The sequence below is a fragment of the Rattus norvegicus genome, chromosome 8 (genome assembly GCF_036323735.1).
Source record: "Rattus norvegicus strain BN/NHsdMcwi chromosome 8, GRCr8, whole genome shotgun sequence".
NCBI classification, from domain to species: Eukaryota; Metazoa; Chordata; class Mammalia; order Rodentia; family Muridae; genus Rattus; species Rattus norvegicus.
The window spans coordinates 91,619,221-91,907,578 of NC_086026.1; the positions used below are offsets into that span (position 1 = coordinate 91,619,221).

At 38.5% G+C, this 288,358-nt stretch overlaps 1 protein-coding gene and 1 long non-coding RNA gene across 9 annotated transcripts; one reads left to right on the forward strand and one right to left on the reverse strand.

Annotated features, from left to right (window-relative positions):
- The first annotated feature begins 26,570 nt into the window (after positions 1-26,570).
- On the forward strand, positions 26,571-200,556 carry Mei4 (meiotic double-stranded break formation protein 4). The gene is made up of 5 exons (NM_001109378.1): positions 26,571-26,712; positions 59,610-59,855; positions 84,727-85,265; positions 138,004-138,135; positions 198,786-200,556. Exons 2-5 carry the CDS (start codon positions 59,624-59,626, stop codon positions 199,053-199,055), a joined length of 1,173 nt encoding a protein of 390 aa, NP_001102848.1. The 5' UTR covers positions 26,571-26,712; positions 59,610-59,623; the 3' UTR covers positions 199,056-200,556.
- On the reverse strand, positions 116,866-211,820 carry LOC102553441 (uncharacterized). 8 transcript variants are annotated; one of them, XR_001839472.3, is made up of 9 exons: positions 211,666-211,820; positions 208,820-208,947; positions 203,990-204,132; positions 173,904-174,034; positions 140,408-140,533; positions 139,714-139,817; positions 119,203-119,323; positions 118,530-118,567; positions 116,866-117,009 (listed from the first exon to the last, which is right to left on the reverse strand). It is a non-coding gene; the product is annotated as an uncharacterized LOC102553441 (long non-coding RNA). The 8 variants fall into 8 exon arrangements; XR_001839470.3 differs by having other exon boundaries at positions 118,504-118,567; XR_594043.4 differs by having other exon boundaries at positions 118,530-118,653.
- Between the last annotated feature and the right edge of the window lie 76,538 nt (positions 211,821-288,358).

Consider the following 288,358-nt stretch of genomic DNA (forward strand, 5'->3'; position numbering starts at 1 on the left):
AAACAACAAACAAAACAAACTCAGGAAAGATTCAACATCATGAGAGGCTTACACACAAGTGTTTCTTCAGTAACAGATTCATACACTATTTCTCTTTTTTTTTTATTAACTTGAGTATTTCTTATATACAATTCGAGTGTTATAACCTTTCCCGGTTTCCGGGCAAACATCCCCCTCCCCCCTCCACTTTTTTATCGGTGTTCCCCTCCCCATCCTCCCCCCATTGCCACCCTCCCCACAACAATCTAGTTCACTTGGGGTTCAGTCTTAGCAGGACCCAGGGCTTCCCCTTCCACTGGTGCTCTTACTAGGATATTCATTGCTACCTATGAGGTCAGAGTCCAGGGTCAGTCCATGTATAGTCTTTAGGTAGTGGTTTAGTCCCTGGAAGCTCTGGTTGCTTGGCATTGTTGTTCATAAGGGGTCTCGAGCCCCTTCAAGCTCTTCCAGTTCATTCTCTGATTCCTTCAACGGGGGTCCTATTCTCAGTTCAGTGGTTTGCTGCTGGCATTCGCCTCTGTGTTTGCTGTATTCTGGCTGTGTCTCTCGGGAGCGATCTACATTCAGCTCCTGTCGGCCTGCACTTCTTTGCTTCATCCATCTTGTCTAATGGGATAGCTGTATATGTATGGGCCACATGTGGAGCAGGCTCTGAATGTGTGTTCCTTCTGTGTCTGTTTTAATCTTTGCCTCTCTCTTCCCTGCCAAGGGTATTCTTGTTCCCCTTTTAAAGAAGGAGTGAAGCATTCACATTTTGATCATCCGTCTTGAGTTTCGTTTGTTCTAGGCTGCTAGGGTAATTCAAGCATTTGGGCTAATAGCCACTTATCAATGAGTGCATACCATGTGTGTTTTTCTGTGATTGGGTTACCTCACTCAGGATGATATTTTCCAGTTCCAACCATTTGCCTACGAATTTCATAAAGTCATTGTTTTTGATAGCTGAGTAATATTCCGTTGTGTAGATGTACCACATTTTCTGTATCCATTCCTCTGTTGAAGGGCATCTGGGTTCTTTCCAGCTTCTGGCTATTATAAATAAGGCTGTGATGAACATAGTGGAGCACGTGTCTTTTTTGTATGTTGGGGCATCTTTTGGGTATATACCCAAGAGAGGTGTACCTGGATCCTCAGGCAGTTCAATATCCAATTTTCTGAGGAACCTCCAGACTGATTTCCAGAATGGTTGTACCAGTCTGCAATCCCACCAACAATGGAGGAGTGTTCCTCTTTCTCCACATCCTCGCCAGCATCTGCTGTCAGCATCTGAGTTTTTGATCTTAGCCATTCTCACTGGTGTGAGGTGAAATCTCAGGGTGGTTTTGATTTGCATTTCCCTTATGACTAAAGATGTTGAACATTTCTTTAGGTATTTCTCAGCCATTCGGCATTCCTCAGCTGTGAATTCCCTGTTCAGCTCTGAACCCCATTTTTTAATAGGGTTATTTGTCTCCCTGCAGTCTAACTTCTTGAGTTCTTTGTATATTTTGGATATAAGGCCTCTATCTGTTGTAGGATTGGTAAAGATCTTTTCCCAATCTGTTGGTTGCCGTTTTGTCCTAACCACAGTGTCCTTTGCCTTACAGAAGCTTTGCAGTTTTATGAGATCCCATTTGTCGATTCTTGATCTTAGAGCATAAGCCATTGTTGTTTTGTTCAGGAAATATTTTCCAGTGCCCATGTGTTCCAGATGCTTCCCTAGTTTTTCTTCTATTAGTTTGAGTGTGTCTGGTTTGATGTGGAGGTCCTTGATCCACTTGGACTTAAGCTTTGTACAGGGTGATAAGCATGGATCGATCTGCATTCTTCTACATGTTGACCTCCAGTTGAACCAGCACCATTTGCTGAAAATGCTATCTTTTTTCCATTGGATGGTTTTGGCTCCTTTGTCAAAAATCAAGTGACCATAGGTGTGTGGGTTCATTTCTGGGTCTTCAATTCTATTCCATTGGTCTATCTGTCTGTCTCTGTACCAATATCATGCAGTTTTTATCACTATAGCTCTGTAATACTGCTTGAGTTCAGGGATAGTGATTCCCCCTGAAGTCCTTTTACTGTTGAGGATAGTTTTAGCTATCCTGGGTTTTTTGTTATTCCAGATGAATTTGCAAATTGTTCTGTCTAACTCTTTGAAGAATTGGATTGGTATTTTGATGGGGATTGCATTGAATCTGTAGATCGCTTTTGGTAAAATGGCCATTTTTACTATATTAATCCTGCCAATCCATGAGCATGGGAGATCTTTCCATCTTCTGAGGTCTTCTTCAATTTCTTTCTTCAGAGTCTTGAAGTTCTTTTTGTACAAATCTTTTACTTGCTTGGTTAAAGTCACACCGAGGTACTTTATATTATTTGGGTCTATTATGAAGGGTGTCGTTTCCCTAATTTCTTTCTCGGCTTGTTTCTCTTTTGTGTAAAGGAAGGCTACTGATTTATTTGAGTTAATTTTATACCCAGCCACTTTGCTGAAGTTGTTTATCAGCTTTAGTAGTTCTCTGGTGGAACTTTTGGGATCACTTAAATAAACTATCATATCATCTGCAAATAGTGATATTTTGACTTCTTCTTTTCTGATCTGTATCCACTTGACCTCCTTTTGTTGTCTGATTGCTCTGGCTAGAACTTCAAGAACTATATTGAATAAGTAGGGAGAGAGTGGGCAGCCTTGTCTAGTCCCTGATTTTAGTGGGATTGCTTCAAGTTTCTCTCCATTTAGTTTAATGTTAGCAACTGGTGTGCTGTATATGGCTTTTACTATGTTTAGGTATGGGCCTTGAATTCCTATTCTTTCCAGGACTTTTATCATGAAGGGGTGTTGAATTTTGTCAAATGCTTTCTCAGCATCTAATGAAATGATCATGTGGTTCTGTTCTTTCAGTTTGTTTATATAATGGATCACATTGATGGTTTTCCGTATATTAATCCATCCCTGCATGCCTGGGATGAAGCCTACTTCATCTGGTGGATGATTGTTTTGATGTGCTCTTGTATTCTGTGTGCCAGAATTTTATTGAGTATTTTTACGTCGATATTCATAAGGGAAATTGGTCTGAAGTTCTCTTTCTTTGTTGGGTCTTCGTGTGGTTTAGGAATAAGAGTAATTGTGGCTTCATAGAAGGAATTCGGGAGTGATCGATCTGTTTCAATTTTGTGGAATAGTTTGGATAATATTGGTATGAGGTCTTCTATGAAGGTCTGATAGAATTCTGCACTAAACCCGTCTGGACCTGGGCTCTTTTTGGTTGGGAGACCTTTAATGACTGCTTCTATTTCCTTAGGAGTTATGGGGTTGTTTAACTGGTTTATCTGTTCCTGATTTAACTTCGGTACCTGGTATCTGTCTAGGAAATTGTCCATTTCCTGCAGATTTTCAAGTTTTGTTGAATATAGATTTTATAGTAAGATCTGATGATTTTTTGAATTTCCTCTTAATCTGTAGTTATGTCTCCCTTTTCATTTCTGATTTTGTTAATTTGGACACACTCTCTGGGTCCTCTCATTAGTCTGGCTAAGGTTTTATCTATCTTGTTGATTTTCTCAAAGAACCAACTTTTGGTTCTGTTGATTCTTTCTATGGTCCTTTTTGTTTCTACTTGGTTGATTTCAGCTCTGAGTTTGATTATTTCCTGCCTTCTACTCCTCCTGGGTGTATTTGCTTCTTTTTGTTCTAGAGCTTTTAGGTGTGCTGTCAAGCTGCTGACATATATATGCTCTTTCCTGTTTCTTTCTGCAGGCACTCAGCGCTATGAGTTTTCCTCTTAGCACAGCTTTCATTGTGTCCCATAAGTTTGGGTATGTTGTACCTTCATTTTCATTAAATTCTAAAAAGTCTTTAATTTCTTTCTTTATTTCTTCCTTGACCAACCTAGGTTATCATTGAGTAGAGCATTGTTCAATTTCCACGTATATGTGGGCATTCTTCCCTTATTGTTATTGAAGACCAGTTTTAGGCCGTGGTGGTCCGATAGCACGCATGGGATTATTTCTATCTTTCTGTATCTGTTCAGGCCCGTTTTTGACCAATTATATGGTTAATTTTGGAGAAAGTACCATGAGGAGCTGAGAAGAAGGTATATCCTTTTGTTTTAGGATAGAATGTTCTATAAATATCTGTTAAGTCCATTTGGCTCATGACTTCTCTTAGTCTGTCGACATCACTGTTTAATTTCTGTTTCCATGATCTGTCCATTGATGAGAGTGGGGTGTTGAAATCTCCTACTATTATTGTGTGAGGTGCAATGTGTGTTTTGAGCTTTAGTAAGGTTTCTTTTAGGTATGTAGGTACCCTTGTATTTGGGGCATAGATATTTAGGATTGAGAGTTCATCTTGGTGGATTTTTCCTTTGATGAATATGAAGTGTCCTTCCTTATCTTTTTTGATGAATTTTAGTTGAAAATTGATTTTATTTGATATTAGAATGGCTACTCCAGCTTGCTTCTTCTGACCATTTGCTTGGAAAGTTGTTTTCCAGCCTTTCACTCTGAGGTAGTGTCTGTCTTTGTCTCTGAGGTGTGTTTCCTGTAGGCAGCAGAATGCAGGGTCCTCGTTGCGTATCCAGCTTGTTAATCTATGTCTTTTTATTGGGGAGTTGAGGCCATTGATGTTGAGAGATATTAAGGAATAGTGATCATTGCTTCCTGTTATATTCATATTTGGATATGAGGTTATGTTTGTGTGCTTTTCTTCTCTTTGTTTTGTTGCCAAGACGATTAGTTTCTTGCTTCTTCTAGGGTATAGCTTGCCTCCTTATGTTGGGCTTTACCATTTATTATCCTTTGTAGTGCTGGATTTGTAGAAAGATATTGTGTAAATTTGGTTTTGTCATGGAATATCTTGGTTTCTCCATCTATGTTAATTGAGAGTTTTGCAGGATACAGTAACCTGGGCTGGCATTTGTGTTCTCTTAGGTTTTGTATGACATCTGTCCAGGATCTTCTGGCTTTCATAGTTTCTGGCGAAAAGTCTGGTGTGATTCTGATAGGTCTGCCTTTATATGTTACTTGACCTTTTTCCCTTACTCCTTTTAAGATTCTTTCTTTATTTTGTGCGTTTGGTGTTTTGACTATTATGTGACGGGAGGTGTTTCTTGTCTGGTCCAATCTATTTGGAGTTCTGTAGGCTTCTTGTATGCCTATGGGTATCTCTTTTTTTAGGTTAGGGAAGTTTTCTTCTATGATTTTGTTGAAGATATTTACTGGTCCTTTGAGCTGGGAGTCTTCACTTTCTTCTATTCCTATTATCCTTAGGTTTGATCTTCACATTGAGTCCTGGATTTCCTGTATGTTTTGGACCAGTATCTTTTTCCGCTTTACATTATCTTTGACAGTTGAGTCCATGATTTCTATGGAATCTTCTGCTCCTGAGATTCTCTCTTCCATCTCTTGTATTCTGTTGGTGAAGCTCGTATCTACAGCTCCTTGTCTCTTCTTTTGGTTTTCTATATCCAGGGTTATTTCCATGTGTTCTTTCTTGATGGCTTCTATTTCCATTTTTAATTCCTTCAACTGTTTGATTGTGTTTTCCTGGAATTCTTTCAGGGATTTTTGTGACTCCTCTCTATGGGCTTCTACTTGTTTATTTATGTTTTCCTGGAATTCTTTCAGGGATTTTTGTGATTCCTCTCTGTAGGCTTCTACTTGTTTATTAATGTTTTCCTGTGTTTCTCTAAGGGAGTTCTTCATGTCTTTCTTGAAGTCCTCCAGCATCATGATCAAATATGATTTTAAACCTAGGTCTTGCTTTTCTGATGTGTTTGGATATTCCGTGTTTGCTTTGGTGGGAGAATTGGGCTCCGATGATGCCATGTAGTCTTGGTTTCTGTTGCTTGGGTTCCTGCGCTTGCCTCTCGCCATCAGATTATCTCTAGTGTTACTTTGTTCTGCTATTTCTGACAGTGGCTAGACTGTTCTATAAGCCTGTGTGTCAGGAGTGCTGTAGACCTGTTTTCCTGTTTTCTTTCAGCCAGTTATGGGGACAGAGTGTTCTGCTTCAGGCATGTAGTTTTTCCTATCTACAGGTCTTCAGCTGTTCCTGTGGGCCTGTGTCTGGAGTTTACCAGGCACGTCACTTGCAGCAGAAAAGTTGGTCTTACCTGTGGTCCCGAGGCTCGAGTTTGCTCGTGGGGTGCTGCCTGCGAGCTCTCTGTGGCAGCAGCAACCAGGAAGATCTGCGCCGTTTCCGGGAGCTTCAGTGCACCAGGGTTCCAGATGGAGTTTGGTGTTTTCCTCTGGCGTCAGAGATGTGTGCAGAGTGCAGTCTCTTCTGGTTTCCCAGGCGTGTCTGCCTCTCTGAAGGTTTAGCTCTCCCTCCCACTCAGGCTTTTCTTTATGCTGTGCATTATTCTCAGTGGCATTTACACACTGGTTTAATCGCTCTCACAACTCCATCTTAAGGACGAGGAAATGGACCACTATTTCTCTTTTGGAAGCCAGGATAGAGTTGCCACTAGAAAAAAAAAATCATTTGGCTTATTCAACACTTTAATATAAATGTTAAAAGATTTATGTATTTATTTTACACTTTTTTGTTCACATGAATGTGTATGTCTATGTGAGTGTAGTAGGCCAGAAGAGGCCATTGGATCCCCAGGAACTAAAGTTACAGGCAGGTGTGAGCTGCCCAATATGGGCGAAAGAATGGAACTGAAGTTCTCTGAAAACAGTAAATCCTCTTAACTGCTTATCCATCTCATAGAGCCTTGTGATGTGTCATTTTTCTATTTCCAAGTTCCTTCTCTTTTTGCTTTGCTCAAAAGTAGTAAGACTCAGTAAAGTAGGAAGACTCAATAAAGTAGGAAGACTCAATAAAAAGTGTGCAGTGGTATTGGGAACTATTCATGGCCTTGGCTAAGTGGATTACCTTATTAGGAGCTGAACTAGCAACAATAACATGTTCGAGTCTGCAAAGGAAAAAATTGAGATATATTTGGGTACGTATTATTTATACAATTTACTATTGACATTTTCAGAACGTTCAACTGGCTTGGCACTTCAAAAAAATGTCTAGAAACTGTGTTTTGAGAAGAACACTTTCTCAATTATTTTTCTCTTGTATTTTTGGCTTCTCTTTCTATCTAATAGATAAATTTTTGTGTGAGCCATTTCAATTTTATTCTACAAGGTAGAAAAGTAGCCAAATAGAATTGATTCAAATAATTTCACTCATTTGTGCAAGTTTAAAGGGAACACTGGGGAAAGAAAGTACATTTTCTGTTAATTCTTTTGCTAAGCTAATATCATGAGTGCTAGGAATGGAAACTCATATAGTATGAAGAAAATATCATGTCTGCATAATTATTAACTTTATTTAAATATGTAAAATGTCTACAGTGTTGGGCCAATGCCAAGCAGTGTTGGTGCTTTTCCTGGTTTTGAAAACTATTAATGAAATCCTAGTGACAAAGTATATGTCTTTGATATATTAATAATTTGAGGAAACATTATTTTTTGGTTTTACTCAATTCTCAGAGAGCTGAATAACAATGCACTATACAATATTGCATACTATCTGTTTTTATTCCATTCAAATAAGTTTTCAGTCATTACATATTTCAATTTTTCAAAACCATTCCACCTCTAAAAAATGATCCCAACATATATTGGCTTTATTAAACTTGATTTATGGCAGCAAGTAACTCCGATTTTTAATCTGTTGTTATAATCTAGAATCTATTTTTTCTTATGGTCCATCCTCTCTGTGTTTTATTGAATGAGAGATGGGAAGAGGCCTTGTGGAGGCTTTGATAGAGTGTTTATACCATCATGGGACATTATTGTTATCATCTTGTGCACAGGAGTCATTGTGGGAAGTGAGAGGTTAAGCTGCATGACTGAAGGCATCATATTTAATTGTTTAATAGCTAAAACTGGCTCCTTCAAGGCAGATACATTTATTTAAAAATGAAATTTAACTAAAATTAATTAAAATTTTATGAAATCTCTTGGTTAGACAGAGGCTGGTATGTGCCTAGTTTTAAAGTTTCCTAAACATATTCTACTATTTATAACCCTGCATGGAATATTCTTGTCACGATGCATTTGTGGACATCAGAGAATAACCTTTGGTAGTCAATTCTGTCCTTCCTCTGTAGGTTCTAGGAATATAACTCAGACCCTTAGACTTGTAGCATAGGTTTTTGCCTACTGAGCCATCTTGCTGGCCCTAGACTCTCACCTTTAAATGGTCCACTATGTCTTTCATCCTTTACTCCTTTTCTCGTCAATTCTAGCAGTATAGCACTTCATTTTCATATCATAAATCATCTCAACAAATGTTTACTATAAACAATGAGTTCTGTAGAAAATTAAGATGTATAATTATTTCTTCTTTTTATATTTTAACAGAAACATTTTCTTTGACTCTACTTTGTCTTAATGTATAGCTTAAAATAAATGAATTATATCTCCTCAAACTTGATATTAAAAATAAATGACTAATCATATTTCATATTCAATAATTTTATATCTTGAATTTACTTGGTATACCTATGTAAGCTATATAAAGCCTTCATGTGTTGAGCTATGAATTTTTAATATAGCAAGCTTTCTGTTCAATTTTAATATGCTTCTGGCAATAATTTTGAAGGTGTAGAGAGCATTTATATCTACTCCCCCCACCCTTCTTGTCCTGTTGTAATTTTAGAAACAAGACCAGAGATTTTAACTTCTAAAGTAAATTTTATCATGGAAAAAACAAAGAATTCTACTGGATGCATTTGTCAGGGAAAGTAGATAATCACATAGAATCCACGGAAAGTAGTGATTCAGTGTACTGTCTTCTTTAATATCCATATATAGTCCTCAGTCCATGTTCATACCTTGCTGGCGGCTAGATTGAACAAGAACCATAGTTATTCTGCTGAGACTTCTAAGCAGCAAGAGAAGAATATGTCAGAGTGATCTTTCAGGGACAGTGAATATTTTCCCATGTGCCAGACTCTTTGTTACGAGCTCTCTGGGACTATCCTTATTCAATTTTCATGTCAATCCTATTATATTCTTTATCTTTTATACATGAACCCTAAAACTTGGAGACACTAATTTACTTTCCCAAGGTGACTTGGTCAGGAGTGAGCAAAGCTAGTACTTGAAGAGAATTCACTGGATTCTAGACTCTGTGGTTTTAAACACCACGCTGAACTGACTGTTCAGTATAGACCGCAGCACCTTCATAAATCTTAAATAATGCATGTGCAGAAATGAATAGTTAATCAGATAGAAGACATGTATGCCTGAAGCTTAAGAGAGGCTTGGATTTCAGAAGCATTTGCTCTTCCCATAAAGAATTTGTGTTTATTACTCATGTTCTAAAGACATCTGCCCAGGAATTAATATAATCAACCCAGGTATAAAAGTGTCCTTAACATTGTTAGTATTCTACCAGCTTCTTTAATCTCTAACTCTAAAAACGAGTGGCTTTCTTAAGTTTATTTGAAAAATAAATTTGCATAATCTAAATGTTTGAAATAGCTATTACATGTTTAAAAGGGAAAGTCAACTGGCATCAATATATTTAAATATTAAAAGTGTCATAGATAACTAGAATAGTAGTTTCTCAAATATACTTGGCCATTTTTTTCTGAAAACACCTGCATAAATATTGCCACCCCACAGTCAAAAACTCTGACCCAGAACTGTTCCTGTCTAAAAGAACTGCAGGGACAAAAATGGAGAAGAGACTCAGGGAAAGGAGGTCTGGTCACAGGCCCAATTTGGGATCCAACTCAAGGGGAGGCTCCAAGACCTGACACTATTGCTGATGCTATAGTATGCTTACAGACAGAAGCCTCACATGGCTGTCCTCTGAGAGGCCCAACAAACAGCTGAAAGCCAGATGCAGATACTTAGACTGAAGTCAGGGACACCTGTTGTTGAATTAGAGAAAGACTGAAAGAAGCTGAGGAAGAGGGGCAACCCCATAGGAATACCACTCAGACCCTGATATCTCTCAGACCCTGAGCCACCAACTAGGCAGCATACACTATCTGGTCCAAGGCCTCTGACATGTATACAGCAGAGGGCTGCCTAGTCTGGCCTCAGTGAGAGAAGATGTGCCTAACCCTGGAGAGACTTGAGAGAAGGCATCCTCTTGGAAACAGGGGGAGGTGGAATGAGATGAAGAATTGTGGGAGGGCAGGCCGGGGGTAACAACTGGACTGTAAGAAAAATGTAGTAAAAATATTATAAGTTTTAGTTCCCTGCTATTTCTCTCCTTTGCAGAGGTACTGAAATAAATCCCATGGTAAGGAAAACAGTGCTGGCTGTCACCCATGTTGCTCAGAACCAAGAAAGTTCATTATAGAATTCAGAGGCTTCCTTTAGAAGTACACAGAGACCCTGCAGTTACAATGTTGTAGGGCAGTTTATAGATGCTTTAGTGCGTCAAGTATGTCTTTACACTGTAGATGCATCTGTTCCATTAATATGCCCTATAAAACCACAAAACGAACAAAAGAAAGGGATTCAGTGGAGGACAGATTTGAAACCAAAGGAAGAAAAAAATGAAGACAATATGCTTCTGATGAGTTTACCACCAAGGCAAACATTCACCTCCAGCTGTGATTTTAAAACTTGTTTATCTGGAACAAGCCTCAGTGTAAAAAGCAGTCCTCGAGAGAGTAGCATTTCTAAAAGCTGATCCAATGGGGAAATCACGAAGGACAAAGAACTTTAGTTATCTGAAGATATAGTACCAGGCATTCCACTTTAACTTTCGAAATGGATTACCATTCATATAAAAAACAAAAAATAAAAAAATAAACAAGCAAACAAAAAACCACCTACTGACTTTTAGTCTAAAGGGAATAACTTGAAAAGAGATTAGAAATGGAATTTAAAAACACTGTGTTCTCTATGAGCACTCAGGTTCTGAAGATCACCCCGCATTAAATAATCAGAGATCATAGTTTCGGGACAGAGATGAACTATATGGGTAAGAGATGTGGACTGAGATATGGCCGCTCCACCGCATGGCTCAGCAAGGCACAGACGATCTCTCTCATTCACAAAAAGAGAAATTTAAAATTACTACAGTTGTATTTTAGAATACACTCAAGTGTGTTATGTGTCATTAGCTTTGGGGTCAGAAGTGGACATTTTTTTTCCAAACACTGCTTTTATCTTCAGTACTAACATTTAATGTTAACCAAACCCAAAAACTTCCTCTCCACAATTGAATCTGGTGTCTACTCCTGTGTTACCACCTGATGTTGACCATTGTTAAAAGTCGAGGCAATGTAATGCTTGTTACACATCTTGTGTTTCCCAGGACTCTAAATTCCTCAGTAGTAATTCTTTCCTTTCTCTCTTCAGTATTCTCAGCTCAGATGTCCAATCAGCAGTCTTGGCTGTGGTCACCATATTAGTTATGTTTGTGACTCTTGTGACAACATAACCAAACAAAAGCAGTATACATTTGAAACAGTTTATTGTGACTCATAGAGCATACAGTGTCATGGGAAGGAAGTCATGGAGGCAGAAGCTTAAGGCCACTGGCCATTTTGTAACCACATTAGAAGGCAGAGAGTTAGGAAGCTCGAGATCACTTGTTTTGTCTTTTAATTCTGTCCAGGACCTCAGTCCGTGGAATGGTGCTGCCTTCAGTTAAGGTGTCTCTTCCAACCTCAATTAACCTAATCTAGATAACTTCTCACTGTGGTCATGTACAGAGGCTTGCTTACTAGATGGCTGACAATCAACACTAACACATCCCAGCCATGAGAGGTATTGTGAACTTATATAATCACTTTGGAAATCAATTTGGTGGTTCCTCTGAAAACTGAAAAATGTTCTAACTGAAGACCCAGCTATACAAATCATGGGCATCATACCCCAAAGATGCCCCACCATACCACAAAGGCATGTGCTCCACTATGTTCATAGCAGCTATATTTGTAATAACCAGAAACTGGAAACAACTCAAATTGAAACTGAACTTACCTCAGTCCCTCAACTGAAGAATAGATACAGAAAATGGAATGCTATCCAGGTATTAAAAACAAGAACATCATGAACTTCGCAGGCAAATGGATGGAACTAGAAATTATCATCCTGAGTGAGGTAAACCAATTCCAAAAGGACATGCATGATAAGTGGATTAGCCAAAAGGTAACGAACACCCTTGATGCACTCCATAGATCCTAAGAAGTGAGAAAGAAGGAAGGCCAAAGTGAGGATGCTTAAATTTCAGTTAGAAGGAGAAACAAATTAATCACAGGAGTCAGAGGGAAGGAGGAACGTGGGTAGGAGAAAGGATGAAAAAGGAAAGGCGGACAGGATCGTGTGTGGGGTAAGAATGAAGAGAAGAACAGAGGGCCAGGAGAATGAATGGAAATATGCTGCTGCCAGGGGAGCGGGATGGAGTGGGTTGTTAGGGGAGCAGGATGGGGTGGGGAGGGAGGGACTTCTATAAAGTCCCAGAGACCTGGGATGTGAGAGGTTTACAAGACTCAATGGCGGTGACCTTAGCCAAAATGCCCAACTGTAGGGAGATGGGAACTGAAGAGACCACCTCCCTTAGTGAAATAGGACCTCCAGTGGAGGGATGAGGACATCAACTCATCTTCAAAATTTTGACCCAAGATTGTTCCTGTCTAAAAGAAATGCAGGGACAAAAATGAAGCAGAGATTGAAATGGGTGGCCAGTGACCAGCCCAACTCGGGATCCAAGCCATGGGCAGGCATCAAATTCTGACACTATTACTGATGCTACGTGTGCTTGCAGACTGGAGCCTCGTATGGCTGCCTTCTGAGAGACTTTACCAGCAGCTGACTGAGACTAATGCTCATACTTAGAGCCAACCATTGGACTCAGGACTCCATTGGAATAGTTAGGTGAAAGATTGAAGGAGCTGAAGACTGAACAGACAACCAGGAGCCTGCATGGGACTGACATAGGCCCTCTGTACAGATGTTACTCTTGTCTTCTTGTGGAACTCCTAACAGTTGTCCCACAGTGTCAACTAACCTGGACCCCTGGGAGCTCCCATTTAACTAAGTCACCAATCAAAAAGCATACAGAGGCTGGCACATATGTAGCAGAGGACTGCCTTGTCTGGCCTCGACGGGACAGGATAAGCCCAATCCTGTAGAGACTTGATGCCTACAGAAAGGGTGATGCTCTGGGGGAGCATTCTCTCAGAGTGTAAAGTGTAAGGGTGATGGGGTAAAGAACGCTTGGATGGGGGGCCAGAAGCGGGGCAACTTTTGGGATGTAAATAAATAAAATAATTAAATACAATAAAACTTTCATAGTTTTCTCCAATTGCCTATCATATAAGATTTTTATATTGCCACATATCAAGATATAACTAAGTCAGCCTGAGTTTTGCAGATGATGTATCAATAGAGGAAAAATTAATAACATCTTGAGTATATTTATGCTCACACACAAAAAAATTACAGATATTAATTTCTCCCATATATATGTGTGTATATATATATACACATATATGTATATATATACATATATATCATTTTAAAACAAAAATAGTGGTGAATGTAGGTGTTATACAGGAAGATCAATTGACATCTAAAGTTTGACCCGTTCCTTACCCAGGTAGAGCTAGGAGTCCAATGCAAGGCTTTCTTGTGATTTTGTTTAAGCCTTTGTCCAGTGCATTCTTTTGTATACACAGAAAACTATAGGCGAAGGATAATTTAGCAGAAATAAAACAATCATTATCACACAAAAGTTTGGAAATCAAAAATTAGTGATGTGATTGGGGGTGTGAGTAGAATTTTAGAGCAGAAATTCTGTAGACATCTTGGTGAATATTTCCATTTTACATAGAAGGGATACTTTCTAGAGGTACAGTGCCATAAAGAACACAGTCTAGATTAAATCCCAGGTATTCAGAGGACAAATCCACTCTCTTCCCCAGTATAACAGATTCTTCTGGTGCAAGCAGAAATGGGCTGTTTCCAGCTCTCAGCAACAGGACCAACAGATGTTTATTGTTTTATGTAATGTAAATGCAGAAGAAAATGTCTGTTAACATTTGTGATGCAAATGTCTTCTACCCTTATAAGACAGTACCGCTATGATCAAATGAGTAACTCTCTATAAAGTCCTCTGGAAGAACACACACAAATGAATACCAGCTAATGAGAATGCGCGAGACAATGCTTTTAGAATGCAGCTAGTTTTCAGAATGCCACGTTCTAACAGTGAATTTCACTTAGCTCTGATGGTGGCTCACCAGAAAGTAGAGCTCAAAGACACGCTCTCCACCTCGGCATTTGAGAAAAGGAGACAGAAAGAAAGGCTAAAATGATTTGCAAAAATTCAAGATAAAGATGTGCTCAAATTAAAAATAGATTTTTGTTAGACCAAAGTCGTGTAATGACAATGTGAGCGGGATGGGAGTGGGGGCTGGTGTTTCTGTACTCGACTTGACATTTCTCAGGGAAAGTGGCTTTGTAAAGGATTGAAACATTACTTTGTTAATTTAATTTTCCAGACAACCTCTGTGATTTGATAATAGACTGAAAACAAAGTAAGCTTTCCTTTCTTTTTCTTTTTTCCTTTCTCTTTGTTTGTTTCTTCTTTCTCTCTTTCTTTCTGCCTTTCTTTCTTTCTTTCTTTCTTTCTTTCTTTCTTTCTTTCTTTCTTTTTATTTCTTCTTTGGGAAAGTGTTAGGAATTGAAGTCCAGTCTTTAGGCCAGATAACAAAAGGAGGCATGTTTATTTCATAAAGTTGTAATGTTTACCTGAGATGTGGCTTGCACAGTCTTTAGCAAAGTATGTGGTATGGATGAACATTAGCTGGTTGCCATTTGCTGTTATCTTCACATACTATTAGGTTTACCACCTAGCACTTTAGTTAGGGGTTTTTTTATATTAGTTTTAATAGTTTTAAAATTTAGCATATAAAATAATGAATTCCATTATGTATTTTATATATGCTGTGACTTTTTGATGGTTCTCTTCTACTTCTCTCTGTTCCTTCACTCCCTCTTATTAATTCTTATTAATTATTCTTCTTCCCACAATAATTTTCTCTCAAATGACTTCCATTACTTTCTTTTTCTCCTTAAAATCCCTCCTTTCCTGGCACTTACTGGTTGTCCAATGCAGAGCAGTCAGGCTGGAAACTAGATACATACAAATAATAAAATCAGAGTCAGAGGGTTGGTTTTTTATATTTGTGCATATATACATGCATATATTATAGTGTATGTTATATATTATAAAATGTATAAAATATGTATCAATAATAAAATATAATAAAATAATAATAAATAAGAACTATTAACTTGAGATTGGGGGAAGACATGAGAAAGTTAGGAGGGTGGATAAGAAGGGGGAAACTAATGTAATCCTATTTTAATTAAACGAATAAGTGTTTCTGTCACATGGACCTCGTTCATGTTCATAATTTACCCTCACTATCATCCTCCTCTGTGCAATGCACCAAAAGCCTCCAACCCCCCACAAACAAAACAAAACACAGAACAAATCTTCAAATTGAAGAATTTTAATATCTTGATTGAAGTTCATGGCAAAAACAAATGAACCAAACCAAACCAAAACCCAAAAAACCATCACAGCAAAAGAAACATTTAATGAGCATAAGATGAACCAGAGAAAAATGTACTAAACTTGTTTTAATATCAAAACTGTGGTCTTTATTTTATTCTCTCTAGCTGATTTTTACATATGTATGCATCATATTATACAAATACACAAAGTGTACTTAACACACATATGTATATTTCTATAAATAATATCTGTGATTTACCTAAATTTGTTTTAAATAAAACAATAGTATTGAATAGTATTTGGTTTTATAAAAATTTCTAACAGCTCTGCAAAAGTTGTATTCTGAGCACACAATATAATAAGGAGTATATTTTGAGTGCTTGGAATTTTTATTCTACATTCTGTATTCTTATTTATTTATTTAGTAAATATTATTTGCAAAAGATTTGGCTCAAAAGTAATGTTTTCCTTTGTTATTTTTGAGTTACAATGCATGGGAAAAGGTTGGGAAGTTTTTACTATCAAAACTGTGTTCCTGTGTTAGACTATATTCACTTATGAAATCTTGTTACCGACAGTAAGTTAAATGAGAATTTTCTAACAGAAAAGAGCTCTCAGTGTACATTTACTATATAAAGAGAAATATGTACGCTAATAATCTATTTATCTTTGTATTTAGAGTTGCTTAATGCCATCACCATTCATAGAAGATTAAAAACCTTAAGGAAAATAATTGCTACCATTTATTTAAAACAATATGACTCACATTCTAAGGTACTGTGTACAAATGGTATCATTTAATATAAGAGTTATTATCATTATTTCCTTGTCATAGATTAGAAAATTGAAATCATAAAAAACAATCAATTTATCCTGGGTCATTTGCTTATAAGAGTCAAAACTGGTCGTCTGAGCCTGTGCTCATAATTATTAATCTATTTATATCTATTCTTGTAAAAATAATAAGATTCATTTCAACTCAGGATAAAATAAAATATGGAATCTTCCTAAATCTCAGTATTCTTAATAGCAGCCGTGCAATTTGTACAACCTATGATTTTATAGCAGTTTCCAGTTTCCTCTAACATTGAAACCTCCTAGTTTGAAGGAAACTCCTCAAAAAGTTAAGGGAAATGTGAAACAATAAAATATTTTAGAAAAGTATGGCTTATTCTCTCTCTCTCTCTCTCTCTCTCTCTCTCTCTCTCTCTCTCTCTGTGTGTGTGTGTGTATTTGTGTGTGAAATGACAGAATGTTCTAGAGTGGGATAACACATTCCAACTTTCCGAGAAGCTCATTAAGCTTAGAAGTAAATAACTCAAAACAGTTTCAGGAAGTACATGAATCTGACCAGATTCACTAGGGTTCTCCTTTCCTATGCATTTATATAGTAAGCACTACTGAGAAACAGTCTCTGGAAGATATATATCAAAAAGACTATCAGACAAGCCAAGCTTCCTATATGACTCTCAGACCCTCTAATCTGATGAAGATCAGACTAGGCACACTACCAGGAAGAGAGAGACTAGGTGATCCATTTACTAAAGCAGAAACAGGCTACATTGCCTAGAAGAAGCAGAGAGCAGCTGAACAGCCTAGAACAGTGATTTTCAACCTTCCTAATGCTGCAGCTAAAACCCTTTAAACAGTTTCCTATGCTGTGGTGACACCGAAACATAATACTATTTTTTTGCCTCTTCATTACTTTAATTTTGCTACTGTCATGAATCAGAATGTAAATATCTAATATTCAGGATATTTGATGTGGGACTCCTGTGAAAGTGTCGTCTGACCTCCTCCCCCAAAATAGGAGCAATGCACAGGTTAAGTATCATTCGCCTAGCTGGGGATTTAGCTCAGCGGTAGAGCGCTTGGCTAGCAAGTGCAAGGGCCTGGGTTCGGTCCCCCAGCACAAAAAAAAAAAAAAAAAAAAGAAGCACTCACCTAGAAGGAAAAGAAACCAACGAAGAAGGTGCCTAAAAAAGGCCCAGACCAACTGAGTCACCCGGAAAGGACATTCTCCAAACTGTTGAATTGTTTAGTGAACAGACTTCTAGCATTTATGAGTTAGCACTTATGCTGAGGTTGATTTCTGTGATTTAGCTGTCGTTGAGTCATTTCTATTCTGGTAAGTAACCCAATAAAATCCATTGGTTCCACCAAGTTGGACTTTGATACTATCTGTACATGGTCTCTTATCAATTCCTTACTAAGGTGAGTAAACGTTTGTCACATACCATGGAATGGAATAATAAAATAAACCATTCTCTGAAAAGAGACTGAGATCTAAGGATGAGTTTGAGAGAAGTTGAGGCATGAACTTGCTTATGGTTACCAAGGCATAAACTTGTGAGGGAAATCTGAAATGGATACCTGTTTCCATGCAGGAAGTGTGCCTCCTTGCTATGTCAGCAGTTACATTGCTTCCTCGGTGAATGCTGAGACTTGGAACCAAGGCTGAGACTTCTAGCCAAAAGGGGGAAAACATTTGAGTCAGTAGTCTGTGAAGGAAATCGCAGTAGGAAAATCCAGTAGGACTGTCTTCCTCTAGAGTGGCATGCCTGCCTGATGAGTGGAGTCCAATGCATATAGGGATGCCCTAAAATGTGAAAGTTTCAGCTTTATAGTCTGTTAGAATAATATGGACATCTGGGACATTTAAGAAGAAAGGTAGAGATATGGGGAGTGAAGGAAGTCATGAGAGAATTTGTATTATTGATATGGACACAGCAACGTCAGGGACCCTAATGCCTCAGACATTTGGGTAAGCGTCCAAGGAATGCCAAAGCCTTCCTCTTCTCCAAGTACAGAAGTTATGAGTGATTAACTTTAGGTAAAAATCAGTGCACTCCGCCACAGCTTCCTCTTCTTGGGTGACACCACGCTGAGACTGTTGCCCTCCAGAATGCCCACTCTGGTGATTATTTAACCTACCCATCTCATTCACCATATGAAGTATTCCTGCCTCCTCACCCTGCAGTATATAATAATATGCTGAGTCTCCAGGCTGCTGGTGTGTCTCCATTAGGGTACACAGCTCACCTGATCCCACTTTTATATGTGTCTGTCCTTTCTTTATTCCTTCATCAACACAGTCAAGTCCAAAGTTAAATAGGTTATGTCTGGCAGCCCCACTTAGTTCATCTGGAGTGAGAGAGAGAAATGGAGCTCTATAAAAATGTTCCTAGATGAAAAATCGAGATAATTAATACCAGTGGCTAAAATCATTTTATGCTATATTAGATCTTGCTAATAGTTTACTTTAATATCTTCTTAGCTATGAAACTCTGTGATTACCTGAATATTGGGACAGACACCAACAGATTTTCATAGTGCTTCACTGATAATTCTGTATTTCCATAATTGTGTAATTCCACTATCTGTTATGGGATGTTGGTTTGGGACTTTTTCATTATTGTCCTGTTCACTCCTTGTAAAACGATTATTGTTTTATGTAGCCAACATAATATTAGCCCATATGTGTTTTTCTGATTTAGAAACCCATTTTTGTACTATGTAAGTAGATCTAAAGAAGTAAAGATAATACAATCTCTTCGCAAAGAGTAAACAGGACATTTTTTAAGAGTAGAAACAAATACTAACCACATGTTTGTCAAAAAAATCTCAGCTCCAGGGTACATTATCTCTGAAGAACTTGTTAACCAGAAAGCCATATAGGACCCTAAAACAATAAAGTCTATTTCCATGGATTTTTGGTTGTATTTAAAACTGGATAGTAAGAACATATTACTTAAAATATCACATGCTTTGATGACAGCACTTAGAGAAATAAGACTAGAACTAAGCTGGACTTGTCCCCTCCTTGTGTTCTAGCTCTTACAGTACTGGAAGGTGTTACTAAAGCTGGTGTAGAGAATTAAAGTTTAAGGTCCCACTCAAATGAGAATTTTACATGTTTCATAATAAAAGCGCACCAGACAAGATTATCAGATGGTGCAATAGTGGGCTCAGGGGTTCTGGACAGAATCAAGCTTTTCGATTGGATTTAAGTCATACTTCACAGAGGAACAGCAAATCTTGTACTCAGAACTTAGACAAAGTGAGTGGCTGGAAAATCATTTGAATATTTTTCTGTGGTTTCATTTTCTGATTATTTTGCAGTTCTGTTTTATTGCAAAAGAAATAACCATCAAAGCTCATTCACACAGGTTCCTTACTCCGCTAAAGCTATAATTAAACTTTTATGTCACCCTTTCCAAGATTCATGCATCACTCCAAAGAGGCAATATCAAGAATGTGAGAGCTATGGAAATAAAGTAAGTAAAAAAAAATAAAGCAAAATTAGGTGGCTGTAGTTAGGTGGCTGTAGTTAGGTGGCTGTAGTTAGGTGGCTGTAGTTAGATGGCTGTAGTTAGGTGGCTGTAGTTAGGTGGCTGTAGTTAGGTGGCTGTAGTTAGGTGGCTGTAGGAGTTTATAGGAGTTCTTCAGTTCTGTTACATCAGTTTATATTTGTTTCTATGTCAGTGCTCTAGTGGGTGGAAAACTCAAGGCCCTAGACCAAGGTGGACACTGCTGACAGATATCAGTGCAATAGAATAGCAGTGGACAAATCTGAAATTCATCCCATGGAAATGTAGCTAAGATACTGACAAATAGAAATAAGGGTTTGTGAACTTATCTGCCCTCTTAACACCATTAAAACAATTTCAAGCTAATATATCCCTCAATAGAAAACTTGTAAACTATACTTAAGGCCATTATATAGAGAATGCTTAGCCATATTCCCGGATGTGCTACAGTATATTTGTCTAGTGTATGGGTTTTAAGTATAAAGAGAGTAAGATGGACTTTCATAGCAAGCTGAGTGTCCTTGGATGAATACATCTAAATAATAATCTTTCCTCATTGCAAAATAAATATTAGAGACAATACTTGTCTTATAAAATTTTATGAGATTAACTGCATCAAGCAGTCTATGATCGCAGGACAAATACAGTTTGTTTGGTATTTAGTAGTTAAAACATTTACTGGCTACTTTTATGTCAACTTGGAGAAGAGGGAACCAACTACACATAGTAAAAACAATATACAACAAACTGGTAGCCAACATCAAACAAAATGGAGAGAAACTTGAAGTAATACCACTAAAATTAGGGACTAGACAAGGCTGCCCACTCTGTTCCTACCTATTCAATATAGTTCTCGAAGTCCTAGCCAGAGCAATTAGACAACAAAATGAAGCCAAAGGGATACAAATTGGAAAAGAAGAAATCACAATATCACTATTTGCAGATAATATGATAGTATATTTAAGTGATCCCAAATATTCCACCAGAGAACTCCTCCAGCTGATAAGCAACTTCAGCAAAATGACTGGGTATAAAATTAACTCAAACAAATCAGTAGCTTTCCTCCACTCAAAGGATAAAAAGGCTGAGAAAGAAATTAGGGAAATGACACCCTTCTCAATAGTCACAAATAATATAAAATACCTCGGTGCGATTCTAACCAAGAAAGTGAATGAAGTATCTGTATTACAAGAACTTAAAGTCTCTTAAGAAAGAAATCAAAGAAGATCTAAGAAGATGGAAAGATCTCCTATGCTCATGGATTGGCAGGATTAATATAGTAAAAATGACCACCTTACCAAAAGCAATCTACAGATTCAATGCAATCCCCATCAAAATTCCAATTCAATTATTCAAAGAGTTAGAAAGAGCAATTTGCAAGTTGATTTGGAATAATAAAAAATACCCAGTATAGCAAAAACTATTCTCAGCAATAAAAGAACTTCTGTGGGAATCACCATCCCTAACCTCCAGCTATATTACAGAGCAACAGTGATAAAAACTATATGGTATTGGTACACAGAAAGGCAGGTAGATCAATGGAATAGATTGAAGATCCAGAAATTAACCCACCACCTATGCTCACTTGAGTTTTGACAAAGGAGCATCCAATCCCCATCCAATGGGGGAAAGACAGCGTTTTCAATAAATGGTACTGGTTTAACTTGAGGTTAGCATGTAGAGGAGTGTAAATTGATCCATTCTTTTTTTTTTCAGAGCTGGGGACTGAACCCACGGCCTTGCACTTGCTAGGCAAGCGCTCTACCACTGAGCTAAATCCCCAACCCCAAATTGATCCATTCTTATTGCTCTGTACAAAGCTCAAGTCCAAGTGGATCAAGGACCTCCACATAAAACCAGATACACTCAAACTAGTAGAAGAAATAGTGGAGAAAAGCTTCAAACACATGGGCACTGGGGAAACTTTCCTGAACAAACCACCAATGGCTTATGCTGTAAGATCAAGGATTGACAAATGGGACCTCATAAACTTGCAAAGCTTCTGTAATGCAAAGGACACTGTCATTAGGACAAAACGGCAACTGACAGATTGGGAAAAGAGTTTTACCAATCCTATATCCGATAGAGGGCTAATATTCAATATATATGAAGAACTCAAGAAGTTAGACTCCACAGAATCAAATAACCCTAATAAAAATGAGGTACAGAGCTAAATAAAAATTCTCAACTGAGGAATATTAAAAGGCCAAGAAGCATCTAAAGAATGTTCAGCATCCTTGGTCATCAGGGAAGTACAAATCAAAACCCTGAGATTCCCACCTCACACCAGTCAGAATGGCTAAGATCAAAAACTCAGTTGACAGCAAATGCTGGCAAGGATGTGGAGAAAGAGGAACACTCCTCCAATGTTGGTGGGATTGCAAGCTGGTACAACCACTCTGGAAATGATTCTGGAGGTTCCTCAGAAAATTTAACATAGTACTACTTGAGGCCCCAGCTATAGACCTAAAAGGTATTCCAACATATAACAAGGACCCATGTCTACTATGTTCACAGCAGCCTTATTTACAGTAGCCAAAAGCTGGAAAGAACCCAGATGTCTTTTGACAGAAGAATGGATAAAAAAAGAAGTAGTACATTTACACAATGGAGTACTACTTGGTTATTAAATAAAATGACCATGAAATTCTTAGGCAAATGGATAGAACTAGAAAATATCACCCTGAGTGGCTCTCTCTCTCTCTCTCTCTCTCTCTCTCTCTCTCTCTCTCTCTCTCTCTCTCTCTCTGTCTCATACACACACACACACACACACACAGACAGACAGACACACACACACACACACACGATATGCACCCACTGATAAGTGGATATTGGCCCAAAAGCTTGAAATACCCAAGATACAATTCACAGACCACATGAAGCTCAAGAAGGAAGACCAAAGTGTGGATGCTTCAGTCCTTCTTAGAAGGGTGAACAAAGATATTCACAGGAGGAAATATGGAGACAAAGTATGGAGCAGAGACTGCCCTACCTGGGAATCCATCCCATATATAGCCACCAAATCCAGACAATACTGCAAATGCCAAAAGGTGTATGCTGACAGGAATCTGATATAGCTGTCTCCTGAGAGGCTCTGCCAAAGCCTGACAAATACAGAGGCAGATGCTCACAGCCAACCATTGGACTGAGAATGGGTTCCCCAATGGAGGAGTTAAGAGAAAGGACTGAAGGAGTTGAAGGTGTTTGCAACCCCATAAGAAGAACAATATCAACCATCCAGACCACCCAGAGTTCCCCGGGACTAAACTACTACCAAAGAGTACACAGGGGTGGAGAAGGACCTATGGCTCCATCTGCATATGTCTTTTTGGGTATCAATGAGAGGAGAGGCCCTTGGTCCTGCCAACCTAGATGCCCCAGTGCAGGGGAATGTCAGGGCAGGGAGGTGGGAGGGAGTGTGTGGGTGGGTTGGGGAGCACCCTCATAGAAGTAGAGGGAGATAGCAGATACCTTGAGGGGAAACTGGGAAAGGGGATAACATTTGAAATGTAAATAAAAAAATCTAATAAAAGAAAAAAATGACAAAAAAATAAGAAAATGCCTCCATGAGATCAATCTGTATGGGAGCGAGTCGACTAAAGCGTGTTCATAATTAGTGATTGACGTTGTGGGAGAACCCAGCTCACTGTAGGTGGGGCCATCCCTGGGCTGGTGGTCTTGGGTTCTATAAGAAAGCAGGCTCAGCAAATCATAAGGGCAAGCCAGTTCGGGACACCTCTCCATGGCCTCTCTATCAACTTCTGCCTCCAGGTTCCTGCCCTGCTTGAATTCCTGTTCTGCCTTCTTTCAACTGTGATATAGAAGTATAAGTAAAAAAAAAATCCTTTCCTCACTTCAAGTTTCTTTTGGTCATGGTGTTTCATCACAGCAATGGAGACCCTAAGATATCACTGATGATGCTTGGTGGTAAAATCTGACTCTGATTAGGCTGCAAAATCATTGAGAATAATGGGTCTCTTACTTATAATTAGAACTTATATAAATGTTTTTAGAACTTCTGAATTACAAACAGAGCCTTAATATCTTTTGTTAGCCTCTGTTTGTAAAAAAATATACAACTTGCTGTTTTCATATTTGATAGTATAACATACTTCAAACTGTTTGCTTTCTGTTCTTCCAATGCTGTGGATTAAGCCCCAGATCTGACACGTTAGGGAACTGCTCTCTGTTCTACCATTCATTCACTAATTTCCCATCCTACAGGTTGTTTTTCTTCTCTCTTCTCTTCTCTTTCTTTCTTTCTTTCTTTCTTTCTTTCTTTCTTTCTTTCTTTCTTTCTTAAAGACACCTTACTTTCCGACATCCTTAAAAATCAACCCACCATTTCCTTTGATATTTTATCAGGTAATCTGTTGTTCATGGCTTAAGTAGCCATTTTACAGTTAATTTTACTCCTTGATTACATATTTTTTTAGTTATTTGTGTGTGTGTGTGTGTGTGTGTTCACATGGTAGTAAACACTTGTGCCATTCCTATGTCTCAAGCTCAGAGTACAACTTCTACAAGCCAATCCTCTTTTCTCCTTTGTGGCTTTGAAGATGGACGTAGGTTGTCAGACTTAGAGGCGAATGTCTTTACCCTCTATATCATCACAGCAGCTTGCTGATTAAATTTTGTACTCAGTTTACTCATACACTGATAGTGGGTTCTAATTAACCAATCAGGTTAATTCAGCATCTGAGATTATACATCTTGTGATAATCTTTTCCTTTCATTTTATTTGGATACTCCAAATTTATAAGAAGATGCTGAGGGACAAGGAGCTGGACATCCTTGACAGACAGACAGATGAGAAAAAGGACTACTGGTCAGCAACAGAATGTTAAATGCTTCTTTCACACTTTCACACTTGACAAAGTGTTGACAGTGATACTCTCTCCCTTCTTGGTTGACATGTCCAGGGTGATCAGATATACTCAAGACTGGCCCTGAACATGATTACCTGGAGTTTTTGGCTGATGGCCTGCCTTTTCTTTTCCTTAATTGATCACTACGAAATGAGAGGAGAGGGACCTATTCTCATATAACAAAAACCCAACCCTAGAGGTGAAAATCAGACCCTGGTACCCAGTTCTTCTTCACAGTTAATGGGGTGTCTTTTTCTGCGCTTTGCTTGCTTGTGTGTATGCCTGTTTCTTCACTTTCTATAAAGTTTGTCATTTCCCTAACATATCTGTATCTATACATATATCTATAAAGGATATCTATATCTATTCTATATCATCTATATCTATAGATATACTCCCATTGACAGACTGTGACATTAAAAATGTCTCCAAAAATGCTCAGAATTACATGTAAAACACAAATGGAGTCCACTACTTTACTCAAAAAGCATGTATTTGATTGATCACTTTGTGTTTCATTAATCATGAGTCAAAAGCTTGTTTAATTTTCTTGCAATGTTTTTTTTCCTGCTATGAGGTCTAAAACATCTTTAGCCATCTAAAGATGTTCAAAGAAAACTGTTGAGGTTACGGAAATTAGAAAGTCTCCAATTTATATGGTAAATAGTTAAAACTGAATCTGAGCTTTCCTAAGGATTTCAGTGGCTGTTCTGTATTTTGGTAATTGGTACCTATTTGTTTTCATTACTAGACTGAGTGCCCTGTCTTGTATAGTTCTATAATCAGGCCTTAACCAGTGTCTGACACATAAAAGTTCAATTTTCTCAATAAATACACGAAAGGAATTGAAATAGAATATCAAATATTTATCAACACAAAACAACTTTTCTACATCACTCCTACTTGACTGTTCATTATCTCTGAAATGAACTTTGATGGTTTGATTTTACATTTCTCAAAGAAGAACAGAAAGTACAGTAAAGCATTAATTCAATGCTCATTACCTTGGAGTTCAAGATAATCCGATTTTAGTTTGCATGAAAATCACTGCTGCAAGACTAACGAAAACTCTATTCATATTTTAAATATATTTCATATATTTAAAATTTGTTGATTTTCTTAAACACATTGATAGAACAATAAAGCTTAACATTTCCAAGACATTAGCAATAACTGACTAGATGCAATCAAATGACTTAATAAAGGTTCATTTATGTAGGAGAATGAACTGTGCAGACCTTTCTCCTGAGTTATAATGTTTGATAATTTATACTATATAATTGTTTAAACTTCTACCTACTAGCAACTTAGCACATTGCTTTAAAGACTACAGAAGTGTCTTCAGAATTCTTAGAATCTACTTTACATTTTAATTTTTGATGGATTTCAGTATGTGAGATAAAAATAAATTTAAATCTTAGATTAAGATATGACTGGTAGACGAATGAGAAACATTTTGCAACAAATGAACCCAAAGAATATGTTTTCCCCACTGCTCCCATGTAGAACAGGAATTGGCAAAACAGAAGTTTTCCTGAGACTTTCCTTTTTTTCAAGGCCTAGTTATTAATGGCTAGTAAGCCCCGTGGGTCTCTCCTTAGAAGCCAATCAGGGCATTTGACTCAAAGCAGAGGCGGTGCAGGCCCTCCTAGACACTTCTGAACCTTGCAGGAGCCAAGATGCAGGAAACTCCCTCCTCTTCCTGCCAAACCAGTTGCCAGCCCCTCGTCAAAGCCCGCCGGAGCCCTCCGCAGCCCCTCCAAGGCGATGGCGCAGAGGCTTCTGGGGCTTGTGGTCTCCGCGGGCCTCCCACTTGATTGGCACTGAAAGAAAACCCAGAGGAGTGGCGCCCAAGGCTCTGGCGCCTACCAGCGGTCTGCGCTTGCATCCGCGTGCATGGCACGCATGCTGGCCCACGGGCTTCCCCCGCCGCCTGAGGGCGTCCTTCCTTCTCAGGAGCCCTAGATTGTGCAGCGTCTGCCAGCTCTGTTCTCTCAGGCCCTTGGTCACCTCAGGCAGCTTGGGGTTCCTTGTCGCGCCCTTAGCGGAGGTAGGTCTCCTCACACATGGGGATGGGTATTTCTTTCCCTGTAAGTAGATTGCATCTGGAGTCTCAGGAACTTTGTTTTGTCAGGCAATGTGTGTGTTCCGTGTTGTGTTCTACGCCTTTTTGAGTCTTTGCAAGCCTGTCTCCACCATAGAGGTGGTTTCTGAGGTTTCCTGGACATGAGGATGATTTTTTTTTTGGGGGGGGGGAGGGCTCAGTCACTTGTCGATCAGATCTTTTATTGAGCAAGTACGCAACTAGATTAACTGCAGAAAGTGTTGAGGGTGTTAAGTGGGGCGGACAGGTTTTTTTCCTCTTTCAAGGACCTGACAAGCATGTGGTGGTACATGATGTAGAGATAAGAATCATCCATCGAAGAACTAGGCTGTGGTGGGATATGCAACATATCAGAGGAGCAGGACCAGGAGTGGGGTCTACATTGCAGAAGAAAGAGCTAGTGAGGGTTGGATGAGTCAGGGATGTCCAAAGTAGCAGAAAGTCAATAATTAGAATTGATTTAAACAAAGCCTTCAATAGCTTTATAGTCTACAATTACAAAGCTAGAGGATATGAGTCCCACCAGGAACCATAGAAAATAAATTAGTATGTCGCTATATAAAATACTCATATTATGAGAATTCGATAATTTGGACTCTTCTTCATCAACTGTTTTTTTTTTTTTTTTTTCCATATCTTTTGGATTTTTGAGGCAAGGTTTAACTCTGTAGGCCAGCCTGGCCTCCTGCTCTCAAGACTGCTTCAGCCTCTGAATTCTGGGATTACAATGTGAACCACCATGTCTGAATATATCGGGCTATTTCCAATTAAGAAAAATTTTGTCAAGTTAATTACATACATTCCGCTCATTTTTGGCTTGTCATAATTCTTTTTTTCCCTGCATAGAATTATTAGATTTTTTTGTATATCTTGTGACTACAGTAATGACGTTCATAAATTATCATCCACTATTTTACTTTCCATTGTTATAGCTTACAGCTTCTGTGAGGCCTTAGGTCTTGGTATGTGTCAGTAAATCACAAAATTGACAATATTCAGTCCTTAAATTTGGACATGAAGACCATTTTCTTCATGTATGACAGTGGGAATAGCAATGTTTGGAATCAGATATTTAAAATCAATATTATGGATGCCTTGTTAAAACATAATATTAATTTATTTCATGTTTTTTATATCAAAGGAAATTAGAAGGCTAGTGTATTTTAGCTTTTATGGTATATATGAATGGCATGTATATGTTAAGTTCTGCTGTATGAGAATACCTGAAGCTAAAAGTCGCAGCATCAACTTAATAGGCCCAAATTTTCTGAAGCATTCGAGAGGTAAACATACTTAACATACTTAACAACTGTATTGTGGAGAATGTTTGGAGGAGTTGAGATTTGGAAAGCTAAAGGGTTATAAAGACAAAAGATGCAAGAAAAAGTGGTCAAGTATTTGGATACTGGGAAGTTATCAGGGGAGCATCACTGAGTGCTTTTGTTTCGTTTTGTTTTGTTTTTGTCACCTGTCAAGTTTCTTCTTTTTTTTTTAGTTAGGCATACATTGTGATACAGACATTTTTCTTGAATAATAGATCTAGGATATTGTTGTATTGCAGGTTCTTCTGAAACTAAAATCTCTCATCCTGGAATGAAGCTCATTAAAAATGATTTTTTTTCTCTTCCTGGGTTGAATGGGCTTTCATGAAAGGTGGAAGGTTTCACCTCCCCTTACAACAGCTTGTTTTATCGCTGTTTTAAGACTCGGTGTTGAATGTCAGCCACTGCAGCGGGAGGAAGGAGCATTGAGGATTTGCCAGTTATGGCACTTGTAACGATGGATGGCAAGAACACTCAGCTCCTGTGGGAGGATTGAACACTCCCCTTTAAAAATCTAACCATTTTAGGGATTTAGTGAATGTCAAGTTTATGCTGAGCACATTTCTCTTCTTACCTCTCTCCTCGTCCTCTCTTTCTTTTCCTAAGCTTCTCCCCACGCCCAAAACCCCCTAACTAGTATGCTTTGGTCTCATAGACAGTTGTATTTCCATTCCATGTCATGTGTATACACACGACTGTGTATTTCTATAAAATCTAGGAACCACCATGTATGAGAGAAAATATACTTATTGTTTTTGAGATGTCGGCTAAATTGTTTTAAAATGATCATCTCCAGTTGCATTATCTTTCCAACAAATACATGACTTTTATTCCTTTTTTTTCTTTTGCTAATATTGATTTTATTACTTTACTTCACTTTTTTTTAATTTTATTTTTCTTCAATATTTTTGTTGTGGTAAAAAAATAAAAACAAACTGAGGAACAGTTCCTGTGTACCCTGATGGTCGCTGTCTCTCTAGTTCCTGCTGCAGTGGGCCATTGGAACTAGCAATAATTTATCTCAGCGGCTCCACACTGCCCCCAAGTACTCTCTGACCCAGGCAGTCCACAAGCCAGTCCAACGTGGCACTCTGTCAGGCTGCCCTACCCTCACTCACAGCCACCATGCAAGGCATACACCTCCCAATTCCATGGCAGCCCGGTGTGTCCCGCCACCATAAACTCTCTTGAACTCAATTAACTAAGCACATGAAAGGACACATCGCACAATATCCTCTGATCCACTTGAAATATAATTTGCCCATCTAGACAACACAAAATCCTGTACACACCCATCCCTTAAGAATAGTCACAACAACCTGTAACTATGTGCAGAGAGGTATCTTAACATCTGCCGCCATGTTCTCTCAGCTCCTTCCTCACTCAAGCCTCCTCTCTCCTCTTCTCCCTCCCTTCTAAAACCTCTGTTCTCACCTCCCTTCCTTCTTGTCCAACGACAGGCCTCGTTTTATCTATCTTGTCTGCCTTCACCTGCATAATGACATCAACCTACATATTTTATGTATTTACATTTCAAATGTTATCTCCTTCCCACCTCTCTTCTATACCCTTTTCCCCTGCTTCTGTGAGGATTCTTCCACTCCCTCCCACCTACCCCAACCTCAGCACCCTGGTATTACCCTACACTGGGGAAACAAACCTTCACAGGACCAAGGGCTTTTCCTCCTATTGATGCTGGACAATGCCATTCTCTGCTACATATGTGTCTGGAACTATGGGTTCCTCCATGTGCACTCTGTACTCACGGTGGTGGTGGGGGGAATACATGGGCAAAGAGTGGAGCAGGGACTGAAGGAAAGGTCATGCAGAGACTGCCCCACCTGGGGATCCATGCCATATGCAGCCACCAAACTCAGACACTATTGCTGATGCCAAGAAGTACTTGCTGACAAGAGTCAGATATGGGTGTCTCCTGAGAGGAGCCTTACTGATACAGATGAGGATGCTTGCAGCCAACCATTGGACTGAACAAGGGGATCCCAATGAAGGAGTTAGAGAAAAGACTGAAGAATCTGAAGAGGTTTGCAACACAGTTGGAAGAACAATAATATCAACCAACTAGACCCCACCAGAGTTTCCAGGGACTTTTATTCTTCTTTATGGTTAAAAAATATTCCATTCTGTATATGTCACACATTTTCCTTATCCTTTCCTCTCCTGTGAACACATGGGTCCCCTAAGTTGGTAGTGCGAAGAGTGCTGTGATAAGCATTGATGTGCAAGCATCTCTGTGATTTGACTTGAGTCAGTCAAGTAAATACTCAGGAGTAATATAATGAGGTCATAGAGAAGATCAATGTTTACGTTTTGGAGAAACTTCCGCTGTGAAGTACACCGTGGCCTAACTAGTTTACATGCAGCCAGCGTTGTGCACCGGTTCCTTTGTGTCCACGTGTTCACTATCATTTCTGTAATTAGTTGTTGTAGTGACTCTCATTCTGACTGTTGTTAAATAGAGCCTCACCATAGTTTAAAAAACATTTTAAAACTTTTTGAGATTGCGATATAATTACCTCATTTCCCTGCTTCCTGAAACGTCTTCTCTTCATCACCTACCACGTGCATCTCTCCTTTGTACCCAAATTCATGGTCTCTTTTTAATTGCTGTTATATATATATATATATATATATATATATATATATATATATATATATACATGTATACACATCATACACATATACGTACATATATATTATACACATATCTATGTATATGTGTGTATGTGTGTGTGTAAATATATAAATGCAACCTGCTCAGCCAGTAAAATGTTTTAGTTTGTTATTTTTAAAGCCTAATAAGGTCGAACATTTGTTTGTCTGTTGACTATTTGCATTTCATCTTTTGAGAATTATTTATTTACTTCATTAGCCCATTTATTGATAATGTTGTTTAATTTCTTGTTTAGTTTTGTGTGTGTGTGTGTTCTTTGTGTATTTTAGATATCAATTCTAAAATGGCTACCCAAGCTATCTCTGATTCAATAGGCTTGCTTCGCCCTATTAACTGTTTGCTCATCTCTGTGCTGAAACACTCACCTCATTATGTCCCAATTATCAGATCCTTATTTCATGAATGACTTGGGTTCTGTCAAATCCTTGCCTATGCATATATCTTAAAGTGCATTTCCTCCTTTTTCCTCTAACAATTACAGAATTTCAGGTTTGATCCTGTACTAGTTAGAGTTTTATTGTTGTGAAGAGACTCCATGACCATGGCAACTCTTATAAAGGAAAACAATTAATTGGGGCAGGCTTACAGTTCAGACACTTAGTTCATTATCATCATGCCAGGAAGCATAGCATCGTGCAGGCAGAAATGGTGCTGGAGAGGTTGCTGAGAGGCCTACATCTCAACTGGCAGGAAGAGAGAGTGCCACTGGGCCTGGGCTGGGCCTTGAGTCCCTAAATTCCCCCTCCAATAAGGCCTCATGCCCCATAGTGCCTCTCCGTATGAGCTTGTGGGTGTCATTTTCACTTAAGCCATGCCCTATACAATTGAACTTGTAATTTTGGAATATATATAATCATATACATATGTATATACATGCACATAAATGCATATAATAACAATGAAAAACTAGGCCATGAATTTGAAGGAGAATGGGGATGGGAATATGCCAGAGACTAGAAGGAGGAAAGGAAAGGGAGAAATGTACTATAATTTAAAAAAATAAAATAGAGAGATTGTAAGAGGATCCATCGGCATTTATCCTTATTTTCTGTTTTCTGTGTTAGGGATGGAACTAAGTGCCTTGAGCTCATTGGACAAGTGTCCTGTCCCTGGGCTATGTCTTCAGCTAGAGGATATCTAAAGAACTAAGAGAGTCCTCAGCTAGAGGAAGCGATTGAAAGAACTAAAGAGCAAAGATTGTTTAGTGGAGAAGGTACAAGGATTTGATATGCAATTGGTGCATATATTTGGGACATTGTTTATGATATATAAGGACAGAAAGATACTGGATGTTATTTTTGAGATGCATATCATAGACTAATCACAGTTTTCTCATGATGCGGCTGAGTAGCCAAGGATCTAGTTGCTTTTCCTGTCCATCCCCTCGGCATATCAATCACCTAATACTCTTCCGTACCCATCCTGTGTGAGTAGTCAGGTAGATTGTGTTCAGTGGCATTTACTAATTAGGGAGGGATAAATATATCAAACAACTCATTAGATAACCTGACAGAAGTACAGTTCTGTTACTTGATGGGAAAGATTGTAGATAAGGGCTACAATAACCTATGTTAGAATGAAGTGCATGTCCTGTGGATCTCAAGGAAAGTAATTTCAAGCATGGGGTAAACCTAGATCATTATTAGCAGGTCAAGCATACCTCTCCCATGGTGACAGCCCGGTCTCTTTTCTTGGGCATTTAGAATATATTTTTCCAGTCTGCTGGTAAGGTTGGTTGAGAAGACTTTAAAGAAGCAAAACTTTGTAAGGATCTTCTTCAAGCCTCGTGTTGCTGCTTCATAGTGACTAAATATGAACTAAGTGGCCATTTAATTTTATTCATGGTACAGTTATTCCCATTAGGGGAATAGAAAGGTTTGGGGAATGATAAATTGATGATTAGCCACAGCCTCCATGGACTAAGTCTCTTAACGTCCTTTGGAGAAGCCACAACAACACAGTGCCCGTCACTTCTTATTAGAAATTTTTGGTAACAGCTAATGAAAGTATCTTTTTTCTCCCCTTTCCTGTTTTAAATATTAATGCCTTCTGAGTCAAATGATTTGGGAATAAGCATCCACTCTGCAGGCAAGCAGTTACTGTGGCGGCTATGATTCGGCTTTTACAATCAACTGTATTGTTCATTTAAAAGATAGCCTAAAATCACCTCTGTCAAATTTTGTTGGCTGTGATTCAGAAAAAAGGATCTTTCTTAAAAGAGGCTCTTCTTTCATGTGGAAGAAGGTGACTAATGAAGATTAGATAAAACATAATAAAATGTTACCGTTACTTGAGGAGAGTAAAGTCATTAGAGGACAATATTATCGAGGCGACTTTTTGTTACTGATTTTAGCAATGGAAATATAAATGAAAGGAAAATAACAACTGCTGAAATATGATGTAAAATGCCATCTCTGCTTGTGATATGGTTTTCTTTTTTTTTTATTAACTTGAGTATTTCTTATATACATTTCAAGTGTTATTCCCTTTCCCGGTTTCCGGGCAAACATCCCCCTCCCCCCTCCCTTTCCTTATGAGTGTTCCCCTCCCAACCCTCCCCCCATTGCCGCCCTCCCCCCATAGTCTAGTTCACTGGGGGTTCAGTCTTAGCAGGACCCAGGGCTTCCCCTTCCACTGGTGCTCTTACTAGGATATTCATTGCTACCTATGGGGTCAGAGTCCAGGGTCAGTCCATGTATAGTCTTTAGGTAGTGGCTTAGTCCCTGGAAGCTCTGGTTGCTTGACATTGTTGTACTTTTGGGGTCTCGAGCCCCTTCAAGCTCTTCCAGTTCTTTCTCTGATTCCTTCAACGGGGGCCTATTCTCAGTTCAGTGGTTTGCTGCTGGCATTCGCCTCTGTATTTGCTGTATTCTGGCTGTGTCTCTCAGGAGCGATCTACATCCGGTTCCTGTAGGCCTGCACTTCTTTGCTTCGTCCATCTTCTCTAATTGGGTGGCTGTATATGTATGGGTCATATGTGGGGCAGGCTCTGAATGGGTGTTCCTTCAGTCTCTGTTTTAATCTTTGCCTCTCCCTTCCCTGCCAAGGGTATTCTTTTTCCTCATTTAAAGAAGGAGTGAAGCATTCACATTTTGATCATCCGTCTTGAGTTTCGTTTGTTCTAGGGATCAAGGGTAATTCAAGCATTTGGGCTAATAGCCACTTATCAATGAGTGCATACGATGTATGTCTTTCTGTGAATGGGTTAGCTCACTCAGGATGATATTTTCCAGTTCCAACCATTTGCCTACGAATTTCATAAACTCGTTGTTTTTGATAGCTGAGTAATATTCCATTGTGTAGATGTACCACATTTTCTGAATCCATTCCTCTGTTGAAGGGCATCTGGGTTCTTTCCAGTTTCTGGCTATTATAAATAAGGCTGCGATGAACATAGTGGAGCACGTGTCTCTTTTGTATGTTGAGGAATCTTTTGGGTATATGCCCAAGAGAGGTATAGCTGGATCCTCAGGCAGTTCAATGTCCAATTTTCTGAGGAATCTCCAGACTGATTTCCAGAATGGTTGTACCAGTCTGCAATCCCACCAACAATGGAGGAGTGTTCCTCTTTCTCCACATCCTCGCCAGCATCTGCTGTCACCTGAGTTTTTGATCTTAGCCATTCTCACTGGTGTGAGGTGAAATCTCAGGGTTGTTTTGATTTGCATTTCCCTTATGACTAAAGATGTTGAACATTTCTTTAGGTGTTTCTCAGCCATTCGGCATTCCTCAGCTGTGAATTCTTTATTTAGCTCTGAACCCCATTTTTTAATAGGGTTATTTGTTTCCCTGCGGTCTAACTTCTTGAGTTCTTTGTATATTTTGGATATAAGGCCTCTATCTGTTGTAGGATTGGTAAAGATCTTTTCCCAATCTGTTGGTTGCCGTTTTGTCCTAACCACAGTGTCCTTTGCCTTACAGAAGCTTTGCAGTTTTATGAGATCCCATTTGTCGATTCTTGATCTTAGAGCGTAAGCCATTGGTGTTTTGTTCAGGAAATTTTTTCCAGTGCCCATGTGTTCCAGATGCTTCCCTAGTTTTTCTTCTATTAGTTTGAGTGTGTCTGGTTTGATGTGGAGGTCCTTGATCCACTTGGACTTAAGCTTTGTACAGGGTGATAAGGATGGATCGATCTGCATTCTTCTACATGTTGCCCTCCAGGTGAACCAGCACCATTTGCTGAAAATGCTATCTTTTTTCCATTGGATGGTTTTGGCTCCTTTGTCAAAAATCAAGTGACCATAGGTGTGTGCGTTCATTTCTGGGTCTTCAATTCTATTCCATTGGTCTATCTGTCTGTCTCTGTACCAATACCATGCAGTTTTTATCACTATAGCTCTGTAATACTGCTTGAGTTCAGGGATAGTGATTCCCCCTGACGTCCTTTTATTGTTGAGGATAGCTTTAGCTATCCTGGGTTTTTTGTTATTCCAGATGAATTTGCAAATTGTTCTGTCTAACTCTTTGAAGAATTGGATTGGTATTTTGATGGGGATTGCATTGAATCTGTAGATTGCTTTTGGTAAAATGGCCATTTTTACTATATTAATCCTGCCAATCCATGAGCATGGGAGATCTTTCCATCTTCTGAGGTCTTCTTCAATTTCTTTCCTCAGTGTCTTGAAGTTCTTATTGTACAGATCTTTTACTTGCTTAGTTAAAGTCACACCGAGGTACTTTATATTATTTGGGTCTATTATGAAGGGTGTCGTTTCCCTAATTTCTTTCTCGGCTTGTTTCTCTTTTGTATAGAGGAAGGCAACTGATTTATTTGAGTTAATTTTATACCCAGCCACTTTGCTGAAGTTGTTTATCAGCTTTAGTAGTTCTCTGGTGGAACTTTTGGGATCACTTAAATATACTATCATGTCATCTGCAAATAGTGATATTTTGACCTCTTCTTTTCAGATCTGTATCCCCTTGATCTCCTTTTGTTGTCTGATTGCTCTGGCTAGAACTTCAAGAACTATATTGAATAAGTAGGGAGAGAGTGGGCAGCCTTGTCTAGTCCCGGATTTTAGTGGGATTGCTTCAAGTTTCTCTCCATTTAGTTTAATGTTAGCAACTGGTTTGCTGTATATGGCTTTTACTATGTTTAGGTATGGGCCTTGAATTCCTATTCTTTCAGGACTTTTATCATGAAGGGGTGTTGAATTTTGTCAAATGCTTTCTCAGCATCTAATGAAATGATCATGTGGTTCTGTTCTTTCAGTTTGTTTATATAATGGATCACGTTGATGGTTTTCCGTATATTAAACCATCCCTGCATGCCTGGGATGAAGCCTACTTGATCATGGTGGATGATTGTTTTGATGTGCTCTTGAATTCGGTTTGCCAGAATTTTATTGAGTATTTTTGCGTCGATATTCATAAGGGAAATTGGTCTGAAGTTCTCTTTCTTTGTTGTGTCTTTGTGTGGTTTAGGTATAAGAGTAATTGTGGCTTCGTAGAAGGAATTCGGTAGGGCTCCATCTGTTTCAATTTTGTGGAATAGTTTGGATAATATTGGTATGAGGTCTTCTATGAAGGTTTGATAGAATTCTGCACTAAACCCGTCTGGACCTGGGCTCTTTTTGGTTGGGAGACCTTTAATGACTGCTTCTATTTCCTTAGGAGTTATGGGGTTGTTTAACTGGTTTATCTGTTCCTGATTTAACTTCGATACCTGGTATCTGTCTAGGAAATTGTCCATTTCCTGAAGATTTTCAAGTTTTGTTGAATATAGGTTTTTATAGTAAGATCTGATGTTTTTTGAATTTCCTCTGAATCTGTAGTTATGTCTCCCTTTTCATTTCTGATTTTGTTAATTTGGACGCACTCTCTGTGTCCTCTCGTTAGTCTGGCTAAGGGTTTATCTATCTTGTTGATTTTCTCAAAGAACCAGCTTTTGGTTCTGTTGATTCTTTCTATGGTCCTTTTTGTTTCTACTTGGTTGATTTCAGCTCTGAGTTTGATTATTTCCTGCCTTCTACTCCTCCTGGGTGTATTTGCTTCTTTTTGTTCTAGAGCTTTTAGGTGTGCTGTCAAGCTGCTGACATATGCTCTTTCCTGTTTCTCTCTGCAGGCACTCAGCGCTATGAGTTTTCCTCTTAGCACAGCTTTCATTGTGTCCCATAAGTTTGGGTATGTTGTACCTTCATTTTCATTAAATTCTAAAAAGTTTTTAATTTCTTTCTTTATTTCTTCCTTGACCAGGTTATCATTGAGTAGAGCATTGTTCAATTTCCACGTATATGTGGGCATTCTTCCCTTATTGTTATTGAAGACCAGTTTTAGGCCGTGGTGGTCCGATAGCACGCATGGGATTATTTCTATCTTTCTGTACCTGTTGAGACCCGTTTTTTGACCAATTATATGGTCAATTTTGGAGAAAGTGCCATGAGGAGCTGAGAAGAAGGTATATCCTTTTGCTTTAGGATAGAATGTTCTATAAATATCCGTTAAGTCCATTTGGCTCATGACTTCTCTTAGTCTGTCGACATCACTGTTTAATTTCTGTTTCCATGATCTGTCCATTGATGAGAGTGGGGTGTTGAAATCTCCCACTATTATTTTGTGAGGTGCAATGTGTGTTTTGAGCTTTAGTAAGGTTTCTTTTACGTATGTAGGTGCCCTTGTATTTGGGGCATAGATATTTAGGATTGAGAGTTCATCTTGGTGGATTTTTCCTTTGATGAATATGAAGTGTCCTTCCTTATCTTTTTTGATGACTTTTAGTTGGAAATTGATTTTATTTGATATTAGAATGGCTACTCCAGCTTGCTTCTTCTGACCATTTGCTTGGAAAGTTGTTTTCCAGCCTTTCACTCTGAGGTAGTGTCTGTCTTTGTCTCTGAGGTGTGTTTCCTGTAGGCAGCAGAATGCAGGGTCCTCATTGCGTATCCAGTTTGTTAATCTATGTCTTTTTATTGGGGAGTTGAGGCCATTGATATTGAGAGATATTAAGGAATAGTGATTATTGCTTCCCGTTATATTCATATTTGGATGTAAGGTTATGTTTGTGTGCTTTCATTCTCTTTGTTTTGTTGCCAAGACGATTAGTTTCTTGCTTCTTCTAGGGTATAGCTTGCCTCCTTATGTTGGGCTTTACCATTTATTATCCTTTGTAGTGCTGGATTTGTAGAAAGATATTGTGTAAATTTGGTTTTGTCATGGAATATCTTGGTTTCTCCATCAATGTTAATTGAGAGTTTTGCTGGATACAGTAACCTGGGCTGGCATTTGTGTTCTCTTAGGGTCTGTATGACATCAGTCCAGGATCTTCTGGCCTTCATAGTTTCTGGCGAGAAGTCTGGTGTGATTCTGATAGGTCTGCCTTTATATGTTACTTGACCTTGTGATATGGTTTTCAACTAGGGCATCCAGATGCGTGTTTGTTTGTGTGTGTTACAGAATGTCAGTATCTGTCTTTAATATAAACAAATTAGTTTTAAAACACTGGATTTTATTTAGAGCAAAGGCTGGCAAACATTTTCTGTATGGTGAGTCACTATTTAAGGCTTTTTGGGCTATATACTGTTTATATTGCTTCTACTCAGCTCTGAGGTTCCAATGCTAAAGCAGCCATACATAATCGAATGAATATGGCCACTTTATTGTTTTTGGTTTCAAGTTTTATAGAGACAGGATGCCCTCATTTGACATGTGAGCCATGGTTTGCCAATGTTTGATTTACAGCATCTCTATGTGATTTCTCAGTGAATAGAAAGTACTACAGATAAGAATGATTGATAGCTAAATACTAGAGAAAGGCAGAGATGGACTCTTTTCATTGACTCTTATACCTTCATTTATAGCATGGTGTCTGACAGGTAAGAGTTATCTTAGTGTATTTGCTGAACAAAGCAATAACTAGCAAGTTTATCTGGTTGAAGATTAACCTAGGTAGGCAAGGGCATTGTGCAGTTGATTTCCAGGTCATGTGATAGGACTCTTAAGTAATACCACTTTGGATAGAACAGATATTTTCTTTGAGTTCTTAGTTCAAAGAAAAAATTTGAGGAAAATGAGTGAAGAGAAAGAGAGCTAAAAACTGACAGTAGGAAACATTAGGTGTGTGAATCTCTACCAGTACAAATGAAAATTGCGTTATTGGAAGTCTACTGAGAAAATGTATGTCAGCCCCTCTCTGTCCTGGGCTTGCTTAGACTGTCCTCCGTTCTGTATGGCTTTGTGAGCATCTGTGATGCGTGTCTTCCTCTTGTCCCTGCAGATACTGTGCCAGGTCTTTCTTGGAGATTCTTGGAATTTTCTCCATCCTGCTGATTCCTGCTTCCTCGTACACGCTTTAAGATGACCAGAACCCCATCAGAGGTCCTCTTCTTACTCAGTTTTCTCTTGCAGTTCTCCTAACTGATCTTTCCTCTCATGCCTTTACGCTTTGCTAATGGAGGGTTGCATCCTTTGTATTGCTATGATTACTAGATCGTGGGTCATTGTGTTATCTCGTTAGTTGCCCCCACATTTAGAAACAGTCTCTAATAACTGTACTCACATTACTCAGATTGGGGTACCTTCAGCTTTTCTATTAAACCTTGGTTTGCATAAAGGATTAACAGTTTGCAGACATGCATATTGTATGTCAAAGCATAATTAGTTTAACCAAAGTTACTGACACTGTTATAATTAATCTCCCTCCTTCCCCCCCCCTTGTGTGTGTGTGTGTGCATGTGTGTGTGTGTGCGTGCGTGTGCGTGTGTGTGTGTGTGCGCGCACGCACACATGCATGCACACATGAACCATGTGCATCTGAGGACATCACAAGGGGTCAGTCCCCTCCTTGTTTCATGTGGATTCTAGAGAGGGAACTCAGGGCATGAGGTGGCATCTCACCTCTGGCCATCTAGCCAGCCATCTGCTTCTAGGATCGGCTTCTAGGATCTCAGGGTCACAATGGTCCTGGAAGGTGACTCATTTAACTTTTGTCATCAGAAATCGAAGTTGCCTAACACAACTCTATCATACCTGGCTATATGTGAACACCTTCTTCAATAGGGAACTCTCTGGTCTTTACATTCTCACACATGTTTATGTACCTGACTGACGGAATGTCCATACACTCTTCCTATACAGTGTCTGTCCTCTTCTTGGAATAAGTCTTGTTAGATGCCACTCTTTTCTTTTGACGGTATTTGCCACCTCTGTCTGAAATTGTGGTGCCTAGGCAGAATCCCTAGTCAAACATGTCGTCTGATCATGCTGGGCTGAGCCTGGATGGGCAGGGTAGCTTTACCTGGAAGATAAATATGAAGAGGAGCAACATCTCCTTTTCCCTTATTGTCATGGATGTGAGAGACTTGGGTCTGTGCAGGTCACACCTTACTGTTCCTATGAAAGTGCCACTCATGACATGAACAGCTGTCTTTAGTAATCACTAAAGTTTATCCTCTCATCACAGACTTACCTAATAATTCAACCAATGGGATAAACTCTCTTAAAGGCTGCAGTACCAATTAATACATTTTTATTTGTTTTAACTCAAAGTATCAAAAATATACTATCTATAATTTTATTATTTTAGGGGACATTATTTCAAATGCTTTATTTACACTTAAATTTTTATAGTAAACATCACAACACTTCTGTAATATTTTATGTTGTATCTGTTTTGTATATTGTATCTTGTGTCTCTTCTTTGGACTTCACTTTTTTCTGAACATTAATTCTGTTTATTACTATACCTTCTATGTTTTGCAAACTTAACAAAATACATACAAACGTATCACCTTTTTGTTTGAACCTCAAGTTACTTCAAGGAAATGTTTAGAAGTGAATCTTTAAGTAAAACATTAAATTTAGTTGGTCTTTATAATCAAAGTCCAATTTATTTTTAATAGGCCTCTCACATTTTTCTCAGCTTCTCCAATTCTGCCTCCTTATTTATTCAGTGAATTCACTCCTTTCCTTTCTGATTAGATTGCTTTCACCACGGCAGAACTCTGGAAAATAAACTCTCTTGTATTTATCACATGCTTTAGTTTAGTTGTAATGAAGAGAATAATAGAACAGCCTGTTAGAAGCTAATTTTGATGGTTGGTGAGAGAGCGGGCACATTCTTAACCTTTAGTATGGTAGAAAAATGTATTTCCAAAGCTGCTTCTTTTCCTATCTCATTCTTCTGCTTATAGTAATACCTGTCTTTGCAAGATGAGAAACCTAACCTGATCATTTCACATCCCACAGTGATGACTGTTTACTCCTTCTCAGAACAATGGAAGGATAAACTTACTTTTCCTTCTTCACTGATAGTACACCTGATCATGTATCATCCATTTGTTCATTTGTAACTTGTTTATTTTCTTATTCTACTAATTCTACTGTCTCTTCTTCAGATTAAAAGCCCAGAGAGAAGGGACTTTTGTATCTCTAGAGTCTGGTACAATCAATCATTAATTCTGAATGCATCCTGACAATATAAGACTGTCTAATATTTTGCTGTTCTATAACAGTGCATAGAATATTTAACATAGTTATATAAAGATGACTGCTTCCCAGAACTGTATTTGTCTGACAACTATATCCTAAATTATCCATTATTATGCAAGATTTATCTTTTAAAACATTCATGACTTTCATCCATTAATCTGATGATTAATTGTATCTATTGCAAGTAGGTAATATGTGTGTGTGTGTGTGTGTGTGTGTGTGTGTGTGTGTGTGTGTGTGTGTATACCAGTGGGCACAATGCAGAACACCTAGTCCTGAGAGGGTATTTCATTAAAGGTCACTGTTACAGGGAAGGTAAATACTAGACAAAAACAGGTTTCCCAGCCCATCCTGAAAAAGATGGCTATTGCGTAAAATCAAATAATATGTCTGCCTCCCATCTTTCCGCTCATGGCTAATAAGCTTAGGTTCACTAAAGGATTATCGAAACAATTAAAATTAAAAGTCCAAGTTTTGTGGGTGTATATTTTATCAACATTCTTCTAAACTCTTGTTACTTTCAGGTCCCTTTAGTATGCCTTTCTGTCTGGGATCCGTCATTTCATGGACCTGATGTTGGGGTCACATTCCAGCCTCCCTTCCCTCCTCCTGTCCAACCTGGTAGCAACCTTCCAGAGCTTCTGGCCTTCTTTCTGCACAGTTGCGCTGTTTGCGTCTGGCTTTCTTAGATTCAACCTCTCTCCAGCTTCCCAAGGTGACTGTACTTCTTCAGACACCGCTTAGATTAATTACTCAAGTGCTCAGAAAGCCAAGCTATCTTCTAGCCTAGTGTACGAAGTTCAAATTTCACCAAATGACCTTCAAGGTCCCATTTCCCCAGAGTCTTTTTCCCTTTACTTCTCAAACTATTACCCAGAACTGGCCTACAGTTTAATATCCTCTTGGATGGGATTGAGAAAAAGTTCAGGAGTTTGAACTGAATCCCTTCATCACTAAATTGTGGGTGTGGTACTGGAGGTCACCAGAGAGGACTTTTCCAAATCAGAGAATCATCAGAGGTGGCAGGCCTGATGAACGGCGCTGTGTTGCCCGGAGAGATAGTGTGGAATCTGCAGAGGGAGCGCTTGATTGCTCTTTCCAAATCCTTGGGGAGCGATTTAGGAAAGTGAACTTTATGCTGTTTTACCATCAAGTGCAGACGTGGGCATAATAATCAGAGTACAGAGCATAGGGATTTCTAAGAGTGGATCCTTAGGTAATCAAAATCTCAATATTGTTCAAGTCTCTGTAGCTGGGCTGTGTTTCTAACTCTGTCATTAGGTGACAGACTAGATCATCCTGCTGATGTGACGCTCTTAGGAATTCATGATATACAGCATGATTTTGGTGTTACTTTTCATTACACCTGAACTAGGCTTGAGTGCCACAAATGCTAATTTACAGTGCCCCCTTGGCAGCCAATATGGAAAGATGAAAGGGTGTGGACTCAGATTGTATCCTGATTTCCTGCTGTGTGATTTTGGGCAGGTTATTTTTGTGTTTTTATGTCAAGGTGATTGAAAGAATCAGCTATGTTGATGGGCATTAATTCAAATGCTTCATATCATAAAAACGGCTACTCACAGTAACCTTTGTTTTTCTCCTCTTTTGTTTTACATTTTTTCTGTTTGTGGTGGTGGGGTTTAACACAGGGCCTTATATATGCAAAGGGGAGACCGTACAACTGAGCGCTAGGTACCCAGCCCCAAGATTTTCTTCTTCTATTTTTTAAGTCATGCTGTCTTTTATCTAAAAGCATTGTATTTCCCACTGCAGGAGCAAACATCAAGAGAAATATCAGTGTTTTGTTCTAAGGGAAAATTTTCTCTCGTTATTTAAGTGTATTACTATTTTTTTCTCTATGGATAACATGCCATTTTATTCACAATGATAAATTGGTAATGGAAAATTAAGTTGGGCGTATGCTACTCTCTGAAGAGATTGGCAGACTTTCTATAGCTTTTCTCTTTTGTTAAAGGACATACATAAAATACTTGCCCCTGACTTGTGCTTATTAATAATTCAATTGAGGACTGAAGAGTTAAGTCAGTGTTTAAGACCACGTGCATACCCTTTCGGAGGATCTGAGCCTTTTCCCCAGCACTCCTAACACATGGTGTATGCCCACCCACCCACACACATGTTTTAAATTATTGTTTAAATCTATTTGCTTTTATTTTATTTATATGAGTATACTGTAGCTATCTTCAGACACATCAGAAGAGGGCATTGGATCCCAATACAAATGGTTGTGAGCCACCATGTGATTCCTGGGATTTGAACTCAGGACCTCTGGAAGAACAGTCAGTGCTATTAACCACTGAGTCATCTCTCCAGCCCTAAAGCAATATTTGAAATAACAGTTGGCTTTGTTACTTAAGTTATTTTTTTAAAGAAGATACTTATTTTCTCATGCTGATGGTGGATAACTGGTAAGTGGCTGGGTTTGGGTCCTTAGGAGGGTTGGGAGAAGGACTCTGCAACGTGTATGTATCCTCATTTCTGGTGTTTTTCAGGCAACCTTTAGTGTTTCTTGTGAATAGCATTTTATCCATATCTTTATACTTCATTTCTCCTCCAGTATCCAAACATGTTTGCATGTCCGAAATTTGTCTTTCTAAAGAGAGAGATTTTTATGTGTACATGTGCTTACGTAGATGCCCTTGGAGACAAGAAGGATATTGACTTTCCTGGTTGCAGTTATGGGAAGTTGTGAGCTGCCCAGTGTGGGTGTTGGGATTGGTAACTCTGAAAGTGATCTTAACTACAGAGCCATCATTCCATTCCAATGCTGTTTTCTCTCTTTCTCTTTTAAATTATTTTATTGTTTTGGGGGATTCCGTATAAGCATACGATGTATTTTGATTTAGAATGAGTACTATCTAAAAAGAGGTGAACAATGTTGCAATTTCTGAAACTTATTGTAAAACATGTATTTTATTAAGTTCTGTGTAGCTTATCTTTATCAGGAAAGGTACGTCCTAGCCATTGGGATCTCTCGTTGCTTCATGAACGTAACTTCTAACATCACTGACAGTACATCAGTCAGTTAGGCTATGCTAAATAGAAAAGACTGCACTGTACTGCCCACTGAACATAACTATGTAATAAGTTCAAATGTAATGAGCTTGCTGACAAATTTGCAAAGATGTACCCCATCAAAAGAAATCATAGTGCAATAAACCATTGCTTGTTTTAAAATGTTCAGTTTTAAAAAGAAAAATGGATATTATTAAGTATTATATTTGTGTGTGTATATACATATATGTATGTTGGGGTATGTTTATTTAGGGGTGGGTGCTCATTGATACATACATATGTGGAGACCAGGTATCTTTCCACAGTGCTAGGAACATAGGCATGTGTCAGGTTCTTACATTTTAACAGTTGCTCCGATAAGAAAATTCTGGATCCTGTAGAATGGTTCAGCTGGCTGTTGCCTGACCCTGATGACCTGAGTTCTATCCCTAGAAACTGTATAAAGGTAGAAGGAAGAAACCGACCTCCACAAGTGTGCCATGGTGTGTGTGTCCCTGCACTGACACACACACATCACACACTGGCATACAACGGTAACTAAAGTTTCAAAAGGCTTACAAAGGTATACTCTTTTCCATAAGTTTCAAATCAATAACCCACACTTTTAAAATATGGCGTAAAACGTTTATCTTGTGTTGAAGAGAGGTGTAATATGACTACATTTGAAAAAAGCTATCATTTTTGCTATTCCTGGTGTTTTTAGTATTGTCGTGTTATAATTATACAATAAGAGTTCAACCTTAGGCATTGTACTCTTTTTTGGTCCTGAGCCAAAAACTGATAGCAAAGATAAATGAATTTATGCCATATATATATGTGTGTGTGTATATATATATATATATATATGTGTGTGTGTGTGTGTGTGTGTGTGTGTATGTATATATACATGTATTATAATTGAACCACTAACATTCTTCCCATGAGCCAAGTGCTATATTAAATCTTCTAAATGAACTATCTCATTTAGTATTCATCATAACGATACAGTAGCTTATAGCGTTTGCCTTATTTTTCAGATAAGCAAGCAGGCTTGTGGGGACTAAGCAAACAAAATATTTGAGTGGTGGAGTCTGTGCATTAACCACACGTTTGACCTTTATTCCCAGCTGGAGCTTTTCACTGTCATATAGCACTTCTCGGGTGCCTCTGTAATTAGAGTCAGAATTGGAAAAGACAGTGGCCAAACTGTACTTTCATATCAGTGCCGAAATCTGTCCTCATCTTAGGCTGATGGCGGTTCAGCTTCTGCTTGAGTAACTCCAGTAATTGGAATTTCATAACGTCACAAGACAGCACATTCTATTATTGGATAGCTCTTATCAGTTGATATCTTATTCGTCTGGTTATTGGAAATTTGTCTCCCTGTAATTTCCACCTGTTGGCCCTAGTTCTGCTTCTGGAAACATCCTTAATGGCTCTCCTTCCCCTTTCACCTTGCGGGCTTTCCGAGGCTGTGCTCTGGAGTTCCTGGCAGCTCCATCTGGGTAAAGCATTTTTGGGTTGGGGGCGGGGGGCAAATAAAGCAATGTATTTAACACTGTATGGTGTCAGCCACTGCCTTTCAGCTCCTCTCTCCAAGGCCGACATGTCCATATCTTTCTATATCAGCTGAGATCCTCTAGCCATCTTTGCTCTGAAGTCACCTGCTAATTGAGGTCATTTCTGATTACTCTGAAATGGGGACGATTTTGTTTTGCTATTTATTTATCTGAGTTGTCCGTAGCTGTCTATCGCAATCTGAATTATGTCTGTTCTGCTTAGTTTCCTAATGACTACCTGTTGCCATCACTGCCACAGTCTTTTAGGACTTGAGGATGTAGTATGAGGCCAACAGGTACTTGTTAAATAAAGCAGTGAGTTTTCCTCACCCTTACGTTTCAGGGGGCTGTGCCCACCAAAGAGCTCGAGGGGAGATGTTGCTCACATTCTAAGTTTTGAAATTAATGATGATAACAGCGTAAATTATTGTTTATTATTATCACCAATTTCTGTGTCTGTGTGTGGAGGTCAGAGAACAACTTTGTGTAGTCCTCTCCAACCACATCTCTGTATTTTTGGGGGGCTGAGCGCAGGTTGGTAGATTTGCATGGCTGTTTCCTTTATCCTGCTAAGCCATCTTGCCAGCCTTGCTCACTTCCTCAGCAGAGGAGAAAGATGTACAGCTGGAGACTGTATTAATTTTTATTTTCAGTCTTTCAGTTTTATATACTTACTGGTCAGTTAATTTCCTGGGGACCCAGGAATGGTGGCTGGCAAAAGAGTTACCTGAGCCACATTTTCTGCGGCTGAGAATCTGATGCTGAAACTCGGTACTACTAGCTGTGATAAGAATGAACTTCATCATTAGTTTTGTGTTTTATGGGCCAAGGTCAGAGTTTAGTAGGCCAATCTAGGCCATCTTTTGTTCTTTAAGTCTTCTCTTTGTAAAGTCCAGCTTCCTCTGGAGTTTTTGATTGACAGTGTACCTAACCCTTTTTGTTGTTGCTGTTGTTGTTTTGTTTTGTTTTGTTTTTTTGTTTTGCCCTTGAAAGTGACCACTGCCTCAGATAGTTGGATATTTCCACGTTAATATGGTTTTTGGTCCTGGTAACTGAAGACAGATGGACAGGTGAGAGACAGACATGCTGATGGGCGGAGAATACAAAAGGGGAGGCTCTGGGGCACTGGCTCCCAATCTCCCTAATGCTGTGACCCTTTAATACAGTTCTTCATGTTGTGGTTCTCCCCCCGCCCCCACCATAAAATAATTTTCATTGCTGCTTCGTAACTGTAACTTTGCTAGTGCAATGAATTGTAATGCAAATATGTTTGGTTTTTGATGGTGTTAGGTGACCCCTGTGAAAAAGTTCTCACAGATTGAGAAACGCTATACTAGGGCCACTAGACTTTCTGGTTATCCCCCAGAGGGCAGATTTTAGGAAACATTCCTTGAGTTGTGATAAATCCGTTGAAATAAGCATTATAGAAACCCAGCGGGGGCTGCCTAACCTCCACGCGGTTAAGCCCGAGTTACTATTTACTAATTTTATGTTCTGTCTTGGCTGCCCTGGACCCAGAGGGCTGCACACCTGGACTACGCTTTCCCTGCCCCCTCACGTGATGGCTATGACTCTTTGTCCTGCCCTCTTCTCAGGCGTGGGGTCTCCAGTCTCCTCCACACTCTGCAGGCCTGGCAGATTTCCCCTCTCCTTTCTCATCTCATGGTCTCTAGTGCAGGAGAAACCCTCAGGAGAAACCCCGCCTGGGTCCCTCCTTCCCAACTGTTGGCTGCTGGCATCTTTATTTACCGATCAGAATTAACTGGGGGCAGGGTTCATCTTGTGCAAACAATTTTGGGGACCCAAATTGTCATAAGAATACAATCAGCGTTAGGGAAAACCCACTATGGAAAACCTCGAGTATTTCTGAAATAAGGTTTATTTAGGATATGGTGGCTGTGAGGAAGAAAGTTCCCCAGAGATTGCCGTTTTGCTGTTAGAGTAATGAACAGCAGATCGCTGACTGTCTGGCTTTAATGGGAGAAACCAGCTGAAGTCAGCAGAAAAGCTCACTGCAACAGGTGACCTGTCAATGGGCAGAGTGAACAGGGAAGAATCTCTTCATAGTCGAAAGATGTCTTCTGATGCAGGGGGAAAAGAAGAGACAGATACACTTTCCATACCCAGAGAGTTGACTCTAGACCTATGAATTATTGACACGTGCTGTAATCGTTGTTGAGCGTTTGCACATCTAACAAGATCAAATGATGCTGCTGGTCCTTAGGTCGTTACTGCTGTGTCAGGTGCTTCTGAATTTGAATCTGCAGGATCATAATTGGTCGAGGTGTGGAAAACACTCGTGGCTGCTTACTTAAAGTTATTTTTAATGTGCTTGGAAATGTTTTTAATAACAAGGGAGGTTTTAGCACTGTGCTATGAATCTATCATTACTAAATACAAAAGCTTTGCAAGTACTACTATTAGGGCAGAAGATAACCAATAGATGTGCTATATTTTCCATTCCGTTTTATATCTGAAGGGGAGGGATATATATTTTAGAATAATATGTATTTATGATAGATTGATGAACATATCTTGAAATTTTTGTGAAGTATATTAGAATTAGAATGATATCATCAGTAATATAATTTCAATATAAATCTTAATTAGTAACAACAATCATGATTGGAGCTCTTGTTAAGCTAACAGATCCTGTTGCTTGGAAGTGAACATTTGGGAATAGATGTGAATAATTGTTCTACACATTACACAGAGACCTATAATTTAGATTTGGGCTCACTGATTGGTGTTACGGGGGTAGGGAAGACTGATCAGTGTAATGGCGAAATGAAAAGAAAAGGTAAGAAAAGGAAAGAAGAGCAAAAGTAAGAAATTCCATAGGTAAGAAACTTCTCAGACTCTTTCCTCCTCAGATTAAAAGGTAGAATCATAGTGTAACTCTGACAGTAGTAGGAAGAGTATTGCTGGTGCTGTCGGTGCTGCTGATCCTGTCAATGCCAGGCATCATTGTAACTTAAAGTTTTATTCTTATGTGTATGTTCATGCACACAACACAGCACAGGTGTGGCATCAGATGGCAAATTGAGGGAGTTCTCTCCTTCTACCATATGGTGTCTGTGATTTACCTCAAGTCTTTCTGCTTGGCACCAAATGCCTTCACCCTTTGAGCCATCTTGGTAACTTCATCATAACTTTTTAATAAGGAATTATTGCTGATTTAGACACAATCCTATGAGATTACTCTCACACACACACACACACACACACACACACACACACACACACACACACACACCATGCTATGCATGCTTAAAGGGAGATACAGAGATTTCTCTGAGATACTCAGAAAACAAATGGAAGAGTTATGTTCACCATGCAAGACATGGTTTGATGCTTTGGGCTCTGCAGCTCAGGCCCTCTAGTGTCTGGTCTAGTTCAGTCTATCTCCCTACGTACACCTTGTGAGCACTAAGTAGTCTTCATCTCCCCAAGGCGTTTTACTCTGTAGTTCTGTGTCCTGGAGCTCACTATGTAGCCCAGGGTGGCCTTGAACTCACAGAGGTCTGCCACCTCTGCCTCCCACATGCTGGGATGGATTAAAGGCCTGTGTCACTATGCCCACCTAATTCATTAATTGTTTTGAGACAGGGTCCTTATGAAGTCCTGGCTGTTCTTAAACTCTTACTGTAAAATAGGTTGACTTTGAACTTACGTGATTTTCTTGCCTCTGATCTCCAAGTGTTTGGAGTATAGGAATATACTGCGATCTCTACCCTTGATTTAAACTTAGATTTATTAATTGCATTCTACAGTAATATTGATTGGAATTTTTATTAGGATTGTGTTTATAGATTGATTGTAGGGATGGATTTAGTATTTCACTAATACGTTTTATAAGCCATAACCAAAGAGCCTCTCAGTTTACTTGGAGCTTTGTCTGTCTTATCTATTGTTAAATCTATTCCAAGTTACAGGTTTTTAAAATTAAAATTTACGTAGGTAATGGAGTTGATTTCTAGCCTGAATAAATTCTCTCAAATATTCTGTAGTCTTTAAGATTCATTAGTTATTTTCAAAGACATTCACAACAATATTGATAAGGATAATTTGAAAGATAATTTTATTTCTTTTTAATCTATATGACTTTTATTATGTTATTACCAGCAGAAATAGAAAGAAGAGAATAGGCTACTGTTATTACTTTCATTATTGTTCCTGTTTTTTGTGGATGCCTATTACCACAAAATGTTTGGTTTTAATTACTAGGTACGCTGTTTTTTCCTGTTGGTTTTTTCCCCCAACGTGTGAAGATGTGTTCTGTACCTTTTATTTTTGAAAACCTTAGAATAAAAATTTTGCAGTTGCTTCTCAATCTTCTGTTAGAATTCAGCCTTGCAGTCATGAGGACATGTGATCTTTGAGTGCAACAGTGTTGTTTTCAAATAAAAAGCCAATGTCTTTCATAGATGAAGCTGAAACATTTTGTTTCTTTTGATCAGTTCTGGTATATTTTTCAGGACATTTGTTTATTTGATAATAAGTTGTCAATTTCATTAGCACAGATTGCGCATAACTTCATTACTTTCTTTTCTGTGCTCAAAGCATGTTTTCCTCTTTAAAAATCAATTCCTTAATATGCAAAGTATTAAGTTCACTATGAAAATTATATATATATGTATATATATATGACATATGTATTGATGCCATTTTACATTATTTTATTTGTCTTCCTCCCTCTGCCCTCCTCCAGACTCACTACCTGATTCTTGCTGCGTTCCATTTCACCACACTGTACAGATCATCTTTCTGCTCTTATGTTACACATATTTTCTTTCCTTTTTTCTTTAAATCTATCTCCTTCCCTTTCTTAAGATCTCTTCCCATACATGGTTTCTTTTATTTTTCTTTCAGGACCTATGCATACATCTATAAATTTAAGTCTAGATTTAAATACAAAAGAAAATGAAACTATATTTTAAAAATTTGATTTTTTTTTTGCTCCTTTACAAAGAATGCTATGGCTTCATTTTGTTTTACAGCTGAAAAATTCCATTTTGTGCTTGTGGTGTGCACATGTATGTGTGTATATTGTATTTTCTTTATTCATTTATCTGTTGATATATGGCTTGGCAAGTTTCTACAACCTTAGCTGTTATAATTGGTGTAGCGATTAACATAGGTTGATATTTAATGTTTATCATCTCTGTTTCTTAATATATGATTTACGGTTGTGAAACTGGATTTGTAATGTAGTTTGCTTTAAAACGTAAATCCAAGCAGAAAAAAATGGTATTAGATTGTCTTAGAAAAATGATGCTCCTTTAGAGGGCATGAAACACTGTCTGTTGCTAGGAGGGTTTTGTAGTTCTCTTCCTGAGATCTCAGAGGATCATCACAGAGGTAAAAATAAGTAATCTTACTTAGCAAGTGTTTCTCTGGAGTCCTGAGATTATACAGAACCAAAGTTCAAGTAGGTGTCACATAAACAGCTGGGAAACAGTTTTTTGTTTTGTTTTGTTTTGTATGTAATGCAGTATTTACAAAATAGACATTATTTGAATAGGGCCTTGTGTGTTCTTGGAGACTTGCCTTTCCATCTTCCCTCTAGTCCTTAATCCTCCAAAGCTGAAGACCTGGCTTAGCTGGTCCTCAGAAGGTGGCCCCCTCTCTCCCTCTATCCTCGGTTTGAGGGAAGTGCTTTGCTACTCTTCCTGGCTGTTTCTTCAATCTGTGTTCTGCACAGTCTCTTCATTTTATGATGTGTAGTTTTAGTCATATCTAGAATACAGATTCTAAATAATATAAATGTATGGAGTTTAGGGGCTTGAGTCACATAAGTCCTCAGATGTTTTATATACCTTGCAATTAAGGCATTTTTGGTATATTTTCAGGATTATGCCTATTCTGTTTTATGAAATAGGAGTATACCTGTGAGGCACTGGTAATTCTTCTAAACTAATTTTTTTTAAATACTTATAAGTGGTAACCCTCTGTACCCATCTCCTTTTATGGATCTACAAAGTGACACATTACGTGATTTGTTGCCCAAGCCAGTGCACTTTTCAGGGTTTATAAAATGTCTGTGATACATTGATTCCATGCGTGTTTCTGCAGACATTCAAAGAAAATACACCCTCTGACAACGAAGAAACGGAAAGAAGAGGGTGGGGACATAAACAACAAATGCAGTACAATAGTAGCAACAGGCCTCTAGATTTAAAGTTTATGATCTATGGTTGATGGACTCTTTTTCTCTTCAACAAGGGAGAAAAGATAGTTGGCTGTTTGGGTGGGACTGGAACAGCAGTAGAAAGAAAAACAGAAATCTGAAAAGGTAGTGTTGTTTTGTCTTTACTAGTCTCCCTCCCATCACCCAGACTCTGCTAGAAAGGCTTTTAAAGGTGCCTTAATAATTAAAGTAGACAGAGCTAAAAGCTTGAGTAGCTCCTGATTCTGTTATGTAAAACTTCACATGATGTTAATCTGCTGAGCACTTCATACTAACTTTGTGCTGAAACTGTAGCAATAATTAGGGAATTTGTCAGTTGGAACTAATCCAAAAATTACATGTTAGACAGTGTCCAAACTCTAGTGAACTAGTTATGTTAAAAGTCTCATAACACTGTTCTGATAGGTATTTCTAGGGCTCCGCTGACCCAATATTGATATTTGATAAGTGCATATTTTCCTAGCATGGTTCATAGGTATTTCCTTTTTTCTTTTTTACTTCGTCTGATCACATTCATCCCAGTGACTTAAGAAACGTTTCACCAGTGTCTTACAGTTTCCTGCTTTATTGGAGAGTCAAGTATTTATTTTAGGATTCACAGAACATAAAATCTTTCTCCTTTAGAGCTTACCTGTAACATAAAACTGTATGCACATGGATGTTATACTGTTATGTTCTGATGGAATGAGTGCTGCAGGCTGGAGTTACTGTCGTAGCAAGAGAAGACGGGCATAAGTTCTAATATATACACTATATATTTTTGAGGTTTAATTCTATTTATTTTTCTGTTCCTCATAATGAACAAATGTCACAATTGCATAATTAATAAGCATACATGTAGTGCAAATTAGAATATTTTGGCATTTGAATATACTGGGAAATTAGTAAATCAAATTAAATGCTATATTCTCACATAACTGAATTTTGTTGCAGAAAATACTTGAGATCAGATACACATACATACATACATACATACATACATACATACATACATACATATACCTCTTTCTCATTCATTTGGCAGGCAAACACCTACTGTCTTTTGCAATTTGAAGTATTTTCTTCTCATTCTCGTTTTCTCATTTCTTTTTCTGTTTTCCCTTCTTTTCTTTTCTTTCTCTCCCTCTCTCCCCCCCTCCTGTCTTCTTCTTCTTCTCCCCCACCCCTTTTGCAGCACTTCATGCAGCTCAGGTAAAGTGGATTCTATAATATGGAACTGCACCTGCATAGACTCATATCCTCTAAAGAAATCACTCTCCTAGGCAAGGAGTGACATCTCGCTGTGTTTATAACCTACATTTCTCTGACAACTTACAATGTAGAACATCTTATGATATAGCTGTAGCTATTTGTATGTTTTCTCTTAGCAAATGTCTTGCCATTAATGTTTTCCCATATTAAGAAAAAAATCTAAATTTTTTATTAATTCTATGATATATAATAATTTCTTAAATTGATTCATTTTTATTCACTTTACAACCTGATCTTAGCCCTTCATCACCTCCTAGTACCTCCTCACACAAGTTTTTCCCCCATTCCTCTTGGAAGGGGAAGTCCCCTTTGGATGTTGAGCTCCCCCCTACCCCACCTACACATTCTCTCCCACTGAGGCCAGACAAGGTTATTCCTTTAGGGGTGTTGGGTTCACATGCAGACAGGTTGTCAACAGGCTCAGCGACAGCCTCTGCTCCAGACGCCGGGGGACTTGCCTGAAGACCAGGCTGCACGTCTGCTACATATGTGCAGGGGTTCTGTGTTCAGCCCGTGCTCACTCTTTGCTTGGTGATTAAGTCTCTGGGAGCCTCCGAGGCTAGTTGACTCTGTTAATCTTCCTGTGGAGTCCTTGTACTTGATGGGTCCCTCAGTTTTTCTCCCAGCAATTCTGTAAAACGCCCTACACTCTATTTAGTGTTTGGGTGCAAGCCTTTGCATCTCTTTTCTTTGGTGGTTGGGTGGAGTCTCTCAGAGGTTCTATCTGTCAGCATACGGGAATATCATTAATAGTGTTGGGAATTGGTTCTTACCCATGGGATGGATCTCAGTTTAGGGCAGCCATTGGTTGGCCATTCCCTCACTCTCTGCTCTATTTTTGTCACTAGTAGGCAGGACACATTTTAGGTCCAAGGCTTTGTGGGTGAGCTGTTGGCCTCATCTTTCCACTGGGAGCCCTGCCTGGCTACAGGAAGGGACCACCTTAGTATCCATATTCTCCATTTCATGGAATCGCATCTAGAATTTCCTCTCTTAGACCCTCTGTGGCCTCTCCCCTTCCCAGGTCTCTGGCAAGTCTAGACATTGCACCTGCCCCACGGACCACTCTTCTTTCTCTCTACCCTACTCTCCCTACATATGATCTCCTCTCCCTGACTCACCTCCCTCCCCATTCCCTCCTCCACCAGTTCTCCTCTCCCATCAACCTCTGATACCTGTTTCGCTTCCCCTTCTGAGAAAGATTCAAGCTTCCTCCTTCGTGCTGTGATGTTGTTTGTCTTCTTTGGGTCTGTGGATCATAGTGTGGGTATCCTGTACTTTATGGCTAATAGCCACTTCTGCGTTCATACATACCATGCATGTCCTTTTGGGTCTCAGCCACTTCACTCAGGATGATATTTTCTAGTTCTGTTCATCTGCCTGCAAAGCTCATGATGTCCTTGTTCTTAATGAGAGAGTAATATTCCATTGTTTAGATATAACACATTTTCCATAGCCATTCTTCAGTTGAGAGCCACCTAGGTTGTTTCCAGTTTCTGGCTGTTACAAATAAAGTTGCTATCAACATAGTTACCAGGTGTTCTTGTGGAATGGTGGAGCAACTTTTGGGTTTACACCCAGGAGTGATATAGCTGGGTCTTGACGTAAAAATGTTCCCAATCTTCTGAGAAACTGCCAAATTGAACAGCGGGTGTTCAAGTTTGCACTCCCATCAGCAGTGGAGGAGTGTCCCCCCCCTTGCTCCCCAACCTTGCCTGCATGGGCTGGCCTTTTGAAATTTTAATCTTAGCCATTCTGATGGGTAGAAGGTGGAATCTTAGAATCATTTTAAATGGCATTTCCACAATGACTATGAGCACTGAACATTTCTTTAAGTGTTTTAATCTTTAGCATTACCTGTTCAATCTGGTAACAGGTTTGTTTGTTTTTTTTTTTTTTTTTTGATAATCTAAATGTCTTATGAATCATTTGTGAGAGCAAATTTCCATATTTGGCTGTGAATACTTCTTAAAGGTAAAACCAACTTACACTTCAAGGCCAAGGTCTTAACCCTTTTGTAGATGCTTATGCCATATTAAGAGTTGATTCTTATAAATAATTATCTATTCTAAATTCTCACTGGTGTGGTAGAGAGGAATGAGTTGTGGATTTTGATATGATAGGATTTTGATCAATGTTCTTGGAAATTAAGCAACTTCAGAATATTAAATTATACTTTAACACAGTTTTGATAGTTCAAAAGGTTTGGGTCATTAATCTCACAGTACAATTCATTTTGGAGACAGAATAGAGAGGGCTGATAGAATTACAGAAGCCATGTTGACAGAGTACCATTCATGGCCAGATGGAGAATCCAGGGGCCATAAGAATCCACTAGATTAGTATTCCACAGCGCAGTGGAGGATTTTTATGGTAAGAGCTTCTCCCAAGTGGAAAGAAAAATCCCATTTAAACTAATATGTATATAATGTAAATATAGACCTTTATATTTCAAACTACTAAAAAAATCAGAGACACTAAAGACTTACTTGGGAAACATTAAGTGTTTATTTTAATTATTTACTATAATTATTTGTGTATAAATTGAATTGAAAAAGGCTTTGTGAATGCCGTTAGGAAGCTAAGGTACTTTCCAGTTGCAGCATCGAATTCTCTAATTATTCAATGAGGTACCAAACAGTTCAATTCATTCCTGACCCTTGTGACCCTCATGTGTTAGATTGCACAAGAATGATGGCTCAGTTACAAAGACTACCACAATTTCAGGTGCCTCAGGCAGGGTCTTCAGATTACCTGGGCTCTGTCCATCTAAATAAGGGATTTTATAATCTACTAACCAGAGAGGAAAAGTGCCTCTTGGAGACTGCCACAAAGGATGCATGCCAGGGACAACCTTGTCCGAGAGATTCTAATGGATGGTCTCTGGGTTGCGGAGTGCACAAAGCTGAGATACTCATTTGCATGCAACGTATTCCCGCCATCTTTGTGTGTATGCCTATTAACATGTGCGCTCTCTGCTCCCCGTTCTTTAAAGCGTTTTTCCTTATTTACTGCTCTAGGTGTCCTTAGGTAGGCACGATCAATTATTATCTGTGTCTTCTATCTCTGCTTCCTCCCAAGGTTGAAGTGGGAGTTAGTAATGAAAGTTCCAACAATTGTCTAGTTTTGGCTTTGTATTTCTGGCACTCGGTATCCAAAGGAAACATGATAGAAGTTACCTCAACAGAACAGGAGTGTCTTGTGTCACTGAAGAATTTATAATCTCAAGCATTCAGGACCTTTGCATCAAAAATTGGCTTTGCATCAGAAGCCAAATATATATTTTGTATGTCATTCAAGCTTGTACTTATTCCGTTAAATTTTAGGGCAAATAGGTGTGTATGTCTACTCTCATTTTAACCCCAGCCCTGACTCTCTCCTTCCCTCCCTCCCCACTCCCTGATCCCCCCCCCATCCCAGGACTCCAGTCTGATTGGTTGTAGTTTCTAGTCTATCCGTTTTCTCTGATTTACATCCTTGCACTCTGCAGCGGGCGTCTCTGTTAGCAATTGTTCTGCTCACTTGTGATTCGGTTATAATTAATGTCCAGACCCTGAGTTAGTAACAAGCAAGACTTAGTAATTTGATCTTTTTTATTTTCCTATGACCAATAGCATGCTTCAAAGACAAATCTCAGCCGAAGACTAAATATGCAGTCAATCAAAGGACCCAAACCCATGAAGAGTTTCTGTTAGATGCCTTGCAGTTGGCTGTACTTATGAACTGGGGAGCTCTTTGCTCTTGTCTTCCCAAACTACTTTCCTACTCTTTTCTTTGCAGGTTATATCATCACCATACACATTTGCATTTGAGGAATTTTTTTCTAACTAAAACAAATTTAAATTGGTTCTGTTTTTTTTTCTGCTCTGTGTGTGTGTGTGTGTGTGTGTGTGTGTGTGTGTGTGTGTGTGTGTGTTAATGCTGTCAAGTATACAAGCAGGGTTATTTTGTCAGGGAGGATCATCCATGTGTCTGTGATCTGCGTGCAGGATGCTTCTCTGAGAGTAGCAAGTGTCAGAATCCTTAGCCGTATCCCTGACACAACAGATGGAGGATGAGCGAGCACGTGGGATGGCTGTTGCCAAAATTACCATAAGTTGGGCTATAGTTCTAAGCAGCATTTCCATCTCACTAGTACAGTCCTTGGTGTGTTTATTCAGTGGCAGTGAAAGGTTTCAAATTGTGCTCTCATTTTGTAAATGAACTTTTTGAAAGTTTAATAAAACGTGGTACATGTCTGTTGATAATTACGATAACAGACAAATGAGATTGTAAAAATTAATAATTCTAAAATTACATAGAAGTATTACTTTACAGTTTTGTGTTTCTATTTTTATATAATTGAAGACTTTAGTGTATCATTTAGATTTCCGTGTTCTCATTTACTTCAGTCAGTATATCATTAATAATTTTCTGTCAAAATAAGATGTCTCCTACTAATGCCTAATTTTTGATGGCTAAGTAATAGTTTTATAATCATGACCTTATTATATTCTTAACTATTCAGTTGTCAGTCCCAGTTTTCAATGCAAAAGTAGTGCTGTGAGGAGCACACAGAGCTTCGTGTTTATCACAATTATAGTGGATCATTAAGGTTGGGGAGATGGTTCAGCTCTCAAGCAGGAGGACCCAGGTTCAGATCTCCACGACCCGCGTAGAGAACACCTGTGACTGTGTGTGTCTATAATCAGTGCTGGGGAGGAAGATACAGGAGAAGCCCTGGGGGGCATTTCATCCATCCAGCTTGTTTAACTAATGGGTAAGATGGGGGGTTAGGGGGGAGAGAGAGAGAGAGAGAGAGAGAGAGAGAGAGAGAGAGAGAGAGAGAGAGAGAAAGAGGGGGGAGGTTATAGTGGGCCATTTTTCTCAATGGCAGGATATCAGATAAGTGCATGTGATCTTGGGTGGGAGTATATCTCAGGGATTTTGTTCATTTGCAAATACTTCTAGATGTGCACTGAGCCAGCGGCATATCAAATACCTGGGAAGGATACATAGACAGGCCTCAGGCAACTAAAATGGAGTCAGGGCATCATAAATGGTGAAAATTCAGTAGTAGCAATGTAAACGGGAAAGAATGTGGACATTGCAGCCCTGCAGTAGTGGCATTACAGTTGGTAAGCTATGGGATATGAGGTGAAACGTCGTTAGCAGGATCACTGTTGCAGCCAGACTCTGTATTTTCGCATGGTCATCTCTGAGCTTTGGGGAAATGGGTTCTAGAAGCCTCTCAGATATAAAGACGTGAAAATACACAAGTCCTTTACATAAAATGGTTTACCATTCACATATAATCTATACATATCCTCTTGTGTACTTCATATCACCATAGTGACACCTAAATATGTGAATACAATGCGTAGTTGTTAAACAATGCCAAGAAATAGCAAGAAAAGCCAGTCTGTCCATGTCCAGAAGAGGTATACGTTTTTACTCAGATGGCTTTGCTCTTCAGAGAGCTGAATGTGGCGCACAGAAGTAGACATTGCAGAGGCATGAACTGTATTTTAACTGCTCAGTGAACAGTTTTATTGTGTGTTTTCTGTTTAGAGCCTCTGTGATAATCCAGGACAATCTGGTGGGAGCCACAGCACTTACCGTTCAGTAGACAGGATGAAAATAAACTAAGTCGATTTTGCATCACGTTCTCCCTTTAAATGTATTTATATTTCAAGACTATGAAATGCTAATGCTTTGGAAAAGTATCCACATGGCATCAATTGGGGTAGTTGGAAGCACTACTTCAATAATGCAAATATTTGATTTTTTGTTATATTATTTTTGAGATTGTAAATTAATTATGTTATTTCCCTTTCTCTTTTTCTCCCTCCAAATCTTTCCATATAGCTCTCCTGTCTCTGTTTTAAATTTGTGGGCTCCCTATTCATTAATTATTGCTGTGTCTATAGATGTACATGTGTGCACATACATATATTGCTAAATTCATCCTCTGTTCAGCCTGCTAATGTTACTCTGTATTTGTTTTCATGGCTCGCCATATGACCATATGTTTTTCCCTGGGAAAGACTGTTTCTCCCACTCTCAGTATTCCTTGCTTCCCTAGTTCTTTGTGTCTGTTTGAGGCCTCTGAGATTGTGTTTCCTAGTAATGTCAGTTGCTACACCCATGAAGTCTCACTAATATGACTATTTAAACATGAATTGAACAAGGACATCAATAAACATGCTAAAGTGGACTGGGGAACCCCATAAGGACTCATATCAATTCTCAGTTCCTGAGAATCTTGTTTCTGTTACTTGGTATCAATTTATATCATGAACTTTTTAAATTAGCCCTACTCTGAAAGATCTATTTTGTTCAAATAAAACACAAGGGAAAATAAAGTTAAAGGGAACTTTTGTAATTTCCTTTTCGTTATATGGTAGGGACCAAAGCCAAGATGGATGTTCAGACATGGTATTTGAAAACGTCCAAGCTGGCACTGGCCTTGGCGATTATCCACTCAAAGCCAGCAGACAGAAGCAGCAGACAGTATGCAGAGCAACTGGCTGCCTTGGTGACCCAGCAGGAGTCCAAACAGAAGTCAAAAGTTGAAGCCTTAGAAGCAGAAGTCCTACAGTTACGTCAAAAACTATTCCTGAGTAGGATTTCCTCCGGGTTGTTTAAGAATGGTGAGTACGTGAATCACTTTTCAGTGATTTTAAACCTGTTATACCATAGTTATCTAGAAATTTATTACAACGTTGAGAATTTTTTGAAACTATAGACATAATCTTCTTGTTCCCATAGGCTTTTTTCTCTTTAGTCAATTAGTTACTTATTAGAAGTTACGGTCCCTGCCTAATGAAGAAACCACATTAGACTAGGAGATTAAGGTAACAGAAGTAAATGACTCCAGGGTGGAAATACTCTGTATCATCATTGTTATGACTTTTGCAATAAGGATTGGACCCAGGGCAGTGAGTGTTGTATAGCATACACACTGCCACTCAGCGACAACAATGTCTGTGGCCAACGTACAATTCATTTTAAAACCTCATTCTTTAATTCTACTATTTTGTTTTTCTTTTTTTTGTTGTTCTGTTTTTCCTCTTGTACAACAGCTGTAAATTACAAAGTACAAGTTCTAGAGAGGAATTAAGGCCCTAAAACATGTAAGATGAGGCACTATTTTCTCTATCGATTACCCACCATTCTGGTAGGAGAAACAGATTTAAAATTAACTTAGTTGTGATGTATTCCAATAGAGGGCAAGAAATGCTTTGGCAAAATTCCAAAGAAGCCATTCATCCTGCCTAATTCTTTGGGAGATCTGTTCTCCCAGGTATGTATACCCGTGAATGACATTGTTTCAGAGGATCTAGCAAAAGACAGAGGTATGAGCTAAGAGAGAGAAGTAGAGAGTACACCGACCCCCATCCAGAATCCCTTAGCATTGAATTTTGAGTAACAAGAGCTCCAGTAAGCAAACTGGCAATGAAAAGAAGAAAGGAGGAGAGTTGACCTCAGAAAGCTGGGAAAGGCCCTAAAAATCAACTGAGGAAAGTTGTCATCATTGTTTAGTTCACCATGTAAATGTCCCCAATGAGACCCTGGTGATTTTATTAGAGATTATACTGGGACAGTGCAGGCAAAGCAGGGTTCCCTAGCACAAACTGGAACATACATCATATGATTCATTTCATTCAGGAACTTAGTTTGAAGCAGAAGAATGGTTAGGAAACAATTCTGGTAACCAGGGAAAGCTATGTAAATGAGATCATGTTTTAAATTAGATCCTGTTACTTCTCTGCCTAAAAATCTTTCCTGGCTCTATTTCATTTTTGATGAAAAGTTGCTAGAGTGTCTCATAGATGAAGCCAGCTCTCCTCACCTCTTCCTCCCCACCTTGTCCACGCTCCCATCAGAAACTAGTTATAGCCTGGAAAGCACCTTTCAGGGGTGTGTCTCTGCTGCCTTTTCGGACATATTGTATCTCTTCATTCGGATTTTATTCTAAATGCCAACTCCTTTATGAGCTTTCCCCTGACCATTCTGACTTTATTTCATCTTCCATGAGCCATTCTGTGGAAGATTGCCTGGGTGCTGCGTTACCTCCTGATCTAGAGTCTGAATTTATTGAGGAGAATGAGATGGAGATGATGGTGATGATGATGCTGCTGCTGTTGCTGATGGTGATGGTGATGATGATGATGACGACAAGGAGGAGGAGGAGAAGGAGGAATCTTTGATTGTTCCAGACTAAATCCTAACATATTATTGCAAGGTGTTAAATACATTTTGTGGTGACTGGATGTGGAGCATAGCAGTCACTGGATTCAGGGATACAATTAGTATTCTGTGTACTTTCACCAAAGTCCATGATTTCAACTCATGTTAAATGTAATCCTTGGTGCGAGCTGTTGAAAGATATGGCTAGTTGGGTCCCACAGAAAGTGACTTCATTAGTATATTAATGGATTATTATCAGAGTGGGTCTGTTATTAGTGACCAGTTTGGACTCTATGTTCTGAACTCTTACCCTGTAATTCTCAACTCTACAGTAGATCTATGAACTAGGCAGAGAGTCCCTAGTATCAAGAAAATTATTACCAAATGTAGCCACTTAGCTGTGACCTTTTAAAGTATCAGCTGAATAAACATGTATTCTTTACCTATTATAAGGCTGTGGTTAAAACCACTTAAAAGTGCAATAAGAGAAAACAGACTAAGACATCTTGTGTGAAGATTAATGAATTAAACTAGGTTCATAAGAATCAGAATTTTTATTAAAAGACAGATGTTTTTGGATTTTTTCCAAAATAGACACTTGTGATGTATGGTGGGAATGAGTTCAGAGACTGGCTATAAGTGAATTTAAGAATTCCCTCCCTACTTTATGAATTTAAGGCTCCCACCCTACTTTATGAAGTGGATTGTAATAATTTGTATGTGAACACAGAAAACTTATAAGAAAACACATTGAATAGAGTGTAGGCTTATCTGATAGAGGATAATCCCAACAAATGTGGGTAGAAATGTAGAGGGAAGGTAACTATGTGATCAGAAAACTCAGAGCAGATGGGTAGGCAGGAACTGAAAACATATAGTCAGGATTTTTTTTTCTTAGCCTTTAAATAATAGTTGGAATTGTAATTGTGTAAAACTTATAGGGAGACCTGAAGTGTGAGGGCAGGAGAGGATGTTTGTGCCTACCATTACAAGGGTGAGCAGAGGCAAGGAGGCATTTTTATATTTGTGTGTGCCAATGTATTGAACACATGCATGCAGTGGGTAGTAGAGACACACTAACTGGGAGGGATTATGTGCATGGCATACAGACTTAGTATGTGGAAAACATGATGACTGTATGTGAAAAACATGACGACTACCTATCTACATGTTACTAAATCTCAGTGTATAAACCAAAAATTATAATTTTAATTATAAAAATTCTAATTATATAATATAATTATAATTAAAATATAATCATATCTCATAGTTATATTTTCAATTTGTAATTCTTAATGTAATTTTAATACTTTAATACTTTAATATTTATTAATTATATTCAATAATTTTATCATTTACTTATGCTTAATAATTTAATATTTAATTTAATAGTTTAAACAGTTAAAATAATTTATAATTATGATTATATGTTACAATTACAGTTGTATAAAATTTAATCATAAAAATTAAAATTATAATTTTAAAATTATAACACTGCATAATTTATAGCCATATTCTGTCTCCATAGAGTCCTTTTTGACAATGGGTTGCTTCAATATACACGGTGAACAAATAATAAGAATAATCAATCATTCTTTATCTCCTCTGAAGTTATAGGATTAATATAATGGCAAAATGTAAAAAATTACAGCAATCTCGAACTATGCCTATCCTTAGATCCCATGATATCAACAGTATTGCTCGGTATCCAAATTCTATTTGTAGTGCCAACATATTGCACATGATATTTGTGAATATTTATAGATACTAAGCTGCGTGATAATTCATTTTATATCTTTCACTTACGGTTCCTCTGAGAGAAAATTTCCAATAATTATATAATGATAATAAGTTTCCCTCCCATTGGAGTCTCAAGTCCAGTATGTAGTGTGGGTGTTTGGAAGTATTCTGTCTCTCCACTTGTCATCTCAAACCTAAAAATAGGAATCTCTTAGCATGCACAGAAATTGAGTAACTGTTAAAGGGGAGGTGATAAATGAAGCGAACGGGAGTTAAAACAAAAGGACAGTAAAATAAGAACATAGTGGTTGTTTAACGATAGGTAATTTGAAGGAATGTAATGACTTGTTCTACAAAAGCTGTTCCAGAGAATCAGAACTAGACTGCCCCCAATGCTCCCAGGGACTAAACCACGAACCAAAGAGTACACAGGGGGTACCCATGGCTCCAGCTGGATATGTAGCAGAGGATGGCATTATCTGGCATCACCAGGAGGGGAGCTCCTTGGTCCTGTGGAGGTTTGATGACCCAGGATAGGGGAATGCTAGGCCGCCTAGGCCAGGCCAGAGTGAGTAGGCAGATGGGGGAGCACCCTCATAAAGGCAAGGCATGGGGGAGGGAGGAGGAGATAGAGGGCTTCTGGAGGGGAAACTGGGTAGAGGGAAACATTTGAAATGTAAATAAATAAAATAACAAATAACCAATAAAATGAAAAGAAAAAAGATATTATTAAGTATTTCTTTCTGGAGTTTTCAGAGTTTCATCATACTTGTAAGAACCAAGTGTTCAGAGACTCATAACGGATGCTGAATTGAATACTTCTGGAAAACTTGAGAGGCTGGGGAACATAATTTACTTCAACTGTCCACTGAAGCAATAGAACAATCTAGAATTAAATGAAGCAGAGTGGAAGTGGTTTATACAGCATCTTAGGATTCCCAGATACTTTTGCATTTTGATTGATTTTCAATACTTTCTTATTGAGGAGTATATTCCTAGGGAACTGTGCTACAGAAGGGATAAGTAGAATCTGGTCCTAGAGTTATACCATATGTCTATTTTACTGAAATGTTCAGTAGTAGTGAAAAACAAATTGAAGAAAGAATAAAAGAAGATAGTTAGTAAGGGAGGGAGATGAAATGAGAGAATCTTGAACACCATGTAGCATCTGTCTCCAGCATTTTTAGTGATTTGTGCCACGCACGACTCTTAATCAGTAGACAACTTCTTTCTTTTTAAAGTTCTCCATTCACTTTGGAAAATGTGTTGATATCCAGTGTGTGGATCCTTAAAAGGCTTCGGCAGATTTTGAGAGTTCTGACTACGTTTTCTGGGGCCCAGTTTTGGCTGATGAAAGGAGGAAAGCAACTGAGACAGCATCTAGCTAATTGGAGGAAGAAAAAGGTGCCCATGAAAATAGGGATTAGAACATCATTTCCTCAACTTCTTGTTTCCTGTATGCTTCCTGCCACGCCAAGATATGATGTGGGAGCCTGGTAGTCATTAACTAGCATGCTAAGGATTGAAAACTATGGGGTGACATGAGCCCATACCCTGGTGACACTGCTTCTGCAGATGAAGTAGATCTTGTTAGTGAACTTAAGGTAGAGAGTGGTTAATGTACGCTAACAGGTCTTCTATTCTTCATCCCTGAGAGAGGGTTTGACGTCATGAATGAGTGGACTTAATAACGAGCATGGCGTCTCTTACCCCAAGAATCCACTCCATTGTGTAGGGGAGAAGAATAATGGTCTTCTCATCAGAAGAGCTTTGTTGAAGATGGCGTCATGTTGTTTGCCAGAATTTAATCTAGGGCTGAATAAATGAAAAGGAGAAATTTAAAGGGGTATTAGGAAGGGGTTAATGGCTGGCCTTAACCTATAAGAGTAAGTGTCAAAGAAGATGGGATACCAGTGGCAATTCTTCCACAGTAAAAAAATATTCAAGGGGCTTTATTGAACAATATGAAGATTAGTATTTTAGTGACAGTGAGGGAGGGGTATCTTGAGCAGGCATTTGTATCTTCACCATCGTCTGGTATTCAAATGAGGGAAGCGGATGGATAAAGCATGGAGTATATGCTGTTTCTACTGCACACACAGAGTATATGCTGTTTCTACTGCACACACGGAGTATATGCTGTTTCTACTGCACACACGGAGTATATGCTGTTTCTACTGCACACACGGAGTATATGCAGTTTCTATTGCACACACGGAGTATATGCAGTTTCTACTGCACACACGGAGTATATGCAGTTTCTACTGCACACATGGAGTATATGCTGTTTCTACTGCACACACGGAGTATATGCAGTTTCTACTGCACACACGGAGTATATGCTGTTTCTACTGCACACATGGAGTATATGCTGTTTCTACTGCACACATGGAGTATATGCTGTTTCTACTGCACACGTGGAGTATATGCTGTTTCTACTGCACACGTGGAGTATATGCAGTTTCTACTGCACACACGGAGTATATGCTGTTTCTACTGCACACACGGAGTATATGCTGTTTCTACTGCACACACGGAGTATACGCAGTTTCTACTGCACACATGGAGTATATGCTGTTTCTACTGCACACATGGAGTATATGCTGTTTCTACTGCACACACGGAGTATATGCAGTTTCTACTGCACACATGGAGTATATGCTGTTTCTACTGCAGATTTCATGCTTTCATAAATGACAGCCTCAGGATGAGCAAACAATGGGTAAGAGCAAAACAAAAGCAAAAGAAGACTCAGTTAATTTATTGATTCACATATCTATTTAATAAGTGTTCATTGAGCACAGGGGTGCAAATGATGTTCCACATGCAAGGTAGCACATGTGCCCATGGTTGAATTTGGATTTTTTTGCCCGTGCCCAGGATTGCATTGTGAACCATCTGGCTGACATTTTTTTTTTTTTTTGTGAGTTTGTCTCTCCGACCGCCTTCGGCCTGAGGATTAAATCCTAAATGCTTCAGTACTTGCACAGTTCCTACTGTTCATCCTGTGTAGTGTGGATTCAGCCCAGTGGTTTTAGCTGCACTGATGCCCGCAAGGCAACAGAACAGGAGCTGTAGATCATCCCAGTCTTCTGTACACCACACCAGACCGGAGGCTGAGCTTGCTTTAGTAAACTCAGCGCCATTCTCCTCGCTATAGCTCACCCGGCCTTCGTCCATCTCTATGTTCTTATCCTGTGCCATGCCACATACAAAAATCGGTCTCACAGATACAGCTGTGAAATTCATATTGTGTATTGGGATATGAATTGGTTTATAGATGTTGGAAGAACATGGATAAGCACTTATTTCTCTGTTACTATGTAGCACTCATAATATAAATATGATGATAATTGAAGTTTGCCTAAAGCTGCCGTTAATTTTAAAAAGTCATAGTACACGTGCATTAAAATGTGCAGTCAAAAGACATTTCATTGGCAGTATTTATAATAATTGAATTTGAATAATTGAAAGTGGAAACTTATAATTGTATATTAGAAATGCTTTACACATTACACAGAATTGAATGAATCTGATAATTAGAAATCCTTGGATATAAACAATGAAAATTAAAGTTAAACTGATTAGACAATCAAATGGTTTTAGTAGTTAAGTCCAAAATTAAGAAATGTAGGTCCCTTAATTATCCTAACATGTCCTGATGAGGTATAGACCCTTTAATGATCATAACAGGCCTTGTCTCTGTAGTAATGATGACCGAGACACAGAAGGACCACAGACACGCAGATGCAGGGATCGAGTCAAACCATCAGAGGTTGCGCTCATCCATGAAGATAACCTTTTCAGACGGAAGCCATCCTCCATCTCATTTTCCTGATGCGGGGCTCTGGATCTGGTTGCTTATGTAATCATCCTCTGTGCAGAAGCTGGCTTCTAGGGCATTTCATTCGGTGCTGAGATAACCTCGTGGGTTAGGTGGACTCTGGTTTCTATGTATTGTTAGACTCTCTCCGTATCTGGCCATTCCTCATGGAAATAGTTTCCCTTCTGCTATTTAAATTTATCCTGCTTCATTGATCCTATATATCATGCCTTGATTTTTGCAGCATTCACTTTTCCTACTCTGGTTTGTATGCAATCTCAAGTTTTCTAATTGATTTGGGAAGAAGTCTCAAATCCTTGAGCTGGACTGTACGTCTTCAGGGGTTGGGCTTCCTTGCTTCTCATCCCAGCCTCATCTCTTTGGGTTCCATCACTTCCTGTACTATGGATGTGGAATTTTTTCACTTGTGTTACTGTCTTCCCTGAGCTTTGCTCTAAACTTGCACATGCACTCTATTTCTGATGGCATAGTCTCCCTCTCCTTTTTGTCTGCTAAATACAGTTCAGTTTTCCTGACAGAGTTTTAATATTCTACTGCCTCTGACTACCTCTCGAGACTGGATTAGGTTTTCATGTTGTGCGTCTCAGAATCTGCATATTCACGGCACATGTAGGGTAAATTATACCTGAGGAAGCGGTCTGTGCACTCCGCGGTACCTGAAGCATGCGTTCAGGAATCGTGTTGGTAAACATCAGTAGTGTGATCAGATGCTTAGCACAGTGCCTGTCCTATCAAGGGTGATTGGTGACTGTTTGCAGAAGAAATACATGTAGATATGCTAATATTTACAAAAGTCTGTGTGGGTTGTTGTATGTTTCTGGAGATCTTCCAAGCCCTTGTAGCAATAAAGGTAGTGCACGGAGAGTAAGTCTAACATCTGCCTGAGGATCTTGTTAGGTAGGGTGTATCTCTGGAGTCCTCCCTCTCAGGTGAGTCAGCAGAATAAATCTACAGCAGCAGTGGCAGCTTTCCTTCCTTGAAACAGAAGCTAAAATGGTTTAGAATACATTCAGAGTCTTAGATGCTTCCCGTTTTTTATCATTTCAACTCATTATTTTATTTTATTACATTTTGGTATTTTATTATATTCAATATTTATTATAGTATATTATTATGTTCAGTTCAATTCATTATTGTTGTTGTTGTTGTTGTTGCTATTAATTTGGTTCTAGAAAGTGACCTCATGTATGTCAATTATAGGCACTTATTTTTTTTTCTTTTTTTCGGAGCTGGGGACCGAACCCAGGGCCTTGTGCTTGCTAGGCAAGCGCTCTACCACTGAGCTAAATCACCAATCCTAGGCACTTATTTTTTAACTACATCCCTAAACCTACAACAAATTTCAGTATTCTTCTCAGACTTACGGCTATGTTTACCTTCGGGTATATTGTGTAAGTGATTTTTTAAAGGTCCCAATGTTAGTATGTTAGAAATTTAAAAGTATGATGATTCTTAGTTTAAATTGGACTCTAGATTCTGAAATTTATATTTTTAAAAAGTGGATATCCAATGAACAGAATTCATGGAGATATCTTTGGAAAATGTACAGTATAGTTAGTGTCATTTTCATTATCAAAGCGAAAATAAAATTAAATAATTGAGCCAAATGGGGTGGGCCTATGAGTGTATGTCTGGCTGTCTTCAGGCAGTGTGGGTGCTGCTGTCAAGACTTTACCAGAAAGGCCAAGACTTTTAATACACTGAGCTTGACTGAAAAGAACGGGGAGTAAAAAAGGTAGTTGGGAAGTGTGTAGAAGTGACACACAGTGACACCATTCAGGGACTTCAGGTGTAAGGAATTAGAAGACAGGGAAATGGAAGATCGTGAAGGAAAAAGGACGGAAGGAGAATCCTAGGTAGCCTACTACCAGGATTTAGAACACAAATAAGCAGGAGAGGGTGACCTGAGGAAGGGCCCGCCTCTCACAGAGGAAGGGCCCGCCTCTCACAGGAAGGGCCCACATCTCAGAGGTCCTCATGGATGCCCTGGCTGGTTATTGGTTTGGCATTCACCTTTAAGGTTAACAGCCTTTTTCTGTCCTCCAAGTAGTCTTCATTTACACATCTCCTGCTTTGTTCTAGTGTTTAACTGTTTTCAACTGGCCCGAATTTATATGTTTTTTTTTCTTTTCTTTTCTTTTCCGGAGCTGGGGACCGAACCCAGGGCCTTGCACTTGCTAGGCAAGCGCTCTACCACTGTGCTAAATCCCCATCTCTAACTTATATGTTTTGTATGTATTTTTCTGCTACTTTTTGGAAATCATCCATAATTTCTTGTTTCATCCATAACTGTCTCTTTATTTCTTCATTGTTAAATGAAGAACTCAGGGTAAGGAACTTATCTAGAATTAAATAAACAATACCAAATGCTGTGGGCTCCTCTGGAATGCTCAAAATTTTATTTTAAAGAACACATTAAAGTATCTCCTTAAATCAGCATCAGTTGGAAACTTGTTAGAAACGTACAAGTTCTCAGATCCTACCTAAAAGCTGAATAAAAAACTCAGGACGCCCAGCAATTGTAACTTAACACTCTTTTAGGTGGTCATAATGAATACTGAAGTTTCAGTGCTACTGGTTTAAAGAAATGAAACTGAAATATATGTTCATGAGACATAATAGAAAATTTACCAGAAATGAACCAATAGAAACCTAATTATTGCCTTGCAAGAGCCCTGCTTGCAATGAATGAGGAGGGAAACAAGCCTTTAGAGCGTGTTTAATACCAAGTGAGAAGACAGAGCCCGCAGTTCTGTATTCGTGCAGAGTTAGATTAGAGCAGCAGAGCTAAGAGGAAGACCTGTGAATACCGTCTGAGGTCTACTAAGACACACCATCATTTATGGTCTCTGTGTACACTTGTCTACGGCAGCCTTTCTTTTCCCCTCAACAGAGTATCTTTTTTTAAATCAAGTGTAAGTAATTCACAAAACATTTTGTACTGAAAAAGTAATCAGGAAGAAATTCTGTATATTGCATACTGCAAATCTCTATGAACTTTAAATTGGATGGAACTATAATAATCATTTTAAAAGTCTACAAGTTAATCGAGATAAAAATAACTACACAGCTGTGGATGAATGTCAGGCAAATTCTAAGCAATGAGACAAAACAATTTCACCATGTAAATAAAGTTTCACATCACAAATGCAAAGCTGTTGAGTGTGTATTTCCACTATGTTCCAGGTCATATGTAAACCTAAAGGAGTCGACCCAAAAATAAAATATTTTGTGTGAATTTGAGACAAATTCATGCTATGGCACATTTCAGTGTAAGCGGCACACAGCAGAGAACGCTGCAGAGGGATGCCTTAGGATAGTGGTAAAGGAGACATGAATGTGGTGTGAGCTGTCTTAGCCAGTGAACAGACCCATTGTTGCAAATTGTCAATTGTTTTTCGGGAAGTATATATCGTTTTGCTGTACTCCAGATCCGGTTTTTCTCAGAGATAAAAGAACTACTGCTTACATGTGTCCGTAATACATTCAGAGTATTTCTGTCAGGGTTTGGGCTTTAAAGTACATGGGTAGACTTTGCAGTGAAATCCTCATTTTATTTTTTTGAAGTTCTATTGCTAAAAATACCTCTATTTTTCTAAGTTAAATTTATATGAACAACGGAATTGCTTTTGTGCTTTCACATGATTTCAAATGCAGAGAAATCTTAAACATAGGTTTACTCTCAAAAGATATTTCAGGATCTAGTTAAAATATGATCTCCAATTAAGCCAAGAAATATCAAATAACAGAAATTACTTTCATGAAGCTTTGGTGAAGTTTTCAATATAAATTAAATCACAATACATAGGAGTTTGCGTTTTATGTTAACAGATGAACTTTGGTGAAAGGTGCCTGATGAAAATTTAAATACTTCTGCTCCTTCTACATATTTTATAATATTTAAAATTTTTAAATTTGTAATTAAAACTGAATACACAGACTTTAGGCATCTTGCTTCTCTGCCAATTGTTATTTTAATAACAAATGCCCTGGAATTTAGTCTAAGTTCCCATTTCTTTCCATAAAGTAGTATTTTTAACAGAATGCCCCCGTTCTTTGACCTACTTCATACAAATTAGATTGCAGTTTGCATATTTGAATACACAATTTCGTTAATAATTTACTGTGCTTTCAGCGACTCTGTAGCTATTTCTATCTCTGTGTTGTATGAATTGTTTAACCTTATCTCATTAGTTCTTAACCAGTGAACCGTGACACATCCTATCATATCTGTAATTTCTGGGAAGTTGTCTGTCCATGATGGTGGTCAGCTTTGTGTCTCTGTGTGGATCCTTGAAAGAACTAGAGAGGCAGAGGCAGCTAGAGCCAGAGAAGTGTGTTGCGGTAAATATTATTTGGAGGTTTCTACCCCACATTAGATCATTTAGTTCCCAAATAAAGAACAAAAATCCCTCTATATTTACAACAAGCCGTAAAGCACCAGAGCTGGGCTGATATCAATCCTTTATGGTATTTTGTCATCTTTCCTTTCACTAACCCCAAGATATCACTTGCGGTGTTCTGCCTGGGACACTCCTACTCCAACTAGCTGGCCGTTATCCACCTACCCCATGGCATCTTCTTCCTTCCTCTTCTCCCTCTCTAGTGTTCTCTGAGTCAGACCTTAAATCCAGGTCCTGAAGCCCTGCCTACCTCCTACCTACCTCTCTTCTGCCAGCTACAAGCTGTAGACATCTTTAGTCACCAACAGTTTTAAATTAAGGAGCAAGGTTTACACAACAAAAGCTGGCACATGGGAGAATTCACTTGTCTTGAGGCAACTCGTCCTTGTAATACAGAATTTAACATTTCTTTTTTGGTTGTTTAATCTTATTTAACCTTTTTTTTTTTTACAATCCAGATTTTTATCCCCCTCCCAGTCCACCCTTTGTTCCACATCCCATATCTCCTCCCTGAAACCCCTGTCTCCACTAAAATGTCTCCACCCCAACTACCTCCCAATCTTCAGACTCCCACTCCCTGGAGCCACCAGTCTCTTGAGGGTTAGGTGCATCTTCTCTGACTGAACCCAGACAAGGAAGTCCTCTGCTATATATGTGTTGGGGGCCTCATATGTGTACACTGCCTGTTGGCTCATTCTCAGGGGTCCAGGTTAATTGAGACTGCTGGTCCTCCTGCAGGGTCACCCTATTACTCAGCTTCTTCCAGTTCTTTCCTAATTCAATCACAGGGGTCAGCAGAGTCTGTCCACTGGCTGGGTGTAAATATCTGCATCTGACTCTTTCAGCTGCTTGTTGAGTTGTTTGGAGGGCAGTCATGGTAGGTTCCTTTTTGTGCACACTCCATAGCCTCTGTAATGGTATCAGGCCTTGGGGCCTCCCCTTAAACTGGATCCCACTTTGGGCCTGTCACTGGGTCTCCTTTTCCTCAAGCTCTTCTCCATTTTTTGTCCCTGCAGTTCTTTCAGACAGGAACAATTAGGGGTTGGAGTTTTTGATGGGCAACCCCTCACTTGATATCCTGTCTTTCTGTTTGATGTGGACTCTTTCTATCAACAGACTAAATCTCAAAAGAGGTGCCTGGATGATCTGAGGGGTAGAGAGAGGCGGAGGGAGGAGGAGAGGGGGAAGCCGGAGAGAGGGAGAGGGGGAGGGAGGTAGAGGAGATAGAGGAGAGAAAAAGAAAGACAGAGATGAGAGAGACAGGAGAGGGAGACAGAGGGTAACTGAAAGAAGGGATCCCCGACTGCCTTCCTTCAGCTGGGATTGTGAATAATACAACAATGGCTATCTGAGGTGTGCTTTTATATTTAGTGGCAAATGCCAAATAAGACCAGACCGTCTGCACCTGCCAGTCTATGTTGGTAATCAGAGGCTCTCAAAGTTATCTCCCCACACTCCGAAAATGAATTACCACAGAGAGTCGGTATTTAACTCTTCAGAGTGTTGATTTCGATTTTGATATGTAACTGTGCTTTATTGTTCCTCCCTCTTACTATAAGAAAGAATGCGACTTGTTTTGGAATTTACAAGTTGACTTTGGATTTTTAAGGAGACCTTGTACTACTAATATGTTGAACTTTTTAAGTATTGGCGTACTTATAATGTTTTACTCTATTTTACATTGTGATATAACATGAGATCTTGGAAACAAAGAGAAAAATTTATACTTCAAGGTGTTGTTATATGTCAAATTCGACAAGAAGTGGATTGTGCAGGTTAGTTTTTTGTCAACTTGATACAATTCTAGGCATAACTAAGAAGAAGGAATCAGAATCAAACTGACTTGTGGCCAGATTTGTGTCTTTTTGTCATGATTAAGAATTTATGTATGTATCTTACTTAGGGTTTTACTGCTGTGAACAGACACCATGACCAAGGCAATTCTTATAAGGACAATATTTAATTGGGGCTGGCTTACAGGTTCAGAAGTTCAGTCAGTTATCATTAAGGCTGGAGCATGGCAGCATCCAGGCAAGCATAGGGCAGGAAAAGCTGAAAGTTCTACATCTTTACCTGTAGACTGCTAGCGGAATACTGACTTCCAGGCAGCTAGGGTGAGAGTCTTAAGCCACGCCCACAGTGACACACCTACTCCAACAAGGCCACACCTCTTAATAGTCCTACTCTCTAGGCCAAGCATCCCTCATAGACTTTTTTGTACACACAAGTCTATGGGGGCCATATCTAGCCATAGCATAATAAAAAAATACATTTAGTCCAACTTATAAAATCCTGATAGTTTATAGTAGTTTCAACAATGTTAAAAGTTCAAAGTTCAAAGTCTCTTTTGAGATCCATCCAATCACTTAACTGTAATCCCCAAAGCAAGACAGAAAGCATCTGGGCAAACTCCAAACCCTGCATCTCCATTGGCTGATATCAAAGCAGTCTTTAGTCCAACTTCTTTTTTATCTTTGTTGATTACAACAAACTTCTTTCTCCTGGGCTGGTTCTACTCCCTTTTAGCAGCTTTCCTCAGCAGATATCCTATGGCTCTGGCATCTCAAGAATCTTGGAGTCTCCAAGGCAGCTTCAATGTTACAATGTCTGGAATCCACACATGATCTTCTGGGCTCCTCCAAAGGACTGGCATCACTTCTACAGCTTTGCCCTCTATAGCACTCTAAGCTCAGGTTGATCCATTCCAATGCTGCTGTTGTTCCTGGTATCATCCAATGGTACTGGCATGAGGTTAAGTTTCTGCAGCTAAGTTTCACCAGGAGCCTCTCATAGCCTCTCTTCATGGTGCCAATCCTCAACTCCTTTGCATGACCCCTCCAGGCCTGGGCAGTCAACTGCAACTGAGGGTGCATCTTCACCAATGGCCTTCCATAGCCTCTTATAGTGCCAAGCCTCAGCTGTTCTTCATGATCCCTCATGCCTTCAAAACCTATCACCTGGGTGCTCTTACCAAGTTCATCTGCAACATGAATTACAACGTTGGCTATCTCTGGAACATAGCTTCTTTGTGTTCCCAGAAAATACTTCCCAGATGATTTCACCTCAGTGATGATGGTCTCTTCTTAGTCACAGCAAATTTCTTAGCCCCAACTAACCACCATCAATTGTCCCAGTAGTCCCTTCTGTTCTTGACTCTAAACCCAGGGCCACATGGCCAAAGCTGCTGAGCTCTGCTGCTTGCTGGGGCTGGAACATGGGCCCCTTGTTCTATTACTTTATCACTAGCTTTCTGTTTTCCAACTCCTTCATTGCCTAAGGTTGGCTGTCCTGGACCTGTAGATTGACCTTGAATTTAGAGAACTGTATGTCTGTCTTTTGGGATTAAAAGTGTATACCGCCATGCCTGGATTTAAGCTTTTATTCACCTAGAACCTGCCTTGTCCCAGGCTTGCCTTGAGCTCAGAGATCTGCTTGGATTTACCTCCTGGGATTAAAGGTGTGTACCATCATGCCTGGATCTTATTTTAGCTTCACAGGCTCTCGCCTCAAAGTCCCACTCCATTAATCTGCTATCTCCTAGAACACAGGATTGTGCTCCATTTCACTTCCTGGTACCTCTTTAATACTCAAACTATATTTTTATATTTTTTTTCTCTCTAAGCAAGCTATGCTTGTTCAGAATGCTCTTCAGGAAACTTAACCAAAGAACAAAGTCTCTACTGGGCTTTTTTGAGACTTCCCTTTTCAATGCAATTAATATAAATCTCTACCTTAGCCTCAGGTAGACTCTTCAGACAAGGGAAAAAAGAAGCCACATTCTTCACCAAAATACCACAAAAACAGCCTCTAGGATATGTAGTGCAATTCTTCATTGAAACCTCTAGGGCCAGGTTTGCACATTTCAAATCACTCACAGCGACAAAGTCTTCCATATTCCTACTAGGATGGCTCATTAAGCCCCACATTCCATGGCTTTCCAAATCCAAATTCTCAAAATCCACATTCAACCAAACAAAAGCATGGTCAGGCCTATCACAGCAATATCCCAGTCCCTGGTACCAACTTCTGTCTTAGGGTTTTACTGCTGTGAGCAGACAATATGACCAAGGGAACTCTTGTGAGGACAGCATTTATTGGGATTGGCTTACAGTTCAGTCAGTTATTATCAAGGCTGGAGCATGGCAGCTTTCCATCAACCATGGTGCAGGAGGAGCTGAGAGTTCTACTTTTTTATCTAGCAGATGAAGGCTGCTAGCAGAATACTGGCTTCTAGGCAGCTAGGGGGAGAGTCTTAAGACCAGGCCCACAGTGACACACCTACTCCAACAAGGCCACACCTCCTAATAGTACCAGTCCCTGTGCCAGGCATCACAAACCATCACAGTAGGAGATCCAAGGCTGCTTGGGATAGGTACATGCCTGAACAAGTGGACTTCCGCTGCACAAGGAAAGGTAGCTAAGCATGGCAGAGGAAGTGAGCTAATAAGGAACATCACTCCTTGGTCTTCTCTTCTTCACTTGTTCCTACCTTCAGGTTCCTGCCTAGAGTTTTCTCAGCAATGGACTGTTTGTGACCTGTAAGCCAAACAAACCCTTTTCTCCTGCAAGTTGCTTTTGCTCTTGGTATTTACTACAGCCACAGAAAACAAACTAGAAAAAGTATTTAGGCCAAGTCAAGGAAAATATTCCATATTAGTACACTTTGAAACAAAACTAATATAGTTTATTGAATAGCCTACTGGTCATATGAAGAGAAGGACAAGGCTCCTTAAAGGGGCATTAGAACAGAAATATGTTATTTTGTTCCAACATGGGGATTCTGCGTCACCAGGCTAGCCTAGAATACTCTGTGTACACACAGGTCACCCTTGAACTCAAAACCATCCTGGCCCACCTTTCCAGTGCTGGGATTGCAAGTACATCAGGCTCAACTTGAAATGGAGTTAGTTTTCATTCAATGGTGATGACTGTATATGTGATTTAACTATTATTACTGAAATTATTTCTCACTCTCAAAGAGAAAGGGAGGCAATTTAATGAGCTATTTTTCTTTCATTTCTTTTTGGTATCTGGAAAATACCAAATTGTCAGATTTCTCTTGCACGGAATGATGTATTACACAAAAGAGGGAATGATACTAGATGAACATGGCAATTCTAACTTCTCAGGGTATAGTAGAGGTTCAAGGTAGATTCCTCTCATCTGACTTAAGAGCATTCACAGGGACTTCCAGTACTTTGGGCTTCAGACCGATGCAGATAAACACACCTAGATTCTTAAAGACACTTAGAGGTCTATATTATGGATTTTGTCATGATTGTCAACATTTAGAAGAAACACAATCAATAGTGAAGATTACACCCCAAAAGCGAAGATTAAAGAGTATTTTATCATTATTATCCATTTCTTGGGACTACCAGACTATGTTATTGGAAATGTTAAGTGTTTGTAAGATGTATGCATGCCTAGCAGTTACCTGGAGGTAACTGAATTATCATTACCTCTGATTATCATTACCTCTGAATAGGAGCTAGTAGGTCCTTCGAAGTAGGTGCATAGGAAGGTAGAATTGCCCACTATAATCTTAGTAAAAGCAGTGATGTCAGAATACCGTGTTAGCCAAAGGGACTGAATTTTGTGGGATTTCCTCTTTCTTTAGAAAATACTTACCTTAGTACCTGTGACTGTCAGCAATGTTTTAGGAAAAGCGTATTATTCTAGTATGGTACGCTGAAAATTTTGATGGTATTTTAACAAGGCCTACATTTCTCAAACTGCTTTCAATGTATGTAATGTAAAAAAAATCATGAAACTAGACCAAGTTCCAGAGCCACTGTCTATACACAATAGATAGTAAAAATGCTCTAGTCAGAATAGGTTTATATCCAGGCCCGCAGTTCAGACTTGGGCTATTTTCTGATTAGGATTCCCATCTGTTTCATCTAAGCAAATACACATTAATTAAATGTGTGGCTTACAGGCAGCAACACGGATCTACAGAGTCAAAGCCTACAACTGTGGATCAACCTTTCCATATTGTCTTTCTATAATATGGATATGATCTGGAGAGTGAAGGATAAAGGAGTTAGGCTTTGAATTAACATTGCAAATGTCTTGTGGGATCTTAATTATGATAGTAAGTTGACAATTTATTCTGGGTGTTTATGGATTGAAAGTTTATGGGAAAAACTCAGTTATAATATTGCTCAGTAGAGTTAAATTCTGAAATGAATGCCGAGAATCTACCGAAATAGAGGAAATAAGCAACAGATACTTGAATATGTGATGTTCTCTTAGTATGGTGCTTGATTTTGAAGACTAGAAAAGGAGAAAAAAAACCTGTTTACTCATCAGTTGCCTATGTCTGGTTAGAGAGACAAGATATCTTGAAATGGTTACATTAATTGATTAGTTCATTTCTCATTCTGTATCTAACTTACTTCTGCAGGTCCTGTAGTGACAGTACAGAAATTATAGAATCTCTATTCACATTACAGACAATAACTTATTGAAACAATAAGCAAGGGAGATGAGTCGATTTAAAAAAATGTAGAAAACAATAAAGCAGGCTGTGGTGGTGAATTTCCTAGAATGGAAAAGAACAGAAAAGTTAGACTGGACGGGCAATGAGCCATTGTATAGAAGGAGGTTGTTGAGCCAAGTCCTTCAAGAGCAGTGCAATCCGTGACCTTGAAACAGGAATGCTGAGCAATTAGACACAGGCCAGACTGATTGTGAAGGGTAAGAGGAAGGCTATTTGGGGCTATGTTGAAAGCCAGGGAAGAGGCAGATGGACAACATATGTTGTGCTTTCTCAGTGCATAAAATTTTGTGACAATGGAGAGATGCTTTGGTTAAATTAACTAGGAGTTTTAAACTTATGTGTGATTCTGTGTGCATTGAATAGTTGGTGGGGTAGGAATCCACCAGGCAGGAAGGAGTCTGGGATATCACCAAGCGAGCAATAATAACTTGGGCTAAAGTGGAGTGGAATAGAGTAGTAAAAGTAGTAGTAAAGTTACTACCTGGGTAATCCATGGGAAGAGACTGGAGCTGCTGTTGAGCTTAGAAATATTCAACAACATGATAAACACAATGAGAGAAAGGAGGAAGCCATTCTTGACATTATGCAGATGTTAATTGGGATGACACAGAAAGGGTCAAGCTACTGTTCTCTCAAAAATTGCATAATAAACATAAATTAATATACACCAAGTATTTTCCCATTAGAGTCATCTGAGAGCTTTAAAACAATTGACTTGGAATGTAAATAAGAAATACTCAAGTTAATAAAGATAAAAAAACCAATTGACTTTGGGCTCTGTGCTTGGAGAGCCTAGTTATTTAGCATGGAATATGAGCCGAGTGCATAGGGTTCTAAATGAGCTAAAAGAACTCTCATGTGCAGATAAGACTGACCTCTAGAGAAATAAGGTGTTTCAGAATAAATTCTTGTGTCATAGAGATTGAGTCTAGTAAAGAACAGGTAAACATACTAAATGAATGAATTTTGGAGGAGAGAACAGTAGTGCATTTTGAGACATATATTCCCTTTAATTCTGTGTCTGAGAAGTAAAAAAAAGTATATATGATATAAATAAGAGAAACTTCTGAAAGGTTTATTTGAAATACAAGTTTAATATCTTCCACATGGACTCACTGAGGGCCTGTCTCAAGGTTGCTCAATTGAAATATATCCTCTTTAAGGTGTAAGTTAGGGAAGTATTGCAATGGCCAAAAGATTTCACTCTGCTAGGTTTTTCTTTTCTTTTAATAAAGAGTTTGAAGTAGTTAATTCTAAACAGCTCCAAGGAAGCATTTTAAGCAGGAGAGAATAATGTAAAGATGATCCAGCCCATACACATACAGCCACCAAACCCAGACAATATTGCTGATGTCAAGAAGTGCATGCTGACAGGAGCCTGATATAGCTGTCTCCTGAGAGGCTCCGCCAGAGCATGACAAATACCCAGGTGAATGCTTGGAGCCAACCATTGAACTGAGAATAGGGTCCTACATTGGAGGAGTTAGGGAAAGGATTGAAGGAGCTGAAGGGGTTTGCAACCCCATAAGAACAACAATACTAAGCAACCAGAGCTCCCAGGGACTAATCCACCATCCACAGAGTACATATGGACAGACTCATGACTCCAGAAACATATGTAGCAGAGGATGGCCTTGTTGGGCACCAATGGCAGGAGAAGCTCTTGGTTCTTCCAAGACAGGACTCCCCAGTGTAGGGGAATGTTAGGGCAGGGAGTCAGGAAAGAGTGGGTGGTTGGGTGCGGGAAAGGGGATAACATTTGAAATGTAAATAAAAAATATCCAATTAAAAAAAAAAGAGTCTACTGGAAAACAGTTTAAGTTGACTTTGGCCAGTAGAGTAGAAAGAGTGTTGTAAAAAATGATGAAAAACTAAGGTCTGACCTCTCAAGAAAAGTCACCACACCAGAACAAAATGTGCTTTTCCAGTTTGTAGGCAAGAGCCTTGGGAGGGTTTTCTAGAATGAAAACAGAAGATTAACATAAAATTTATTTGACATATACATGTTGCAAGCATTGTGCATTTATGTTATCTGGCTGACAAGTTAATCAGACAGAGCAATTGGACAGGAGGCTAAAACTTTCCTGTGTATCTCTGCTCTTTACAAATAATCACAAAACATGGAAGTAAATGGGGTGATGGTGTAAAAAGGGTTTTATTTGTTTAATATTACTTAGCTCCTACTCAGAATTACATACTCAGAGATACAGCAATAGGCTAGGACGTCTAGGTCTTTTATGCAACACATATTCATAATGCCGAAGACAAAAAATATCACTGGGGAATAGTCATGAAATGATAGTGACAGGCTAGGGAACTGAAAATGGGAAGATGGAGGACAGATTGATCTAGAAGCTCCCTTAGCTTGGAGTAGTTAGAGCAGAAGTTCTGAAGAGATGACATCTAAAGAGGTTTTGAATGACAGGAAAATGGCCTTGAGAAACTTGTGACTGAGGCTTTAAAGAAAGTCACATAGAATACCTAAGTGGGTGTAGACTGAACAGACTTAGGTAGGCAGGATCAGTATGTGTTAGTGTCTGAATTTCACAAACTAGATTCTCAAGTTTCACACACGGGCACCTGAAGGATAGCATGGATGTCAGGACATTGGAATTAAGGATAAGGGAAATAAATGCTGGTTTCTATTGGGCTTGGGATGTTTTAGGTGCAGAGGTCAAGTCTTCTTGAGATAATAGCCAGAATGTGACTTGGATAAAAAGTTATCCCGGTTCATGTGGTTAAAGTCCTGAAACTTAGTGGATGACACGGTTGTGAGAGGCTGTAGATCCTTTAATGGCTGTCCCCCGTGGGAGTAAGGGAATCACTACAGGGCCAGCCTTGAGAGTTATACTTCTGCCTTTTGTATACTTAGATATGAGTGGTTTTATGTTTCTTCTACCCAGGACAAGGTAGTTCTTCCACAGTGCCTTCTATTCTGTGAAGGGTTTAAGTCATTTGAAACTGAGTCAAAGCAAGTTGACTTATAAATGAGTTGACTTATAAAGTCTGATTATTTATTTGTTTCCATATGGATATTTTCAAACCCTCAGTTGGCAGCATGCCAGGCAGTTGTGAAAATTTGTTCACTGTACTGTCTTTGAATATTTTTCCAATCAATCCTTCATTTTACACAGTATATCCTAAGTCTAAATATCATAAGTTCAAACCAGAAATAGTTATTTTTAATTAAATGTTTGATAAAATGCTAATGATTATTTTGTAAGAAATATTGTATTATCGTGCTGCCAGCACTTAAAAACAGACAACCGCCAGCAAGGAAGACTAGTGAGTTGAGAACAATTGTAATTAGATATATATAGATTCGAGAGTCTGTTGCTAAAATAATCCATTGAGACTGTGTGATGGAGATATTCAGGAAAGTGAAATAGACTGGGAAAGCCACAGGTACAACAGGTGCATCACTGAAGAAACCTACTATTGGGGAGCTGGAAGATGTTTTAGGAAAGAGACAGTAAGAAAATCCCAGAGCATGGACACTTGAAATCATAAGGAATTGTGGTGTTACATTCTCTAGGATAAACTTGGCTCACAGATACACACTGTTTTGTTTACATTCAGAAAAGACACTTTAGTCAAGAGAAACCATTCCATTTGGTATTAGTTCTGTGCATATGATATTTCATTCTCTCCTGTATGATCAGAGTTTGGATGGTGATGTATGTTGCTATTCTTGAGTAAAGTACGCTGAAATCTGTTCTTTGTCAGCATATCTTGCATGTGCTTTTTCATATGCTAAAATATATCTTCTTCCTAGAGGAAGTTTACACTTGCCTTTAAGTGAAATACTGCTGTTAGGAGTCCCCAAACTGTTGACTATCCTATATCAAGTACTTAGCCTTGAGATCATATTAATATACATAACATTGACCGAGCAGCTTGTGTTTAGGAATATATGTACATATGTGTGTGTGTGTGTGTGCGCGCACGTATGTATAGACATATATATTAGAGTATATATTATATATACAGTACACAAGTAAATAGATTATATATAAATAAATAATTCCAAATATATTATATAAATAAATAAATTATATACACATATTTTTTAAAGAGAACATACATTTGAGAAGGGGAATCATGGTAAAGGTTACAGGGAGGAAGGGGAAATGTATGCAATTCTCTTATAAATACAAAATGTTATTAAAATGGAATTATGAGATGGCTTTAAAAACATTTTTATTTGACCACCAGATGGCATAAACATTTCTTTTACAGTAGTCAATGCATGAGTATATGCTGGATAATGATTATTAATGCTTGGAAGAATTAATTAGAAGTGGTAAATTATACATTATGCTTATGCTGACTATATTTGGATGTTACTTGATTCAATCATAATATGTGTGTGTGTGTGTGTGTGTGTGTGTGTGTGTGTGTGTGTGTGTGATTCTTTTGACAAGTATTCAAGTTACCAACCACATAGGAGGCAGGCATCAAACAGCAGAAATACATAAATAAACTCTTGCCTCGGAATCTTCTCCTTTCAGTATGAAGTAGCTAGTGTATTCAGAACAGGTTAAGGTGGGTAATAATGAAGTGTATATAAGGCTTTTCTGAGCCTGGAGAGAAGTTGGAAAGTTTTACTGAATATATGAAGCTGGACTTGAAGAAAAATCAGTACGATCTAGGGAACTGTATAGGAAAACCATTCCATAGTTTGTGGAAACGTATCACATGTTTTCATGAACTACATGGCTTGTTATTACAAGCACAAGGGTGAAGATGAACACAAGTAAATGAAGAGGTTGGGGTGTGCCAATGATGGTAGACTATGTGTACTGAGGTCCTTGGAGGTGTGTGTTCTATGGCAGAGAAAAGAGAATGAGAGAAGTATCTGGAACGTTTCTTCAAAACAGATGGCTTCAAAAGTGCTGCTTTAGTGAAGGGAGCTAGAGGTGGGCAGAACCGGAAGCTGATTGGTGAAGATGTTGGATTAAATTGTGCAAAAGATGACGGTGGTGTGAATCAACTTGAGGGAGTCATTTGAGGGCAACCTAGACAGATGCCTTGGTTATTCATTTTAAGTTTCAGTTCGGCTATCTCAGCACTCTTCACTTCCTGGTGAGATTATTTGTCAGTTGACAGATTGGGTTGGCCTCATCCAGTGAGATGAAGGCATCACCAGAAGGGAGAGCTGATTCTATTCTAGCCAGGAGCATTTCCTCCGTTCCTCCTGACATTTGGGAAAACTTGGGTCTTTTCTTTCCAGTAGTTAAATCTGAGCCCGCAGTTCTTCAGTCTACAGCCCCCACAGCCACCCATGTTTGGACTAGAACTTACATTGTTGGCTTTTCCGGGTCTCCATCTTGCCTAGTAAATGTCTTGGGATGTCTTACTTTCCTAATTATTTCTGCTCTGCTCCTCTTTATATCACACACACACACACACACACACACACCCCAAATTATGTGTGTTGTTTCTTTGGAGAAACATGACTAATCCATGTTTAGAATGTACAATCAGTGTAATCCAGCATTTTACTCTTTGTGTAGGGCAGAGGGAAGAAAGGAAGCTGGGTTTATTTATGATCTCATACCTAGTGACAGAAGGATTAGTTATATCATCTGTTCCAGACATAAATTATGTCTATGTCTGTGGATAGAGACTGCTTCAGTTTGGTAATCATGAACTTCATGGGGCTTACAGAGAATACAGAACATGTTCCATTTAAATAGTGAGATCTCGATATAGTTTTAGGGATGCTGTAAGGACTGTAGAAATGAATGAGATAAGGCATCAAAATTAATTTGACTATGAATGTGCTTGATGGAAATAAAATGTACGCATCTTTTAAACCAGCAATGGACATTTCTAGGGCAGGCTATGTTACTGGGAGGTACCTCTCTTTCGTCAAATATACTTGAGATCTAGTTTTTACATGGGAAATAGAATTAAGTTAGAATGTTTTATTAGTCATTTTATCATTACACATCAAATGCTTTCTTTTTTCCATTGTATATTTTTGGCTTCTTTGTCCAACATCAAGTGTGTATAAGTGTATGATTTTATTTCTGGGTCTTCAATTCTATTCCATTGATCAACCTGTCTGTCTCTGTACCAATACTATGCAGATTTTATCACTATTGCTCTGTAGTAGTTTGAGGTCAGGGATAATATGGCTTTAATACTGTAATATGTACCAAGTAAAACTTTACCATGGTCCTCGTGCAACTCACTGCACGAGGTCTGTGTCTAATTTTTGATGTTGTCATCTCCAACATGTGCTCCCTTGACACTTGGCTAGGGGTTTTAAAATGAAGCAGCCAGAATAATTCATGGCCAGTATGAGTACTGTTCTCTTCTAGCACACACATGGATGGAGTTGACTCCTTTCAAAACTGTGCTGGCTGGGGATGAGGAGATGTCCAGCGGTTAGGAGCACTTGTTACTCTTGCAGAGTGTCTGGAATCCACATTCTGTGACCCACAACCACCTGTAACTTCAGCTAGAGGGGCCTCTTGTTCATTTGTGTCCTCTGAACACTGCACTGAGTTCTATAGACACATCTACCTACAGATAATTAAAAATAAAACAAATCTTTAAAAAAAAGACTGGAGAAGAGAGCCTGGAGTGCCTGTGACTTTCTAGAAGCATCCTTGTAGACGAACGAGAGCTGCCATCTGGAAATATAAAACTGTTTCTTTAGCCAAACTAAGCAATTTCTGTTTCTGCCCCTATGCAGTTCTTACAGTTTGCTAACTGTCTATACAGATTTGGATGTTTCATGGAGTATCTTCATTTGGAACACAGTCATTGTCTAGTTCCTAAGACCGTTAGCTGCGGAGAGATAATGCTTCTGTCGCTCTCTGTTTCAGGACACGATGTGCTCCCCACGTTGTCAGATCAGGACCCTACAAGTTCTGAAAACACATTGACGTTGATGGATGACTCCGGATGTGTCTTATCTAATGAGCAGAGAAGCGAACCTGCGGAATTATCCCAGCATTTTGTGGAGAGCAGCAATCCCCCACCCCTTCTCCTGCTGCCTCTTGAGAAAAAGCCATGCGCTACCCTGGAAAACTCTCTGTCTTCTCACATGCAGTTCTTCCAACATCTGCTGGCGCTGAAGAGATGGACAGAGCCCGGCCGTCTGACAGTGTACCTAACCCACTTTGAAAGAGACTCCTGCACAGTTTCGGAGTCGGCTTCACAGTTGCTAGATGGTCTGATCATGTTTTACCGGAACCCCAAACTGCCCTTCTCAAGCTTTTGGACAGAGGCTGTTGGTACATTAGCCCGACTGGCGAGTGACTTTCGTCTATCAAATCATATTTTTAAAAGATGTTCTAAGAAGTTGGAAGAATTTGAGAAAACTCTACTCCAGGCTATTTTAGGGAACAACAGTATAAACAGGGTAAGTAGGATATTCTACCTACTTGTGACCTAATGTTTGATTCATTCCTGGGAACATTCCTGTTGGGGGCAATACTAGTGCTTCATTCACACTTGTGACTGAGAGTTTATCACGGGGCCTGACGCATTGGTGGAATTCTCTTCCTAGTTGCATGTTTATAGCTTTCCCCTGCTACAGTGTCATTTAATCTTGGCATGCCTCTGTCTCAAACTTTGGCTGCCTCTAGTTGGAGTCCTTTAACTCTTGTAATTTTTTTTTTAAAACTTTATCCTTCATCGTTTTACCCTTTTGGATTTTTCCTTGCCTTTGTTTATTTGCTGTTGGTCAAAAAGTTTCAATCTTTTCTAAATAAGCCCTAATGCCCAAGGTCTTCATATTGTTACTTCTGCGATAAAGTTGCCCATGCCTTGTGTCTGGAAATGGATGTGAGGGAAAGGTAAAGGCAAACGTTGTTAACATTATAAATCCTAGACAGGGAACCGGAAGCCGGAACAGTCTGGTCTAAATGTTTACAGCAAAGTCCACTAGATTATCTCCATAGGCTCATGAACATCTTTTGGCACTGTCTTACTGTTTGGGGCCTATTTGGCGGGTCTCTGAATGGTGAACACAGGGTTTCAGGATTTTTGAGAATTATTGAAATGGCTAGAATAAACAAGATGTCCTTCTCATATGGCTTCTAGATATTTGGTCATCATTCACATTTTAGTTTAAAACAATATCGGTCCATCTCTGTTGGCTGCATGTAAGTGCCACTCTATGTTGAGATCTAATGTCTTATATATGAGCATCATTTTTCTTTTCAAGAAGAATTAACTAGTAAGGAATAGTTGTCTCAGAAACATCATATACATATATATACATATATATAATTATATATACATAATATACAACACACACACATACACACACACACACACACACACACACATATATATTTAAAATATTTGGGAGTGTGATCCCTTCACTATTGAACATACCCATCATTTTAAGTTTTGTGTATACTTTCTTGCTGGTTAAGACATTGCAGATAGCCAAAATTTACCATCTCTTCCTCCTCATCTTTTGTACCACTGAGGACAGTTGATGCGTTTCTCTTCAGGGGTCTCTTGGGCTTGAGAAAAATCCACTCACATACCTACATTTAGTGAGCACCTCAAAATGGCAGTCACCGTTCTTCGTCCTTTCAGAGATAATACCAGAAAAGTCTGACGAGGAAGGATTTAGGAGTTTCAAATTAATCAGAACACGTTAGTGAGGTTCGAAGAAGTGTTCACTGTTCTTCACGTCTATGGACTAGCCCCTTACAAAGGAGTTCAACCCCTGCTGTCAAACAACGGAATAGTAATTGGCATCATTTTAAAAATTTATATAGGATTTAATAGTTACTCTCAAATCATATTCTTGTGACATTTTCTATCTCTATAATAGCAATCAGAGAAGGTTGTATACCACTAAATATTTTCCACTTAAATTCAGATTTAAAAAAAAATACATTGGAAAATGTAATTACAGTATCCCAATGAACAGTCACTTTCTTTGTGATTTGTTTATCTGTTGTCTGTTTGATGTTTGCTTGTTTCTTTGAGTGTCTGGGGATGTCATTCTAATTTTTCCTGGTGTTTCAAAATGCGCTGAGGGATTTACTTATTTTTACTAGAACCAGTTTGTCCCGTCTTCCATGAGATAGATAAAGAGGAAGAGAAATCACTGGTTGGTCTTGTTTTTTCCTACCTTCCTTCCTTAGTTCATCTGGATGGGCATGTCCAGTCTGTCAGCAGAGTGTGGTCTCCCCTGGGGAAGTCAAGCTAAGAATGGGATTTCCACAATTTCCTCATGGCTTTGTCCATTATCATCTCCCAGTTTCCTCCTTTCTTGAATCACACAAGCTCTGTGGAAAACCAGAAGCCCCATTTACCTGTGGCACGTCCTGTTCTGCCCTAGCCTCACATGATCTAATGATCAGTCACAGGCAAAAGACAGCCAGATGCAGAAAGAAAACAGTATAGGTTTGTTTTTCTTATAGATTATAAACTAGAAAAAAGTAGATCAATGGGAACATCTGCTCCAGAGTTTTCTTTTTTCTGAATCTTGAGCCTTATAGGAATAGGAGTCCCATAGGGTCCCAATGTATTAAAAGGACATACAGATCAAATACTCTGAACATATTCCAGTTTTGGAATGATTTACTACATGTAACTATGAGATGCCTTTTCCCTCAGCCTGTTTATGTCACAGCAACAGAAAAGTGAAAACAAAAGTAGGAGGTCTAGAGCATGATGGGATACAGACAGAAGCAGACAGGGAGGGGCCCAGATTCCCTCCTCCTCCCTGCCTTCCCATGTTTCATTCTTTTAGTTACTCTGACTAGATCTAGAACAATATGTGAAAACAGTGGGAAGACTAAGCATTCCCATCTTCTGGAAAATATTTTGGAGTTTATTGATTGATTGTTATTTTAGCGTAGGCTTTTGCACATAACCTTTGTTTCATTGGGACACCCTACAATGTCTGTTTTGTTTTAGTCATATGTAAAATGCTTTTCCCATACATGTTGAGATTCTTACTCTCTCTCTCTCTCTCTCTCTCTCTCTCTCTCTCTCTCTCTCTGTCTATCTGTCTGCATGCTTGGGATTCATTTTAAGTGAACATGACATTTGATCATTTAATTATTTTGTTGAATTTGACTTGTATTCCATTAAAGACTTTTTAAACTAACTTCAGATAAACTATCTTATTAACTATTTTCTCATAAAGTATCTCTCATGTTTTTGGTGATAATAAATATATTTTGAAAATTTTTCTATATTTAGAAAAGGCTCAAGAAAAATTAGTTTTGAGTCTGATTTTTTTTTCATCAAAAACTTTATTATTGCTTTCAGCTTTTTATAGCTTTTTAGACAAAAAGTTCTCTATGTAAGAAAAAATTATCTCATAGATAAAATGTTACACAGAAGAGGAGTTTCAGGAAAAATGTCAACAGTAAGTTCAAAGCAGTGAACTTTATAGAATGAAAATTCTATAAGCCCATTATAAGTTCAAAGCAACAGTTTCACACGGCCTTCCTTTATCCTAGTGCTCACCTGTGGCCCCTTCCTAGAATCTGACCAAAATGAAGGGTTTTTTCCCTTCATCACAAATCTGTCCCAAGCCTATTTCTCTTCTTAGTGTACTTTATGAAAGTTCATTGAATTCCTTATTTCACAGGCTTCACTTACTATTATATGAGGAGGGGCATATTCTATTCTTTTTTTTTTAATTTTTCTTTTTTTTTTATTAACTTGAGTAATTCTTATATACATTTCAAGTGTTATTCCCTTTCCCGGTTTCCGGACAAACATCACCCTCCCCCCTCCCCTTCCTTATGGGTGTTCCCCTCCCAAACCTCCCCCCATTGCCACCCTCCCCGCATAGTCTAGTTCACTGGGGGTTCAGTCTTAGCAGGACCCAGGGCTTCCCCTTCCACTGGTGCTCTTACTAGGATATTCATTGCTACCTATGGGGACAGAGTCCGGGGTCAGTCCATGTATAGTCTTTAGGTAGTGGCTTAGTCCCTGGAAGCTCTGGTTGCTTGACATTGTTGTACTTTTGGGGTCTCGAGCACCTTCAAGCTCTTCCAGTTCTTTCTCTGATTCCTTCAACGGGGGACCTATTCTCAGTTCAGTGGTTTGCTGCTGGCATTCGCCTCTGTATTTGCTGTATTCTGGCTGTGTCTCTCAGGAGCGATCTACATCCGGCTCCTGTCGGTCTGCACTTCTTTGCTTCATCCATCTTGTCTAATTGGGTGGCTGTATATGTATGGGCCACCTGTGGGGCAGGCTCTGAATGGGTGTTCCTTCAGTCTCTGTTTTAATCTTTGCCTCTCCCTTCCCTGCCAAGGGTATTCTTTTTCCTCATTTAAAGAAGGAGTGAAGCATTCACATTTTGATCATCCGTCTTGAGTTTCCTTTGTTCTAGGGATCTAGGGTAATTCAAGCATTTGGGCTAATAGACACTTATCAATGAGTGCATACCATGTATGTCTTTCTGTGACTGGGTTAGCTCACTCAGGATGATATTTTCCAGTTCCAACCATTTGCCTACGAATTTCATAAACTCGTTGTTTTTGATAGCTGAGTAATATTCCATTGTGTAGATGTACCACATTTTCTGTATCCATTCCTCTGTTGAAGGGCATCTGGGTTCTTTCCAGTTTCTGGCTATTATAAATAAGGCTGCGATGAACATAGTGGAGCACGTGTCTCTTTTGTATGTTGAGGCATCTTTTGGGTATATGCCCAAGAGAGGTATGGCTGGATCCTCAGGCAGTTCAATGTCCAATTTTCTGAGGAACCTCCAGACTGATTTCCAGAATGGTTTTACCAGTCTGCAATCCCACCAACAATGGAGGAGTGTTCCTCTTTCTCCACATCCTCGCCAGCATCTGCTGTCACCTGAGTTTTTGATCTTAGCCATTCTCACTGGTGTGAGGTGAAATCTCAGGGTTGTTTTGATTTGCATTTCCCTTATGACTAAAGATGTTGAACATTTCTTTAGGTGTTTCACAGCCATTCGGCATTCCTCAGCTGTGAATTGTTTGTTTAGCTCTGAACCCCATTTTTTAATAGGGTTATTTGTTTCCCTGCGGTCTAACTTCTTGAGTTCTTTGTATATTTTGGATATAAGGCCTCTATCTGTTATAGGATTGGTAAAGATCTTTTCCCAATCTGTTGGTTGCCGTTTTGTCCTAACCACAGTGTCCTTTGCCTTACGGAAGCTTTGCAGTTTTATGAGATCCCATTTGTCGATTCTTGATCTTAGAGCATAAGCCATTGGTGTTTTGTTCAGGAAATTTTTTCCAGTGCCCATGTGTTCCAGATGCTTCCCTAGTTTTTCTTCTATTAGTTTGAGTGTGTCTGGTTTGATGTGGAGGTCCTTGATCCACTTGGACTTAAGCTTTGTACAGGGTGATAAGCATGGATCGATCTGCATTCTTCTACATGTTGCCCTCCAGTTGAACCAGCACCATTTGCTGAAAATGCTATCTTTTTTCCATTGGATGGTTTTGGCTCCTTTGTCAAAAATCAAGTGACCATAGGTGTGTGGGTTCATTTCTGGGTCTTCAATTCTATTCCATTGGTCTATCTGTCTGTCTCTGTACCAATACCATGCAGTTTTTATCACTATTGCTCTGTAATACTGCTTGAGTTCAGGGATAGTGATTTCCCCCTGAAGTCCTTTTATTGTTGAGGATAGCTTTAGCTATCCTGGGTTTTTTGTTATTCCAGATGAATTTGCAAATTGTTCTGTCTAACTCTTTGAAGAATTGGATTGGTATTTTGGTGGGGATTGCATTGAATCTGTAGATTGCTTTTGGTAAAATGGCCATTTTTACTATATTAATCCTGCCAATCCATGAGCATGGGAGATCTTTCCATCTTCTGAGGTCTTCTTCAATTTCTTTCCTCAGTGTCTTGAAGTTCTTATTGTACAGATCTTTTACTTGCTTGGTTAAAGTCACACCGAGGTACTTTATATTATTTGGGTCTATTATGAAGGGTGTCGTTTCCCTAATTTCTTTCTCGGCTTGTTTCTCTTTTGTATAGAGGAAGGCAACTGATTTATTTGAGTTAATTTTATACCCAGCCACTTTGCTGAAGTTGTTTATCAGCTTTAGTAGTTCTCTGGTGGAACTTTTAGGATCACTTAAATATACTATCATGTCATCTGCAAATAGTGATATTTTGACTTCTTCTTTTCAGATCTGTATCCCCTTGACCTCCTTTTGTTGTCTGATTGCTCTGGCTAGAACTTCAAGAACTATATTGAATAAGTAGAGAGAGAGTGGGCAGCCTTGTCTAGTCTCTGATTTTAGTGGGATTGCTTCAAGTTTCTCTCCATTTCTTTTAATGTTAGCAACTGGTTTGCTGTATATGGCTTTTACTATGTTTAGGTATGGGCCTTGAATTCCTATTCTTTCCAGGACTTTTATCATGAAGGGGTGTTGAATTTTGTCAAATGCTTTCTCAGCATCTAATGAAATGATGATGTGGTTTTGTTCTTTCAGTTTGTTTATATAATGGATCACGTTGATGGTTTTCCGTATATTAAACCATCCCTGCATGCCTGGGATGAAGCCTACTTGATCATGGTGGATGATTGTTTTGATGTGCTCTTGAATTCGGTTTGCCAGAATTTTATTGAGTATTTTTGCGTCGATATTCATAAGGGAAATTGGTCTGAAGTTCTCTTTCTTTGTTGGGTCTTTGTGTGGTTTAGGTATAAGAGTAATTGTGGCTTCATAGAAGGAATTCGGTAGGGCTCCATCTGTTTCAATTTTGTGGTATAGTTTGGATAATATTGGTATAAGGTCTTCTATGAAGGTTTGATAGAATTCTGCACTAAACCCGTCTGGACCTGGGCTCTTTTTGGTGGGGAGACCTTTAATGACTGCTTCTATTTCCTTAGGAGTTATGGGGTTGTTTAACTGGTTTATCTGTTCCTGATTTAACTTCGATACCTGGTATCTGTCTAGGAAATTGTCCATTTCCTGAAGATTTTCAAGTTTTGTTGAATATAGGTTTTTATAGTAAGATCTGATGATTTTTTGAATTTCCTCTGAATCTGTAGTTATGTCTCCCTTTTCATTTCTGATTTTGTTAATTTGGACGCACTCTCTGTGTCCTCTCGTTAGTCTGGCTAAGGGTTTATCTATCTTGTTGATTTTCTCAAAGAACCAACTTTTGGTTCTGTTGATTCTTTCTATGGTCCTTTTTGTTTCTACTTGGTTGATTTCAGCTCTGAGTTTGATTATTTCCTGCCTTCTACTCCTCCTGGGTGTATTTGCTTCTTTTTGTTCTAGAGCTTTTAGGTGTGCTGTCAAGCTGCTGACATATGCTCTTTCCTGTGTCTTTCTGCAGGCACTCAGCGCTATGAGTTTTCCTCTTAGCACAGCTTTCATTGTGTCCCATAAGTTTGGGTATGTTGTACCTTCATTTTCATTAAATTCTAAAAAGTTTTTAATTTCTTTCTTTATTTCTTCCTTGACCAGGTTATCATTGAGTAGAGCATTGTTCAATTTCCATGTATATGTGGGCATTCTTCCCTTATTGTTATTGAAGGCCAGTTTTAGGCCGTGGTGGTCCGATAGCACGCATGGGATTATTTCTATCTTTCTGTACCTGTTGAGGCCCGTTTTTTGACCAATTATATGGTCAATTTTGGAGAAAGTACCATGAGGAGCTGAGAAGAAGGTATATCCTTTTGCTTTAGGATAGAATGTTCTATAAATATCCGTTAAGTCCATTTGGCTCATGACTTCTCTTAGTCTGTCTACATCTCTGTTTAATTTCTGTTTCCATGATCTGTCCATTGATGAGAGTGGGGTGTTGAAATCTCCCACTATTATTGTGTGAGGTGCAATGTGTGTTTTGAGCTTTAGTAAGGTTTCTTTTACATATGTAGGTGCCCTTGTATTTGGGGCATAGATATTTAGGATTGAGACTTTATCTTGGTGGATTTTTCCTTTGATGAATATGAAGTGTCCTTCCTTATCTTTTTTGATGACTTTTAGTTGAAAATTGATTTTATTTGATATTAGAATGGCTACTCCAGCTTGCTTCTTCTGACCATTTGCTTGGAAAGTTGTTTTCCAGCCTTTCACTCTGAGGTAATGTCTGTCTTTGTCTCTGAGGTGTGTTTCCTGTAGGCAGCAGAATGCAGGGTCCTCATTGCGTATCCAGTTTGTTAATCTATGTCTTTTTATTGGGGAGTTGAGGCCATTGATATTGAGAGATATTAAGGAATAGTGATTATTGCTTCCCGTTATATTCATATTTGGAAGTGAGGTTATGTTTGTGTGCTTTCATTCTCTTTGTTTTGTTGCCAAGATGATTAGTTTCTTGCTTCTAGGGTATAGCTTGCCTCCTTATGTTGGGCTTTACCCTTTATTATCCTTTGTAGTGCTGGACTTGTAGAAAGATATTGTGTAAATTTGGTTTTGTCATGGAATATCTTGGTTTCTCCATCTATGTTAATTGAGAGTTTTGCAGGATACTGTAACCTGGGCTGGCATTTGTGTTCTCTTAGGGTCTGTATGACATCTGTCCAGGATCTTCTGGCCTTCATAGTTTCTGGCGAAAAGTCTGGTGTGATTCTGATAGGTCTGCCTTTATATGTTACTTGACCTTTTTCCCTTACTGCTTTTAATATTCTTTCTTTATTTTGTGCATTTGGTGTTTTGACAATTATGTGACGGGAGGTATTTCTTTTCTGGTCCAATCTATTTGGAGTTCTGTAGGCTTCTTGTATGCCTATGGGTATCTCTTTTTATGGGTTAGGGAAGTTTTCTTCTATGATTTTGTTGAAGATATTTACTGGTCCTTTGAGCTGGGAGTCTTCACTCTCTTCTATACCTATTATCCTTAGGTTTGATCTTCTCATTGAGTCCTGGATTTCCTGTATGTTTTGGACCAGTAGCTTTTTCCGCTTTACATTATCTTTGACAGTTGAGTCAATGATTTCTATGGAATCTTCTGCTCCCGAGATTCTCTCTTCCATCTCTTGAATTCTGTTGGTGAAGCTTGTATCTACAGCTCCTTGTCTTTTCTTTTGATTTTCTATGTCCAGGGTTGTTTCCATGTGTTCTTTCTTGATTGCTTCTATTTCCATTTTTAATTCCTTCAACTGTTTGATTGTGTTTTCCTGGAATTTTTTCAGGGATTTTTGCGATTCCTCTCTGTAGGCTTCTACTTGTTCTCTAAGGGAGTTCTTTATGTCTTTCTTGAAGTCCTCCAGCATCATGATCAAATATGATTTTGAAACTAGGTCTTGCTTTTCTGGTGTGTTTGGATATTCCGTGTTTGCTTTGGTGGGAGAATTGGGCTCCGATGATGCCATGTAGTCTTGGTTTCTGTTGCTTGGGTTCCTGTGCTTGCCTCTCGCCATCAGATTATCTCTAGTGTTACTTTGTTCTGCTATTTCTGACAGTGGCTAGACTGTCCTATAACCTGTGTGTCAGGAGTGCTGTAGACCTGTTTTCCTCTTTTCTTTCAGCCAGTTATGGGGACAGAGTGTTCTGCTTTCGGGCGTGTAGTTTTTCCTCTCTACAGGTCTTCAGCTGTTCCTGTGGGCATGTGTCTTGAGTTCACCAGGCAGGTTTCTTGCAGGGGAAAAGTTGGTCCTACCTGTGGTTCCAAGGCTCAAGTTTGCTCGTGGTGTACTGCCTAAGTCCTCTCCGCTGTGGCAGCAACCGGGAAAATCTGCGCCGCTCCTTCCGGGAGCCTCCGTGCACCAGTGTTTCAGATGACGTTTGGTGTTTTTTTCTGGCGCCTGGATGTGCACAGAGTGCAGTCTCTTCTGGTTTCCCAGGCGTGTCCGCCTCTCTGAAGGTTCAGCTCTCCCTCCCACGGGATTTGGGTGCAGAGAACTGTTTATCCGGTCTGTTTCCTTCCGGCAGTGTCTCAGGCGCAGGGGTCCTGCCGCTCCCAGGCCCTCCCCTACGGGAACCCAGAGGCCTTATGCAGTTGCCTCTTGGGCCAGGGATGTGGGCAGGGGTGGGCAGTGTTGGTGGTCTTCTCCGCTCTGCAGCCTCAGGAGTGCCCACCTGATCAGGCGGTGAGGTCTCTCTCCCACGGGGTTTGGGAGCAGAGAGCTGCTGCGGTCCGGGATCCGCAGGTGTGGGACTTCCGGTGCTGATTTTTTTTTTTTATAAAATTCATCTTTATATTCAACTTTATAAAAGTAGGAGGGGTTTGTTGGCAAGATCTTTTGTCATTATTATTGCTTACCTTGTTTTGTATTGGTCTACCTACAACTTCTATTTCTTCTTCACTCGGAATTGTTTGTTTTGCTTTTCTCAGAGTTTATCCATTTACTCTGTTGCTCAGTTTGTTAAGAGTGTTCATATAATATTATCTTAAAATTCATTTTATGCCGAGACATCCAGTGTGTCTCCTTGTATTCTTAATTTTACTTAATTTTTCTTTGTGTCTTTGTTTTAAGTTTTCGTCATTTTTCCGTTATGTACAAATCATATCAGTTTTATTTTTAAAGTGGTTCCGTTGCTCTTTTTTTCATTTTCCACACCTTTTCATCCTGTTCTAATCTTTACTGTTGCATTCCCTCTGCTAATCTGTGGCTTTGTTGCCTATTCTTAGTAGACTTTCATGCTTCATTCACAGTGACAGATAGCACACCTGGAGAGAAAGTCAATACCAGAACCATCTGTGTGAGCAGCAGTGTAGGCCAAATGGTTTCAGCTGGCATTGACAGAGCTCTCCCCTCAGCAGAAGGAGAATGTTCTTGTTCTTTTCAGGCACACATACAGGGTGCTCCAGAATAAATCATGAATGAGTCATAGAACAACACTTGATTGTAAAGGTTCTAAATCACTCAGTGTATCTTTTCCAACAACAGTGCGTTAAAGCTAGAATTGAATAAAAATAAGTTAAATGGAGAATTTATAGCAATGTAGAAACTAAACTACCATTTAGCAGTCACAAGGAGCAAATAAAAAATAAAGAGAAATTTAAAAATTGTCTTAGGCAAATGAAAATTTACCAATATGCATGGGTTTCACCAAAAAGTTGTTATGAAAAGAACCTGTAAGGGTGAATGCCTACATTAGAAAGGAATGATCTCAAAAAATAACAAAACCCAAAAATGATGTGTTAAACACAGATGTACAGCTTAAAATAGTAAAATTAAGAGTCCTTTTTTTGCATGATTTTTCATGTTTATTCAACGGTACTATAAAGAAACCATAAAACTAAGCTAATTGTTTGTCATCTTCATATATATATATATATATATATATATATATATATATATATATATGAATTCAAAAGGGATTTATTAAATTGGTTACACAATATGCTGGGTCGTCCAGCAATGGTTGAGCGCACACTGGAGAAGCTTTTCACATAGTATTCTCCAAGTCTTTGTGGCTGGATATCTCAGCAGTGCGAACCTGTCACTGAAGGTCTGGTAGATTTCCTATTTATTTATTTATTTATTTATTTATTTATTTATTTATTACAGTGCAGACTTTATCTGCCCTCTGACTGTTCCACATCCCATATCTCCTTCTCCCAACCCTCCCAATCCCACCCTGTCTCCAAGACTCCAAGATGATGTTCTCAGCCCCCACCCACACTGCACCCGACCTTGGGGCCTCCAGTCTCTTGAGGGTTAGGTGCATCTTCTCTCACGGAGGCCAAACCAGGCAGCTGCTGTACATGTATCGGGGCCTCATATCAGCTGGTGTATATTGCCTGGTTGGTAACTTAGTGTCTGAGAGACCACAGGGTCCAGGTTAGCTGAGACTGCTGCTCCTCCTATAGGGTCGGCCTTCTCTCCAGCTTCTTCCGAATTCAACCACAGGGGTCAGCACCTTCTCTCCATTGGTTGGGTATCAATGTCTGCATCTGAGTCTTTCTGCTGCTTGTTGAGCCTCTAGGAGGACGACTATGCTAGGCTCCTGTGTGTAACCGTACCATAGCATCAGTAATAGTGTCAGAACTTGGGGCCTCCCCTTGAGCTGGATCCCAATTTGGGCCTGTCACTGGACCTCTTTCCCCCAGTCTCTCCTCTAGTTTTGTCCCTGCAGGTCTTTTAGACAGGAATAATTCTGGCTCAGTTTTTGACTGTGGAATGGCACACTTGATGCCCTGCCTTTCTACTGGAGGTGGACTCTATGAATTCCCCCTCCCCAGTGTTGGGCATTTCATCAAAGGTCCCTCCCTTTGAGTCTTGAGATTCTCTCACCTCCCATGTCTCTGGTACATTCTAGGCAGTCCCCCCATCTCCTCCCTCCGAGGTTGCCTGTTTCCATTCTCTCTGCTGGCCCTCTAGTTTCTCCCCAGCCAATACCTGATCATACTCCCCCTTTCCCCTTCCTGTCCCCTCTCCTGTTCTCTGCCTAACTTCACACTAGTATTCCAATGAAGACTCTCTCCTTTAAAAACATCAAAACGTTTTTTATTTGAATCTTATATGTAGTGCTGTTTTTGCCTCTGTATATAAATGTGTACCATGTAGATTCTGTGTCTGAAGAGGAAAGAATGCATTGAGTCATCTGGAGGGGAAATTACACAGTGTGAGCCTCCATGTAGATGAGGGAACTGACTGGGTTCCCTGCGAAGAAGCAAGTCTTCATTGCTGGGCTGTATCTCCAGATTCCTGATGAGGACTCCTTTTAACTGAAAATTGGCTAAACATACAAGGCCACATATGTCTCCTGTGCCCCTGTGCATTTGAGGAAGATGAGTTCCTTCCCTGTAGCATGCCTTACTGACATGGTACATACATTCCTGGCTTGCTTGTGTTGGTCAGATAATTACACAGTGTGCACTAGAACACTCTCTAATCTTCCACAGCTACCGCTTGCAGTGACTAGTAGGAGTTCATCATACTCCTTTCCTTCTACTTTGATTATTGAACTCTACTATGAATTAACTATCTGAGTGTTTCTTTCACTGACTGTTTTCACTGGTCACCTCCTGGAAATTTCCATCATGTCGTGGCTCTGATCTAAAACTTTATAGTTCCCTAGAGAGGGCTGTTTTTATTATTTGTTTGTTTGATATATGTGTGTATGTGTGTGTGTGTGTGTGTGTGTGTGTGTGCACATGTGCGTGTGTATATGTGCATGTATGCATGAGCCCAATATGCATTCCTTTCTTTTGTTTCTGTCATAGAATCAGTATGATATTTGATATTTGCTCAGACTTGTTTTAAGCAATTTGTGGATAAATCTGAAGTATTCGTCATAAAATCAGACCTCCTTTTCCCTATCACTGTGTCTTAGTTATATCTTAAAATTAATTTTCATCATGATCGTGTTAACCACTGAAGTAGTAAACTTTCCGTTTGACTCTGGACAGGCAGTAGCATTGCTTATGCACTTCTTCCCTGCGAGGTAAGGCATCATGACAGTAATGCCGCAGCTTTTGTTCTTAAGCATTTGTTCCTTTTCTAAGCCCTTGCTATCCTGTTTCATTCTTTTCTTTTTGTCATAGGCATTTATCAATGTGTGCCATTAGAGTGTGCCAGAAGGATTCAAAAAATAAAACTAGACCAAGTTGGTTTTCTTTTACATTATTCCTCAGGAAAAAATAAGTGTCGTTTAAGATTCTGTCTTAGTCACTGTTCTGTTGTTCTGAAGAGACACCATGCCCAAGGCAACTCTTGTAAAAGAAAGCATTGAATTAAGGGCTGGCTTATAGTTTCAGAGGGTCAACCCACTATTATCATGACAGGGAGCATGGCTGCAGACAGGCCGACATTGTTCTAGAGACGTAGTTGAGAGCTACATCCTGATCCACCTCCAGCAGGCAGAGAGACAGAGGGGAAGGGAGGGAGGGAGATAGGGAGGGAGGGAGGGAGGGAGAGAGAGAGAGAGAGAGAGAGAGAGAGAGAGAGAGAGAGAGAGAGGTCATGTGGGCTTTTGATCTTCAAAGTCCACTCCTAGAGACATACCACCTTCAACAAGGTCATACCTACTCCCAACAAGACCACACCTTATATAGGCCTAACCCCTACAAGGCCACACCCAATCTAGGCCTAACCCTTACAAGACCACACCTGATATTTCCCAAACATAAAACCAATAATGACTAAGCCTTCAAAATATTGGCCTGTGTAGATCATTTTAATTCAAAGAATCACAGGTTCCACCATCCATTTCCACTTGTGCATAGAGACAGTTATTAAATGCAGGATTTTTTGTGGTTTTCATTTAATATCATTATTATTTATAAATCATTTGTGTTGTAAGGTGCAATCTATGCATTCATTCTGTAAACCGCATCAGTATATAAACACTGGTTTTAGAGTGTTTGCAGTCATTTTAGTTTTCAGCGTTCAGGTTGATGAAGAGGAAACATTCAGAACAGCACTTTGTTCAATTTAATTTCAGGGCATACTGTACGCCTCAGTATCTCTACGATAATTAATAGCAGTCTGAGTTCATAATCCACCTTAGAGCTTCAAAAGCACTCACACTGAGAGTCTATTATCTGTTCTGACCACAGCTCAGAAGCATGTAATGGCTATTAGTGGTATCTGCAGTTTATAGATGTACAAACAGAGAGGTCAGACAAGTTAAAAGTCTCACTCAAAGCACGCAATTAACTTGTAATGAAAAGACTGGGTCTCAAATCGAAGTATATGATGGCAAATCCTTCTGTCAACTGGATCATATTTCCATTTCAGTGTTAAAAATTAGCTGTCCATTTTTCCTAAATGCAGATGAAACAAGATGACTCCTACTTATGGGCTGAAGTATATTCCCTGGGAAACCAACACCTTAGTAATAGTTCTCCCAATCTCATAATGAGAATATCTGCAGTTTGCTTTGGTAAGTGTTGCAGATTCGTATTTATAGATAGCTGGAAATAAAAGAAAATGCCCTGCTCTGCCATCCAATTAGAATCCCCTTGCTTTCTTTATTGGCTCTAAGTAACTGTATCTGGGAAACTTCATAATTGCATGCCCAGGCTCACAATGACCTTTCAAACTGAACATAAATTAGATGGTTATCGTATCTAAATGAAAAAAGTCGTCGTTCTGCTTTAACTGTTTTTTGTGAAATGTATTTTTGAATTCTCTTGAAGCTTTACAGATCAAAATAAATAAAAAGCTTGTCTCTGTATAGCTCATAGATCTTCGTCTCTAGGTCACTAAGTTGGTCACTGCCGTAAAGACAATTTTCCCTCATAAGGTAGTATTCCTCACAGGTTCCTGGGACTTAATGTGGATACCTTGTTGGAAGACTTTATTTTCCGTCTACTTCGTGCACTTAGCATTTATTGTCTGGACTAATTTTTTATTAAAATGTGTACACATGACTACACATAGCCATGTGTCTTTTGCATAGTTCTTTGATCTAGTTAGCCCTCACATCATCCCTGCTGTCAAGAACAGACATACAGTACGTCCTTGACTGAGGCCCGGCAGGGCTTCCTCTACCTTTCTGGTGCTTTCATCTTACTCTTGGTTATACTGAGAAGTAGTTCTTGCCTTCCTCGTGTTGCTCTCTCACGTGATGATGTAAAATTGGGACCATACAGTCATCTTCCTATATCAGATGGGTTAAACCGCCATGTGAAGGTGAGTAGAGCCAAGGGAGTAAAATAAACTTTTATCAAAAACTAGGTTAAGTCAGCCCTGAGGCCTACAAAAGTTATAGATGTCCAGCCATAGGTTTCAGTGCATTTTGTTAACATTTAAGGAGATTTGAGCTTTTTTTTTCCCTTTGAAAATTCAAGTCCAACATAGCTTAACTGGATAATTTTCGCAAATTATTTTAGAGTTAAGGTGATAGGTGACAGAGGCCATTGACTGGGGTTTTAAAAGCCTCAGTTTGAGCGACATCAGTGTTATTGGTTATGCGTAGAGAAGTGGTGTAGGGTAGCTACTCACTCAGCATGCAGGAACGTTTTTCTCGAAATAAAGTGACTGTCCCAAGAGGAAACCAGGTGTGTTCTACTACAAATGGTTTGGGAAGGGAGAGAGCTTATATTACATCAGCCCCTTTAAAAACCCAAGACTTCCTAATTGACCTTTAATCTTTGATCTTAAACATTACCATATAATTCAGTATTTCAGATTTCTGAAGTACGATTTTCATAGGAAAAAATGATTTTGAAAAGCAGCACGAGGATACCAGAGAGAAAGCAAGAAAATCCCAAAGATTAAAATGTGCAAATATGTATGCAACATTATATTCTTAGAAAGATTTAAGACGTGCTCTGCAACCACTAAAAACTAGAATAGGATTCTTCAATTTTTTTTTCAGGAAATGAAAAAGACCTTTTAAAAGGTAAGAACAGAGTGATAAAATATATAAATTAAAGAGTTAGAAGGTCAGATAGGAAAACCTCCTAGGAATTACCAGAAAAGGAAAGAAGACTGTACAGAAACAGAAGCAAGAATTGGTGTCTGCTTGTAGAGCAGGGTTTGGATGGTAGAATTTCCACAGAGAGGGAGCTGAGAAAATAGGAGGAGGGGGGAATCATGATAGAAAATATTTCAAGATCTTCCTATAAATGCCACCATGGGATTCAAACCTGAAAACCTACTAAGTATTGAGTACTTTCAGAAAAATAGATTTTTACATTAAGGCCATCGTTGTCAAACTCCACAGCACTAAGACAAAGAAAAATCAAATTCCTGTATCCTCCCAGATAGAAGAGGAAAAACTTAAAGCAAAATCCCACCAGAGTTTCCCAACAGAATGCCAGGAATATAAACAGATCAGAATTTTCAGATACTCTAGTGGAAGAATTTAGAACGACGGAAGCCAACACAATAGGAATTTGTACTTTTTGTTTTCAATCTTACTTTGTTTCTGCCTTGTTAGTGTTAATTTGAATAGATTTTCAGACATACTGTTTCTCCTAGTCCACTAACAGTGGGAGTGGGGTGTTCTCTACTCTTTTATCTCCTCTTAGACCCCTTTCACCTGCTGGGTTGCAACTACTCTAATCAAGCTTGCTATGCTGTATTTGGGAGATGTTCCACCATGGAGGCCTGTTCACTTCTGAAGGCAAACAGAGGAGGAATGGGTGTAGGAGAGACGGGAGGTGGGGTGGAGGAGACGGGGAAGAATGGAGGGAAGACAAATTGTGGTTGGGATATATTCAAAACGAAACAAACAATTAATTAAAATGATACCTGCTAGGCAACCTTCTTGGATGCTGCTGGGTGCTAATTTCTGAGGAATGAATTAGGAAAGAAAACAAAATAAAAAGTATTAGATTCCAATAAGTGAAAGAATGATGAGCTAGGATGCTGCTGACAGGAGACATTAGGGTAGCATCCGGGCGCTGAGCTGAGAGAGCAGCCATTCAGGTTTGGGTTGAATCAGAAAGCACTGGGAATCAGGAAGGTTCTATTGGTGGGATATGCAAAATGCATGCACATTTTGAAAGTAATCACAGGCAGGGTTTTATTAAGTGCTTACTGAATTAACAGGGTGAATATTAAATATGGATATATTTGGGAAAGTACAATATTCTGCGAGATGTAGCTGTATATAAGTAGTTATAATGATATGAAAAATAATACTGATTTAGACAAAATTAAAATTAGCCTGTTGTATTGGTCAGGATTCTCTAGAGTCACAGAAATTATGGAATGTCTATCTATATTGAGGGAATTTATTGTGATGACTTACAGTCTATAGTTCAACTAACCCAACAATGGGCAGCTGTGAATGGGAAATCCAAGAGTCTACTGCTTGCTCAGTCCCACAAGGCTGGTTGTTCAGCTGCTCTTCTGTAGAAGTAGGTTCCAACAGATGCGCTGGCTGGTGAATGCAAGCAGGCGAAGAAGAGTGAATCTTCCTTCTTCTAATGTCCTTATGTAGGCCTCCAGCAGAAGGTGTGTATCACCGCATCTGAATTTGGGACTTGCTTTGTCCCATACTGACCTTGAACTCAGAAATCTCCTTGTCTCCTGGAATTAAAAGTGTGTACTACCTTGCCTGGTCTTAAGCTTTCATGACCACTATGCCTCAAGATCTCCATGCCGAGATCCAGGTCAGAAACTTGTCTCTTCCAGCCTCAAGATCTGGATCCCAGGTGTGCTCTCCAATTCTGGATTGTAGGTCATTCCAGATAAAGTCAGGTTGACAGCCAGGTTCAGCCATTACACCAATATATAGGGCATGGGAAGAAAGGGATAAGTGAGGCGCTATGAATGAGTGCCAGTGACAGTCGAATCTAAGCATCCGAAATGGAAAACTGGGTGTGCTGGGTGTGATGAAGGTAAATACCAAAATAGTCAGGCAAGAACACTTCAGACAGAGTGAGGGGGAGAGGATACAGTAATACGTTCCTGGGAATAAGCAATGCCCTGAATGATAGCATGTGTGTGAACATGTTGGATACAATTGAACGTACCAAGAACATAGGTATTAAGGAAGGGAGTTTAAAACGTTTGACTGTGGGTTTGAGGTAGAGAGGACAGAGCAACAGACGTGAACATCGTTTCAAGGTTTTGACAACTTCCACATGACGAGGTGTCCTGGGCTGAGAGGAAGCATAGCCCAAGTCTCCGTTCTTACCCAAAGTTTAATAATGACTGCAACATAATTGTAAGTCAGATAGCAAAGCCAACAGTCAATCAGTATTATAGTGTGGAGCTCAAGACAGGGCGCTGGCCATGAGGCAATTTTTAGAGGGAGTGGAGATGGATGCTTTTGTTTGTTCGCTTGCTTGCTTTAAACTATTAGAAAACAAATTACAAATAGAAAGATGTGGTATCTGGGGCCTGGAAAAACAATACTGTATGGTCAGATGCAGATGACAATTACTGTAAGTAAATTAATGAATTAGAAGCTGGAGCCTTAGGGGGGAAGTCAGGAAAGTACTGGTATTGAAACCAACCGAGGATGGCTCTTCTAAAACAAAGGAATATTCAGACGTGCTGCATGGTACTCTGGTATCACAAGGTCAGAACTGAATGATCTTGGTTACAGCCATTTCTTATGATGTGTAACTAGATAACTTGGTGCTGTTGTCATAAATTTGCTCTAGCTGTTTCAAATCGTCATGTGTTGCTGATCATTGTCGTCCTCACACAAAAGGAGGTGAAAGGCCAGCTGGGTGGCTCAGTGGGTGAAGAAGGACGTGTAGTGAAGAAGCGAGTTCAACACTGCCTCCCAGCATGAAAGGAGAGAACTGACTTCTGGAAGTTACTCTGATTCCACGCATGATCCACAGAAAAGGCATACCTGCACACACATTTTACACATACATGCACATACACACACACACACACACACCACACACACACACACACACACACAGACTGTTGCACATACATACAGTCACATATTACACACACAGATTTAAAAATGATTATGTTCATCTTCGAGTTAATGCTAGGGACCTGTATAGCTAATCGAATTGTAGCACTGTTCATTTTTAAGCATTTCACTATCTAATTTGTTTTTTTTTTTTTTTTGTGGGTTTAAGGCAAAAGGAAAAGAAGAGAGAGGAGAGGAGAACAAAGAAAAGGTTTCAAAGGTTTTAAACTCAGCAGGAGTGCTTGCCTCAGAAGTCCTTAGATTCCATTCCCAGAACCATAAAACATAACAAGACAGGCAAATGAACAAAAAATAAAGAAACAAAAGAAAAAAAAACAAAAGTATACAAAAGTGTATGGCAAGATCATGGCAAAATTACCAAACTCAATCCATGAGTCGTACATATGAACATGAACAGTTCTGTAATTGTGTTTTTAATACTAAGTAACTTAGGAAGGTAAAGCATTATTAATGATATTAATACCAATCTCTTAATAATTATTGTATGATGTTATATGTGGCAATGACAGCTCTAAACAGAGAGACTCCACTTCCCCTCTCACTTTTATTACAAAAGCCCACATCACTGCAGATAGGTCTTGCAAAGGCCTGATATTCTTTCCCACAGCATGTGTGGATGCTGGTTCCTGCTTTAATGCACATTAAACCTTGTGAATACTCAGAATGTGGTGAAGGGATTGGCCATTCGAGCATCACCTGAAACCTTGTTAAAATGTGTGCTCTCGATCCCCTTCCTCAGAACAAGAGAATTTCAATCTGTATTTTAATAAGGTCCCCAGGTACTTCATACAGACATAAACTTTAGAAACACCTCATTAACAGGTTTTGATTCCAACTTCTAATTTGTTAGACCTACATTTACCGAGTTCTTGCTAACTACTTTGAAATCATCAGTAGGTGTAATTTTAGCAACAGTCTGGGAAGATGGCTTTCCCTGCATTACAGATATGAAAACTGAGATGTAAAGAGATGACACAATATTCCTATGAAAGCCACCGTGAAAACCCCGGATCCAACTTTAAGTATTTGAGTTATAAGTACTTTTCCTTGAATAAGACAGTTGGCACCTTCCCAAATCTTTACTTCTAGCTGCATCCCATAGAACTTCTGAAAAACACCTTGGACTTGATTTGTTTTACTATGAGTTTTACTCTTGAGTTCTTAAAGCAATCTATCATGAAATAGAAGGGCTCTTTTTTAATCCAAAAGGAGAGATTTTTTAAATTCATCTTTCAGGTGTAGTCTAAGTTTTTTTGTTTGGTTTGGTTTGGTTTGGTTCATTTTGGTTTTTATTTTGTTTTGTTTTGTTCTGTGAAAAGAAACATCAGGTTGAACAAAATAACAGATATTGGATGCTTCCACTGTGAACTTGTCATGATTTTTAGGTAAAATTGAACTGTAACATTTAATCACTAATAAACATCAACTAATAATTGAGTATAGTTATGCACAAACACATGGTTTTTGGTGCTTGGGTTTGCTCTTACTTATTTGAAAAGATTTTAAGAGCCAGAGGACCAGGGCACAGGCTGTGAAATAATGTCTTCTATAACTGATAGGGAAGCCTTACTCAGGAAGTCTCAAAAATATGATTCCCTAAACCAAACCTTCAGTGCAGCACCGTTAGATGGCATGCCAGTGTGGCTGAGGAAACTTAATATGGCCAACACCTGGATGAAGAGCTCCACCTAATAAGTGGCTGCTGAGAGAAGGGCAGTCAGTCTTCTCCAGGTCTGAGGCTCCTGATAGACTATCTACTCCCAACTGGTCAGCCCTACTTAAATACACATATCAGCAACACTAAGTGGATACAGTAGACTGTATGCAACACACACACACACATACATACACACACACACACACACACACACACACACACACACACATGCTCGCACACATGCACACACAGGCGCAAACACATACGCACACTCACACACAAACATACATGCATGCACAGACACATGCACACACATAACTTTGCCGGACACTGAGAAAGGGGGGAAGAAGGGGTGGAAATGATGTAAATACAGTACACATGTGGAATTCTCCATTTTAACTGAAACGATGTTATGTTTTGAAAATAAATCTGCAATGCCTAAAGTTACCTAACAAAGCTAACTTAAGAAAAATCAGTTTAGAAAGCTTAAGTGTAGAGTGCTTTATGGTGTATGTTCTAGCTGACGTGAAATCAACACTGTTCCTGACTTGATCTGTAACGAATGATACACCCCACCAGATCTGTCCGGTCTCAAGGCATATGATGGTTCTAGCAGTGTCACAGGTGATTTCCGAGATGAGAGGTGATCTGAGAGGCCATCACTCTGCTAAGAGGCAGTGTCCAAACACATATCCTGCTTCGTAACTGGCAGAACAAGCTGTCACTTCCCTTCGCATTTAGTGAGTGAACTGCTTAACATCTCTCCATTGCAGTAAGCACTGCTATCTTCATATGTTGTTTGCTTGCCCTCTGTGTGAAACTGTTCCAGAGACACTCATCATTCGCTGACTGTTCTTTTTAAACAAGGATTACGGTCCCAGCCTGACTCAGCAACTGGGGCAACCTTTTTTGAAAGGTTGTATACCAATTCAATGGAAAAATAGATTAACATATTTTCTAGATGCCCTTCCAATCCACGAACCTGAGGCTTCATTTCCCATAAATTAATTAAATGCCAAGGGAATTAACGCTGAGGAAATACTGAACATTCCTAGGTGCAAGTGTCAATTAAAGCTTGCAGAACGGCAATCACAGAGGTTATTACAAAGCATTTTTAAAAACCTGCAATCTGCTACGTATCAGCAAGTAACCCGGTGCTGAGCTCTGTTAAATGTAAATGCCAAGATTAATTGACTTGCCGTACAGTGCCTTTTCAGAATGCCATACTGGCCGGCAAGTTTTCCGTGTTTCTACCCCAAGGTGAATGGAAAAGATATAATTGCCCACAGGGATATTGTTAGCTGCTGTCCTAGGCATCTCCTGTTTTTTCTCCCTTTTCTAGTGAGTGACTCCGAAATCATTTATGAAGCATAAAAGCATCCTTAAGGATTGAGGCTCGGGAGAATCTATGGTTACTGCTTCCTGCCACGCTGCTTGCCTTGGTGACATCAGACACCCATACAACGATTTTTCTATCAGTAAATATGTGGCGTAATAGTAGTGCAGAATTCAGAAAATTAGTAGGGATTCGTATTAGGAAATGAGAAACCTTTCACCTCACTAGAAAGTTCCATAGGCTCCCTCAGTCTACCTTTTATCATTTGAAAATGGCTTAGAGGAGAATAAAATGTTATTCACTGAAGTACTTTGTACATTTGTAAACCTTTATGCAAATGCTATTATTTTATTATTAAAGGCAGCTGTCTTTGTGGAGGGAGACGTGATATGTCAATGTCAAATTCATGAAAACTCTTCTGAAGATGTGTTCAAAAGAAATCCCCAACTACGTATGCCTACTTTGGATGAATAATTTAATAATCAGAGGTATAAATATATTCCATACTTTATAATAATAAAGTCTTAGAAATGAAGACTAGAACCAAAGGTAATGGGAAGACAAAACTAGACATTCATTTTTTCCTTCATTTTGTTTTGAATATGTCATGTGATTATGTAGAGTGGTTATATAAAATGTAAATAACAAAAAAACAGTGTAAATAAAGTATGTAGAAGATTGCATACATATGTGCCACCAAGCTTTGCTAGTGTGTGTGTGTGTGTGTGTGTGTGTGTGTGTGTGTGTTTGTGATAGAGAGAAGTTGTTAGTGGTGACTTTAGGGTGAGCCAACAATGTTTTACTTTACTCTTCTTCATAAGAAAACCATCCCATACGTAGCCACCAAACCGAGTCACTATTGCTGATGCCAAGAAGTGCTTGCTGACAGGAGTCTGATATGGATGTCTCCTGAGAGGCTCTGCCAGAGCCCTATTAATACAAATGAAAATCCTTACAGCTAACCATCAGACTGAGCACAGGGACCCCTGTGGAGGAGTTAGAGAAAGAACTGAAGGAGCAGAAGGGGTTTGCAACCCCATAGGAAGAACAACAATATCAATCAACTAGATCCCCCAGAGCTCCCAGGGACTAAACCACCAACCAAAGAGTACACATGGAGCCATCCATGGCTTCAAGCACATACGTAGCAGAGGATGGCCTTGACTGGCATCAGTAGAAGGTGAAGCCCTTGGACCTATGAAGGCTAGTTTCCCCAGGGTAGGGGAATGCCAGGGTAGTGAGAGGGAGCATCCTAATAGAAGCAGGGTGATGGAGAAAAGGGATAGCATTTGAGATGTAAATACATAAACTCTCCACTAAAAAATGGGAAAAAAAAGAAAACCTTGGATCTCAAATAAGAATCATCTAACAGATACAGCTTAGACAAATAGAGCTAGGAAAACTGCAGTAAGAACAAATGAGATAGGAGGTTGAACTAAGAGTGGGCCCTAACTCAAAAAAGGAAGTTGTTGGTTAATCCCAAAGGCTCTGTGCTTCTGTCATACCAAGATAGCCTGCAGGCCAGTCACCATTGTACACAGAAGTGTCTATAGCTGTGTTGGCATTTACCTTACTGCTTTGGTAGCATGCAGAGTACCTGGCAGTACCGTGAGCTTTATCATGTAGGAGAAGGCCCGAGGAAGACCTGGCTTGTTGTGTTTGTCAGAAATTACTGGTTAAAACCTCATGGAATTTTATTTCTTGAATTTTCTACTAAAGAGAGAACATCGGATCTTTCAAAATGAAAAGTACCTAGCTGTATGGCAAATTTCTCAAGCAGAACCTTGTAATTCACGGATATTCAGGTTGCAAAAAAGAAAGAAAAACAAGCAAATAAACAAAAGTAAACCAGACATTTTTAGACAGCATGAAGTCAGGGTAATTTATCATTATAAAGTTTGTCTTCTAGAAACACCAAAATTGAATTTTTGTTACATAAATAGAAGGACATTCCTAAATTTTTACCTTAAATTTATGTTAAACTCTTAAATCTATGTTAAACTCATTTTTGATAATGTACAACTTCATCTAATATACAAAATTGTATGTATTTATACTTAAATGGTCTATGCATATATAAAATATATCATATATGCCATCATATTATATCATATATCCTACCATACACACACAAGCACACACACACACACACACACAACCAGAAAGGACGGCTCAGTGATTAAAAGCATTTGTTGTTCTTGCAGATGACTGAATTTTGTTCTTAGCACCCACATGATTGCCCACCACTGCTGGAAACCACTTCTTCATGGAGCTAGCACCCTCTCCTGGCATCGTTGGGTACACTCACATACAAAACCATACACAAATACATAGATGCATGAGATTAAAACAGTATAAAATCAAAGAGCCCAATGTTTTACTCTTCAATTGAGAGAATTTTTATATAAGTTTTACATTTTTATCTCTAGCAGTTTTCTAATTTATCTACTTGCTATAAATTACTTTTTCCAAATTTGTTTTCATCTGGGTAGAAAAATAATAATGGTCATTTGCAATTACTAGTTAGTTAATTAAACTTTTAAGTAAAAAGGACAACATAAAGGTACAAGTTGAGAATATATGAGGTAACTGAGAATACTCTATCTCTATGATTGTGATTTCCGTACTATATATAATAGTATAAAGTATACAATATTATATATTTAATATTTATACATACTATATATGGTATTTATATATTTATATAGTATATATTTATTTAGTATATATAAATAGTATAAAGGTTTAACAGCAAATCGTACCCTAAATCAAATCATACTACCACAAAAACTTAATAAATCAAAGAAGAGCTTAGTAAGAGATGAAAACTTGTAGAAACAAACCACAATATTGAAAGCAATTAACAAAATATCAGTAGTAAATTCTTATCTACTAATAACTACTTAAGATGTAAATGGTGTGTTATTATGTTTTTATTTTCTCATACTCAGTGTTTCAAGTTAGAAATGAGGCATGACAAAAATATATTTTAGCTCAGAGTATGCTCTTTATATATGGACCAAATTACTTTAGCAATATATAATTAAATTCACTTTCTTCTACTTTTCTTTTTAGTGTATTAAGTCTATCATTTACATTTTGTTTTTTTCCAACATTTTTTAAGATTGCCAGAGAACTATAGAATTTGTATACCAGCTTTTAATTTGAATGCACATATGGATTTGGTACTTAGAACATCAAATTGATGTAATTATCCTGTTTGTACATGTACTAGACATAACAAATGAAGAGGTGGTAAATTTTGATGTCAAATTTATAAAGAATTATGGTAATGTATTCAGCTAAAATGAACTAGAAGGTTAGACATTCATCTCTTTGTTTTATGCTAGTCCCTTGAAAATTACAAAAACAAAAATATCTCCAAGGTGAGTGTTTGAGAGCACCTTACCACTTAGATAAAGCTAACTTTATGGTCATACATTTGTCTCTTATATGCTATTCCTGTGAAATCCATAAATACATTTTTTAATATGTACTTGTGAAATCAAGTTTTCAATCTAAATCTGGCCTGGTGTTTTGGGAAGACTACAATGAAAAATGTGAAATGCTTATTTCCTGCTGTTATGTTTCAATGCAAGTATTTTTTATTGTAGGAAGTAGTCCATTCTTTTAGAAAAATTTTGAAGCCAAAATATGAAATGCTTGAAGTATTCACACATTTCTTCAGAAATCGTGCTGATAAACTGCATGTTCATTGAGCGTATTAATTCTCATGGACATAGTTCCCAAGACAGTTTCATGTTTTCCTTTTTATAATTTATTTTTACTGGATATTTTATGTATTTACATTTCAAATGTCATCCCATTTCCAGGTTCCCTCATGCCCCTCCACCACCCGTACTTCCGTGAAGGTGCGTCCACTCCCACCCACCCACTCCCACCTCAACACCCTGGCATTCTCCTACAGTGGGGAAACGAGACTTCACAGGACCAAGGGATTCTCCTCCCATTGATGCCCGAAAAGGCCATTCTCTGCTACATATGCAGCTGGACACTTGGGTTCCTCCATGTGTACTGTTTGGTTGGTAGTTTAGTCCCTGGGATCTCTGGGATGGGGGGGAAGGATATGTCTGGTTGGTTGATATTGTTGTTCTTCCTATGGGGTTGCAAACCCCTTCAGCTCATTCAGTCCTTTCTCTAACTCCTCCATTGGGGTCCCCTTGTTCAGTCCAATGGTTAGCTGCAAGCATCCTCATCTGTATCAGTGAGGTCCTGGCAGAGCCTCTCAGGAGACACCCATACCAGACTCCTGTCAGCAAGCACTTCTTGGCATCAGCAACAGTGACTGTGTGTGTTAGCAGGGGAGTTAGAGACAAGTTAATAGAATAGGCACCACTCCCTGAACTTGAAGTAATCTTAAAATAATGACAATAGGATCTATCTTAAAAACTGGGAGCTCATCATATTTACAGCATACGTTTTATGTATATTCTGTCTCTTTGTATGGTATGTGTGCATCGTTTATGGTATGTCCATATCGAGGCTGGAGTATGTATCCTGGTGTAGGTTTATAGGTGTGCGTGTGGAAACAGATGTATTTCCTACCTTGTTACTCTGCACTTTATTCCACTGGGATCAGGTCTGTCATTGACCTTGGGGACAGACTTGTACTCAGGAATCCTGTCTCCTCCCTAGTATGGCTACGTTATGTATAGTTATGTAGGTGTATGGGTATACCTGCCTTTTAGGTTGTGCCAGGATCTGAACTCATGTCCTCATAATTGTACAGCAAGTGATCTGATCTTATCTGTTCTTTACATAATTTGTACTTATATTAAGTTCCAATATACTGGAACAAACTTAAAAATAAAAAAATAAATATATATAGTTATTTTACTAGTATATTTTAGAAGACCTTTAGAACATCACCTGGAAAATATTAAGTTCCCAGATTGGTTCAGGAGAATTCTCAGTGATTTAAAAACTTGTACTTTATTTGAACTGTTTACAAACGTATTATGCATTAGTGCAGCTCAGAAGCCAGCATTAACTCCAGACAAGTTTCATTCCAACTCTTCAGGGCTAATATTTATGTAATTATTACAAGTGTGATAACTTACAACCTAAGTAGCAAAACCACAAAAGAGTAAAGAACTCCGTTGATGATTGATCCCTGGGAGTGCTGAGCCAAAGCGAAGCATGGTAGTTTGAGCTTGCAAAAGTCTGAGCGATTATGGATGAGTGGGCTGTAAATGGCATAATCTGAGGTAGCAGAACGTTATGGAGTGGGCAGAATTACTCTGGTGAAATATGTATATTAAGAAGAGAAAACTGGAATCCTTAGATTCTGCTTCCACTGTTTGAGATGATTTAAGAAAATATTTCTTGATCCCCTGTTTTCCTTTGTTTCAGTTAATAACAAACGGGGTTGCTTAGGAAAAACCCAAGAAGGCATATTTGCTTCTCTAGGAATTTAGAATTAGGACACAAATACGAGTCAGCAGTTGGTGAACACAGTGGTTTTTGGTTGAGCAATCCAAGCATTGACAAAATACTGAAATGTGAGAAAAGTTAAAAAATCTCATTTTAAGAAAGCTATCAATGTAAATCCAATAATAGAAACAAAATTCCCCATGGTTCCCAACAGAGAAAAGAAACTTCTGAGGGAACCATGGAAGTTCCACTGTGTTTCTTCCTTGCAAAAGAAACCCCACTAGTAGTTTAGCTAATTGATAGGCTTAATTTTCTTTAACCCGGACTTGTCCTAAGATAATATGAATAAGCCAGCCCTGGAATATTCTAGCAACTAGTAATTCACATACTTTACTATATATTAGGGTCATTTAGCTTCAAATAATAATCATGTCCAGGGTTCACTGCAGAAAATTATGATATTCAGGTGGTAGAATTCAGGTATGATTGTCTTTTCCAAAACTTCCCTTGTGATTGTGACGTTTACCTGGATTAAGAGACATTCATATGTCACTATGTTAAGATCTTCTGGGATAATCACTTGTCATAATTATCTAATATAGTATTAGTTATACCTAAGTGTCATGATCTCAGTATAACATGTCAATAAAATGTATTTTAACACTGATAATCATAATCATAATCTTAAAGATGGAGTTTCCAGTACCATACTTTTAAAAGTTCAAAACATGAAAGTCATAGAGCAAATATCAAGAAACCTCACATAGAACAAATATGTCGAGAAACCTGGCATTATTTGGGGTGTATCAATGAAGGTTCTTTCTAGCAGCATATGAGTCTTAATGGACCAGGCAGAAAGAGAAAAGTATCCAGGGGAGACACCATCTAATTATCTAAGAGCCTAGGAAAGAACAAATAATGTAAATTACAGCCCATCTTGTGATAGGTCAGAATCAAGATCTCCGTGTTCACTGGTCGTTTGTTTATAAAACATGTGCCAGTGGCCCTCAGAAATTCGGGAGTTGGACCTACAACTGAGAGATACACAACCTGTTTCTAGAGTTCTCAGATCTTTAAACATGGATTGAACCAGACCAGCTACCTCTCAGGTCATCTGGCTTGCAGATGACATAGTATAGAATTGGCACCTGAAGCAGCTTCTGACTAATTTATTTCCAATAGCCACAGATACACAGCCGGCTGCAGAGACTGCCAGTCCTGGTGATGGGCCATTCATTTTGATATCTGGACTATTCTTTATGAATAATTCACCTAATCATTACTTTTAGACCTGTATGATTATTATTTATATATGTGAGTTTAGATTTGCAAACGTCTGTATCTTCATCGGTCAGCTTTGTTGTGTAAAGTAGCAATATCCTGTCATATCTTATGTTCCCGTTAATCTTAAGAGAAACAGTAGCAAAAATTCATTAAGATGGAGTTTATTTAGGTTAGTCAGGAAAAAAAATTCAGGAATGTTAATATATGCTCAGGGGTCTTATAGAGCTCACACTAGTGTTTAAAGGCAAAAACTACTAGATGGGAAGGGGATTACGTCAGGGTTTTCTCAATAATTAATCTTTGTACAGGCAAACACTCTACATAGTGTGGTGGTCATAAAAAAGGATGTGGAGAGGGCAGGAACGTGGTGTCCTTGGAACAGAATGGGGGTTGGACAGTGTGTTTCTCTCACATCCAAGACATATCAGAGTTCTGCAAACTAAGACATAGCAGGTCGCTCAGTGTCATACATTTATATAAACGTAGAGAACATAAGCCAACCTGGAGTCGTGTGTCCTTTCAGCATAGTGGTTTGGGGAAATGTCAGTGTACTTTGAATGTTTAGTTTTAATTTTTCATTATTTTGTAAATAAATCTTGTTTTAAAGAGGCAAATGTTTATCTGTTAAAGATTTTCTCCCAGAATTAGTGTTAGGGAATTTTGACCTTTCAGAGTTTCAGCGTCAAGAGATCTAAAACATTTCAGATTTTATTTTTGTTTTGTTTTCTTTCTTTTTTTTCTTCCTAACTTTTTCTTATTTTTTGCTTTTTTTTATCGGATTTTTTTATTTGCATTTCAAATGTTATCCTCTTAGCCAGTTTCCCATCCATAAGCCCCCAAACACTCACCCCTTCCCACCTCCCCGCCCTGACATTCCCCTATACAAGGGCTTCTCCTCCCATTGGTGTCCACCAAGGCCATCGTCTGCTACATATGCAGCTGAAGCCATGGGTCAGTCCATGTGTATATAGTCTTTGGATGGTGGTTTAGTCCCTGGGAGCTCTGGTTGGTTGGTGCTGTTCTTATGGGGTTGCTCCTTCAATCCTTTCTCTAACTCCTCCAATGGGAGCCCCATTCTTAGTTCAGTGGTTGGCTGCTAGCATTCACTTCTGTATTTGTCATGCTCTGAAGGAACCTCTCAGGTGACAGCTATATTAAGCTCCAGTCAGCATGCACTTCTTGGCATCCACAATATTGTCTGGGTTCAGTGGCTGTATATGGGCTGGATCCCCAGGTGGTTAGGCTATGAATGGCCTTTCCTTCAGTCTCTGCTCCAAACTTTGTCTCCATTATTCCTCCTATGAATATTTTTGTTTCCCCTTCTTAAAAGGTCTGAAGCATCCTTCTTCTTGAGCTTCATGAGGTCTGTGGATTGTATCTTGGGTCATTCAAGCTTTTGGGCTAATATCCAATTATAAATGAGTGCATACTCATGTGTGTTTTCTTGTGATGCGTTACCTCACTCGGGATGATATTTTCTAGTTCAATCCATTAGCATATTCATAAAGTCATTGTTTTTGATAGCTGAGTAGTACTCCATTGTGTAGATGTACCACATTTTCTGTATCCATTCCTCTGTTGAAGGGCATCTGGGTTCTTTCCAGCTTCTGGCTATTATAAATAAGGCTGCTATGAACATAGTAGAGCATGTGTCCTTGTTATATGTTGGGGCATCTTTTGGGTACATGCCCAAGAAAGGTATAGCTGGGTCCTCAGGTAGTGCAATGTCCAATTTTCTGAGGAACCTCCAGACTGATTCCCAGAATGGTTGTACCAGTCTGCAATCCCACCAACAATGGAGGAGTGTTCCTCTTTCTCCACATCCTCTCCAGCATCTGCTGTCACCTGAGTTTTTATCTCAGCCATTCTGACTGGTGTGAGGTGGATCTCAGGGTTGTTTAGATTCGCGTCCCCTGATGACTAAGGAGGTTGGACATTTCTTTATTCTTCTCTCATACAATCCATCTGGACTACAGCCTCCCCTTCCTTCTCTACTCCCAGCCCAGCCCTACCTCCCCTCTTCCCCAGATCCACTGCTCCTTCATTTCCCTCCAGAAAAGAACAGGCCTCCAAGCATTGTTTGGGTTAATGCCTACTCTTTGTGAATCTTGATAAAGTACTTTTGATTTTATCATTTGCAATTACATCATTTGGCATTGTGATGTATGGGCTAAAATTTTTATGAGTTATTGTTTTTGGCTCAAACAGTTTTATATGTATTTAATTGTAATTTTTCAGCATATGAAATTTGACTATAAATTCATCATCAGATCCTGACAAATAGGTTGCTTATAACTTTCATTGTTATGTTTAAATAAAATACAATAAAATAGCAGCAGGTACTTTCATTATGAATGAAGATAATAATATTGTGTTATTCAAGAGATGAATTCTTTTATTGGAAAAGTAAAGAGTAAGACTTGATCTATCCCGGAAAAACAGCAAACCTCTGTCATTCATCCCTTTAAATTTCTGGGGAAATTGTGCTTTAAATATGGATGAAATAGTATTCTGTGCTTCTTTGAGTGATTACCATTCTTTACCATATGTTTCTTATCAAGGTGACTCATTAAAGTTTCATGAAATTTCCAACCTCCCAATTTAGATAATACTCTACTCATTTTTTTCAGTCATATATTTGATATAAAATTGTATGAAGAATCTTCTCTGTGATATACATTAAAATATACTTTATTCTGGGGCATTATTTTCGGCAGGCAATGAACAGAACATGAGTTAATTTTTAAATTATATTTTATTTCATTGGAATATTAATTAGAACTTCACATTTTTATGAATAGAAAGGAAATAAGACCAGTAAAATAGTTATTACTTACTAATAGTTGTTTATACCAGAAACACTAGATACTTTGATTGTGGTTTCTCATAACAGAGTTTGAGAACCAGGATCACTCACAAAAGAAGATTTCTGGAAAGATAGAGGCAGGTGTCTTGGGGATGAGTTTCCAGGAATTCCAAATGTGAGCAAATTATAACCTAATAAATAAGTCCCCGTTTCTATTTATTTGAAGTACAGGAGAAGAAAAATATTTCTTCTATTCTACAAATTTAAACAAAGATTTCTTCTGACAGAGCAAGTTTTTAGAGCATTAGAGAAGATTACCAGAGCACGTTTATTAGACCTTTTCCTAAGGCCCCGAAACAGAGTCAGCTTTCCATTCAGAGGGTGAGCTCTCGCCAAAGAAGTCACAACGTCCCAGCCTTTCGTCACTCTTTCATCCGGCCTGCCCTCAGGTTGCTATGTATAAGGGGAAAATAGGGCCCAGCTTTTATTACTGTTCTGGCAAAATAATTAAATAGTTAATAAATACAGGACAAAAGCAATAGCCCACAACCAAACATGTACACGAAATGCGCGTGGGACACACTGCGGTATATGTATAGTCTTATAGCTGTGTATTTGTTACACTACATTGGTTTGAAAAGGAAATATGTGGTTCCCTTTTACTAGTGCTATTCGTTTGTCTTTCCACAGAGTATAATATCACTTTATGATGCAGAATTCTGTCAAACCACCCAGACATGCCCAAGGTAGATCCTTCAACTGTGGGGTAACGGAAGTGCTTGTGGATGTATACAATATAGCAAATGTGATGAGAAGTGCTTAAGTATGCATAGATATATTTACATATGCAGTGGATGTGTTATTGTCCCTCTGAGACATACAATATAAAGGTTTCTTTAGACTCATATTTAGAAATTCTTGTCCATCACTGTTTAACTGTGTTGATTGAACTCTCAAGGTGTATCTTTATGGCAACCCTTGGCAGAGGCATGAGATCTATCTCATGACAAAGAAATGGAAGAGAAAGAACAAATACGAATGCTGTAATTCCCTCTAAGGGCAAACCCCAATGACCTCAAGCCCCTCAGTAAGGGAACCCTCTTAAAATGCTCTACTGACTACCAGGAGCAATGTGGAGTGAAAAAGGTCTCAACACATGGGCCTGTAGAGCATTCTACAGCACTCTACCCTTGGATCCAGGTCAATCATTTCCATCTTGTAGAGCAGAATTTATTTAATTTATATTCCCAAAGTCCCAAGTCTTAACTTCCAAGAGTGTTCATAAGTTCAACTCAAGGATCTCCTGTCAGTTTCAAGACAAAATCTTAAACCATCAGTTCCTGTACAAAAATCAGCAAAGTTATATACATATATGATACAGAGTAAACATTTCTATTTCACTTGTAAAATTAAAACAAGAAAGTAGCAAGGATCACCAAACTAATGTTAGCCAAAAGTCTAAGAGGGCAAACATGAAATTCTGTAGCTACTGTTTCAGTCCCTGGGGTAATTCTAACAGGATAGGAACCCTCATGGGCTTTGGCAGCCATGGACCTATGGCCTTGGATGCAGCACACAAATCCATTGTCTAGGCTTGCTTGGTCTGGGACATTATGCTGATGTGTGAGTTATGGATGATGCTAGATCATCTTAATATGATAGAAGTTTAGACACGCTGTGTCCAGCTGCTAGCGGAAGGATCTCACAGCTGCATCCTACCAATAGCAGTCCTAGTAGCTGGGGTGACAGTGATGCAGTGCATGGATATCTGGGTGGTACATCAATGTCTTCCACAAGACAAATTATATCTTCTTTGTTTATCTTCTTACTCAAGAGATTTATAGAACGCTCCCGTTGTGCCTGGCAGTAAACAAAATTCAGGTAGATAAATGTATAAGGCTGCTATCACATAGTGTAAAGGTGCAGAGAATGAATGAACAGACTTACGGCACAGTGAGCATGTTGGGGCTTACCCAGCTTCTGTAAGGGTATCATCAGTATCTTGACAGTTCTAGTGAGTAGAGTGGTATGGGTAAAGGCACACAGATAGCAAAGAATGAAGTCGTTATAAACATTAAGAGCCTATGGCCTCGTTCTCTGAAAAGCAGACAGTTAAGTTCCCTTATTAAAACCTTCAATAGCTCGTGCATAGACACATCTTCAGTTCACATTTCAGCGTCTCCCCTTCCAAACAGATTCTCAACCCGGTACATTCAGAGAGAACGCTTACTGTCTTCACGTAATAAATTATGATGCTACACTTTACAGGCTAGAGCCTGTGGATTCACAGAGACTTTGAGAGGTCCCTGGGCTTCCTACCCTTGAACATATCATCCATAATTTTTCCATCAAGTAAAACTTGACCTTCTAAGTGACTGACATATTAGAAGGCTTGAATATCACTTGTAAAATTAAAACATAACACATGGATTATCAGATCAGATAAGAAAACATACTTATTCAAATTACTTAGGTCCCCTGTATTTTAATCCCCTAAGTCTGGCAGCTCTGTCTGTATAATATAATAAGAACTTTCAGGTATCTCATCAGGCTATGCTAAACAAATTTAAAAAATAAATTGGATTGGCTAGTAGCCTGTGAATTGACACGAGTGGGAATGCGAGGTCTGCCAAATATATAACTCACGTTGATGGATGCGACTGAATGTGAGGTAAAGTGAGCTAAATCAGTGCATGCTGGGCCAGTCTGGCTGGGAGCTGCTGCCCAGTCTCAGATGTGGAATCTCATTACTGTCCATCGTGTCTTCCTAGGTGAGAACAGACATGAAAAGATAGTTTTAATGAGTATAGAGGTGAACTTGGCAGATGGCTCGGCATTTTTTTTTTTTTGGTGCCAAACTGCAAAAATTTGCAGTTAGCATTTGACCAAATCTCCAAATCTTCCCTCAGGCCACCTGCTAGTGACTGTGGAAGACTGGCTCCAGTGTCAGGATGGTGAATGCTGTGGAATTAAGAACTAGGAGTAGTTTGTCTATGTTGCCTATGACTAGGCCGATCTCTAGGCTGGCCATGATCCAGAGAGGACATGAGCACGAGTTTGATCACACAAGTAAAAATGACTATCAGGGTACAGAAGATGACCAATGCATCTGTCTGGTACTGGGCAAGGACAGGAGAGATCAGTCCAGCCCATAAAATTCACAGTTATTCGTTTAGCCATCAGAGTGAGAACCAAGTTATTACATCATGGCATGAGGAATTGGTAGAACTCAGACAGTGGGGGGGGGGGCGCTTTTTAGTATTTGTCCTTAGTTCTTTCTGTCAAAGGGAAAATGCATGCCATGGATACCTTGAATTCTTGATTATCAGATATAAATATAAGGAGATTACAAAGTAGAGTACGAGATACCCACAAATAAGTTGATTGTTTTTCAAGTCTCTAGCAGGATCCCTGTCTTTGGTCATGTCCTACTGTACACATTCTCTTTTTCTTCTGTATCTATATGTTCTTTGTCCAAATTAGTGGATTGGAATATATTTTCTTGATTAGATCTCTTTTAAGAGAGAGGGGGGAAAACCCTTGAAATCAGAACTGCTTGCATTGCAATTGATTGCGTTATTGAGGATTCAGGAGTATTTAATTAAAGCTTAGTTGGACTGTAATTTTCTTTTAAAATTGATGAAGGCTGTGTAAATACACATCCCACACATCATCCCATTGTTTACAGATGCATCTCCATTATTGGAAAACAGATTTACTGAAGAGAACACATGCATTTCATAGTTTTAAATTTATCCAACAACAGTCTCGTATCAGGGTTGTTGGGTAGTTTGAGTTTGAACTGCATTTTTACCATTTATTTGCAGTGAGATTTTGAGAAGTGCTAACTTACTGGCATGATATATCTGCTTTTTGTTTATAGTCTGTTTGATGATTAAAATGGGGAATGTTAGTGATGTCGAGCATTTTTCCTGTGTTTTGTAATTGGAAGGCCTTTGTTTGAGAAATGTTTGTTTGAGTTTTTCCACATTTTACGTTATTTCTTTTATCTTGTGAACATCGAGTTCCCTCTATTATGTTTGCTAGTTCACTATCTCATGTGTCACTTATAAATATTCCTTCAAGAAGTGACTTTTTCTTAACGTTCTTATTTATTATACAATACGGACGCATTTCAGCTTCTATTTAATTTTATTTGCCTGTTTTTGTTTTCATTCCCCATGTTTTGAGGTCAGTTCAAGAAATCTGCACCAGCTAAAGCTATGAAATTTTTCTCCTGTTTACTTCTTTTATAGTTTTAGATATTTTGTAAGTGTCCAATCATTTTTACTTAATTCTTTTGTATTGTTTTTTTTTTAATTCTTCAGGATGAGATTACCTGTTTTCCCTCACACTATTTGTTAAAAAATATTTTATAATACTGTGTGTGTTGGTTAGCTCTTACTGTCAACTTGACGCAACCTATAACCCCTTATAAGAGAATCTCAGTGAAGGTTCGTCTACATTGAGTTGTTCTGTAGGTATTTTTTGTGCAGATTGTTAAGTAATGTAGAAAGACTAAACCCACTGTGGGTGGCACCATTTCCTAAGCAAGGGAACTCTGTAAAAGCAGTGAAAATCACTGAATTCAAGGAAGTAAGCAAGCAAACGTAAGTCCTAGTTTGCTTTACGTTTATGTAATAAACAACATGACCAAAAACAAATTGGAATGCAAAGTATTTATTTCTTACTGCATGTTATAGCCTACCATGAAAGGAAGTAAGGACAGGAATCCAAGGCAGGAACTTGGAGAAGCAGAGCCATGGGTGAACCCTGCTTAGTGGCTTCCCTGTTACTCCCTGCAAACCAGGACTACCTGCTCACAGATAATACAGATTACAGGGGGGTGGGGCCTCCCATCAGTTATTGATAAAGAAGGAATCATTTTATCTGAGGTTCTGCATTCTCAGATGACCCTAGCTGTGTCCACTTGACAAAAACCTGGCCATTCTGGCAGTTAGCCAACACAAAACAGACTCTTCAGGGTGTGTGTGTGTGTGTGTGCGTGTGTGTGTGTGTGTGTGTGTGTGTGTGTGTGTGTGTGTGTGTATGTTCGCGTGCATGCATGTGTGTGTTGCCTTTGCTTTTCAGAGAAGGACTATGAAGTATTAGGGGAGGAGAAAGAATATGATCAAAACACACTATATGAGAAAAAAGAGAAGGAAAAGGAAAGAAAATAAAGTAACTTGCATCATGGATTTATTGTCTCTGCTCTTAACTATGGACGTAATGTGACTAATTGCTTCAAGTCCCTGCCTCCACTTCTGTAGATGATAGACTATAACCTGAAATTTTAGCCAATTAAACCCTTTCCTTGTTGTCAATCTAGGGAATCTGTTGTTATGATGAAACACCATGTCCAAAAGTAAGTTGGGCAAGGAAAGGCTTTATTTTGTTTATATTTCCACATCAGAGTTCATCATCGAAGGAAGTCAGGGCAAAATTCAAGCAAGGCAGGGACCAGGAGGCAGGGAGAGGCCCTAGAAGACTGTTACTTTCCGGCTTACTTCTCATGGCTAATTCATCTTGCTTTCTCAGAGCACCAAGAACTACCATCTCAGGGGTGGTACCATCCACAAAGGTCTGGGTCCTTCCGTATTAATCACTAATTAAGAAAATGTTCTACAGGCCAGTCTACAGCATCATTTTATGGTGTAAATTGAAGATCCCTCCTCTCATATGACTTCAACTATGTCACACTGACATAAAACTGGCTAGCACACCCTCTAAGGTATTTCTTGTCAGGCTATTTTATTACACCATAATGTTACTAGGGCAGTGAGTAGTCATTGACCATAAATGTCTGAGTTTATACCTTGATTCCTTATTTTATTCCAGTGGTCAATATGCCACATTTTCCTCAAAATGATAGGCTATTTTGATTACATAGCCTTACTTTAAAACGAAACCACATTTATCTATTTATGTAGTGCGTGACTTCATGCAAGTGTAGCTACATGTGTGTGGAGCTCAGAAGACCTTTCAGGAATGAGTTCTTTCTGTGCATCCTGTGCTTTGGAGACTAAAGTCAGATCATCAAAACTGGCAGCAAGGCTTTGTACCCACTGTGTCACCTCACTGGCCTTACCATAAACTTAGACATCTTATAGACTCCATTCTGTATTGTCAGAACTGCTTCCTGGGTTATCTTTGGTAGTAACTTCATATGGATTTTAAGATTGATTTTTTTAATTCAGTGGAGAATGGTGTTAGAATTTCAATAGGAATTACATTGAATTTCTGTATCCCTTTGAGTAGTATGACATTTAACAGTATTCTTGCATTTTGTGAACACGAATTACCATTCTGTTTACTTGTGTCATCTATTTCTTTTGCCTGTGTCTTAAAACTCTCAATATTTAGATCTTCCATATTTTTGGTTAAATTTTCACTGAACTATTTTTCCCATGACATGATCAATGAGATTATTTTCTTATTTTGTATTTCAAACAGGTGGTGTTTAGAATCACATAAGTACTCTGTTTGTAATTTAGTACCATAAAACTTTTATAATATATAAATTGTAAAGTGTGTGTGTGTGTTCTTCCTAGTTTTCTGTACATAAAAATCACTTGTCTCTTTCCTCTATTCTTTGTAAGAGTCATTGGCATTAAACTATTTCACATTTTAGTCCTACAAGGCTTGTTCTTGTTTCATTAAGTCTGCTTATTATTCAATAAATAAATAAAAATAAAATAATACTGTGGCATCTACTTACATATTTTTGCTTTTTATTCTGTACAAAATCTGTAATTTTAGTGAGGCTGTAATTTGAGTGGAATAAAATATGATTCTACTAAGTTTATCTCCCCCCACACACACACTTTGTGTACACTTTTAAAATGAAAAGACTTTTTTTCCACAAGGCTTTCCTTTTCTATTATTGGTTCTCACTACGGAGAAAACATTAGAGAAGACATCCAATCAAAGTCAGTGCATTTAGCTTGGTAAAGAAAAATCCTGTAGACTCAGGAACATTATAGCAGAAGTAACTCTGGATTAGCTTTTGAACAGAGTTTGAGCTTATGCAGTGAAACTCAGAGCAAAGATTAAGCGGTGGAAATTGGTTTCAGGACCTGTTACAATCAAGAGCAGGGGACAGGTTATTAAGTGTCTATTTCGGTAATCTTTGTCCAGGAGATTAGAAGAACAAAGCAGGGCTCAGTAGTAGTCATGTGTAAAAATGCTGACCCCTGCAAAGGGAAGACTTGCTATTCATTTTCGTTGCTCTGCCCTGGGCCGGTTGCATTTGGTTAGAAATACATTTATGGGGCTCTAGAGTTGGCTTGGAAGTTCAGAGCACTGGCTCCTCTTCCAGAGGTCCTGACTGAATTCAGTTCCCAGCAACCACGTGGTGGCTCCCAACCATCTAGAATGAGAGTTGGTGCCCTCTTCTGGCCTGCAGGCAGACATGCAGGCAAAACACTAAATATACAACAAATCTTAAAAAAGAGAAAGAAAAGAAAAGAAATAATTTATACTCAGGGAAACATTATCGGACAATTAGTACAGGTATTTTTTAAGTTCTCATAGTAAAATTCAGGGTCTCCCCCATAATAGGTTGGCACTAATCGATGAGTATAGCAGAATATCAATATCATTAAGAACCTTCTCATTGACTTGTGTGTGTGTGTGTGTGTGTGTGTGTGTGTGTGAGAGAGAGAGAGAGAGAGAGAGAGAGAGAGAGAGAGAGAGAGAGAGAGAAAGAGAGAGAGAGATGTTTGGTTCCACTCTAGGTCTCTGCTGAGCTACCCAGCTTCTGGATCCTGGCCATCCAGGCAGTATCAGACTTGGGCCTTAACTTAGACAGGTCATTACTAGCTGGCCAGTCCCACAAGCTCTGAACCAATGTTGCCCCATTGCATCTTGAGTCCTGCAGACCTGACAGGTTGTAGATCTTGGGTTTTGTGACTGGGTTGGTGTCCCACCACTGGCAGCCCAGTCAGGTTACAACAGATTCAGCCAGTTCAGCCTCCATATCCTTTACGAACTTTTTTTTTAAAGATTTATTCATTTATTTTATATAAGTACATTGTAGCTGTCCTCAGACGCACCGGATGAGGGCATCAGATCTCATTACAGATGGTTGTGAGCCACCATGTGGTTGCTGGGAATTGAACTCAGGACCTCTGGAAGAGCAGTCAGTGCTCTTAACCACTGAGCCAGCTCTCCAGCCCCTCTAGGACCTTGTGCAGCGCATTTCACACTGACAGTAGTCAGAATGGATTTCACTGTCTGAGTAGTACATACTCATTGCTAGGGTTGACAGTCTCACAAGCAGACTCCTCATGTTCTGGAGTTTTTATTGCTGATGTCTGGTGGGGGGGAGACAGCAGAGGACAAACTAATACAGGTGAATTATAATCTATATTGTAGAGCCATCTCTTAGGAAAATTCTGTAGCCATGACTTGTCAAAACTGGTTCCACTCTTTCCTGGATGGACATACTATTGAATCATAGCTGGACAGATCGCCTTTGAAAGCAGACTGGTTATTACAGGTCACATATGCTGCTGAGAAGTGACCTGAGGTACCATTTAGTGCAACACCGAGAGGTCAGACTAACACTGGCCTATTGGTTCTTTTTGTTAGATATTACTTATCTAGCCTTGCAATGATCTCAATTCTCTTGTTTTCGTACCATATTTCATGTATTTTGACCTGGCTAAGAGTGAGAACACTGGTACCAAGTCCCAGCGATCCCTGTGACTGTCAAGGTGGTCAAAGCACCATAGAGTCTGGGAGTGCCATGCTGTTGTCATGTTGCACATATGAAGATGCCATAGGGAGTGACAGCTTAGGCAATCCTGACATCTCTGGTTAATATCGTGGTTCCTTCTTTCACAGTCTTAGCTGAAGCTCACATGCTCGGAGCATCTGGAGACTAAACAGGGAAACTGGCTCTTGTGAAATGGACGATGTAATTTTAGCTGTCATGTATTCTAGCTCCAGAAGTGATCTGATCTTGGCAATCAGCATGAAAGTTACATGATTTCTTATGAAGCAGAAGTAATTGTATATCTAAAAGTTGGAATTTTTCAGAACAGGTACCTGGGCAACCATAAAAAACAAACATTATGTGTTTTATCACAGAACGTTTAATTTTGAGAAAGTATCTGTCTGCATAAGCCATTCAGTGGGAGCGCACTGTAAAAGTTATCTCTGCCTTACAGGATCAGATGTTTTTCGTGAAAGTATTCAGGATGGTCTATTTGTATGCTAAATATCTACTCAATTCAGTGTTTGAACTTTAATCTGCCCTCATGTTTCTCTTCATAGCATAGTTATGCAAGAGCTGGGGGGTGATAGCGCAGGCCTTTAATCCCAGCAGTCTGGAGTTAGTTGCAGGTGTATTTCTAAGGTCCAGGCTATCCTGGTCTACAGAGGAGTTTCAGGACTGCCAGGCCTACACAGAGAAACTCTGTCTCCAGAAACACCTAAATATATACATATATATATTTGTAAATTATATCCACATGTGTGTGTGTATATATATATATACATATTGTTTAATACTGTATAATTGTTTATGTTGTATACATATACATATATATTTGACTTAATATATTAATATATGTATATATAACTAAACGATGACTTTTATTGTTTGTAAAACTGCATTTTTATCAAAATAAACTTCTTGTAAGAAGGAGGACCTGATTTAGTCTCAGATGGGTCGTAGCCCATTCTTTTAAAATGTTAATTAAGCCAGTCAGTGTAAATTAAAAAGAATAGCCGGATTTGGTTATATTTCAAATCACTTGAAACTTTAACTTCATTTTAAATAAGTTAAATTTTTTATCTTGCTAGTAGTCCTTGACTGTTTTAGAAGAGAATGCCATCATCTTGACCCTTATATAATATCTGCATGTAAAATTATGGAAGGTGATTTTACCACTTGTCATTTGGGAGATATTTTGTTTTTGTTTTTCTCGATGAGGTACAAACCCTGCCTTATTTTTTTTTATAGTGAAGCATGTGCATTTAAGGCATGCTGGGTCTTCTTGAGCATTGTTAAAAATCTGAGTCTACATACCCTTGGCAGGGAATAGAGAGGCAAAGATTAAAACAGAGACTGAAGGAACACCCATTCAGAGCCTGCCCCACATGTGGCCCATACATATACAGCCACCCAATTAGACAAGATGGATGAAGCAAAGAAGTGCAGACCGACAGGAGCCGAATGTAGATCGCTCCTGAGAGACACAGCCAGAATACAGCAAATACAGAGGCGAATGCCAGCAGCAAACCACTGAACTGAGAATAGGACCTCCGTTGAAGGAATCAGAGAAAGAACTGGAAGAGCTTGAAGGGGCTCGAGACCCCAAAAGTACAACAATGTCAAGCAACCAGAGCTTCCAGGGACTAAGCCACTACCTAAAGACTATACATGGACTGACCTTGGACTCTGACCTCATAGGTAGCAATGAATATCCTAGTAAGAGCACCAGTGGAAGGGGAAGCCCTGGGTCCTGCTAAGACTGAACCCCCAGTGAACTAGACTGTTGGGGGGAGGGCGGCAATGGGGGGAGGGTGGGGAGGGGAACACCCATATGGAAGGGGAGGGGGGAGGGGAATGTTTGCCCGGAAATCGGGAAAGGGAATAACACTTGAAATGTATATAAGAAATACTCAAGTTAATAAAAAAAAAAAATCTGAGTCTACAACTCTGTTTCAAACCGGAAGAATCAAAATTAAAGTGGATGCAGCTGGCTGATATCTGACACCGAGTAGAGAGTTGTCATTCTTCTGAATACTGTGGGATGACTGTTGCCCAGTAATGAATCACTCGAAAGTTTGTCCCTTGAGGCAATAATCTGAACCTGGGCAAAGTGGTTATCATCAAGAGAACGAAAACACATGGAGAAGAGGGAGCAAAAGGAGCTCCCAGACGCAATCCGTAGAATGCAAATACGACTCAACACCATGAAAGCCCATATTGGAGGCTCCTTAAATTACTAAAGTTACAGCTACCCCATAATTCACTTATACAACCCTTAAGCATTTGTCCAAAGAAATGAAAGTCAGCATAAAACAGAGATATCAGCACATCCATGTTTATGACAGCAGTGCTCAAAACACCATCTTACGGAATCAGAGAAGGCGTACATACCTAGAGAGCCCTTAAAGAGAATGAAGTCATCCTATTTTCGGGAAATGAAATGGAGATCAGCATGTTAAGCAACATAAGACAAACACCAGGTTTGCTCTTCTAAGCAGAAAGCTAGACTTTCCAAATGTATGAAGTGGAAGAAGGGCAGCTATGGCTTCATTGCCTCTTGAGTTCCTAGAGATCTTGGGGATTCTTTATATCACACGGAATCTGTGGATTTCTCTGTCACATTGAAGGAGATTCTAAGAGGGAGTGTATTTGGGAGTGTGTACTGGGCCAAGTCTGGAAGTAGTGTGGGTTAATATCTTGATCTATTGTCTAGAACTTCTTTTCCAAATGTAAGGGTCCGAGAATCACTGGAGAATGATACCGTAGACTCAAGTAGCATGCAAAAGCAATTCAACAGAAGTTCCTCATTCAGGGGCCTCCCCATTTGGGAATGAAGACACCGAGTGGACTTTTATTGACAGAAAAATTCCGGGGAGGGGTATGTGCCCTTTTCCTTGATTGGTTAGCTCTATAGAGGTCTGACTAGTTCTATAGTTGGTTAGGGCTCTGGGAACTTTCCATGATGGCTGCTTAGTCATTCTAGCTGCCTATTCTTACTTCAGGCCAGATCACAAGGTGTCCTCAGATTGGCTGTCCATGGCTGTGGTTGGCTGACCACAGATTCCTGGATCCTGATTCTCATTTCTTGGAAACAGCAATTAGGCCTACTCTCCTGAATTACAAGGTTGCAGCCTGTCGTGGAGTCAGTTTAGCCTGAGCTTAGTCCCTTCACACAGAAGTTTAAGTTCTAATGGGATCAAATATTCCCAAAATGTGATTACTGTAATCTCTGAATTAAAATAATAATATAGAACGACAGTGGTGCCTTGGGATTTATGTTGAATAAGTCAATGCTTGGGGTCTGTAATCTCTGATCATGTAACAAGTGGAAGACTTGAAGTTTGAAGAACACATAGCCTGAATGTGTGAACAGATATGTTATTGAAGACAAAGCACATGCAAATAAAGGACAAGATTAATAAGGACACACTGAAATTGAAGGCTACCGCACATGAGTCGGAAGTATTTAACAGTTGCCATTTCTTTGTCATTTATGAAATACTACTAAAGGATGACTTCTAATCAGATTACATAATTTATATTGGCAATACATCTCTATTCTTATTTATTCCAAATATTTGGATCCGTATGCTTATCAAAGTCGGAGGAAACGAATTGGATTGAGTATGCCTCGAGTCATACTGAAATGGAGACATTTCAGCTTATACTGGCCCATAACAACTTACATATCTACTATTAATTATCATTTAAAAACATCTACTTAAGGAGAAAAAAGTAAAAGCGAAAGCTGTGTTGGCTGTGTTAGTCTAGGAAAGATAGTGTTTGGATTAGTCTGGATAGTTCTGTTATTGAGAAATTGTCCTTATAACTGTATGTCTGTAGTAGAGAGGAAAACAAGACTCACTACTGTGTAGGCTGAGGAGGTAAAAATAAGTGGAAGTTGCAAAGGAAAGGACAAGACTGCTTGCAGATGTGTTCAGAACAAGAAGTGATGGATGTGTTGCGCTAGAACACAAACATCAAGGGCAAAGCAAGCAGCCTTCTGCAAGTCCGGGGAGGAAAGGTCTGCTTGCTCCATAAAGTCACTAAGAAGAGAAGGAGTAACCTGTTTGTGTTAATAAAAATGCCTTGGTCATAAAATATTATCCCCATACGTCAAGTGTTCAGCGCAAGTGACATGAACGGTATTAGAGAGATGCCCTGAAGGGCTCTCTGCCCATGGTGTGGACCGCGAGGGCACATTCAGAAATTGGTTTTAGCCGCTGGTGGACAATAAATCTGCCTCAGCTCAATAGAAATCAACTCACACACACACAAGTGAAGACCCAGATGATGTGAAACAAAATCAAGTAAATCCCTGGGCGTAAGAGGAAGTCCGCGCTGGGCGTCCCTGTGCTGCCCTACGGATGCAGCAGCTCAGCCTTTCTTCAGCCTGGCGCCTTGGCATATTCTGTCAGCTCCTGACACCGAAGTCTGACTTTGCTGTACCCTTGATGGCTAAGAGCAGCCATGGGTGCTTTAGACAACCAAACGTCACTCTCTTCCTATTATCATTGCCCTTTTTAAGAATTTTATATTCTCACTTGTAAAAGGACACGGTTCTTGATACAGATTGTGCTGTATATGGATAATGGATTCTTGAAAACTTCCAAGACCGTGAACTAGCAGGATGATACAAATTCCTAAGTTATACTTTTCTCTATGATGTGAGGAAAGCCCAAGAGAGAATTTAAATTAAATGGCATGATTCCCATAAAATCTTTCTATCAAAGCAAACATAAAAAACGTGTTATCTCTTTAGAAATGTTTGTACTCCCAAGGGTCTGACACATTCTTTCCTCCCATACATGTAATTTCCGCATTTTCTTATCTTATTAGATCCCTAGATAGGATTCCCATTTTTAAATCCTTATTTTATCTGTACGTGTATTTTTGCCCTCATGTGTGTCACTGCTCCGTATGCATGCAGTGCCTTCAGAGGACAGAAGAGGGCGATAGATCCCCTGGGATCAAAGTTACAGGTAGCTGTGAGCTCCCATGTTGCTGAACATTGAATCCAGATTCTGTGGAAGAGCCTCGAGTACTCTTAACTGTTGCACCATTTTTCCACCTCCCCGTTATTACATTGCTAAATAAATTGGTATCTCCGTGGAAAAGAATCTTATGTTCAACATGCCAAACCTTTCACTCTTGTGCCAAGTCATAATTAGATAGCCTTGTGCTAAAACTCATAATTCTAGCTTCAATTTTATCATGTATTTTTGCTTTCAAAACAAAGTAATGAATTTTTAGACCTGACAATTGCATACTCTACATTCATACATGCATACATATGTGTAAGTACATGTGTGTATGCATATGCATGTTCTTGTGTGAGGTGTGTGGGGGGGTGGTGCAGCCGGCAGCCCAAGTCACAAAAGTAAATATATTTGTATATTTGCATTTTTGAATCTGTTTTCGATGGTTCTGTGTCTATGGTTTCAGGGCTAACCACTGTGAATTATATAACCAGTAAGGTGCCTTATCTCTGGGAGACAATAGTTCCTCTCCCATCAGTTATGAATTGCCTATAGTTCTTTGTCTAGAGGTGGAAACCTTTGTAGATACTTTCTTAAATACTTGTACAAGCAGCATTTTATCTTGGCTCATATCTGTGTTTATGTAGAATATATATATGCCTATGCTATGCATTTCTATTATGTTTGTTTTCCATAGTGTAATCTATAATTATAGACAATAAAGCTAGTCTTTTTACAATACTCTGTGGATTTAGAGAAACCTCAGGTAAATGTTAGAATGTATCCTTGACAGAACCTTGAGTCCTTTTGAAGTATGTAGCCCTCTCTGAGGATAGGGACAGAAAAATTCCCTGAATGACAGAGCATGCTTGAGCTCATACAGATAAGAAAGTGAGAATCTGGCTGGTCCCTTCCTTTGTCAGACGGCCACAAAGGCCTTAGAGGTGCCTTTATTGTGGTCCCATCACTGGTAACCGACTCATATTTCATATATCGATGTCATATTTCACCTTACTTCCCCATGTCATATGTGCATTGCATTGTATCTCTCCCCTTTGAAGACTAATTCTGCTGGACATACAAAGTTATAGGTTAGTAAATACTTTGTTAAGGCCTCATGGTAGTGATAGCCCATCGAGGCTTCCATTGCTCTGCTGAGTAACTTTGCTGTCGATCTTATTAGCATTTTCTTTTAACATATGATATAGTTCTTATGTCTGTGAGCTTTATTGTTCAATGAACTGTCCTCAGAGCCTTTCATGTTTTCTCTACTCTCTTGTTTTCCCTACCACTGCCGTTCTTTAGTAATCAGAGAGCAACTCTTGAGACGTGTACATTCTAGGCTGGGTTCCCACCCACTCTGCCACTGAGCAATGGAGCATCACACTCTGCTCTCCTTCCGGCCATCACCCTCTTCTCTCCCTTCTTCTTCTTTTCAAGCCCTGAATAAGATGCGCCTTCTGATTCTGCTTCGGCCCGCAAGGTCTCTCCATACTTCACACATAGTTTTCCGTATATACCTGATTCCCTTTCCTTCATTTTTCTAGTTTACTACGTTTCCCTTTAATCTGATATTTATCTCATGAAGGGGGAAGGGGTGGGGTGGGAAGGAGGTATGGGATGTGAAACCCTCGGGAGTGTAAAAACAAATGAACAAACAACTAAATAAATACATAATTTTAATTATTTATTTTTCACTTACAGTTATTTTTTTGTTCTAGTACTCTGGGTGATTTTCTTCATAATCGTTTTCTGTCCTATACTGATGTCTCACTAATGCCTTTGGAAATGACCCATGTTTTTGGAAATCATATTTGCCATATTTATTATTGTTTTTTTAGATAATAGCTTATTTTCAAGTTTATCAGTATAGCTTGTATTTCAAGCCCGTGTTCATCTAAATTTTAATCTGTAGGAACTCTGAAAACCAAAATTGATATTGCTTTTTCCCAAAAGTTGTTTTGCATTTTCATGTTCCAAATGCCAGAAGTAATTAGTTTTTCTGCTCAATTTGTGGTTCCCTGGAATACTTAGTACCATAAATCTGAACCACAAACCAAATATAGACATAAATGCTTGGCAGATTCTTAGAAGTAACTATTGCTACATTGTTAACAGTATTGGTAATACTAGCTTCTGAGTGGTCCCTTCCAGGATTGTTTAAACCTTTGAGCTGGGGGAATATTGTAGATGTTTATTTCATGCTCAGAAACCACACAGTCAAGTTGCAAAGAGAAAAGCAAAAAGGAAAAAAATGAAACAAAGGAAAGAAGAAAAGAAAGGAGGGATAAAGGAAAGAAGGAAGAAAGGAAGGAAGGAAGGGAAAACAAAACCTAAAATAATCTAAATTCTAAAATAATCTCATAGGCCCCAGAGATTGCTCCATGGTTAAGACCTAGTCTTCTCGTGGACCCTGGCTTGGTTCCCAGCACCCACATAGCAGCCAATAACCATGAGTAACTCCTGTTCCAGGGGATATGATGCTATCTTCTGATCTCTGTGGTACGGAGCCATACTTGTAGTAAACATACATATAAATAAAATTAAAATGAATCCTACAGTGTATTACAAGAACCTTGGAATGGGTTGTATTCATACCGATCTCTCAGCATGAGCCACAGGCGGATTGTGAGCATGTTGGCATCACCAGTCCATCTTTTACCAGTATGTCCAAGGACGAAGCTAAGAAATCTTACTGTTAAGATACATCACTGAAGGGGCTGGGAAGATGGCTTAGCAGGTAGAAGTCCATACTGTCCTCCCCTGCACCCATATGCACCCACATCAGGCAGCTCACAACCCCTTGTAACTCTACAGTCAATGAATGTGACATTTCTTTCTGGGCTCTGCAGCAATGCACTCTTATGCAAACATGTGCGTGCGCACACACACACACACACACACACACACACACACACACAATGGGGGGTGGGGCAGAAGACAGAGAGGCAGAGAGAGTCACACACAGATTTTCAAAACATTAGAAGCTTCAAAGAGAATATACATTACAGAAAGTCGGAGGTGCTATAACAGAGTAGCTATCCTCTTAGCTGACATCCAAACGCATCCTCTGACTGACAATTCAAGGCCTAAGCATTCTGAACATGTGCTTTGGAAGATCCTGCATCTCTTAAGTTCTGTAATAATCTGTAGATCCTTCCCTGATGTAGATGTACTACTCAGTAGAAAAAGTTAAGTCCAAGAGTTAATGTAAGTGTTTACCTTGCATGGTGGTTTAAGATCTAAACTACTAACTTAAAACCAGAAAGGTGGTTTAGTGGTAAGGAAAAGAACTCTTAGTGCTCTTTCCTTTACTCCAGAAGACTGAGTTGAGTACCCAAAGCCAGTGCCAGGTGGCTCATAACTTTTCTGTAACTCCAGCTTCCGGAGATCTCACGCTGTCTTCTGGCCTCTTCGGGCACTGAAACAAATGTTGCATACATTCACACGGACACGTACACATGCACGTGAATAAGTTGGATCAAACTAAATAGTCAAAATGCTTATTATCTGACATCAGTCTGATTACAGTAATCCTAATTTAAATCCAGGACTCAGTTATCAAGTGCTCTTTATGTCATTAATTAGGCATGCATATCATTCCTATGTCTTCTAAATTTGTACAATGTAACTGTTATTAACAGTCAGAGCACTATCTTTTAATATTAGGATGAAAGTGGACTGCATTGTGATAGCTCCTGAAAGCATCTTGCCTTCTATATGTAGCGAGAATTACTTCTGGCCCACAGACCACACTTTGTCAATATTAGCCATAAATCAACTTTGAATCACTATATGCCTATTTAACATTTTCTGTGAATCATTAATTTTCTTTTCCTTATTCTTTAGAAACATGAGGTTTTAATGAGTAGCCTCCCCTCATAGAAAATGTTAATGCATCTAATTATTTCACATTGCTTTGTATAATTAATTCTGGCAAAAACTTTTACTCTAAAATATAAAATTGACATCTAGCAAACCAAAGTAGTATTTTACAGTATAGGCAATTTCATAACTTTATAATTTATATGCTACATAGAAAAGTAGCTTTTATTCACCAGATGTAATTGTCATCTCAGAGGCTTAGTGCTGCATAAGTTTGCCCTTTCTAGTTCTTTCAGAACTCTGACTGGTTCAACTCAGTTTTTCTGGCCCTAACTCCTCTCCAAGATGGCTGCTGATTCAAACTGGCTTCTGACTTAATTGCCCTGCTTAGCCTCAAGCTAACTCTGGCAATCAGTTATAATCATCTGGCTTCTTCTCATTCCCTGGCTCATTCTGTCTTTACCTGCATCCTGTCTCTGTAAAACTGTACAGGTAAAACTTCCTCCTTTCTCCCTCTCTATGTGTTGCTCCCTTACGTTGCCTCTCTTTTCCTAAATTCTTTTCTTGAGAATTGAGACGATCCTATTTCTGACTCATTCTGTCAGAATCTTTCCCCAATTCATCACTTTGTCTGCCCCTCAATTAGTTTTCACTTCCAAACAGAACTTCTTTCTACAAACTATCTTTACCTTCATTGTTTGGGATTAAATGTGTGTATTAAGGGCATGTTTTTATTCCAGGCAGAGGGATTAAAGGTGGGTCATTCCAGCCAGATCACACAGACCTAGAATGTCTTTGGATGTGATCTCCTGCCAGAGCAGCCATGTTGCTGGATTAAATTTTCTCTAAAAGATAGCTTACAGGGCCAAGTATGAGACCTACTTTTTTCTCACTTTTTACTTGTTTTTCAACTTCTATAGCCTTGTGTTTTGTTCAGTATATGTGTCTAAGTTATAAACAAAATAGATATATATTTTGCCTTACTCAAAAAGACCTTTCAAACATTGAATTTCTAATGATAGGAATGCACACTGAAGCAAACTTGTTTTACACCAAGAAGGGAGTATTACAATATGAATCAAACCCAGGAACTTCCCAGGCATTCTCATGCACCCAAATGTTGAGGTTTATCATCCTCTTTCTGGAATACTTAACGTTTTTCTAGAGCCTTCAAAAATACCTGCTTTTTACTATCAGGATAACATCAATTCAGTACATCAACATGTCCGGTGGAATAATTTGAAGTTTGTAACTCTTGTAAAATAGTGGCTAAGAGACAACAGAGTGGCATAGATTAAAACAGTAGAAAAATATGCGTTTGTTAACAAGCAAATGCGAGTGCTTCTTTTGTGCCTGTATAGTAGGATCACCGTGCACCTACCGGTTGTCGGCTACCTGTTGCGCTTCTAGGAAATGCTACCTCTGCACAATAGTACAGTATAATCCTAGATGCTTAGGTCAGGTTGACCATCCTCTGATGTTCTTAGATCATACTAGCTTCTATGTACCTCATATAGGCAATTAATCATGTCTATGGTAGGAATTTACACGTTGCACTTTCCAAGATTGCAACAGTGCATCCAGCGAATCCTCCAGGTGATCCTGCAGAACAGAACATTACAAAACCAAGCAGATCGAGACACATGAGAATTGTGCTTTAATCCATAAGACAGCATACGCTATGACCAGATGCTTACGAACCTGTAGAATGAGGTAGATCCAGAGTGACTGCTGAGTAAAATCCTTGACCACGAAACGTACACTCAGAACCTACTTCTAGTGTGTCCTTCTGTGATGCACTTTAGCTCAGAGACTCGGTGAGCACATCTCATCAGTGCAATTCAGCCCAGCCTCCCTACACAGGCATTTGAAAAAAGACTATTTCTAGTTCTTTAGGGTCTGGAAATAAAGGAAGATTTGATTGAAAAAAAAAGTTGATTTGGTGTTGAGCCATGCCTTTCATAGTTAACTATAGTGTATTGTTAATAATACTGGCCTCATGTGAGTCTCTCCAAAGGTTTCATTGTTTATCAAATGAGAAGAAACTTTGTTTATAACTTCAGATACATAGAGGTCATTTAAAAGTAATATTTATATCATTGTAAATAGCACTAAGAGTTATGTAGCTTCTTTTCTTTATGAAATTTAGTTAGAATAGTAGCTGTTTGTTGTGTTATAGATGCAGTCTTTTATTTCAAACTTGTCTGTTTTCTCGGCATCTTTCTATAGCAGAATTATATCATCCCATAAAAGTTTATTCATATCATTTAACTTTTCAGTGGCTAATAATTTAAATTTATACCATAAAACCAGCAGCACTTTTTCTATTATTGTTATGAATTAGAACATTGTGTTACTTCTGGGGACCCTTACTGTGTATCTGGCAGTATACTAAGCATGTTTTGTGTCTTAACTTAATGTGCCTAAAATTTCTACCAAGTAGTTAGCATCTTAGTTGTCATTTTGCCTGTGTGGCAGCTGTGACACAAAATGTAATTACAAAAGATTTAGTCATTAAAGTGTGTAGAGAGGTATTCAGTATGCACACAGCTAAAGCATCAGTTGAAATGAAGTAACCGTCTGAGACGCCTTAGAGTTCAGATAAGGGCACGTTTTTCTTTATCTACAAAAATGAAAGTGCTGCAAAACTTTAAGCTTTAAAGTAGCACTATACTTTTTATGAGAAATCTAAACCTTAACCAATTATGATGTTAATAAACAATTATAAGGAATTCTATAAGTGCCCCTATGATAGTTTAGTTCCAGAATTAAGTTAGCTTAGGCTACCATGAAGTATAAGGTATATATTCTAGAATTACGTGCATAGTTTCATTAGCTCTGTAACCTAATCATTATTATTGCCATTGTGAACATCCTAATAGAATAAGCACTATTAAAGCCATTCTGAGATATATATATGTGGATATATGGTCATCCTAAAATATACAGCACATTTTACAATTTCACCACCAATCCATAGCACTGAAATTGACCTCTCCTCATGTGGTTTATGCTGATGGACAGCAGAGAGTGTATCTGGCCATTTCTCTTTTAAGACCCTTCTCTCGGAAACTATAAAGGTCATATGAAATCCTGCTCAGGAGTTTTACATATCATAGTGTTATGTTCATCATATGACTTTGTTCCGAATAGCAGACATGTGACATGTTCTGTCCTATCAGCATTTACGTTTTTCCTAATGGGGGTGGTTTGGTGGATGGTTGGCAGGATCAAAGCTTACCAGTGGGACGGATGACATGCGTTGATCCCTGGGATCCACGTGTGCAAAGAGAGAGCCAACCTGTGCCTGTACATTCTGGTGCTTTTACACAGACGTGTATGTACATGAACACACATCATAAATAAATAGATGATAGATAGGCTCACTGATAGACAGATAATTGAAATAGTTAAAAGAATTATCAAAGAAGAACTCAGACTGTCTTGTATTTTCCCCAGAACTGTAAAGCCTGACTCATGGCATACAGAGAAGTGCTCCACCCTGTCCTCCCAATGTGAAGGGAGACAGAGAGAAGACCCTTAGTCCCATGGCCTCCAAAGTTCATCTATCACCTTTCAAGTCTACTCGTTTATACGTCTGTCTGTCTGCTATCAAGCGAGGACTTAACGTTTTACTGTTTTTTTCTTATTCACTTTGCATGTAGTCTCTCATCTATTCTAAACTCATACTCTATGACAGTTCAACTTCTTCCTTTTTAGCTCTCTGCAATACATGTAAAACTTTTGACTGCTACGTAAAATCACAGCACCTATATTAAAATAATTTTTTCAGAGTTTTTCTCACTATTAATCCCAATGTATGCTCGTATCTTATACTCTCGTTAGCAATAAAAGTCTTCGATGCTGTCCATTAAGTCACTGATGTCATGGGAGTAGGATCTCACTCCGTTTCCTCTGTAGTTCCAGGTGCAGCGCTATGTCTCCCAGAGCCTAGTAACCCTAGGAAGCTGCAGCTTGTTGAGGAAGTCTATTGTGTCGTTGCTACTATCGGAAGTGAACAGCTTTGTGGACGACCTGGGAGCCATCGATCAGGTACATGTAACTGGAAACTGTAACTCATTAGATTGGGCTTAACACACATATAAGCTGCTGCCTTTTTTCTTCCCATGTTGATTTTGTGCTATTTCACTAGTTCACCTATATTGCATTATCTCTAATATGTGTGAATATTCCAGCTACTGAAATTACAGAAAGGTACATTAGCCAGGAAGGTTTTTGCTTGTTTGTTCTTTCTTTTCTTTTCTTTTTTTGGGATATTCTGTTTATTCAGCGGCATCTCCTTTCTTTTCTTCTTCCTTTTTTCTTTTATTAGATATATTTCTTTATTTACATTTCAAATATTATTCCCTTTCCCAGTTTCCTGTCCATAAGCCCCCATCCCCTTCCCTCCCCCTCCCCCATACGGGTATTCCCCCCATACATCCCCCTTACTGCTCCCCATATTCCCCTGTACTGGGGGTCCAACCTTGGCAGGACCAAGGGCTTCCCCTTCCACTGGTGCCCCAACAAAGCTATTCTCTGCTACATATGCAGTTGGAGCCCTGCGTCAGTCCATGTATAGTCTTTCGGTAGTGGTTTAGTCCCTGGAAGCTCTGGTTGGTTGGCATTGTTGTTCTTATGGGGTTGCAAGCTCCTTCAGCTCTTTCAATCCTTTCTCTAATTCCCCCCAAGGGGGTCCTGTTATCAGTTCAGTGGTTTGCTGCTAGCATTGACCTCTGTATTGGACATGCTCTGAATGTGTCTCTCAGGAGAGATCTATATCTGGCCCCTTTCCCTTTCAGCATGCACTTTTTAGCTTCATCAGTCTTAGCTAGTTTTGGTGGCTCTGTGTGTGTGTGTGTGTGTGTGCGTGTGTGTGTGTGTGTGTGTGTGTGTATATATGTGTGTGTGTGTGTGTGTGTGTGTGTGTGTGTGTGTGTGTGTGTGTCACATGTGGGGCAGGCTCTGAATGGCTGTTCCTTCAGTCGCTGCTCTAAACGTTGCTTCCATATCCCCTCCTATGGATATTTTTTCCCCTTTTAAGAAGGGATGGGAGCATCCGCAAAAATACCTGTCCTCCTTAATGTCACATATATACTAGATTTTCTGTTGTTTTTAGGAGAGGAATGTTTAGATGAATAGACTTAAATATCCCCAGTGGTGATATAGATTCAAATAGGTGGGGGGGGGGAGAGGTGGATATAAGAAGACCTTAAATAGAGAATGGCTCTTCAACACATTTGCCTAAGAGAATTTTCCAGCTGAGTTTTAAAATTTAAATATCCAGTTACCAACCCATACATAATCCAGTGAACCAGGTCTGTGAAGTGAGATCCCGGGCATCAGTACTGCAGATGAGAAGCATGCCCGGTCATCCCACTGTCAGCTTAGACTTAACGCCACTGCTCCCAGCTTTTCAGCTGTACAGAGCTAACCATGTCATCGCAGACAATATCCCCAGATTTTCATGATAATAATTAATCGTTAAATGTGCATACCTTATAGTTCCTTTATATTCGTACCATCTTTGTGGTAGAATTAATATGAAATAAGAGATAAGTTGACATAAAATAAATTTAATAATGCAAATATTTCATGGAGTTTTAAAGTGTTTTTTAACTAAGCACTTACCTTTAACTTCTCTACATTTAATGGAATGATCTTAAAACTATTATTCTAGTCTTGTTCTGTAGATAACATGTTATATCATCTAGTCACCAACTGTTCAGGGGATTCTGAAAGATAAGTTTATAAAGTCACTGTCACAGATCTAAAGGAGGAATGAGTCAAGCTGACTGCTGTAAAAAGAACAAAATGTTGAAATAATTGCATGGTGGTGTTTGTAAGAGTTCCAGGGTGAGCAGGGTAGCCATAATAGTTTACAAGCCCAAAGAACTTCCTGTCGAAGAAACAGGACTCAGCAGAGCCTTGCAGAATGCAAAGGAACTGAGTTGTTGTATAATGTGTATAATGAGAGCTCTCCCGGGGAGTCTGAGGAAACAATATGGATTTGGAACTTAACATGAAACAATGCTGGAAGTGAGTTTAATTGAATTGAATTATTTGTTTGGAGCATAAGAACAACTTGAGAAGTCAGAATTTTATCTACATGAGTGGTTGATTTTAATTTTGACACAGCATCATGAGATGCCTAAACTTCATATCCAGTTCATATACAGAAACAGAGTCTCAAACAGCATTTAGACACTTGAGCACGGCTGCAGAATGACATCCACAAATGTCATCATTTAAACTCGGGTGTTCTGTCATGCTGCTTTAAAACGATAAGGGGTAGAGAGGTGGGGTAGTCGTTAAACGCACTTACTCTCCTTGCAGTGGATCCAGGGTCAGGCACCCATCACAGCTGCCTGTAATTTCATTTCCAGAGGATTCAATGGCCTCTGCTGGCCTCCAGGGGTATCAGCTTGCACTTGGCTCGCATAAACACATGCTGTTTAGAACACGTATGAAGGCGGGAGTGAAGGAGGGTGGAAGAGGGAAAAAATGAGTTTGAATAAAAAAGGAAAAAGCAACAGTAAGACCACAACTAATTGTTTTTCAGGCATCTGTATTAAAGGCTTCACATGAGTTCTCCTAATCAATTTTTTTTTGACAACCCTTCCAAATATTAGTATTGATCAAAGACAGAGAAACGATAAGTCAGCATTTTCTAGTGGCAAATAGCAGAACGCAGTGTAGCCAATTTAAACAAATGGATTAATGTGAGGCCATGGAATTTGGGAGCAGGCTGAAGAATGAGACTCTGGGCTCTATTTTCATGAATTAAGCCATTACCACAAACAGAATGGGGTTACCGATGGCAGGGACTACTTTTGCCATTGTAACCATGAACCTGAGTGCCAAATTGGTATTTGATCTTTGGAGGGCTGAGAGTTCATTCTCAGTACACTCTGAGCAGACCATGTGAGCACTGTGCAAGATCGAACTCCCTATATCACTTACTTTCAACTGAAGAGGCTTTTCTTTAATTTTTTTATTTATTTTTACATTCCAGATTTTATTCCCCTCCCTGCACAACATGCCCCAACAGTTCCACATTCCATACCTCCTCCCCGACTCCCCTCAACCCCCATGTCTCCACAAGGATGTCCCTACACCACTCACCCCACCAGACCTCTAAACTTCCTGGGGGTTCCAGTCTCCTGAGTGTTAGGTGCATCTTCTCTGACTGAACTCAGACCCGGGAGTCCTCTGCTGTATGTGTCTTGGAGGCCTCATCTCAGCTGGTGTGTGCTGCATGGTTGGTGATCCAGTGTCTGAGACTCTCAGGGGTAGAGGTTAATTGAGACTGCTGGTCCACCTACAGGGTTGCCCTCCTCAGCTTCCTCCAGCTTTTCCCTAATTCAACCAGAGGGGTCAGCAGCTTCTGTTCATTGGTTGGGCACACATATCTGCATCTGACTCTTTCAGCTACTTTTTGGGTCGGAGGGCAGACATGATAGGTCCCTTTTTGTAAAGGCCCTATAGCCTCAGTAATGGTGTCAGGTCTTGGGGCCTCCCTTGAGCTGGATCCCACTTTGGGTCTGTCGCAGGAGCTTCTTTTCCATAGGCTCTTCTCCATTTCCATCCCTTCATTTCTTTCAGACAGGAAGAATTGTGGGTCAGAGCTTCCCTCACTTGATGCCGTCTTTCTACTGGAGGTGGGTTAAATAAGTTCCCTCTCCCCATTGTAGGGCATTTTATCTAGGGTTCCCCCCTTTGAGTGCTGAGAGTCTCTCACTTCCCAGGTCTCTGGTACATTCTAGAGGGTCTTCCCAACCTCCTGCCTCCCGAGGTCACCTGTTTCCATTCTATCTGCTGGCCCACAGGACTTCAGTCCTTTTCCCCCACCCAATACCAGATCATGTTCCCCTCTCCCCCCACTCCCCTTCCCTGTCCCTCCCCTTTCCTTCTCCCTCTTCCCCCATGTAGTTGCTTTCTTCTCCCTTTCAAGTGGGACTAAGGTGTCTTCACTTGGGCCCTTCACGTTGTTGGTCCTTTTGAGTTCTGTGGATTGTATCTTGGGTATTCTGTACTTTTATTTTTTTGGCTAATATCCACTTTTTAGTGAGAACATATCATGCACATCCTTTTGGGTCTGAGTGACCTCCCTCAGGATGATATTTTCTAGTTCCATCCATTTGCCTGCAAAACAAAAGATGTTCTCGTTTCGAATGGCTGAGTAGTATTCCATTGTGTAAATGAACATTTTCTGTATCCATTCTTCTGCCATGGGACATCTGGATTGTTTCCAGCTTCTTACTATCACAAATAAAGCTGCTATGAACATAGTGGCACACGTGCCCCGTGGCATGACGGGGCCTCTTTTGTGTATATTACCAAGAGTGATATTTCTGGGTCTTTAGATAAGTCTATTTCCAATTTTCTGAAGGCCCTCCAAATTGATTTCCAGAGTGGTTGTACCAGTTTGCAATCCCACCAGCAATGGAGGAGTGTTTCTCTTTCTCCACATCCTTGCCAATATGTGTTGTCACCTGAGGTTTTGAACTTAACCATTCTGACTGGTGTGAGGTGGAATCTCAGGGTCGTTTTGATTTTCATTTCTCTGATCAGTAAGGACTTTGAACATTTCTTTAGGTGCTTCTCAGCCATTCAATATCCCTCTGTTGTGAATACTCGGTTTAATTCTATACCCCATTTTTTGATTGGGTTCTTTGGTTTTTTTTTTGGTGGTTAGCTTCTTGAGTTTTTTATATATTTTAGATATTAGCCCTCTATTGGATTTAGGGTTAGTGAAGATTTTTTCCCAATCTTTAGGATCCCAATTTGTCTTATTAACAATGTCCTTTGCCTTACAGAAGCTTTTCAGTGTCATGAGGTCCCATTTGTCAATTCTTGATCCTAGAGAATGAGCCATTGGAGTTCTGTTTAGAAAATTTCCACCTGTGCCAATGAACTCGAGACTCTTTCCCACTTTCTCTTCTATTAGATTGAGTGCCTCTGGCTTTATGTTGAGGTCCTTGATCCACTTGGACTTGAGTTCTGTGCCTGGTGACAAATATGGGTCTGTTTTCATTTTTCTACATACAGACAGCCAGTTAGACTGGCACCATTTATTGAAGATGCTTTTTCCCCCCATTGTATATTTTTGTCTTCCTTGTCAAAGATCAAATGTGCATGAGTGTATGACTTTATTTCTGGTTCTTTAATTCTATTCCATTGATCAACCTGTCTGTCTCTGCACTAATTCCATGCAGTTTTTTATCACTATTGCTCTGTAGTAGAGCTTGAGGTCAGGAAGGTGATTCCCCCAGCTGTTCTTTTATTGTTAAGAATTGTTTTCACTATTCTGAGATTTGTTGCCTTTCCAGATGAATTCGAGAATTGTTTTTTTGTATGCCTTTGAGGGATTTTGTTAGGATTTTAATGGGGATTGCATCGAATTTGTAGATTGCCTCTGGTAGGATGGCCATTTTTACTATGTTAATTCTCCCAATCCATGACCATGGGGGATCTCTCCATTTTCTGAGATCTTCGATTTCTTTCTTGAAAGACTTGAAGTTCTTATCATGAAGATCTTTCACTTGTTTGGTTAGAGTTACCTCAAGATATTTTATGTTATCTGTGGCTATTGTGAAGAGAGTTGTTTCCCTGATAGCTTTCTCAACCTGTTTATCATTTATATAAAGGAAGACTACTGATTTATTTGAGTTAATTTTCTATCTGGCCACTTTGCTGAAGTTGTTTATCAGCTGGATAAATTCTCTGATAGAATTTTTGAGGTTGCTTAGTTATACTATCAACTCATCTGCAAATAGTGATTCCTTCATTTCTTCTTTGCCAATTTGTATCCCTTTGATCTCTTTTTCTTGTCTTATTGTTCTAGCTAGCACTTTGAGTACTATATTTAGTAGATATGGGGAAAGTGGGCATCCTTGTCTTGTCCCCAATTTTAGTGGTATTGCTTCAAGTGTCTCTCCACTTAATTTGATGTTGTCTGTTGGTTTGCAGTAAATTGCTTTTATTATGTTTAGGTAAGGGCCTTGAGTTCCTGATATCTCCAATATTTTTAACATGAAGCGGTGTCATATTGTGTTAAGTGGTTTTTCTGCATCTATAGAGATGATCATGTGATTTTTTTCTTTGAGTTTGTTTATATGGTGGATTATGTTAGTGGATTTTCATATGTTGAACCAACCTTGCATTCCTGGGATGAAGCCTACTTGATTGTGATAAATGATGGTTTTGATGTATTTTTTTATTTGGTTTGCAAGAATTTTATTGAGTATTTTTCCATTGATATTCCTAAGTGAGATTGGTCTGAACTTCTCATTTTTGGTAGAGTCCTTGTATGGTTTAGGTATCAGAGTAATTGTGGCTTCATAGAATGAATTAGGTAGTATTCACTCCATTTCTATTTTATGGAATTGTTTGAGGAATATTGGTATTAGGTCTTCTTTGAAAGTCTGGTAGATATTTGAACTAAATCTATCTGGCCCTTGGCTTTTCGTTTTTTTTTCTTTCTTTCTTTCTTTCTTTTTTTTTTTTTTTTTTTTTTTTTGGTCAGGAGGTTTTTAATGACTTCTTCAATTTCCTTATTAGAAACAGGTCTGGCAAGAAAATTTACCTGATCATAATTTTACTTCGGTAGTGGTACCTGTCTAGAAAACCATCCATTTCATCTAGATTTTCCAGTTTTGGTGAGTATAGGCTTTTGTAGTAGGATCTGGTAATTTTGTGAATTTCCTCCGTCTCTGTTGTTGTCTCCCTTTTCATTTCTGATTTTCTTAATTTGAATATTGCCTCTGGGCCCTTTAGTTAGTTTGGCTGGGGGTTTATCTATCTTGTTGTTTCTTTCAAAGAACTAGCTTTTCGTTTTGCTGATTATTTGTATTGTTTTCTTTGTTTCTATTTGGTTGGTTTCAGCCCTGAGTTTGACTATTTCCTGCCATCTACTCCTCTTGGGTAAGTTTGGTTCTTTTTGTTCTAGAGCTCTCAGGTGTGCTCTTTAGTTGCTAGTGTAAGATCTCTCCAGTTTCTTTACCAGTGCACTTAGTGATGTGAATTTTCCTCTTAGCACTCCTTTCATTGTATCCTATATGGGATATGATATTGGATATGATGTGTTAATGTTTTCATTAAATTCCAGGAAGTCTTTAGTTTCTTTCTTTATTTCATCCCTGGGCAAATATTCATTGAGTAGAGAGTTGTTCAGTTTCCACAGTATGCGGGTTTTGTGTTGCTTTTGCCATTATTGAAGACCAGCTTTAGGCCACGGTGGTCTGATAGGATGCATGGAATTATTTCAGTCTTCTTATATAGGTTGAGGGTTGTTTTGTGACCAATTTTATGTTAGATTTTGAAGGTACTATGAAGTGCTGAAAAAAGTATATTCTTTTGTTTTAGGGTGAAATGGTCTGTAGATATGTTAAATTTGTTACACAACCTCTATTTGTTCACAACATCTATTAGTTTTTCTGTGTCTCTGTTTAGTTTCTGTTTAATGACCTGTCCCATTGGTGAGAGTGGGGTGTTGTAGTGTCCCACTATTATTGTGTGGAGTACAATGTGTGTTTTGAACTTTAGTAAAGTTTCTTTTATGAATGTGGTTGCCCTTGCATTTGGGGCATAGATGTTCACAATTGAGACTTTCTCTTGGTGGATTTTCCCTATAAAATGTCCTTCCTCATCATGCTTTATAACTTTTGGTTGAAAGTCTATTTTATTGGATATTAGGATGGCAACTCCGGCTTGTTTCTTGGCACCATTTGCTTGGACCTTTTTCCATCCTTTTACTATGAAATAGTGTCTGTCTTTGTTATTGAGGTGTGTTTCTTGTATGCAGCAAAATGCTGGATCTTGTTTGTGTTTCCAATCTGTTAGCTTATGTCCTTTTATAGGTGAGTTGAGTCCATTAATATTGAGAGATATTAAAAACAGGTGACTGTGGTTTCCTGTTATATTTGTTTTTATGGGTATCTTTATGTGCTTGTGGATTTCTGCTTTTGGCTTTGTTGTGAGATAAGCATCTTGTCTTCATATCTTGTCTTTTCTTTGGTATAGGAATTTTCCTTGTATTGGAGTTTTCTTTCTAGGATCCTCTGTAAGGCTGGATTGGTCGATAAATTTTTTTTGAATCTGGTTTTGTCCTGGAATATTTTGCTTTCTCCATCAATGTTTATTGAGAGTTTTGCTGGGTACAGGAGCCTGGGCTGGTATTTGTGTTCTCTTAGAGTCTGCCTGAACTTTGACCAGGCTCTTCTGACTTTCATAGTCTCTGTTGAGAAGTCTGGTGTAATTCTGATAGGTTTGCCTTTGTATGTTACTTGGCCCTTCTCCCTTGTAGTTTTTAATATTATTTCTTTGTTCTGTATGTTTAGTGTTTTGATTATTATGTGGTGAGAGGATTTTCTTCTATGGTCCCATTTGTTTGGGGTTCTATAAGCTTCTTGTACCTTTATGGCCATCACTTTCTTTAGGTTGGAGAAGTTTTCTTCTATGATTTTGTTGAAGACATTTTCAGGTCCTTTGAGCTGGGAATCTTCATTCTCCTCTATTCCAATTATTCTTAGATTTGATCTTTTCATTGAATCCTAAATTTCTGGGATGTTTTGGGTTAGGAGTTTTTTTTATGTTTTGAATTTTCTTTGACCATTGTGTCAATCTTTTCTACACTATCTTCTATACCTGAGATTCTCTCTTCTATCACTTGTATTGTGTTGGTGATACTTACATCTGTAATTCCTGTCCTCTTTCCTAGGTTTTCCATTTCCTGGTTTCCCTCCATTGGTGTTTTATTATTGTTTCCACTTTTACCTTTAGGTCTTGGACCGCTTTATGCAATTCCTTCACCTGTTTGATTCCATTTTCTTGTATTTCTTTAAGGGATGTATTTGTTTCCTCTTTAAGGGCTTCTACCTGTTAACTTTGTTTTCCTGTATTTCTTTCATTGAATTATTTATATCCTCCTTAAAGGACTCTATTGTCTTCATGAGATAGGATTTTATATCATCTTCCTGATTTTCAGGTGTATTGGTATATTAAGGGCTTGCTGTGGTGGGAGAACTGGGTTCTGATAATGCCCACATATATTGGCTTCTGTTACTTATGGTCTTGAGCTTGCGTCTCCTCATTTGGTTATCCCTAGTGTTTTCTGGTCTGGATGACTCTGTCTGGAGTCTGCTTCTTCTGTCCCTGGGTTGCAACAGGCTTGAGGCTCTGGCTGTAGCAGACCTCTTATGGAGCCTTCCAACTTGGGGCTCTTTAGAAGGGCAGAGAAGCTGCTGGTTTGTTGCACTGGCTGCAGTAGGTCTCCTGGAGGCCTTCAGACTGTTAGGTCTTTGGAGGAGCAGTCATACTGTTGTCTTGGGTGAAACTATTTTCTGGGGTGGGGGTTGGGGTGGAGGTGGGAGGGGAAATGGACTGTTTTCTATTTCCTTAAATGCAGTCACACTCTAGGGAGGCTTTCAGCCATTTGGCTCAGTTGCCCTGCATTCCACAGAGTCCCCAGGTGGTCTTCAGACTGTAGTGTAGCTTGCCCAGTTGCCTTGTGTACAGAAGAACTCCTGGGATGTCTTCAGGCTGTAGTGTCCTGAGTGCAGCGGATCTCCTGGGACCTCAGAATGTGGTATCAAATGTTTTGAGTGCAGTGGTTCTTCTGGCATACTTCAGGATATGATGTCAAAAGTTCTGAGGGCAGCAGATCCTCTGGTAAGCCTCAGAATATAGTGTCTTCCTGGAAGCAGACTAGCTAGCAGTCTGTCCCAGCAGAAAGGATCATGTGGAAGGGGATTGGTATTCGGCAGGTGGGTGTTTTGGGGGAAATGGTGGGTCCCTGAGTCCACTGGCCCCCAGCAGCTGCTGTGGAACTTTGAGGGAGGGGTGTCTTACCCAATGCTCAGTGCAGCAGATTCTCTGGTATGTCTCAGGGTATAGCCTCTTCAGGGGAGTAGACTAACTAGCAGTCTGTCCCAGCAGAAAGGACCAGGAGGAAGGGGATTGGTATTTGGTGGGCAGGGGCTGGGGTGGGGAGATGGTGGGTCCCTGAGACCACTGGCCCTTAGCAGTTGCTATGGGACTTGGGGAGGGGTCTTTCTAAATGCTAAGTGCAGTGAATCCTCTGGTATGTCTCAGGATATAGCCTCTTAAGGGAGCAGACTAACTACCTATCCCAGCAGAAACAGAACAGTTTTTTTTAAATACAACTAATAACTCATTCATAACCTATAAGCAAGGAAAAATAAAATAATTATAAGCATTCTTCACTTATTTTCAACTGTGAAAGGGGGAGAAAACAGTGAGTGATAACGTTAGCTCTTGGTGTCCATCACATCTAAGAGCCAGAGGGTCAATGCCAAACTCTTAGAAGATGAGCTGTAATAGGACACAGTTGAAGAGCTTACGTGTGGGAAGCCAGAGGGAAGGCAGAAGTACACAGTTGAAGATTGGGTACCAGAACCACATATTCCCAGCTCTCGATACATTGTGTATACCAACAGATTCCAAAGAAAATGTGAAGGGATTTAATTTAACCAATTAAGAGATATGGAAATATCACGGAAGAGAATTAGGTTACTGTGGGAAAAAATGCTTGTGTGTGGACAGATTGGGTTTGTATTTAATGAATGTGAGTATGCTTTTAAAGTACTATAAATGTAGGCTGGTAGACTATGAGACAATCTCTGCAAAGGTCTTACTTAGGTGATTCATAATTGGATATCTGTCTGGAGAACAACACTGAAAAACAAAGTACATAACACATCATTAAAGTCTTCCCTCTAGACATGTAAACAAACAAACAAACAAACAAACAAACAAGGATGTATAACCTGAAACCTTTAGGAGAAACAATAGTAAAAATAAAACCAAACTGGGGCTGGAAAGATGGCTGGGTGGTTAACAGCATCATATGCTCTTCCAGGGGACTCTGGTTCTATACATAGTATCCATAATGCAGCTAACATCAGGCTAGCAAATCTTATATGTTTCAACATCCTGCCTGGCCTCTGAGAGCACTGTACACGTGTACAAAGATATTCATACAGAATGCCCACACTCATAAAATGAAAGGAAAAATGGCAAAAGATAATGACATGGTTAGCTATTATAAATGTGTTATTATAGTTTAAAAAGCATGTGTTAGAAATCTGTTAAATATCTTAGGGCAAATGAGAACAGTAATAAGAAAATGGATTTCAAAAATAAATTGAGAACAGTATAACTGTAAATAAAGCTGTGAAAGCATAAGTAAATATAAAGATTCAATGAATCCTCACCAGTAAGCTGAGAGATTTTTATTACACGCATTTATATAAAACCATTCATATTTAGCAAGTTTGGCCTCTGTACTTTCAGAATAATATGGGCCAAACTATCGTTGTTTGTAGTCAACGTGACCATAATGATAGAAAATCCAAACTTGTTTTCTAATGTAACCGCCTGTAAATAATTCCTTTTACATATGGCCAATTGATTTTGTATTTACTGGAGGCAATTCCATTGGGAGGGATCGGGGCAATGCTCAGTCTGAGAATGGGCAAAGTACTTGAACAGACCCTTCATAAAAGTTGCTGTATTAGTGATCAGAAAGAACTGCATAATTCGCAACAACAGGAAAATGCACTGGATTGAAAAGCTCAGTTTAAAAAAAAACTGATAAAATGCATATACATTCCTATATACCTAAAAGTGGGTATCAAGCTGAAATGCTAAGTTTTGAGGAAGACTGTAACAAAAGCACAGAGTTTCTTAGAAAGTTAAGCATTCTCTTAAACCAGCAATTGGCCTCACAATTAAATTACTGTGTTTACATTTTAAAAATTATTCATGGATGTTAATTGTATCTTTTTAATAATTTGGATGGTAAATGTCCCCTATAGGCTCCAGTATTTGAACAATTTTAGTCCTCAGTTGGTGGTGTTGTTTGTGGAGGTCTAGACAGTGTGCCCTTGCTGGAGGAAGTGCATTGCTGGGGGCGGGCTTGGGAATTTAAAACCTCCATAACTTGTAATTTGTGTCCTTCCCTTTGATGATGTGTGTTCTCAGCTACATGATCTTGCCTGTTGCTTATTACTATGCCTCCCTCCCCCAGATGGGCTCGTATCCCTTTGTTCATAGATTTTTAAAGAATTATATTGAGTTAAAATGGACATTGAATTATCCAAGGAAGAGGAATACTCAGCTGCAAAAATTATAGGTACAAAATCATTGACACTCTTCCAAAATACACGTACTTTAAAATGACCTTTTCTAAATATGGAATCTGAAGTAATACATGAGAAAAATTGTAGTGTTTAGATTTGCATATTTTATGAGTGAACACCTATGACTTTTGCATTATAAACAAGAGAAAAATTCTCCTTGCATATCAGATGTGTGTTGACTAAAGATGAACCTCCAAGTTTAATTGCATTTTTACACCAATATTTTTCACCTTAGATGCAGTTCTTACCGCTGTCTACTCAGCATGTTTGTGGGAACAGCAGCCAAGCTATTATAATGAAAAGTACACTTGGAACATTGATAAGGATGGGCGAGATCTGAATTCTGAGTAGCATCTTCATACTGGAATAGTCCAGTGTTTATGAAGTAAATGAAATTTCTACACGAGGACAACTTCAAAATTTAGAATAAAAGCATAGTATGAAAGAAACCCAAAAGCTATGTCCTTAATACCTTTTAAATATCTGTTTTCTTGTTGATTAAAATCAGAACTAAACAATTCATACATAAAACTAGACATGCAATATTCTGAATGTGGCATGCTTATACATACATATTCCCAATATAAAACTAACTAAATTTCTAATCAATTTGTTGGATAAATTATACCAACAAAATAAGTATTTTTAATATGAGACACTGAGAAAAAACAATCATAGCCGTAAATGTGAGAACAAGTTGGTCCGTTTCATATGAGGGAGAAACTGCTATATTCTTCCAGAATTATTCATCTTTTAATGATATTGTAGATCGAGGACCCGTGACTCAAGCAGTAGTCAGTCAGTACATCATTTAGAATAGAGTTTTCGTAAACATGCTCAAGTAAAAACACTAAAGACTAGCATCTCTTACTATGAGCTCTTCTGTTTTTATTATGTTTTATTTAAGAGGAACTTAGGAGAAATTTCTGACAATGAGTCCTGATTTATCACACATGTGCATGTCCCACCAGTGACCTTCATTATGTAAACAACCATCGTGTGTGGATATAGCAAGGCACACGATTTCCCAAAATTCAGAATTAATATAAGAATCTCCATGTATTCCGAAAGCCTGTTTAAAACTGTTTCTTGACAAGAAGTTTATGTGTTCAATGGTTGATAGAGTTAAAAATTCTACGGAGTGTTTATCACTTGCAGACTAGATTCTTTTACTTTACTCTTACATTGTTTTACAGTTTTATATGTGAACATTTTATTTATATCATTTCCTCCCTACCCTACTCCAACTCCTATGCCTCACTACTGTCTCTAATTCATGACCTTCATTTGTTTTACAATTATTATTATTATTATTATTATTATTACTACTACTACTACTGCTATTTATATGGAGTGTGTGTGTGTGTGTGTGTGTGTGTGTGTGTGTGTGTGTGTGTGTGTGCCTGTCGGTCTGTCTGTTAAGCAGCTGTGGATCCTGGATTTCTCTGATGATATCCATCTGTTATAGAATGAAGTTTTTTCAGTGGGGAAGATGAAGAAGAAGAGAAGCGCTTGGTTGGTATCTGGTGAGGAAGGCAGTAGGTTATGGTTTGCTTCCTCAGTGTCTCCCAAAAGCCTACAGACGTTAAATGTTCTCATCTGTGATAGTATTGAGAAATCGAGCCTTGGAAGGTGATTGGCTCTTTAGGGCTCTATCCTGATAAATACGTTAATCTGATTATGGTTTTAGAATTTTTGCTGGTAGTCTTTCATTATCATAACACAAGCTGGAGGCTTAAGGAAAGAAGGAATTTCAGTTTGCTAAGTCCACGGGGGCATTTTTTTTCATTGATGTGGAAGGACGCAGCCCAGTATCAACTATGCTGAAGTGAGCCACAAAGCAGCACAGCAAACATCACTCCTCTATGGCATCTAAACTTCCAGGAGTTCTTGCCTCCCAGTGCCTGGCTGGATTTCTATCTCTTATTCCCCTCCATGATGGCCTGTGATCAGGATTGGTAAGCTAAATAAACCCCTCCTTCCCCAAGCTGCTACTGGTGTTCATTTATCACAGCGATAGAAAGCAAGCTAAGACAAATTCAGTGGGCATGGGTCAGGAGCAGTGTTAGAAAATTCACCTTGCCTTTTGTTTCCCTAGACCACGAGAAAAGCAAGCTCACTGTACCTAGTCTTCCCTTCCATGACTTTCTTCCTTGCCTCAGAAGTCATTAACAGAAAGGTCTGAAATTGTGTGGTAAAATAAATCTAACTCCTTAAGGTAGAGTTCCTCAGATAGTTTTTCCACAGTGATAGAAATCTAATAGATCAAACTGCTTTTCTTATGTGCCGTGAAATCTAGAGTACAAAATTAGTAGGTCTATGTGGACATGGTATAAATGTCAACTAGAACGTGAACAGCCTAGGGGATCTGGGAGCTATGGCTATAAGGTGCCTAATTGCCAAGAACATATTAAAGCTAACACTGTTGCAACCACTATGGTAGTAAGTACGGAGCTCACTCAGAAAGTGGAAAGTAGGCCTTCCATGGAGCCAGACGTGCCTCCTCCTGGCCATATGTCCAAGTGACCTTAGACACCAGAGATGCATATCCAGGTCGGTTGCTGCACTGTTCACAGTATAGAAAATGGAACCTGCCAAGACGTCCAACAACAGATGCATAGATTAAGACCGTCTTAACTGGTATAGCGGTAGAAGTGGTGCCTGCGTAGTTAAAAGGACTTGCAGCTTTTCGGTTGGTCTTTCTTGGTTCCCAGCATCATCCTGGACCCACCACTGTCTTCTGAGCGTCAGTGTCACCTGGGACACACATGCTGCCTACACATAATAAGCTCAAGGACTTGTTATACTCACGAAATTACATATATGTGCGTGTGCTTTAAAAAAGAAAACGTGCTACAAAAATATGATAGAATTTTTATTTAGCAATAAGAAGGGAAATTTACAAATAAGTGGCTGGAACTTGTAGTTGTGTTCAGTGAGGTAATATAGATAATCAAATCCTGTGTGTTATCTCTTACAGACTGTTAACTGTTTAGATGTATGTTTATCAATGTGTGAGTGTAGATAAAGGTCATGAAGTTAGAAAGGGGACCATGAGAGGACCTGAAAAGTTTTAAGGGTTGGAGGTATAGTAATAGAACACTTGTGATGTGAACGTGTTATAGAAAGAGGACTTACTGACGTTAGAAAGGTACAGGAGTACAAGGAGACAGGAAAGAAGGGTGGGAGAGTTCAGTAAAAGTGCAGCACATCTGAAGGTGACACAATGAGATGGACTGCCTTCATGTTAATTAAAGATGACATACATAAACAAAAACTCAAAACTGTGTTTTATGCCTTTAGTAGTCTATAGTTTGTTCTAGTGGTGCATACACACACACACACACAGAGAGAGAGAGAGAGAGAGAGAGAGAGAGACAGAGACAGAGACAGAGACAGAGACAGAGACAGACAGAGACACACACACACAGAGAGAGACAGAGACAGAGACAGACAGAGACAGAGAGAGAGACAGAGAGAGAGAGAGACACACACACAGAGGGGGGAGAAATATAAATACACTCTGTACATATGATATTTCAACATTTTCCAGTACGTGTTCTGATACCTTTGTCAACAATCAGAGCACCTTAGCTTTATGAACTCACAGTCCATTGTGTTTCATTCTTCCTATGTCTCTATGTAAAGGACAGACATTATCATACTTAAGATTATTTTCAGTATATGTGGTATTATGTGTTTAGAATGCTTTTCTATTTCTCTTCACTATGCTATTGGATTTTGATTAAGACTGAATTGACTCTATAGCTATTTTTGGTAACACCGTTTTCACAATATTAGTTCTGCCAATCCAACTGGCTGGGTGGTCTTTTTATCTTCTGGTGCCTTGTTTGTTTCTCTGCTTCTTTGTCTCAAAGATTTCATTATGAAGATCCTTTACTGCCTTAGTTAGGTTTATTCCTGGGTACTCACTGTTATTGAAAAAATGGCATATTTTTTTCAATTCCTGTCTGATGCAGTTTATTAGTTATAGATAAACCTACTTATGTCTGTATGCAGCTTCCTGAAAATATCTATCAGCATAAAAGTCTCCGTTAGTCTGTAGAGTCCTGTAAAACTAGCATAGTTTCAGCTGCAAATAGGAATTATATAACCTCTTGGTTTTTTTTTCTATCATTACCTACTTATATCTTTCATCTGTCTAACTGCTTTTGTTGATGTAAGCAGTATATTGAATGAGAGTTATAAAAGTGGAATACTTGTTTTATTCCAGATTTTAGAAGAAATGCTTCAGTTTCCTTCATTTAAAATGATGTTGACTATAGATTTGTTACATAGTCTTTGCTGTTTTGAGATATGTCATATCTTTTTTAATCACTTCCAGACTTTTATCATGAGAATATTTTGACCTTTGTCAAATGTCTTTTTCTGCATCTATTAAGGTGAGCATGTGATCTCAGTTTTTATCATTGTACTGTATTAAAATTATTGATTTGTTTATGTTCAAACAACCATGTATTCCTCATGAAGAAGCTTCATTGATCTTGGTGAATTATTGTCTGGTTTAAATTTTAATTCATTTTACTTCAGTTAAAATAATTACATAATTTCCCTTATTCCTTTCTACCTTCTAAGCCCTCTAATGTCTTCTTAAGTTCTCTCAAATTCATAGACAGTTTTTATTATATTATTAATGCATTCATGTATTTGGTTTGCAAGTATTTTGTTTAAAGATTGCATCTAATTTTATTTATTTGTTAAAATGGACTATAGTTTTCTCCATTTTTACATTTCTTAAAACTTTAGTCTCTGTCTGTCTCTTTGTGTCTCTCTGTCTTTCTCTGTTTCTATCTTTCTCTGTCTCTCCCTCTCCCCACCTCCTGTGTGGGTGCATGCGTGCATGCGTGCCTGTGTGAGTGCATGCGTGTATGCATGCATGTGTAGGCACATATGTCCTACAGTACGTGTGTGGAAGTCAAAGGACAGAAGTCCTCCATGTGAGTCTGCACTCCTATTCTAGGGCTTAGTTGCAGGCGGTGGTAGGAGAAGAGATTGCTGGCACCCTTCTGTTCATACATCAATCCTTACCTTGGTTAGGTCTGCTTTCCATGTTGGTTTTTCTACAGCTGGGGTCTCTGTGTTGGAGACTGCTGATGCTACCCCTGGAAGTATTTCCATGGTAACAAGAATTAACACTGAGTATTGACTGTAGCTAGAGCAGTAGTGGCAGGTGTGGGGGTCTTAGCCTGGCATGGGTATCTGGCATCTAGGTCCATTGGTAAGACTTCACTAATGTACAAGGTTAAGGATGCTTGACAAGTCATTTCCCACTACCTAATTGATATCCACTGTTTTTCTTGATTATTATGGTTACATAATATATACACATATACGAGTATATTTATATAAACATATATTATAAATGTATGTGGCTGAGTCTGACTTTGTTGTTTATGTGTACCTGACTTCAGTGTTTACAATATGTACTAAGAATTTTGTTAGCTATAGTGAGTTATTAATTTAGCATTCTTAATTTTTTTCCATTTGAGAATATACTTTTTAAAATTCCATCTTTAGAATTGAGAAGCGTTCATGAATTTGAGTGAATTTTAGCATTATTTTTTTCAAGGTCTGTAAAGAATGGTGTTGGTATTTCAATGGGAATTTCATTGAGCCTGTAAATTGCTTTTGATAAGATGGCTAATTTTACTGTTAACCCTATTGATCCATGAATATGGGAGATCTTTGTATCATCTAATACTTTTTCAATTTCTTTCCTTAAAGAGTTACACCATCATATTTTATATTACTTGTGGCTATTGTGAAGGGTTTTCCTGATTTCTTTCTCACCCCATTTATTTTGTGTAAAGGAAGACTATTGATATTTTTTAAAAAATTAACTTTGAATCCAGCCAGTTAGCTGGAGGTGTTTCTTAACTGTAGTAGTTCTCTGGTAGGACTTTTGGGGTCACTTTTGTACACTATCATGCTGTCTGTTAATAGTGATGCTTTGACTTCTTCCTTTCCAATTTGTATTCCCTGGATCCCCTTTTGTTGGCTAATTGTTCTAGCTAGAACCTCAAGTCCTGTATTGAATAGATATGAGGAGAGTGGCCAGCCTTGCACCTGATTTTAGTGGAATTGCATTAAATTTCTCTCAATTTAGTTTGATGTTGGCTATTGGTTTGCCGTACGTTGCTTTAATTATGTTTAGGTATGTACCTTGTATTCCTGATTTCTCTAAGACTCTCTAAGAAGGAGGATTGGATTTTGTCCAACGCCTTTCCAGCATCTGGGAAGAGAAGCATGTGCCTGTTTGTTTGTTTGTTTGTTTGTTTGTTTGTTTGTTTGCTTGTTTGTTTGTTTGTTTGTTTCTGTGGTGGGTTATGTTGATGGATTTTCATATGTTGAGCCATCCCTCCCTCTCTGGGATGAAACCTTGAGTCTTAGAGGTCTTGTCACTTACATTTGTGACATTCCCTCGTTATTTTGATTTGTCCTTTTCAAGTTACCTCTTCATTATTTACTCAGTTTCTTTAATACTTGTCCTTAAGGATTTTTTTTATCATTTGTGTACATTTCAACTTTCCATTTGGAATTTTATATAATATTTTCACATTTCACTACGTGCTAATTGTCCTTAGTTATTCACATGTCTTTTACAATTCGGTCTCTCCTTGTCTTTTTACATTTTAATCAATTTCTTTCTACAGGGTATATGTCTTAATTAGGGTTTTACTGCTGTGAACAGACACTATGACCAGTGTAAGTTGTATAAGGACAACATTTAATTGGGGCTGGCTTACAGGTTCAGAGGTTCAGTCCATTATCATCAAGGCGGGAGCAGGGCAGCATCCAGGCAGGCATGGTGCAGGAGGAGCTGAGTTCTACATCTTCACCCAAAGGAAGCCAGGAACAGACTGAGCATCCTCAGGCAGCTAGGAGGAGGGTCTTCAAGCCCACCCCCACAGTGACACACTTCCTCAACAAGGCCACACCTTCTAACAGTGCCATTCCCTGGGCCAAGCATATGCAAACCATCACAGTGTGTGTTCTTTTACATCACCCCTCATGAAGATTGAACTTTCCTCTGTGTTTATCCTATGGCTTATCTCTAATGAGTCATTTTTCAGTCTTGTATTTCCACTTAATACTTAAAATGCCGTTCCTTTTCTCGGTTACTTCATGTTTCTTCGAAGGCCTGTTTATATTTAGTTATTCACTTGTGTGTATGTGATTAGCTTTTCTTCAATTATTCCCTCATGAAGCATGATCATTGGTGCTCACCATGATCTCAGTGCGTGCCCAAGTAGGTTCTCCAATCCTTAATGGCTGTGCACTTGGGCATCATTTAAATGCCTTTTCTATTCTTATGTTCGCTTCTTTGTTACTTACCTGCAGGTAGAATCATGTACCATAGACTATAGGGTGCTGATGAATTCCTGAGACACTCAAACTAATATTTCGAGGTTGGCAGTTTCCTGAGTTTTGCTACATCTTGTGGTATATACCGTATCCATGAGTCCATGTATCCACCCTCACTGTTTGCAGAATCCAAGAGAGGTTTTAATCCACGGATTCTGAATCCCCATCAAGCTTAATCAGCCCTGGCTTGGAGCTTCTTTTTCTTTGTGCCTCTGTAGTGAGAAACTGGAGGACTGACTGTGGCAGAAACCATTTTCAAGAAGAATCCTTATCATTCATAGGGATGTTACTTTTGTTAGGAATGAAAGGAGTAGGGGAACAGAGGTTTATTATTTATTTTGGTGAGTTAATGAAAAATGGAAATGCACTTAAATAAAATGATGAGGAAAGCTCGCTGTGAGCATCCTGAAGTGGAGCATGAGTCATTATGTATAGAAGGCTTGGTGTGGAGAAAGCAGGTGCATAGTCACTGTCTGAATAATCCTATGCTTTAGATGATAATTAATTCAAGAGATGCTTTGAGTAACTACAGAAAATAATGCTAATTATTTTCTCTCTATTTGGCAACCCTGGCAATAAAATGCAAATTAAATATGATTAGTTCTTCCTTTTTCCATAAGTATGAGGATATATCGCTGCAGATTTAATAACTCTTGTGCAGAGGTTTATCAGTAACTAAAAAGAAATCTCCAGAGTCATTCCAGTGTAATGAAAAGAGTGTTAATGTATCTCAGCCTACCTTTTTCTGATTTTGTGTTTTGTTATTGGTAGTGAATAATGTTTGTTCTGAATAATCTTCTGATGAAATTAAAGCATAACACTTCTTTCTGTGAAGCTTTCTCTAACTGCTATCACCAGGAGCAACTGTTTCCCTGCTATTCCCACTCTGTGGCACACACATTAATACATTTTTATTGGACCCAAGTACAGTTATACTCCGATATTGTTTACATTTGCACTCTAGACTGTACCGTGAATAGCAACAATTTCACTCATTGTTTCCTACCACACATATCAAACAATAATGAGCTTATTAAGAAGGGGTTTTCACCTTACTCAAAAAGTAGACATTTACATGAGCGATTTACAGTTAGAACTTCCCGCCACTTGTTTTCTAAGCAGTGGCTGATTCAGAATTAAAAATGAAACGAGGAATGGTGGCATTGCTGTCTCCTGTGTACTTCCTGCAGAGAGCCTTTGATGCCTGAGAAGACTGATTTCTGGTACAAGATGAATTGGAGGGTCTTTCCTTTCTGTGGGATATAGGAGAGATCCATGGCACATATTTGATGCTTTAAAATGTGTTTACTGAAGGAGTTGACAGCAACCAAGAGATATGCTGGTCAGATGGGGTGGGGGAGTTATGAATGGTCCTAGGATGTGATATGCCAAGTCAATGAATGAAAGAAAGAAAGAGGAAAAGGGAAAGTTGTGTTCTGAGTGTACAGACTTGCAATGTAAGAGTTTAGAACTTAACACTCCCAGTTGTCAGGACAGAGTAGATATAAAGTTCTTTGAAATGTACTGTCATATCTACCCAATAAGCCTTCACTCTGGGCCCAATTGGCTAAAATTAACTTGCCCCCTGCTCACAGCTTGGTGGCAGTGACAGAGCACACCCAGACCATCTGCTATGCTTCTCTGTTCCCTCTCAACTAGATCTCCATAGAAGCCCTTCTCTCAAGGAAACTAGAATTGCCAGAGTTAGTGAAGAGGTTGGTTTCATGAAGCCCAAGAGATAAGAGATTATTTCTCTAGTCATGACCTGTAGCTAATTAGGATGTGACTTCTCTCTTTGTAAACATGCTACTCTAAATGTGAACTGTAACTTCATTCAAAACTGTACTGTTACATCTTATTAATCTAATGACCCTCTGTTGAGCTGCTGTGGCCTGAATATGTGTTGAGGTGCTCTGAGATAGTACAAGTGGTATACTATTTCGTAATTTAGTTCTAAAGAGAAATACCATAGCATCCAATCTAAAGTACATCATTAGTAATTATTTCTGTCCTTCCTTCTCAAGAAGTGATAATGCTGATCCCAGAAGCTATAGGTCATCAAGCGAAAATTGCAGGGCTAAGTATGGGATACGTCCCTTCAAGTTCATGGATAGGGTGTTCAGAGAGACCACCAAAACAATAGAGGTTAAGCCACTGCTCTTCATTACTCGTCAGAACTTCATGGTAAGAATCTATCCCTGAAGGTACCACCTACTTGGCTTTCAGAAGGGAACCTGCAAGGCACCTTTGGATAATACGAAGCCTTTCCAGAAGGGAGAACACGTAGTCATCAGTTCCAACTTGATTTCTCTTATGTCCTAAGGCTGTAGTTGTGGTATCCTCAGCTCTATAGTCTTATCATCAAGTCCTGATGAACAGCCAAAGGCAGTGGCAATTTCTTGGGGTTCTCTGGGACACCTCTCTCCAACAACACTGAGGAAGGTATTCCATGCCTGTCACTTGGCTTTTTAGTTGACAGTCTATGGTTTCTGGGAAGAGCACTGTCATTTCACTCAACCCCCTCCGCTTACCCTCCCATTCCTCTCTGCCTTTAAATTCCCCTCCCTCTTATTTATCCCCACTCTCCTACTGGTGACTGTGTTCTACTATCCTCCCACCATGAAGATCTCTGTTTTCCACTCTTCAAACTAGAAAGGGCCATTGATCGGAAGGGAGAAAAGTAAGTTTTGTGGTGGCTGGTATTCTCTAGATGCATTAAGCCTCAGAGTGAAGGTGGTCCACACAACGAAGCACTCCAGGTTAGCTAAGTGAAGGATGTCCTGTGTGAGCAGGGCCCATGGTTCTATTCCTTCACTCTGGAAGGATTAAACTCCTTATTTCACTAATACTGTCTGTGGAGATTCCATTTTTCTATAACCTGTGCCTTACGATTTCCTGTGTAGACATTAGCTTCTTCTTGATATATTTTCTTCAAAGAGGTTACAGGGACAAAGAATACGAATAAGAGAAAAATGAGAACTTCAAAGAGATGTATGAAAAAATGTCCGCTTCTTTGCACAGGCATGGTGATTACGAGCTGCTGTGCACTGCAGGCTAGAGGAGATATTTAGTGGTGCTTAGAATGCCGAAGTGATCATTACAAGCTGTTCTCTGTAGCACTACAGGAAAAGCTCCTCCACTCAGTCAGCAAATGTTTGTTCCTGAAAATATAACGCGTTTTGGTGGAACTGCTATTTTACACAATATTATGTTAACATTGGAGGCCGTGTTTCCAGGAACGCTCGCTCCCTGTGGCACACTGATCTCAACACCGGTTATGAACACATCTGATACTGAAGTGCAAACGCAAGGGTAGAGAGTGGTAAAAAGTAGTAACAGCTTCACTCCCACTTTCTTCCTGACATGTAGGTGTGCTTAAACGCAGTCTATTTCCCTTAGTATAGACAGTAATTAGTTTGTTTAAAAGCACACGGAAAAACTGATGGCAGGCATTTGAAAGGTTAAAACATGGAAGACTTCCGCACTGGGGAACCGCATCCAAACCACAGATTGTCGAGTCAGTCGTATAATGGCCCAGACACTTTCCAAGTCAGATTTAAGGGCTCTAGGAAACCATTTTTAAGTCATCCATGCATCAACCTTCTATTCATTAAGTGTTGGATTAACAATTCAAATATGTAGTAAAGTTTTATTTGGATTTTGGTCAGATTATCTGCTTTAACTTGAAATTTATTGGTTTTGTTTCTGTAGAAATATAATATTCTTTCTGAGAACCACAGGTTTACTCTATGAACTAAATAGTTCTGGGTTAGGAAACAGTGTCAGCAACCCTTTCAGAAACACTCTGAGAGTCAGGAAACATTGCACGTAGGACCCTATCTCAAAGAAACCACCATCAGGAAAAAAACAGGAAAAGAAAAGTTTTAACACTCCAAGGGCAACTTGACTTGAAATATTTATGCTGTAAAATGAAATATTTAGGCTACAAATTCACTTCAGAAAAGCGAGCAAAGTGATTTTGCTCTTTCAGGATAAACCAACATGATTGTTTCAGCTTAAAGTCAAGACTAAATGTGTTAATTGGTGTATACCTCTGAAGCAACACATGTGTTTTAATTGCCCTCCTCATACAATGTTTTACATTAGATATTTAATTTTCTCAAGTTGGAATATGTTCTATTACCTGTGGTCAGAGTATCCAAAGATGACTGGTGTTTGCACTTATAATAAGCATCACTTAAGTATGCTTTGAAGATATTTATAAATTACCCAGATAACTTCCACTTTTAAATATACACATAGAAGAAAAACATCGTAATCAAGTCCTATCATTCGTAAGAGCTATCATGTATTACATGCTGCATAGTTCCTTCCATTATTTTTTGAGATGGAACATAAATAAATTCAAAGGCTTTTATAGACAGATGACAGACAGGTGGCTAAGCTTAGAATATCTATGTCTGAACTATAGAGAGTAAGAGGGGCGATTTTTCAATGTTCCACAATCCCATTGCTCTATCTGTATGCTTGTGATCACCAACCATTCCTTCAGAAACAGGATTCCCTACTGGATACAATACGAGTAAGCCTAGGGGCTTTGAGAGGTGACCCAATCATGTAAGTGAACCCCTGAGAAATAAGGTTAATATCCTTGTAAAGAAATCCCAAATAAATAGTTTGTTCTTTCTACTATGGGAAGACACAAGCACAACGCACCCTGGAAAAAGAATGGGCCTTCATAGACAAAGAATCTCCTGATGCTCTGATCTTGGACTTTCTGGAACTGCAAGAAATAAGTGTCTGCTGTCTCTATCTGCTCAGTTTGTGATATTTTCTTACAGAGCCTGAACAGACAAAGATTCTGCAGTGTTTTCTCCTTGTGAAGTATTGACATTACAGAGATAAGAAATTCATGCAAGGGGTAACAAAGCTTCACAAGGAGTTACTCCGTCATGGAGCTGTGTGGGTGGATATGGTGCTAAAGGTACTTTTGTCCTGGAATAAACCTCCGAGTCCTTAATACTTTATGAGAAATATGTGTCTGTCTGTCTCTCTGTCTGTCTCTGACTCTGTCTGTCTCTGTCTCGGTCTCTCTGTCCTCTCTCTCTCTCTCTCTCTCTCTCTCTCTCTCTCTGTCTTTCACACAAACACACACACACACACACACACACACACACACACACACACACACACACACCTAACAGAATATGGAAACATGGAAAAATAGGAGAAAAGTACAGACATGGCAAAAACTTAAGCAAAAATTGTGAAAGCAGCAGTTTTCTTGTCCTTGGGATCAACTAACCATCACCCCTTATGGTAAAGAAGCTACATTCTGATATTTTATAACACATTGGCTCCTTTTACATTTCTAATGGGTCTTTCACCCGCTCATTTGAAAAATATTGGGCCACCGGCACACAGACTTCTAGCAGCCAATTCATTCTCTTACATAATCTTTAAAGTTTTACATTTGTCAGTATTTCTGTTGATCTCACCAGAAAAGCCTCTATATATCAGGAAACTATCAAATGCTCTGTAATGCTAACTTCTAAATTTGTCTGAAATGATGAATTTAATATCAATCAGAAATATAATTTTTTTCCTTCTAAAGGACATACGCATTTCTGTTGTAGCTGTCTGTTGGCTCCTATTGCCCCAGCCATTTTTCTGATGAGAAGCATAACAACCCTTCAGCATGTATCACCAGTGTTTATGTGGACTTTCTGTTAAGTTGCAAGGAATGTTCAAAACTTGTACATGCAAGGAATGATGTTTTTCACCATACTGCTAATTTTATTGGTCTATCACTTTGAGCCATCACTTCTGTATTCTTTTATTTATTTTAGAATATTTTAGAAATTTGTTGAGAATTTTGTATATGCATTTAGTATATTGGATCATATTCTCTCTTAATTTGCCACATAGTTTTTCATCCCCCACCTCTTCTCAACTTATTGCTTTTTTTGATTTTCATAATCGCCATAATTTTTTATTTTTCATAATTATATAATCATAATAAAAATAATATTTTTCATAATACTTATGCACATGTATATGTGTAGGGCTATCCACCAGCGCATAAATGACTTACCAGGGTCCAGAGCCTTAAGAATACACAAATATTCAGAAATGGCAATGTATAGAATAAAATAAGTAATCAGTAAGGCCAATCAGAGAGGTTAATGTTAGCAAAACATCAATTTTAGAACCTGGAGCATTTTTGTGTACATTATACTTCATAGTCTCATTAAAACTCCATAGAAAATAAAAATAATGTATCTGATTCTTCTGTTTTACCAATAAAAGATGAATCGCAAAGATTCTCTGAATTATACAAGGTAATGCATTTAACAATGCAAACTGAAGACTGCTGTTGTGTTTCTGCAGTTTAATCAAGGCTCCACGGTTTTAGGGGAACAAGAAAACATAATATTTCTAACTTCTAATTCCTCTGCTAAAAGTCAAAGATGACAAGTATCTAGTTTCTCTAACCTAAAGTGCTGTGGAAAAACCTATGAGAAAATAAGCCATGAGGTGCTTTGATACTGTGATAGATCATGTTCTGGAGAACTCTAATTCTCGGTGAAAATGACTTTCTCAGGGGAGTTAGATCTAAAGCATGGTCTGAGCTTTGTATGTATGGTTTATAGTTCAGTACTCAGTCATAAATTAGGGTTCTACTAGAATAGAAAGGAAGATAATAACAAGCATAGAAAGTACAATCCAATTGAGATCTAAGTGGGACACATTTTGCTGGTGTCTTCTTCAAATATTCTCTTGGAAAGCTGTGTTCTAGTGGGCGTCTCTGTTGTGATAAACCACTGACCGAAATCAACTTGAGGAGCAAGGGGTTGATTTAGCCTAGAGGTTATGATCCATCACCAAGGATTGAAAAGCCAAGGACTCAAAGTAAGCTGGAAATAGGAACCAAAGCAGAGACCATGAGTTATAATCACATTACAAAGAGACTATAGTGTGCTTGTTTACTGTGCTCGGTAGAATAAAATGGTATATTAATTACTGGCCTTTTTTCCTGTGGACACTTTAATTCTTTACAAGAAGTAACTTTTGTTTGTTTTGACTCATGGTTAGGAGGCAAGCTATCAAGTTTGGAAAGATGTGTTCATATGAGCCCAGGGCAGCTGATCACACCACACACAGTCAGGAAGCAGAGAGAGATGAATATGGCGACCAACTCACTTTCTCCTTTGTATTCAACCTGGGGTCATCACTCCTCAATTAAACCCCAATTAAATGACTCCACTAACATGCCTAGAGGTTTTCCTCCTAAGTAATTTAAAAGTATATCAAGTTGACAGTCAAAATTAACTGCCACAGATGGTAATTTAGATAGCTTAATTAGAACTTCAATCAAGGTAATAATAGTGAGTTTCCACACCAAACGTGCAGTGTGCTTTTATGAAACCTTTCATGTCTTCTTTTACCCTCCTGTGTTTTTCTGCTAATATTTTCACCTAGAAATGAAACTGTGGGCTGTCCAGCCATGGATGAGCCATAATGATGCCCTCTTCTCAAGGCTAAGGGATATGCCAAGGGGAGAGAGTATCTTAGGAGCCAGATGTTGTAGATGTTGTACAAGGAAGCAATGTCTTCAGGACACAGTGGGTGTTTACACAGAAAACCTAACAGTGATGTGACAACATGCACAGCATCCGTGCCACACAACCTCAGTCCACACAAGACCCTGACATGTAGGGGAGAAGATGGATCCAGTATCACACCATGAGCTGAGGAACTGTTGGCATTCGATAGCAGTAAGAATCCATCTCTTGTTGTTTTCTGCTGTTATTTTTAACAAGGTAACTCCTGGTAGGTCAACCATATTTGAGTAGAAAAGTATAATATCACACAGCAAAGTTATTCAGACCGACAGTGTATACGTTTCCTCTACAGTTTGAATAGCCATTTGAAATGGAACTCGTGGAGCTTCGCATTGAATTTTATACCTTCAGTATCAAGTATATTGTGTGCACTCATCTATTACCAAAGAAGAAATCCCACAGCAGAGTTAGATCTAGCGAAACAGTTGAAATTTTATAAATAAAGTTTGTTTTTTAGGAAAGGATAAATTTCAAGACTGAAATGTAGCCTTCTCTCATACTTAGACCCCTTCCTGCACCTCATTAGTTACAGGATAAAACCTAAGTTTCCCCGTGTAGCACGTAAGCTCTTTGATCACGCTCACGTCTCACATCCCAGCCTCGTTTTCCACAGTACACCCTTACACATGTCTTTATTCCCTCTGGTTGATACTGATCTTCCCAAAGTGCTGCCTTGCCTCCCAGCCAGCCTTCCCCCTTCCTGACTCCTTCCCATCACTCAAGCTCATTCAGATTTCTGCCTAAACCCTAAACTCCATTGGCTATTTCTGCCCACTGTTTCCAGGAAACCCTATCTGTTTCTGCCATTGTACTCGGGGAAAGTTGCCTGAATTCATCAGGAACTAAAAGCTTCATGAAATTATCACCAACATTGATTAATGTAGAAATCATTAATGAAGATGGACTATAATGTAGTCTGAATTGCGGAAAGCCCTTTAATCCTCAAGTATAAATCAATGGCTGAATATGTTGACTGCCTCAGGACTACAAAGTGTAGAATACAGGAGTTTGACTAAGATCTACTATGTAGCCCTAGCCCAGTCATTCATAACTAAACAGAAGTTGGCAAACTAAGTGTTGGAGCTCTTTCTTCATATAGTAGGTATGCTGGCTAATTTTATATTAATTTGGCACAAGCTAGAGTCATCTGAGAAAATGGAGCCACAATTGTTAGCCTCTGTAAGATGGGCTGTAGGCAGAACTCTAGGACATTTTCTTTTTTTTTTTTTTTTTATTTATTTTTTTTTATTAACTTGAGTATTTCTTATATACATTTCAAGTGTTATTCCCTTTCCCGGTTTCCGGGCAAAATCCCCCTCCCCCCTCCCCTTCCTTATGGGTGTTCCCTTAATTAGCGATTGGCGGAAGGCTGAGTCTGTGGTGGGTGGAGTCATCCTCGGGCTGGTCATCCTAGGTTCTGTAAGAAAGCAGACTAGCCAAACCTTAGGAGTAGGCCAGTAAACAGCACTCCTGTATTCCTCCTCACCAGCTCCAGCCTCCAGGTTCAAGCCTTCTTGAACTCCTGCCCTGACTTCCTTCAATAATGGACTATGATGTGGAAGTTTAAGCCAAATAAACCCTTTCCTCCCCAACTTGCTTTTGGTCAGATTGTTTCATCACAACAATAGAAACCTAACCAGGACAGGAGGATACAACTGATAGACCTACATTCTGTGAGCACTAAAATAAAGCATGTGGAATAATGTCGTTAGCTTGAAGGAGAAAATACCATGGCGAGTCAGTATGGGAAAATATCCATTACTTTAATTATCAGCATATTAAAACTATCTAATTTTAATGTTTTGATTGTGACACCCAGTTGGTGGATCTCTGTGACTGCTGTTTCAGGTACTGACGGGTACTTGGTGCCTCAGCAGAAGTGATGAGGGCATCTTTGAATACGGCTTATGTGCGATATATCTGATGGTCATTGTGAGCCTTTATAATCTGTGGTTATATGAAGATTCTATATTTTAAATACTTGTTTATTGATGATTAATTTTCTCTTCCTGCTCAAGTTTTATAGCCAACTTGGGATCTATCAAATTTTCCAATCAGAGTTATCAGTGGATGGCGGGGACTCTTTGGTCTGCCGTAAGGAAAATTTGCACTTGTGCAATGACAAGTCTTTCCTTCAAACTGTATTTCACGTCTCTGTATTTCCAAGTGACTTGACTTTATTCTGACCACTACTGCTGTCCTTTTCATTTTAAACCCAATTTCATTATGTTATGCTTCTATGTGGCCTTTGTAATTTATACTTTCTGGTATGATTTGAAATTTTCTTTGTCATCACACACATTAGCTGTGTTTTCTTAATACTCATAAACTTTTGCCTTAGAAACATTAAACAAAGTATGATTGTGTATTATTCATACCACTGTTTTGGCATAGTTTACCTTTCTTCTTTTCTTGTTATTTGCAGCTAGGTTGCTGGGACACTTGTATATCTTTCTGGGGCTTTATAAGTTTTCTCAGTATAAAATAACTTTTCTACCGTACTGAACAATTCTCACCTTGAATATTATTCTTGTGTCTCGTGTGCCTATGCTTCATTCTTACATTACCAGTTGACAACTCTGTGACCCGCCATATGACTTGCCCTTTATTATTCTACATTTGTCTGATTTAAGCAGCATGTAGCACTGTAGAAATCTCCTAAAAACATCCAAGAAAATAATAATCCCTCATGATGGTTTCATTCTTTAGGGCCAACCTGAGATCTAACCTTAACCAAGAACAGTAAAGTAATTTCAAATCTTAATAATACAGACAAAGAAGGCAATTGAGTCCTATGAGGTCAGGTCCAATAAAGTCACTAATGTGTTTCCCTTTGACTTTCATACCATACTTCTTATTTTTCTTCTTCTTATTATAATTTACAATTGTTTTGATTTCCCTTCCTCATCGCTTTTATCGAGGCAGTTTACCTCAGTTTAAACTCACATTGAAATATGTAATTTGAGTCAATATCTACAACTGATTTGTATTTACCGCAAACAAAACTAGGACTAAAACATTGACACATGGCTTATTCACATGACTTCTCGCATCTCACTCTCATCTGTGCTCTCTTGGAATTTTACTCCCATATTTTAGTGCTTTTTGTTGGAAGCCAGGCCGACCCAAGGCTTTTCCTAAGACTCTGATGGATGAAGAAGAAATGTAGTTCCCTGTCTAAGCCAAGGAGCATTCATGATGAATCCAGTAATGGACCAGAGTCTAGACCTTGGGCAAACTGTGACTTCTGACCCTGAGAACTCCTTCTTCCCCTAAAGGACTGTGGGTAACAGTCCCATGACCTTTCTGTGCTCAATCTGTGATACACTCGAACTATCCAGTCCTCTTTTAGGGCAACAGTGTTTGATTAGTTACCTCCTGACTTTGTCCCATGTATGTATGTATACAAGATTTCTATTAACTTTCTTACATTTTCCACTGCAAACCGTATATAAGATGCTACATTTCTTAAAATTTGCTTGGCCTAAGATATAACTTAGGCAAGACCTCCTGACCACAGTGTCCTTACCTTCATTTTTCATCTACTGGTCCTCTCTCTGAACGACTTATCATCGATGAACAGCCTGCCGGTTCAGGTCACTTTTTCTATTATTCTTCATGTACGTATTAAACTCTGCTATTTTGAACGTCTTGTTCACCATGGCATTGGCTTCACTGTGTGTATATGAGCGTATGCCCAAGGGTGCAGTATACATTCTCTTTTCATATTTACACATTTTTCTTCTAGAATCCATTTTTATTTGCTCAAGTGTACATTTCCAAAATCTTCCAGAGACAGCATAAAAGTTGAAATTTCAGTTCAAGTTTTAGTAGTTTTGAATAACCATTTTTTTTTTACCTAACCTGGAACGTTGCTTGTTAATGAATCATATAATTCCCTACAATTAACACTATTCAAAACCCTTTGTTTTGTAAAAGATTACATAAATAGTATGTTTAAAATACACAGTTCAACTTAATGCTATTAAGTACATTATTATAAGATTTAAATTTTACTCTTAAACCCTTTGGAGAGTGAGCATCATTAAAGAACAGAAGAATGCCTTACCACACTGAATAGTTGCTATTGCTTTAATCAAATTCTCTAGTCACACAGCTCATAATTTGAAGATATACTGATTATTTTATATAAATGACAATTTTAGTATCCCAAATGATAAATAAATGTTTATTTGGTCTTTCTTCTAAAGCCATCAATATGAGTCATGGTGGAATGCTCCCACCATGAGTTACACCTGAGGAGCCATGCTTCCAACTTTATGTAAAAGAATTCTTTGTGGGTAGTGACATTCGAGACATAGCTACTGAGATGCAATCTGCCTCAGAGGTACTACTGAGTAAACTACATAGGAAACACAAGCTCTTTGACACAGACACGTCATATTTTCATGTTAACAACTAATGTCCAAAGGTATTAAAGGAATTGCAATCAAGTATATCTTAATTCAATTATCTTAAATTATAAAGTTACTTCAGTTACCAAATAGACAGCAGTTTATTTGAAACATGGAAAAAGGTGCTTTGGATGAAGAAATGTTATGGCATTTAGCTTTCATTGCTATACTATATTAGTCTGCTTCTTTGTTTGCTCACTTTGTTTGCTTTGCTTTGCTCTCTTCAAGCAAGGTCTCATTTATTCCAGGTTGTCCTTGACTTTGCTCTGTAGTGGAGGATGATGTAGAACTTCTGCTCTTCTTCACTTCCCAAGTGCTAGCATTACAGGTGTGTGCGACCATGCCCAGTTCATGCAGAACTGAGAATGAAAGCCAAGGTTTCCTCCATGCTAGGCTGATACTCTATGGACCATATACCACATTCATCCATGAGCCAAGTACATTCTTTTAAAGAAACAAGATTTAAACTCTTTGTGAACCTCTGATGGAAATTGAGAGTAAACATGTAATCTATTAAATGCACCCAGTTGCCATTAACCCATTAATGATCAGTTATATAAAACTGAGGAGAGCCTTTGAGACACATTGAGTTTTAGTAAAATGCTTAAAAATTAATTATCCCCCAAGTGACGATGCATTAACTTATTTATTTGTCAGATAATATTTAACTGTTTTGGTATTGTGCAACCATTTTAAAGCTGTTGTAAGTTAATAAATTATATACCTATTGATTAGAACTCATTTACTTATTTCTTGATCCTATGATGAATATTTACTGACATGTGCAGTGTTCAAAATAATTTAAGCAGCTGTAGGCTGCCCTTTGGAAGACGAGTCTTCAATTTGGGTCTCAGAAAAAAAGTAACATTCTTGCAAATTGTAACACTTAGTCATAAAATGATTGTTTCTTAGCCCTTTTTAGATTTTCATACCATTTCTATCCTCTATATTTCTCTGTGGAGTTTTTATTTGTTTTGTGTTTAGATTTGTGTTACATGTTGTTATTTTGGATTGTTTGTTTTTTATATGTTAAACAGGATATCACCTTGTAGTCTAGACTGGTCTGGAAATGTATTATGAATATCATGTAAATGAAATAAGGGAATTGCTGTCTTTAGGTTTTTTTTTCTTTTAAGCTACATATTTTTTGTTTGCAAAGTGATGTGAAGAACAGACTGGAAATCCCCACATCCACATACAGAGGGGATGAAGGCTGTGCACCGTATCTGGGTGTTGGGAGCCATATGCTTCTGATCCAAGTCAATAGAATTATGTTAAATGCCTCCCGTTGATCAAAAGCCAGATAAAAATCTTACAGAGAGTCCTAGCTGCCCTTATTGATTTTTTCCACTGGATTCCAGTGACTTATTAAACTCATTTACTTTTAGGAATTATAAATCACATGGTAACAAAATCTTATAATTTCCAGGATTTTGTTCACATAAGTTAATTTGGGTTTTGCAGAATTGCTGTGACAAGTGGAACAGGCATTGGGGATTCATACTGTGCCGGTGAAATTAAGTGGGAGTAAGCCTGCCTGATTCATCTTTAGAAGGATTTGAGCCTGCATTGTCTAACTCAGTTTTACTCCATTTTTTCTTCCTACTGTAATGTATGCCTTCCTAAGAAGCCATTCTGCAAACACCGTGGAAAGAAATTTGAATGAAGTCAGAGGAGAGAACTGATAGCGGTTGCCCTGTCTTCCTAATTCTGTTATTTAGCTGGTTTATGACTCCACAGAAAATGGAGTCATAATCTTGTTTAGAAAGATTCAGCAAGTATTCCAGTCAGTGTGCTTTATTAGAAAACTTGTTGTTCACACCGTGATGGATGTTAGCAGGGATAATAGAAGAGCTGTGAAATTATCTTTAGTTAAGAAGCATCACCTTACTCAACAGCAGCGGCTCTGGTAGCATTCTTAACCTTCAGCCTGTCCCTGGAATCTTGAGCATGCTTTCCCCTTGATACGCAATTTTCTCCAATTTGTTGTCTTTGAATTCTGTTTACCTGAGTGTCATTATACCTTAGCTGCTTCTTGTCTCTCAGATCTTTATGCAGATTCCAATATCACTTTCTCTCCCGGGGGGGGGGGGTCTCTTTTCTGATGCAGAATTCCTCCACCTCATTACTCAAATAGAACTTATCTGGAATCACATTTCCAGTTCCTTACTGGTCATTTTCTTCCTTTTCCTCCCTGATAGTCTCCATTAGTGCTTCTTCTTCCGTGCTGCCCTTCTGATTGATGGCAAAGGCTTGTGTGGTAAGTGAATTGTTTACCACTTAAACCTTTGCACAGGTTACCTATACAACTGTGAAAGCCTGGATTTTTCAGTCAATAGTTGCTATTGTCCTGTCCAAAATAGGAGTTTGGACTCAAACTATAGAACAAACTCCATTAATCTTCATTAATTATTTTTTCTTATAAAAATGAAATAACAGCATATCATTAATAGTTTCAGGGATTGGTACTTGATGGGATGGTTCTCAAGTTGGGCCAGTTAATAATAGGCCATTCCTTCAGTCTCTGCTCCATTTCCTGTCCCTGTATTTTTTGTTCATTCGTTCGTTTGTTTGTTTTATAAATAGGATATATTTTGGATTGAAAGTTTTGTGGATGTGTTGGTGTCCCTATTGCTCCACTGGGGTTCCTGCCTGGCTACAGAAGGTGGCCTCTTCAGGTTCCATATCCCGGATGATACTGTGAACCACAGCTAAGGTCACCCTCACTGATTCTTGGGTGCCTCCCTTATCCCAGGTCTCATAGCACTGCTTTCATTGTGTCCCATAAATTTGGGTATGTGGTGCCTTCATTTTCATTTAATTCAAGAAAGTCTTTCATTTTCTTCTTTATTTCTTCCTGACATGGAGATCATTGAGTATAGTTATTCAATTTCCATGAGTATATAGGCTTTTCAGTGTTTCTGTTGTTGTTGAAGTCCAGCTTTAATCCATGGTGGTCTGATTAGATAGAAGGTGCTAGCTATTTCAATGTTCTTGTATCTGTTGACGCTTGCTGTGACTGACTATATGGTCAATTTTGGAGAAGGATCCATGAGGTGCAGAGGAGAAGGTATATTCTTTTTGTGTTTTGGTGAAATAATCTATAGATATCTATTAGGTTCATAAAATTCATAGTGTCTGTTAATTTCATTATTTCAGATTAGTTTTAGTCTGATTGACCTGTCAATTGGTGAGGGTGGAGTTTTGAAGTCTCCCATGATTAATGTGTGGAGTTCAGTGTGCAGTTTAAGCTTTAGCAATGTTTCTTTTACAAATGTGGGTTACCTTGTGTTTGGGGCATAGATGTTCAGAATTGAGAGATCATATCATCTCGGTAGATTTTCCTCTGATGAGTATGATGTGTCCTGCCCTGTCTCCTTTGATTGTTTTGGTTGAAAGTCTATTTTATTACATATTAGAGTAGACATTCCAGCTTGTTGTTTGGAAAACATTTTTCCAGCCCTTTACTATGAGCCCTTTACTATCTTCCTTGCAGAGAAGATGGTGGGGAAGGGAAGCTTCCCTGTGTGGTTCAGGCTTAGGAGGTCTGAAGAAGATGGGAGGAGAGGTGGCAGAGGAAAGTTCCCCTTGGGATAAGCTGTTCCCACAATGCATTTCTAAATAGCACAAACAAGCAGGGAAAGGAGGGAAATGACCAAAAGTACACAGATGAATTTTTCTGCTTCAAACAAACGTTTTAGTGATATTAATGTGTAGAATCCTGAGGCAAGTGAACCCAGTGGCTCTCCATTCAGTTTGCTCAGTGCAGGCAATACTGCTGATGAGTGTCACTTATTAATAAAGCTGGATGTCCAAACTCTAACCTGAAAGCCTGTGTCTTTCATTTGACTTTCTCTAATTCTATGGTGACTTTTTATTTAAGGCATTTGAACAGAGCAGTTCGGGAACAGCATTAGAAAGGGACAGATAATTACGTGCCATTCAAGCTGTTGACAAACATGAATGTAATTATGGCCTGCATGTAGCTGCGATATGCTGGATCAGAGGAGGAAGTCACATTATTAGTTCCTTACAGCACATAAATGCAGTTTCTAAAGAAGCTTTTGTTTTGAATTTCTTATGACTATACCCCACCGAACTGCTTTCTGGAAATAGATGATTAAGACTACTTCCTTTTATTGCAACTTCTACCCTAGAGTTATTTAAATACCAATGTAGGTTTGCATTGAAGAAGTGGTAAGAAGATGCATTTCTGGGAAAGGCTTAGGAGAGGTCCTGGCAAGGGGCTTCCTGAAGTAACAGTGACTCACCTCCTAATCTTCATGCTTGTAGGCTTAGAGCTGAGGGCTGGATTCCTTCACATGGAAAGAGATTTCTTTACTGGGGTGACAAAGAGGATCCAAATACCCCACAGTTCATTCTTCATAAAGGTGAGAGGCAACTAAAGAAAAAGTAGGGACATTCTAAGTCAGCAAAGCTAGTAGGAAAGCTGGGGAGTGAGGGGGGGTTCAATGTGTGCAGTGCTCAATGCTCTGTTACTGTTTAAAATACACAGTGGAAGATTCCTGAGAAAAATATAATCATGATATAATATAAAGTCATCTTAAATTCAGTTTTCTTTTGTAGGATTAATACATACATGTAAGCATACCATGAAAAAGAGTCTAACATGGAAAAGTGCACATGTAGGAAGGCATTGAAGCACAACCTTTAAAAAGAAAGGTAGATAGGGAGTCACTTCTGCCTTCAGTCTCATGACTGTGAAGCTAAACAGACTAGGGGCCCATCGTGAGTAGATCCCCATTTCCTCCTCCTCCTCCTCCTCCTCCTCCTCCTCCTCCTCCTCCTCCTCCTCCTCCTCCTCCTCCTCCTCTTCTTCTTCCTCTTCCTCTTCCTCTTCCTCCTCCTCCTCTTCTTCCTCCTCCTCCTCCTCCTCTTCCTCTTCCTCTTCTTCTTCTTCTCCTTTCTCTCTCATTCTCTCTCTCTCTCTGCATACACGTGTGAGTGTGTGTGTGTGTGTGTGTGTGTGTGTGTGTGTGTGTGTGTGTATATAACTTTCTCCACCATTTAAGGTCAATATCAAAGAGATTCTTCATTTTATGTAACCCATAACAGACCATGGGAAAAACTTATGTGAATGAAGGAAGATTAAATGATAGCTTAATTTTTCTGTGTTTGACATGACTAAAGGGCATATGATCCTGGAGGCATGTTTCAAGTCTGGAGAACTGGAGCATCATCATTACAGAGCATGTAGAGTCATGAGAGATTAGTGGGCTGTCGATCATATTTAGAAACCAGGGAAAGAAGGTTTTTATTAATCATCCCATTCATTTACATCTCAAATGATATCCCCCTTCCCAGTTACCCCTCCACAAATCACCCATCCCATATGTCCCTCTCACCTCTCCCCTCTCCCCTTTGCCTCTATTAGGGTGTTCCCCCACTTAATTCCCACCCCACCACTCCAGCATCCCCCTACACTGGGGCATCAAACTCCCACAGGACTAAGAACCTCACCTCCCACTGATGTTAGACAAGGACATCCTCTGCTACATATGCAACTGGAGCCATGTACACTCCTTGGTGGTCTACTCCCTAGGAGCACTAGGTGTCCAGCCAGCCAACATTGTTTTCCTATAAGGTTACAATCTCCCTCCACTCCTCCAGTGCTTCTGCCAGCTCCTCCATGGGGGTCCCTACACCTGAAAACTCTAGAACAAGAGTAAGCAAATATACCCAAGAGGAGTAGATGGCAGGAAATAATGAAACTCGGGGCTGAAATCAACCAAGTAGAAACAAAGAACTATACAAAGAATCAACAAAACTACGAGCTGGTTCTTTGAGAAAATCAACAAGATAGATTAAACCCTTGGCCAAACTGACTAGAGGGCACAGAGACAGTATCCAAATTTAAAAATCAGGAATGAAAAGGGAGATAAAACAGCAGAAACTGAAGAAATCAAAAAACCTCAGATCCTACTACAAAAACCTATATACTTAACAAAACTGGAAAATTTAGATGAAATGGATGATTTCTAGACAGAAACCAGGAACCAAAATTAAATCAGGATCAAATAAACCATCTAAACAGTCCCATAACCCTAAGGAAATAGAAGGAGTCATTATTAAAAGTCTCCCAACCGCCCCCCCCCCCAAAAAAACCCAAGGCCAGATGTTTTAGTGCAGAATTCTATCAGACCTTCAAAGAAATTTGTATTGTAACAGTAAACACTGAATTCTCAGCTCACTTTTTTTGTATTAAAAATAGATGTATTAATAGTGTACTTCTGTAACAACAGAATTTGACATATTTTGAAAATGTCAAAAGCATAAGAGGCTCAATGATATAACAGTTAATGGTAGAAGCCCGTCATACAATATAAGTGACGTATGCACCACTTTATATGAGCACCTGTGGTCCTTCAGTCAGAATGGAATTTACAAACTAGTGTTCAAGGATGGTCTGGTTGAAATCTTCACAAAACCTAATCCAGAAAGAGTGCACAATTCACAACAACTTCTTTAGATCTTTCTGTGGAGTGACACAAATCAATAGGTAACTGACCTTGGGTCACACAAACAGACTTTGGGATTTAGGATAAGAAATATATAGACTTCAGAGCTGTAGTGGCCTAAGAAACAATCCTCTCATTACCCAAGTCTGAGTCACTGGTTCTTTAACTTTGAGAACGAGATAATTGTATTACCTGGTCCTTTGAGACTAAAAAGGGAATTTAAATATTTATTTAAAAGCCACTAGTTTTTAATAAATATTATTTCCCCTACCTTTCCTTAAATGTCCAGTAACCGAAGCCCACTATAGTATTGCCAAATCAGTCTTTATTTTATTTTTGTTGTTTATTTTATTTATTTTTATGCCAACTATTGCCTCCTCATAGGCACCCTCTCAGAGTTCTTCCATCCAACCCCTGTCCACTTTGCTTCTGGGAGGGTGCCCCAAAGGAGAATCCCCTCCTCCCTGGGGCATTAAGTCTCCATACATTAAGCACATCTTCTCTCACTAAGGCCAGACAAGGCAGTCTTCTAAGACATATGTGCCAGTGGCCTTAGACCAGCCCCTTATGCTCTTTGGTTTGTAGCTTAGTCTCTGGAAGTTCCCAGGGGTTTAGTTGACACTGTTGGGCTTCCTATAGGATTTCCATCGCATTCTATTCCTTCAATCCTTCCTCTAACTGTACCATAGGGGTTCTCAACCACAGTCCAATCTGGCTGTGAGTATCTACATATGCCTCAGTCAACTGCTGATTAGAGCCTCTTAGAGGACAGCCATGCTGAACACCTGTCTACAAGCACAACATTGTGTCAGTAATAGTGTCAGGGTTTGATGCTTATCAATCTGGCAATTCCTCAGAAAATCAGAAGCAGTTCTACCTGAAGTCCCACCTATACTGCCCCTGGGCATATACCCAAAAGATGCTCTATGGTATCACAAGAATACATGCTCTACTGCATTCATAGCGGTCTTATTCATAATAGCCAGAAACTGGAAGCAGCCAAGATATCCCTCAATCAAAGAATAGATACAAAAATGTGATTCATTTACACAGTAGAATACTATTCAGCTATTAAAAACAAGGACATCATGAATTTTTCAGGCAAAACTAGAGATATCATCCTGAGTGAGGTAATCCAGACACAAAAGAACATGCACGGTATGTACTCACTGATAAATGGATATTAGCCAAAAAGTACAGAATACCCATGATACACCCCATAGACCTTAAGAAGTTAAACAAGAAGGCCCAAGGGAGGATACTTCAATCCCACAAAATAATCATAAAAGGTAGAAGGAGGAAGAGAACTGGATGGGAAAAGGAAAGGGAAGGGAAAGGGGGGAAATATCAGGTATGTGGAGACAAAGGAGAGAGGAGAAAATCCCAGAGGGCCAGGAAAATGAATGGAAATATGCAACCTCTGGGGGATAGGGGTTAGGGAACCTTTAAATAGATCAAAGACCTGGATGAGGGAGGCTTTCAGGACTCAGTGTGGGGCACCAAATCATTCTTTTTGTTTGTTCATTGGCATAGTTACAATTGAAAACACCATGACTTAATAGTTAGGCCAAACACCTTAATAACTTAGTTGCAAAGGATTCCAGTGAGTCTTAAATTAGAAAGATAGAAACCATATAGAAAAGGAGGGAAAAAGAAGTAAAGAAAAGAGAGAGAGGGAGAGAGAAGGGAAATATGGGCTGTAATATAGAAATAGCAAGAATGATAGCCCTTAATACAAGGGTTCGATTAATCTCATCTAAATTATTGTAGGAAAAGCAACTAATTTAAGTCTAAATATAGAATATTAATCATTTAAGAAAAATTATGCTTTAAAATTCAATGCTAGTAGAACTATATAAATGTCCATTCTTAATTAAACTATATATTTCATATAAATACAGATATATTCTTATATAGAATATCTTTATTTCTAGTGCTGCACCAGAACACCAGCAGTAACCATTCTTTACCCCTCTCCCCAGTTTCAGCAGGCACTATCTGCTAATCCAAGAGCTGCAGCTCCCAATACCAGGGCAAAAAGGAGACTGAAAACAGACCCACAATTCTGATCCAAATCCCCTATCTTACCCGCAACTTTGTAGCCAGAAACTTACTGTGGTCTCCCTTTCCTCCCAGTTCCCACCTCAACAGATCACAAAGACCTTCTCTAACCTTCCTCTTACCCATTGCAATTACCATGCCTTCAACACCAGCAGGCAATTCCTGTGAATACCTCTGCTGAGCAGGCCAGAAAGACAGGCAACATAGCCATCATTCTCTCTGAAAATTCAGAGAAGAAACATAAATCAAGAAACAGAACACTCACTCAACAAATACAAGTCAAGAAATCAACACATAAACCTTTAGTCATCCCAAATCCAGGTACCAAAGTATCTGCATAAAAGCACAATTAACCATTAACAATAGCAAGGACAGTATGTTTCCAAGAGAGCCCAGCTCTCCTACCACAGCAGGCCCTGAATATTCCAATATACCTGAAGCACAAGAAAAAGACCTTAAGACAACCTTTATGAATATGATAGGAGGCTGTAAATAAGAATTAATAATTCCACTGAAGAAATCCAACAACAAACGATATATGGAAATAAATATAACTGTTCAACACCTGCAGTTGGAAATAGATTCAATAAACAAAACACAGACTCGGGAGACAGCTGTGGAAATGATAACTTTAGGTATTTGAACAGGAACTACAGAGGCAAGTTTCACCAACAGAATACAAAAAAAAATGGAAGAAAGATTCTCAGGTGTTGAAGATACTAAAGGAAAAAAGAATGGATACAGTAGTCAAAGAAAACGTTAAATATAAAAATCTTACATAAATTATCCAGGAAATCTTTGACACTGCAAAATATAAACAAAAGAAACCCAGCTCAAAGGCCCAGAAAAAGGTATACAACAAAATCATAAAAGAAAACTTTCCTAACCTAAAGAATGGTGTAGCCTATAAAGGAGTAAGAAGCATACAGAACACCAAATACACTGCACCAGAAAGGAAAGTTTTCTTGCCACATAATAATGAAAACTCTAAGCATATAGAGTGAAGAAAGAGTAGTAAACAGTGTAAGGGGAAAAGACCAAGAAACGTATAAAAGTAGATCTATTAGAATTATACTCAGCTTCTCAATAGAGACTCTAAAAGCCAGAGGGCCTGGAGAAATGTGCTGAAGACTTTAAGAGACCACAGATGGCTGAAGAGGAAGTTTCTTGTAGTATCAGGTGATGCAGACTCATGTGGTGTTTTACTAAGGCAGATTCATGTGGTGCTTTGCTGAGACAAGACCCTTGGCGGGGGGCACTTGATATTTGGAGAAAGTATAAATAAGACTCAATGGACAGTGGTGGCACCCTTGCATAGCTAGTTTGCAACACTTCTTTGCTCTCCCATCTTCTTGTGGTGTCTCCTCATCTCCTGGTCCTGGTTGCTTCCACTGATTCGTGTCAATTCAGCAGAAGCCTGGATGTTTCTGCTGCATCGTGCCACTACTGCTGATTCATATTTGGTATCCTGGCCCTACTGAACTGGATGGCTGACAATGGAGATGGAATCACTAGAAAGAACTACTTGTAAACAGGTCCATATCACATTGTCCTATTTGCCATCTTTTTTCCCCTATCTTTGGACTGTGAGCTAGAAGAGGGATTAAAGCATTTGTTAACCCATATTAAAAGTATGTTTAAAAATATCTAGGCCTGTAGATGGCAGTCCAGACAACTACCCAGCATAAATTTCAATCACTAGATAGAAAAATATATTCATGACAAAACCAAATTTATTCAATATTTATCTGCAAATACAGGGCCACAAAAGATGTTAGTAGGAAAATGCCAACCTACAGAGGTTAACTAAAACCATAAAAACATAGAGAATACATAATTTCAAACCAGCAAAATCAAAGGAAGGGGAGGACACACACACACACACACACACACACACACACACACGCACCACCAGCACCATAACCAACAACAAAATAACAGGAATCGACAACTACTGGTCTTCGATACCTCTCAATATCTATAGTCTCAATTCCCCAATAAGAAGATAAAGACTAATAAAAATGATGCAAAGCACGGTCCATCCTTTTGGTTCATCCAAGAAGCAACCTCACCATCAAGGATAGAGATTTCCTCTGAGAAAAAGGTTGGAAGAAATGATATTCCGAGCAAGCAGACCTAAGAAGCAACCTAGTATGGCCATTTTACTATCTAACAAAATAGACTTCCAACCAATAGACTTCTGGATGACATTTTAACTCTTAACATCTAAGCCCCAAGAAATAAAGGCACTCAAGTTTGTAAAAAAAGACAATTCTACAGCTTAAATCACATAACTCTCACATACTAATAGTCTGAGCCTTCAATACCCCACTCTCAACAATGGAAAAGTTACCCAGACCAAAACTATACAGACTAATGCTGATATTAATAAATGTTACAACCAAATGGACCTAATAGATATTTCCCAAACACAAAAGAATATACATCTTCCACTCTTCATCTCAAAGAACTTTTTCCAAAGTTGATCACATACTTGCACACAAAGCAACATTATAAGAAAAATAACAGGCCACCACATATTAAAGTTATATATTATTAACAGAAGAAACCTTACAAACCCATAGAAACTGAACATTTCTCTACTGAATGAAAATGGATCAAGACAGGAATAAAAACAATTTAAAAATGGCTAAAATCCAATGACTGTGGATACAAAGCATACCCAAACATATGAGACACCATGTAAGTGGCACTAAGAGGAAAGGTCATAACACTAAGTGCATGAATTTCCAAAAAAAAAAAAAAAGGAGTGATCTGTGATCTCATACTAACAACTTAAGAGCAACCCTGAAAGCTCTAGAACAAATAGCTTAGCCACACCTAAGAGGAGTATACAGCAAGAAATAAAGAGAGGAAATAATGAAGGAGGACAATAAAAAGGATCACTGTAACAAAACGTAGGTGTTTGAGAAAATCAACAAAATAGACAAACCCTTATCTAAATTAACTAAAAGACAAAGAGTAGACAAATGAACAATAACAGAAAAGAAAGGGGGAGAGCACAGCAGCAGACACCAAGGAAATTCAAGGATCACCATGGACGCGCTTTAAAACCCTGCACTCCACAAAATTGGAAAATCTAAAATAAAAGGATAATTTTTCAATTACAAAAGTTAAATCAAGATCAGATAAACAATTTAAATAGACCTATAATTCTTAATGCTATAGAAACAGTCATTAAAAGTCTTACAACCACAACAAAAAGGCCAGACCAGATGGTTTTCATGCAGAATTCTATGAGACTTTAAAAGAAGAGCTAATGCCAATACTCCCCAATTTATTACACAAAATAAAAACAGAAGGAACATTGCTCAATTAATTTTATGAAGCCACAGTTACACGAACACCCAAACTCCATAGGCAACAAAGAAAGGGAATTATAGAACAATTTCCTTACTAAGCATAAATACAAAAATACTCAGTAAAATATTTGCAAACTGAATCCCAGAAGACATCAAAAACTCTTCCACCATGATCTAGTAGACTGCATCCAAGAAATGCAGGGATGGTTTAATATAAGAAAATCAGTAAACGAAATCCACCTTCTAAGCTAACTGAAAGACAAACCATAGGATCATCACATTATATGCAGAAAAAGTCCCTGACAAAATCCATGATCCCTTTATGGTAATGGACATCCATAAACATAATAAAGGCAATTTACAGCAAGCTCATGGGCAGCATCAAACTAGAGAGAAACTCAAAACAATTCCACTAAAATCAGGAACGAGACATAGGTGTCTACTCTCTCCACACCTATTCAATATAATACTTGAATTTCTAGCTAGAGCAAAAACATCTGCATGAGATCAAGGGGATTCAAATTGGAAAGGAAGAAGTCCAAGTATCATTAGTTTCAGATAATATGATAGTATTTGCAAGTGACTCTTAAAAATTCTGCCCGGGAACTCCTACAGCTGTTAAACACTTAAGTGAAGTGTCAGGATACAAGTTTAACTAAATAAATCAGTAGCTCTCCTATATACAAAAGACAAATTGATGAGAAAGAAATCAGAAAAACAGCACCTTTCACAATAGCCTCAAATTATGTAAAATATTTTGGTATAACTCTAACCAAGCAAGTGAAAAACTTGTATGATTAAAAACTTCATGTCTTTGAAGAAAGACATCGAAAAAGATCTATTTTCAATAATAATAAAAAAGAATAAATGTAGTCACATAACGGTTATGACTTATTACAAATGTGTGCATTTTTAAAAAATTTCTAGTCAGCATATTCCTTCCATATACAGATTTGAGCCCACACACAAGTAGAATTGTCAGATTTTTCTGGACAGATATATCAGAAGAAAACATTTTGATAGACAAACTGCCAGTTTTCAGAAGACAGGAAAAGGAGACTCTTTCCCATAGGCTTCAGCCACTGGTTGCTAGTGGAGGATGCCATTTGCCAATTTCTGGTACTCATTTGCAATAGTTTAGTGGTTCAGTCTCAAGTGACCATGATAAATATTGATCCTCAAAGAAGTTGACTCTGGAATTTTCCAGTTGAATACCTTAACATCATTAGCGTCCATGGCAGGTGGAAATCTTTGTCCTACAGGGCTTGGTTTTAGAGAGAGTACACTGCTGTAGAATATAAACATATTTCTCTAAAACTTACTGACTGGAGATCGGTAGAAATGTCACTGGAAGATTTGGGAATGTCTGCCCCACCCCCTCACTCTCTCACACACAAATCAAAGACATTTATGCTTGTGAAGGCTCTCTACAAGATCTTTGAGTTGGGGGAACAAGAGCACTGCTTGGGTGAGATCATCCCTCTCAGGACCATCCTGAAAATGCACTACTTCATACCAGAACTAAGTGATGCAGCCGCAACAAGTGACAGGTGATAGAAATAAACAAACGCCGAGGAGCTGACAGTGTCTGGCCTTTAATATGTAAAACACAGCACAACAGATTAGTGATAAAATGCATCTAGCAATGAATTCACAGTAACCGCAGCATTTCAAAGATTTTATTTGGTTGATCCAGACACTGATTGTCCTCAAAGGTGCTATGTTGTGTCTCTTGGTAAAATGTGTCCCTCTTGGGTTTCTGTATAATGTATTTCACTGTTTGAGTAAAAAATGTAAAATTCATATGAACTTATAAATAACCTTTGATCTGAAGATGTGATAGCATTTAGCTGGTAAATAAAACAGATTATATATATATATATATATATATATATATATATATATATATATCATCAGTATTCAATGTGAGAAGTCTTAAAGATGAACTACTTATAAGACTTTGGCTGATAAAAACCAAAATGATTTGAAGTTGTTTTATATAGTTTTATAATTTTTAATATACTATCATTTTCTCCTTTCCCTTTCCTCCTTCAACCCATTCTTACCTAGTTTCCTGCTTTCATTAAAAATTATGGCCTCTTTCATTAATTGTGATTACTATAGGTCTCTCTGTCTCTGTGTGTGTGTGTGTGTGTGTGTGCGCGCGCGTGCGTGCGCGCGCGCGTGTGTTAATGTGTCCGTGTTCCTAAATATAAAAATGCCACCTTATTGGTCTATGTACTGCTGTTTGTACACACATATTTTCAGGGTTGTCCATTTGGTATTAGATAACCATTGTTATGCCTTCTCTGAGGAAAACTATTTCTCCGACTCTCAGTGTTTCTCTGTTACTTGTAGTTCTTTTGTCTAGGGTTGAAATCCAACCAACATGTCTAAATATGTTTTAACTAAAATGGACCATCATTAAAAGGTGACCTTATAAGTCTTAATAAATTTCAAAATATACAGAAACCAGGGAGACATTTCAAATGTAGATAATAACTATTTTAAAAGTTAGTTTCATAAAATTAAGAGCTGTCATTATCAATCTGGGTTTAAAACAGTTTTTTTTAAATCTAAATTATAAATAAATGATTTTATTTTGTACTAGATATCTCAATATTAAATGCTATACAAGTAATTCTTTGGGACTTTATCTTTTGCTGTTTCATTTGTTTTTAGTCTAATGAACCAGTTAAGAAAGTGAATCTTATTTACACACGTATACACACACACACACACACACACACACACACACTCATGCCACATATAACTCTCAACTATATGAAAGCACTGTTTTACTGAGTCAAATGTGATATGACCTAACATGATATATCAACGGTCTGAGGCTGGGTACATTTTGTTTTGTTATGTTTGCAGTACCTGAAATTGAATTTGGATCTGCACATTTGAGGCAAACAGACAGTACTAACCTGCACCCTGGTGAGAGGCATATTAAAATTTATGCTTTTGACAGTATGATGACATAACCACATATATTCATTTACTGACAGTGGGAAGCGTTTGAAACCTTGTGAGAATTACGTGCCATTAGCTGGCAATTGCTCTCAAACTTCACCTCTTAGGGGTCGGACTCCAGCCTCCATCCTCAGAACTTATCACTTGTTTCCATGAGGACCTGGAGCATGCTCAGAGTAGAGACCGTTAGGTCTACATAAGGGTCCATCCCACATAAGCTGTCTGGTTATGAGGCGGGGCTTTAGAATGAGACAGACGTCACTCTTGATAAAAACTAGAAACACCACTGAAGGAAGGGAAGCAAAGCATTCTCTGAAAACCGGATTCCTCCGTTGTACCACTTAACACGATTGGAGAGATGGGTTATTTACACAGCTGCTCACTCCCTGCTTAGGCTACTTGAGAATATGCCCTGGGATGGAAAAAAAGAATTTCTGTCAGTTGTATTGCTTGCATCTGAAAAAAAAATCATTTATGTGACTTTTGCATTGGTACTATTTCACATAAAACTGTGCAGTTTTAATTGCATAATTTGGCAGAGAATGAAGGAGAATGTGTTGCTTTTCCACTGACTTGTGCTGAGCATGTCAGTCATTTTCTTGCTTACCCTGTAAGTATCTGCAAGGAGCTTGGCGGCACATTCTTGACCTCTTGGCTGATACTAATTATGCACAAAGATACCAAGCATCCTCCACACAGCACTCCAGAAACAGTGTCTGGAGGTATGGGAAAGCCTCCTTACCCCACTGCGAAATGTGGCAGACCTCCTCATAGTAGTTTTAAGCAAAACAATTTCAGAAAACCTGGCAAGAGTTTTGCTTAGAATGTACTCACTTTATTAGTGGTTTGTCAGCTCTAAAGCAAAATAAAAAAATCTATTACGTTTTATATGTAAAAATTTGGACAGATTGTATATGGGTTTTAATTAAGATTAAAACTGCAGTTACCATAATGGTGTATTTCTTTAGACTAAGTATGTTTAGTGATATCACATAAAGGAGATTTTTTAATTACTCTGTGTTCAAAATGTCTTAAACTAATCTGCTGAAAGCAGGTCAGGGTTTCAGTTTGAATCATGTGTCTTTAAGGGGAGACATTCTTTTTTTTTTTTTTCTGTTTTCTGCTTTACCCAGACAGCTCTTTTTCTGAAAGAACCTCTCAGGTCAGCTGCTTATTGAAACATACTCAGAGTAAAGTGCACTTTCAAAAATTGTATAAAATTGTTGCAAAAGGAAGTAGAACTTTTCTTTTAGATGACTTCTAAAGTCAGACTCATTTAGTAGCTTAAAGAACTGCCTGGATCAAAATTGTAAAAGCTGTGAATTCAGTCTCATAGCTCCTGGCGTTTTCTCAGATGACAACCTTGCCTCTGCAGAGTTTTGAATGTGTACAGCAGGTTTGTCCTCCTCAGACGGAGAGTGCCTGCCTCTCCCTGCTGCCCCATGCTCTTCCTCGGTCCTCCCTCCTCCCTGCCCCTCCCTGTCTTTCTTACCAGCCTCTGTCTGCTTTTTGCAATGACTGTTCCAACTTCTCTACTTGGAAGATTTTGAGCTAAAAGAAATGAAAAGTTTTCAAACGGAAAGAGGTCACCTAATTAAATAGCACATGTGAGACCATTAAAATTGGAAATATGAGCAGAAAGGTTTGTGAAATTTTATAGCCTGGAACTTCAGGTTATTTGCATACCTTCAAAAATTTAACCCAACCTCAAGACACATGGGTGTAATAAAATTCAATTCAATTCAGTGTAGTGCTGATGTCAACCACCTGGAGTCAACACACGTGTCAGAGGTCAAAGGCAATGCCTGGTAAGACTATTTTCATTCCAGAAGACAGTTTGGACTTTTAGGGGCCTCCAGGGGCCCTGCATTTTGACCAAATAGATGTAAATGTGAGGGAGTCCCCACAGTTTCCATTTAGCTCAGCCAATTGCTACAGGGGCCTAGAAGTAAATAAAGTGTGGGGTTTTTGTTTTTATTTATGTGTGTGTGTGTGTGTGTGTGTGTGTGTGTGTGTGTATGTGCATGTGTGTGTGAGTGTGTTGCTTTTTTGCCTCATTTTTATTACAAAGAACTTATATCAGAATCAGGATCAGCCACCTTAAGAGAGGTATGAGGTGACTTCCAGAAGGGATCAGCTCAGTGTTTACATAGCTTCTCCCAGTAGCTACAGCCTCTTAGTGTATTGGTTTGCTCACCAGCCAGGAGATTCAAGCAAGCTCAGCTGTCCAGAGTTTTAATGGTTCTTTTATTGGATAATGATTGATTGACTCATCAGCTACGTAATTGAACTCCATCTCTACCATTTACACATTTCCTAGACTCATACCTGTTTTCCAATTTTATGCCGTTAGACTTACCTCTGCGGAAGCACATCTAACTATGCCAACATCCATTCTCATTTCTAACACGCCCAGAAGTGTACATGTCTGCCTTACAATGTTTCCCACCTTCTTCTCTGCTGTCACTTCTCACTTCAGTTATTTTCTTGGAGCAGCAAGTCCTTCTCCACCCTGTTACCCTCAAAACGAACTTTTTATAGGGTTTAGAGTAGGTAGAGACACAGAGACCACCTATGCAGGGAGCCATAGGACACAGAGGAGCCTAGCATGGTGTCCTCAGGTTGTTGCACTGTCTGTACCTGCAGATCCTAGATAATTAACACTTGGAAGGTAGATATGGAGATGAGAGATGAGTAGCATTTCATCCTCAGTAAGTGGTTCCTTCAGCACACAGTTCTGTACATATGAAATATGATGAGTGACGTTAGAAAAAGTAAAAGCTTAGGGGTAAACTAAGTACTGATATCTGCTTCATAAAAAGAACATTCTGGAAATGTCTGAAGGTTTGTCATTGTATTGTTTACTTATTGTCACTGTTTTAGTAAATTCAAGGAATGTATCTGAGTATGTATTTGAATCAAGAATATGTCACTTTCTCACCTTAGCAGAACATTTAGATTCTAAAAAAAAGTAAGGAATTTCAGACTAAAGATAAGAAAGAAGCAATTATGTGATAACTAAATGATACATCTTTAATAACATTATGTAATAAAAGATAACAAAGCACTTTAAATGCTTTTAAGTGATATCACATGGTTGAGTATATTTGAAGGAATCTTTGCCCATCTCTTTATTGATTCCTTTTTTGCAGGACCTTGTTAATTGAAATAGAACTACAACATTTTACCCTCCCTTCCCTCACTTCATCCCTTCCTATGCTCCTCTTTTTCTTTAGTTATTTTTGTTACATACATAAACATGTATTTAAGTGTTTCCACAGATCTATAAATACAACCATCTGAGTCCATTTCTGTTGTTTGTGAATATATGATTGCAAGGGTGACAGTTTTGCACTAAACAATAAGTAAGGGGCTCATCTCTGGGAGAGGCCAATTCTCTTCTCTCCTGGCAGTCAACAGTTGCCTTGAATTCTTTGTTTAGAGATGGGTCTGCAGGAATTTTACCCCCTCCATGTTAACATGTCCCCCATGTCCCCTCCATATTAACATAGCCCCCCTCCATGTGAACATGTCCCCCATGTCCCCCTACATGTTAACATGTCCACTGATCTTGCTGTTGTTCTAGCCCAGTTTATTCAGCCATTCTTGGAGATACTGTTTCACCACAAACTTCCTCATATTCTTAATGCTTAAATTCTTCCCTTCCCCTCTTCTGTGATATTCCCTGAGCCACTGATGCAGGAGCTGTGATATAAGTGCATCCATCCATCAGGGCTGGACTCCCCATGATTTGTTCATTTCTGAGTTGTGTCCAGGTGTGGTTTTCTGTGATATTTTCCATTTGCTATAAGGAAACGCAGTAGGTACAGATACATGTGGTTACAAAGATAAAATGTAGAATGTAGTCAAGAATCACACTGATACAGCAGAGTTTCAGAGGTAGATTATTTTCTATTGTTCCTGACCTTACTGGACCTAGGAAACTCCTAGAATTTTCAGTGCCAGGCATATTTTTCTTTCATTGACTAGGCTCTAAATCCAATTAGACAGATATTGGTTATTACCCACATGTGATTGTCATTTATTGCATCTTTATAGAGTCTTGTTATCATGATGGCCATTTATTGTCATTCATAGGTATTGCAGCTGGAAGAACCGTTTGATTGCTTGTATCTCTCTCTCTCTCTCTCTCTGTTTGTGTGTGTGTGTGTGCGTGTGCGTGTCTGTGTGGGTTCACTTGTGTATTTATCCAAGGATTATACATACATATGTATAAACATATGTGCATAATTTTAGGTAAATATAAAATGATATGATTCCTTACGGCTTTATCAGACAACCTTGGTTATTTCTCCTCCTTTTCCTTCTGTACTGTCTTTCTCCCTCCTCCCTAGTTAAATCCCCTTCTTTTTTTTCCAGTTTCCCACTGTGTATCACCTTTATTGAGTTATTTCCCTCTAATCTCACACATCCCTTGACTAGGGTCCCTTCATACTTTCCTAGTGTCTGTGTTTACCTCATCTTGTATGTTCATATCTTAAGATTTAGGCTAGGATACAGGGAGAATGTATTTCAATTGTCTTTCTGGGTCTGGCTTACTTTGCTCAGTAAAAAAATAAAATCATTCTAGGTCCATCCATTTACCTGAAAATGTAATGATTTCAGTTTTCTTTATAACTGAATAGTAGATGTACATATGCATCATGTTTCAGTATCCACTTATTTGTTCAAGAACATTTAGGTTGTTTCCATATCCTGGCTATTTTGACTAGCACATCCATAAATACTATTGACCAAGTTATCTATGGAGGTTAATATCTAGTCCTTTGAAGTGGTCTAGCTGGGTCACAGAGTAAATTTATTTTGAGTTCTCTTGGGATTCTGCATACTGGTCTCCAAAGTGGTTTCTCCAATCTGTAATCTCACCAACAGTGAATGAGAGTTCCTCTTTCTCAGCAGGTTTGCCATCATTCATTACTTGTTTTGTTGATCTTAGCCATTCTGACTGGACTGAGATAAAAATCTCAGAGTAGTTTTAACTTGTACCTCCATGCCAGGGGCCAACCCCAGCTATCTTCTTGGTTCTCTCTTGAGGTAGCAGAGGAGGAAGAGTGTCAGAGGGGACAGGACTTGATCTTGAGAGATATTTAGGGTTGCTCTTTAATAATAAAATGTTTACCTAGCTTAAGTCTAAGTCACTTTGCTGCGGTAGCTGACCTGCCAGTCCAAGTTCCTCTGAGGCCTGCAGTCTTGGTGTTTAGCACCTCTCAGTAACAGCAGGGGATTATGTAAAGTAGTCTTTGTTCTATCTCTGCAGGAGCTGCTCAGCTTTAACTCCCAGCCTGCTAATTGAAGTTGCAGGAAGAAAATGGGTATTTAAAAAATGATTTTAGCCTTTATTCTTGTTAGTTCTCCAAAAAGTTTCTGCCTGCTCTCTTCTTCTAATCTTGCTCTTTCCTCCTGCTCTGATGTCACAATAACACCTTTTTCCTCAATTCCCTTACTCCAAATGCTGTGTTTTCCCAATGCCATCATTCCCAATACTTTTACTTCTAAGTTCTCTCTAAAAGATTTCCAAGAGAGTTCTCAAAAAGTTCTTTTTAAAAGATTCTTCTTTAAAAAGTTCAGTTTCCTCTCTTTGTCCTCAGCACTTACACATCTCTCACAATGCATGACTACATGGTAAAAAGTTCACCACATAAATTCAAGTCATAAATTATATAAGAAGTTTACAACAGAGAATGTTTACATGCAAATCTATTAAGAGTAATTGTCTGGCTAAACATTCATTATCTGTCACAAGCTCAACAGGTTCATTAGAAGTTAAAAACCACAATTTTTGTGACTAAGTTATTAATGAAGTTCATATATATATAAAAAGCATATTAATAGCAGAAATCTTTTCCTAAAATGTTATCTTCTTGGCCTTGCCTAGAGAAGTGAATCTGTCATTAACTTTATAGTTCATGGCAGAGCCAAATCAGGAAGATTACCTGCTGGCTTGTAGCTTCTCCTTGATGGCTCCTAGCACCTCCATTATTCCTAAGGATAATGAACACATTTTGTACTTTGTCCTACCCATTTTCGTTTAACCCTCTTCTTGTATTCTCTACCCTTCACCCATTAATTTTATTGGGTCATTTGTTTCCTTGACTCCATTTTTGAGTTTTTGTATATTCTGGCTATCAATCCTCTGTCAGATACATAGCTAGCAAAGATTGCTTCCCACTTACTTTTTCTTCACTTGATTGATTCTTTCCTTAGGTTTACAGAAAGCTTTTAGTTTTGTGAGGTTCCAGTTATTAATGGCTAGCTTTAATCCCTAGGCAAATAAAGTCCTGTTCAGAAAGTTCTTTTCTACATCAATATCATAGGTAGGGCTCTGCATATGTTTTTTGCAAGCAGTTTTAATGCTTCTGGTTTCAAAATGAGGCTTTTGATCCACTAAGATATAATGTTTGTGTTAGATGATAGATATGTGTCAAATTTCATTCTTCTGCCTATGGACAATCAGTTTTCTCAGCATTGTTTATTTAAGCTACTGTTGTTCCTCCTTTGGAGTTCCTATGTAACTCCTATGGCATTTGCTGTGCTCTTTGCCTGCCTCACTGCTATGTATGTATATGCTGAACATGTCTAAATCCAAATTCCAACATCCTCCCTAATCAGAAAATTTCTGAGTCACAGCATGATGCTGTAGTGGCAAATTCCATACCTGCCTTCACAGGTTGCAGCAAAATGAAGGCATACTGTGCAGAATTAATGCCAGACATTGTCTAAAGAGAGAACATGTAACTCTTATTTCATGTTCAGAATTGGGTCTCATCCTCAATTAATGGAGCTTTATATATTGCAAACATTGTACAGTCTGGAAGAAATAGAAAGCTGAAATCTTAAGTACACCTTGCCCCAAACCTGCTGCTTTTTGGAATATTCAACTCATGCTAGAAATACTTTTTGGTAGAGTGAAATATTCTTAGGCAGAAACCCTGTTCTGTTTATTATCGCACCTTGGGATAAGCTTGTTAGGGTACGAAGTACTGCATTAGGATAAAAGTGTGCAAAATCAGGGTTTACAATGTGTAAACTTTAAGATTCCAAGCACCGTCACTCAAATTTTAGGACTTAGAGACTTACTACATTTGTTCCAGTCCCTCTGTCCTGTTCTTGTTCTATGGCCTTTTTATTGGTAATTTAATCACCTGGTTTCTATTGTTTTGTCGAGATTTGTGAAGCAAGACAAAAATGATTAAACAACATGTATTTGGAATGTATGACCAGCCTTAGGCTTCTGAAAATAAGAGAAAGAAGCCTGTATGGCTAGAGTTTATAGCCGCAAAAGTAATATCTCAGACCATAAGAAGCAATAGGGATGCAGGCTAAACCCAAATAAAGTTGATTTAGAACACAGAAATGCAATTTACATTTATTAGGAACTCTCCAATCTTTAGTGTGGAATCTGAGAATTAATGTTGATATCATCTATCCATCATATTTGTCAACCTGCTTGATATACTAACCAATGAAGTTATAAATGGAAATCAAGCCACAAGATATTTCTCCAAGGGAAACTGAAAACATAAAATCTTTAAAGTACTTTGCATGGATCCATGATGCTATTGGGTTACATACACAAATCTGATATTTACCGATGAAGGCCTAGAATAGATTTGGAGTGTCCACATTTCATCTTAAATGACTACAGAATGATTTCTTTTAGTTAAAAAGAAGCTAGTTTTTCAAGAATTAGAGGATTGAAGGTAGAGAAGATTAAAGAGCCTTTTACATGTGTGTTGATACTCAAATTACACTTTCCTTGGCCCTTCTAGTATCAACCCACATTTAGAACCCTTAGTGCACACATTTCTGAACAACAGGGGAAAGAATCATTGTTGTACTGCTGTATGCGAAAGATTTTATTAATAGGAGACTATAGGTAACAAGGCATTCATGTGGCTTTGCATTTCTCCAGGCAGAGAAGTTAGTAGAAGCCTGAAGATAATTTAGTGATCAACATAGGCTTCATTCTCCAAAAATCCCAGCTTCCCTCTAATGTCAAAAAGGGGACCCTATTTTTGTTTTCCTTTTTCTAAAATAATAGTTAAGATAGCATAATAGATCACAACAGAAGAATCATACATCATCGGTATTATTTAAATGTTTGATGTATTTTAATCCTTTTAACAACTTAATGTTATTTCCTAGTAAATTCAGTGTGGGATGTGTGTTAATTGACAATTTCCTTTCATGTACATCTTGAGAGCAGCATTTTGTTTTCTCAGACGGCTTCATAGGAAAGGACCTTCTCCCTGTGCATGCCCATGGCGAGCCTTATCCATACAGTTTTCAGAAAATAACTATCACTCTCACCCTCAGAGCACATTTGTACAAATTGCCTTCCTGAATAATGGCGGCTCCTTTTGTTACTGCCATATGAACTTAGCCTCTAAGAACAGATTTAAGAGTTGATACAGTTGGTTAATGCAGATATCATTTTAAAGTGCATCTCCTAATGAAGAACAGGTTTTTTAAAAATGTTTTTCTATTGTGTATATTCCTTTGATGAATACTTTCATGTAAATATAACTTTGCATACTTGTTGAACTGTTTCCCACAGAAGCAAGGTAAAATACTAAAATATCAAGTACCGGTTTTAATAATACAGAAATCTTCACCTAAGGTAGCTCACGGATCAAACAAAATTCTCTAGAAGGAATCTCCAGGATTCCACATTTTAGACAGGCAAACATGCTGCTATAGATAAGAGGTGCAGTGAATTTGTACCCACTGTGTCTGCCCTTTGTAGTCTCCTCCGCCAGGGCTTTTGATTAAAGAATGATGCCAGTCTATAGCAGCATTGTGCCACAGCTCACACCTCAGTAGAAAATCTAATGGAATTATCTACTCTCTGTTCTGGCCGGAGCTTTGTGTGCCCTCAACATAGGCCTAAAATCTGAGGTGTAGGGAGAGGGACAGTCTGTTGTGCAACCTCTGAAAGAGGCACAGTGTAAGTGAGTGCTTTACTGTAAATACAAGCTATTGGCCATATGGACGCATAGGTCCACCGTGCTGCTCTGAGCCTTGCATGACTGCGGGTGTGGTCGTGTGCTCTCTTTGCCAGGCCTTGCTTCTGCCTGCGATTATGCCAGTTCCTCCATTGCTTCTTTGGTGCCCCAGAAACTGCCAGCCCCTGAGAAAATGGCTCACAGTGTTAACTTCTTCCCCAGAAATCTTTGTGTGAAATCTACTTTGCTGTCTTTGCTGTCTACTAAATAAAATGGATAACTCACTAAAGGTCAGGGGCAACTTTCCCACTTAATTATCACGGTGACAACTGACCTTTATCTTAAAATGTTGTGTTGAGTTCCTTCTCTGAGGAGAAGACTAATTTTAGTTGTATCTTACTTTTTCTTCTGTCCAACAAAACCTGGCGCATAGAATACCAAGCTAATGATATATTATATTCAGTGAACATTTAATTTAACATTTAGATTATGCGGCCATAGTCTTTGACTTCATTTTCCTCTCTGCAACATCCCAATTTCCCCCCACATCTCCCATTTATGTAGGAGTAAGAAAATGTGGTGTGTCTTAATACTTTCTGTGGCAGGCTGCTTGTTTTTCAGCAGGCCAGGCTGCGCCCGCCGCTGTATGCCCCTGGTGCCAAACCTGAACTATCACGTTGTTAATGAGCTACTGTGTTTCTGTGTTTTGCAGTTAAACACAAACATCCAAGCTATACACTAAACCTCAAGTTTATATTATCTTTCCTTTTTCCTTCTCTCCTATTTGTTTGTTTGGTTTTCTTTTTACTGTTGCCAAAGACTCTGGCTTTCTTTTTGATCCTTTGGCTCTCTCTCTCTTTTCCACACAGTATAGAAAAGGAAGGTGTATCTTTCAAGGCAATGGAAACTCAGTAAAAGTAAGTTGTAATAGATGCAGGTGGGCTAGAGGAAGCCCCATACTACAGACTGTTCACATATCCCTGAGCGTTCAAGGTGTCTGGCTGCACAGTGACCTCAAGAGTCTGACACTTAAATGCATGGGTGCCATTCATCCTCTGGCTTAGCAGATGACCATTTTCCCTCTAAGCCCTGTGTCCGTATTTCCCTATGAGAACAATGCTGAGAGGAGAAGGGGGAAGTGCCATCCAGTATATTCAGTTTACACTAAGCTTTACAGCATCTTCCTCATTTACTTATACTGCTGTCTTTTACACCAGAACAAATCTAACACACACACACACACACACACACACACACACACACACTACAGAGATAATGTAAGTTTAGTCATCTCATTTATACACTGAAGAAGAAGTCTAGGGTTTCACTGATACAGAGATCGGAAAATCGAGTCTGACCATCTTAGGTCCTTTTCTAGGGAAGATGATTTCTCCCTCTCTGCACTCCTTAGCTGTCTGTTCTTCTGTGTGCAAGGTTAAGGTCTCATAAGCATTTTCTCTTTCCAAGTTAGTGTGTTTATTGGCATTGTCCTTGTCCAGCCCATGCTTAGGAAATCATGGTGGTGAAAATGGATGGGTGTAGCTGGCTCTTAGGATATCTCCACTCCCTCTTACAGACTGATCCCTGAGCCTTCGATGCAAGACTTATGCGGTAGATGGGTCAGCTGCCAATGTTTACCCAACTCTGCGATTTGAATTTTATATATCTTTTGTTCCTTTATTTCCTGTTATCCATGTTTCTCTCTAGAGATGTGCTTTGATTATACGCTTATGTTTCTAGTATCTATCATATATTTTGACTTTGTAGTTTAAAAGAGTTCTATAGTTAAAATAAGCTATTTTAAGCTGATAATAATTTTGATCTCATAAAAAATATTGACTTTCCACATTGTGTGCTTCTGGTGTCATAATTTAGATATTTTTAGATTTTTTTTTGAGTAAAAAATGAAACTAACTTTTTAACCTTCATAGTAAATACATAATTCATGTATATGCCATGTTTATGCAATATAATTACTCAGAAATTAATTGTATATATTTTACCAGTGTTTTTTATTCTTTCATGTTGCTAAACTACTGAGGAGTGTGTTTCTCTTTAAGCTTGAAGATTTCCCTTCGTCATGTATTTAATTTTTAAAGAGATTTTTGAGAGTGAGTAACTCTCAGAGTTGCTTGTCCATGAAAGTCTTCCTCTGTTTCTCATCTCTGTACGGCCATGCCATGTGAAGTGTGTTTGGTTGGGATGTGTGTACGTACGTACTCTCGTCTTGTCTGGATAAATCACCATCTGTCCCCTGGATTGGGAACATTCTTCCAAGAGGTCTCCCATTGAGCTGAGTGGTCGTCCCTTATGTGTGATGTGCTTTTCCTTGATGCTCTCATAAGCTCCCTTGATCTTTCACCTTTGACCATTTGATTACAATATATGGTGGTGCAGCTTTGCCTGGACTGAGACTGGATAGCTTGTCCCTTCCATAGCTAGGCATTTCAATCCATCCATAAATTTGAAAAATGTTCATCTATTATCGATTTAAATGTTCTTTTTGTCCACTGTTGGTATCTTCTTCCTTTCCTACTCCTAAAATTAAAACATCTGTTCTTTGTTCCTCCCTATAAATCACCTGTGCTTTATCAACCATTTACATTATTCCTCACACCCCCCTTTATTTGTGGATAATACATATTTTTCCACTATGATTAATGTTGGTGCTGACTTTATTTTATTACTTTTATTGACAAATAAAATATCTCTTTACATTTATTTTAATTATATCAACTTGTTAATTTTTATATCTTGATTTTATTAAATTCTCTATTTTCTTAAATATCTCTGAGTTTCCATAAATAATAATTTAAAATAATTTGTCAACCACGTTATCAGTTTCGGGGGCAGATGCTGAAGGATTATTATGTCTGTGGTAATGTGCCTCTTCGTTTTTGTTACAATTCTTGTTATTGTACATTGATGTCTGCCTGTGCTATAGAGCAATTTTTCTGGTAGCTTTTACAAACTAATCCTGATGGCGTTATACTTCCCTATCTCTTTACCAGTGGGGCAGGCAAGCATTAGGGAGACAGCAGCTATGTAGTCTCTGTGCACCACATGAGAGCTCAGTGAATGAGAAGAAAACAGGAATACTCCAGACATGCTTAGCTGCCACTGCTCTGGATGTCTGCTGTGGCAATGAATTGATGTTGGAATGTGGTAATGAGAGGGAAAAAAAATAATGGGCAGTGATTGACCATTTTTTGGTAATAGGATGCAGTTGCGTTGGTAACAGTACACACATAGCAGTGCTGTGAATGGGAACCTGAGTGTGTTAGCCCACATGGTAGGCACTGAAATGTGGAGGCTCTGGGGTCTGAAAGGCCAATGCAAACTACTGCACTGTGCCAGAGGCCTACCGCGACACGTAGGACTATATATTACAGCCGTAGGTCCCAGGTAGGAATGCAGCAGGTCTGTATTTAGGAAAGGCAGTAACTATAGTGGCTGCCTTCTTGAAGCCTCATGGTAACCAGCCACATCTCAGAGAGGCGGGTGGGTCTCCTTACATGACTCTTCTTGAAGAATTCATTGATTTTCATTGGTCTGCATCTATATAATTGGGTTTGTAGGGCTACCATTTTGAAGAGTAAACACACCTCTGACCCTGCAAACAGTTTATCCCATTTACATGTCATCGCAGCGTGCACAATTGATAAATGTTTCCAACACGTTCTTTCTCCCCTAACCCCAATTGCAATACTTTCTTTAATGAACTTCAGCAAAACTGCATAAGAAGTCCCTAGTTAGGATCTGTAGACTTGGAGTTCTAATTAGTGTACTTCTGTGGCTCTGTCCTGCCTGTAAAATGGTGATAAGCATTCAGCTTACCTCCTAGGACTTCTGACTTACTTCTTAATTAATGTGGAGATAACAAAGCAAGTCTGTGCTTCCCTTGCCTATGTATAGCCTACAAGGCTACATCTGTACTTTTGTGTCATCTCTGTCTCCTTCCCGCAGAAAGGAGCAACACCACAACGTTCTTCTCAAAGCAGTTTATTCAGGAACCTTTCTTTCTGCATGCAAGCAGCAATCTCCTACCCCCAAGCCCACTCCCTTATATCCTCCCTCAAGCCCGCCTCCTCAGTCCAGACTGCGTAATCTCAGTTCTTAGGTCCACGTCACATGGCCTGATCTTGCGTCATGGTGCGCCTGCGCAGCTCTCACAGTGGACTTGGCTAGTTTCAGGTGTGTGAGGAAGTCAGGTGCTAGTCATGAGACTTAGCTGCAGTCTCGGGCACCATCTTGGGACTGCCGCCACACCCGCTCCCCACACTTTTGTCCATGTGTGCAATTCTCTACAATCTAGTAGTATTCTCTGACTTGTGTAGATTCCAAATTAGAAGAGATCTAGTTTCCTAATATCTTTAGTCTACCTTTTTTTTTTACATGTCCCTAAACTTCTAACCAGAAAAATTATTCTATGATCTTTGGCAGGAATGTTATATATTGAGATTCGTAGACACAATATAGAATTCGACACTACTCTGTTATGTGTAAAACTGTTACTGAGCACTTGAGATGTTTTCTAATAAGTAATTACATTCAAATAAATAATGACAGGCAGTATTTCTAATTCAAATGCTTCGGACCAGAAATATTTTGTAATTTAGAATTTTTTTTTAAAGATTTATTTATTTATTATATATATAAGTACACTGTAGCTGTCTTCAGATACACCAGAAGAGGGCATCGGATCTCTTTACAGATGGTTGTGAGCCACCATGTGGTTGCTGGGAATTGAACTCATGACCTCTGGAAGAGCAGTCAGGTGCTCTTAACCGCTGAGCCATCTCTCCAGCCCTAGAATTTTTACTCTTTAGACAGTTATATGTACTTAATAGGACAATTTGGAAATGGGATACAGTGTTTACCATGGAATTGCTTTGTGTTATAGATACTTTATGTACACAGCCTGTAAAAATTTCACATACATATCCATCTACCCCTACTATGACTACCATATATCATATGAGGTCACAAATGGGAATTTCCGTTTACACTTTTACATTCTGATCCAAAACATACTTGAATTTAAGACATTTGAAATAGAGTTTGAGGAATAATCAACTTCTGTATCAAACAATGGTAGAAAATGATTTGAAGCACTATATAAGTCATAAAAATATTCATCACGTTTTAAAAATCTTAAATATTTGTTTCTTTTTTCCCTCTCCACCAATCATGTTGTCTCCCTATCCCACCAGTCAAAGGGGCAGGGAGGGAGATGGCATTAACCAAATCAAAAACTTTTGTTATGTCTGACAATATAATGCTATATACACACTTTCTGATCTGAGCCACACAGTGTTTTAAGAATTTTATTGTTTTTTTCTTAGGATCAAAGCAATTATGATGTGACACGATATGAAAATATTTTCTCCCTGTTTTGGATCCTGGAACAACTTCTTCAACAGGAAACCCAGGGAGATCCCATTCCACACATCGACCCCAGCAGCCCGGAAATTCAGAAATTTCTTCAAAAGCATGATGAAACCATCCTCAGACTTTCAGATGCGTTTCCTTTACTTACATTTTACTTATGGAGACTGGGCGTTCTCTTGAACTCACCAGAGATGGAAACTGTTAAGACTGAGTCATTGCCTTAGCAGATGATCATATATCAGAAAATGGTGTGCTTCAGTGTTTTTCAAAAAATGTTTTTAAATGAATATTTTAAATTGATTAACCAACTAATCATTAATTCAATTTAGTTATAAGTCTTCTGTATCAGAGATAATGAGTCGCTGTTCTGTATTGTAATCAGGCAATTCCGGTTGACAATGCCCCCTTATGTTCATGTATTATATCTTATTTCACTCAATAGTCTAGCTCTATTCTCTAACATGGCCCATCTCATAAAACACAATAAATTGCCAATGATTTCCATCTGATATAAATTTCATTACAAGTTGTAATGAAATAAAGCTTAAACTTCTGTCCTTTAACACACGTAAATTCAAGGTTTAAGTAAATGGTAAAAAATAAAATTTATTATGTAGCTATCCTGAAGTCATTTTTCTCTTGAAGGATAGCTTTGTAGGAAGAGGCTTTGAAAACCAGTGGCTTTTAATTTTACTTAATCAACATGTTTGTAAAGTTATTTGCAAAGTATTAATTAGTTCTTTAAAATGTCCCTTTTTAAAACAATTTTTCTGTTGATTAAAAACATTGTTGTTCCTATGATTGTTAAAATTTAGTAAAGTTGTATATTACTAAGTCATCAGGGATGGTTTTATAAATTGTAATATTCTATAATAAATACACTTTATACTTACTAAAAGCACTGGGTTGAATTTTTTCATTACACAATTTACTTCATTTCTGTTATTAAAATTGCAACAGACAAGCTTAATGAGAACACATTTTTGTACTTTCCTGTGCAATTTAAAGAAAATATAATGTAATTCTCTTTCCTTTGTTAATTATGTTTGATTCTGTTTTATAAGGTAATTATCATTTTCAGATGCCATTAGTACTAGAAAAATTATCCTTGATAATTCTTTCTACAATGTATATGAAATTATACCATCTTCTAGGATTATTTTTGGAGTTTTTTTTTTTTTAACCAACACATCCGTTACAAAAAAATATCTCTTCTCTCCTAGAAATGGCTGCATAAGCAAGACCTGAAAATGGCACTACCAGTGGACATATTAACATAGAAGAGAGAGAATTAATGGGGTCGCACTCCTAGATAAAGGACTAATGGCAACTAATGCCTGCTTGGAGAGGGAGAATTAGCCTGCCCCAGGGCTGAGGCCTTGTTTGATACCCAGTACAGAGCGGTCAGCCCTGAGCCCTTACAAACAAACAAACCAGACTCAGCCAGTTAAACTTATATATTTGTGAATATATATAAACACATCTATATACATATGTAACCATAACAGAGAAAAAAAGACTATCAACCTGATGGGGGAAACATGGTGGAGGGTTGGTGTGAAGGTTACTGAGAAAGACTGCTAGGGGCAAAAGGAAGTGATTTGGTTATATTTAAAAGTTAATGCCAACTCAGAATATTTTTTTCATTAAAATCTTACTCTGAGAAAGGCATGGGACTACATTGGCATTCCGAACACCCAGTGTAGTCAGTTACTGGCTAATAACCTTTATGTTGGGAAACAAAAAAAGTAAAAGATCTCCATCGTTTAGATTTTATGTAGTGATGGTGCTGCCCTTTTGCCCCACCATTCAGGTCAGACCATGAACAGCCCTGGGATGACTGAGAGGACTGAACACTGACTGGAGCGTTCCTGCCATGGTCCATGAGCAAGAAGGATTTGCCTCAGCTATCTGGGTATTTTATCTTGATAAACTCTGAGCAGTATACAAGAAATTGGTCTTGGAAACTCTCACTCTACTAGGTACTACTGAGTGACTTAAATATTCCTTCCTTCTTTCTTTCTTTTGAAGAGTAAATGAAATCTAGTGGAGATTTCCAATTGATGGTACTTATTTAAGTGCCATAAATAAAAATAGACAATATGACTAACATTTCCTGAGGATAAAGCACACTAAGTCTTTGAGCATGCAAAGATCAAGATCAGACATCCATACATGGATTAGTGTTAATTCCCAAGTCTTAGACATGGAAATAAATAAAACATTTGAGCTTAGTTTATGCTGCCTCCAAAATAAAACTACTTTTTTTTCAATCAGAAGAAAAATATCTGTTTCATGATTCTATTTTCTAAGTATGATGTGTGGATGGATGTGCATATATGTAGAAATGCGTACCAGTGGATGCCAAAGGTCAATGAGTGTCATTCCTCAGAATCAGTCCTGCTTGATTTTTCCTGGTGTTGCTTGGTTTCTTGGATTCGAGACAAGGCCTCTTGCTGGCACCTAGAACTTTCAGATAATGTGTGTGGGGCTGGTCAGCAAGCTCAGGGGAGCTTCTCCCTAGGCCTTTCCTAGAATTATAAGCATGAGTCATCATGACTTTTTACATGGCGTTGAACTCAGGTTGTCATGCTTGTGAATTAAGCACTTCACCAACTGAGCTGTCTCCTCTTGCCCCATGTTTGATCTCTCTAAATCATTTTATGGAGTCAGAAAATGCCTTTGTAGCTGTGTCACAGAGAAAAAAGTGGGCAGAATTCATTTAAAATGCAGCAGTGGCGTTAGTGATATGTTCCCCAATGTAGCGTTATTTTTAGGTAGCTCTTGTTCACGTCTTTTCCTGGCATCTGGGAAAGGCATGTAAGCAGCCCTTCCTTGCCCTCTGCTTGTCAAAGGGCTCTACATCCATTTTCTGTTTTGCCATATTGAAACAGCAGTGGTGTTCAAACGAGAGTACATTGTAGAAGGTACAGATTAAAGACTAAGGAGGTCAAGAGGAGGCAGGGCCATCACTGATTTGTGATTTTCTCATAATAGCATCTGCCTTCCATTTTTGAAGTATAAAGAACAAAAACATATCTATTACCATTAGGAGAATATGTTTCTGTTGAATACATGCCTAAATGATAAGGCGAAATTGTGAATTTAACCTCTCACCATTATTATAAAATACTGGGCAGCATTAGGACTTCTGTTTTGCCTGGCTTGATGAAAATGTCAGTGGAAGAATATAGTACTTGATTTAAAAATGAAGATACCACCCTGTCTGTATCATATGAATAAAACTTGATCATTAATATTTTTAAAAGGAGAATCTCACCATAGGGTTGCCTGTGTGAACTGACAGGCAAACATTGCTTTGTGAGCTCTGAAGTGAAAAGGAGAAGCAAATGCTCCTGTAATGTTGGATGTGGACCAGGGAGCTATTCCAAACATCAACCTGTAAACATCCTCAGTCTTCCTGCAACCCCAGTCAATATTAGGAGGTCAGTTGGTCACACTTTATAGCTGAGGAAAGAGAAGAGTAATGGCTTGTCCATAGTCACAGAGCAGGAGACCGTTATATTTTTGTTATTCAAAATTTATTATTCTACTCCATTTCATCTACCAGCAGTTAAAAGGGACTCATAGCTAAACAATACTGAAATGCAGTTCATGCTTGAATTAAGTTCTATTTATTGGTGAATATGATACATATGATAATTAATAAATTAACTTTTAATTAGTAGTATTTGTGCAGATTTCATAATTTTCAATGTACTTGATTTTCATTCATCTGGTTGCCAAAGCTAAACCATACTTTAGAAATCTAGAGGAAATGAACTTGGAAGATAGGGGTGCATCTATCAAACTGCCTTTCTACCATTAAGGGTGCTGTAGAATAGATTCCAGGTATCATCGCTCCAGAGAGATGACTTCTATGCACTAGTCCCATGATAGACGCTCTTCCTTAGCTTGTGATTACCATTGGATCCCTGTTGGGTCTGAATTCTAACCTTTGGCTGATAATACAACACAATGGTTAGCTTTCTTTTGCAGACAACATTCTAATTTCTGTGAGTTTTCTTTTTGTGCCATCTTTCAGATTAACAAATGGAGATGCAGCTTCTCCCCAATTCAAATGAGATCACATGATATGACCTAAGCCTTGATACATGTCTCTCTGGAATTTGGATCCTACATGAGATTAGCAAAGATACTTGTAGCTCATGTAAAATTTGGACACGCTAGATTCATAAGGTTGATGAACACATCGTTACAATGAGTGGGTTTTTGCCCCCTTTTTACCCTAATCTTCTAATTTTCAATTGAATATATAAACTATTTTATTTTCTTTACTGATGGTATCTATTTCGTAGCCCCACTAGTGAAAGACATTAGGACCACTGTTACCCAAACAATATGCCCATTAAACAGCTTGGTATATAGCTGTATAAGGCAGCTAGAACAAACAACTATTTTTACCTCTAGTTCTTCCAGACTTTCCATGATGTGACAGCCACAAGGTGACAACTCCATCAGCTGAACTACATCTCCTTTGAACCATAACATTGTGAGTCACCTTCAATAAACACTGTGGGCTTGTTAAGATACAACCTACCAGATGCTAACGATCCCTGAGCCTGGTCTGTTTGTCCTTGAGTTACACAGTCTCTTAGACCTATTAATTTCAATGTCATCACCAATCTGGCCTTCTGTCAGCAGACATCATATGAAACCCCACTTACCCAAGGGTGTCATGTGGAGCAAGTGAGCATAGTCAAGACAGAAATGTCCCCATTGGCTCTATTAATCAACCAGTCAGACACTCCTCTTAGTGTGCTTGAACATGCAAAAAGATTTGAGTATGAGACACAAGCATGCAAGAAATATTAAGGAGTGATTATCCAGTAACATGTTATTTGATAAACTGACCCCAAACGACTTACAAATGATGTAACTAGATGCATAATTGGCCCTTAAATTTTTAACACTCAAGAAGAGTCCACGGAAGCTTACAACCAAGTATTTCTGGTACATAGTAAGTGATAAATAAATGCAGATGATATTATGTTGATTTGTAAGTGCACTGTTGATTTCTCTGATCTCATGTGGAAACTGGAAACACTACAGTTGATGCTGAAGTGGTCAGGTACCCCATCACTCATGGAGTGGAACTAGGAATGAGCTCTACACAGGGAAGTAAGTGAATACACACCTGAAGAAACCACGGCCATTCTGATCTAGGGAACTCCTATTCTTTACTTCATGCACACATGACTGAAGGGCCTGGGTGCACAGGTACTGTCTTCTCTCTTGTAGCTGTCTTCTTTCTAGATGCTGGTTCCTAGGTAGACTGGGCTGAAAATAGAAAAGTGGTTTTGTTAAGAAAACTATTAAAACTCTGGAAAACTTAAAAAATAAAACACCAGTAAAAAGCACATCAGATTCATTATGGATTAAGCTGAGTTTTTGTTCACACGAAAAACAACATGTCCATGCTTAAAATGATATTTTAAACTAAAGCGTGCTAATTTCTGGTTACCCTGTTTACAAATGAATCGTTGTGTCTTAACAGACTGTTGATAGAAACTTCAAATCCTTTCTATCTTCACTTGTTCTATTTTTAATAAAGTTACCGAAGAGCAGCTCTGCACCAAGAATCACATGAAGATCAGTGACAGGAGTGTCCTATTTATTTCCCTTCCTTCGGTGTCTGAAAGGGAATGATGTTTTGTGGAGACAGGACTTAGATTCTGGCATTATTCAGACAATGAAAAAAAATAGATACAAGAATTCCATGCTATGTATAGGTGATCTTCATTTACCATTGAACAACAACAGTTTACTTCCATACATCTTTTCCTGTAAGACACATTTGTGTGTAAAAGAAAAGCACCAAGTATCCAATACACCACAATGCTGGTTCAGCACTATACTGACTTCTCTATTATGCTAAAGAGTCGAAGCTACAGAAGACGACACCTCTATTTACTGCCAACTCAAAAGAATGAAGAAATTAGTTCCTAAACAGGAAGATAGTCACCATACAAAAGTAAGGGTAGTGGAATAAATGAAACAATCTAATTTGCTTCACTTTCTATACTTTCTGTTTGCAGAGACTTCTTCAAACTTCGCCTCAATCGAAAGACAGATAAACTCCTTTCTGCCCATGGGTAGTTCTCTTACTAGTACAGAAGGTATTTCATTGCAAGGAATCAAATGTAATTCTACCTTGGTTATATTTTTATCTTCAAATTGGGGCAAAGGAACCATAACAGTAAATGTGATCAATTATGGCAGAATGATGCCAGAATGTATTAATAGTCCGAAAGACTATCCTCACCCATGATGCTGCTCAAAAGGAATATGGAAAATCCATTAAAGTGTCAAAAAGCATATATCACAGAGGCAATATTTACAAGCAGAGAATACTGCTGAACAGGCTGTCACATAAGAACTAGGCTTCATCCCTCCTGCCAGAAGATACAATGTAATTTGACTTTCAATTTTAGAAACAAAATTATTGGTATCTTAGCAATTGTGGAAATTATCAGGCCAGTAGAGGGAATGGAAAAGCATGGAGGACATTGTGATTCAGAGAATACTGAATAATCCAGAGAGTTAAATATTACCAAAGAAAAGAGTAATGTAGTTGTGAATATGGAAATTTTTTGAAAGTTGTCCTTTATAATAGAGTAAACTTTTAAAAAATATTTCCAGATAAATGTGACTTTGATCTGTCTCCTTAGAACAGCATATACCCAACAAATATTGGGTTATACTATGTCAGGATGACATTTGTTTTACAATTAAAATTATTTACTTCCCCAGGAGTCCAGGAAATGGAGGGTAGCATGACACAATGATCTTGAAGCTGGACCATTTCTAAGTAACCTGTCTGCATTCAGTATTTATCACTGGGCATTTTCAAGCCAAATTTAGATCATGCTGAGATATCACCGGGGTAGAACATATCTTCCTATCCTTTTGCTTTCCTTACTTCAGTTTAGTTTCAAAATTTGACAATCAAAACATGGAAAAGACTCAGAGCAAAACAAAAGTATCCTATAATATATAATATATAGTATATAATATATAATATATAATATATAATATATTTCTCTATAAATAAATGCCCAAGAGAAATCCCTACATATATGTGGAAGTGAATAATTATCAATCTGAAATTGAACACACTGTGCAATATTCAAAAAATTAAATGCTATCTAATAGTTAGAAGAAGAACGGCATCTGTCTCCCTCTTCACAATCCAGAATTAGGTTGACTTTGAGCTAGCAAAAAAATAAAATAAAATAAAATAAAATAAAATAAAATAAAATAAAATAAAGGAAGAGAAATAGATTAGTAAAAATAAAACAGGTAAGTAGATGCAAATCCTGTCTACGATGCTTGGGTTCCGTTTCACAGCCATGCCTGGTTGAGGGACAAGTAGAGGGTTCAAGTGGGAGAGGAAGAGAATGTGATGAATGGGCCAAAATTAATCTTGTGTGACATGATCCAAGGAATGTTCCAAACAAAAGCAAACATACATAAGCAACAATAGTAGAATCTGTGCAAAAGTAAGGACTTTTTGTTTCTTGTAACACCATGGTCAGTTCTCTTACATGCAAGTTGTACATTCAAGTGATTATTGCTCCTATTACCTTCCTGTGACCTTGATCTGATAACAAACACAGAAATAAGCATCCCACATACTTGAATGACAGTTTGAGGCCTCAAGATGAACTATGAAATACCCTTCCAATTCTACCTTGCCATGAATACCTGTCAAGGAATTTGTTTGGACTTTGGAGAAGATTTACATACAATCCATGAAAACCTTCTATGGAAGTTTACCGGGAGTACATTTATGTGACTCTAATATAGAATAGATATGCAGTTCACTGTGAAGTATGTTTTAGTCATATTTCTGCTGCTGTTATTAGACACTCTGGGCAAAGCAACTTATAGGAGAAAGTATTTTGCTTTCAATGAAAGGTTACAATTCCAAGTCTATCACTGAGGGGAGGTCAAGGTGGGAACTCAAGAATCTTGTCATAGTTACAGTCAAGAGCAGAAAGAGAATGAATGCACCGAGGCTGCCTGCTTGCATCCACCTTCTTCCTGTCCTACATAGTTCAAATCCCAATGCAAGAAAAGCACTGCCCACAGTGGACTGAGCCTCCCTGCATCAATTACCAATCAAGATGATACCCAGTAATCATTTCCATGTGTCAACCTGACCAAAACAATCCTTCAACTAAAACTCTTCTCAGAGGACTCTAGCTTATGGCATATTAATATTTGAAACTAACCATGACAAGTTTGGTAAAACAAATTCTAATTCTACTTAAGGGTTTTATTTTTAATTAGGTAGCATCTTTTCACTGAGAATAAATGGTAATAGGCAATGAGATAGTGTTTGGAAAGTTAAAAATTGTTTTAATGTTTTCTATATAAACATCATCAAAGTCTTGGTAAAATGCTCCCATGTATCCCTTGAGTCCCCATAATAAAATGGTATATTCTTGTTCAAATAAATGTGAAAATATTAGATATATTAAAAATATAGACATAAATACTTGGGCACTTCTGAGCTCCTGATTGCTTTAACAATTTTACTTAATATAAGAGAATTTTATACTTCTTTTGTTATCTTGATCACTTTATAGTCTGTCATCAAGTTTGTTACCACAATGACTTCAGATGACAAGAAACATCATCTAAAATGAAACACTAATGTGAGCAGTACTCACCCACAACTGAACTTCAGAGCACATTCTGAGAAACACATTTTCTTCTGCTTTTTTGTTTTGTTTTACTTGCAACACTCTAAGGTTAAATGCCACTTGATTGCTTTGTTTATACAATTGATCAGAATCTCATTTATATCTGAGACACTGATAATCCAGTTAAATATATTAAGATTCTGGTAATTTCCCGATAGTGCAGGATCAGAAAGATATCAGCCATGTATAAAACTAGACTAGACTCCTCAGCTGTCTCTGTGAGTGTGCTTATGCCTGTGTGTGTGTGTACATGTGTGTGTACATGTGTGTGTATGTGTGTGTACATGTGTGTGTGTATACCTATGCGCGTGCATGTATGCATTCACTGTTATTATGTGTGTTGGAGGATATGTATGCATCTCATGAGGATTCTGTGATAACTTTCTAGAGTCTCTTCTCTCCTTCCCCTTTGTGTGGGCTCTAGGAACCGAATTGTGGATCCCAGGGTTCAGTGTAGTCAACAGGCTTACACAGCATGAGCTTTTACCCACTTGCCCAAACCTCTAGCCTCTCACTTTTCCTTGTAGTGAATAATTTCATTTGAGAATGAAACTTTGGTTAAAATAATGAAGAAGTAAATTTAAGCACAGATCTTCATTCCAGCTGACCCCTTTATTTTCCTGCTCCCCTTTCAGCTTTCCATGACTGCTTCTTTTCCAATCTCTCTTAAGATCTTACATGATCTAATCTACAGTGTCCAGCAGTGACTGTCTCACACTGGAGAGGTTGTGGCTCTGATGGTTGCTCAGTACACAAGGCTGGGTATCTCACTTGTCCCAAAATAGTGTTCAAAGCTTTGAGGGTTCCAATGGAGCTGCAGATCCTCAGTCAACAATGGAAGCCCAAAGAAGCTGGTTTCAATATGTGCTGAGGAATACCACAGCCACAAGATAGATGAACTTGCCATAAATGATGAAAACAAAGCAAAACAACAACAAAAAAAATCAGTTTCCCTCATACATGACCCCTTTCTGGGCTGCCAGCAGAAATACCACCTATGTTCAGGTTGAGTCTCCCCACTTCAAGTAATGTGATTAAGAAAGTGCCTCACAGGAGTGTCCAGTCACTCAAGTTTCAGTAGACTCCAGATCCAGTCGAGATGACAATTCTGCTTGGTCATCATAGAGGAATGTTATTTTCTTAGCAATAAGCTTAGTTATCATGAAAGTGGATCTGAACCTTTTGTGATTTATATAAACCCAAAAGATATTTCTAAAAATCATTTTCTCCCTCATTTGTCATTTTTGATTACTTACCTCACACCACAGAATGATGCAGCATTAGGAACCCTACTAGACACAGAAAGCATACTTCTTCACTCTGCTTCCCTCATCCCAAGCCAAATAAACCTCCATTTGTTACAAATGATGCAGTCTCCAGGAATCTGTAAATAAATCAAAAGATGGACTGAATTAAGAGTCTATTGGACTTAGGGAGCTATTTGAAATGCATTATCTAAAATTCTTCAAAAGATGAATTTCAAAAGAAAGAAAAATACCACGGGTCAGTGTGTTCTTCAAAAACATCAACACTCTGGATTTTGACTGCTTTATTTTTAATATTTGTATTCTAGTCTTTGTGACTACTCAGGAAATGGATCTAGGGATTATGGTCATCAGAATATTCCATGAAGGTAATTTCCATAGATGCTGAAATTGGGTTTTTCTGCCTACCTTATTTATAGATTTCAGTAAACTAATTGAGCAACTAATTAAATCATCTGGCTGATTCTAGCTGTAGGAGTGCTAGAGATTAACTAAAGGAGGATTTGCTTCTCCTAGGAGCACTGAAGCAAGGCAGTGTCAGCTGGATCAAACATGGTAAGACTGGCTGATGAAACACTCTGTAGGCTTTGGTGTCCTCTTAACTGCCCCCAATTTGGTTATGTGATTCATTGCACTCCTTTCCAGTCAACAGGTTGTTACTGAATATGACAAAGATTCATGTTCAATCTAAGTTGAACTGCAGCAGTTCATACCGTCAGACAGGTTGTTGTATTCATGGTTGTGTCAATCATGCTATTATGACCAATGTACTTACGACAATGATATAATAAGATCCAAATTCTCTTATGCTACAGTGAGCCAAGAATTAAAAACTTCACAAACACACAAAAAGTTCATCTTTTGTAATGAAACTCTCCAGTAAACCACAGCAACCGGCCCTGACATTCCTTGTAGTGATCAGTTCTTCAAATCTGTTTTTAGAATCATATTTTTAGATTTTTATAAATTAGGAAAAGTCCAGCAGGGAGGGGAGATATTGTGAAGTTGAATTACCATGAGTGTGACATCATACAAGTGCTACTCTGGAAGATAATATCCTAACCATTTTAAGGATGACTGGAGACTTTATAAATTGAAAGTTTATTGTTTTATGATTATGTTAGTTTTAAAGTCCAGAGGATATGACAGTAACCTCCTGACAAGGATAGTATAGCTGTGTTAAGATATTGTAGTGAAGCAGAAGAGGAAACGGCCACATGCAAAAAAATGGAACTTGTAAGAGTTCACTATCCTACAACATGTTTATAGAGAAAATAATACCTCCATCATTACAGAAGTTTCTGATTCACATTGATAGCTACTTTTATGTAGTTTATTAGTTCTTTGAGAATTTTATAAAATGTGTTTTAGCCATATTAACTCCTTCCCTAACTCCTCTCAGATCTAGCTACTTTTCCATAAAAGAAACCAACTTTATGTTATTTTACTTGTTTTTTCTTTTTCTTTTTCTTCCTTCTTTCTTTGTTTCTTTGTTTCTTTTTTTTTTTTGAAATATTGGAGTACAATTTGAGCAGCCCCCATTCATGCTGACTCCAGTGACAGGGAAATGCTTTCCTGCTATGGACTCCCTTTACAAACCTTGTATATTTTATAAACTTTGTATATTTTTTTATGCTTTGAATACTTTGTAAACTCTGCTAACCCTTAAGGAAGGAAAGTGGCAAGGTCCTGGCCTGAAAATCTCCAAAACCCAGGCCCCTTTCCAGACCATTCTACCTGTCATAATGGAGTCTCTAGCCTCTGTAATTGCCACAAAGGTCATCTCCAGCCTCTCAAATAGGACCCTTCTCAGATTATGCTAATCTTAGGTGAAAAAGTCTGAACAAGATCCCACCAGTCGATGAGCATGAAAACCTACCAATCCCTGAACAGAAAAATCCACCAATCCCTGAGCTCCCCCAAGTTCTAGACTTGAAGTTTTACCAATTCTCACCCTGAAAACCTCTGCCCTAAAAGCTCCAAACTCCCTCTGTCCCCATAAACCCTATATAAAGGCTGTGTCTGCTCAGTTCCCTGCTGTCATCTCCTGGGAGTAGAGAGAGGCATCCCTGAAATTTCCCCCTCTACAACCCTGAACCTTCCTAACAAATCTCATGAGAAGAATCCAAGAAGTCATGAAGAAAAGAAGGGAAGAACTGAAGTAGCACAGGCTGAGCCTCCTGAGCCCAGCTGGAGATACCCTCCCCTGGAAACTGCAAAAACTGCTGAGGAGGCTTCCTCTCAGAGATGTTGGGTCCCTGGTGTCTCAGGATGCCCTTCCTTGGGACATTGTTGTACAAATGCTATGCATTTCCTGGACCCTGTGTCTCAGGAAGTCCTTCCATTGGCATACATTCCCATCACATAGCTGTGCAGTTCCTGGTCTCCAGCATCGCAGGATACCTTTCCATTGGAATATCTTCTCCCCTCAGATCTGTGTGCTTCCTGGGTTTCTGAAGTCCAGGACATCTTTCCATCCAAGCAGGAAGGCCAACATGTATGCATCTGGATATGTGGCCATCAACTGAAACATGGTCAGCCTACTATGGACCCTACTACTAGCGAAACCTGCCTCTTTCACTACCAGCAGCGACCAGGTGCTATTGGCTCTTCAGTTAGGATGGGACTCCATGTCTATTTTCCCTCTTCATGCTGGTGTTTTGACTGGCCTAAGAATGCAAGGGGCTTGTGTATTTTTGTCTCAGCTATTATGAAATCATATTGTAATTTTCCTATTATATCCCCAAAGCACAGTTCCCCAATACAACTGCTTTTTATAAGCTTTCTGTTCAATCTTCTGCCGTGACTGGAATTCTGTACCTGTTTCCTCAGTTTACCTTGACTAGTGTGGGTCTCTGTGTTAGTTGTCATCACCATCTAACACAAAAGGAAACATTTCTTATGAGGTTTGAGAGATGGACTGATCTGTTAATGTAAGGGAGTCTTTCTATCTTCTGTTGCTATGGAATGGAATACTGACTATCTTATTTGCTGTGGATTGGAATACTGACTTGTGTTTGGATGTTAGAATTTTCAGAAACAAGCAAATGCTTCCCGCCTCTTGAAAAAAATCTAATATTCTGATACCATATTCCAAACAAAAGCAAATTCTATTTAGGATGAAATAGTCTATGCCTTGATCCATGTAAAATTTCTAACCTTTACATATTGAAAGCATTTTGGTAAATAACTTAAATATTAAAACATAGGCTTCAAATAACACTCCTTTGAGCAATATTTGTAGTGCTTAATATGACAGATAACATCTAGACAACAAAATTCTAGAAATAATAAATTAGAGCAAGTAAACAACTACAGACTAAAATGGCATAATTTCCACTTAAGGGATGTCAGGCTAGATATATTTAAAATGTATTCACTGGTAGGATCTAGGAAAGCATGTTGAAAACCCATACAAAGATTAATTTATGACTGATTGTTTTTGGAGAGTCTATTCAATAAATCATAAGCCAGTGAGGGTTTTTAGTGAGCACCATGTCTGGGGCAGATAGTTGCAGTCTGTCATGTCCCAAAGATGATGATAGTTTAAGGTGAAGCCATGTGCCGCACTCATTCTTACCTATCTCCTATAACAGTTTCTTAAAGGTTACCTGGGACCTGTCAGAGTGTGTTCTCCTGTACTGTTAAGATTGAGAAAATTGCTATAAAAATGCAAATTTGGGGATATTTATAGATTTTTCTCTCCAAACAGCATAGGTATCACTCATAGAAATAACAAACGTTCGTGGTAAATAAAATGGAGAAGGGCTTATCATTTGTGGTATGGTCTTCTAACAAGTTTTTAAAATAGCAGCTTAAGCATAATTAAAATATCATCTGCAATGAACTTTTCCCAATAAGAAAAGAACTTTAGAAGACACGTGACATTAAGGAACAAGTATATGAGTTAGAAATAGCTTACAATTTTATTTTGGAATAAAAGATTTGCTCACTTTCTGTTGCAGAGAGGAGTATTTAATGAGGGGTGAGAGCTACACTTATCTGTGGATATGAGGATAATTATTTAAATTGTATTAAGGAATTAGGTTGATCTAGTAAAGTGACAGTAGTAATTTCTTCTCAAGATACATGAGATCATTAGATATTATGTTTCTCATACCAAGACTCATTTCCCTCTTATTGGGTGGGTCTTAAATCCAATTAGAGAGCTGTTGGTCACCTCCAAGGTATGAGTGCTGCTATGGCACTTTTAGGGAGTTCTTGCTATGCTGGTCATGTGATTGATAGGCATCACCGTTGGGCAGGACTATTGATTGTGCCACATGGCACATTCAAATATTAGGAAAGCAGGCTCACAGGAAGAGGTATGACCATCTGATAAAGCTTTAATACTCTGGTTCTTATGCATAGTACCCTCCCCTGGACAAAGAACTATAGGGGACTTTGGGGAACTATTAATGCAAAAAGAGTAGAAGTGAGTGAATGGCTATGGGAGGAGACAGATGCCATTTGATCACATACAAGATCTGACAGGAACTTGATATAGATGTCTCCTAAGAGGCTCTGCCAGTTTCTGACAAATACAGAGGCAGATGCTCACAGCCAACCTTTAGACTAAGCATGGGGTCCCCAATGGAGGAGTTAGAGAAAGAACTGAAGGAGCTGAAAGGGTTTGTAACCCATAAGAAGAACAACAATATCGACCAACCAGAACTCTCAATATCTAAACCACCAACCAGAGTACACATGGAGGGACCCATGTCCCCATCTGCATATGTAGCAGAGGATGGCCTTGTCAGGCATCAATGGGAGGAGAAGCCCTTGGTTTGGGAAAGCTTGATGCCCCACTGTAGGGAAATGCCAGGGCAGGGAGGTGAGAGTGGATTAGGGGAGAACCCTCATAGATTCAGGGGGTAGGGAGGATGAGACAGAGCGTTTCCAGAGGTGAAACTGGGAAATGGGATAACATTTGAAATGTATATAAATAAAATATCCAATAAAAAAGAACAGATTACAAGAAAATATAAATATGATAAAAGTCATTTTAAAAAGATAGGAATACTTTCAGTGTCCCCACAGCAGAAACATGTTTGATATCTCTTAAGGTCAGATTAGTATGCTACATTCACTGTGATGTTGAGGACATCTATATAAGACCTGAGTTGACTCATGAAGAATTTTCTATGTTTGGACATTATTTTGGAAAAGATTTAGGAATTTGGATGGGCTTGGGATCCATCCAAGTACTTGGACTTGTGAATTACCTGACCTAATCCACATTTGCACTTCATCTGTCATGTGATATTTAAGACAAACTGTAGGACTCAGGAGTTCAATCAGGAAGTTGAATTAGCAGACTGTTCCATTGAATGATGTTGATGCTCACTTTCCATAGGATTCATTTATCGTTTTATTATTAGTTGTAAGTTACTTAATGAAAGACCTTGAAAAACTTAATTTGTTACTGTCAGACTCCAGAATTGCCAAACACAATAAATGAACACACATTCAATGGGTACTTAGTGATGGAGGGAGAGAGAAACGGAATGGGGAGGTGGGAAAGGATTGGAAGTTTTAGTCATGTTACATCTCTGTGACAAGCACCTGATATCCAAAGGTACTTTTTAGCTCATGATCTCAGGTTTTAGGATCAGCTGGCTCTTTTGATTTCAGTTTACTTTGAGGCAGAACACCATGACCCTCAAAAGGACATAGCAGACAGAAGCTGCTCACCGTCCAATAGCCTTGAAGCAAAAAGAGATGACAAAGCTTCAGGGAAAATATTTAACATTTAAAGATATATCCAATAGGGCTGGAGATATGGCTCAGTGGTTAAGAGCACTGATTGCTCTTCCAGAGGTCATGAGTTCAGTTCCCAGCAACCACATGGTGGCTCACAACCATCTGTAATGGGATGCGATGCCTTCTTCTAATGTGTCTGAAGACAGCCACAGTATACTCATATACATGAAATAAATAAATAAAATAAATGTTTTAAAAAAGATATATCCAATGACCCTTTCAGGATGGACCCAGTCAATGGACAGACTTCTTTAAAATATATATGTATATATTTATTTATTATTGTTAGTATGCTCTGTGTATTTCTCTCTCTCTCTCTCTCTCTCTCTCTCTCTCTTTCTCTCTGTGTGTGTGCGTGTGTGTGTGTATGACACATACTTTGTCAGTTGCTGAGATAGTTCCATCCTTCCAACTTTACATGGGGTCCAGTGACAAAACTGAAGTCACCTGATTTATATAGCAAATGCGTTTAACTGCTGATCCATCTCATCATCCCTGGATAGAAATTTTAATAAAGTTATTGTCTTTGTGGATCCAAGTACTTCTCAACACCTCACCAACTGGGAACAAAATCTTTAGATAAGAATCTTATGGGAACACACTTCATAATCAAACCTTAGCAAAAGGATTAATGAATGAATGAGTGAATAAATAAATCATGATAGTTAATTTTAAAATCTAGAACTCATAAGAAACTCAGATAAAGAAACTATTTCTTCCTAAACAATTTATAAAAGAGAAAGACAAGGCTTCAGTCTTCGTCTTTCCAGGGAGAAGTACATATATGTTTCTTTACTCAAAAACTGAAAATGTTACCCCACCCATGTGTCAATAGTAAGGAGCAAGCAGCCATAATGAAGCTTCTTTCTGCAGATAGACCAACAGGCATTGAATGTTGGACGACACAGAAAGGAAAATTGTGACTAAGAAAGGAAGACATTGCCTTTAAATGAGAGAGAAGTAATCATCTCTGCATTCTGACTTAGTGGGTGATGATGAGCTCTCAAAGAAAGTCAGGATCACTGAGCAGATATTTACTATCCAGGAGAGCCACATGGAATTAGCCTCTCATCTGAAATCTGTTTTATTTACAAAGAAAAATTTCCTGCTCACAGATGTACTCAGTGTTGGCATGGAAATGAGGGCATGTTGAATTTGAATCAATTGCTTCAAACCTTATGTTTTCTGTTAACGGTTAGTCAACAACCCATCTGCTAATTTTGGCAAAATAGCAATAAATCATACATTTTAATCTTAAATAAAATGACTAATCATATAAGAGGCCATCGCAAGACTGAGACTTTTTAAACAACCTTAATTCAAATTCTATCTTGAAACACTTAACATTTGAATAATGTATTAAAGCCCTAAATGCTTTAAATGTGAAAACTTACTGAAAATAGGCAACTATAAGGATGCCCGAGTCACTTGACTATTCTATAAAAAGAAAAAAAGAACAAAATTATGTAATTCTCCTAATGCAAAAATTAAAGAAACTACCAAAATAAACAACAACACAGACTATTGGTGAACAATTCCATGTGGCTGTGAAGTCTTTCATCTGGAGAAACTCCAGTCAGAAACGTTGCCTTGTGTGATTATATCTATAGAGAGTCTAAGAAGAAAATCTACATACCCATCTTCCACCGCCCACCATTATCTTCCCCTTTGAGACTGCAGGGAACTGACCTTACAGATGGAATCTTTCATCTCCAAGTTTCCTCTTCCCACCCTGTCAATTTCCCGAGTTCCCTGAGTTGCTAGCGTCTGGAGATGTCTGTCTCCAACTTTTTTATTTGACTGTCACTTCATCAAACTTGATCTCACTAAAAACTAACAACCACAACCAGGGAGAGACGCCTGTGCCTGGGACACATGTAAGAGAAACTTCTGCTCTGAGTGCCCTCCACCTGTACCCCTTTGCCCTGACTTTATTTAAACTTTGTCCACAGAATTTGTTTTGATTCCCGGTTATCTACTGGGAAACAGAAAGTCTGTTTGGTCATTCAGATGGAAATCATTGGTGATCTTCTTGATCTCTATTTATTTTGGATTCGTATTATTAATAGTTCCTGTCAGCTCTATGCTTGAAATGTCGAGAATCTTCCTCTGCCTCTCTGCTCCAAGCTGTCATTCTCTCCATCACATAGATTCCTGGAAAGGCTTCCTAACCAAGGCAGTTGCATCACACACCCTTGAGCATCCACTCAGAGATTAAACTGATTGATGCATAAGTCCAACTGAATTCTTGCTATCCTCAATTCCTGTCATTTTTTCACATTAAAGTAAAAGACAAAGTTAAAATGTCTCAGGACTGATACAAGCTATGTCTCATCACCTGTTATCTTGCCATCCCCATTGATCATGAATTTTCCTTGTACTTGTTCTACACACTCTTTTTCTTCTTCAAAAACTGATGTACATTGGACACATAATGTGCCTCAGGGCCTCTGCACTGGAACTTTAGATTTTTCTGAAATGCTTGTTAGTCCTCGTGATTTTCACAATCAGTTTCTTTCCCTTCCTTCCTTCCTTCCTCTCTTTCTTTCTTTCTTTCTTTCTTTCTTTCTTTCTTTCTTTCTTCCTGTGTTTTTATTTTTACTAAAAATAGAATCTTCTTGCCTATTATACCTTCTGACCACAATCACTTCACTACTCTTCCAGATCCCCCTCCCCAACCTCTCTTTTCCCCTAGATCCACAAGATAATATAAAATAAAGCAAATTTCCTCATATCAAGGCTGGAAAAGGCAAAAGAATGAGAGAAAAAGAATCTCATAAGCAGGCAAAGGAGTCAGAGATACAGTACATCTCTGACTGTGAGATGTACCTCCAGAACACCAAGGTAAACACCATAACTTATGTGTAGAGGACCTAGTGCAGACTTATGCAGACTCCGTATTTGTCATTTTAGTCTCTGTGAAGCAATGTCAACCCTGCTTAATTGATTCATTGGGCCACGTTTTCCTGGCGTCTTCCATCCCCCTCTGAGTCCTACAATCTTTCCTCACCTCACTCTATTTCCTTGGGTTCTGAGATCTTCTAGGGGAGGGACCTGATGGAGACCTGCAATTTAGACTGACTCTCTCTCTCTCTCTCTCTCTCTCTCTCTCTCTCTCTCTCTCTCTCTCTCTCTCCTCTCTCTCTCCCTAAATGTCTTAATTTGGATCTCTGTACTCACTCCCACATACTCCTAGAGGAAGCCTCTCTGAACAAGGAAAGGCAGGGCATAATCCATGAGTTTAGCAGACTATCACCAGCAATTATTTCATTTAAAATTACAAAACCACACCATGCATGTGTATTTTCTTTTCTTGCTACATTCTCGTCCTTGTGCATACTCTAATGATATATATTATTTTTAGGCACATATATTTACTGTATTCCCTATTGGAAAGGAATCACCAAGAAGTTGCCTATCACACTTAGGCCTCAGTAAATATTTGTCTAAATGTTCAGCTAATCTGTTTTGGATTGTCCCTGTCTAAATATTTTTATTTATACCTAATAATAGAAGGAAGCTAAATTTGAGACTTTAGTCACTTATAGTATTTTGAAAGTCTGTGCTCATTTTGGACAAGTCACCCCCGGAAATTAACCATATAAGAACTTAGAAAATGAAAAGGAATATCTGTGGGAGTAAACATTATACATGAGAATCCTAAACAAGGAATTCCATTGTAGTTTATTGTAGATTTTAAAATTTACTGTAACTTGAATGAGTACTAGAGGTAAAATGACACACCCAGAGACTGAGCACTAATTTACACTCTTCATCTCTGCTTTTCCTGTGTGATAGAATATAGGTTCCTACTCTAGCAGTTTCTTTAACATCTTCATCTTCACAGGAATGGGTGAATTATAGCTAATTCCTTGTACTCTTTTTCATAATTATTTTTCTTTAATAAGAATTAGGTTCCATAGTAGCATCATCAAAAGGATGTTTCAACAGTGAAAGAGAGTTTATAATATTGGATATTTTTCAGAAAACTTAAAACAGTGGGTAAATAACTCTTGGTATGATATGTAACAGGATATGAGTCTTAGCACCCACATTTCACAGCCCTTCCATTGTATCAAATCATTAAAATGAATAAGCATCTAGGTCCACACTTCACGTTCCTCAGATTACACAAGTTGATTTGTTGTTCTTATTATATCATTATATCATCAGCAGCAGCAGTATTGACATTTTGAGGTGGATTTTATCTGTATAACTTGGGATGGCCTTGAACTTGAAGTTTTCCTGTCTTAGACTCACAAGTATTGTGATTACAAACTAGGGCTCTACATCTGTTTTCGTGTCACCCTAATAAAATGTATTAAGTGCAAATTTGATGTCAAGCTTATGCCAATCAAATAGTGTCAGAGGACCAAGATAATAGAATTATTGTCCAATGTTGGCAAAAAGCTGTATGGAAAGAATTTTCTCATAAAAGAAGCTAGCAAGATGCCACCATAATATCTAGTGGATCTCAGTCCCAGAAAGTGTAGTATTTGACATTATGAGCAGTTCTGACCCTGAACAATGGAGATCACTAATCAGATAGCACAGCTTTCATCTTTTAATAATTAATTTAAGGTTAAAATATCCTACCAAAATAAATAATATTGACCATTGTCATGATGACTGACCTTATATAACCATCACCACATTGTCTGTTTAATTACCATAGATTAAAGTAACTTTTACAACATAATTTTAAAAACCATGACTTATGTATGCTTCACCAATTTCCTCACACAATCTAGAGCCCTCGTTAAACATTAGATAAGCTAGAAACCTCTTCTAGCACATTTGCTACTCCTGGACCAAACAAGATAAACATTCCTACACATACAAATGTGTAGCAGTAGACCTCAAGAACAAAGCCAGACAGCTATATATCCATAAAGGAAATAGAAAGAAATGAAGAAAGTTGGGGAGAAGAAAATGAGGGAAGGGAAGTCAAAGTAGAAATTGATTTGCTAAAGATGCACTATATAATAAAAATTTACATAATATTTGTCAAAATGTTGGATAGCATTGTGAGCACATCATGAACATTATTTCACTTATAACTTCACTTATTATTTCACTATGGAATACTATGAATAAGTATTATGCTCAGGTTGCAGATACATCAACTAGCTATCAGGAACTCTGAACATTTATAGCAAACTTATCCTCATGCGTAGCAACCTAAAAATTATTACTATTATACTATAACAGTTAAATACTATGAGATGCTTTCGGAGAACAAAACTAAAAGCAAATAACTCCTGTTATTACCTGACTGGGAGAAAGGGGGAAGAGGGACATCTGAGAAATCATCTAGGCTGTGAGGTGATTAGTGGGAAATGTTCACTATGCATACAAAGATAAGCAGAGAGAATGTCCAAAGTGATATGAAGAATCAGCACTAAGGTCCTGTGTGCAAAATTAAAAGTCTAGACATCTGTAGAGAGAGTCTTTTCTAAGCATCACCTGTCAATAAAGCAAGCCAATGGTCAATGAGCTGAGGCAGGAAGTATGAGGTGAAACACTGGCAGGAAGAAAAAGGATTCTGGGAAATAGGAGAGATATAAAAGAGAGTTTCAAGAGAGATGTGGAGGGAGTTGCTGAAGAAGATGCTAAGGAAGAAGCAGGCTAGGACTGAAGGAGTGTAACTAACCAAGTAGTAAACAGAATAATTGGGCTGAGTTAAAGAGCTTACAAGCTAGTCAGGGAATGAGCCAAAGCCACGGCCTAGGCAACTGATAATAAATAATTAGTCTCAGAATTATTGCTGTTGGAAATTAAGTGGCCAGGAGGAAAAACATATTTTATTTTACAGACATCCCAAATAGATGGAGGTAAAAACATTTTATTTTACAGACATCGCCAATAGACATACTTATGGGTCTGGATATGAAATGTCTTTCAAAAACCCTCGTGTGTAGACAGTTTTGTCTCCAGCTGGTAGTATGTAGAGGTGATTAGATTAAGTGACTAACTTTAGCAATGCACTAACTGACAGCTGAAGGGTTTATGATGAGATGGAGCCTAGCTGAAGGAAACATGTTGCTGCGGCTGTACACACACAGGTATGTCTTATCCTTGGCCCTTTCTGTCCCTGACTCTGTCTCTTTCTCTTTATCTACTGGCCACTATGCTGCCAGCAACTCTGCTCCAGTGAGCTATCTCTGCCATGATGCATAGTCATGGGGCCACCTGACAACCTACACTTCTGAAACTGGACTAAAATAAATCTTTTCTCCTTCATGTTGATTTTCTTAGGCATTTTGCCACCAGTTGCCTTGGATACCCAAGATATAAGAGACGCCAGAGCGTGAGGGATGCTGCTAACAGGGAGTGGAACCAGCTCGAGAGAAAGAAGTTAATTGCGGTCATCAAATATGAAAGGAGTTGGAGATCTGAAGAGCACTTTGACAACAGACATGGAGATACAGAGTTTGGAATTTGCCCAGCTAGTTTTCTGACCTGGTTTGGTCCAGTATGTCCTCACTATGAAATTTTGGAATGATAATGTATATCCTGTTGGGATACATGGGAAGCACGTGTTGGGATATTGGGAGTACGTGATCTGTTTTTTTTTTTTTTTATTTTGATTTTATAGGGGATTAGAGTTAAAAGACTACATGAATCTCAGAAGAGATTTTCAACTATGGACTTCTAAACATTTTTGACACTGCTATAGACTACAAGGGCTTTTGAAGTTGGAGTAAATGTAAAACTTGGATTATGCTATAGCTAGGTATGGACACATAGACTCAAAATTTTGATCAAGCCTATGGGGGCCAGAGAGTGGAATGTGGTAGTTTGAGTGTACTTGATCCATGGGAAGTAGCTCTATTAGGAGGTGGGGCCTTACTGGAGGAATTGTAGAACTGTTAGGGAAAGTGTGTCACAGGTATATTTTAAGGTCTTCTAGTGTTCAAGCTCCACCCAGGGTAGCTTGACATCCATGGCTGCCAGCAGAAGATAGTCTCCTTTTGGCTGCCTTCTGATCAAGATGTAGAACTGTTTTTTCTCCAGCCCCAAGTCTGCCTGATGCTGCAATGCTCTCCACCATGATAATAATGGACCAAACCTCTGAACCTGTAACCAGTCCCAATTAAATGTTGCCTTTATGATAAATTAAAAGAAAAAGAAGGAGGAAGAAGAACAGGAAGAGAAAGAGGAGGAGAGGGGAGGAGGAAGGAGGAGGAGGAAAAGGAGGAAGAAGAGGAGGAGGAGAAAAAGGAGGAGGAGAAAGGTAGGAGGAGGAGGGGGAGAAGAAGAAGAAGAAGAAGAAGAAGAAGAAGAAGAAGAAGAAGAAGAAGAAGAAGAAGAAGAAGAAGAAGAAGAAGAAGAAGAAGAAGAAGAAGAAGAAGAAGAAGGAGAAGAAGAAGAAGAAGAAGAGACAGCAGCAGCTTCTCACATTCAAATATGTTATGCCAACACCCTCCTCCACTGGACATTAAATATTCTGTCTGCTGAGCACATCTGGTGACAGTAGTAATTAATACTTTGTATCTTTTTTATTGTTTCTCTGCCCCTACTTTGAACAGTTATGCAAATAAAAGCGCCACAGAATGCCAGTCAAGGTACTCTTAGACTATGAACCCTTGAGTCCCACGACTCTACTGAATCTCCAGCTTTAGGTTTTTGACACTGGTCACTGGCTTCATGTTTGTGATGTCTAAAAATTATGAATTGGAGAGTAAGGGGATACACTAGTTAAAAGATTTAAAATAAAAAATAGTACATATTTTTTTAACATCCCCACAGATATTATCAAAGAAATTTACTAAAGAGTACCATAGTAAATAAAGGTCAATTTTACAAGATTTATTATAGTTATTAAATTATATGAATATATGTATGTCCTTCTGTAAGAATGTAAGTATATAAATACAGGTGAACAGAGAGTCCAGAAGAGGGTTTTGGATGCCCTGAAGCTGGACTTGATATAAGTTAGAAGCTTCCTGATATTGATCCGCCATAAGAGGTGTGCATGCTCTTAACTTCTGAGCCATCTCTCTAAACACTTAAGGGGATGTTAAATTCCAAAGAGATATACATTCTTTTGTGAAGATCCATCCAATTTCTAAATAAAATCAATAGAAAAATTGCAGAACACTATTTTCAAGAGGAATATTTCTATCTTGAAATTCCCAAACCAAAACTTTGGAGTCTCTAAAGACTGAGAGTCTATGTTCATGTCTAAATTTCTTCTACCGATATTTTCCCCAAGTAACACTGGCAGAAATTAAATGTTTCTTAGCTTCTGGGGAAATTTTAGACTTTCCCAACAGTTTAAATTTAAGGTATTTTTTTTTACTTTACCATTACTTCTATCTGACAAGCTTCAGGCAGAATTTCAACCAGGAATCATATACCTCTATGTTACAAGCAATAAAACAGAAATAAGCTTCCTATAGAATCTTTATGTGAAATTTACTGCTCAATAGTGCCCTCTTCCATTCCAGTATTTTAAATAAAAGTTCAGCATTCTTTTTTGTAACAGAAGACTAGAGAAAACTGTAGAAATCTTCAATAAAAACTTGAAAAAACATGGAATTCTATATAAATGTAAAGTAATCATCAGTAGTCCATCATTTCAAAAAAATGTCAGTCTTTCTGAAAAAGACATGAAAAACTATTACTGCAGGAGCTTTCTAAAAATAAATATACATACAAGTATAAACACAAAAGTATAAACACAAACACACGTTTCAGCTGAGATGAAAGTGTAGTCCAGGAACTATACAGGTTTGAGGCAGGACAGTATCTTAAGGGAAGGCATCCTCTGACACAAGGGCCCAGGAACCACACACACAGCTCTGAGGAAGTCTCTTCATCAGAGTCATTGCAGCTATCATGGGAGGCTATCCTCAGTTGAGCTGAAGACCTTAGGAGCCTCAACCCTGTTCCATCTTCACTTTTCTGCTTCTTCTCTTCTTTGCTTCTCCTCAGCTTCTTTTGACAAAAGATAACTTCATGCAGTAAAACTCATACAAGAGATTCAGTGTAGGGGAAGAAACAGAAGGGGCAAAGACAAATCCAGGGATGGCTGCCCTCTGTTTCCAGGAGTAGACAGCAGAGAATTGAACCGAGGGGAAATATTTATATAGGATTTCTGAGGAAATGGGACTTCTCAGGGCAGAAATTGCTAGAGTGATGATTGGTGGGATTTAAAGTCCTGAGCTCAGGAGGCTCAGGGATTGGTGGGTTATTTTGTTATGGATTGGTGGGTTCTCCTGTTCAGGGATTGGTCAGAGTTTTTGAGGGATTGGTGGTGTTTTCTTTTTCTTCTTCCCCATTTCCCTGCATCTGAGCCCATGGGTTAGGGTGGGAAGTCCTTCCTGGCTGCAGCTGGCTTTTGCTAAGGCACCATCTCTGTGATCGCTGTTGCTCCAAGATGTAGCACTGAGCCGAGCTGGGCTGAGCTGGCAGAAGGCTGACTAACTAGTGAGGGGGTTCAAGGGAGCTCCTGGTGGTGTTTCAGGAGACCAGGTCTCTTCCCTGGCACAGTGCTGTAGTTCTTATGACATCCTTATTTCTTGTGGATAGAATCTTTTACACAGTTTTGGGGTGGGTTGGGGTCTGACAGTAGGTGCTCCCAATTGGCTTGGTCTGAGAGGTAAGGGATGCCAAATCTTCATGTGGAAGGGCTTGGGGTGTTGCCCCTGTGTGACTGACAGCCACAAATCTCTCTATGGGGGGGGGGGGTGAGGGGACTGTGCCTACATGACAGGGACCTGGTGCTGGGAGAAGGTAAAGCTCCTACCGTCCCTTTAGAGTCTCTGGGGCTTCTAACCTTAGCTCAACCTTACCAGGCTTTCTCTCATGATCCACCTCCCTGAAAAGCTGTTCCTACCATGAACAGCTCCTGAGAGGCAGCTCCTGCTGAAGTGGGAAAGAAAATGCTCCACCTTGGACAGCTCCTGTGACCATTACATCTGTAATGGTGTCAGCATTTTGACATGAGCTCTATTTTGGGCAGCTGCTGTGGGATATTTCACTGTAAGATATAACCTTAAGTGCTGTTACCCTGGAAGCACAACAATGCACCTACTGGACACCACAGGCTATAAAATAAAAGCTTACTGTAAGAAATATGTTGTTTTTGCTGGAGTTTGTTGGTCAATGGCTATGGGTCCTGGTAGGTCTAAAACACTCTAATATATAGGCATAAATTCCAAAGTGTAAATGCACCATTAACGGTACTCAATGAAAAAAGATGACACGGAGTTAGGTATGGATTTGGGGGGTGGATTCCGAGGAAACAGAGGTTGGTGGATATTATCAAAGCACAATTAACATACATAATTCTCAAACAGTTAATAAAAATACTTTAAATGTAAAAATGTTTAAACTCCAGGAATATTTATACAAAGGCATGTGGGAATTGTTAATAAATGCTGCTATAATGGCTTAAGTCTGGTTTTATTTAAAACTTCATCTTGACCTTTCAACCAATCTGATTTAAAAATTCTACTCATACACAGCCAGAATATGGCAAATACATAGGCGAATGCCATCATTAAACCATTGAACTGAGAACGGGACCCCCGTTGAAGGAATCAGAGAAAGGACTGGAAGAGCTTGAAGGGGCTTGAGACCCCATATGTACAACAATGCCAAGCAACCAGAGCTTCCAGGGACTAAGCCACTACCTAAAGACTATGCATGGACTGACCCTGGGCTCCAACCTCATAGGTAGCAATGAATATCCTAGTAAGGGCACCAGTGGAAGGGGAAGCCCTTGGTCCTGCCAAGACTGAACCCCCAGTGAACGGGATTGTTGGGGACAGGGTGGTAATGGGGGAGGATGGGGAGGGGAACACCCATATAGAAGGGGAGGGGGAGGGACTAAGGGGATGCTGGCCTGGAAACCGGGAAAGGAAATAACATTTGAAATGTAAATAAGAAATTCCCAATTTAATAAAGATGGAAAAAAATTCTACTCATGAAAACCACAAATATAATGAAAATCATGCAAGGCGTCTAAGAGTCAATGTAAGGTAGCAGTTTTAGCTCATAAAGGGCCTGAGGGTTAGGGTTAGGGTTAGGGTTAGGGTTAGGGTTAGGGTTAGGGTTAGGGTTAGGGTTAGGGTAAAGGTTGAGGTTAGGGTTAGGGTTGGGATTAGGGGTTAGGGTTAGCCTTAGGGTTAGGGTTAGGGTTAGGATTAGGGTTAGGGTTAGGATTAGGGTTAGCCTTAGGGTTAGGGTTAGGGTTAGGATTAGGGTTAGGGTTAGGATTAGGGTTAGCCTTAGGGTTAGGGTTAGGGTTAGGGTTGAGGTTAGAGTTAGGATAAAGTTTGTGATTAGCAAACATTCAGTTAGTAGTCTTGTGTGACACTAACCAATTGTCCATCTTACCACAAAGGGCAAGCCTGGAGACAAAGAGTTCATATTCTGATTGAAACCTAGGAACCCAGGTCTCTGCCTAAGAACCAGCCATAAGTGTTTATCAGCTCACCTGAGAACTTTGATGGGAGAATGTTTTCCCTAAAAATCCAGTTGCTCTGAACACTGTTCTGTTTAATGGCCCCTGATTGGTTTCATTTCACATCAGAGGCTGGGAATCACTGGTGGGTGAGGCATGTGAGGCAAAGTTTTCTATAAAATGCACTTTATTCAACCATAATAAGAATTCAATAAATAATGTATCATGTGCAAGTCTGCATTTCCCTATATATGTTGCTGCCAAGACTGTACCTTACTGACAAATTCATATTTGGACTTGCTTTGTGATTCTAAAGAAATATAAATTCTGTAGTTCAGACATAAAGTTTGAGTACTGTTTCCTGCCTCTCATAGGTGATTATTAATTATAACCAGGCCAGCTTCCTAAAATAGTAACAGCAAAATCTTTCAATTACTCTGTGTCATTCTCCTGTCCTTTATACTACTCTCAGTTTGATTATATTGCTGACCTCCCCTGGATTGGCCCCTGGGACCTTAGGTATCCTCATTTCCAGCTTAACTTTGCCCTTTGGAAATGAGAGTTTTTTCTCAGACATAAAAACAGGAAAGTAAGAGGAAGCTAAGAGAGCACAAAGGTTCACAAATGGACAAATTAAAATTTCTCTGTGTGCAACTGCCAGCTAATTTCCAAAGCCTTTTTAAGTCAATCCCCTACCTTGAACACTTGCAATTGGGACCTCCAGTGCAGGCAGGAGTTGGGATCATATAGACAGGCTTTTGGCATTGCTTTCACTCAACCTGCCTCTGGGCACCAAATAAAGTGTCTTCACAACCACATAGATGGCTCGTTCCACCCTGATTTTTTTGTCCTTTAGTTTAATCTTAAACAAAATATTCATTTCATTTTATAAAAGGACCAGGAAACAGAATAAGAAAAGAGAAGGCAGAAAAGAAGGTGAAAGGGGGTAGATGAAACAAGCATTTCTTCCTTTAGCAACACCACGCTGAGCTTCTGTGTAGATGGCTTTTTGTATGTCATATCAATGTGTTCTTCAAAACAAGTCTTAATCTTGAGTATTATAATGCTAGTCAAAGAGACCACAAAGTGGTTTCCTCACTAGCAGCAAACCATTGAACTGAGAATGGGGTCCCAGTTGGAGGAATTAGAGAAAGGTTTGAAGGAGCCGAAGGGGCTTGCAACCCCATAAACACAACAATACCAACTAGAGCTCCCAGGGACTAAACCACTACCCAAAAACTATACATGGACTAACCCATGGCTCCAGCTACATATGTAGCAGAGGATGGCCATCGTAGGAGAAGCTCTTGGTCCTGCCAAGGCTGGACCCCCAGTGTAGGGGAATGTTGGGGGTGGAGCTGGAAGGGGGTGGGTGGGGAGGGGGACACCCTTATAGAAGAAGGAGGGATAGGATAGGGGCTTATGGACAGGAAACTGGGGAAGGGGATAACATTTGAAATGTAAATAAAAATATCCAAGAAGAGAAAAAAATTACAAAGACCAGGTTCCACATGAATTCTAACCTCTGTCACAGCTAACACTCTTCTTTCTAAGCCATATACCTGAGCAAAATTATTCTTATCTCTTATAAACTTAAATCCTGAAAATGTCACAAAAATCTATGCTAATAACTTATAATTACAGACAACTCCATTTTTATAAGCAGCTCAGTACTAAGAAAACTCACAGCTATTGTCCACTAAGGGGTCATTATGAGTGAGGAACTGGTCAAAAACACTCTTGGAAATTAATTCAGTTAATATTTACAATGTTCTATCACTTAAATGCTATAATTATCCCACATTATAGATAATAAAGCCAAGACAACAAAAGTTGTCAAAGGTCACTAGCAGGCAATTTACAAACCAGTAATTTTGCGATAGGAAACAAGGATTATAATTAGACAAAGTGATATTAGTGTTAGTGTAATAATTAATTATGTCAGTCAAAAGTGGCTTCCTAACATGTAAAATATGCACCATCTATAGAAAGAAAGAACTGGTTTGGGATTTCAGATAGAATCCCTTGAAGTTAATGGAGAGATTGTGAGACACATTTTCTGGGTAAGAAGCAGATAAGCTGAGCAATGCCTTCAATAAACTGTAGATTTGGTTCCATTAAGGAAACTTAGGAAACCTACCACTCCAGTCTTCCCTGTCTTTCTATAACAATGCATTATACATCTCCTTCTTTGGAAGATCCTCCCTGGATCCCTTATTAAGTTCTTATTGTCTGTGATTATATGGATTGAAAGCATGTATGCCAAATGCTTAAACTAGAGAAAAGCTAACATATAAAAAGAAACACACAATTTTTGTCTTCTTGGATCTAGGTTACCTCATATGGGGTTGTTTTGCTTAGCTGTATCCATTCTCCCATAAATTCCATAGTTTTGTGTTTTTAACAGCTAGATAATATTCCATTTTGCAAGTGTTCCTTGTAATCATTATTCATTCATCACCTGACAGATGTTTAGGCTGTTTTCAATTTCTAGCTATCGTGAGAGAGTGATGAACACTTAAGAACGAGTATCTCTGTAGTAGGATGTAGAGTCCTTTGGGCATATGCTCAAGAGTGGTATAGCTGAATTATTCTCAGCTTTCTGGAAAGCTGCCACTTGGATTTCCACAGTGTTTTTACAAATTTGATGATTTACATCAGAATTCATAGGGACTATGACAACACACACATAGAGCTACATAGGTTAAAGCCAGATATGGCCCCACAGCTGAAGCAGAAAAAACACAGACTCTCACTACTAACCAAGAAGTTATCTGCAATGGGTGCTTGTTTACAAAGGAGAAATTAGTCACCCCCAGTGGAGTCTCTCTGGGTATTGTCATTGCACTCAGGGTAGGTCCCATGATCAAGACTAGATGGCCATTACAAAGGAACTTAGTGGTATTTGTAGATATTTTGTCTGATATTGCTATATTTAGGCATTTCTTATTGACCTTTTGTTTGCATATTTTGGTTTCTGGGGTTTTTTTGTTGTTGTTTTTCATATCTTTTTGTGTACTCACATAAAATGTATTGCTTTACTATTATAAGGAAAGGGAGAAGCATGCCATGCATGGATATGGAGATGAGGAGAATCTGGGAAGCATTGAGAGTGAGGAAGTAAATCAGAATATATTGTATGAAAACAGGTATTAAATAAAATAAGAAGGGATTTCATTTAACATAATTATTCCAATACTCATTTTGTAACTCTCTGGTTGTATATAATATGAAGACCTGAGTCAGTATCTAATTAATTTAACCAGATTGGGCAAATCTTAATTTCCAACGTTAAAAATGGAGTATGTATTTGATTATTGAAAATGCAAACAAGCCCCTCAGATAGTTGTTAAGATCAACCTGAAGGTTTAAATGAACCACACACAGAGAGAGCATAGCTAGAATACTTACAGGCTTGTTTGAATGAGACAACCTCTTAATGCTACACTTGGAACTGATACCCTATACCGATTACTCTTCCCATAGAAATTTAGGTTCAATTTTCTAGCTCACTAAATATGCCCTGTTTTCATTACAGGATGCTATTATGGCTGAAACTGCCTATCTTCTAGAGTATCTAGAAATATTAAAAAAGTATCAACCCACAGGGGATCAGGGAAGAAAGGGAGCAAAGCACTTGCAAGAACTAAGTTGCTAGGATGACAAAGGTTAAAAGCAGATTATATGTATGGGCCACATGAACCCCCAGTGAACGTGATTGTTGGGGGGAGGGCAGTAATGGGGGGAGGGTGGGGAGGGGAAAACCCATAAAGAAGGGGAGGGGGAGGGATTAGGGGGATGTTTGCCTGGAAACCGGGAAAGGGAATAACACTCGAAATGTAAATAAGAAACACTCAAGTTAATAAAAAAAAAAAAAGCAGATTATAGGTAAGGGGAACAAAGAAATTAGCTTGAAGAAAAAGAAACCCATGCTTTTCCTTACCACAGGCTCTGGTATGGAGTAAAGAGATACGCAAAGAGTGAAGAAACCGATCAATGGCTTCAAGGTCTCAGCTAGTTTGGAGGAAAAACATTAGAATAAGGAGCATGATCTATTACATTATATGCCACCCACAATGAACAGAAAATCATTGTGTACTCTTACATTACCAAAACAGATTCTTAGCTTTATTAGCACCAACAATTAAACTACCAAATACGAGACTAAAAGATAAACTGCAGAGAAATACTTTAACCATTTACAACTTTATTTCTCCCTTTTCCCCTTCATAATCTTCTCCCTGGTTCTCTACATTCATATATATATATATATATATATATATATATATATATATATGTGTGTGTGTGTGTGTGTGTGTGTGTGTGTGTGTGTGTGTGTGTCTACATACAAACCTAGGCTTCATGACATGATCCATTTCTCCTTCAACTCTGACATATTTTGTTTAATATGTTGACCTTCAGCGCTGTCTGTATTCCTCTCAATAATATAATCCCATTCTTCGTTATGAATGAATGAATTGCCATTGTGTGTTCACAGCACATTTTCTTTATCCAATCCTTTTAACAGACTCTCAGACTGAATCCGTGACTTGGTTACTGTGCATATTGCTGTAAGAAACATAAGTATATGATTATCTCTGTAAGAAATAAGTTTACTAATATGGGCACAATCCTCGGAGTCATATAGCTGGAATATGTGTTAAGTCTGTGTTTGATCTTGGAAGAATCACCTTCATAATGACCAAACTAATTTATATTCCTGCCAGGAATATAAGAATATTTCTTTTCCTTATATACTCACTAGCCTTCATTACTATTTTCCTGGTTAAATCCATTCTGAATAGGGTGAAAAAAATCAGAGAATAATTTTATTTCATATTTCCCTGAATGGTAAAGATATTGAAAATATTTTCATATATTTTTCCTATTTAGAGTTTATATTTTGAGAACTAAATATTCATTCCATTATCCTATTTATGAAGAGGTTGCATAGTTGTTGATATTAGTTTTTGAACTCTTTATGTATGTGTGTTTGTATGTTTATATATGTATATATTATTTCACTGATCATTTATGGTCATTCCCTTTTGTTTTTTTGTTTGTTTGTTTGTTTGGTTGTTTTTTTGGTTCTTTTTTTCGGAGCTGGGGACCGAACCCAGGGCCTTGCGCTTCCTAGGCAAGCGCTCTACCACTGAGCTAAATCCCCAACCCCCTTTTGTTATTTCACTTATAATTACTTTGTCTATCCTGTACCCTTTGGCTTCAGGAGTTTGTGGATGTCCTGTAGCTCTTGGGATTCTAGCTTTATTCCCTTGTATTCAGATAGAATATAGGAAAATATTTCCAATTTTCCGTTTAAATTTTTTGATTTGTTAAGACTTGAATTGTGTACTAAGATATGATTTACTTTACAGAAAATTCCATGGTCTGCTGGGGAAAATACGTGTTCCACAGGCTTTGATGGTAATATTACATAAATGTCTGTTGTACCCAGTCTACATGCCATTTAACCCCTATCTCATTTTTCTACTGGATGACAAATCTGTAAGTAAAATCTGTAGGTGGGGTATTGGAGTTACCCATGTGCTGCAAATCTGTGTGTTCACAGCAAGCAGTATTGTTTTATAAAATTGTGCTTATCATTGTATGGAGCATATATTTTTTGGATTGTAATATTCCCTTGGTGGATTGCTCCTTTACTCTCTATTTATTCTCATAAATAGTATTTAAGTCTACTTCTTCAGGTATTGGTGTAGCTGTTAGATTTGTAGCTCCATTTTAACGCTTTTTTCCATGTTTGCATTCTAAGGCTGTGTTTATCTTGGCTATTGAAGTTGTTTCTTAAAAGCAGCAGATAGATTGTGTCTATCTTTAATCTTATTTTTAATGTCAGTGACCATTAACATCTCAAGTTGTTATTGAAAGATGTGTCTTAATTCTCATGATTTGTTATTTTTATTATTTTGGATGATCTTTTCATCTTTGTTATATTATTTAGAGTATTTTAACTGCACTTTCCTCTTTTCTGTGTGGTTTCATAGATGTGTTTACCCTTTCTTTCAGTATGTAGGATTTCTTTATTTTCTGTGCTGGTCATGAATTCTTTTATATTTATCATGAGATATTTTCTCTTTAATTATTTAAAGATGGATTTAATGGATTTTATTGCCATTTGAATTGGTAGCTATCTTACATTACCTTAAATTGTTCCATCCATATCAGGCGTTTAGACTTTCTGTTGAGAAAATATGCTGTTATTCTGTTTTGCTTGGCTTCCTATGTGAACAGAAACTTCTCTCTTGCATATTTCAGTATTGTTTGTCTACTTAATGAGAACATGATGTGGGTAAGTTTTTTTGTTTGTCATGCTACATACTTGCTGTATCTGGATAGCTATGACTTTCCTTATATTTTGGGAGTTTTCTGCAATGATATTATGGCAAATATCCTCTAGCATTTTTGCTTCTATTTTTCATATTGCTTATGTCCATGATTCATAAATTTGGTATTACTGAATTCTTACAATCAATCTTTTGAACTCTATGATACCATCTAGCTTATTTTTATATGTTATAGTAATTTCATATATTACCACGAGGTTGATAATTTTCAGAGAGCTTATGTTACTTTGACTTGCCATCTTTTGTGTTTCTGCTCAGTTGCTAAACCTCAGCTCACATCTTCATGTTCTTGGACATGATATCCAACACCACTCCAAGAATAGACCACCTACCAGCAGAAGCAACCACTACCATTATGAATATCCACACCTTCAACTGCAGTACATTGTAAGGAACAAAGAAAAGGCCATGTTCCAGTGTTTCATAATGTTTCTGGTGATAGGAATAGAAAAAATATGCTGAATACAATGAAAGATTATTATAAGAGAAAAAAGGGGAAGGAAATAGAACAAAACTTGGGGAAATAAAGCAGAGTAGAGACAATCAGCTATATCTAAGGGTAATATAAGAAGAGATAGGGAAAGGAACAATCCTACAAATTAGAACACTCCCATCATTCGGAGGACTCAGGCAGGGAGCCTTTTCACCCCAAACCTACTTAAGAATATGGTGAAGAAAACAGGGAAAGCTGGTTCCCCAAATTAAAATACAAGGCTAAATTCAGGATTCAAATATACCTTGTGTGCAGGTGCATAACCTGTTTCTCTAAGTACAGATGCTGTCTTACTCCTGTATGACATCACCTGCATGGAGTTGGGGAATACGGGAGGTGTCCAAGAATTAAAGGGGGTGAGCTTAGCTATAACTCACAATACTGGGGATGTAGAATCTGAAGAACCCACCTCCTGTAGCAAGGCAGTAACACTAGTGGAGTGATAGGGACATTAACCCATCCACCAAACTTTCATCCCCAAATTTACCCTGTCTACAAGAAATACAGGCACAAGGGATGCAGCAGGGACTGAGGAAATGGTCAAGCAATAACTGGTCCAACTTAAGACCCATCCCATGGCAAGCACCAATCCCTGACACTATTAATGATGCTCTGTTATGCTTGCAGAGTCCTCTGAGAGGCTCCACTGAGCTCTAACTCAAATAGATACAGACACAGCCAAACAGTGAATTGAGCTTGGGGACTCTTATGCAAGAATAGAGGGAAGGATTGCAAGCCTGAAGGGGATAGGAACTCCACAGTAAAACTAACAAAGTAAACTAACCTGGACCCTTGGAGCTCTCAGAGTCTGAATCACCAACAATGAACATCCAGGGACTGGACCTAGGCCTCCCTACACATACGTAGCAGATGCGAAGTTTGGTCTTTATATGAGTCCTGAACAACTGGAACAGGGGCTATCCCCCCCCCCCGAAAGCTGTTTGACATGTGGTATATGTTCTTCTAGCTGGGCTGCCTTGTCTGACCTCATTTGGAGAGAAATTGCCAGGGTGGGGAGATATCCAGGACACCCCATCAACTCAGAGGAGAAAGGGAAGTTGGATAAGGGAAGGATTGTTGAAGGGGGTAGCCAGAAGGGAGGCAGTGAGCAGGTTTTAAAGTAAGTTAAAAATAAAAATAATAAAACCCCATGATCTCAGCATCAATGATCTGTGTCTATGTATCTGTACTGTCTTATATCCTCTCTACCGTTGCAGAAGGTCCTGCGACCCATGCCCCACTGATGACCCTTCAGTTGCATTTTTAAGTCATGCGTTAGTGAGAGCATCTTGAGGAAGTTGTTGATTTTCATCACAGTCACAGCAAAAGTTTCTGTAGCCAAACTTGCTATTAGGATTGAGGACCATTATCAGGGAGGGACTCTAATAACACTAAAAGTAAAGAAACTCATCTCCTTCACCCCAACCCTGTCTCCTGTCAGAATGTCCACGTGAAACAGAACAGGATGTTTCTAAAATGAGCTTTTCTCTTTATAGAATATTAATTGTAACTGAAAAATTGTCTGAATGGTTATGTATTTTTATAATATCACACTTATATATAAGATGAGGGACTTCTCCCTCGATTGAATAATCTATTATAGTTTATATATTTATTATTATATTTTAGTGATCTTGTAGAAATAACATAAAGATCTTGCCTTCCCACCTGAAGCCAGTTGAAGTTGCCAATATGTATGAAAATGACCTATACAAAAGTACCTTTCATTGCCTTGATGCATATAATCAGTTTGGTGTTTATCTACTTTCCTGTTCTATTACTGTGACATAATACCATGACAGGGGCAGGGAGAGAGTTGATTGTTCATAAGCACTTTCCCTCTCTTCCACACAACCCCAGTTTAGTTCCCGGTACATAGGACTAGCAGGTTACAGTTGCCTGTAACTCCAGCTGCAGGAGGTATGAATTTCACTTCTAGCCTCTGCCGACACAAACATACATGTAGCATACACACAGAGACACATACAAGCACATTAATGAATGACCACACACACACACACACAAACTTTAAAAACTTAGATGAAAACAACTTAAAACAAGATTATTTGGCTCATACTTTCAGGTCAATATTCATAGTTGTGAAGATATCAAGGTATCAAGAACTTGAAGCGACGAAGTCATATTACATCCACAGTCATGAACAAAGACTAGCCCAAATCTTCATTTCTACACAGTTCAGTATACCCAACCTTTGGAATAATGACACCCACATTGATTGCTTTTTTCCACATTATTTAATGCAATGAACAACATTCCCTCACAGATATCCACACAGGACGATCTATTTAAATAATCTCCCATTATGTCCCCCTTCCTAAGTGATTATACACTGTTCCAACTTGATAACTAAAATTAATATTACAACATCCCCTAAAGAACTTGGAGTTCCACATCATATTTTAGTGTGAATAATCTTCATTGACTGGCAATAGAGACATTTACTGACTTATGTCAACATTTGCAGAAGGATTCCCCTCTCTTACACAGTACACATGAGTTAAAAATAATGGCCACATTTTTATTAATTCTTACGTAATTCAACCCAAGGATATTGACTTGCATGGCAACGAGAACGTGGTAATGTTATTTTCAAATATACTCAATTTTACCAACGTAATTTTTCAAAAAATAAAAATAAATCGCAGAAGTTTGAATTTTGGTTTTAAGAAACAAAAAGAAAGCAAACAAAGCTAACACTAGATAACATTCATATTCACAAATGTCAGAAGCAGGAAACATTTATGAGGCGATTACTAATGTCTGAGTTTCTTCAAAGAACTTTGAATACATGGGAAAATAAATGAGGTCAATAGTGATAGGAGCAACTCCTATAAGTGACCACACTTAATTTGGACTGGCTTACAGGCTCAGAGATTCAGTCCATTATCATCAAGGTGAGAGCATGGTTGCGTCTAGGTAGGCATGGTACTGGAGGAGCTGAACATTCTACATCTTATTCTGAAGGCAAACAGGAGAAGACTACTGTTTTTCAAGTAGCTAGGAGGAAAGTCCCAAATCCCATCCCCAGAGTGACACACTTCTTTCAGCAAGGCCACATCTACTCCACAAAGACCACATCTCCTAATAGTGTCACTCCCTGGGCCAAGCATATTTAAGCCACGACAGTGTTAACTTTAGAACATACATGTGCTATGAAGATATTCCATTCTAAATCTCAGCGGTTCAAGACAAAATTTAAATTTTTAGCACTTTTAAATTTTTATTTTTAAAAATTATAATGTAACCATAACATTTTACCCTTGCCTCCCCTGCTCCCCTCCCCCGCCCAACCTCCCTTATACTCCTCTCAGGTCTTCTTCAAATTCATGGACTGCTTCAGCTCAGAATTCACTGGCAAGCACCAGTCACTGCAAAGCAAATGGAACTTAAGTCCTTACTGAACATTGCTGCTGGGTGAATTAATCAGATGTTTCCAAAACCACCTCAAACAATAAGCACAAGTTCTCAAATATTCCTTTTCCTAAAGATGACTTCCCAAAACTTACATTCAAGTTTAAAGTAGAGAAAAGATTTGAAGTGTTGTTTCAAAATTATTAGAGAAGAAACGTACATAAAAGACCTTGAAGTTAGTGAGTTCGCTCACCAGTGCTGTTTTCTATTTATGGTTATTGCTGTTAACTCTTGGTTGAGAGAAGCATATTCTAACAGAAGAGGGAACGGAAGTGAACAAGTGCTCTCGTTACTCCCTTCCCTCCTCCTTCTTCTTTCCTCTATCCTCTTCTATACATTTTTATATATATTCTTTCTCTCCTGAATGCTCTAAAGGACAAAAATAAATTATGTAAAAATTTTCCCCTTTCTGAAACTCCTTTATTCAAAACTTTTGATTTCTATTGTGGAATTATGGAAAAAATTTAAATTGGAGAAAACTTTTTCTCTTTACCCTATAGAAAATTACAGATTTTTAGACTTTTACAAGTTCACTTTTATATTGGTATAACACTGGTCACAAAAAGAGCACAATCAACTCCACCTCCATTAGAGCCAATGCAACATTTCACAATAATAACACAAATGATTAAGCAGCCCAGTGCGATCAAACTAAATGGAATTTTTTTAAATGCCTTTGGCATGTCTTTGCTTTTTACTCCCTGTGGCACACACCTATCCCTTTCATTTCTAGGACATGTAGTTAATTTTGATTTAGAGTTCCTAATTCTTATGGGCTAACAATTTTCTCTAAAACTAAATTTGTTTTATTTTACCATGTTGTTTTTGTTGTGATTTTGAGCCAAAACAAAATACCTATGTGTCTCATTTTTTTAAACAAAATATCATATGTTGGTAAGGTTTTCTATTTTGAATTATGATACTAAACAGTTATAATTGCTCTCTACTAGTAATTTTTAAAAAGTTATATGGAAAGCTTAACCCTAAGTTCTGTGCATCGGTCTCTGTAGCTGGTTTAATAGTATTCCCAGATAATAATTGTGCTAAGAATTTGTGAATAGGACTCTATTTGGAAACAAGTCATTTCAGCTGTGATTAACACAGGTCTCACGGTGAGATGATTATAGATCCCTATATTCAATGATGAGTGAGGTAAAGGTGATGTGAAGAGAGAGAGGGGAAACCAAGCTTCTTCTACAAAACAGACAATGAAAACAACCTCCTCATCCAGAAGCAGGGATAAGCAAAGAAAGATTCCTCTCTAACATCTTTGGAGAGAGTGTTGCTTATTTGAGACCTTGATCAGTGATGCCTGACTTTCAGAACTGCAGGGAATAGATTTTTATGTTTTGATAAACTAGATCAGTGGTCACTTACTATGACAAATGTCAGAGCTTCCTAAAGTCTTCTTGAAGTTACTCCATCCAGAAATTGATTTCTTGAAAGATTTTCAAAGTGCTGTGCTGTGCTGTGCTGTGCTGTGCTGTGCTGTGTTTTAATCAAATTTTAGGCTTTTTTAAAAGAATCTTTTATTTAAGCAAACTCAGCTCTAAGTCCTGACACTAATTGACTATATAATCCTTAAATATTTTCTCTTTTTGTTAGAATAATAATGAAAATGCACTTGTGACTTTCAAAGACTTACATTAGAGAAATTCTTTCCTCCATACTCCTTAGGAAAATGAGTTTCCATGGAAGAGATGGTGAAAAGTTACATAACAACAATGGTTAATACATTAATTCTATTAATAAATAAAACAATTCAACTCCCTATCATTAATACCACTCATAAAAAAGGTTATTTCTATTCTTTAGAAAAAGAGAGAGAGAGAGACAAGCCAACAAGCTTTGAATGTGTCGTAGAGAAGTTTCTCATTCTTTGGGGAAAATAAACAACTACTATATACAGGAATTATTTTATATGTGTAGAAATTGGACATTGACTAATGCTGTGAATCTCAGATTTAAGCAGGACGGTTTTCCCAGCGTGGCACAGGTTTAACATACCCTGATTTTTTGGAGAATGCACAAACACCTAGCAGTGACTTAAGAGCCCTCCTGTGGCCTTGAGATTTGAGAACAGAGCAGCTGTGCCCCTCTTTACAGATCTATCACTAACATTAGCGAGGTCCAGAGATCAGAAAGCAAATGGGGGTTCAAAGCCTTTCTATGTGATCATTTTGAAGTTGGAGTTAAGCCATCAAACTTCATTTGAATTCTTCTAGCAATTTTTCCTCCACGATACAATGAGCTGCACTGAGCAGTTTTACAGTTCTTAGGGGAACCCAGACAGCTGATCATCATTAGAGTTTGTTTTCTGCAACTCTCTTCTCATCAAACAGAAGCCTAAAAAATCTTTTCCCGATACTCATTTCTGGTTCATTCCCCTCTAACTATCTCTGCTTTATTCTAGTCATTATTTTTAACTTGTTTATCTTCCTTCTACAAAAACAAAATCACTGATATCACAGGGATCTATTCCGTTTACATGTTGGAGCTGATGAAGGCCTCTTGTTACGCTATTTTCTGGTAGATGGCATTTATCTGTTGCTTATTCAGGTGATTTCTCTAATTTTAACTAAGTGATCAGAAAGACTAAGTCCCCATTAATGATTCACACTTGTCTATACCTCATGTAGTTCATCTGTAGCCTAAGGAAAATAATAGTTTCATTTTACAGAATTAGTGTGTGTGTGTGTGTATATGTGTGTGTGTATATAATATATATTATATATGTGTGTGTGTATATATATATATATATATATGTGCGTATGTGTTTGTGTGTGGATGTATGCACATACACATGTATACACAAATACATAGATATTCATATGTACATATATATGCATATATGTGTACATATGCATAAATCCTTATATAATATATATGTATACTCAAATATATATTATATTTCTAAATGTAGATTGAGTAGCCAGACACACACACACACACACAGGGGACCAGTAGATTAGTCAGACACACACATACACACACACACACACACACACACACACACACACACACACGGGACCAGTAGATTTCCATTACCCGCATTTCTTCTTCCTTTTCCATTATAATTCATTTTCTCTGCCGGGTGATTAATTCTTCCCTCTGGTGGTTCAATAGCTCCCTTTCTAACAAGCCTTGCAATGCCATGTGATGCAATGGTCTAGACATGTTTCTATTGAGTAAGTTATATACTGCAAGTGTTGGCCCAATTTTCACTCATTGCATTCCACCAACTTATTCAGAAGTTTTAAGGTGTTTTATTTACCATGAAATTGTAAACACATTTCCCTTATGTTTTCAGAACACATGGTGGTTAAGAAAGAACAAACTAATGCTATTAGCAGGATAAGTGCTATTAGTCAGAATTGCGATTACATCAGAAATATTCTGACAGCCTGCTATTTAGGAGACTAGAGAAAACTAAAATGTAGTAGGAACTATATTACTACCCAGCACAATAATGCTCACTTACATTTCCTCCATAGAAAGTCCAATGTTACATAATAGCAAGAAAAGCATTTAAATTACCTTTAAATAAAATTCCAGAGGTTAACTCCAGTAAGAATTACAAAAAAGAATGTCTTATCTATAAAACATATGTTTAGCAACATAATTACATTGTCTCATTCTTCTTTAAGTGAGTGTGTGTGCGTGTGTGTATGTATATATACATACATATATATGTACATATATATAAAACCTCATTAAGTTTACCTTGTAGTTCAAAGTTATAAAGGAAGACAAATCATATGCTATTGGTCTTAGAAGAATCTCTCCCAATATATCAAAAAACAGTAATGCATAGTATTTTAATTATAGCTTCTTACTTTATTATTTTTGTGGATGTTTATGTCATTTCAGTCATCTAAAAAAAATGAGAAGTTTAGAGCTCGTGTTAGTTACAAATTAAAAAAACAGGACCAAGAGATTCAGTAAGATTCTATTTTAAAATTTTATTTTTTATTCCACAAAACAGTGTATTAATGTATTAGCATCTATAACATACCTTACTACAATCACTAAAGTGTTTCATCTTTTGGCTTTTATTTTCATTTGCTCAGAGGATAAATAACAGAAGGATAAATAGTGATAGCTCCTGGTTGAAGCGGGGACACTAGAAGTCAGTGTCTCATCTTAAAACTGTATGTGAAACTTACTAGTGTCCAATTGTCTTGCTATCTTGACTTTGAGCTACACATAGAGTCTGTGTCCCAGTGTTTCCATGAATAAAAAGTGACTGTGTGATCTAAGCTAATGAATGAAATAAATTAATCTCATGAAACAGGCAGACATTAATGTGAAATTAATTTTGCAAGGATTGGTGACAAAGGAATTCACTGGACCACCATCAGGAAGAATGGAGCGCCTGCAAATAAGAAGTTAGACCGTAGGGAAACAAATAACCCTATTAAAAAATGGGGTTCAGAGCTAAACAAAGAATTCACAGCTGAGGAATGCCGAATGGCTGAGAAACACCTAAAGAAATGTTCAACATCTTTAGTCATAAGGGAAATGTAAATCAAAACAACCCTGAGATTTCACCTCACACCAGTGCGATTGGCTAAGATCAAAAACTCAGGTGACAGCAGATGCTGGCGAGGATGTGGAGAAAGAGGAACACTCCTCCATTGTTGGTGGGATTGCAGACTGGTAAAACCATTCTGGAAATCAGTCTGGAGGTTCCTCAGAAAATTGGACATTGAACTGCCTGAGGATCCAGCTATACCTCTCTTGGGCATATACCCAAAAGATGCCTCAACATATAAAAGAGACACGTGCTCCACTATGTTCATCGCAGTCTTATTTATAATAGCCAGAAGCTGGAAAGAACCCAGATGCCCTTCAACAGAGGAATGGATACAGAAAATGTGGTACATCTACACAATGAAATATTACTCAGCTATCAAAAACAACAAGTTTATGAAATTCGTAGGCAAATGGTTGGAACTGGAAAATATCATCCTGAGTGAGCTAACCCAATCACAGAAAGACATACATGGTATGCACTCATTGATAAGTGGCTATTAGCCCAAATGCTTGAATTACCCTAGATCCCTAGAACAAACGAAACTCAAGACGGATGATCAAAATGTGAATGCTTCCCTCCTTCTTTAAATGAGGAAAAAGAATACCCTTGGCAGGGAAGGGAGAGGCAAAGATTAAAACAGAGACTGAAGGAACAGCCATTCAGAGCCTGCCCCACATTTGGCCCATACATATACAGCCACCCAATTAGACAAGATGGATGAAGCAAAGAAGTGCAGACCGACAGGAGCCGGATGTAGATCGCTCCTGAGAGACACAGCCAGAATACAGCAAATACAGAGGCGAATGCCAGCAGCAAACCACTGAACTGAGAATAGGTCCCCTATTGAAGGAATCAGAGAAAGAACTGGAAGAGCTTGAAGGGGCTCGAGACCCCAAAAGTACAACAATGCCAAGCAACCAGAGCTTCCAGGGACTAAGCCACTACCTAAAGACTATACATGGACTGACCCTGGACTCTGACCCCATAGGTAGCAATGAATATCCTAGTAAGAGCACCAGTGGAAGGGGAAGCCCTGGGTCCTGCTAAGACTGAACCCCCAGTGAACTAGACTGGTGGGGGGAGGGCGGCAATGGGGGGAGGGTTGGGAGGGGAACACCCATAAGGAAGGGGAGGGTGGAGGGGGATGTTTGCCCGGAAACCGGGAAAGGGAATAACACTTGAAATGTATATAAGAAATACTCAAGTTAATAAAAAAAATGAAAAAAAAAAAAGAATTATAATAGGATGAAAAGAGAAAGCAGCCCAACTGAAATCTCCCGGCTCTTGGATTCTTGGCAGCATCAAACATTGCTAACACTTGCAAAGCACCTGTCTTTTCTGAGGTCTTATGCAACACTCATTGCTCTCAAAACCTCGCATACTCTCTGTCTTCCTTATTTACTTTTTGAATTCCTGATCTTTTTCTGTTTTCTTTCTGAATTGTATTTTGATCTTTTAAGCTCATTGTCAATACTATGTTTTTAAAAGTGGAAGTTAATGTTCTTCAATAGATTGACATTCCCATTGACCAAGCTCTTTCGGAAGAATATTACCATATCATCTTAATAAAAGGATACACAACAATGTTGATAAATTTTTAATACATTTAATAAAGGATTAGCTATCATTGAGTGACACATAAGAGAATGAAAAAATAAGCCTCAGAACTGGAGGATTCATGTCCCCAAAATGTACATGAAATATGAAGATGCCTATGAAGCATTGAGGCAAAAAAGGACAGAGCTTCCAGGGACTAAACCACTATCGAAAGACTATACTTGGACTGATCCATGGCTCCAACTGCATAGGTAGCAGAGAATAGCCTTGTTGGGGCATCAGAAAAAGGGGAAACCCTTGGTCCTGTCAAGGTTGAACTTCTAGTGCAGGGGAATGGGGGAGGCAATAAGGGGGATGTATAGGGGGAATATCCGTATGGGGGAGGGAGAGGGGAGGGAATGGGGGCTTATGGACAGGAAGCCGGGAAGGGAAATAACCTTTGAAATGTAAGTAAAGAAATATATCTAATAAAAAAATAAAAAAACAGACAAAATAGAAAGGAATCGACCTTTCAAAATATGAAATTCCACTGGCTTGTATACAAAAAAGTTGCCATATGTGATTTTAGTTAAGTAAATCCAACTACAATGGTTTGAAATAGGACAGCTCTTCTGCCTGATAAGTAAACATCAAAGTGTCTAACTGCAAATGTTGAGAAGTGTGAAGCCACAGGAGCACACATTTGCTGATCATTTTACTTCTTTTGGAATGCTTGCCGTGAGAAAGCTCAACCGCAGGGTAAGAGGTGCTCATCATTTTGAAACACAGGTTTTGTCCTCATGTAAAGTTTTCATCATATACCCATCTCCTCCAATCAGAGAATAGCGAGAAAGAGTTGCAAATATGCATAGGAAATAATGTCTTCATGTATTTCAATCTTCCTCCCGTTTGACAGCCTGAAAGTAACAACTGGGACCATTCTAAACCGGGACCAATATAGGAGTTTTATAGTCACACCAAGGCCTTCACAAAGCAAGGCAACAAGAGATGTTTTCATGAAAAAATATTGTGCGTGAAATCATAATTGTCAACGAGCCTTGGGAGAGTGCAAAAGGCAAAATTAATTTATCAAAAAAGGTAAAACAAGCAAAATTGCATGGTATTGCCTTAAAATACGTACAAAAAAGATAAATCTCTAAGAAAGACAGACAGAACTATAACTAAATCAGGATAGCAATTGCTTCCAGGAGATCTTAGTCACTGAAACAAGGAGAAAGACTCAAAAGGTGGGAGGGGAGTGAACGTGATTGTTGGGGGAAGGGCGGCAATGGGGGGAGGGTGGGGAGGGGAACACCCATAAATAAGGGGAGGGGGAGGGATTAGAGGGATGTTTGCCCAGAAACCGGGAAAGGGAATAACATTCGAAATGTAAATAAGAAATACTCAAGTTAAAAAAAAAGGTGGGAGGGGGATTGAGGGTATGTCTATTGCACTGGGTAAGTTGTTTCTTGACCCAAGTGATGTTTTATGAATATATAATTGCTCCTCTAAATTAAAGTTAATTCTGAGATGAATACCTAGGAGGCACATAGCCTTCAAATATGGCTATGAAGCATACTTGTGGGTAGCCCCTTCCTTTGGAATCTAAGCTTTCACCCACAAAATATAATGAAAATGATGATGTGTAACTTCTCATCTACATCATAAGAGAAACTCTGGTTCTTTATTTGTTCTTCTGGAATGTTGTTTGCAATTTAGCTATTTATATATTCTGGATGTAAATCCTTCATTAGATGTGTTGCCAGGCAAAGATTCACTCCCATTCTGTGGGCTTCCTCTTCAACCAGCTGATTGTTTCTGTAGGACCCTCCTGGTATGAGAGCCTTTTGGTTTTAACAGTCCCTGCTTCTCAACTGTTGGCTTAAATTCTTGGTCAAATCGTATCTTCTTCAAAAATTCCTATCCATTCACGGTGTCCTGTATGGCACTGCCAATGTTCTCTTCTAACAATTTCAGTGTCTTGGGTTTTATATTTAGGTCTTTGATTCATTTGGGGTTGGTTTCACAAAAAGTGATATTTTTCTAAAGCACAATTTGTTAAAGCTGGTCTTTTCTCCAGTCTATGTTATTGGCCAAATATTGTCAAGTACTAGAATACTGTGTTTATGTAATTTATGTTTGGTTCTTCAATTCATTTAAAGTTCATTGAGCTATTTATTTATATGTTTACTCCTTGAATACTTGATGAAGTTATGAGAGCTATGTTAATTTTTATGTTCTGGGTTCACCTAGATGTTTTTCATTGGTGAACAGGAGAGCATAGATAGTTCTTTTATCATTTGTTGTAAGATATGGGATGTGGGATCTTTTGTTGTTGTTGTTGTTGTTTGAGTTTTGTTTCAGATATGGACAGTGATTGAGTCAGATCACAGGCTTGTTGGGCCTAAAGGGTAAATATGGTATAGGTGAAATGAAATCAGCTGACACAGAGACTTGGGTTAGCATGAAGGATGAGCAGTTTCACACAGCGTGGAGGGCAGAATTAGGCAATCTCAGCAAGCTGGAGTCTGGCAAAGGATGTACAGAATCTGACTAGGTAAAGAGACTGGATGGTGGTCTGAAAGGGGTGTGTAGTCAGTAAGTAAGGAGGGAGGGTCCTGGCAGGAGGCTAGATGCTGGGAATGGAGCAGGCATGAAGAGTCAGATTAGACTAAAGCACAAATGTGTTACCCTGGGCTAAATGTGGGGTTGGGGAGAGTGCTTGGAGAGAAGGATAAGGCAGTCACAGCTACACGCTGGGGGAAAATGTATAGGATATAACTGGACAGAAAGGATATATGTCTACTTTTCAACTTTTAATGTAAGCATAATTACATCACTTCCTCCTCCCTCTTTCTCCATCGAGCCCCTCCAACATTCCTCACTCATGCATTCTCAAATTTGATAGCCTCCTATCCTTATTCTCTCTCTCTCTCTCTCTCTCTCTCTCTCTCTCTCTCTCTCTCTCTCTCTCACACACACACACACACACACACACACACACACACATTCTCCCTCCCCCTCATTAATTACATATAGTTCTTTCTCTATGGGAGAAATTCCTTAAGATTTCTCCCTTCAACAGCATGTCTGTTGGTATTGTCATTGGTGAGGTTTGGGCTAAGTATGCACCGTTGTAGTAGCGTGGGTGTATCTTCCCCATCGTTTCTAGAAGACATAATCTAACAGCAGACTTCCTGGTCCTCTGTCTTTTCTTCTAAATCAACCTGAAAAAGAGAAACATATTATCTATTCCTAAAATAAACTATTTTCCTAAATTAATATTTCTGTTCATGCCTGGCTAAACTTGACTCATCTTAGATTCATAATCTGTTTCATTAATTTATGAGATAGACCAGCTTTCATCTGTGTCCTTCATCCCTTGATTCATGAATTCTTATAATAGATATCCACAGAGTCATTATTTGATAAGAAAGTTAATGGAATACATTAACTCAAAAAAAAGAGCACAACACCAAGGAAGATGCCGGCATCAATCAAGTTGCCTAGTATAGAAAGTGCCAGGGTCAAACTCAGGACATGTACAGACAAAATATGAGCATGGGGCATGATGGAGTAGTCAGGCATGATTTCCCAGGGATGGTGACAAATAGCTCATGGTTAGAGGAAGGAAAGCCACTATTATTTGATGGACTTTATATAGATTTTTGTAGCTCATTGATTTCATATTCCTGATTTCAGTCACAAGCATGCTCTTTGTGTCCATGCTTCCCTCCACGATGGACTCATCTCTCTGTGGAAATGGAAGCTAAAATAAACTCTTCTTTCCATAAGCTCCCTTGTCTATTGTGTTCCATCACAGAAACAGAAAAGCAGTTCACAGTTTAGTATTTATGTTTCCAAATATCTTCATCCTATATAATAATTGGTTGCGTCCTATATCTGTGACCATAATTAGAAACAGAAACATGCTCAGTACACTTGTCTGCGAAACATAAGCACAGCAACTCAAGTATTTACTGTCTCTTCTGTCCAGTTCCTTGCCTCTTCAATTTCGGCACCTGAGCTTATTTCAGTGGATGATGTAGAGTCTTTTACATTCGTGTTAAGTGTATGTGCAGTTAATGTTTTCCTGCCTATTTGGTAATCTTTTTCTGTATTCTTTTGTACTGTGTGAGGCTGCTTTATACTGGCAGCACCAATGAATTCTCTTGATGTCTGACTTTCAGAAACCACTAGTAACATACTGGAGAAAATAAAAAAGCCCTTCTTTCCCTCTTTCCCCTTCTCTCCTCCTCTTTCTCTTCCTCCTCTCCCTCTTCCTTCTCTTCCTTTTCCTCTTCTGTTTTTTCTTCCCCTTCCTCCTCCTCTCTGTCCTCTTTTTCCTTATTTAATCCTCTCCTCATCTTCCTCTCATCCTCCCCTTGTCATTTTATTTTTCTTTTAAAATTGTGATTATTTTATTAATTTATTCTTGACAGGTTATTTCTATATAACATAGGCTTGCCTCTAGGCCATTAGTCTCCTGCCACATACTCACAAGTGATGGAATTACAGGTGTGTCATCATGCCATTTATTTTTGTGTAAATATCTAAAACAGTCACCCCATATTACCTGAATAAACCTCTCAGTGCCAAGGAAGGTGACACCTCATTTTCCTTCCAATAACAATTCTGCTTTTCTCTTTAGGTAGTACTAGCAATGCCTCTCTGCGTTGTTAGGAGCCTTGTCAACATAAGGTTAATATATTTTCAAATTGCCATTTCATTAAATTCTACTGATCTCACACAATTTGAGAACACACTGTTTCTGGATAAGGCCATGGTTGCTAGCTGAGCTGGTCAGCCAGCAGTCTGTCCCTCATCCACACAACCAGGGCTAGTTCTGCAGCAATACTCTGGTTAAGCCACTCAATGTTGCCATTGATAGAAAGCTGGGTCAGCTTTGGTGTTCTTGTGCCCTTGGGGCCTACTCATCTGTACTCATGCATCCGGAGACAGTTCCACAGTGTTACACAGTCAAAGCTGTGGGCCCAAACTACCAAGGATGACAGGGGACAAGAGGCTGGGAGAGCTTTATTGCCCTCACAACGTTGGCGCTGGCCTACATGTACCTTTGCTATCAGGGCCAGCTCCACTTTGTTGCACAGTTGAGGTACCTGTTGTCCTGGGTGCCAGTAAGTGGCATGCCTAGCTAGCTCTCCTCCTCTCATAACCCTGGGGCCAGATCTCCCAACTACCATAGGTGGTGAGGGGAAAGGGGGCTAGAGAATGCTCACATTGTAAGTATAACATTTCTATGAGTCTGATAAGTGTGTTATCTCTCAGAAAAAAATATATATGTATATGTATGTATATATATATATATATATATATATATATATTCATTACTTTAGATAATTCCTCGTCCCACTGGTAGCAGATTTTCTCTGTTCTCTTAATATATTTTCATTGTGATGAAAAACTACTTGAGCAAATCAAATAAGGGGAACATGGATTATTTTGGATGATAGTTAAAGAAGTTTTATTTAACACAGGTTGTGTTGCTTCTGGGCCCATATAAAGGCCAAAAGTCATGGCAGGAGACATGTGTGAAAAAAATGGTTGATTGCTTCAAAGACAGAAAACAGGGCTATGATGAGGGAGACAGGAGAGAGGGGAGGCAGTAAGCTGAGAAGGGTTATATTAAGTGTAAAAGGCATAAGGTCTCAGAAGATGGAAAGATCTCCCATGCTCATGGATTGGCAGGATTAATATAGTAAAAATGGCCATTTTACCAAAAGTGATCTACAGATTCAATGCAATCCCAATCAAAATACCAATCCAATTCTTCAGAGAGTTAGACAGAACAATTTGCAAATTCATCTGGAATAACAAAAAAAAAAAAAACCCAGGATAGATAAAATTACCCTCAATAATAAAAGGACTTCCGGGGGAATCACTATCCCTGAAGTCAAGCAGTATTACAGAGCAATAGTGATAAAAACTGCATGGTATTGGTACAGAGACAGACAGATAGACCAGTGGAATAGAATTGAAGACCCAGAAATGAACCCACACACCTATGGTCACTTGATTTTTGACAAAGGAGCCAAAACCATCCAAGGAACAAAGATAGCATTTTCAACAAATGGTGTTGGTTCAACTGGAGGTCAACATGTAGAAGAATGCAGATCGATCCATGCTTATCACCCTGTACAAAGCTTAAGTCCAAGTGGATCAAGGACCTCAACATCAAACCAGATACACTCAAACTAATAGAAGAAAAACTAGGGAAGCATCTCGAACACATGGGCACTGGAGAAAATTTCCTGACCAAAACACCAATGGCTTATGCTCTAAGATCAAGAATCGACAAATGTGATCTCATAAAACTGCAAAGTTTCTGTAAGGCAAAGGACACTGTTGTTAGGACAAAACGGCAACCAACAGATTGGGAAAAAATCTTTACCAATCCTACAACTGATTGAGGGCTTATATCCAAAATATATAAAGAACTCAAGAAGTTAGACTGCAGGGAGACAAATAACCCTATTAAAAAATGGGGTTCAGAGCTAAACAAAGAATTCACAGCTGAGGAATGCCAAATGGCTGAGAAACACCTAAAGAAATGTTCAACATCTTTAGTCATAAGGGAAATGCAAATCAAAACAACCCTGAGATTTCACCTCACACCAGTGAGAATGGTGAAGATCAAAAACTCAGGTGACAGCAAATGCTGGCGAGGATGTGGAGAAAGAGGAACACTCCTCCATTGTTGGTGGGATTGCAGACTGGTAAAACCATTCTGGAAATCAGTCTGGAGGTTCCTCAGAAAATTGGACATTGAATTACCTGAGGATCCAGCTATACCTCTCTTGGGCATATACCCAAAAGATGCCCCAACATATAACAAAGACACATGCTCCACTATGTTCATCGCAGCCTTATTTATAACAGCCAGAAGGTGGAAAGAACCCAGATACCCTTCAGCAGAAGAAAATGTGGTACATCTACACAATGGAATATTACCCAGCTATCAAAAACAATGACTTTATGAATTCATAGGCAATGGATGGAACTGGAAAATATCATCCTGAGTAAAGTAACCCAATCACAGAAAAACACACATGGTATGCACTCATTGATAAGTGGATATTAGCCCAAATACTTGAATTACCCTAGATCCCTAGAACAAATGAAACTCAAGACGGATGATCAAAATGTGAATGCTTCACTCCTTCTTTAAAAGGGGAACAAGAATACCCTTGGGAGGGAATAGGGAGGCAAAGTGTAGAACAGAGGCAGAAGGAACACCCATTCAGAGCCTGCCCCACATGTGGCCCATACATATACAGCCACCAAGCTAGATAAGATGGATGAAGCAAAGATGTGCAGGCTGACAGCAACTGGATGTAGATCTCTCCTGAGAGACACAGCCTGAATACAGCAAATACATAGGGAAATGCCATCATTAACTGAACTGAGAACGGGACCCCCATTGAAGGAATGTTAGAAAGGATTGAAAGAGCTTAAAGGTGCTTGAGACCCCATATGAACAACAATGCCAACCAACCTGAGCTTCCAGGGACTAAGCCACTACCCAAAGACTGCAAATGGACTGACCCTGGGCTCCAACCTCATAGGTAGCAATGAACCTCCAGTGAATGTGATTGTTGTGGAGAGGGCGGTAATGGGGGGAGGATGGTGAGGGAACACCCATAGGAGAAGGGGACAGAGGGGGGTTAGGAGGATGTTGGCCCAGAAACAGGGGAAAGGGAATAACGATTGAAATGTAAATAAGAAATACCCAAGTAAATAAAGATGAAATAAAATTTAAAAAAAGTCATAATCCCAGTGACTTAATTTTTTGAGCCATCATATATGGAGTTCATCAATTAATTCACAAGTGAAGTCAGTTCTCTTATGATCCAATCACTCCCTATTCATCACTGAAAATTGTATTGGAGACAAATCTTCAACACATGAGGTGTTTTGGTGGGGCACTTCATATTTAAATTGTGAAACATAACATTTGCATTTAGGTTAATTTATTTTTGGAAAGTATAATGTAATTGATACATAGATTTCTTTCAATTGACTTAAGTGGTTGTGTCTCTAACATTTATAAAAATATTTTTTTCATTTTACTAAAAGCTGCTTGGCTTCAAATGCATGGGCTAAAATATATTGAAAACTGTGTTAGTTAGAATATTCATTGCTATGAATAAACATCATGACAAAGGCAACTCTTATAAAGGCAAGCATTTAATTGGGACTGGCTTAACGTTTCAGAGATTTAACCCATTATCATTACAACATGAAGCATGGCAGGCAGCATTCATACAGACATGGTGCTGGAGAAGGAGCTGAGAGTGCTGCTTCTTGATTTTAGGGCCAGCAGGAGAGACTGGCATCCTCAGACAACTACAAAGAAGCTCTTTTCCTCAATGTGCAAAGCCTGAGCATAGGGAAAGACCTCCAAAGCCCACTCCTAGAGTAACACACATCCTCTAACAAGGCCACACCTCATAATAGTACCACTCTCTATGGACCAAGCATATTCAAACCACCACATTCCACTCCCTAGCCTCATAGGCTTGTTAAAACACATGAATATATGGGGATCATAGCTAGCCATAGCGTAAAGCAAACTATGTTTATTCCTACTTCAAAAATCCTCATCGTTTATCACAGTCTCAAAATTGTTTTTTTTTAAAGTCCGAAGTTCAAAGACTCTTCTGTGACCCATATAATCATTTAACTGTAATCCCCTATAAAATCAAATTAAAAGCAGGTCACATACTCCCAACATATCATGGTATAGGATATACATTACTGTTCCAAAATATCATAGGAAGGAAATACTGGACCAAAGCAAGACTAAAACCTAGTTGGTAAAACTCCAAACTCACCAACTTACCAAATTCATGTCTGATGTCAAAGTACTCTTCAGATCTCTAACTCCTTTGTTATTGTTGATTACTGTTGAAAGATCTGGCATTCAGCACCGAGAAATTCCATTCTCTTAGGCATTCTCTTAGATTCTACTTCCTTTTAGCAGCATTTCTTAGCAGATATCCCAGGCTTCCTCCAAGACTACCCATCCTCCAATAAGACCACTCCTAATAGTGTAACTTCCCATAGGAAAAATATACTTAAACCACCACAAAAACTAATCATCTTATTTATAGTTTCTCCTTCTTTCAGAACAACTGTCTCGAATACTGCTCTTTACAGGAAATTTTCAAAAACTCAACCAAAGGTAACCCAATCCCAACACGAGAACCCTTACTGGGCTACAAAACAGACAGGAAAGAGGGGAAGCTGTGGGTGGGGTATAATGTCTGAGAGAAGAATCTCTTTTCAATTTTTAAAAGTGGAGAAAAAATAAAATAAAATTTCAAATCGCGTCTTTAAAGTGCCCACTTTTGTTCTTCAAACTCATGTTGGTGTTTCAGTTTCTCTGAATGCTCACATCAATTCAGAAACCTGCTTTTCAATTTTCATAAACAGCCCAGCTGGGTCTTTGATTGGGACTGCGCTGACTCCCTAGATCTGCCCAAGGAGAAGGGCTATCTAAACAGAACAACATCCTCCTCATAAAAAGAAAGGCATCACATCAGTCACTTTTATCTCTAAACATTTCTCTCAGTATGGGAGATATTCCCAGATTTTTATTTTATGTGGTATGCTAGTGACTTTTTTAAATTATTAAGTCTAATCTTGATATCAAGATATGCTGTAGTTGTTTATACACTGGCCTTTTATATTAAAACCAGTGACTGTTAGTGAATTTCGATGACTCTTTCCTGTACCTTAAGGCTTTGGGTCTTCAAGAAAGATTAATGACATGTGTTTTGGGTGACACTTTGCAGAGATGCCATGTTTTAAAACACATAGAAAGACGGTTTTCTTAGAATACTTATTGTCTTCTCTGGAACCATCTAGTAGGATTCAGGAAAGAAGACTCTGCCTCCATTTCTGTTAATCCCAGGTAAACATCAGTCATTTTTGGTACAAGTAAAGAAAGAGATCAGTAATACTCAAGTGCTAAATATCTGAGTAGTTTCTTTTTACTCCATCACATGTAATGATAATGAAAACCCAGGGCTGAAAAACACAAACATTTACCCAAATTCTGTGTCTTAATCAGCGTTTCTATTCCTGCACAAACATCATCACCAAAGAAGTCAGGACTGGAACTCAAGTAGCTCAGGAAGCAGGAGCTGATGCAGAGGCCATGGAGGGATGTTACTTACTGACTTGCTTCCCCTGGCTTGCTCAGCTTGCTTTCTTATAGAACCCAAGACCACCAGCCCAGGGATAGCACCACCCACAATGGGCTGGGTCCTCCACCCTTGATCAGTAGTTGAGAAAATGCCTTACAGCTGGGACTCATGGGGGGATTTCCACAACTGAGGCTCCTTTCTCTGTGATAACTCCAGCTTTTGTCAAGTTGACACACAAAACCAACCAGTACACACCTCATGGACACACTCCATTCTCCCATCCTTGTAGGAGCAATATACTTTAAAATACGCACTATTGCTCTTGCATTGCTAGAAATTTTTATATAAAGGAAAGTAATAAAGAATACTTTCGAGACATTTAACTTAATTGCAGAATGACCGAAACATTACCCTCTGATGCTAAGTATCGGGGAAACAAAGGCCCTCTATTCACAGAGGTGTGGAAATTACAGCAGTGAGATGGTCCACAGCTGGAAAATGTTAATATGAGAAACCCTCTATTTTTCCATTAAACGAAAGTCCTCATTTACCTTCATCGAACCTATAAGGAAATACTTTATTAAAATACATTTAATAATGTAAAGTAGATTAGTAAGTAGTACTTACTTTAATCAAAATATAAGTGCTTTTAAGCATACTTCTGCAGTTTGAAATTACATATTTAAAATCAAGCAACTGAAAGACTAATTAGAACTTATTCTTGTCTTTTCACTGAAGCATAAAAAATAATGTGTGTACTTTAGAATCTTTTCTTTTCATTGATTAATTTATCCACTTTACACCCCTATAGAAGCTTCCCTTCCCTCTTCTCCTACCAGCTCCTCCCCCTCACCTCTCCTCCTCTCTTTTCCCTCTCTTTTACATTGGAGAAGGGGAACTAGCCCATGGATGTAAACCCTCCTTAGTCTATCACATTGCAGTAGAACTAGGAGTATCTTCTCCCATTAAAGCTACAAAGGCAGCCCAGTTAGGGGAAAGGGATCCAAAATCAGGCAACAGAGTAGGCAGCCCCACCTTGGCAATATGAATGATATTCTGATATACTACCAGACATGGGCCTGGTATATCTGTCATCTGAGAGGCTTAACCCAGCAGCTGATGGAAACAGATGCAGAGACCCACAGTCAAGCATATGGAGAAACTTGGAGAATCTTGTGGTCAGGGAGGAGGAAGGATTAACAGAGCCAGAGTGGTTAAAGACACCACAAGAAAACCTAGAGAATCAACTAACCTGAGCCCATGGGAGCTCACAGAGACTGAACCATTGATCAGAGGGCTTTAGACCCTTATTAGCTTGTTTCTAACTTTAATATTTCATATTTTCAAGATTCTCTCCTTGTAAACTCCATGACTGTGACAAATACAACAGCATGACATAGCTATTGCTTTGCCCCTCTGTCACCTGAATGCCTCAGTCTTGTTCAACTTCATTGTCCCCGTGTTTAGTAAAATTTGACTGTGTATGTTTTAGTGACTTCTATTGCATAATTTTTCTGGTTGATATTTTATTGCCTTTTAAAGGAAATCCAAAAATTCCATTATCTTAAATGTTCTGATACTATATAGATAGGAGGAGGCATAAGTTAAATAAAATAAGTTATATTCAACAGCCCAATAGAAGTTAGGGTTGGATCAGAAATTTGTTCCTCACCAGCTTCTCTATGCCCTACCATTTACTTACTGATTCTGCCAGGTTCACAGATGTTACTTTGGGCCTGTCACCTTATACTCAGAACCTGCATTTGCTGTTTTGTAATTGAGGTATACCATCTAAACTTAAATTCTGTATATTAGAATCTCATAGCTTTACAGAGCCTAATTATCCTTCCTATCTTCTGTTTTATGCTTGCTTGTTTATTTATTTAACTATTTGAGAAGGTATTGACTGTGCTATGTAGTCCATGTTGTGCTTTGACACATGATACTCTTCTGTTGTTCCTTCCTCTGGGCTGGCCTACAATTTTTTCTATTCATAATCCAAACCAAAAAAACTAAATGTCAGATACATAAAATATACAAAGGACTCAAATATAAATTTCAATGAGACAGTATAAACAAATTTGAGACAATTAATGTAACACCTACCATTGGTAGTGACTCATCACAGACCAATCTCTTTTTAAAATGTTGTTGTCACAAGTGTCTCATGTGTGTGTGTGTGTGTGTGTGTGTGTGTGTTTATGTGTGTGTGTGTGTGTGTGTGTGTATCTGCTGTGAGAACACGATTGGACCTAATAAACCATTTATAAAAATGTCTATGAGCAAGGAATCTCTCTTATTTTTATTGTCTTCTCTTCTTGTATGCACATGAATACCTGAATTGTACCATGGGAAAGCTCAGCTGCTCTGTGAGTCCTTTGATGATTTTTATGGTGCATTTGTCTGGATATATAAAGAATATTGTCTTTCCCATTTTGTGTGATGAGCTCTTGTTGGATTCTCAGAGAAGAATGACATTGTTTACATTTGTAAATTGTATGTGAGGAAGAGACCATAGTATTGGGAAATGATATGGTAATTTTTACATTTTTCTTTAGTTTGTTGAGAATCAGCCATTGTTACAATAAATGTAATTAATAATACTAAATGTTGCTAGTCACCATTCTAAGTATTGCAGATAATGGATTTTTAGTTAAGAAATAATCTTATGGCCATGGTGATATACTTCTGTAATCCCAGTGTTTGTGAGGGCAGAGGATCACAAATTCAAGGCCAATATCACCTATATAGTTAGAAACAAGCTTGGGCTATATGAAACTTGCATGCACTCACACACACACACACACACACACACACACACACACACACACACACACACAGACACACACATGCAAGGGACAATAAAATTGGTAAAATGCTTGGTTTAGAAGACTGAGGAGCCTCAAAACTTACATAAAAGTTGTGTTTAGTTGCATGTAGCAAAGTTTCTAATTGAGCATCATATTGAATTTTCCATGTTCAATCTCATAAGTATGTGTTATCTTCATCAATAGGGTCTTACCATAAGGTTGAGGAGGATAGTCAATAGCACTGGCAACGTAATCTTTGTGGTTGTCAGTACCCTCTGGACCAATGACTTAAAAAGACACAGCATATGTAGGATGCTGTCACACAGGTGAAGGCAGGTACAAGATAGAACAAGGCCTGTCATTGGATGAGAAGGAAGGATGGGTGGGAGAAAAGTTTTAGAGAGAGGAGGAGACTGGAGGAGGCAGTAGAAGCAGCTAAAAGAACATGGAAGCTGATGTTAAGATTCCTCTCTGCACATTTACAGGTTGTTATGAATGTTCTTAAGGGATGGATGTGTACAGGGCTTTGTATGTTTAGGTGGGCAATTATGTCTTATCAAATGGATCAGAGGTTATTGTGTTGTGTGTTCTTTCATGTGGCAATTTAAGTTTAAGAGGGTATGTGGCAGCCAGAGACACTAGGCCACCATGGAATTGGGATGGATATTTCTGGCATGGTGGAAACCTGCCTTGGGAACTAGATGGGTAGATTGATTGCTGCCAGCATCAGAGAGAAGCCATTGGTAGTGTGATATGGGATGGAATTGAGCAGGTGAGACGCTTTGCTGACTGAAATGAAGATGTCTACCAGATATCTTGGGGTACTATGGTGCTGGAATTAGTGCAGGATAAAAGAAAGCATTTGTTTTTATAATTTTACAGCATCAAGCATAAAACTAGTACTGTGAGTTTTATTTTGTACTTCTGTTGCTGTATCTCTTATTATACAGTAATTCCATTTAAATTTCTTATGTTTATATATGTGCTTCTTTCAACATTTTTGTGACTTTTTGAAAAATGTTAATTTCACAGTCTAGATAAGTTGTATTGTTCTGCCTCAGTTGTCCTGAGCAGTCTGCTATCCCCAGATGACCTTCATTATCCTGCCACCACCACCTCTCATCAGACTTGCTGATCTAGAACCATTCAGGCAACATTCCCGTCCTGCACCTATCCTTCCTGCTCACTGAGTCCTCTGAGACTCATACAGCACAAGGATATTCAACAGAGGCTTGCCACAATAGAATCATTGGCGCTAGATTTCTTCCAAATACCTACTACAACAGAACATCCAGGGACTAAAGCCTGATGGCTAAAGGGACTTGAGAAAACATGATTAACAAAAGTCAGGGCAATATGATACCTTCAAAGCATAGCTACCCTATGACATCAAGCCCTGGATATCCTAACACAACCAAAGGCAAGAGAATGACCTTAAATCCAATCTTATAAAGATGATAGAGGCCTTTAAAGAGAAAATGAATAAATACCTTAAAGAAATACAGGAAAATATGATTAAGTAGGTGAAGGAAATATATAAAACTGTTCACTACCTAAAAATGGAAACAGATACAATAAAGAAAATGAAAACTGAGGACATCCTAGAGATGGAAACTTAGGGCAAAGAACAGAAACAACAGATGCAAGCATCACCAACAGAATACAAAAGATGGAAGAGAGAATCTTAGATGTAGAAGATATAATAGTAAAATGCCAGTTTCAGTATTCTCTATTTAGGTTTTGTCTGGATGACCTTGTCAATTGGTCAAAGAAAAGTGTTGAATCTTTAAAAATTCATAACACAAAACACTGAGAAAATTTGAGATACTATGAAAAGACCTAAACTAAGAATAATAGAAATAGAAGAAGGAGAAGAGTCCCAGCTCAAAGGACCAGAAAATATTTTCAATAAAATCATAGAAGAAAACATTCCCCACCTAAAGAAATTGATGCCTATACAAGAAACTTACAGAACACCAATTAGATTGGACCAGAAAAGAAAGTTCTCCTGCCACCTAATAATCATAACACAAAATCTACAGAATAAACAATATTCAAAACTGAAAGGGAAAAGGACAACGTAACATAAAAAGGCAGACCTATCAGAATTACATCTGTATTCTCAATAGAAACTCTAAAAGCTAAATAAAATTGCAGATATCTTTCAACCTCTAAAAGACCAGATGCCAAATTGGATTATAATACCCAGAAAAACTCTCAATCAACATAAAAAAATCCAAATTTAATATCTATCTACAAATGCAGATTTACAGAAAATACTAGAAGGGAAATTCCAACCCAAGGAGGATAACTACATCCAAGGAAACATAGCAAATAAGTAATTCCTTGCTAGCAAAACTAAAAGGCTAACACACACACACACACACACACACACACACACACACACCACTAACATCAAAATAACAGGAATTAACAATCACTAGTCATTAAAAAACTTTCAGCATCAGTGGACTCAATTCTTTAATGGAAAGACACAGGCTAAGAGAATGGATGTGAATAAAAAAGGGATCTATCATTATGCTACTTATACATACCTCAGCAATAAAGATAGACAATACCATAGAGTAAAGGGCTAGAAAAGTGTTTTCTCAGTAAACTGACCCAAAAAGCAAGCTGAAGTAGGTATTTCCATATCTAGTAAAATAGACTTTCAACCAAAATTCATCAAAAGAGACAGGGACTGGCACTTCATATATATATGAATATATATATATATGTATATGTATATATATATATATATATAGAGAGAGAGAGAGAGAGAGAAACCCTATCAAAACAATACCTTATGCCCCAAACACAAGGACACCTACATTTGTGAAAGAAACATTGATACAGTTAAATAGCACATTGAACCCCACACACTACTATTGGGGAACACCATTCTCACCAATTGACAAAGTCATCCAGGCAAAAACTAAACAGAGAAATAATAAAACTAACAGGCATTATGAATCAAATGGATCTAACAAACATCTACATGATATTTTACCCAAACACAAAAGAATATAACTTTTTCTCAGTATCTCATAGATCCTTCTCCAAAACTAACCTTATACTCTGTCACAAAGCAATCCTCAACCTATAGGAGAAAATTGAAATAACACCTTGTAGCTTATCAAACTACCAAGGATTAAAGCTGGAATTCAACAACAACAGAAACAACAGAAAGTCATGGAAACTGAACACCTGTCTATTCAATGATCACCAGGTCAGGTAATTAAAGACTTTCTAGAATTCAGTGAACATACCCAAATTTATGGATATTAAGCAGTGTCAAGAGGAAAATTCATAGCAGTAAATGCCTCCATAAAAAAATTAGAAAGTTCTCTTACCAGTAATTTAAAAGTACACTTGAAAGCTCTAGGGAAGAAAAAAAAAAAGGAAAAAGCACACCTAAGAAAAGTACAAGGCAGGAAAAAAACAAAATGAGGGCTGAAGTCAATCAATTAGAAACAATAAAACAAAGAATCAAAGAAACCAAGACTTGGATCTTTGAGAAAACTAAGATAGAAAAATCCTTAGCCAAATTAATCAAAAGACAGAGAGACAGTATCCAAATAAACAAAATCAGAAATGAAAAGTGAATCATAACATAACAATAGACATTGAGGGTATTAAATAACCATTAGGTCTTACTTTGAAAGCCTGTGCTCCAAAAAAATGGATAATATTAATGAAATGAATGACTTTCTAGACAGATACCACTTACCAAAGTCAAATAAAGATAAGGTAAATTATTTAAATAGCCCTATGAGCCTAAAGAAATAGAAACAGTCACTAAAAGTCTCCCAACCAAAATAGGCCCAGAGCCATGAAATTTTAGTGCAGAATTTTATCAGACATTCAAAGATGAGCTAATACCAATACTCCTCAAACTATTCCACAAAATATAAACATAAAGGTACTGCCAAACTCATTCTATGAAGCCAGAGTTATCCTGGTATCTAAACCACACAAAGAGTCAACAAAGAGAGGGAACTTCAGACCAACTTCCTTATGATCATTGATGCAAAAATACCCAATAAATACTAGCAAACTTAATCCAAGAAAACATCAAAAACATTATCCTACATGACAAAGTAGGCTACACCCCAGGAATGCAGGGATAGATCAATATATGAAAAACTATCAACACAATCTACCACATAAACAAGATGAAAGAAAAAAGATCAAATGAGCATCTCATTAGATGCTGACAAAGCCTTTGACAAAATCCAAACACCCCTTCATGTTAAAAAACCTTAGAGAGATCAGTGATACAAGGCACATACCTAAAAATAATAAAAGCTATATACAGAAACAAATGACTAGCATCAAATTAAATGGAGAGAAACTTAAGGCAATACCACTAAAATCTGGGACAAGACAAGGCTGACCACTCTCCCTGTATGTATTCAACATAGTATGTGAAGTTCTAGCTAGGGTAATAAGACAATAAAAGGGGTTTTTAAATTGAAAAGGAAGAAGTCAAACTATCACTATTTGCAGATAATATGATGATATACGTAAGCTACCCCAAAAATTGTACTAGAGAACTACTACAGTTGATAAACACATTCACCAAAGTGGTTAGATACAAAGTTAACTCCAAGGAACCAGTACCTGTCCTCTATACAAATGCCAAAGGGGCTGAGGAAAAAATTAGGGAAACATTATCCTTGACAACAGACACAAATAAAATAAAATATCTTGGTGTAACTCTAACCAAGCAAGTAAAAGACCCATATGACAAGAACTTAAAGTTGCTGAAGAAAGTGAGGAAAATATCATAGGATGGAAATATCTCCCACACTCATGGATCAGTAAGATTAACAGTGAAAATGGCCATCTTACCAAAGGCAATTTACAGATCCAATGTAATTCCTATCAAAATTCCAACACAATTCTTTTCAGACCTTGACAGAGCAACTGGCAACTTCATCTGGAAACCAAGGACAGCACAAACAATCCTAAACAGTAAAAGGACTTTTGTAGGTATCACTGGCCCCAACCTCAAGATGTGCTACTGAGCAGTAGTTTGAAAATTGCATGGTATTGGTAGAGCAACAGACAGGTTTATCATGGAATCTAATGGTAAAACTTGAAATAATTCCAAACACCTTTGGATACTTGAGTTTTGAGAAAGAAAGGAAAGCCATACAATGATAACCCACTCTACACTCCACAGACTCAAAGAAGCTAAACAAGAAGGAAGGACCCAGGGAGGATGCTTGAATCTCACTTAGAAGGGGTGTGTGTGTGTGTGTGTGTGTGTGTGTGTGTGTGTGTGTGTGTGTGTGTGTGAGTGTGTGTGTGATAAAATAGTCTTAGGAGGCAGATGAAGTGAGGGTATAATGTGAGAGAACAAAGTTTTTGAGTTCACACTCCATCTTAGAAAACCTGACCTGTTTAAATTCAAGTAAACTTACAGGCCGTTACCTAGCTTCAGTTTCCAAGTTACCCTCGTACAAAACCTGAACCTGGCTCCAGTTTCTAGTCTATCTTCAACAAGTCCTGTCGCCAGGTTATTCTCCCCCAACAAATCTAGTGGTTAGCACCAGTTTCCAGGTTAACCCCCAACAAATCTGCACCTCCAGGTTACAAGCCCACCCCCTGTCTAAAAGCATTTAGGAGGAAAGCAGAAGCTAAGTTTATAGTTTGGCTCCCAGCACCAGTCTTGCCCCGAATTAGATGGTTGCCAGGCTAGAAACTCTCACTCCTTGCCTGCCACTTTCTATAAAACCTTGGCCCTATGAGTGCTCTGTGCTTATTTCTCTACCAGAACCATCTTGTGGTTTGGTGTGAGCTAAGTCTAGGCTCCCGTTTGTAAATAAAGACCCTGGTGTGATTGAATTGGATTTGGCTCCTTGGTGGTCTTTTGGAATTCATGCACATCTTGTTAGAGCAGATAGGAGTTGAATTGGGGTGGGGGAGTTCAGGATCAGGTATGGAGAGAAGAAATTGTCAGATAGCCATGAGAATGAATGGAGATCTACAACTGGTAGGCATTGTGGTGTGGGAGGGCATCTCGAGGTTGTGTCAGAGACCCGAGAGAAGGAGGGGCTACCAAGAATCAATTGGGGTGACCTTAACTGAGACTCACAGCAATGGAGATATGAAACTCAGAGGCAATCTACTGTAGCCAGGCAGGAACTCCAGTGGACGGGCAAGTGTACTGCAGATGTTCTATTTAGTGGCAATCATTCTGTCTTTTATTATCTGCACTTTGAACAGCTGTATTAAGCACAACCTACAGCAAATGGAAACTTCTCTGAGTTTTTTTTACTTTTAACAGTATGTAGCACTCATATAAATGTTATACAGGTAATTTAGCTACTCAAACATCTAATTTATATAAACAATATTTTCGGTTAAGATGTTTAGAAGTCAAGAATATTTTTATGATAGAATAAATAATCTGTATTCCAGGTAAAGTTCTACATCAACTTTATACATTGCAAACATTGTCTCACTTTATAAAATTCTGTATGTATGTTCACATGGATGTCTATAACATGCAAGGAAGGGGAATATAAAAATAATTTTTGAAATGTCATCAATTTGTTACCACTAAGCACTACAGACATGATTAGTGTGCTACCGTGTTAGCACTAACATGCACACATGACCTGAATGTCTTCATGTAGTTTCTTAGTTCACAAAGAGAAGAAAGAAAATATCATATTTTATTCTTTATCATTGATATGGACAGAAAGTACTTTGCTGCTAAAGCATACGATATTGTTCCTGGTGATTCTGGCAATGTTGCATCTTGTCCAATTAAAAAGCTGTCCTTTTCCTGTAAGTTTAAGAAGTCAGTGCCCACACTTCACCATGGGGCTCAGCTCTCAGTTATTAATAGCTCTCTTGACATCTTATTAAATAGGAGAGGATTTCAGGCACACAAATAGAATGTATGAATCTCTTTATATTATTTGGAATGTATTTTATACCTACATGAGTGGCTATTTTTATTATCTTTATTTTGTATATTGTCATGACTCGTATGAATTATAATCACGAGCATAACAAGGAGAGCCATTCCACACAAAGAAATTAGTCTGATAAAAAATAATCAAAAGTAAAAATCACAAAAATTCTGCATTCCCTAGAACAAAACAATCTAACAAAGTCTTGTCTTTTTGGTACCAATCTATGGTGTGGGAAGGAATAAAAATTCCCCTCTCTCCAATTTCACAAAGTAGAATTATTTTGTTAAGATAAAGCAGGTTAACTCAAATAAATATTTGGATTTAAGTATTATGCATTGTGCAAAACTCCAAGGCACTGACTAGAAACTACTTTCAGGAGAATAAGGCAGAACAAGTTTTAAAAGTTTTAGGTAGAAGCAGCAACATAACTTTATGTGGACATCACTAATCTGCCTTTGTAATGACTGGAAGTTTTGTTTGTCTCTTCTTTTAACTTGCTATTTTGTAGGCTGTTTTGGAAGAAAGTCATAATAGTCTGGGCATGCCCCAAATAAGTTTTATCTTCTTCAGGAGGAATGTCTACCTATGAGATTTAACACATTTCTCTACTGGGGTATGTCCATTCTTATTAATTATTTATGTACGTTAAGTTGGGATGGATTCATGGACATTGCTTCATATGTTTGAGCTATAGCATAATACTATGTTATTCCTTTTTGTGTCAATTGCTCACTTTTGGTGTCTGGGGGTTTTTCAGTTGCCTAATCCTTTTCTTTCAGATGTTCCTATAATAAGGGTATTTGTGTGTGAGTATGTTTTCTGCACTTATATTTTTACATTTCCTTATTCTCTGCCATTGTAATATCCTTTATTTATGATGTATGCTAATGGTGAATGTCTGAGACAGCCCTAATAGTAAGCATTGATTCCTTTCATTGAAGAATGATATTAAAAGTCAAGAGTTAGACACACCTGTTCCTACCAGGTTATTGTTGCATCATTTATAGGTCTTCAGAGCTAGCAGAAAAAGGTTGTTGTTAGGCACATGTTAGTCCATGCAAAAGCATATACTCACAAATATGTTTCCACCTGTATGTAAGATATACATGAGGTTACACTTATGCATTCATCTCTAATCTACTCTAACATGGGCCATCAGTTGTCTGTCTGATTTTCTGCAGCCTTCCACTTCAACAGTAGCCTCTTTACTCCTACTCCTGTCTTATTCAGGGTTACTATTGCTGTGTTGAAACACCATGACCAAATAAACTTGGAAGGAAAATGTTTACTCAGCTTCTGCTTACACGCCATTGTTCCTCATGGAAACAATTCAGGATTGGAACTCAAGCTGCGAAATGACCTAGAGGCAGGAGTTAATACAGAAATCTTGAAGGAATGTTGTTTACTAGCTTGGTCCTCCTGACTTGCTCAGTCTGCTTTCTTATAGAACCCAGAATACCAGCCCAGGGAAGACTCTGCCCACAAGGCATAGGGTCCTTTCACATAAATCACCAATTAATCACCAATTAAAATGCCCTACATTCTTGCCTACAGCCTGAACTTACAAAGTCACTTTCTCAATCAAAGCTCTCTGAAGACTCTAGCTTGTGTCAAGTTGACATTAGTCAAGATAGAACAAACACCTTCCCCTTAATCAATAAATAACTGTGTGTGTGTGTGTGTGTGTCTCTGTGTGTGTGTGATGTACATGTGTGTGTACTTACATATATATTCATGAATTATGTATACCTAAGTGACCAATACTGCTAATCTGTTTTCATACAGAAAGCACTTTATCCATCAGAGTGTGAGGCACTCTTCCTTTAGTATTTAGTTGTATATTAGTTGTATAGCGACCATTGTTTTCTTATTCAGCCTAGCACTTATCCAAAGCATTTTCCACTTCAGTGTAGTTGTTTCACACACCTTCAAAGCAGATTCAGTCTATATTCTATCCTGGAAATCTAGAGGTGCTATGGTTCAAAAATTGTACATATTCACTTTCTTACAGAACTCTTGGACTTGGTAAGCACATTATATCAATACCTTTGCACAAAGAATACTGTTTAACTGCCTGCAATTATACTCTGTGTTCATTCATATGTCTCTACTCTCTCTAAATCTTCAGCAGTCCCGAATCTGCCTTTCATAATCATACACTATGTCACTTTCTCAACTGAAGTTCCTTCTGGTTTCAGACAAACCTTTCCCATTAGAAATAAATAGTGAAGATTTATCCATGACTTTCATGACCTCATAGCTCACTTCTTGTTATATATTCCAAGCATGGCACACTGTGCTACACTTAGACATTCATCTTCTGAAAGTCACCCTGCTTGCTTCCAGTTTTTGTCAGCTATGAATATTGAAGTAATACATGTAATTTCAATTTCTATTCCAGATGTTAATCCAATGTTTAACTTTCTAAGAAACAGCAAATATCTCTCTAAATGACTGAACCTTTTTCTAACACCAGCAGCAAAGTGTGAGGATCCAGCCATCAATGACTTTGTCAGGTTTTTGCTGAATCTACATTTTCAAACAAAGTGTATTTTGTTTTATCTTCCCATTTTCCAATCCCCTGTTACCTATAAACTCCCTTTACTCCCCTCGTTTCCCCCACAGTTGTCTTAACCTGTGTCGTGTTACACCATCTCCTCTCGTCAGCTATTATTTTCCTCTCCTAATTTTTAAAATATTCTGTAAGTTTTTAAAACTTGAAACCAAATAAATATATCTGGCATTAATAAATTTCCGTACAACCATTTTTCCTAACTGTTTGTAATGAAGTTATGCATTAAAGGCTTAAACTTTAGTGTCTTTGCATTGAAGAACAAAGTTCAGAATAGCCAGATGAGACACATTGTCCCTATACTCATAGATACAGAAGAAGAGGGCTAATCTGAAATGATTCCTCGCTCTGCATTCCAGTGGAAGAGAACAAGGACCTAAACACAAACACAACAAGAAAGGACCAAATCACACGGAAGAAGATGCACAAACGTGTGTCCTCTTAGTTCAAATGTCTACAAACAAGGCCACAGCTGGGTGTATGAGTTCTCTTTATAATTAGTAACATGGATTCTAATAAAGAAGCAAAATAAAATGCCACAGAGAGTTGCTGGAACACATGACACCTCACATTGTCACAATATGCATAGTACATTATTTTCTGCAACACAGGAAGTAAGAAGAAAATAAAGACCTTGGTTATAACCAGCAAGCCTCCATCAAAGAGAGCTTCTACAAAATGAGAAATGGTCATAGACAGTCAATGTATTGTAAAGAACTCAATGGAGTATTTATTCTCTGGACATGTGACATCATCTGTCTTCTACGGGGTGTCATTAATCTTCAAGTAAATTCAACTGGTATTTGTTCTAACAGAACTGGAGTACCTGGCAAGGTTTCACCTCTGTGGTATGGTCTGCACCAATAACTAGGAACATTTGGTTTATTGGTTAATAAGCATGTTCCTACTGATAATTTGAGACAACATTAAATTACATAAATTAGCACCATAGTGGCTCTTATTTTTTTATAACTTTAAAAGAATATTGTATAATTTAATTTTGTTTCTCCTGTTTGAAAATTTCAAACTATCAGAATGAATCACATCCTCAAAAAAAATTAGATCTAGAAAAAAAGAAGATCCCTTCTGAAATTTTGGTATTAGAGATCAGTGTTATTTCTCTTTGATATTTGTAATGGTTTTAGATAATGAATCTGGGACAATCACCCTTCTCCCAGGAATCATAATTTGTCTACTGCAAGAAAAAGATAGAGTTTAAACTTGCTTCCTCCCTTATGCACAGGAAGCTCAGAGATTAAATTTCGCAATCTTCAAGTCTATTTTAAAGAAATAATGAACAAACGAGAAAATCCACAGTTACTTTTTGCTAAGTATTCACATCTAATTTACAAGCCCACATCTCCACACTTCCCACATATTTTACAAGTGCAAATGGCTGTTAGGCAGCATTAACTTGGCTGACAGTGAATCTGAATTTGTGGGGCTAGTGATGCTACATGAGACTAAATGAGTGACCTAGCACTTCAATTAATGACCACTAGTTTTTTATTCAGAGGGGTGATGGGTGCCCCCTCCCCCAGACAAGGATGTTTTAACAATTAATGGACACAACACAAGAAAACAATTGTATGATTATAAATGATCAACTTATGATTTTATAGAAAATCATTTTCTATATAAATACATTCATGCTTATTAAAATTGGTGTATAATATGGGCTGAGAGCATGTAATGGGACACGCATTTCCCAGCAAGAGAAATTATAGCAGCGAAATGTGTTAATGTACTTACCATTGAAACACTACTTTGAGCATGAATTTGAGAGAACAAGTGGAAAGCACATGGAAGTTACTAGAAGGACAAAAAGGGAAAATGATATAATTAAGTCATAATTTAAAATATATATTATAAAGAGTAACAAAACACTACTTATATTTCAAATACATAATTTCTATATAAGTAACATTTTTAAAGATTTTAAAAATTAAATATAATCAATTATTAGATCAATAATAACTTTTACTATTTATTATGATTTTTAATTCAATTCACTTAATAACATTATTTGTCAGAAGGTATCTGGAATGAGTAATTACAGGTAATTTGCCTGTTCTCTTTTTTCTGAGGGTTTCTGGCTTTCTACATTCATCCAGTAATATTTTTATAGTCAACGAAACAGACATTTTATTATTAAACCTTTTGCTCACACATTATTTTTGTGGTAATGATTATGTTCTGAAAGTGACTTTGTCTGTGAAGATCCTGGGAGCCATGGACAAGCCCTAATAATGATTTATAAATAACCCCAGGAGTTTGTCTCTGACTCATAAAAATCTCAGCATCCTGTTCCCTTTGCTCTAACTTAAAACCGCAATTGGCCTGGAATTAAACAGCCTCTTTTAATTAATGCTGTTCTCATCCTCACAATATTCTCTGTTTCTGTCAAATTCGAAGCTTCTTTGTGTTGAAACCCTGGGGCAGGATACGTTTTGTGAGATTTGAGCCAAAATGAGGATTTTTGCTTCTCTGCAGCATTAGGGACATGCCCATTCATCACTTGAGAAACCAATCAACTTTGGGCATACTGTCATTCAGACACTCCAAGCTGTATGATGAATGTTTCTTCTGCAGAAACAAGGGCATAGTTAGTCTGCATTGTAAAAGAAATTAACCCTGACAAAAACATTAGCTCTGTGAAGGAAAATTCCCAGGAAGAACTGAGCAGCCACTGCACTGGAGGCTGACAAGGTTAATCTGATCCATCTTGTGCAGAATGTTGAGCACTGAGCAGAGTCAAAGAACTGAAGAGAATTAAATGGGCATAAAGTCACAAGGAAGTTCCTGTAAGTGTCTATATTTTGTAGACCTGAGTTTTACAGCCCATATAATAAGTATCTATATGTACAGAAGGCTAATGCTTTCTTCATATCTTGCTATGATGACATTCATTTTTAGAAATAGAAAATACAGATTTGGGATTTAGATAGGACAAGGTATAGTCCTTGCCCTTACATTGTGAACTGATGTCCTGTGAGCTTTAGAATGTTCCATTGTAAAATGGGAAAACAGAAACCTAGATCATAGAGCTATGATTGGAAAGCAAATGACTTAATGTGGGTAGAAGAGTATCTGTGCTGTTCTAGGAAGCTATGGTGGCTAATTAGACTGTCAGTTTTGTTAGATTAATAGGTATAGTGATGGTTTGCATATGCTTGGCTCAGGGAGTGGCACTATTAGAAGGTGTGGCCTTGTTGAAGGAAATGTGTCACAATGGGGTAGGCTTGGAGACCCTCTTCCTAGCTCCTCCTAGGATGCTGAGTGTGTTCCTGGCTTCCTTTGGGTGAAGATGTAGAACTCAGCTCCTGCTGCACCATGCCTGCCTGGATGCTGCCCTGCTCCCGCCTTGATGACAATGGACTGAACCTCCGAATTAAATGTTGTCCCTTATAAAACTTACATTGGTCATGGTGTCTGTTCACAGCAATAAGACCCTAACTAAGATAGGTATCAAGGTCAAAACTGAAGCATACCCTTGAGTACTCCCATTGAGACCTTCTAAGAGAGGAGTAACTGAGTGTGGAAGACATATGCAGGGGGTGGCAGAGCCATTCCATGAGATGGGGGCATGGACTAAGGAAAGAAAAGTAATCCAGGCACCACTATTTTTTAAAATAATATTTTAATTTATTTTCAATTTAAAGGGAGGTTTTCTGGATGCAGAAGTTTTACATAGAAAACAATTTTATATATAACAAGTTTTCTCTGTTACTTCAGGCAATCATTTACACCCCGATCAGTGCTCCCCCTCCTGGTGCCCCCTCACATAGCCCCTCCCCTCCTACCTCCCATCTATCCTCCCTACCCTGATGCATCAAGTCTCTGCAGGGTTAGGGGCATCCTTTCCCACTGAGGCCAGAGGAGGCAGCCCAGTTAGGGAACAGATTCACCAGACAGTCAACAGTTTGGGGCATCCCCTGCTCCGGTTGTTTGGAGACCCCCACGGAGACTGAGCGGCACATCTGCTACACATGTGGGTACCACAGCTTTATCTCTTGTTTCTTATCTGTAGATGTAAAGTGGCCCTGCCATCCCCACCATACTCAAGCTCTCCTAAGTTGTTTTCGCCAGCTCTATTTTTGTCACAGCAATAAGAGCATTAACTGATAACAAACCACCCAATAGATCCAGGCATTACTCTGAAAGTGAACTCTTTCTGTGATATCAAGAACTCGTGCCTTACGGAGCAGTAACAACTAACATTTTGGAGGCTGAGCTCAGACAGTCATTGCCTCGAGCCTTCTGTAGCTTTTGCTTGTGTGATCTGGAGAAGTTATTGAGCATCCCCAAGGCTTCATTTCTGCACCTGTAAAATACTGATAGAAGAATTTATCTTATAGAGCTGCTATGAAAAGGCAATTACAAAGTTCATAGAAAATTTGTGGTAGCATGCTAAGATGCACTGAGTGCCCACATTGATTTGCATGAACGTTTTAGTTGTGAGACACAAAGGAATGGAGACATTAGTGATCGCTTTGCCTGCCAAGTCTCCAGGCTTTGTAAAACCCTTGCTCAGCTAGAATTGCTTGTACGAGCATGTGGAAAAGGACCATTTTAGCCATCTGTCTTGTACACACTCGGTATTCAGCATCAAGTTAACTGATATGTTTTTATACTACACCTGATGTCCTGATATGGCTGATCCGAAGGCACCTGCTCATCTGTATACATGCCACATGCCTTTCTTTGAAGTCATGTGTCCTCATAGCAATGGGGATGGGTATAATTGAAAACAGGACAAACTATATGGAATTTTTTGAAGTATTAGCGATCCACATTTTGGATCTATATATAAAGTTATAGTCTACATTATAGACTACATTATAAGCTGGACACAGGAATATCATTAGATGCCAGAATAATCAAATTTCCCTTTTGATTTTTAGGGATAACATTCCCATGGGTCCTACTCTACTTCCAATGTCACAGTGTCACCAACCCTCTCTATAATCAGCATATGTTCGGTTTTGGGAATACAAACCATTCTTAACTAATCGTCTATTATAAGAAATGTGAGCTAAGCATGTGACTTTTGATTGTCACCACTCCCTACAAGGAAAATGTCTTCAATCTTACTCTACAAAGTGCATGTTAAACTTCAGAAGTATAAGATACTGGCAGAAAAGAGAGGAATCGAAGAGTTAAAGCAGGTCTTTAAAAAGATGATTGAAATGATCAGTAAAGATTCTTTGAAGGAAGTGTTTACATCAGTGATTCAACTGGGATGCCGGCTGTCAACACACCATTATCTGCCTGTAATACTTACATAAAGATAGAACTGTCAGTTCCTGTCACTGTCTCTGCACTCTAAATCATAGCAAATCTGGTTGAAAACACTTTAAAACTTTAAGTGTCTAAGAGCTGTACATATTAAGGAGTTTGTTTTCTTTATAAAAGATTCCTCTCTTTACCAAATTTTACTGTGAAGGTATTTTAACATACTTGGGTGCAAGGCAGACAAAGAAAGAATAATATCTGGAAAAGGACAGGACTAAGCTGCATGTTCTCTAGTGTCCTTAGAGCTTTGTAGTTTCTACATATTAATCCTGGGCAGATTTTTTTCCTATTTTAGACTCAGGCTGTTTATTTAGTCTCAGACATGATCTGTCTATGTAGCCTGGGATTTTCTCTGCAGACAAAGATAGGATCACATTAATGATTTCCTGGCATCCAACGCCCAAACACTGGAATTACAGATTTGTATCACCACACGTGAATGGCTAAATTATTTTACCTATTTTTGGCACAACCATAGTGGTATCGTTTCTATTTGTTAATCACTGACATATGGGAATTCAACTTTGTATATTAACCTAACAGACCACAGCTTTTTCTTCTATTTCTAGTACTTCCAATTTTCTATATAGATAGATAATTACTTCCCGTGGTTAAAATCCACTTCTACTTTATCCTTTCCCACATATATGCTGTTTGTCTTCATTTTCTTTGCATACGTAAGAGGACTTTCTGTATGTTTTGAACAGGGGTCTTGGGTTTGTTGCTATTGTTGTTTCTTTACTTTCTTTCTTCTTCTCTGTTTTGCAAAGAAGATATCTACCCTCTCTCTTGCCATTAAGCATGATGCTCTCTGTAGGTATTTTGTACATATTGTTTTGTAAATCAGGCAAGTAGAGAGATACTCCTGGACTGCGGAGACGTTTTCTTTTCCTGTAGTCAGATTGGCTTTGTGAAGTGCTTTTGGTGTCTATTGACAGCATCATTGATTTCTTTTCTAATCTGTGATGAGGAAGATTTGGATTCATTGAGTTTCAAATGCTCAATCAGCTCTGTGTACCTGAAATACGTCTCACTTGTTTGTTGTACATGGTAGTATTTTGTCGAGAATTTTGGCATAAACGTTTGTGATAAGTACTTATCTGTAGTTGTGCTTCCTTGTGGAATCTTTAGCTGTTTGGGTATCTGAACAGTGCTTACTTCAACAAATGAGTGAGAAACAGGGTAAGTGCTTCCTTTATGGAGGATATTTGTGAAAAATGGTATTATTTCATTTTTAGATATTTGCTAGAACTCACCAGTATGATTACTTAGATCAGATACTTTTGATTTAGGAAGAGTTTGTATTAATGACTTGATTTCTTAAATAACTATAAGCTATTCAAATTATCAGTTTCTCTACAAGTAGCCAGACACTTAATAAAATTGACCATTTTATGTAAGAGTTTCAAACCTTTGTCCATAGACTGTCTTGTGAAATTTGTTCATCATGCCTTTGTGTTCAAAGGCTCCTCAATGATGATTCTGGCTTTACTTCTCATAAAAGTCTTGGAGAGTCCTCACCTATTTCATTCTTACCCTGGCTAGATATCCATCAGCTTCACAGAGAGTTCTTATGGAGTCTCTCTCACACCTCACATTCCAATAGCAGCTCCCTCTGCCACTCTACAGTTGCCTCCCACATCTCTCCTCTCTTCCAGATCCTATCTTCCTCTATTTTCTGCCTCAAATTATTTTTGGTATTTTCCACTTCAATCTCCTTTACTTCTGCTTTAGTTTTCATAATTTCTGTTGTTGTTTAAAAGTTTAATTTTGCACTAGTTCCCCGAGTTGGGTATTTGGATTTGTATATGTTGACTGTATCGAGATGCATAACGTAGTTATGAGATTTTTTTTGTAGCTTTGTAAGATATGTTCCCTGGATGAAACAGGGTAATAAATAGATCTAAAGTTATGTCAAAATAAAGACAATTTAATTAAACACAAAAAATCATAAAGTAATCACAAAGCCTCTTCAAGAGTTATAAGGATTATCATTATCTATTATTAGCAGCCCTAAAGTATATTGGAATACCAGGAGAAGGCAGCTTTACTGAAATTCGATGATATATATGAAGTGTGTATATGGGTTAATTCAGAGTCATTTCAGGAGGAAGTAAAAACTGAATCTTCTCATCAGTATCTACAAAATTACTTGAGGCAAAATAAGAAATTTTCTATAAGTAAGCCACATTATAAAATGATGTTTCCAAGATTCAAAGCATGATAGAAAAGCATCAAAGGACACACCGCTCTTGGATTCTGTGATTAAAGGAAACATAGCTGGGCATCATCTAAAAATTAATTTAGAACCCATTCCATGCCCTTAAGGCACATGCCAGCATAATGTAAGGCCACCGCTTAGAGATAGCAATCACAGCCCAGTCCAATTTCTTCATGCTGACTGCAATTTAGTAGTTTTTCCTTTAGAAGTTACCCTAATTCACAGAGTTAATGGGCAACACATTGTATTTAAACCTTACACATTTTATTGCAGACTTCTCACACCATAAAATATACTAGCAAGATCGTACTGAAGAAATATTTGGTAACTAAAAAATAAAAATTGCATTATGCAGTCTACATTTAAAATTTTAAAGCAGTGGATATTCAGAGGAGAGCTGTAATTTTATGATATTCATGGCACTCATTTTAAGTTTTATAGTGAGGAAAACTTGGTTTACCAAGATCCTCAAACAGTTTCAAAAGCAAAATCAAAAATGTTGGCTGTTATACTTTTTATAAATTTTAGGATATCCAGAAGTTTAAAAATGTGTATTTTATGAAGACTTTAACTTCACAGTTTGAGAATTCTTATTCAAGCAAAGACTAATGAAAGTGTAGATATCATGAAGATTGTTTAATTTATTCCGTAAATATTTATTGAATAGTCTCTGCAAACATCTATACTTTTCACAAAACGTAAATATCTTATGGGAAGTTCAGCAAATAGAGAGATATTGCAGCACTCCAAAAATCACAGAAGTGATTTGAAGTACAAAGAAGGGGATGGAGACACAGTCATGGAGAGAGTGAAGTAGTACTTGAAGATGTTTTTGCCTTTTCTGGCTGTATGAAGCAGAGACACAAACATGGAGTGTGTCATGTGGCACTCGAGAGGCTTTTCTGCTTTTCTGGCTTCATGAGGACTGAGACACAAACACGAAGTGTGCGACTGTGTTACTTGGAGATGCTTTTTTTTTTCTTATTTGGCTGTGTATATAAGGGAGGAATGTGGGGAATGTCATTCCAGAGAATATGCTTTTGCAAAAGCTTGGAGAATTAAGAGCAGGCATGCTTAGAACAAGGGATGAAACCTATGAAATGGCAATCACCTAGGCTGTATGGGTAAAACCCAGACAAAAAAAAGTGTCTGCTGCCAGGTGTCTGGCACTAAGCAGTGATGGTTGGCTTGTGTACATTTGATCAGAGGGATAGCTACTCCATAATCTGAAGGAAAACAAGAAGAATTACTGAGGACAAGTCTAGATAAGAACCAAACCATGACTATACATTTCAATACCATCACATTAATAACTTGAAAAGGTTGGGAACACTGTGAATAAAGTTAAAGTCGGTCAATATATATAAATCCAGAGGCTGTATCCAGAACCCTTAAAGATAATAACTACTAAAAAAGGTGTAAAATGTTCATATTGTGTATTGTGGTCCATAATAATTTCTTATTGGTGAGAGAATAATATCAAGGGGTGAGAGAAATCATAATCCCTGTAAGCTGCCATCATTTCTAGAAGTTATTTGCAGAAGTTCTGCTGACTATACTCAGAAAGTTTAAAGTACTAACAGGTATTAGCTCTTCTGTCCCATGAACCTCACTGATCAATACAAGATAAATAGTGCAATAATTAACTGGATCATGGCCTAAAACATGCTGCTTGCACACTCAGATGGTACATAAATAATTAGAGTAAGTTAGACATGAAGCATACTTTTTAAAGGTTAAAATGTTGTCAGCAGTTGGTGTGCTAAAATATTAAACACATATATGTATGTGTGTGTGTGTGTGTGTGTGCATACGTATGCATCTGAGGAGTACTAGCATAAGAATGTATTAGTTACATTAGTCTCTGTAACAAAATCATAAAGAGCAGGTTACTCATGGCTTCAGGGATTTCAGTTTGAATTCAGCTGGCTTCCTTGCTTTTAGGCCTGGGGGGACTACAGAAGAGCATTGCTGAGGGTAGCTGTTATCTGAGGGCAGTCAGGATTCAAGGAAAGACAGGAAGGAGAAACATAGTTCTAGATATGTTTATCTAGAATGAAAAAAGAATAGAGACAAGAATTAGATGAGTTTAACAATCATTATCATATCTTAGAACATTGGACTTAACCTAGAAAGCAATATCACTGCCATAGAAGTTAGGATACAAGTTTAACATTATATTTCTAGTTAGAAGGGTATTGTGGAGGTTGTTTCTTCATACGATATATCTATGATATCTAGTTCTTGGTGAGAGACATATTCATTGATGCAAATTAACATATTGACCCCTTTAAAAAAATCAGTACATTCGTGGTCTTAGCTGTTCAAGCTTGAGTCAAAAGAAGTCTGAAAGTTTTAATTTGCATTTCTGTAATGGCCAGTCATGTTAAACTTTTAAGACTATATTTTTTAGCCAATTTTTGTTTCCTCTGAAATGTAGTAAAGTAGGAGATGAAATTGAAATGTTGGGAATACACCAAGAAGAGCCCGTGGACACTGAAGTTTTAGTGTTCCATCTACCTGGAGTTTAAAGTCATGGGTATAAATGTAGTTTAATTTAACTTACTCTAATCATTTTTTGAAGTGAGATGTGATTGAACTATCCAGGCTATCCTAATTTCGAAAATCTTTTTGCTTTAGGTGGCCACATGCTAAGCTTTTGGAGTGCACATCTATGCAAAATCTTAGTTTTAAAGTACTCTCCATGGGTTAGAGAGGAGAGGAGTCAAAACTACTTCACATATTCAAGCTCCACTCCTCATCTCCCTGTAATGGCATGATGATGTTGATTTGAAGGCTTTGAGAAAACTCTTGATTACAGGTTTGAATTGAAGAGGAATCTGAATTTGGTCATGATAATTATAGACTTTCCCAGTGGTTGTCAAATGGAAATTTAAATCACATAGAGAATGCAAGGTAATCATTAATTAGGACACTGACTTAAATAAATTGAGAAATTAGAATAGGTGTAAAAGATTGTGGTCTTGACAGTAACAATTTAGATATGTAGGAGTTAAGACCTAAAGAAAAATGTTTAAAAGAAATTTAAAAGAAACATAAGAAAAAGCTTCAGACAGAGACCCAGCCTCCAGAGTGTGTCTAGAATGAAATTTGGGATTCGTGTGGGAGCACTAGCAAAGCTTTGCACATTTGTATTTGCTTCTGAGAGCATGCAGGATCAGGTGACTTCACGGTGGGTATGGTTGTATTCATATGTTTTAATTTGCTGTAACAAGATACCTGAGAATTCAACTAGACAAAGTGAAAATTTATTTTGACTCATGACATCTGATACTTGACTCTAGTCCATAGTTCCTTGGCACCATTTGTAAGTCTAAGGTAACGCTGAACATAATGGTGGGAACATTGTATTTCCAGTGACTTATGTGTTTTACAGTTTGCATTGCTTCTCAATAGCACTCCTGGGCTTGAAATCAAGCCTTCACCCCACCACATTTCAGAATACATTCTACATCCACACTCTAATAAAGATGATAGGACTGTCAAGATACAATAGAAAAAAAACGGGTAACTCAGTGTGAAAATAGGCTCACTTCCAAAGCTATGTATTTGGAAGAATGAAGGAGAAAAGGATATGGTACTAAAGTAGACCAGTTATCTGAGCTATAAACATTATCAGTATCTACAGGAAAGACGAAGTCTACTGTCTCAATTACAAGTGATTAAAGGGAGATGGAGACATTAACCAATTCTTTCTCTGTGAAATAAGAAATGTCATCTGCTGGACCTGGAGTTATCTCAGTGCTTTAGAGCACTTGTTACTCTTAAAGAGGACCCACTTTGATTCCCAGAACCTATAGTCAGCTCACAGTGATCTCTAACTCCAGTCCTAGGAAACCTACGCCCTCTTTTGTCTTCCTTATGCACTAGGCATGCATGTGATACACTGCATGTATATGTGTGTGTGTGTGTGTGTGTGTGTGTGTGTGTATAAGTAAAATTATATATATATATATATATATATGTATATATATATGCAGGCAAAATACATAATAGTAAATAAATAAAAATAAGTTCATAAAAAAGAAAATAAGAAATGTAATCTTCTGAAGATTATTGTGGGTGAGGAGTTGTGGGAATTATAATGTGTGTAAAACTGAATTATAATAGTTGCCCTCATCTTGGGTAAGAATCTAAGTTCTAAGCCTTTTTGATGAAACTTGAAACTATGGATAGAATCGAAGATAATATGTAAGTGTTGTAATACCACAAGACATTTTTCTGAGAAAGGAGAGAGCTACTAAATTAATTCTGGGTAGATATCACATACTGTGTAAGGAGACATGAGTTTGTATTACAATGATATTTTGTAGAGTTCAATGAATAATTTGATACAGGAAAAATTAACTTTGGAGATGTGGCATGATGAACAAACCTCAGGAATAGAAGGAAAACACCTTTTGCTCACACTCCGTAGTTCAATAGTAGGTACACATTTTCTCTAAGATTATGTCATTTGATCTTAGCTCCACTGCCAATCAGACCTACCTTGATGGTCACTGTGGAACACAGGATGATGGCCATCAGGAGGGAAAGTTCTCCTTTAAGAATCCAGGTCGGGCCCGGCACTCAGCAGCTCTCTGCTCCCAGACCCGGTGAGAGAGAGACCCAACCCCCTGGTCAGGTGGGCACTCCTGAGGCTGCAGAGCAGAAGGGACCACCAACACTGCTCACCCCTGCCCACATCCCTGGCCCAAGAGGAAACTGTATAAGGCCTCTGGGCTCCCATGGGGGAGGGCCCAGGAGCAGCATTACCCCTGCCTGAGACACCTCCAGAACCTGAAAGAAACAGACCGGATAAACAGTTCTCTGCACCCAAATCCCGTGGGAGGGAGAGCTAAACCTTCAGAGAGGCAGACAAGCCTGGGAAACCAGAAGAGACTGCTCCCTGCACACACATCTCGGACGCCAGAGGAAAAAGCCAAAGACCATCTGGAACCCTGGTGCACTGAAGCTCCCGGAAGGGGCGGCACAGGTCTTCCTGGTTGCTGCCTCTGCAGAGAGCTCCTGGGCAGCACCCCACGAGCGAACTTGAGCCTCGGGACCACAGGTAAGACCAAATTTTCTGCTGCAAGAAAGCTGCCTGGTGAACTCAAGACACAGGCCCACAGGAACAGCTGAAGACCTGTAGAGAGGAAAAACTACACGCCCGAAAGCAGAACACTCTGTCCCCATAACTGACTGAAAGAGAGGAAAACAGGTCTACAGCACTCCTGTCACACAGGCTTATAGGACAGTCTAGCCACTGTCAGAAATAGCAGAACAAAGTAACACTAGAGATAATCTGATGGCGAGAGGCAAGCACAGGAACCGAAGCAACAGACACCAAGACTACATGGCATCATCGGAGCCCAATTCTCCCACCAAAACAAACATGGAATATCCAAACACACCAGAAAAGCAAGATCTAGTTTCAAAATCATATTTGATCATGATGCTGGAGGACTTCAAGAAAGACATGAACACACTTAGGGAAACACAGGAAAACATTAATAAACAAGTAGAAGCCTACAGAGAGGAATCGCAAAAATCCCTGAAAGAATTCCAGGAAAACACAATCAAACAGTTGAAGGAATTAAAAATGGAAATAGAAGCAATCAAGAAAGAACACATGGAAACAACCCTGGATATAGAAAACCAAAAGAAGAGACAAGGAGCTGTAGATACAAGCTTCACCAACAGAATACAAGAGATGGAAGAGAGAATCTCAGGAGCAGAAGATTCCATAGAAATCATTGACTCAACTGTCAAAGATAATGTAAAGCGGAAAAAGCTACTGGTCCAAAACATACAGGAAATCCAGGACTCAATGAGAAGATCAAACCTAAGGATCATAGGTATAGAAGAGAGTGAAGACTCCCAGCTCAAAGGACCAGTAAATATCTTCAACAAAATCATAGAAGAAAACTTCCCTAACCTAAAAAAAGAGATACCCATAGACATACAAGAAGCCTACAGAACTCCAAATAGATTGGACCAGAAAAGAAACACCTCCTGTCACATAATTGTCAAAACACCAAACGCACAAAATAAAGAAAGAATATTAAAAGCAGTAAGGGAAAAAGGTCAAGTAACATATAAAGGGAGACCTATCAGAATCACACCAGACTTCTCGCCAGAAACTATGAAGGCCAGAAGATCCTGGACTGATGTCATACAGACCCTAAGAGAAAAAAAATGCCAGCCCAGGTTACTGTATCCAGCAAAACTCTCAATTAACATTGATGGAGAAACCAAGATATTCCATGACAAAACCAAATTTACACAATATCTTTCTACAAATCCAGCACTACAAAGGATAATAAATGGTAAAGCCCAACATAAGGAGGCAAGCTATACCCTAGAAGAAGCAAGAAACTAATCGTCTTGGCAACAAAGCAAAAAGAATGAAAGCACACAAACATAACCTCACATCCAAATATGAATATAAAGGGAAACAATAATCACTATTCCTTAATATCTCTCAATATCAATGGCCTCAACTCCCCAATAAAAAGACATAGATTAACAAACTGGATACGCAACGAGGACCCTGCATTCTGCTGCCTACAGGAAAAACACCTCAGAGACAAAGACAGACACTACCTCAGAGTGAAAGGCTGGAAAACAACTTTCCAAGCAAATGGTCAGAAGAAGCAAGCTGGAGTAGCCATTCTAATATCAAATAAAATCAATTTCCAACTAAAAGTCATCAAAAAAGATAAGGAAGGACACTTCATATTCATCAAAGGAAAAATCCACCAAGATGAACTCTCAATCCTAAATATCTATGCCCCAAATACAAGGGCACCTACATACGTAAAAGAAACCTTACTAAAGCTCAAAACACACATTGCACCTCACACAATAATAGTGGGAGATTTCAACACCCCACTCTCATCAATGGACAGATCATGGAAACAGAAATTAAACAGTGATGTCGACAGACTAAGAGAAGTCATGAGCCAAATGGACTTAACGGATATTTATAGAACATTCTATCCTAAAGCAAAAGGATATACCTTCTCAGCTCCTCATGGTACTTTCTCCAAAATTGACCATATAATTGGTCAAAAAACGGGCCTCAACAGGTACAGAAAGATAGAAATAATCCCATGCGTGCTATCGGACCACCACGGCCTAAAACTGGTCTTCAATAACAATAAGGGAAGAATGCCCACATATACGTGGAAATTGAACAATGCTCTACTCAATGATAACCTGGTCAAGGAAGAAATAAAGAAAGAAATTAAAGACTTTTTAGAATTTAATGAAAATGAAGGTACAACATACCCAAACTTATGGGACACAATGAAAGCTGTGCTAAGAGGAAAACTCATAGCGCTGTGTGCCTGCAGAAAGAAACAGAAAAGAGCATATGTCAGCAGCTTGACAGCACACCTAAAAGCTCTAGAACAAAAAGAAGCAAATACACCCAGGAGGAGTAGAAGGCAGGAAATAATCAAGCTCAGAGCTGAAATCAACCAAGTAGAAACAAAAGGACCATAGAAAGAATCAACAGAACCAAAAGTTGGTTCTTTGAGAAAATCAACAAGATAGATAAACCCTTAGCCAGACTAACGAGAGGACACAGAGAGTGCGTCCAAATTAACAAAATCAGAAATGAAAAGGGAGACATAACTACAGATTCAGAGGAAATTCAAAAAATCATCAGATCTTACTATAAAAACCTATATTCAACAAAATTTGAAAATCTTCAGGAAATGGACAATTTCCTAGACAGATACCAGGTACCGAAGTTAAATCAGGAACAGATAAACCAGTTAAACAACCCCATAACTCCTAAGGAAATAGAAGCAGTGATTAAAGGTCTCCCAACCAAAAAGAGCCCAGGTCCAGACGGGTTTAGTGCAGAATTCTATCAAACCTTCATAGAAGACCTCATACCAATATTATCCAAACTATTCCACAAAAGTGAAACAGATGGAGCCCTACCGAATTCCTTCTACGAAGCCACAATTACTCTTATACCTAAACCACACAAAGACACAACAAAGAAAGAGCACTTCAGACCAATTTCCCTTATGAATATCGACGCAAAAATACTCAACAAAATTCTGGCAAACCGAATCCAAGAGCACATCAAAACAATCATCCACCATGATCAAGTAGGCTTCATCCCAGGCATGCAGGGATGGTTTAATATACGGAAAACCATCAACGTGATCCATTATATAAACAAACTGAAAGAACAGAACCACATGATCATTTCATTAGATGCTGAGAAAGCATTTGACAAAATTCAACACCCCTTCATGATAAAAGTCCTGGAAAGAATAGGAATTCAAGGCCCATACCTAAACATAGTAAAAGCCATATACAGCAAACCAGTTGCTAACATTAAACTAAATGGAGAGAAACTTGAAGCAATCCCACTAAAATCAGGGACTAGACAAGGCTGCCCACTCTCTCCCTACTTATTCAATATAGTTCTTGAAGTTCTAGCCAGAGCAATCAGACAACAAAAGGAGATCAAAGGGATACAGATCGGAAAAGAAGAGGTCAAAATATCACTATTTGCAGATGACATATAGTATATTTAAGTGATCCCAAAAGTTCTACCAGAGAACTACTAAAGCTGATAAACAACTTCAGCAAAGTGGCTGGGTATAAAATTAACTCAAATAAATCAGTTGCCTTCCTCTATACAAAAGAGAAACAAGCCGAGAAAGAAATTAGGGAAACGACACCCTTCATAATAGACCCAAATAATATAAAGTACCTCGGTGTGACTTTAACCAAGCAAGTAAAAGATCTGTACAATAAGAACTTCAAGACACTGAGGAAAGAAATTGAAGAAGACCTCAGAAGATGGAAAGATCTCCCATGCTCATGGATTGGCAGGATTAATATAGTAAAAATGGCCATTTTACCAAAAGCAATCTACAGATTCAATGCAATCCCCATCAAAATACCAATCCAATTCTTCAAAGAGTTAGACAGAACAATTTGAAAATTCATCTGGAATAACAAAAAACCCAGGATAGCTAAAGCTATCCTCAACAATAAAAGGACTTCAGGGGGAATCACTATCCCTGAACTCAAGCAGTATTACAGAGCAATAGTGATAAAAACTGCATGGTATTGGTACAGAGACAGACAGATAGACCAATGGAATAGAATTGAAGACCCAGAAATGAACCCACACACCTATGGTCACTTGATTTTTGACAAAGGAGCCAAAACCATCCAATGGAAAAAAGATAGCATTTTCAGCAAATGGTGCTGGTTCAACTGGAGGTCAACATGTAGAAGAATGCAGATCGATCCATGCTTATCACCCTGTACAAAGCTTAAGTCCAAGTGGATCAAGGACCTCCACATCAAACCAGACACACTCAAACTAATAGAAGAAAAACTAGGGAAGCATCTGGAACACATGGGCACTGGAAAGAATTTCCTGAACAAAACACCAATGGCTTATGCTCTAAGATCAAGAATCGACAAATGGGATCTCATAAAACTGCAAAGCTTCTGTAAGGCAAAGGACACTGTGGTTAGGACAAAACGGCAACCAACAGATTGGGAAAAGATCTTTACCAATCCTACAACAGATAGAGGCCTTATATCCAAAATATACAAAGAACTCAAGAAGTTAGACCGCAGGGAAACAAATAACCCTATTAAAAAATGGGGTTCAGAGCTAAACAAAGAATTCACAGCTGAGGAATGCCGAATGGCTGAGAAACACCTAAAGAAATGTTCAACATCTTTAGTCATAAGGGAAATGCAAATCAAAACAACCCTGAGATTTCACCTCACACCAGTGCGATTGGCTAAGATCAAAAACTCAGGTGACAGCAGATGCTGGCGAGGATGTGGAGAAAGAGGAACACTCCTCCATTGTTGGTGGGATTGCAGACTGGTAAAACCATTCTGGAAATCAGTCTGGAGGTTCCTCAGAAAATTGGACATTGAACTGCCTGAGGATCCAGCTATACCTCTCTTGGGCATATACCCAAAAGATGCCTCAACATATAAAAGAGACACGTGCTCCACTATGTTCATCGCAGCCTTATTTATAATAGCCAGAAACTGGACAGAACCCAGATGCCCATCAACATAGGAATGGATACAGAAAATGTGGTATATTGTTAATATTACTCAGCTATCAAAAACAAAGAGTTTATGAAATTCGTAGGCAAATGGTTGGAACTGGAAAATATCATCCTGAGTGAGCTAACCCAATCACAGAAAGACATACATGGTATGCACTCATTGATAAGTGGCTATTAGCCCAAATGCTTGAATTACCCTAGATCCCTAGAACAAACGAAACTCAAGACGGATGATCAAAATGTGAATGCTTCACTCCTTCTTTAAATGAGGAAAAAGAATACCCTTGGCAGGGAAGGGAGAGGCAAAGATTAAAACAGAGACCGAAGGAACACCCATTCAGAGCCTGCCCCACATTTGGCCCATACATATACAGCCACCCTATTAGACAAGATGGATGAAGCAAAGAGGTGCAGACCGACAGGAGCCGGATGTAGATCGCTCCTGAGAGACACAGCCAGAATACAGCAAATACAGAGGCGAATGCCAGCAACAAACCACTGAACTGAGAATAGGTCCCCTATTGAAGGAATCAGAGAAAGAACTGGAAGAGCTTGAAGGGGCTCGAGACCCCAAAAGTAAAACAATGCCAAGCAAGCAGAGCTTCCAGGGACTAAGCCACTACCTAAAGACTATACATGGACTGACCCTGGACTCTGACCCCATAGGTAGCAATGAATATCCTAGTAAGAGCACCAGTGGAAGGGGAAGCCCTGGGTCCTGCTAAGACTGAACCCCCAGTGAACTAGTCTATGGGGGGAGGGCGGCAATGGGGGGAGGGTTGGGAGGGGAACACCCATAAGGAAGGGGAGGGGGGAGGGGGATGTTTGCCCGGAAACCGGGAAAGGGAATAACACTCAAAATGTATATAAGAAATACTCAAGTTAATAAAAAAAAAAAAAAAAAAAGAATCCAGGTCGGGGGCTGGGGATTTAGCTCAGTGGTAGAGCACTTGCCTAGGAAGTGCAAGGCCCTGGGTTCAGTCCCCAGCTCCAAAAAAAAAAAAAAAGAAAAAAAAAAAGAATCCAGGTCAATCTTTCTTGTTAACAGCTGTGTCACTCTATTGTAATCACTTTCATATTCAAATTAGAAAATATTATTTTTTTGTGCCAAATGTCCTATGATAGCTTATTTTCTTCTTCAGAGATAGCTCTTGTCTGCCACTTACAAAGATACTTTAATACTGGTACAATACGTAGTATTTTCTCCAATTGTTAAGTAAAGAATATACCAAATGTTGCTTAGCTACCCAGTTTGCTGAAGTTCCTTTTATTTGATGTCCACATTTTAATAAAATTGGTTCCTTGAGTATATAATGTACCTCTTCATAAAGAATTTTTTCCAACCACCTTGGGAAAATTACGTGCAACAGTTACTTTGATTGTAATGACACCTTCTGTATCTACTTGGTAGAGATAGAGCCAAAAAATGCTTTTAGTCAGGCCTTAAGGTGGTTACTCCTCTGAAGCAAAAACTGCCCTTTTCTCATTTCAATTTTCTACCAACTGACAATTCAAAATGCTCTCTGATATAGATATTATTTATAGCAGTCTAAAGATGCTCAACTTGAAAATATAAAAATGTCAATGTATTTTATTACAATAAAATTTAGTACATTGCTTAATATGATATTAATTATATTCCATTCTAATTAAAATTTATTTATTTATTTGTATTGTCTAAACATACAAGATAAAGTTTTAAAAGCTCTTTATTTCACTCAGGTTATTGACTGTTGGAGAAATGTGTGCCACACTTGTAATTCTAGTACTCAATACATGAATACAGGGAGACTGCCAGCCATGACTTTCCAGCAGGACAGGTTACAAGGCAAACTGTAGGCCAGTCTAGAGTAACAACAATCAGAAAATTGGCTGCTTGTTCCCTGTGACTTATAGTACATTTACTCTTCTCATCATCTTGAAATATATATTATTTAGTATCCTCACTAGGGCTGGCATAATAGCCATAAATTCCTTTAATCTGTCCTTACCATGGACCATGTTTTATTTCTTCTTAAATTTAACAGACAGTTTTGCTGGGCATAATAGTCTAGGATGACAGTGCTGGTCTTTAGAGACTTGGAGGACATCTTTCTGAACACTATTTGGCTTTAAAGGTTTCTGAGGTGTAACTAGGTGTTATTTTAACGAGTCTGCTCTTACAGATAACTTGGCCTTTCTTTCATATCACTTTTAATATGAGTTCTTTATTCTGCTAGGTAGGCATAATATTATGCCAATTCTTAATGATTTCTTGTTCATTAGTGCATGCGGCAATCCTCAGAGTAGTCTTTTATAATATATGGAAGCTAACACTGAAGCTCACAGCTAGTCAAAGTACAAGGAATAAGATATTGTGGAATTCTCAGCCCTAAAAGGGACATCTGTATCACGTACCTTAATCCCATGGCTCACAATTCCTTGTGTAGGAGAGGACAGACACATTGTAAAAGCCAGAAGTTGTGGTTGACTACAAAGGAAAAAAAGTATGTGTACATAACAGGAAAGTTGTGCATAAGAGCTCACAGTACTTCTGACATCCTGTGCAAGATCTATAGAAGCTCAAGAAAGATCAAATCCTACCGTAAGGAAGGGAGGTGGGAAACAAGCTGCACCCTTTGATGAGGAGCCATTAGCAATTGATAGACTCTGGGATATGAATAGACAGTTTCTTCCTTCCTTCCTTCCTTCCTTCCTTCCTTCCTTCCTTCCTTCCTTCCTTCCTTCCTCCCTCCCTCCCTCTCTCTCTCTTCCTTTCTTTCTTTCTTTCTTTCTTTCTTTCTTTCTTTCTTTCTTTCTTCCTTCTTTTCAAGAGTGTCATCTCTACTGGGTCAATCATGCTCCAGTGGCTACACATTCAAGAAATTCTATGTGGGACAAATTGGACTCTATATATTGAGAAAGAAACAAAGACACAAAGTTGTATAGGTAGAGATGGGGAGAAGGTGAATCTTGGATGAGCAGGGTCAGAAGTTGAATATTATGATTATAACACATAACATAAAATTCTCAAAGAACTAGTTAAAAATTAGAACAGACTATTATAAATAAGGCTGCGATGAACATAGTGGAGCATGTGTCTTTTTTATATGTTGGGGCATTTTTTGGGTATATGCCCAAGAGAGGTATAGCTGGATCCTCAGGCAGTTCAATGTCCAATTTTCTGAGGAACCTCCAGACTGATTTCCAGAATGGTTTTCCCAGTCTGCAATCCCACCAACAATGGAGGAGTGTTCCTCTTTCTCCACATCCTCGCCAGCATCTGCTGTCACCTGAGTTTTTGATCTTAGCCATTCTCACTGGTGTGAGGTGAAATCTCAGGGTTGTTTTGATTTGCATTTCCCTTATGACTAAAGATGTTGAACATTTCTTTAGGTGTTTCTCAGCCATTCAGCATTTCTCAGCTGTGAATTCTTTGTTTAGCTCTGAACCCCATTTTTAATAGGGTTATTTGTCTCCCTGCAGTCTAACTTCTTGAGTTCTTTGTATATTTTGGATATAAGGCCTCTATCTGTTGTAGGATTGGTAAAGATCTTTTCCCAATCTGTTGGTTGCCGTTTTGTCCTAACCACAGTGTCCTTTGCCTTACAGAAGGTTTGCAGTTTTATGAGATCCCATTTGTCGATTCTTGATCTTAGAGCGTAAGCCATTGGTGTTTTGTTCAGGAAATTTTTTCCAGTGCCCATGTGTTCCAGATGCTTCCCTAGTTTTTCTTCTATTAGTTTGAGTGTGTCTGGTTTGATGTGGAGGTCCTTGATCCACTTGGACTTAAGCTTTGTACAGGGTGATAAGCATGGATCGATCTGCATTCTTCTACATGTTGACCTCCAGTTGAACCAGCACCATTTGCTGAAAATGCTATCTTTTTTCCATTGGATGGTTTTGGCTCCTTTGTCAAAAATCAAGTGACCATAGGTGTGTGGGTTCATTTCTGGGTTTCAATTCTATTCCATTGGTCTATCTGTCTGTCTCTGTACCAATACCATGCAGTTTTTATCACTATTGCTCTGTAATATTGCTTGAGTTCAGGGATAGTGATTCCCCCTGAAGTCCTTTTATTGTTGAGGATAGCTTTAGCTATCCTGGGTTTTTTGTTATTCCAGATGAATTTGCAAATTGTTCTATCTAACTCTTTGAAGAATTGGATTGGTATTTTGATGGGGATTGCATTGAATCTGTAGATCACTTTTGGTAAAATGGCCATTTTTACTATATTAATCCTGCCAGTCCATGAGCATGGGAGATCTTTCCATCTTCTGAGGTCTTCTTCAATTTCTTTCCTCAGTGTCTTGAAGTTCTTATTGTACAGATCTTTTACTTGCTTGGTTAAAGTCACACCGAGGTACTTTATATTATTTGGGTCTATTATGAAGGGTGTCGTTTCCCTAATTTCTTTCTCGGCTTGTTTCTCTTTTGTATAGAGGAAGGCAACTGATTTATTTGAGTTAATTTTATACCCAGCCACTTTGCTGAAGTTGTTTATCAGCTTTAGTAGTTCTCTGGTGGAACTTTTGGGATCACTTAAATATACTATCATATCATCTGCAAATAGTGATATTTTGACCTCTTCTTTTCCGATCTGTATCCCCTTGATCTCCTGTTGTTGTCTGATTGCTCTGGCTAGAACTTCAAGAACTATATTGAATAAGTAGGGAGAGAGTGGGCAGCCTTGTCTAGTCCCTGATTTTAGTGGGATTGCTTCAAGTTTCTCTCCATTTAGTTTAATGTTAGCAACTGGTTTGCTGTATATGGCTTTTACTATGTTTAGGTATGGGCCTTGAATTCCTATTCTTTCCAGGACTTTTATCATGAAGGGGTGTTGAATTTTGTTAAATGCTTTCTCAGCATCTAATGAAATGATCATGTGGTTTTGTTCTTTCAGTTTGTTTATATAATGGATCACATTGATGGTTTTCCGTATATTAAACCATCCCTGCATGCCTGGGATGAAGCCTACTTGATCATGGTGGATGATTGTTTTGATGTGCTCTTGGATTCGGTTTGCCAGAATTTTATTGAGTATTTTTGCATCGATCCCTTATGAATATAAGGGAAATTGGTCTGAAGTGCTCTTTCTTTGTTGTGTTTTTGTGTGGTTTAGATATAAGAGTAATTGTGGCTTCGTAGAAGGAATTCGGTAGTGCTCCATCTGTTTCAATTTTGTGGAATAGTTTGGATAATATTGGTATGAGGTCTTCTATGAAGGTTTGATAGAATTCTGCACTAAACCCGTCTGGACCTGGGCTCTTTTTGGTTGGCAGATCTTTAATGACTGCTTCTATTTCCTTAGGAGTTATGGGGTTGTTTAACTGGGTTATCTGTTCCTGATTTAACTTCGGTACCTGGTATCTGTCTAGGAAATTGTCCATTTCCTGAAGATTTTCAAGTTTTGTTGAATACAGGTTTTTATAGTAAGATCTGATGATTTTTTGAATTTCCTCTGAATCTGTAGTTATGTCTCCCTTTTCGTTTCTGATTTTGTTAATTTGGACGCACTCTCTGTGTCCTCTCGTTAGTCTGGCTAAGGGTTTATCTATCTTGTTGATTTTCTCAAAGAACCAACTTTTGGTTCTGTTGATTCTTTCTATGGTCCTTTTTGTTTCTACTTGGTTGATTTCAGCTCTGAGTTTGATTATTTCCTGCCTTCTACTCCTCCTGGGTGTATTTGCTTCTTTTTGTTCTAGAGCTTTTAGGTGTGCTGTCAAGCTGCTGACATATGCTCTTTCCTGTTTCTTTCTGCAGGCACTCAGCGCTATGAGTTTTCCTCTTAGCATAGCTTTCATTGTGTCCCATAAGTTTGGGTATGTTGTACCTTCATTTTCATTAAATTCTAAAAAGTTTTTAATTTATTACTTTATTTCTTCCTTGACCAGGTTATCACTGAGTAGAGCATTGTTCAATTTCCACGTA

What these genes read in the sequence shown, in the direction of transcription:
- Mei4 (NM_001109378.1), top strand. Translation starts at nt 59,624, where the DNA reads ATGGATGTTCAGACATGGTATTTGAAAACGTCCAAGCTGGCACTGGCC. An exon ending in CTCCGGGTTGTTTAAGAATG is followed by an intron (nt 59,856 to 84,726) that starts GTGAGTACGTGA and finishes TCTCTGTTTCAG; the next exon opens with GACACGATGTGCTCCCCACG. An exon ending in ACCTGGGAGCCATCGATCAG is followed by an intron (nt 138,136 to 198,785) that starts GTACATGTAACT and finishes TTTTTTTCTTAG; the next exon opens with GATCAAAGCAATTATGATGT.